Source organism: Puma concolor, chromosome A3, assembly GCF_028749965.1.
Source record: "Puma concolor isolate L17-30 chromosome A3, mPumCon1.1.hap2, whole genome shotgun sequence".
NCBI classification, from domain to species: domain Eukaryota; kingdom Metazoa; phylum Chordata; class Mammalia; order Carnivora; family Felidae; genus Puma; species Puma concolor.
This window is the reverse complement of record NC_141669.1, coordinates 41,320,299-41,564,318: the sequence shown is the minus strand read 5'-3', so window position 1 is coordinate 41,564,318 and position 244,020 is coordinate 41,320,299. Positions and strand designations below refer to the sequence as shown.

At 39.6% G+C, this 244,020-nt stretch overlaps 1 protein-coding gene across 1 annotated transcript; it reads left to right on the top strand.

Annotated features, from left to right (window-relative positions):
* Positions 1-19,624: 19,624 nt before the first annotated feature.
* On the top strand, positions 19,625-242,428 carry DNAH6 (dynein axonemal heavy chain 6). The gene is made up of 77 exons (XM_086700734.1): positions 19,625-20,815; positions 23,014-23,246; positions 32,693-32,869; positions 36,316-36,572; positions 54,808-55,075; positions 57,928-58,062; positions 58,152-58,272; positions 59,651-59,768; positions 61,283-61,451; positions 63,649-63,765; positions 65,499-65,699; positions 68,482-68,602; positions 71,728-71,879; positions 72,706-72,858; positions 76,707-76,958; positions 80,539-80,667; positions 85,009-85,122; positions 87,077-87,220; positions 93,623-93,835; positions 94,657-94,749; positions 96,184-96,303; positions 98,986-99,166; positions 101,227-101,323; positions 103,688-103,907; positions 105,326-105,490; positions 105,576-105,689; positions 107,284-107,409; positions 107,493-107,648; positions 107,933-108,094; positions 112,010-112,147; positions 113,371-113,538; positions 116,267-116,415; positions 117,767-117,874; positions 121,487-122,042; positions 122,834-122,956; positions 127,128-127,310; positions 127,882-128,025; positions 132,170-132,391; positions 133,203-133,350; positions 135,397-135,554; positions 136,988-137,119; positions 141,489-141,660; positions 142,774-142,920; positions 143,730-143,803; positions 145,478-145,632; positions 154,459-154,690; positions 162,551-162,703; positions 163,965-164,105; positions 165,424-165,666; positions 168,328-168,495; positions 169,191-169,426; positions 170,545-170,806; positions 171,915-172,038; positions 172,769-172,965; positions 173,935-174,138; positions 174,876-175,001; positions 176,938-177,102; positions 179,067-179,134; positions 181,314-181,494; positions 185,667-185,846; positions 187,594-187,827; positions 193,102-193,237; positions 197,406-197,575; positions 204,394-204,584; positions 206,614-206,774; positions 210,554-210,642; positions 211,393-211,539; positions 212,984-213,122; positions 217,923-218,042; positions 218,587-218,708; positions 225,858-225,987; positions 228,450-228,577; positions 231,732-231,917; positions 232,447-232,519; positions 233,488-233,639; positions 237,439-237,661; positions 242,158-242,428. Exons 2-77 carry the CDS (start codon positions 23,022-23,024, stop codon positions 242,259-242,261), a joined length of 12,462 nt encoding a protein of 4,153 aa, XP_086556860.1. The 5' UTR covers positions 19,625-20,815; positions 23,014-23,021; the 3' UTR covers positions 242,262-242,428.
* The last annotated feature ends 1,592 nt before the right edge of the window (positions 242,429-244,020 follow it).

The window sequence follows — 244,020 nt, the reverse complement described above, 5'->3', positions numbered from 1 at the left end:
TTGGGGCTTCACATATTTGTGCACTAAGTGGCTAGTGTTGGGCTTTGAAGTCCAAGATGACCTGACAGAATTTGAAAAGATCTGCGTGGACTCAAAACGATGCACACCTTTCAATCCGTTGTCTAACATGCCTTCCAAACTGTTACTTCATTCTCTAGAAAGATGAACCTTTATTTAACTTTCTTTCACACTTAATACAAAAATAGTATACTTATTTATTATAAATTTTGCAGATAATTTCTACTTTGTGATCGATTCTTTTTGATATCATCCAAGTTCTCCAAGGTTAGCACATTATTTTTATAACCAGAAAAAGAAATAATTAGCACTTTTGGTTTTTTTTTATGAATGAAATGATGTGATTAGGACCCAGACTCTTAACTTACAGACTTTTGTCTGGTAGAGATGTAAATAGTTTCTATTCAGCAGAAAACTCAACCCTAAACTGTATGGTATCATTGCCCCGTTGGATATTTCCCAGTTCTATATGTCTCTTGGAAATCTCTGTGCCTCACATTCCTCCCTTGTAGGTAGGGATAATAGTACTTATCTCATAGGTTTGTTGTGTGCATTAAATGAGACACTCCATATAAAACACTTGGAGAAGAGTCTATAATAGTAAACAATAAGTGCTGCCTGTTATTATTACAAACTCATTTAACTGAAAAATCTAGGGCATATCCTTCAGGTATGGCTCAAGTAAGTCACGAGATCTTGCATCCTCACAACTCCACCCAAATCCACTAAGAGAATGCTTCTGTCTTGGCTCCTCTACCAAGAACATTGGGACTGACTGTTTGGAAAGACTCGTGTGCACTTGTCAATGCAGGTGCCAGTGGGGCGGGCAGCAGCAGGCAGCAGGTGCTCCAGGCAGAGGCAAAGACACAAGAGACTCCATTCCCTGGAATCTGGGTCCTGCTATCATGGATTAAGACCCTAAAGTCCTACACAGCCCCAGTAGCCCTGCTTATTTCTATTTCATCATTTCTTTTTAACATTTGTTTATTTTTGAGAAAGAAAGAGAGTGTGAGCAGGGGAGGGGCAGAGAGAGAGGGAGACACAGAATCCAAAGCAGGGTCTAGGCTCTGAGCTGTCAGCACAGAGCCTGATGTAGGGCTCGAACTCACAGACCGTGAGATCAGGATCTGAGCCAAAGTTGGACGCCCAACGGACTGAGCCACCCAGGCGCCCCTCTACTTCATGATTTTAGGCTAAGACTTTCAAGTGCTTAATAGCAGTTAACATGGTATCTTTCCTTAAAAATGATTCTCTATGCGTTAAAAAAAAATTTTTTTTTTTTAAAAGGGCGACACCTGGATGGCTCCGTTGGTTGAGCAACCGACTTCAGCTCAGGTCATGATCTCGCAGTTTGTGAGTTCAAGTCCTGAGTCAGGCTCTCTGCTGACAGCTCGGAGCCTGGAGCCTGCTTCAGATTCTGTGTCTCCGCCTCTCTGCCCCTCCTCTGCTCATGCTCTGTCTCTGTCTCTCTCTCTCTGTCTCTGTCTCTCTCAATAATAAACGTTAAAAAAAAAAAAAAAAAAGATTCTCTATGAACTTAGTCCAAAGACAGGCAAGATGAAATGGTAAATAGGAAGGAGACAAGATTTAAAATGAAAACAAGTGAAAATACCCTCTACATGTTCACCCAGTTCTGGTGAAGGGGACCCAGCTCACAAACATATAGAACACAATATACATGGGCTTCACCATCAGACAGTCCAGAGCCCAAATCTCTGCCCTGGCACTCACAGCAGTATCACCTTGGAAAAATCACCTAATCTTTCTGAATCTCAGATTCCTCATTTATATGTCATGAAGCTCAAGGAGCAACTCATATGCTCTGCTTTGTTCCCCATATGCAGGAAACAGCAAGATCAGACATTCAGGTCTACCTCCCATTCTGTTCCTCTGAATGTTTTTTTTTAATGTTTATATTTTAAGAGATGGAGAGACAAAGTGTGAGTGGGGAAGGGGCAGAGAGAGAGAGAGGGAGACACAGAATCTGAAGCAGGCTCCAGGCTCTGAGCTGTCAGCACAGAGCCTGATGCAGGGCTCGAACCCACAAACTGTGAGATCATGACCCCAGCCGAAGTCAGACAGTTAGCTGACTGAGTTACCCAGGCACCCCTCCTCTGAATGTTTATGACAGTCTTAAGGGAGCACAGAATGATCCAGATGGCTCTGTTACTCTGACAGAAATAGGTGACAGCAGTCCAGGCTGTGGAAGTCCATGTTCTCAGGCAGCACTGATTGCTAAGCCCCCCTCTCCTACTGAGCAGTGCCACAGTGACCCTGGAGTACTGGTTCAGTACTAGTCCATGTATCAACCACCTTGCAGATCCATCATCCTCTGTTTCTGGTGACCCACACTTCCCAAACAATTGTCCCTCCTTGTAAACCTGCCTGTAAAAGTGGTCACATCCTGTGATCCCAGGTTGGTCCACCCTACCCATCTAAGGTAAGCTGTTTTCAAAAGTTCCCAGGTGATTTCCTGCCTCTGCCGTGACACAGATGGCAATTTCTCTTGCTAAAGAAGAGGAGAACCCCCCACACACACAACATACACCCACATATACATTCACAAATTTAATTTCTGGAGAGTATCCCTCTTGTATGGCTTCCACAAACCATACATTTTTTATATTTATATATAAAATATGGATCATAACACCTACTTCCCAGGGTTATTATAAAGAATAGAAGAAACAATACATACCCAAAGTACATTGCACACTTCCTGACACATAAAAGCTCCTTGGTGAGTGTTAGTTCACCTTCCCTCTGATCCAATTAGTTACCTTTATGGTGTATTGACAGCCAAAACAAACAAACAAACAAAAACAGAAAAAGCTGACATTTAAGTAATACCTCTGAGTGAAATAGATGACCAAAGTTTTGGATCTTCCTGAAAGTGAAATGAAACCAGATAGGCAGGCACTTAATGTATCAAGCTATTGAATACAATGAACTCATTTTTTAAAAAAGATAGACAAAGAGGGGGGCGCCTGGCGGGCTCAGTCGACGGAGCATGTGACTCTTGATTTCAGGGTTGTGAGTTCAAGCCCCATGTTGGGTGTAGAGGTTACTTAAAAATAAAATCTTTAAAAAATAATAAAAAGAGAGTACAATCTGTTGCCCTCGAGGAAGCTGAAAACAGGTTGTCTTCCTAAAGCCTTAAATCCACCTGGGGGATTTGCCCAGCTCAGTTGTCCTCACTCATGATGGGCAGCAACCCCAGATTCACGACTCTGTTTTTTCCAACAACAACTGTCTTGAGGCAGCTCCTTGGGGCAGACTTGAATGTCTCTCATCAGGGTCTAGCAGATGTGGCTCTGAATGGTACTCTAAGCTCTGCAGTCAGTTTGTTCTCATTGTCGGAGGGGATCCCAGTGTTCCAAGAGCGTGGCTTCGGTGTAGGGCTTGGGAGACCTTCCATGCCTCCCTTTCTAACTATCCCTGCAAACGGGACTCAGGTCCCCAGGAGGAAGCAGTTAAAAACGAGGGTGTCAGACAAGGGGGAGGTGGCGAACAAAGCAGTGAGGTCAACAGGTTTTATTTAACTCCATTTTATTCTGAAAGTTAGACCTGGGGAAACAAAACTTCTCTGTCACAAAAGCAATATAGGAACAAGAGTAAAGAGAAAGGACATGCCCTGCGTCATATATTTAGTGATCAAGGATCAGCACACGCATCTCTTAACCTTGACTCCACCCCCGCCGAGTCAAAGCAACAGCTGGAGCCAATAGGAACCACTGGAGCATTCGCTCAGGGATGCTTCTTCAGGATCTAAGCTATCAGAATCTCCTAAATGAGGCATCTCAGGAATTTGTATTTTTAAAGAGCTCCCCCGATGATCCTCATGTAGCCCCTGGCATTTGGCAACTCTCTGCTTTCTACCAGTAGTGCTTAGGAGTCCGTACCTGAAGCCTTGATTACACTCCTATGCCTGTTGCATACTACAAGTCAGCAGTGCCAGCAGGTGCTGAGGACAACAGAATGTTGCAAAGAGAGACTGTGTTTCAAAGTATTTACCAATTGGGAAACAATTAGAAATTGGCTCAGTCATGTTGGGTTGGTTGGTCAATCTCTCTTTGCTGCCTATGCCCCTGCCCCCGCTGTCCCTCCCCCCAACCATATACAGTCATCTAGCATGATCACGAGAGAATGAGAAGGAGGACAGGAAATTTTTTAGTCTTTTTTTTTTTTTAACTTCTATTTTGAAAGAATTATAGGTTTACAGGAAATGCAATGATAGTTCAGGAGGTGGAGGATACATTGCTACCACTGAATGGTGGTGAAAGTTCCGGCTTCCCACTTAGCCAATTCTGACCCCATCCAGGAAAAGAGGGGGAAGGGGTGCCTCATTACTGCTGGGTGGGGATGGAAGTTTAGCATCCCACATGGCTTTCACTGATACTCTTTTGGGGGAGGAGGAGCTTTATTATTACTGAGTCGGGATGAAAGTACCAGCCCTCCACCAGATCTTCTTGCAGGGGAGGGGGGGGGGCACCTTGAGATAGTATGGAAGTTTAGATCACCCACTTGGCCTTCGTTGACGGGTGGGGATGGGCCATGTTTTTTTCCATGGTGTTTGGCTAGGGTAGAGTGCTGTCTTCATCTGTTCAGAATACTATAGAAGTATACCATAGACTGGGTAGCTTATAAACAAGAGAAATTTATTTCTCACGGTTCTGGAGGCTGGGAAGTCCAAGATCAAGGGGCTGGCAGATTCACTGTCTGATGAGGGCTTACTTCCTGGTCATTGACAGATCTGTCCCTATGTTCAAAAATCTTCACTCACCATAGGATAAATGTTTGTGAGATACTATGTGCTAAAAAAAAAAAAAAAAGAAGTGAAAACTGATTTTGCACAGTATCAACTTGGTGAGATAAAGTAGAAAATATTTTCTCTTAACTGCTATCACTTATCCCTGAGGTCTCTGACTTCACCCCCAAACTCGCTTTTCTGCCTCATTTCCCATTACAGATATTAGCTTATCCTACACACATCGTTACACTACTGCACCTCTCAAACATATCCTAATATTTTCACAATTCTGTGAATTGTAGCCCAATGCCTTGAGAGGTCATCAGTGGGAAATAAGCCTTAAATGGAACCAAGGTAAATTTGAAATTTAAGGAAAATGTAAGAAGCCATTGAAGTCTCCTCCCCGGGACCCCAGGAACTTCGATTCCTGAGGCTGCCCTTTTCCAGCTATACTTACCCCTCAGCCTGCAGACTGCCTGTCTGTTACTTACCACACCTCCAGCTTCCTGCTGTTTAATCTGCTGTCACCTAGGTGCAGTTGGGGGAGAGGAGGGAGGGGAAGTGCACACTGTGATTGCCCAAGGCCTTAATCTGCCTTACCACTCTGAGCTGGAAAAAGTATGGAAAGGGCTTCCAAAGGGAGGTACCTAGAGCTTGAAAAGTAGCTAAATTATCTTGTCTGCTGGTTAATGGCTAACTGGCTTGCCTCCTTTATTGCCCATGCAGACTTGGCTATCTTCCAGGTTTGCATGGCTGTTTGCCTTTCCCATGCAAGAAAGGAGTTTTCTTTCACGGCAAATGCAATATAAGAACAAAACATTGAGCAAAGAACAAAGATGCCAAAGGAAACCGGTTCTACAAAACTATCTGGACTCAGTGGTCGAGAAGGAATTTAATGATTAGAACCAATCGATCACTCATTCATTCAACAAATATTTATTCAGGATCACCTATGTGTCTGGACTGATGCTCAGCAGTGAGTTCAATGGTGAGCAAGGAGGCTTTCTGAAACCCAGAAAGGTGTAGACTCCAGCTGGGGGTGCCAAAGGAGCCAATAACACCCATGCCTCAGGTTGAACATTTTCCTTAGCTTCAGACAGGTATTTATTTCTCTTTATTCACCATGGACAGAAGTGGCAGATAGGGTCTGGGGCTCAGGAGACCTGAGATTTTGGTCCTGGTACTGATTAAGACTCTTAACGGTACAATTTTCTTTAAAAAAATTTTTTTAATGTTTATTTTTGAGAGAGAGACAGTGCAAGAGGGGAGGGGCAGAGAGAGAGACAGACACAGAATATGAAGCAGACTCCAGGCTCTCAGCTGTCAGCACAGAGCTGGACGCGGGGATTGAACTCACTAACCACGAGATCAGGACCTGAGCTGAAGTTGGATACTTAACTGACTGAGCCACGCAGGTGCCCCAGAATTTTCTTTATGCATTAAGTCTCACCATCTGGCAAATGGTAACATGCATTTCTGCCCCTCCTATACTGTTCAGCACTATTTTGAGGATCAAATGTGGACAATAGTAGAAGGTGTTGGGGTACCTGGGTGGTTCAGTCAGTTAAGCATCCAATTCTTTTTTTTTTTTTTTTTTTAATTTTTTTTTTTTTCAACGTTTATTTATTTTTGGGACAGAGAGAGACAGAGCATGAACGGGGGAGGGGCAGAGAGAGAGGGAGACACAGAATCGGAAACAGGCTCCAGGCTCCGAGCCATCAGCCCAGAGCCCGACGCGGGGCTCGAACTCACGGATCGCGAGATCGTGACCTGGCTGAAGTCGGACGCTCAACCGACTGCGCCACCCAGGCGCCCCAAGCATCCAATTCTTGATTTCAGCTCAGGTCATGATCTCACAGTGGTAAGATAGAGCCCGCATGAGTCTCTGAGCTGGGTGTGGAGCTTGCTTAAGATTCTCTCTCTCCCTCTCTCTCTCTCTCTCTCTCTCTCTGCCTCCCTCTCTCTCCCTCTCTCTCCCTCTCCCCCTCCCCCACTTGCACACATGCACACACTCTCTCTCAAAAAATAAAAAATAATAAGTATATGTTTATTTTTTAAAAAAAGATGCTGAATAAATGGATATTATCACATTATCCAAACACCTCAAATTCAGGCACACCAGTTATAAGTGGCACTGCCTCAGCTATATAATGAATGAATGACAAAACCCAACTTATCCCTGCCAGCTTGAGAAACTGCAGTGTTATTCATGCCTCACAGCCACATGGAGTCTGGTTTGTATTGTATCCCTGGATGACAAAAAGCAATTCTTGCAGAGTCAATGAGCCATTGCCTCTGATCCTTGGATGATGCAGACAGAACTGAAATTTATTTCCTGCATTAAAGCCATAGACAACACAGGAAAGATTTGTTGCTAAATCTCAGGCATTAGCAGACACTCAGCAAATGATGCTAATGATGCTGCCTATGAATTAGGGGCCTGAAGCCTGCCCTTGATGAAATCCTGCTAGACTTTCACAAATGCAATTTAGGTCCATTGAAAGAAGCAGCCAGGGAGCAAGGACACAGCCCCCTTTCCCAGGTCAGCAAGGAGAACTGAGGTCAGCCCTGACAGCCTGACACTGAGGTCTTTAGACCTGGTACCAAGTCCCTGTCAACTAGAGGAAAACATCTCTGGGGACAAACACCCTACTCTAGGACATCATGACCCTGTGTGATATGTATACGGTCAAAGCTGTCTTTTTTAAAGCGGTCCTGTCTCTTGTCTTTGTTAACTGTTACACTCTAAAGACTCCAGCCCACTTTTGTACTCAGTTGGGGAATATAAATTGGGTATTTTGTTCTTAGACATGAAAAGAAAATTATCCCAAGAAAATAATTCACATGATTATCATTCGTTATTTAAATATTTCTTGAAACCCTGTCTGCCTTCCCCAACTAGTCAGAGGACAGGAGCTACATTTTATAGTTCTTTTGGGTATCTGCCCTCCTACATCTCCCCCCCCAGAACCCCCACTCCTACCCCTGTGTTGTGTACATAATAGACAGTTAATAAATGCTTGTTAATAACTAACTGAATGTGCTATTCTTCCAGACAAAAACTTGAATGTTTATAAGCAACTTTATAATCGCCAAGAAGTGGAGACAACTCAAATGCCCATCAACTGATGAATCGATAAATAAAATGTGGCATAAATCTATACAGTGGAATATTATTCAGCAATAAAAACAAGTGAAGTACTGATACATGCTACATCATGAATGAGTCTTGAAAACATTGTGTAAAGGGAAATAAACCAGTCACTAAAGACCCTATGTTGTATGATCCCTTTTATATGAGATGTCCAGAATATGCCTATCTACAGAGATGGAACTAGATTGGTAGTTACCTAGGGCTGGAGGGAATGGGAAGAATAGAAGATGACAGCTAAAGGGCATAGAGTTTCTTTTTTGAGGTGTTTGAAAATGTTCTAGAATCGGGGTTCAGTCAGTTAAGCATCTGATTCTTGATTGCGGCTCAGGTCATGAGCTCGAGGTTTGTGAGTTCGAGCCCCATGTCAGGCTCTGTGCTGACAGCACGGAGCCTGCTTGGGATTCTCCGTCTCCCTCTCTCTCTGCCCTCTCCTGCCCATGCTCTTCCTTTCTCTCTCTCTCTCTCTCTCTCTCTCTCTCTCTCTCAAAAATAAGTAAATAAACATTTAGAAAAAGAAAGTATTCTAGAATTCACCAGTGCCAGTGATTGTTGCACAATCCTGTAAGTATACTAAAAACCACTGAATTGTACACTTAAAATTGATTGTATATGAATGACGGGTCAATAAAGGTGTTACTTTAAAAGAAGACAGTGCAGACATACTTACAAAGATGTGCACAGAAAAATAAGAACTGGTCTGGATGCCCAAAGAGAGGAATACTAGCCAGTAACAAATGACCACAAACTTAGTGGCTTAAAAACAACCCAGATTTATTCTCTTACTGTTCTAGAGGTCAGCAGTCTGAAATCAAGGTGTTGGCAGTGCTATGTCCCTCGTGGAGGCTGGGAAAGAGAACCCTTTAATTTTCTAGCATCCCCAGGCCACCCCCATTCCTTGGCTCATGACCCTTTCTCTCATCTTCAAAGTGTACCACGCCCACCTCTGTTTCCTTACTTCCTTAGCACTTCTCTCTCTAACTCTGACTCTCCTTCCTCCCTCTTGTAAGGACCCCTGTGATTACATTGGGGGTGACCTAGGATACATTCCCCCATCTCAAGATCCTTAATCACATCTGCAAAGCACATTTAGGCATGTCATGAACCACCAAACTGTTTTTCAAAGTGACTGTACCTTTTGGGTTTCCCACCAGCAAGGTGTGAGAGTTGTAGTTCCAGCCATGTTTTCAGCATCATACTCTGCTCCATTGCTTCCTGTGGTGGGCATACATTCCCACATGGCATGGTTTGGCCTTTTCTTCCCTGACAGTAGAACTCTAATTTGGGGGGGGGGAGAAGGGGGAGGTGGACAATATGTCTAGCCTTAGGTAACGGATTATGATAGTTCCAAGCCATTTATAACAATCCTTTCCCTACCTTCTCAGCCTCTCTTTCAGCTATATGTAACCTCTGGACCCTGTTCTGGCCAATGAGACATAAAGATTTTATCTAATATAGAACCTTCTGGGAGAGCTTTTGCTTTTCTACTATAAGGAGACAAATCTATCCCTTGACTCTTATTACTTCCTTATTTCTGTCTTGAATGTAAACATGATGGCTGGGACTGTAACTCTATTGCCATCATAATGAAAAGGCCAAGAGAATCATAGAAACACACAATATCAGTGACCCCCAATGACCCTGTTTAATTAAGCAACTCTTGAGGTGGTGTTATTTTACCTGCTATTAAACACAACCCTAACTGATACAGCCTCTTCTCACTAACGTGTGGAAGACAAATGCTGTTAGTTAATACACAGAATTTTCCTTTCTTTCCCTTCATCTTTGTTTTGTGGCCCAATATTTGTCTTTCAGATATATTCCTTTAGAATTTATTTTGGGGAGGACCAAATCTCCAATTTGGAAAGGGAGGACCCCATTGTGAGAGATAATGAAAAGTTAGTGTATTCTGGGTCTGCCCAAACCATCCCATGTTCAATGAAATTTCATGTATCTCTACCTTCATGAGTTGTGCAATCCTTATTTTATTTTATTATTTTTTAATGTTTACTTATTTTTGAGAGAAAGAGAGACAGAGACAGAGCTCGAGAGGGGAAGGGCCAGAGAGAGAGGGAGACATAGAATCCTAAGCAAGCTCCAGGCTGTCAGCACAGAGCCCGATGCAGGGCTCGAACTCATGAACCACAAGATCTGACCTGAGCCAAAATCGGATGCTTAACCAACTGAGCCACCCAGGTGCCCCTATGATCCTTATTTTAAACAGGGAAACCAAGATGACTTGGAAACTTTCTGTATGTAGACTATGGATTAAAAAAGCAGAGATGTGAAAAAAGGTAGTGCCATTCACAAGGCCCACCAGGACAAGTTGGTTGCAAGTGACAGAAAATCTATTCAAACTTAGGCTTTTTAAAAGCGGTGTCAGACTTTTTATTGACTCATACAACCAAACTTTGGAAAAACAAAAATAGCCTTAGAAATAATGGATCTTGGCATGAAAAGTCACTGGGTCTCTAGAGTTGGAGTCTGTTTTCCATTTCTATGTGGCCAACTGTGTCCTTCCCTTTCCAGAGGGGAATATGGCCTCCAGGAACTCCAGGCTCATATTCTAATAGCACCATGGCTAGAGAAGAAGAGAAGATTCTCTCACTCAGGTCCACTCTTTGAAATCCAAGAGAAAGACTCTGATCATCTCAACTCATATGCTTACCTCTCAATTTGTTTTTCCTATTTGAATGTTTTGGTTTCTGTCTTTTGTGTGAGAGATCGTCCATGAATTGTCTAGCAATCCTGAGCCCTTATTTTTGAAAGGAAGGGTCTAAAAACATGATGGGAGGGGGGGCCTGGGTGGCTCAGTCAGTTAAGCATCTGACTTCTGATTTCAGCTCAGGTCATGATCTCATGGTTTGTGAGTCTGAGCCCTGCATTGGGCTCTGCACTGACAGTGTGAAGTCAGCTTGGGATTCTCTCTCCCTCTGTGTACCTCCCCTGCTTGCTCTCTTTCTCTCAAAATAAATAAACATTTTTTAAAAGTTTGAAATGTCACCTCATTAACCTAACAAAGGAAACCTTTATGGCCCTTATCACTTAGGAAGTTCTAAAGGTTTTAGGAGCTCTGTTCCAGAAACAGTGGATGAAGACCAACTATATTATTTCTGATTATAAATCATAATATCACAACTGTATAGAGACAATATATGTACACAGATTGAAACTATCCATATGGACTACTCACCATATGTAATTTTTAGCAAAATTGGATAACACTGTGCATTATATTCTGAAACATTTTTCCTTAAGTATTGAGTACATTTGCCCATGTCATGTCAATACATACAGCTCTCCTTTATTGCTTCAGTTGATTATACTGATTAAATGTATACTGTAGTTTGGATATTATATTTTATTTAAATGTAGCTTTTATAAAAATCTGTGTGCCCTTGATCAAATATTTTTTATAGTAGATTTCTAAAAGGGAAATTGTCCCCAAAGGGTATGTATGACTTTAAAAAGTCAACAACTTCTAGGGGCACCTGGGTGGCTCAGTCGATTAAGCATCTGACTTCAGCTCAGGTCATGATCTCACGGCCCATGAGTTCGAGCCCCACGTCAGGCTCTGTGCTGACAGCTCAGAGCCTGGAACCTGTTTCAGATTCTGTGTCTCCTTCTCTCTCTGACACTCCTCCATTCATGCTCTGTCTCTCTCTGTCTCAAAAATAAATAAACGTTAAAAAAAATTTTTTTTTAATTCAACAACTTCTGTAAATTTTTCTCCAAAACGGTGTGCCAATTTGAACTCCTTGGTCAAGAATCTTGGCCAGGCCTGGGTAATTTAAATTCCTGGAGTTAAGAGTTATAGAGTTAAAGAGTGAGGCACCTGGCTGGCTCAGTTGGTGGAGAGTGGGACTCTTGATTTTTAGGTTGTGATTCAAGCCCCACGTTGGGTATAGAGTTTACTTAAAATCTTAAAAAAAAAAAAAAAAAAGGTTAAAGGGTTATCCTTATAGATGCCAGAATATCCAATGACTATGCAAGCGAGACAAATGGCCTAAGAGGAAGCTGGGATGGATGGCTTTGGTAGACACAACGGCTTTAGGCCTAAAGATAGATAAAGAGGTAGCTTAGTCAGCTCAGGCTGCTGTAGCAAAATAACTTAGTCTTAAACAATAGACAGTTATTTTTCATAGTTCTGGGGGGGCAGGAAAGTCCAAGATCAAAGTGCTGGCCAATTGTGTTTCTAGTGAGAACTCACTTTCTGGCTTGCAGAGGTCAACATTCTGTCTTTATAGTGGGGTTTGGGGGGGTGGGGGTGGGGCATGGGGGGAGATGGAGAGAGAGAGAGAGAAACCAAGCTCTCTGGTGATTCCTGAAACCCACACGTTTATGATCTCATCTTAACCTAACCACCTCCTGAAGGCCCACTTCCAAATACCATCACGTTGGGGGTTAGAGCTTCAACATATGAATTTTATGGGGACACAAACATTCAGTCTATAACAGGGGTGAGGTGCCGAGATTAAATATTCAGAAATAAATAAATAGATAAGTAAATGAATAAATATTCAAAAAAGAACTGATTTGGGACTGAGCCAGGACTGCTGCTTATTCGGTTTTTTGTTTTGTTTTGTTTTGTTTTTTAAGGACAATAGTCAAGCACTCCCTGCCAGGGCATATGGGCATCTGTCCTGAGGTTAGGCATGGGGAACTAAGGCCACACTGAGAAGGACAGGGAATGGGTGTCATTAAGCTGAGCTTGGAGACAAAGTCAGGAGGACAGTGAACAGGCTGAGATCAGAGGCAGCAGGAAAGGTTTGGTGGGTTACCTGGTGTTGTGGGATTTTTTTACCTTAATACCCAGAGCTTGTTGTCTCCCCACTCTGAAGAATGAAGAGGTGGACACAAAATAAAATGAACAGCAGGCAACAGTTTTTCAGAGTATAAGATTAGAAAGTAAGAACAGTATGGAAGCTCTCTTTAGAGAGAGAGGGCATTCGGAAGTGAATGCCCGCAGACTGTAGGCAAGGGTCCTTGTTTTATAAGGTTCTGGTTGGCGCCCCCTTCTGTTCCCCCTTGTTCCTTCTCAGGTTCTGCCCTCATTGGCTGGACAACTCTAGGTGCTGGGTTGTCCGTTCCTGATTGGCTTGATAAATGATGTGGTCTAGGGGAAGGGGGTGAGAGGGGCAGGAATCTGACTCCAGTGAAAGCACAGGCCCCAACCCCTTCAGCCAAGGACTCCCATGGTGGTCTCTCTGAGCTCAGGACATCATCATTGGTCACATGTGAATGACCTGAGGCCCTGGGACCATCAGCATTGATTTGTCTGCTGGATACAGAGTCTCTATTATTCACCATTTAACAAAGATCCTGATTAATAACCTGATTTTCAGGAAGAAAAGAGAGTCATGAATAGAATTTCTAGGTAAAGGAAGGTCATTTTCCTTCTATGTTCATTATGTGCTGCCACATCTAGGATCTCACCGACAGTTCTGAGAGCCATTTTTAGTGTAGAATTACTAGGAGTTCTGCAAAAATATCACATATAGATTAAGGGAACTAGAAAGTTGGGAGGGAGGGATTCAAAGAAGGAAGATTAAAGGGAGAACTTTTCTCAAACATTTTAAGAGATCAAATGTTTAAGAGATTATGGGGGCAGTTTGCAAAACCATCAAGAAAGTAGATTTTGTCATCTACTAAAAATGAATTTTCTGACAATTAGAGCTTTCCAACCGTGGCATAGAAGTCATACATTTCCCATCCCTGGAACTTATGAAAAATGAGAAGCCTACTTTTTGAACACCATTCCTGCCTTGAGTATCCAGTGCATCTATTGGATACCCATTCTGTTCTCTATAATAGCACTGCTCAGGTTTAATATGCAATGAACCACCTGGGAATTATTAAAATGCAGACTGACTCAGGAGGTCTGGGGAAGGACCTGAGATTCTGCATATCTAACCAGCTCCAATGCAGCAATGCTGATGCTGCTGGTCTGTGGATCACACCTTGAATTGCAAGGCCTTGTTGGAGGCTCTCAGACTTAGCTGTGCATTGGAATCACCTGGGGAAGGGGCACCTGGAAAAAGAGTAGTGATGCCGGAGTCTCTCGCTCAGAGAGTTTAATTAGCATGGAATGTTGCCTGGACATCAGGATTTTTCAAAGCTCACCTAATGGTCTTGATACACAGCTAAGTTTAAGGACCACTGCTCTTGGCCTTTCAAAATCACTCAACACTGGCTCAGAGATTACTTCTGCAAAGATCTTTAATTGAAATTATCTGGGGTCACTCATGCGTAGTTAACCCAGGATCAACATTTGGGAGGAAAACTTGTGTAGTAATTATTAATTCCAATAACTTGTGGGACATTAGGCCACAGAATGCCTCAAGTCCCTTCTGAATCTAAGGTAAGAAACTATTGCCCAGATTCAAACTCTGTGATTCAAAACCTCCTGTGGCAGTACATTCATTTGGCCACAAGGTGGTGATAAAGTAACAAAATATATCACAACCAACCTCTCAGAAAGCTGGGCTGACTGTGGCCTATGCTTGCCAGCATGTAGTTTCCAACTCTGAGGGGCCTTAGGTCACAGACTCCTTTGAGAATCGAACAGCTATCGACAAATGTTCACCCACAGACAGGAATGAATACAGTTTTAAGCAGTTCACAGACCCTGAAATTAAACTTCACCTGAGGTTAAAGATGAGTTACACCCCTCTCCTCCCCCCTGCTTCACTTCACCTCTCTGAATAAATTTACATGGAGTTTCTACCACTCCCACCTCCATCCATGTCAGCAACTGACTAACCTCCTGCTTCAGAGAGAAAATAGAAGAAATCAGACCCAAATCCATCAATTCACCGAACCCATTCCCACTTTCCTTCTGTCTGCTTGGAATGGGATGCCTTTTCGTTTTACCAAAGGCTAAATCCCCCATGAGGATTCCTTGCCCTGGCCTCTGCCATGTTCATGGATCCTTCACCCTCTGCTCATATTTTCTTGTGCTAATTTAAAAATAACTCCTTTTTCTCAATACAAAAGCAGTATGTAGTTATTTTTACATATACAGAAAAGCACAGGGCATAACAGAAAATACCCATAAATCTCAGAAACCTGTATGTTTTTATTCCATATAGTTGCTGAGTTTTTTTTTTTTTTTTTTTTTAATTTTTTTTTTTAACGTTTATTTATTTTTGAGACAGAGAGAGAGCATGAACGGGGGAGGGGCAGAGAGAGAGGGAGACACAGAATCGGAAGCAGGCTCCAGGCTCTGAGCCATCAGCCCAGAGCCTGACGCGGGGCTCGAACTCACAGGCTGTGAGATCGTGACCTGAGCCGAAGTTGGACGCTTAGCCAACTGAGCCACCCAGGGGCCCCAGTTGCTGAGTTTTTATACATCCTGTGCTTATAAAAATGTGATCATGTTATACAAACTGTTTTATGAGCTATTTAATGTAATTTAGCATCTTTCCATCTTCATACATTTTCACTGGCAGATACAGTTCTTAACCAAACATGCTAATTTGATTCATCTGTAGGGATTTTTAAGCATATGTTTGTGTGGGGTTTTTTTGATCACTTAACAAATGTCTCTTTATATTTTTATTATTTTTTTAAATATAATTTATTGTCAAACTGGTTTTCATACAACACCCAATGCTGATCCCAACAAGTGCCCTCCTTAATGCCCATCACCCATTTCCCCCTCTCCCCCGCCTCAGTTTATTCTCTGTATTTAAGAGTCCCTTGTGGTTTGCCTCCCTCCCTCTCTGTTTGTAACTATTTTTTTCCCCTTCCCTTTCCCTATGATCTTCTGTTAAGTTTCTCAAGATCCACATATGAGTGAAAACATATGATATCTGTCCTTCTCTGTCTGACTTATTTCACTCAGCATAATACCTTCCAGTTCCATTCACGTTGCTGCAAATGGCATGATTTCATTCTTTCTCATTGCCAAGTAGTATTCCATTATATATATAAACCACATCTTCTTTATCCATTCATCCGTTGATGGACATTTAGGTTCTTTCCATAATCTGACTATTGTTGAAAGTGCTTTAAGCATATATTTGGATGCCAATTACAAAGATTCTTATTTACCAGGCCTGGTGTGAAGACTTTAAATCTGTATATTTAGAAAGCCTTGCTTGTGCTTTTGAAGTGTAACACTAGGAATATAATTTTTAATTCAATTTTATTGAGTTATAATTTACATACAATGCACACATTCTAAGATTTACAGTTCAATGAGTTTTGACAAGCTTATACACCTCTGCAACCACCAAAATAACCAAGAGATAAAACATTTCCATCACACCAAAAATTTTCCTTGTTCCCCTTACCAATCTTCCAGACCCCAGTCCTAGCTCCAAGCAACAATGGATCTACTTCCTGTCACTATAGATTAGATTTGTCTTTCCTAGAGATTTAATGTGATTATAATTAGACGATAGGTATTCTTTTGTGTCTGGCTTATTTTGCTCCATATGTTTTTCAGATTCAACCAGTGTTGCGTGCACCAACAGTTTGTTCCTTTCTATTGGTGAGTGGTATTTCAAAGTATGGATGTGCCAAAATTTGCCTATCTACTCAGCTGTTGGTGGACATTTGAGTTGTTTTTTCCAGGCTTTGGCTGTTATAAATAAAGCTGCTAGGAACGCTCATGTATAAGCCTTTCATTTCTTTTGGTAAATATCTAGGAATTGAATGCCTGAGGCATGTAGTGACTGTATTCCCGGTTACTTGGCAATGTACTGGCTGTATGCCCTTGGGAGAGCAACTTTATTTCTCTGAACCTTAGTTGTAAAATGGGATTATCAACCCAGAATTTTAAGCCCAGGATTCTCTATCACAGGCTATTAGGGAATATTTGGAACAATAAAAACAAGTTGGCAAGCTGGCTTTTTATAAGGTCAGAAAATCAGGATGATAATCTGTTTTTATGAGTAGACATAACTGTAATTTAGCAGCAAAAGCATTACTGAATAGCTAGAGGTTTGATATTAGGATAAAACTAAGCAGGGAGGGACATGTTAAGGATGATAACATGAGCAAACTAGCTGAATGTGAAATTAGAATTGTGGCCACAGACCCAATGATGATCCTTGGAAAGACACATGGCCTCTGGCTCTCAAACTCTCCCCACCCCTTGTCATGCTGTCCACCTCCTTATAAGAAGGCCTGTCTCTTTCCACGCCAGCAGTTTCTCACTGTGAACTCAAGGCTGTGTTTGCTGTGTACAGCAATGTTCTTCCATACAGACATGTTTGTGTCTAAACTTGCACAGGACCACCAACCAGGTCTTCAAGTGAATAAAACAACTTATCCAGAACTTCTTTTTTTTTTTTTATTTTTTTAAATGTTTATTTATTTTTGAGAGAGAGAGAGAGAGAGAGAGAGAGAGAGAGACAGAGCGCAAGCAGGGGAGGAGCAGAGAGAAGGAGACACAGAATCTGAAGCAGGCTCTAGGCTCCAAGCTGTCGGCACAGAGCCCGGTGTGGGCCTGAACTCAAGGACTGCGAGATCACGACCTGAGCTGAAGTCGGATGCCCAACCTACTGAGCCACCCAGGCGCCCCTTTATCCAGAATTTCTATGCTGTGTTCTGCACTCCCCAAAGGTCTTTCAGAAACCAGATACTATATCTGGGATATATCCCTATCTCTCTTGAATCTCTAGGCTGACTTACCAACCAGTCTCATGCCCAGCTCACTAACAGGACTCTCCTTGCTTCTTTGGTACCATCACTTGTTGTCATCTGGTCTTTAGACTTTCAGCCTGGACCTTTCAGAGCTACCTGGCCCCTAACTTACTGCTTATTTGGAAAATCTTCAAAACAGACTTGTTACTGTGTATAAAGCACCACCATTTGTCTGAAATTTTTTACATGTGTTTGACCTAAAAATTCTAAATCTAAAAGATAGATTGTTTGGTTTATATAAGAAGTCTGTCTCAAGTTCAAATCTATAGAGAAATTAGTTTTATACTGGGAGATTTTATGAGGTTGTGGAAAACATCCTGACTTTAAAGCCAAAGGCATGTTGCTCCTTGGTAGACTTCGTGAGCAGTGGTTCGAAAGCAAGGGAGATCAAGAGCACTCTGTCCAGATCCAGGGTCCCATCTCAGCACCTGCCTGCTACCCGTGTTCTACTTTTATTTATTTAAATTACCACGGTCCTCAGGGGCGCCTGGGTGGCGCAGTCGGTTAAGCGTCCGACTTCAGCCAGGTCACGATCTCACGGTCCGTGAGTTCGAGCCCCGCGTCGGGCTCTGGGCTGATGGCTCAGAGCCTGGAGCCTGTTTCCGATTCTGTGTCTCCCTCTCTCTTTGCCCCTCCCCCGTTCATGCTCTGTCTCTCTCTGTCCCAAAAATAAATAAAAAAGTGAAAAAAAAAATAAATTACCACGGTCCTCAGTGATGCAGATTGCCTTCTACTTCTGGTTTCATCTCATTGTTGTTTCAACACTGGAGGGTTCCCTTATTTCTGTAATCTCAGCCGTGCAGTTAAAATAATGTGCCTTGGAGTTTTATCCAAATACATAGGTGTTTCGGGAATTTTTCAGAATGTAGTCCTCCGTGCACATCCAGCAGCAGAATTCCCTGATTCAACATTCTTGCTCTAGAATCTTAAAGAAATTTAACTATTTAGGTTGATAGATCTGGATTTGTCTCTCAGCTCTGCCAATTATTACCTCTAGAGTGATTTGGGTAAAACATGTAATCTTTTTAAACCTCGATAGGTACAATAGGTACAATAATACCTTTAACTAATTTAAAGCTATTCCAATGATTAGTGTAATGGTGATAAGTACTTCACAAAGGGCCCAGCACATAAATCTTAACTGAATGTTCAATAAATTTTAAGCATTTTTATTTTTACTGTTAAAGATGTGACCTTTTGTATCCTAGGTCGTAAACCTTTCATAGCCTAGTTCTTTAGCTATGAAATGAAAATTTCACGTTTGTTGGAATTATTTGAGAGAACAAATGCAAAGTATCCAATATAGTACCTGGCACATAGAGAGCACCCAATAAAGAGTAACAATTATTATTATTTATACTAACTATGAAAAAATCAACGGGATAAACCTAACACTCTTGTCTGCACTGCTTTAGTAAATATTTAGTTGATAATGAAGATGATATCTTACCACATTAAAAAATAAGCTTGGAGAGATTTGATAAGTAGCTTCTAATATAGCAATACCTTTATTAAACTCTGTCAATGCCTTCTACCCCTCACTCCCCTTGGCTCTTGGAATGCTCAGTTGCATAAGGCAACATTAGAATACAATCACCTTCATCTGCTTAAAACAACAACAACAACAACAAAAACCATTCTGGGACTGAAAGCAATGCCCTTTGTCCCCACTATGTAAATTTTGAAGGGAACAGATTAAAATATTCACTGCACATCTGAAGTGAAATTTATTTTATAGATGTGTCTAACACCGGATATTATTCTAATTTTATGTTTCAATGTTTAGGGTTGGCTTTAAATTTCTTTTATTACTAATCTATATAAATTATTATATTTTATTGGCTCTGGTTAGCTTTGTGTGTATCTTTTATCTCTGGGGAATTCATATTTATGTCCACATTTGAGGTTTTTTTGAATTCTTTCTAAACTGAAGTTACTCCCTTAGGAGACCGGTATTCTAGTTTTGTCTCTGCCATGACTAGCTGCCTAACCTGGAGTAAATCACTTGCTCTCTCTCTGGGTCTCAGTTCTCTTTTTAATCAATGGGGGGAGCTGGATTAAGTGATCTGTAATCTCCATTCCAGCTCTATGGATATGTGGTTCTCTGTCTTGTAGGTGATGTCCTACCTAGCACTTAAAATACCTACCTGAATATGTTAAGACTGAGAAAATGCAGGTCGCAAGATATGTCAAGCACTTCATATATAGGCTTGGTATTCAAGGAAAGAAACAAATATCAAGGTAAGAAAGAGGGACCAAAAGGTACAAAAAAGACAACAGGTTCCAGCAGCGATTACGTCATTTTGGAGGGGAGGTTGAAAAGCAGGACTCTGCCAACTGGATTAACATTTCCTCAAGGCAGATGAAAGGGCTGCTTCTCCTGATCACTAACTGGGATAAGGCATCTTCGGTAAGCAACCTGGATTGGGTTTCAGTGGGGTCGCCTCCACAAAGCATTAGCAGCAATTGTTTGGGGACTTAATTAGGTTGGGTCCAAATGCCAGAACAAGATCCAGAGTCTGCTTTGGTAGATAGAGCACCGGACCAAGTAATACGGCCTCGTGCTAGGCCTGACACTAGGTTACGTTCCAGGTGGAAAAGAACAGTTGAGATGGTGGAGTTTGAGGAAAAGAAGTGCTCACATTCCTTGCCTCTTAGAACACTCCCGGGAGGAGGTTGGTGGGTCGGACAGAGTTGGTGAATGGTCGCTACCAAGCTCCCTTTGAGAGCGGGACTTGAACTGTCTGTACAACACACCTCCCTCTTTGGAGATTCTTGATTCTTTTAACTAGAGAAAATTAGATTAAAGGACTGTCAAGTCAGTCTCGAGTGCCTCACGAAGGGAAACAGACAAGAGATTCTGGCAAGAGGGAGGGAGCAAACACAGCTAGCCACCTGCTTTGGCTGCCCGGCCTACCCGCCTAGACAGCTGTCAGTTCCGGGTGCGGAGGCGGGACCGCGCTCTCTCCACCGTCGTGTGCGCACTCTCCACCAATCAGCGGCGTAGAAATGTTCCGAAGACATTGATTGGCTCAACTGCTTGGCGCGCTCAGGGACTTAGAGCTGCAGTTGGCTGAGGCGTTGCCGTGGCGACAGTCGCGCACAGGCGCATTGCACACCGGTATGGCTGCTAAGCAACAGCAAACATTCCGGGGTACTGTCAACTTTCTGCTACCAGACCTGGGTTTGCTGTCTCTGGAGACCCTCGGCGGCGGCGGCTGTGGCTGCTCTAGACTGACTTGGTGAGTCCAGAGGAATCCCGCTGTGGGGCTGGGCTCGCACTTCTAAGCCAGAGACAGCTTGGCTTTCTGAGCACACAAGGAAAGGCTGAGAGAGGCAGAGAAAGTCCGTGGAAAGGCATTTAGTGGTCATTTGCTACCTACCTATTATTTTAGAGGAGTAGAACGTGAGGAATAGAGATAATCAGGAGACTTGTCCGAGATCTCACACGGAGTGGTCAAATCCAAACCTGCGCTACTCAATGTGGTAGCCACTAGCCACATTTGGCGAGTCGGAGCTGAGGTCTGCTCTAAATGTGAAGTACACACTGGATTTCGAAGACGTGGTAACAATCAATGAAATAAGACATTGATAAGTTTTATATAGATTACATGTTGAAATGAGAATATTTTGGATACGTTAAATAAAGCACATTATTAAAATTAATTTAACCCGTTCCTTTTTTGGGTATTTTTTTTTAATATGGCTACTTGAAAATTTTAAATTGTGTAGGAGGATTTGATTGGCCAGCACAGATCTAGATTGAAACATAAACCTGCTGACACCTGTTTCAAGACCTTATATGCTATTGATGGTGTTTGGGGGGTGATGGTGGGGTATGGAGCCGATGGCCAAGAAAGAATTCTTGAAGATGTCTCTGGTCCAAAAAGGTGATTTTATTAAAGCATGGGGACAGGACCCATGGGCAAAAGGAGCTGCACTGGGGTTGTGAAGAGTGACTGATTGTATATCTTCAGGCTGAGAGGGGGTTAGGGACAGTGTAAGTCTCTAAGGAATTTTGGAAGCAAGGTTTCCAGGACCTTGAGGGGCTAGCTGTTGTTAGGAAAAAGTCATTTATTACTGTTTAATAAAACCTCAGTCATGAGACCCTTCAGATTTATATCAGGGGCCATATGCTTGGAGTATAATTGCCAACATATACTTGGGGGTTAAAGATGAAGTTTGCAAAGGAATTTTTATGTGTTTAAGGAAATTCACAGGTTCCTAGTGGGTCAGGATAATGTTAAGCCAAGATTCCCTTTTGCCCCTACCAAAGTGTCATCTTTGAGGCAGCTGAGCTCCTAGAGAAAGGTCACTCTGCCTGTTTTAAGGACTCGTCAATGGGCAGTAAGGGAATTTAATTTATCATTTGCCTTAGTTTCCCACATCACCGTGGCAAGCACTTAAACCCCCTTACATCTTGATGGAGGTGATATTAGGGCTCCAGGAAATGGAATCTAAGGTTTCTGGAGATGGGGCTATGGATAAGATTGCCTTTTTCTTGCAGTTTACTAAGTTATCTGTAAACTGAAGGAGACTCATGTCCTGCATGACTGTGATCTCTGTCAGCCAACCATTTGTTTTCTTTCCTTCCCTTTGTTCTCGGGCATCAAGGAGTGTCCAGGGAATCACATGTATCCCACCTGGGGGAGCAGGGTGCTGTTAGCTTGTACTTTGCTCTCAGCTTGTCTTATTCTCCCTCATCACTATGGAATTATTTTGAAGGAAAGTATCTGCACCCATCTGGTGGGGTGGGCATGAGTGGTTGTGAGGATGCAAGACCATTACCAAGGGCTCCTAGTTCTAGTGTTCTAGGACCTTTCTACTCAAAGTGTATGGATCAGAATGTGCAGTTTAACCATTTCCTCAGGAGATTCTCATGCATATAAAAGCCCCAGGAGCACTGTTTTAGGATTTAGTCCACAGCTCTTCCCCCCACCTCCACCCCACCCCACCCCCTCCCCCCCCACCCCCCACCTTTGGTTTTTTTTATTTTGCTTTTTGAGTACCTAGGCTCTATTTCTCGGATTTCCTGCATTAGAGCTACCTGCATTTTGAACAAGCTCCCCAGGAGATGTTTTGCATATTCAAGCATGAAAAACATCGATCTCCATACTAATTGCATTTCTTTTCATCCTTCAAAATCTAGACGAGTACAGTCCCCAAATCAGAGACATCTGCAGCAGCAGCATCGCCCAGGAACTTGTTAGAAATGCAAATTCCTGGATCCCACCCCAGCTACAGGGCTTCTCGAAGGCCAGGCATTTTCATTTCTCTGATTCAAGTCCTCGGTTGGGAGGAATGGGTAACTTTGTGGGTTTTCTTTGGGGAGTGAGCAAATTCAGCTCCCCCTGGTTCTTAAGTCACTTCTACTGGACCCACTTCCCCAGTTATTTTGCTCTACTTTTCATTTTTCTTTTCCTGACCCGATTCTTTCCAGGAGTGAGGATGGCATTCCAATCCTCAGCGAAAGATGCCAAACTGAAAAATACTGAAAAGCAGGTGGAAAACCCTATCCTTGAAAGACTGAACAATATACAAAAAAAGGGAAGACTGAGTTTTATAGTACCCACAGAAAATGAATCTGACACACAATTCCTGACGTTTAGACACAGTACAAAAGCTCAAGAGAGAACAAGAAAACGACAGCAGCCCATAAGACTAGAGCCTCTGGTAAGTTCGAAAACCAGCATTTTAGCCACTTTGGCTCCAGAGGAGGTTGCAAAATTGCTATGGGGAGGATGGAAGTCATTTCTAGACTCTTAATTAACAAGAAAGGAATTAAACCCTAAAAGTTAAGACTTGTTTATGAAGTCGTAAACCCTGTAAACATCTATTCAAAAAAAATTAAGTTCCAGGTAACTGTTCAAGGTGAGGGGATACAGTGGTGAACAAAGTTTTGTAGCAGATAAATCCTCTCTAGGATAATGTGCAATACAGATACTTAACTATATAAGTTGCAAGGCTCTTTTAGACATTAGGGTACCATTTAATACTGGTACCTTCAGGAAGAGTAACATACATAGTTATATACATATAGTTATATCATTTTATTACTTGTAAAATAAATGCCTCGTATCCTGAAAATTTTTGTGCATGTCTGAAAATACTTAATTTTAAGAATCCATTTATGCCCTTGAATAATTCTAAATCCATGTAAAGGAGCAATGAAAGTACACAGAATAAAAAGTGAAAGTTATCACTCCCACCCTCTGACATTAACTACTTACTGTTGTTAATGGCTGCCCTTCAGGCTCTTTATATGTTTATTTAAATGTGTGTGTTTGTGTGTGTATAAACATATATCTTTAATATAAGATTATACCATACATACTGATCTTCAGAGTGCTTATTTCACTTAAACATACAGAAAATTTTCTATTCCATGCATAATGAGTTATCTTTTCTAAAAGCAGCACTGTATTTTGTTGCACAGATGTGCCATAATATAGTATTCAGTAACTGGTGGATTTAGTATGAAACTTTTTACATTTATTTCTCTATAATATATTTAGTTTCACTTGGCAAAAGTGTATCATTAACCCTTGGTGATTAAAGTTATTCTATTTGTCTTCAGGGCAATTAATTCTTGTACATTAAATGTTTATTATGTACCTACTATGTACCAGGCATTGGGCTATACGCTGGGAATATAGCAATGAACAAAGCAGATTAGATTCCTGTTGACATTCTAGTAACCTTAAATAAATAGACTGAGCAATTTCATGTAATGATAGCTGTTATGAAGAAAATAATACAGGTGGAAACAAAGGGTGGGCTACTTTAGATTGTGTGACTACAAAGGTCTCCTTAAGGAGATGTCATCTGAACAAGTCTATAGCCTGGATCACCTACCAGACATGTGAATGAACAAGCCATTAGATGACTCCAGTCCCCAGCCTTTGAGCTGCCTCAGCTGATGCTCTGATGGAGCAAAGGCAAGCTGTCTCAAGTGAGTTCTGCCTAAATTGTAGATTTTTGAGCAAAATAAATGGAGGTGTTTCTTAAGTCACTAAGTTTGAAGCTGTTTGTAATGTACTAACAGATGACTAGAACAATATAACTAATACATGAATATGGTAATTCATACAGTACTAAAAGTAATAAGGAATAAAGTGAAAAATAGCTGAATTTCCATCATGCAGAGAGAAAGTAGCTTTGCCTTCAAGTGACTGATTTCATGTGTATGGGTATCTGTAGTTTAGTTTGTTTTTATAGAGTTCATACTATGGTTTGTTCTCTTTATGATTGCTACCCCTTCTCTCCTTCCCCCCTTTCCTCCCCTGCCTTTCTCCCTTCCCCCTTGTTTTCCTCTTCTCCTCCCTCTCCCCCTCGCCCCCTTCCTCCTCTCTCTGCCTTCCTCTCTCCTGCCCCCCCTTCCCTGTTTTACTCTTCTTTCATATCTTTTCCTTACTTGTAATTCTCCAGTCTCCAACCCCCTTGTCTATATCTAAGGTTTTCAACAGTCTAGTGTATATCCCTCTTGCCTTTCTCCATGCTCAGTTTTATACAAATGGATGAACACACACAAAATACATATTTAGGCTTTTGGATATTTGTTTTACAACATAAACATAAATGTTGCTACATGTTGCTTTTTGTACCTAAATAGACATTGTAGGACTTCCTCAAAGTCAGATGATATTTCTAGAACACATTCTTTTTAATGGTTCCCTATCCTATTAAAGTGTCCAATTGCATGAATATTCCATAATTGATTAAATCATCCTCTTTGGGACATTTATTTTACAAATATTTATACTGGTACAGCAAAATCATTTTATTATCCATCTGTACCGGTGCCTATATTCTTGTGGGATAAAGCTCCATGATTAGTACTGTTGGGTTGAATGGAAAAAATATACATACTTTTGATTCACACACATTTTACTTGAGGACCAGTTTCTCAAACCAGCACGCATGTGCTGCCTAAATTAAATTTCACTTTCACTCTTTCCGAGGTTTTCCTGTAATATCTTCCAGCCTTTTGCTGTCTGAATGGGGTGGCTGAAGCTGCACCCTCACACCGGCTGCTGCTAATCCTCTCTGTGGGATTGGTGTTGAGGGTCCTGTTCTTCTTATCTGAATTGCAGCATTCACTTTGAATTGGACTTCATTTTCTCTCCACTGACCACTGCTTTATACTGATATGTTGACAGGCAGCATTTCCCCACATTTTCTTCTTTATTTTTGTAATTTCACCTTTAAAACTTTCATTCACATCAACTTTTAAATCTGGTGTGAGGAGGGGCACCTGGGTGGCTCAGTCGGTTAAGTGTCCGACTTCAGCTCGGGTCATGATCTCACAGTCCATGGGTTCGAGCCCCACCTCAAGCTTTCTGCTGACAGCTCAGAGCCTGCAGCCTGTTTCAGATTCTGTGTCTCCCTCTCTCTGACCCTCCCCCATTCATGCTCTGTCTCTCTCTGTCTCAAAAATAAATAAACATTAAAAAAAAAAGTAAATCTGGTGTGAGGAAAGGGACTAACATTTTCTTCGAAACGTTTTGCTAGCACCACGTTTTTCCCACCAAATTAAAACACCACCTTTATAGTGTATAAACTTCTCACTATATCACGTATAAAATAGCGAGATCTGTTTACAGATCTTGATTCTTTTCTCTACTGACCTAACCACATTGTTTTGATTACAATGAGTATGTTTTGGTAAGTGGAAGGCAACTGGTTCCTCGCCATTCTTATTTTTTATATATTCTCTGTTTTAGATGGTTATCCTTCCATATAAACTTTAAAATTCATCCTTCTTAGATAAGTAATTCATTTAAAAGTGTACAGAAGTGTACACGCCTGGGTGGCTCAGTCGGTTAGGCTTCCGACTTCAGCTTAGGTCATGATCTCACAGTCCGTGGGTTCGAGCCCTGCCTCAAGCTTTCTGGTGACAGCTCAGTGCCTGGAGCCTGCTTTGGATTCTGTGTCTCCCTCTCTCTCTGCCCCTCCCCTGCTCATGCTCTGTCTCTCTCTGTCTCAAAAATAAAAACATTTAAAAAAATTTTTTTTAAAGTGTACAGAAGTTACACAGTTAAAGTCTGTTTTCTACCACTGTCCCTCATCCATTCAGCTTCCTACTCTAGAGGCAATTAATGGTAAGAGTGTGTATGCTTTCAGAGATGTGTTACGCTGTCTAAGCCTAAAGCTAGCATAATAAACAAACTTTGCTGCCCCTTACTTGCCTCATTTAATACATAACTTGGAGATCATTTCATAGCTGTCCCAAAGTTCTTTTATATCAATTTGCTTTATAGCTCATAATGTACCATATGAATGTACCATAGTGTATTTAGTAAGCCCCAAATTTATAGATTAGGTTTTTAAAATAGTATTTTTATGACAACAGTGTTACAGTGAATAATCTTGTGCATATGCCATCTCCTACACTTGAGATTCCATCTGTAGGCAGACGTCCTAGAAATGGAGTCGCCAACTCAAAACATATGTACGTTTGTAATTTTGGTTAGTAAATGTTGCTTCAGTAATACAAGAAAAATGCTGTCTCAGAGTAGCTTTAATTTAAGTTTCTTCTTGAAAAAGGTTGAATGTTTTTTCATATGTTTAGGAATTATTTTTCTCTCTGTGAATATATGGATCTTCATGTCTTATTTTCTAATTGGGCAGTTGGTGTTTTTCTCATTGATTTGCCTGAGTTCTTCCTATATTAGGAAATAAGCCCCTTATCTGTGATAAGCATTATAAAAATTTTCAAGTTTTGTTTTAATTCCTAATTTTTATGTAATTGAGTTTGTGTCTTCTGAGTTTTATGTGATACTTAGGCCCTACACTTAGCAAGATTGTAAAAATAAAATTATTTAGTGATGTCTTAGATACTTCTCTTTAAAAATTACTTTAAGATTATTTTTATTTTACATTTAAATCTTTGATCTATTCACAGTTTTCCCAGTGTAATTAATGAGAGGATCCAACTTTGTCCCTACTAGCTTTACAGTTATTTCATTATTATGTATTGAATAATATTATTTTCCTTAAAGTATAACCTTTGTTATAAACTCAGTTCCCCTTTATATTTTGGGATCTGTTGCTGGATTTTCTATTCTGATCCATTGATCTTTTCATGTGTCCAGAATACAAAGTTTTAATTATTGTAGTTTTATAACATTTTATTTATTTTTTTTAAATGTTTATTTTTGAGAGAGAGAGAAAGAAAGAGCATAAGCTGGGGAGGGGCAGAGAGAGAGGGAGACACAGAATCTGAAGCAGGCTCCAGGCTCTGAGCTGTCAGCACAAAGCCCGACTTGGGGCTTGAACCCACGGACTATGAGATCATGTCCTGAGCTGAAGTCGGATGCTTAACCAACTGAGCCACCCAGGTGCCCCTTTAGTTTTATAACATTTTAATATCTGGTAGGGCTGGTCACTCATTTTTCCCCCCAGAGCTTTTGTGGCTATTCTTTCTAATTATTTTTATGTATTAAATTTAGAATCAGATTTCTAATCTCCAATATATCCTGTCAGGATGATATTAAATTTATAGATTAACTTGATGATTAACTTGATTAACTAGATTAACTTGATATTTTTTAATAATTAATTTTCCAAATCAAGAACAAAATCAAACTTCATTTGTTTGCTTTTTCTTTCATGACTATCATGAGTGTTTTGAAGTTTTCCTCATCTGACTTTTACTTGTTTCTTATTAAGTTTATTAACAGGTTTTATTTCTGGACGTTAATTTTGTGCCAGTTTTTCTGTTTATTCTCTCAAGTGTTTCAGGTAAACAATAAAATCATCTGGTAATAATGACACTTTTGCCACCTTCTTTCCAATTTTTGTATTTATACTGTGTCTTTGAACTACTGTATTGGCTAATATGTGTAAAATATTAGAAACAATAGTGTGGACAGTAGACATTTTTGTCTTTCTCCTGAGATTAGTAGGAATGTTTCTAAGTGTTCCCCCTTTAAGCATGATATTAGCCATTGAGATTTTTTTTTAATGTTTTATTTTTGAGAGAGAGACAGAGACAGAGCTTGAGTAGGAGAGGAGCAGAGAGAGAGGGAAACACAGAATCCGAAGCAAGCTCCAGGCTTTGAACTATAGCACAGAGCCTGATGTGAGACTCGAACTCACCAGTGGTGAGATCATGACCTGAGCTGAAGTCAGATGCTTAACCAACTGAGCCACCCAAGCACCCCTAGCCATTGAGATTTTTAAGGAAGTTATCTATCCTTTCTTGATTAATGTTTTTATCAAAAATAGATTATCAAAAAATCATAAATAGGGGCATCTGCTTGTCTCAGTCAGAAGAGCATGTGACTCTTGATCTCAGGGTTGTGAGTTTAAGCCATGTTTTGGGTGTAGCGATTACATAAACAAACTTTACAAAGTCATAAATAGAATTTTATCAAAAATAGTTGAATTTTATCAAATGCCTTTTTGACGTATATGGAGATGAGCATGGCATTTTCCCCATAATTAACATTTGGCATTTCCTCATACTTTTGCAGTTTTTGTTTTAATTCTACATGAGACTTTATAGTTTGCTATAATAAGGTCCTTTTCTTGTTAAATTCTTTTTTTTTTTAATTTTTTTTTTACGTTTATTTTATTTTTGGGACAGAGAGAGACAGAGCATGAACGGGGGAGGGGCAGAGAGAGAGGGAGACACAGAATCGGAAACAGGCTCCAGGCTCCAAGCCATCAGCCCAGAACCTGACGCGGGGCTCGAACTCACGGACCGCGAGATTGTGACCTGGCTGAAGTCAGACGCTTAACCGACTGCGCCACCCAGGCGCCCCTCTTGTTAAATTCTTAAGTATTTCAGTTTTAGGTTTTTTTTTATTGTGATCCAATTTCTGTCTTAGTACAGAAAAAAGCAAATGTGTTTACTTTGTAACAGAAACCTCACCAATATTGTTTTCAATCCTTATTTTTACTTTAGTAGCTAGGCTTTCATTTTTATTTATTTATTTATTTATTTATTTATTATTTATTTATTTTAACGTTTATTTATTTTTGAGACAGAGCATGAATGGGGGAGGGTCAGAGAGAGAGAGGGAGACACAAAATCTGAAACAGGCTCCAGGCTCTGAGCTGTCAACACAGAGCCCGACGTGGGGTTCGAACTCACGGACGGTAGATCATGACCTGAGCCAAAGTCAGACGCTTAACCAACTGAGCCACCCAGGTGCCCTTAGGCTTTCATTTTTAATGTATATAATATCACTGATAGTTAGATAATTTTGCTCTTTTTTCCTAGTGTTTACACCAATTACTTTATTTTTTAGATTAGGGGTCACTGTGGCCCATGGGTTAAATACAGTCCTGTAACCTGTTTTTGTAAATAATGCCATATCCATTTATTTTCATATCATCTAAGGCTGCCTTGGTGCTTCAATAATAGAGTAGTTGTGACAGAGACCATATGGCTCACAAATCCTAAAATATTTACTGTGTGGTCCCTTACAGAGAAATTTTACTGACCCCTGTTCTAGATGCTTCAATTTGAGAATTGAAAACTAAAGGTGATAGTGAAAATAGTGACCTTGTTCTTGATTTTCATAATGGCTTTAGCTGTTACTATTTAGGATGATTGAGGTTTGCTTCTGATTTTGCTAAATAGTTAGGTTTTCCTCTGTTTCTATTTTATTATTATGAAAGTTTCAAATATATAAAATGCTACAAAGAGGGATATAATAAACAAGTGTGTGTATCCCAAATTAATAATGTTGTTTGCTTAGTTTGATTCAATATCTATTTTTATTTATTTTGTCTTTTCATTTATTTATTTATTCTGAGAGAGACAGAGATAGAGCAAGTGGGAGAGGGGCAGAGAGAGAGAGAGAATCCCAACAGGTTCCACAGTACCAGTGAAACCGTGACATCAAGACCTGAGCTGAAACCAAGAGTTGGCTTGATTGAGCCACCTAGGTGGCCCTGATTCAATATCTATTTTTAAAGGAATGTTATAAATACATTTCAAATACCTTTGTATCCCATTTTAGTCTCAATGCCCTCTTTCCTTTCTTGGAGATTATCACTATTAGGGTTTGTGTGAATCTATCTAACTTTTTGTATTTTTGCCACTTTATTTGAAAAAATCAATGTCTCCCAACATTTTACTATAAAAAGTTCCGAATGCACAGAAAAGTTGAAAGAATAGTAAAACGAATATTTATACACCATCCACCTAGATTCAAAGTTATTAGTGTTTTGCCATATTTGCTTTCTTTCTCTCTGCGTATGCTTGTTACTTTGTTATTTAAAAGTAAATTGTAAGGGACTTCTTTAAGCTGAAATCAAAGGGTACTAGTTAGTAACAGGAAAATATGACAGTATAAAGCTCACTGGTAAAGGTGAATACATAGTAAAATTCAGAATAATCTAATGTAAAGGTGGTGGATTAATCTCTTATTTATAAAGCTAGTTGAAGACTAAAAGACAAGAGTAGTAAAAATTACTATAATTGCAATACTTTGTTATGAATGCACAAGATAAAAAGATACAAACTGTGATATTAAATGTTGATGGGGGTTCCCTTTTCTACACATTCTCGCCAACATTTTTTTTATTATCTTTTTGATCATAGCCATTCTGACAAGTGTGAGGTGATATTTCATTGTGGTTTTGATTTGCACTTCTCTAATGATTAGTGATGTTGAGCATCTTTTTATATACTTTCTGGCCATCTCCATGTCTTTGGGGAAAAAATGTCTATACAGATCCTCTTTCCATTTTTTAATTGGATTGTTTTGATTTTGCTATTGAGTGGTATGAGTTCTTTATAGATTTTGGTACTTAACCCCCTATCACCATATAATTTGCACATATTTTCTCCCACTTGGTAGATTGCCTTTTCATTTTGTTTATGGTTTCATTTGCTGTGCAGAAGCTTTTCTCCCCTTCTTACCTTGTGATTCTGGTCTGTGTTGATTTTCCACATTGATATAGCTGAGATCCTCCTGCCCCCATCTCTATAGTCTTTTCCTTTCTACAGTGAGTGGCTCAAGAGGGATTTTTAACCAAAACCAAATGTTATTTACACATACCTGAAAATTTAACAGCTGTTTCCTATGCTTACTCTCAAGCTTTTCTTTCTCGCTCCAGTTGTAAGAGATTAGCTATCATGCTAAAGTCATTTTGCTTAGAGCGGCACCTGGGTTGCTCAGTGGGTTGCGCATCCAACTCTTGGTTTCAGCTCAGGCCATAATCTCACAGTTTTATGGGCTCGAGCCCCATATCAGTTCTGTGCTGGCAGCAAGGAGCCTGATTGGGGTATTCTCTTTCTTCCTCTCTCTTTCTGCCTATCCCCCGCTCACACTCTCTCTCTTATAGTAAATAAATAAACTTTAAAAATAAATCAATAGGGGCACCTGGGTGGCTCAGTCGGTTGAGCGGCCGACTTCGGCTCAGGTCACGATCTTGCGGTCCGTGAGTTCGAGCCCCGCGTCGGGCTCTGTGCTGACAGCTCGGAGCCTGGAGCCTGTTTCAGATTCTGTGTCTCCCTCTCTCTGACCCTCCCCCATTCATGCTCTGTCTCTCTCTGTCTCAAAAATAAATAAATGTTAAAAAAAATTTTAAAAAAAATAAATCAATATATAAATAATGCTTAGAAGCCTAAAGCCATTATGGTGAATTCCTTGCTTTAGTGTATTATGTTGAATGCTAGATTTTATTGCCTTAATCTGAAATTAGATTAGCCTAATATAATGCCACAATTTCTTTTATTTTTTGCCACAATTTCTTTTAGATCTCCAACCAATTATGTCTATGGGAATTGATTAATGACTTTGGGGTACAGTGCGAGAATTGTACAATCCTTCCCACAATGACTGTTTTAGTGGATGGTGGGATTTGTAATGCACAATTACTGAGTATGCGATCTCATGCCTCTGAGCCTTTCTGTCACAACCTTACCCATAGAAGTATTCGTTGGTAATTAAAGGACAGAATTAATAGAAACCAAATAGAAAAGTCTTAGTCTTGTAATAAACCATGGTCATAACCACCACAATGATTGTGACTTCGTCAGCAAGTTACTCCAGGAAGATCAATTTCCAACAGGAATAGAGTCCAACGTTCATGTTGTAAGAATAAGACAAGTTCTCGTTAACACTGAAAAAATTAACATGTCTCTTTATTCCCCAAAGCCAGTGCTAAAAGTCTACCAAGATCATAAGAGGCCAGAATACATATATGAACAGAACCGACTTCAGTTAATCTCTTCTGGAATCATAAAACCTCCAGGAAGCACTGAAGAAAGAAGTTCTACCAAATTATCTGTTCAGTTTCTTGAGCCTCAATATACTGTGAGGAAGAAAAAACAGGTATACTATTAAAGTACTTAATTAATCCTTTCAATTTAGTTTTAGTTTCCTATAACGTTGCTAACATGCTTTTAACTCATAAGAACAGTTGCAAAATTTTTCTCTATCAGGTTGCACAATGGATTTGGGAAATACAGTACTTCTCAGTTCTTACTCAAGGAAAATTTGGACAGTAGAGGAAAATCATAAAGGAAAACTTCCAGCATCTATATGGTGTTCCCTAATCTTCTCTTACATATTAAAAGAAGACATAATAGTGTTTTGAATTTTATTTTACCTTTTATGAAATTTTCATCATTATTACCCAAAATGACAATCTTTTGAAGACCTTGGTGAAAGGCAATAAAACAGAAACTGAACCAGCTAGAAAGACAATTTTTGTAATTGGTGAGTTGTAGAGTGGGCAGATACCTTGCAAGGAGTCCTTGAATAGTAGCTCTGGGAGAAACCACCAGAGCATGGCTTTCTATAAATACCTGCAGATAATTAAACAAAGGAATAGAAGTGGGAAAAAATGTGGACACACTCACAGTAAAAATGCCAACAGACCCGAGAATTCTCTGAGCTTTTTATTGAGAGGATCCTTCTAGACTTGTTGAACATTTCAGTGTCAGTTATGTTTCAGGCTTTGGGCTAGAGTGGTAGAAAGGAAGAGATGAAGACAGGCTTCATCCTCGAGGATTTCAGACTCTTTGGGTGGGTACGTGGACAAGTGAATGCTCCAGCTCGGGAGGTTGTGATAAAAACTCTGGTTGGTCATTTAAGCTACAAAATCCTGGAGAACTGAACAGGAGGGAAAGCTTGCACCTGGTGGTGAGAGGGATGGTCAGTGGAGGAAAAGCTACCATAGAGAATGGCACTAATAAGCTTGGAGGAGTGAATGGAAAGTTAGTAAGGCAGAGGAGGTGGGAGAGTGGTGGGCTTGAGAAGCCAGCTGGAAGAGGCTCACTGTGGGTGTGGGTGAGATCACCCTGAAAGAATATCACATGATTAGTTATATAAAATTATAAACCCTCAACTAATTTGGTTTCTGTGAAGTAGGAAAGGAGAACAGGCTATCTTAAGTAGAGCCAAGAAAGAACTGATTGCTCATAAGTTAGCTTATTTGGTATAAAGTGGGCATCATGACCTTGAATTTAAAGAAGAAGAATGAAATTGTGCACATCTGGGATGAAGGGAGGAGGATGAAAGGGAATGTTAAATTGTGTGTTATGCGTGGTTGTAGCGGTAACTAAGTGAAGAATTCAAATAAGAGCCAGGGGTTGAAGGGAAAATATGGAAGAAAGGGAATATTCCATATAAAAGGAGAAAGTATTATTCTGATAAGAGGGTCATTTTGGTGGTGGTGGGGGGTGGGTATTGATTTCTCAGAAGGAGCTTAGAATGGAAATGCACCAGTGAGGATTCCCTGAGAGATAAAAGAAGGCAGTTGGAGGCGTTGCTTCTAGTAATTAAGGAAGATTGCCTTATCAAATTGGACTAAACATCCATCATAGAGAGCACTACAAGTGTTCTACACTTTATGAATAAATGCTTCTTTTGTTCCCTTTGCCCCACAAAATCTGAACTTATGTGGCTACTTAAATTGAATCACATTTTCGCATTGAGCTACATAATTGGAAATAAGTATGCAGCTGAAAATATATAGGCCTATTGTTGAAGAAATCTTGTACTTAGAAGGCAGTAAAACTTCTTGAAGGATATAATAAAGAAAATACATGCATTTTCTGTAAAATATTGATACTCCACTCTCATAAAAATATTAAAGTTGACTATAGCCCTTGTTGAAACATTGGGACAAGGCAATGTGTATTTTGTCTTTGGGCCTTTTTTTGTTGTTGTTAGAGAGAGCGAGAGTGAGAGAGCACATGCATGTGGGAGGGAGAGAGCGAGAGGGAGAGAGAATCCCAGGCTCCATGCTTAGAGCAGAGCCCACCATGGGCCTCAATCCCTCAACCCTGGGATCATGACCAGAGCTGAAATCAAGGGTTAAAGCTCAAGGACTGAGCCAGGCAGGTGCCCCTGGCCTATTCTTTCACATAAGAAAACAGTGTGGTTGCTGCTGTCTCTGGCCAATAAGTGAAAGAAGCACATTTTATCTTTTGAATTCAAAGATGTATTTCCTTCAGCTCTAAACTTTCCAGGATTTTCATCTCAAACTCCTATTCAACAGGGTATATTTAATCAAGAGATGGAAAATGATGACACCTGTGAATGCAAATGTTATGAAGACGTTGTTCCGTAGAGCTTGTGGTAATCAATCTCTCAGAGAAATGGCAGCCTCTGTTAGTTATGCTAACAGGCAATAAAGATATCATTTATATATTTGCATCGGCTATTCAACAAAGCAGGTCTGCGATGGGGATTCTTGTGTCTTAGTGCCAGTTGCCCCTCCACTGTCAGAGAGACAAGGTGATGACAGTTATCACCCTCCCCCACAGGAGGAGAGGGTGTGTGTGATGTTGCCCCAAGGTTTGTTGAGGAGGAACAAAGGAGTGTGAGCGGCACTGAGAGCACAGACAGGGGAGCTGGGGGTTTAGAGCAAAGCTCAAGTGTGTGAACATGGTGGGGACTTAGCCTTGATGCTCCAATGGTGGTCCACAGTATACGCAGGTTAGAAATGCAGGATCACAGGCTCCACCCCAGACTTGACAGAAGCTGCAATTTAACAGGACACCTAGATAATTCACACTCACGTTTAAATGTGAGAAACACTGGTCTACAGAACTGGCAATTATGAATTTGTAACATGTATACTTCTCCAAGGGTATTATTACATAGTGATCCCCCAATGCTCAGTGTAACCACCCCTTACATTTACTCAAAAGTATTTTATTATGAGCTATGATGACAGCTGTCTAAGAATTCACACACTGAAAAGCATTAAGATTGTCAGAACTAGGTGAGGAGGTTAAGGGGAGAGGCCACGGTCAAGATAGACGCTAAGCAACTGAGCAGGAAAAGTGGACTCCCAAGAACACCAGAGAAGTAGTGGCATTTTGATGTAATAAACACTTGACTTCAAAGAAGGCAGCAGTGAGAGCTGATGTTGGGGGTTTGGGAAAGGGGATGGACACCTGGATAAGGAGTACTTGGAAGGAATATTATCACTCCTTACAATAATTTGAAGTTTTCAGTTCAAAAATATTGGGGCGCCTGGGTGGCTTAGCCAGAGTGCCACATCGGCTGAAAGCTGAACATGAAGCCTGCTTAGGATTCTCTCTCTCTCTCCCTCCCTCCCTCTGCCCCTCCCCTAAGTGCATGTTCTGTCTCTCAAACTAAAGAAAAAAAATTTTTTTTAATACTTGCCTTTGAGCACTAGACATCTCAGGAACTTCAGTAATTAGTGCTTGAGGTTAATATTTTATCATGTTTTTTTAGTCATGTCTTTTGACTTTGTTTTGCAAAAACTCATCATTTTAAAAATTGGCTTTGTTTTGATCCAGCAGCCCTCTGCTGAGATGTTCTCTCCCTCTCCTCCTAAACTGTCACGTACCAGTATTGGAAGAAGAGGTCTCTATGGGACCAGTTCCTCAGCGTACCCTAAGTACTTTTTCCATGATCGGGAAGAAGTCGTTAAAGCCAACGTTTGTAATCCTTTGCAAATCATTAAAATAATACATGAAAATGAACACCTCGGATTTCTTTATATGATCCCTGCAGTGCCAAGGTCTTCCACTGAATATGATACATATAATCTCAAGTGAGTTCTCTTTTATGAAGCAATGTATTCAACAGTAAAAGCTTCAAATAAGATCGCAAATGTTATCCATAATTGATTGGGTATTAATGGTAAATATAAAATATAATTTTGGTTATCATCCAATGACAAATGAATCGTAATCACAATAATTTTATTTTTTCCCTTTAGATTTCTTTTACTTATAGACAATATTTTATAGAGTAGCACACTTTTGTGCCTCTTCTAGGTGTGTATTATGTAATGCCATATATTTTTAATCAGTATTACAAAGATAATTTTGATATCTTGTGATTACTGAGAAAAGAAGAAGGCAATGCGTAAAAAGTAGGTGCATGATTTGTGTTACATGTTCTTTCAACTTTGCTTAGTAGAGTGGGAATAAGGATTTTTTTTAAGTAAAAGGAGCTTGATAACTTAAGGTATTTATATAGATGAATAACACACATACATTCACATAGACTATTATTTCTAAGCACACATTTGTTCTTAAAATAATTAGACGAGTTGTACAAATGTGGGTCTGTGAATTGCTTTAAAGTTCAGCACAACAGGTAGCAGAACTTAAAGTTGATACTGGCTTTCCTCCATTGTTGTTTGGTTGAGTTGACAATTGTTGTTGAGATGGTCTTTCCTGGAAGCTGATAGTAGTTTAGCTTTACCACCAAATTCTTGGAGCTACCTTCCCATTCTCTGCTGTGTAGGAAGATAAAAGGAACTCCTAGGAATTATCTTCTTCTCCCTTACTCAGCCCTGTAGTTTTGACTGAGTCGGGTAACACTGAAGACAGCACTCCTTCTAGGATTGAGTGGGAGAGAAGAATAACATTTTTAAATGATAGATTTATTATAAATCCTGAAAGAGCTTAATTAGAATGAGATATAATTTATAGAAAGAACAGATATGCCTATAAAAATCCAATCATTCAACAAAATGTATTGAGCACCCAACTCTATAGCATGAACTGTTCTAGGTGCTAGAGAGATGTTAGCGAGCCACCCAGATCAAAATTGCTGTCCTCGTGGAGCTTGCATCTTAGTAGAGAGAGACAGTAACAAACACAACATCTGAGTAAATTACAGAGAATGCTGGACGGTGATAAGTTTTACAGAAAAAGTAGAGCAGAGCGAAGGAGATTAGGAGTTCTGGGGAAGAAGTTGTGAATTAGCTGGGATGGTCAGGGTAGGCCTCATTGACAAGCGGCTATTTGAATAAGGACTGGAAGGAGAAGGAGTCAATGATGTACTGACAGAGAGAAGAAAGAAGCATTCTAGACTGCAGGAAAGTGAATACAAATGCCCCAAGTCAGGAGCATACCTGGCATGTTCAAGAAGCAAAGACTGTAGGAGAGTAAATGAGAGCTAGAAAACAGACCATGAAGGGCCTTGACAGTCATCCTATGAACATTAAGTTTTACTTTGAGAAAAGTGGAGAACCATGGATAGACTTCAAGCAGAGAAGTGTCATGATCTGAGCTACATTTTGAAAAGGACTGCTCTGGTTGCTGTATAGAGAATATTTCTTCTTGCTTCTCAAAAGCAAGAGTTGAAAAGGAAGACCAATTAGAAGGCTGTAATGATTCAGGTGAGAGACGAACCAGGGGGAGGTGATGAGAAGTGGGTCGAATTCTGGAAATAAGTTGAAGGTCAAGCCAACAGGATGTTTTTATGGACTGTATGCAAGATGGAAAACCAGAGAGGAGTCCTGGATGACTTTAATGATCCAGTTGACTGGGCTCAAGAGGAAGGTTAGAGTTGCTTGTATCTGAGACACAGAAAACTGAATGGAACAGATTTATTGGGAAAAAAAAAAGAGTTTGGGTTTGGACCTACTAATTTGGGGATGCCAAAGATATGAAAGAAGTGAGGTGATAGATGAAAGGAGAATTGGGGTCTAGTGAGGTTTTTTTTTTCTTTTTTAACATGGGAGAATTAATATAGAATAGAATTTAAAGACCTTTGATGTAAAAGAAAATAATCCCTTTAATAGTATTGTCATTCCCACCACTGCCTTACTACTTCTTTTTAAAAATTTTTTAAAATGTGTATTTATTTTTGAAAATGAGAGACAGAGCACAAGTGGCAGAGGGACAGAAAGAGAGGGAGACACAGAATCTGAAGCAGGCTCCAGGCTCTGAGCTCTCAGCACAGAGCCAACGTGGGCGTCGAACCCACGAACTGTGAGATCATGACCGGAGCCAAAGTTGGACACTTAACTGACTGAGCCACCAAGGCGCCCCAAGCCTCCAACTGTTGATTTCAGCTCAGGTCATGATCTCACAGTTAGTGACTTCGAGCCCTGTGCAGAGCCTGCTTGGGATTTTCTGTCTTCCTCTCTCTCTGCCCCTCCCCCACTCATGCTCACTCTCTCTCAGAATGAACAAGTAAATATTTTTTTTAAAAATCATGTAATTACCCAGATATCAAGAAGTGCCATTTGTGATATTCATTCCCCACTATGAGAGGAGTCAAAGTTTGCCAAATGTAAAATGATTTTCTATTAAAGATGAATACGGAAACTGTGCTTTTGTCCAATTCAGGAGATAAATTGTATATCTAGACTAATGAGCACTTGTACTTGGGGAATTGAGTTGATATTTTATACTTTTTTGAACTGATAGTAGTGATGCTTGATGATAATATGCAAGTGCTCATTTAAGAAGATAGAGTTTGGGGGGTCAGTAGTGCCTGGGAGGCTCAGTTGGTTAAGTGTCCAACTTTGGCTCAGGTCATGATCTCATGGTTCGTGGGTTCGAGGCCCATGTGGGGCTCTGTGCTGAGAGCTCAGAGTCTGGAGCCTGCTTCAGATCCTGTGTCTCCCTCTCTCTCTGCCCTTCCCCTGCTCATCCTCTGTCTCCCTCTCTCTCTCAAAAAATAAGCATTAAAAAAAAGAAGAAGATAGAGTTGGAATCCTGGTTTATTTTATTACATTTTGGGGTTGATGTTAATTTTTCCTCCCTAGCCTGAACTCCAGATATTATAAACCTAATGAAAAGATAATCATTTGGGTAGCACAAACTTGGTAGCAGCTAAATCGAAAGTTAAAACTAGTTATAAATACTGGGTCAGTGACATGAGGACATGTTATATACTAAACTCCTTTTAATAGTAATGTGATAAAATATGTCTTTGCATAGTTTTCAAGTGTAGTAAAATACGTCAGATGTGAAGTTCTACAATGATTATCTCTCTACCATGATCCCTCTCGGTGAGAAAATAGTTCTGTTTATCAAGTTTATTCTAAAATATCAACTTAGTGCTATATGTTAGGTATAATGATTTTGTCAGGAATAAGCTTCAAGGAGATGTCTAAATATGTTGGAATATCAATCTGAATAAGTACACAACTATATGCTGCAGATTATTTTGCCCAGCAAGGGGGCATAGTGGTGACTCTGGTCAGCTCTGGGGCAAGTAAAGAGGAAACTAGGTAAAGAATCAGGAACTAGGGAGATCATGAAGAGCATAGAGAACAGAGAATAGAACTGATCAAGACAAAATAATCCTGTTTTGTTGGGACTGAAGACCTTGAACAAGAGTGATTGTAACTGAAGGGTAGCTATGAGATATGGGGGAGGATTGTTGGCTAGAGAGCTGGATTATATATCCACTTTGTGTGAGAGCACATGAAAGTGAATCATCATATTTTATGTCATAAAAGATCATTAGTATTTACTTTGTTCTAGGCAAATTATTTATGTATGTCATATCATTTAATCCTCACAAAATACTATAAGATAGATACAATTATTATCTCTATTTTACAATGAGTCACAAAATGGTTAAGTAACTGCCCTAGGTCTTACAGTAAGATAGCATAATACTCTCATGGTCCATCCATGTTGTTGCAAATGGCAGGATTTTTGTTCTTTTTTATGTCTGAGTAGTATTCCACCGTGTGTGTGTGTGTGTGTGTGTGTGTGTGTGTGTGTGTGTGTGTGTGTGTATGTGTGTGTGTATACACAATTGCTGGGTATACACATACACACACACACACACACCATCTTCTTTATATTTAATGGACACTTGAGGTTGGTTTCATATCTTGGCTATTGCAAATAACGCTGCAGTGAACATAGGGACACATACATCTTTTTGAATTAGTGTTTTTGTTTTCTTTGTATAGATACCAAGTAGTGGAATTGCTGGATCATATGGTAAAATCTATTTTTAATTTTTTGAGGAAACTCCATATTGTTTTCCATGGTCGTTGTACCAATTTACATCCCCATCAACAGTCTACAAGGATTCCCTTTTCTCCACATCCTCACCAACATTTGTTATTTCTTGTCTTTTTGATAATAATGATTCTGACAGATGTAAGGTGATTGATACCTCATTGTGGTTTGGTTTGCATTCCCCTGATGATTAGTGATGTTGGGTATATTTTTATGTACCTGTTGTCCATCTGTATGTCTTCTTTGGAAAAATATCTATGCACATCCTCTGCCCATTTTTTATTTGGATTGTTTGGGTTTTTTATTATTGAGTTGTATGAATTCCTTATATTTTTTGAATATTAATCTCTTACCAGATACATGATGTGCAAATATAGTCTCCTATTCAGTAGGTTCCCCTTTTATTTTGAAGATTTCCTTCACTGTATTGAAGCTTTTTAATTTGATGTAGTCCCACTTGTTTATTTTAGCTTTTGTTTCCTGTGCTTTTGGTATCAAACCAAAAAAATCATCACCAAGACCAGTCTCAAGGAGTTTACCACCAATGTTTTCTTCTAGGAGTTTTGTGGTTTCAGGTCTCATGTTCAAGTCTTTAATCTATTTTGATTTAGCTTTTGTGTATGACGTTAGATGGCAGTCCAATTTCATTCTTTTGAATGTGGCTGTCCAGTTTTCCCAGCACCATTTACTGAACATGCTGTCCTTTCCCCATTGTATATTCTTGGCTCGTTTGTCATAAAATAATTGACCATATATTCAGGCTTTTATCTCTAGGTTTCTTATTCTGTTCCATTAATCTCTATGTGTGTTTTTATGCCAATACCATATTGGTTTGATTAGTTTAGCTTCCTAATATTGTTTGAAATCAGGGAACATGATGTCTCCAGCTTTGTTCTGTCTCAGAGTGCTTGGACTATTTGGATTCTCTTGAGGTTTGTCCTATTTCTGTGAAAAATGCGTTTGGAATTTTAATAGGGATTGTACTGAATCTGTACAATACTTTGAGTGGTATGGACATTTTAATAATATTAAATTTCCCAATCTATGAGCATGGACTCTCTTTCTATTTATTTGTGTCCTCTTTGATAGTGTATTCTTAAAACTAGAATTTTACTAGAGCTATAAGAAAACACAGTGGTCAAAAGGAAAAAGATTAGACTACACTGTATATTAACTAACTTGAATTTAAAACATAAATTTAAATTTAAAACAAGGAAAAAGATTAGAAATTAGGCAACATAATTAAAAACATCTCACACTTGGATTTGTGAATCATACTAATGTTCCAGTCCTTTGCCTAAATATCTCATTTGTATGGAAATGTTATCAAATGAATCAGTAGTTACAAGCAAGCTATATCAACACCTTACCAAAAGATATCCACCATACCCAGAAAAGGATTTGAACTTTTTAAGGCATATTGAAGTATAAAATATGAAACCAAATTCTGTTTTTAGATTAATATCTCATCAATAAGCTTAAGAAGCTAGGCATGCAAGAACACACAGTATCTAATGTCAGAATAACTCACTGTGGCAGAATTGCAATTTTACCAACCTGTGTAGAAATTTTTTCATTCTATTTGTTACCAGAAAAGCAAAGGAAATCTATCAATAATGCCACTAGTAGATCAACAGATTAGATAAGAGAGATTAACACACTCCAGGACATGATTAAAATTTTACTGCAGAAAAGGAGTTTTATTGAATATTGATGCATCTATAGATATTAGTAACTTCTAGATAATAATGCACTATTTAGAATCACTGAAGTGAAATATTGGAAGAACTTTGTCATGGGGGGGCGGAATCCTACTGGCGATGAAATATTTAAGGCAAATAAAACATTATGGAAATACTTCTTAAAAACATACATTATATTTAGAGCTTATTCTGAGAATCCTGCATTCAAGTAATACATTGTTTTATTTGCAAAGGAACTCCCATATGTAAATGTTTCCCTGCTGTTATGAATTCCAAACTAAATATTATCAAAACTGTGACTATAATAAAGTCCAAGACATAACAAAAAATGTGTGAGCAGAATACCACTCTTTGCTTTTTAAAAAATTAATTTAATTTATTGGGGTACCTGGGTGGCTCAGTCAGTTAAGCACCGGACCTCAGCTCAGGTCACGATCTCATGGTTTGTGGGTTTGAGCCCCGTGTCAGGCTCTCTACTAACAGGTCAGAGTCCGCAGCCTGCTTCAGATTCTGTGTCTCCCTCTCTCTCTCTCTGCCCCTCCCCCACTTGCACTCAGTCCCTCTCTCTCTCAAAAATAAACATTAAAAAAATTAATTAACTTATTTTTAAATTTATATCCAAGCTAGTTAGGATATAGTGCAGCAATGATTTCAGGAATAGATTCCTTAATGCTCCTTACCCATTTAGCCCATCCCCCCTCCCACAACCCCTCCAGCAACCCTGTTTGTTCTCCATTTTTAAGAGTCTCTTATGTTTTCTCCACCTCCTTGTTTTTATATTATTTTTGCTTCCCTTCCCTTATGTTCACCTCTTTTGTATCTTAAAGTCCTCATATGAGTGAAGTCATATATTCGTCCTTCTCTGACTAATTTTGCTTGGCATAATACCCTCTAGTTCCATCTATGTAGTTGCCAATGGCAAGATTTCATTCTTTTTGATTGCCTAGTAATACTCCGTTGTATGTATATACCACATCTTCTTTACCCATTCATCCATCAATGGACATTTGGGCTCTTTCCATACTTTGGCTATTGTTGATAGCTCTGCTATAAACATTGGGGTACATGTGCCCCTTCAAAACAGCATACCTGTATCCCTTGGATAAATACCTAGTAGTGCAATTGCTGGGTCATAGGGTAGTTCTATTTTTAATTTTGGGGGAACCTCCATTCCAGAGTGGCTGCACCAGCTTGCATTCCCCCAGCAGTGCAAAAGGGATCCTCTTTCTTCACATACTCGCCAACATCTGTTGTTGCCTGAGTTGTTAATGTTAGCCATTCTACATTGACAGGTGTGTGGTGGTATCTCACTGTGGTTTTGATTTGTATTTCCCTGATTATGAGTGATGTTGAGCATTTTTTCATGTGTCTGTTAGCCATCTGGATGTCTTCTTTGGAGAAGTGTCTTTTTTTAAAAAATTGATATCCAAGTTAGTTATCATATAGTACAACAATGATTTCAGGAGTAGATTCCTTAATGTCCCTTACCCATTAGGCCATCCCCCACCCCCCACAACCCCTCCAGTGGTTACTGTTTGTTCTGTTTGTTCTCTATATTTAAGAGTCTCTTATGTTTTTCCCCCTCCCTGTTTTTATATTGTTTTGCTTCCCTTCCCTTGTGTTCATCTGTTCTGTGTCTTAAAGTCCTCATAGGAGTGAAGACATGCTATTTGTCTTTCTCTGACTAATTTTGCTTAGCATGATACCCTCTAGTTCCATCCATGTAGTTGCAAATGGCAAGATTTCATTCTTTTTGATTGCTGAGTGATACTCCATTGTATATAAATACCACATCTTCTTTATCCACTCATCCATTGATGGACATTTGGGCTCTTTCCATACTTTGGCTACTGTTGATAGTGCTGCTATAAACATTGGGGTACATGTGCTCCTTCAAAATAGCATACCTATATCCCTTGGATAAATACCAACTAGTGCAATTTCTGGGTCATAGGGTAGTTCTATTTTTAATTTTTTGAGGAAGCTCCATACTGTTTTCCGGAGTGGCTGCACTAGTTTTGCATTCCTACCAGCAGTGCAAAAGAGATCGTCTTTCTCCGCATCCTTGCCAACACTTGTTGTTGCCTGAGTTGTTAATGTTAGCCATTATGATAAGTGTGAGGTGGTATCTCATAGCAGTTTTGATTTGTATTTCCCTGATGATGAGTGAAGCTGAGCATTTTTTCATGTGTCGGTTGGCCATCTGGATGTCTTCTTTGGAGAAGCATCTATTCATGTCTTTTGCTCATTTCTTCACTGGATTATTATTTTTTGGGTGTTCAGTTTGATAAGTTCTTTATAGATTTTGGATACTAACCCTTTATCTTATAGGTTATTTGCAAATATCTTCTCCCATTCTGTTGGTTGCCTTTTAGTTTTGCTAATTGTTTCCTTTGCTCTGCAGAAGGTTTTTATTTTGTTGAGGTCCCAATAGTCCATTTTTGCTTTTGTTTCCCTTGCCTCCAGAGACGTGTTGACTAAGAAGTTGCTGCGGCTGCGGTCAAAGAGGTTTTGCCTCCTTTCTCCTTGAGGATTTTGATGGCTTCCTGTCTTGTTTAAGTCTTTCACTCTTTTTGAGTTTTTTTTATGTGTGTATGATGTAAAAAAGTGTTCCAGGTTCATGTTTCTGCATGTTGCAGTCCAGTTTTCCCAGCACCACTTGAAGATATTCTTTCCTGCTTTGTCAAAGATTAGCTGGCCATATGTTTGTGGGTCCATTTCTGGGTTCTCTATTCTGTTCCATTGATCTGAGTGTCTGTTTTTGTGCCAGTACCATACTGTCTGGATAACAGCTTTGTGATATGTCTTGAAGTCTGGGATTGTGATGCCTCCAGCTTCGGTTTTCTTTTTCAAGATTCCTTTGGCCATTCAGGGTCTTTTCTGGTTCCATTCAAATTTTAGGATTGTTTGTTCTAGCTCTGTGAAGAATGTGGTGTTATTTTGATAGGGATTGCATTGAATATGTAAATTGCTTTGGGTTGTATCAACATTTTAAATGTTTTTTTTTTTTAACGTTTATTTATTTTTGAGACAGAGAGAGACAGAGCATGAACGGGGGAGGGTCAGAGAGAGGGAGACACAGAATTGGAAGCAGGCTCCAGGCTCTGAGCTGTCAGCACAGAGCCCGACACGAGGCTCGAACTCACGGACCGCGAGATTGTGACCTGAGCTGAAGTCGGACGCTTAACCGCTTAACCGACTGAGCCACCCAGGCGCCCCCGGGTTGTATCAACATTTTAATGATGTTTGTTCTAAGGATCTAAGGTTTAATGATGTTTGTTCCAGGATCATGGAATGTTTTTCCACTTTTTTGTGTCTTCTTCAATTTTTTTCAGAAGCTTTCTATAGTTTCAGTGTATAGATTTTTCACCTCTTTGATTAGGTTTATTCGTAGGTATTTTATGATTTTTGGTGCAACTGTAAATGGGATCAATCTTTGATTTTTCTTTCTGTTGCTTCATTATTGGTGTATAGGAATGCAATTGATGTCTGTGCATTGATTTTATATCCTGCAACTTTGCTGAATTCATGGATCAGTTCTAGCAGTTTTTTGGTGGAATCTTTTGGGTTTTCCATATACAATATCATATCATCTGTGAAGAGTGAAAGTTTGACTTCCTCCTGGCCAATTTGGATGCCTTTTATTCCTTTGTGTTGTCTGATTGCTGAGGCTAAGACTTCCAATACTATGTTGAATAACAGTGGCGAGAGTGGACATCCCTGTCGTGTTCCTGATCTTAGGGGGAAATCTCTCAGTTTAGAATACCACTCTTTGAATTCAGCTTTGGGAAAATGATACTGGAAATAGGTCTCTAGTGATTTTTAGTGATTGTAATGGATTTAAACCTAAAGAAAAATTCAGTCAGAGTAACATCTGTCTGTGTTTCAGAGAAAGCTTACCATTGTTTCTGAAATACTTGAAATGTTTGGATTTTAAATCAATTTGCATTTCACAGGAAATTTCAACACTGCATTTATCAAAGGGGAAAAAGGGAAAGCTATTAAAAGTGAAGAATGGTGGTACCTTTGGTTCACAATTTCAAGAGAACAAATTATCCAAATTCGTTAATGGAAAAGGGAGTTTCCATCCATAAGAGACAAAGCAATAAATCATCTGCTATTTGTTGTCTACTATTTCTATAAACAAAGTTTCTCGGTAGTGGTGGTTGTCAAGAATTTGAACAGACCATTCATCATGTCTTGATTAGAAATGCAGGTGGCTACTTCCAAACAGTTATGGTCACTGCTGTGGCTTATGAGCTAGGCTTTATTTGGAAGTTTTATCAAATTCAGTATTGAATATTTCCCTAAGATACCTTGTGTGTTGTTTTTCTTGTTACAATAGAAAGAAATCAGAATTAATGCCTTCACCAGGGTGCCTTTCAAAATGTCACCATTGTATGGATTTGTTAGAACACGAAGTTTAGGAAGCATTGTTCTAGAGGACTGTAGGACAATTTTCTCTGCATGAGAATCTGATCTTGGTTAACTCTGAAACTCTGTTTCCCTGTATCCTGATAAGAGTAGAAGTCAGTTACTTTTAGGCAACATTGCTTATGATAAAAATGATCCCTGATTTGTGAATGATATCTGAACTGGGGGAGACAAAATGAATTCTAAATAACTGATGGGGAGCCATAGCTTTGGACTTACCATGGTGCAGCAACTCTTTTTCTGGGCATGCCTCTATCAGGAAGCCTGAAATCTATGCTTATAGAGTCATTACAAGACATACTGGCTCATGTGGTAATAAGGCTTTTAAGCCAGGGTGGTTTCCATACCCACCCAGTGTGGATCTCATCTCCTTGCCTCTGAGTTTTCATCTAGGGAGAGGGTAGCTCCTGGGTGGCTGATAGATTCCTACAAGTAGTCCCATGGAAGAGTGAAGTCTGATGCTGCCCTGATGGCGAGAAGTAGTTCCTGCCCTATGCTCTTCCTAAGTAGAAGGGTTCCAAATATAGTTTATGAAAGTTTTATTAACCTGAACATTTAGTTGAAGCTAATAAGATTGCCTGGTGGAGCAATATGTAAGTCTTTCTTTTTCATGCTTATATATAAGGAGCCATTGTTGGTGTTTGACAAATGTGGACTTTTCTCCCATTTCTATAGAACCTCTCATCCCACTTCTATGTGTCCATATTTTGCTATTTTTTTGTTTTGGTCATTGAAACATATATACACTTGATCACCTTGATAAGGATACTTCTATAAAGTCATAGCGGTAACCAGACTTTTACAAAGGTGAATACTGTTACACAATACTACAGACACCAACTCTTAGCATGTGCCAAACACTGTTCCAAGTTCTTCATATGTATTAATTAATTTAATCTTCATAGCAACTCTGTAAGGTAGCCAGTATTAATAGATTCATTTTACAAATGATGAAACTGAGGCAGAGTTGGCCAAGTTTGACCAGCTAGTGTAGTGAACTGTGGGGCTGGAATTCAAACCCAAGTAGTTGGGCTTTAGAACCCAGCCTCTCATACACCGTGCCTATTAAACTCATTCTAATAATGACAACTTTTCCTGTCACTTGCGTCACACATGCTGTGCTAGGCTGAACTGTGTGCTTTCTGTACATTAATATTATTTTGTCCTCAAAAGAACCTCCTTAGAAGGGCATTCTCTGTAGTTGAAAGGTGAGGAAATTGAGGTACAGATATATGAAGGACTTTGCTATTTGATATTGTTTCGTGATTTGCAGATAGAAGTTCAGAATTATATCTGATGTTCCCATCTTTCAATTCTATGATTTCATCCTCTGTGCAATGTCGATTTTCAAACCATTTAGTGAGTGGATAAATTTAGTGAGTGGATAAATCAGAATGTATGGCAGAGCCCTTCCCAAATACCAAGCATTTTTAGGGTCTATAAAGCCAAGAAAGAAGACACAAAATTTCTTCTACCTAAATGTTGCCTAATGTGTATTTCTAGGACCATTATATATAAGTGGTATTAATAGGTAGATGGTAGAAAACAATTATTCTGTGATCATATGCAATTAAGACACATTAAATTAAATCACTGGTTCTCAACCTGGGAGATTTTGCCCCCCAGGAGATATTGGGGGATGTCTGCAGGAATCTTTGGCCATAACTAGAGAGGATGGTGCTGCTGGTGTCAAGTGGGAAGAGTAAGGGTAGCTGCTAAACAGCTGGCAGCGCACAGGACAGGCTCACACAACAGAGAGTTACCTGGCCCAACATGTCAGTAGTGCTTACATTGAGAAACCTCAGGTTAAGTGATGCTAATGACACATTTCTGTCCTGTACGGCCAATCAACTCTTTCTTGAGGGACACATGCTGGGATTGGGACTCTGTGAAACAGAGTTATGTGGCTTGGGCTGTTAGGACCATATAATCATCCACACCGGGCTCAGGCCATATTACTTTCCCAACGATCCAGTTCTCAGATGGTTCCTAAGCCTATTATGTTAAAAGTATTTTTTTAGGGGCACCTGGGTGTCTCAGTCAGTTGAGCATCTGACTTTGGCTCAGGTCGTGATCTCATGGTTCAGGAGTTCAATCCCCACATCAGGCTTGCTGCTTTCAGTGCAGAGCCTGCTTTGGATTCTCTGTCCTGTTTGCGCTCTCTCAAAAATAAACATTTTTTAAAAGTATTTTTTAAGTTTATTTATTTATTTTGAGAGAGAGAGCAAGTGTGTGCACTCAAACAGGGGAGGGGCAGGGAAAGGGGAGAGAGATCCCAAGCAGGCTCCCCGCTGTCAGCAGAAACTCAACATGGGGCTCAATCTCAGGATCCCTGAGATTGTGACTTGAGCCAAAATCAAGAGTTGGAGACTTAACCCCCTGAGCCACCCGAGTGCCCTGTTAAAAGTATTTTTAAAGGAAGCTTTTTAAATTTCAAACTAAAGCTATTCTGTCCTTTTAGTGAGATTACCTGTTTGGTGACCTAGAACAGAAAACACAGATAGATGTTTGGTACTTTCTCAAATTTTAGCATTGTGGTTTCTGTGTGAAGTCATAATTACAAAAAACTTTATAGTGAGGTTATATGTCCTCTGTAATAACAGATCATTTTGAAACCACATTATCAGAAACCTTGCCAAGTTGCCTAACACAATGACCATTTTCTTGGGCTAGTCCATAAAGAAATTTAAATCTAATGAGTCAAATCTCAGCCAGCACATGGAAACATTAAAGGCACCTCATATTTGCACTTGGAATAATAAAAAATACTCAGCTTCATATTTTCTCCCTACCCTCTCTTCAAACACACACACACACACACACACACACACGCGCGCACGCACAAACATGCCCTGGTAGTATTCTGGGGCTGTGACAATTTAATGGGTGATGATTTTATTTCACACAAAAATTTGAGGAAACTAGGGGTGCCTGGGTGGCTCAATTGGTTAAGCGTCTGACTTCGACTCAGGTCATGATCTTGCGGTTCATAGTTCAAAACCTGCATCAGGCTAATCTGCTGTCAGTGCATAGCCTGCTTTGATCCTCTGTCACCCTCTTTCTCTGCCCCTCCCCTGCTTGTGCTCTCTCTCTCTCAAAAATAAATAAACATTAAAAATTTTTTTTTGAAGAACCTAGAAGAGTGGTTCTCAGACTTGGCTACTAATGAGAATCAGCCGGGCCCTACTCCAAGACATTATTTAATTGATTTGTGGTGAGCCTGAACAACAGTATTTCTTTAAAACTCACCAGATCATTCCAGTATTTAACTCAATGCTGCACTCCCATTGACTTTGAGCAGCGGTTCTCAAGCAAGCCCTAGAGGACTTGTTAAAACAGATGCTTAAACCTCTGGAGTTTCTGATTCAGTGGGTTGGGAACATAGCCTGGGAAATTACAATTCCCATGGGATGCTTGCTGCTGCTGTTCCAGGGACCTTGCGCTGAGAACTACTGGCTCCAGAATACTCTCTTATTACAGAAATTTGGATGTTTCTTCTTAGTTATGCTTTTGTTTAATTTTCTAGGTAAAAAAGAGTTCCTTATCAGATATTATACCCTTTCTGGTTAGTCAAACCAGAAGCAAAGTAAGTCATTTCTCTTCTCCTCTTTAGGTTAGGTCTAAACCCATACAGATTCATGATCTTGACCATCATCAAACAAACTGAGGTTTATAATTACAGAACACAGGAAGTAGCTAATTTCTTTCCAGGCAGTTGCCTATTTACCTTCACCCAATTAATATGCTCAGATTATAACAATTAAAACTGTATAATTATGAAAATAATAAGAGAACTTAGATTTGCATAGGGCCATATGAGCTTATCTAATATACTCCACTACCTTAAAGCAGGTAATTACTTGTTTGCTTGTTGAAATCAGAAACTTGAAGGAGACAGGAAGAGAGAACAGGGTGAACAAAGACATTTGTATGCATTCAAACATGGCCTAAGGTAGATATGATAAGTCAGCCTGACTAAAAAGGGCAATTTGTGGGACAGAGTAGGAACTAACATGAAACAAGAGGAGAGTGCCAAACACCTGGCAAAGTAATTTGGATTTGATGATATAAACAGTAGGAGGCTATTTAAAGTTCTTGAGCAGGAAACAAACCATGTTTCTGCATTATTAGTCTTACTAGACTGGTTTCAAGATGATCAGAAGCATTTTCAATCTGTGTAACAACAGATAGAGCTGCTGTTTTAAATAACAAATCACACTGGATATCATCGTTTTGGAAAATCAAGGAATTCTAGGAAAAGAAATTAACATTTTTAGAACCCCGGTAGGCACAATTTGAGTTATAACTTAAATAAACAATAATAAGACAATTTATGACCTACCACAGGGCTGTGTAATTCTCATATGCCATGTGATTCTCTCAAATATGACATAACCTTTTGGAGTTAACAGAAGCCTTGGAGTCTAAGTTTAATTTCAGATGGATAGATATAGGTTCTACAGTAAAATAGTTTGACAGAGGACTCCCTGATTCTACATTGAACAGCAAGAAAACACTCCAGATATTTTTTTCCCCATTAAAACATAGTAAAATGTAATTTTACCCAAGGTATTCATCTCATCCTAATTAGTTAACTATCCAAGCGCCTGTTTAGTTGATTGAATCATAAAGCCGTTTTGTTTATCAGCAACGTAGGAATTTTATAGCACAGCACTTGAACAAATGAAGTTCTCGTTTTAAACCCTGAAGTAAATTTTTGTATTATTTCCTCAACGAAAGGAAATTTTTTTGATGAAAGAAATATCCAAAGCAACTATCCAAAAAGCAGCGGAAGTTAAGGGTGAATCCTGGATGCCAAGAAAGGCTGAGTAGGCAATTACAAGCATAGGTGTGGTGTGGTGGGTCAGCTCCTGAGATAGATGAGCGGTCTGAGGCAGAGTGTGTGAAGTACAAAGGCTCAAGGAGTAGATTTGGGTGGTACCCCCCTCAGTAATGAGCTGGAAAGTCTTTTTGTTTGTTCAGAGGCATTTTACTTAGACAACTAAAACAATGAGATGTTCCGAAGCAGTGTACAAGAGAAATCAAACCAATTTATCATGAATTCCCTCTTCTTTACAACTAAACCAACCAAACAAAAAAAGCCTTTCTGCTTTAAGAGAAAAATCAAAAATAGGCCAATGTATTTTTCTTCTCCATAATAACATGAACAGCTACAAGAAATCTAATTGTAATAAGAGAAATTGTATATTGGCTTACACATATTCATTAAAAAGACAACAGGCCATCATACCACAAGAGCCTAATTCCACCTGCCTTCATCTGATACCCGTGTGTTTTCACATACAGGTAACACCAAGTTATGAACTGGAAAGTCTACAGAGAATAGGATTACAGAGAACTGTGGATAGTCCCTCTTAGTTTTACAGAGCTTTCCTTGACCTTGCTGCCCCATCCATCTTGAAGGAAGTCCCTGCTCATCTTTAATTGAATAATTTTGTTAAAGTTATGAGAAACAAGACCGGTTTTTGGAAACTTTCAAAAGGAATGGATGGGAGAGATATGGCCCACCAATACACACCTTATAAAGGAAGTTTGAGAGAAAGAAGACAATGTGGGATTTCAAGTTAAATGGGCAGCAGGTGGAGAAAAAGCTTTCTACAAGCTAAAGGGAAACTTTCTGCAAGTTAAAGAGAAGTTTTGCATGTTTTTAGATGCAGAGGAAAAGTCGCTAAAAGCCAGGAGGGTTAGGAAAAAGTGAGGTGAAACCTCTTCATCTCTGGAGGAAAATTTGAGATCCACTCAGGAGCTGGAGCGTAGGCACACAGGTATGATGATTTTCAAGTGAAGGTGTGAGACAGTACTCACTTTATGACCACCTCATTTTTGTTGGTTGCTTTCAAATAAAGTTCAGTGGTTCACAAACATTATTGTGTATCAGAATCATCCAGGGAGCTTGGTAAACTAGAATCTTGAGTCTCATACATAAGGATTCTGATTCTGTATTGGACCCAGAAATGTGGATCCTTAATAAGCAGCCCAGATGATTTTGATGCTGGTGATCCAGTCTTTGAAAAAGACTAGTGTGTTCATTTGTTCTATGCAGAGTAGAAATGTGTAGAGGATGAAAAGGTTTAGGGGATTGAGAATGAAGATCTTAAATAATAAACTGCAAATAAAAAAGATTTCTAAGTGGCACCGAGCACCAATAAGTTAGAATTCAACATCATGGACCACACCTGCCACCTTCTAGAAGGGTCTTTAGAAACAGACCAATGAGAGCAAGTTTTCCAGACATACACAAAGACCATAGTGAGCTGCTTGATCTTGTCTTTAGGTTGGTTTGATGGCTGATATTATTGAAACATCTGAAGTTAATTACAGTTTCAGAGACAAGTTAAAATTTCACATTTTGGAGAGAATAACCCCAAGAATGTCCTAATTATATCTTCAGCTTTCGACAAATAAAAAAGGGAAAAAAATATGTTTTTCATACACCTCACCAGCAACATGTAATACCTGGCATTTTCCCAGACAGTTCTGGTGTGAAGTTTTAATTAGAACACGGGCAAACAGATAGTGGAATTAGGTAAAAGCTGAACAGGTTGACATTTTCTGTTGTGGCACTGAAGTAGGAGAGTGACCTTCAGACTCCTCTCCATCAGCTCCCCACCATCAGCTCCCAGACCGCCCTTGTGTGTTCCCGTGATCAGGTCTTGGCTTGGGGTTTTGGTGGTTTTGTTTTTTGTTTGTTTCCCCATTCTGGTCCTGTATGCCCTAATTTTAAAAAGATTTTTCTAGCTCAGTTTAATTTAACATAAATAGAAATTATTCCAATGGCTTTTAGGTTTTTGATTAACAGACCCACAACATAAGAGAATTTTATTCCAATTTCTTTACGTTATAAATATGTACATCAATTTGTATACAGACAACAATTTCAGGGATTTCACAGACGAACTGAAAGCTATGCTAAAGAGCCATGAACTCCAGGTTCAGAATGCAGAGCTAAGGATCAGGGGAGAACGTAGACAAGAGAAACAGTTGATTTTCATTGGAGTGTTCCTATCTAGTCTTTGTCAGTACATATAATTTTTGCATAGTTTTAACACAAAAAAAATTTGCAGTTTTACTTTGCAGCTATTCCTTATCTTAACATTCTAGAGTACTGTAGAATATTTATAAATTTTATCTTCCTAAATTTTAAAACATATTCTAATAACTTGCTATATCACAATATGTTTCACAATTGTTGTATTATTGGATATTTAAGTTGCATCCAGTATTTCAATGTTATGGCTAAAATTACCAAAAAAACAAAAAAACAAAAACAAAAAACTTTGTGCCTACAGGCAAGTTCTTGTTTTAAGAAACTTTAGAGAATCAGCCTTTTCTATTCTCATTACTTTGCTTCCTTCTGTCCTTACTCCTGTCTTTATCTCACTTGCTTTTCTTCCTTATTTGATCTGTTTCCTGTTAAGCATAAGGGTGAAGAATGCCCTTGATGACAGTTGAAAGGGGAATATCTTGAAATAAATAGGTTCTCAGTAATAACTATTTTGTTCTGTGATGAACTGGGCATATTTTTTCAGCTTAATCTGGGTCTTGATTTGAATCTTATTTAATTCATCTTTTCTTACTTTGATCTTTCTCACAATTCTTTCAATACTGAGTAGTGTAAAACTCTTTTACATTATTATTGAATAGTTTCTAAACAGCTAATAATAAAAACTTATTTTCAGGTACCTAAAATAAGTACAACTATTTTTTAAACAGGAGCTCCTCTTTCTTTTCTTAAGTAATTTATTCAATCTAAAAATAGTTTGTTAGAATTTTTAACAATTTTAAATAATATGTTTTTTCAGAAATGTTTTATCTCTTTAGAAAAAAAATCAATGCAATTGCTTGACTTTGTATTGAATACTTTATTTACTTGTTTATTTACTTCAATTTTATTTGTTCATAGAGTTGTAAGTTATGAGAACATCAATAAAAATGACTACTATACTATTAGCAAAAAAGCCGTAACACACATTTATAATGAGGACATTGAGTATATCGAAATTGATCGATGGGAACAGGAGTATCTATATCACAGAGAACTCACTAAGATTCCCATATTTGCACTTTTCCGGAAATGGAAGGCTTTTAATGTGTGGAAGAAGAATGTCCGTTCCAAGAAAATCAGTGGTTGTCGACAATCTCTACAAAAAAATTTGTTCATTGTTAATCCTGTACGTATTTTTAATTATATTTCAAAAGACTTACAGAAAAACAAAATGTGAATCTATTACAGGTATTGGTATAGACTGTCCTTGAAATAGAATATTTCATCTTTTTAAGAGAATTTTCATACTGTCTTGTCATTTAAGAGTCTGGCAGTCTAGCAGTGTTTTTACATTTTAACTGGGGTTGCAGAATGCAAAAGTATAAGAAAAGAGTTGCACAGGTCCCCTTCAGTTAGAAGCAGCCTCAGAGGTTTGGATTCATGGCCCCCTTTGTTGCTGATCAGGAAAATGGTATATCCTCTTGAGCAGAGTGGGCTGGCAACCCTTATTACCTCCTTTTATCTTTGAGTCACTCTGGACTTTATGGTCCAAAATAATTGGGGGACCTGTTTTCATGGGCCAGTGCTTCCCAAGGTATCATACCTATACTTTCCTCTACCATGGATTCAGACCCTAGGGAAATTTTTAATCTTTACTTTGCAGAATGGGGTAATCATGGGAAAAGAACTGTTAAAGAGTATGTGGCCATATTTAAAATCTCTACCCATTCACTGAATTTCAACTTGCATTAGAAGTTTTCTACTTGTGGAGTGCCCGTCCAGGTCATGATCGCAGAGTTCGTGGATTTGAACCCCGTGTCAGGCTCTATGCTGACAGTGCGTAGCATGTCCTCTGTCTCCCTCTCTGCCCGTCCCCCACTCATGCTCTGTCTCTGTCTCTCTCTCTCTCTCTCTCTCTCAAAAATAAATAACATTAAAAAAATTAAAAAATAAAGTTTTCTATTTGGCCCTTGGGAATAAACTGGAATCACCATTACCGTCAGGGTCCTCAGCTGTCTATTTCTATGACACTGAGTCACCACCCTTTCAAATCAGAAGCCTCAAGTTTGCTTTTTTACTGCTCATTTCCTTCACTTTCATATGTTGATCTGAAAGATCATTATCAAGATGTCAGTTACACCAAGGAACATTAAAAGTCTAGGGCTAACATAGGTATTAGTGCAAAACAAATGTATGAGATGTGCTATTTCAGGTCATCCATCTCATCAAGCATTCTGGGTTGTAGAAAATATTCTAGTCCTTCTTGATAGTAAGCTCAACTCCTAGACCTCTAATTTCATTAAGGATCCATCAATCATTTGAACCTATTTTATTATCTTTTTACCACCTTTTATCTTTTGCCATGTTCTGGGCACTATACATTTCATAAGTTTGTTACTAAGTATATAAAATAGTTCTTCCTGTATTCGTCTCTAAGATCACCTCGATTGATCCTTAGGGCTTGTTCTCTTATGTGCTGACAGTTGTCGTATCTGCCTACCATTCATACCAATAGTGCTTTGACCTTGATAATATCTTCTCTTAAATGTAGCCCTGGCAGACTAGAAAGTTCTCATCCATTTAAGCTTAGATTGACCTAAATAACAGACCCATTGTGTTGGTTTAAATGTCTATTAGATACTATAATTATGCAATGCTTATCACTACTCTTACATTTACAATTAGTTAATTAGGAGGACTGATTTGCCTAGACTAGGTTGAAAGGATCAATGTGGAGAATATATTGAAAATATCTGAAATATTTGTTTTCATGATATTGTTTAGTAACAAACGTTATTGGCACCTGTGCCTACATTTCCTCTTAACAACTTTATTGAAATATAATTAACGTAGTCTACAATTCACCCATTTAAGGTATACCATTTGGTGGTTTTATTACATTCACAGAATTGATTAACCATCACCACAGTCAATTTTAGAACATTTTCATCACTCCAAAAAGAAACCTTGTTTGGGTACCTGGGTGGCTCAGTCGGTTAAGCATCCAGCTCTTGGTTTCAGCTCAGGTCATGATCTCACAGTTTGTGAGTTCGAGCCCTGCATCAGGCTCCACATCGATGGTGCAGAGCCTGCTTGGGATTCCCTCTCTCTCTCTCTCTGTCTCTCTCTCTCCCTCTCTCTCTGCCCCTTGTCTGCTGTCTCTCTCTCTCACTCTCTCAAAATAAATGAATAATTTTTTAAAAAAAAACCCTATTATCCATTAGTGGTCATTCTATATTTCTCCCCATCTCCCCCCAATACCCTCCCCGGCTCTAGGCAACCACTAAACCACTTTTCGTCTCTGTTAGATTGCCTATTCTGTACATTTCATGTAAATGGAACCATGTAATATGTGGTTCCTTGTGGCTGGCTTTTTTCACTTAGCTTAATGTTTTCAGCATTCATCTATGTTATAGCATAGCATTTCTTTTTATTGGCAAATAATACGTTGTTGTATGGATATATATATTTTATTTATCCATCCATCTACTTCCATTCATTGTTCCAGTCCACAAATAAATAGGTTCTTAATAGTGACTGAGTTTTCTTTTTCAGCAACTTGTTAAATTTAAAGTTAAAAATTATAACTTAAAAAAATTTTTTAATTCAAAGTTGTCTTGGGATTTTATGTCAAAGCCTCTTAGATCAGCAAATGGGCCTCTCCATTACCATGGTGACTGGGCATTGTAGTCCTTAAGATAACGCAATGAATCTTTTAGTAGCCATTCATCATACATAGTGAAATTTAAGATATTTCCCAGTCCTCTATTACTTACCCTCAATTTCTTAGCTAAAAGACACATATTCAAGATAAAAAGATAGACATTCAAACAAATTAAGTCTGATAATTCAAAGAATGCTTTTAGAAAAATTTCAGATGTGTTCCTGTTTAATGTATGCACTTTGGAGTTGTAGCTAGAGTTAACATATAGACCTATGTATTTTCCTTAATAACCATTCTTGCTTTCCAAATATTTTTATTCTTTTAAAAGACGGGTTTTTTTTAACTAAACAATGATAATTTTTATTTTCATTCAGCATTTGCGACCGGCTCTTCTTAAAATAAATGAATTATGCTATAACTTGAGTTTTATCAGACTTTGTTATATTGAAAAATGTCATACTTATACCCTGCAAGAATTTAAGACCACACAAATCATATGGTTAGAAGAGGTAAGGAATTTTTGTCTATGGTTTTGAGATTCTTTTTTCTATTGTTGCTACTTTGCTATTGCTAATTATACATATTCATCAATGTCTAGGTGACAATGCGCCTAGAAGAATTTCGAAATGAGGCAAAAGTTGTGGTCAGGAAGGCTTGTCGAATTGCTCTGCATGCCGCAGGATTTATTCCTGATGACTGTCAACATAAACCTGTTGAGGGTATGAAGGGGAAAAAAAACTTTGATAGATCAGAAGTCATGGCTTTCTAAAAAATTAACTCTTTTTTATTCTACTTTTCTTAAGTTCAAATAATGATCCTATTCGTCAGGATACTAGTCACAGAACCTTTGTTTCATAAGCACTTTATGGTGGAATCAGGGACTCTTTGCTTAAAGTTATGTCAAGCCTACCACAACAGACAATAAGTTTGTCAAAATTAAGCAACTGGATGGATCTCAGGTTGGCTCCAATTGACATGAACTGTAAAGGATAACTAAAATTCAGATGGAAAAGGAGGATAAAGCTGTTCCTGGGAAAGAGGTAGCATGGTACACAGATCAAACCCTATTACGGGGAATGTTAATGAACTGTCTGCAGTCTTTCACGGAGTCAAAATCCTTTGATATGGAATTCTTTTGGATAACTGGGCTATTTTCTAGAGTTTGAAACATCTCATTAACCAAGCATTTTGTTATTTTTGAATTTTACCTATCTTTTTAAAAATTTTAATTCCAATATAGTTAACATACAGTGGTATATCAGTTTCAGGTGTACAATATAGTGATTCAGCGATTCTGTACATTACTCAGTGTTCATCATGATAAATGTACTCTTAATCTCCTTCACCTATTTCCCCCATCCCTCCACTCAACCCCTTCTGGTAACCACCTGTTCTCTATATTTAAGAATCTGTTTTTTGGTCTCTTTTTTTCCCTTTCATTTGTTTTATTTCTTAAATTCTACAAATGAGTGAAGTCATTTCATATTTGTCTTTCTCTGACTGATTTATTTCACTCAGCATCATCATCAGGGAAATGCAGATCAAAAACAAAATGAGATTATCACCTCACACCTGTCAGAATGGCTGAAATCAAAAACTCAAGAAACAAGAAGTATTGGTGAAGATGTGGAGAAAGAGGAACCCTTGTGCACTGTTTGGTGGGAATGCAAACTGATGCATTTTGCCACAGTGGCAAACAGTATGGAGTTTCCTCAAAAAATTAAAAATAGAATTACCCTACAATCCAGTAATTGCACTACTGGGTATTTACCCAAAGAATGTGAAAACACTAATTCAAATGAATATATGCACCCCTATGTTTATTGCCACATTATCTATAATAGCCAAATTATGAAAGCAGCCCAAGTGTCCATCGATAGATGAATGGATAATGAAGATGTGGTGTGTATATACATATATATATGTACTTATATATATATATACACACACACACACACACACACACACACACACACACACACACAATGGAATGTTATTCAGCTATATAAAAAATTTTACTTATTTTTTTAATCCATATTGAAAGAAATTGAATTTTTACACAAGAATTCCTGTTGTTGTGTCTTCTGTTGTTCTTAGATTATTGTAAAATGCCAGATGGTGAAGGTCTCACTGAGTTGCCTGCTTATTCAGACTCTGAGAAAATGACATACACAGAGCAGGCCAGCAAAAGGCATCACTGCATGAGGCTAACATGGTAAACTATTATTCTTTTTTTTCTTTCAAGAAATATTAGAGCATCCACCCTCCTCAAATTTCATTAAAAATTACAGCCTTCATCACAGGATTCACTAATAGTGATGAGGGATTAGGGGGATATGGTAACCTGAATGCATGCCCAGAAGCTCACCCATCTGACTTTCACTCAGCAAAGCAACCACAGGAATGGCAAGATGGTGGAGGGTGGAAGACACGCCCAAGGCCAAGTGCTTCTCTTTGATCTCTAAAGCTTTGTTTCCTTCGAGCCCAGCTTGGAGCATGAAATAGGCTGTGGTAAGGAGAAGTCAGGTACATAGAGATTTGTGGGCGTCCTCCAGGGGACCCGGAGAGCCCACTACATCTGTTTGGTCACTAGAGACTACAGGGAGTTCTTTGCATTGCCACACAAAATTCCACCCTCTCCCTGTGGTGGGTTTTGCATCTGGGAGACCAGGGTGGAAAGTCTTCCTTCTAGGGCCTCGGCCAGATCATGACATTGTTCCAGAGTTTGGATTTCACATCATTCTAAAACCTCATCATTACAAATAACTTGCAAACAGGGCAAGTGGCTCAGTCAGTTAAATGTCCGACTTTGGCTCAGGTCATGATCTCACTGTCTGTGAGTTTGAGCCCCATGTTGAGCTCTGTGCTTACAGCCCAGAGCCTGGAGCCTACTTCGCATTCTGTGTCTCCCTCTCTCTGCCCCTCCCCTGCTTAGACTCACTCTCTCTCTCTCTCTCTCAAAAATAAATAAATAAAAATTTAAAAACATTTACAAATAACTTGCAAACAAAATCCCCAAACATTATCTGAAAAATTTTGTGTGGCATTATAAAACAGTTATTGTTATTCAGTGCCCACTAACTTAGTCCAAGTTTGACAGCTGCCTATTTAATAAACCTTAACTGTGTACTAGTTTATATATGAAATAACATGATAGCACTGTCTGTGTCACAACAGAAGTAAATGAAGCAGTCCCTGAGGCCACCATCATAATACAGGTAACAGAGGCCACTTGGGGCTTCACTTCAGTAGAATGAACATTTATTTTAAATGCCTAAGTAAGAAAATAAAAATCTGCATCTCTGGGTTAGCAGTTGCTGTCAAACAACATTTATTCAATAGCAAAAGTTTCACAATTTTACCATTAGAATGTCACAGATGTTGTATATTTTCTGATTTCTTGTTTAAAGCATCTTTCAAAAATCTTATGACCCTTTTGGCTAGCTGAGGTAGGTATGTTTTCCATACCAACTGTATTGCTCATTAAATATCCTTTTGAATAGTTAGAACACTCAGCTAAATTAATGCTATATATTTGAATATATTTGTGTTTTAAAATGAAGAATGTCCAAGAAGAACTCTTCTGGACAATAAGTCTCTGTTATTATAACATAAATGGAAATTCAAAGAGAAATTATGATTGTTTAAGTGTGAATATTTGGTTTACTGTCACTTTCAAAAATAGTAGTGAGTATAGAAAACTGAAGCTGTATTTTTTTTCTTTTCAAGCTTTATCCGTCTAAATGACTATCTAATTGAGAACACAATGCACATCCTAACAGTAAATTCTGTTAACTCTCTTTTGAATTATCTCACTGACAAGCTAAAGCGAACACCTTCAGAAGATGTCATTCAGAAATGGATTACTGAAGAGAAGCCTGACGTCACTGATAAAAAGGTATATTTAGACAAAATTAAGAAAATTCACAGGTCAGCATTTATTGAGGAGTGCTTACTATGCATATTATGCTATTTCCTGTGTACTGGAAGTAGCAGGAATGCTTAGGAGATTTCACAGGATAATAAGAGCTTACCATATGCACTTGAAATGGCAAAATGAAAATCACCGTATGAACAAGTAAGAGAAAGCATCCATTGTGCCAGATGTCTGTCTCATAGAAATTTGCTATAGGCTATTCAGGTGTACATTGGACAAATATTTCTTAAGTACCTACTATGTACTAATCCCTATGCTGGGTGTTGGGTATATAGTGATGAAAAGCATAGAGAGGATGCTTGCCCCCTTTAATAAAGCTTACAGGTTGGGGGTCATTGTGGGCATGAGCTGGCAGACAGAAGCAGGGAAGGTGGTATAAATGAAAGAGGTAAGCAATGGTTTAGAGGTGAGAAGAAGCAAATCATGGAAGCAAGTCTTTGTGCTTTGAGTAGATAGCCTCTATCTTAGGATGTTGATCTTAGAGACACAGATTAATTTGAGATGTTTGAGATGAAGTGCTACAACTTTTCTGGTGGCTGAGAGAGAAATCATATCATCTAATATCCACGTTTCTCAATAAGCTTTCCCCCAGCTCCATCCCAGATAGTAGCTCCATGCTAGATACCTAAAACATAACAAAACATGCATACCTAGTTTCATCAGTCTTCCTACCCGCACTTATCAACTCCCCCCAACCCCCCACCCCAGGAAACCCAGTTATGAAATTTCAAGGCTGGATGTTCTTTGCCATAGTTTCCCTTTTCTCCAAACATTGAATTTTAGTAGCATATTCTTTTTTTATTACTTTCTCTCCTCCCCTAATCTCAATTCCTCCTTTTTCTAAATATCTTTATATTTTGAAAGTAACATTTATTTTTCTAATTATAAAAGTAATATATGCTAAGTGAAAAAAATGGGAAGAACACAGAAATATACAAAGGAAAGCATCCTCTGCTTTCCAAAGGTAACTATTTCCAGTGGGAAGAAGGGTGTCATACTTTACTTGCTGCCTATCACATGCTTTTTCTACCTAGCAATATATTGTGAAAAATCTCCTGAGTCAGTATGTACTTTTCCATATAATATTCTCACACAAAAATGTACCTACTGTACATCTTCTAAATAATTTTCTATTGTTGATCACTTTCTCAGTATTCCAAATAATACTGCAGAGAACATCCTTGTCCATACATTTTTCACACATCTGATTTTTCCCCTTAGAAGAAACTCCTAGATGTGGAATTGTTGGGTCACAAATATGCTTACTTGTTAAGCCTTTTGATACTGATGGATTAACTTGCCAGAAGGTTTTGTGTTAATTTATAACCTTCCCAGCAATGTTTGACAATGAGCCACAGGCACACTAGATATTATCATTCATTTTCATTTTGGTCAATATGATGGATGTAAAGTAGTATATCACTGCTTTTAATTGTTATATTTCTTTAATTGTCACCCCAGTGCAGGGATAAGAGCATAGGTCTGGCACTTAATAACCAGTATGTCCTGGATGAAATGTCTTACCTTCTTCAGATCCTATTTTTCTCATGGGGGTAATAATGATACCTGCTTCATATGGTTGGTGTGGGTACATGAATACTTAGCACTGTCTGGCACACAGTGAATGCTCAATAAATATTGTTACTGAGTTAACTATCAGGAGTACGAGAACAAGGAGGAGAGTGATTGATCACTTGTATATTCCTTTTAAAAAATGTCAGATCATGCCCTTTGCCATTTTTCTATTTAAGTACATTTTTATTTTAATATATATTTATGTATCAATGGTTATATTGTTAGTATACATTTCTATTGAGTATATCAAGTATATTTCTATATAAATATTATCAACTTTCTATATTCTGTGTTCACTACTGACATATTTTTCCAGCTTGTTGTTTGCCTTTCCATTTTGTTGATAATGTTTTTATAAGGAGAAGAGTTTTACACTGTTGAATCGTCTTTCAATGTTTGCCTTAATTTTTTAATTTCTATGGTAATATTCACTGAAAGACATGCCAACATTATGAAATCAATTAATTGTATAAGCTTCAGTTTACATGCCTCTTGTAATACAGAGGTTTTTGTTTTTGTTTTTGTTTTAATCTTCCACCTTGGTTCTTACATCTTTTTAACACTGCAAATATGCTCATTTCAGGGGGCCTCTGTGGTGGAAAAGCAGGAAGAAGATGAGTCTCTCATCCCTATGTTTCTCACAGAACTGATTTTGACAGTCCAATCATTACTCTTCGAGCCTTCTTTGGAAGACTTCCTGGTGTGTGTTTCTTCAGATAGCATCCATGCATACATAACTTTTTGGAAAATGAAGCAACTGTTTCACTGTCAAATGATTGGCAGGATTGCTGTTGTCACTTTTCCAAAATGATTAGAAGAAAATGAGAAAGTATTGTTCTATGCACAGCGTTACATCTACATAAAAAAGATCTAAAAGTTTAGCACGTTTTCTTTAAGTTGAGACAGATTGGGGGCTTGGTAGGGTGTACCATCAAGAGAACATATTCTATACAAAATTTAGCATTGACTATGGTAAGGACAACTTTTGAAATCTTTTTAGGTGTGCCACATCTGTGAAAAGTTTATTTTAGTTATCTATTGCTGTGTAACAAATTACCACAAACGTGGCAGCTTAAAACAACAGCCTTGTGTTTTCTCAACTTTCTATGGGTCGGAAGTCTGGGCTCATCCTCTGCTTCAAAGTCTCTCCAGGCTGCCACGCGGGTATTGGCTATGATGAGGTCTCCTTAGAGGCTTGGCTAGAAAAGGATCTACTTCTAAATTCCCTCAAGTTGTTCGAACAGCTCACCTCTATGCAGGTAGAGGACTGAAGTTCCTGTGTTCTTGAGGGATGTCAGCAGGGGACTACTCTTAGATCCTAGAAATCACCTGCAATTCCTTACCATGTGGCCAACTCTATAAGCAGTTTACAATATGGATGTTTACTTCTTCAACATCAGTTGGAAAATCTCCTTTGGGAAGGGCCCAATCCCTCTTTTAAGGATTTTCACCTGGTTCAGTCAGGTATACCCGGGATATACCTTTTCGATTAACTCAGAGTCAACGGATTTGGGACCTTAATTATATCTGCAAAATTCTTTTAACTTTCTCTTTTTTAAGTGTATTTATTTATTTTGAGAGAGAAAGCAAGCAAGCATGTGCGGGGAAGGGGCAGAGTGGGGGAGGAGAGAGAGAGAATCCCAAGCAGGCTCCACACCACCAGCACAGACCTCAATGCGGGGCCTGAACCCATTAACCCTGAGATCGTGACCTGAGCTGAAGTTTGACACTTAACTGACTGAGCCACCCGGGTGCTCCTCCTTTAAGTTTCTATATAATGTAGCCCAGTTGTGGAGAGTGGCATCCCATTGTATCCACAGGCCCTCCATCCCTCCATACTCAAGAGGAAGGGGTCATACAGTGCATGTGCACCAGAGGGAGGGAATCTTGGGCGCCATCACGGAATTCTGCCTTCCACATTTGTCTATACATATAGATTAGTAGACCTATCAGGATCTATGTTTCCTGGTATACTGTACCACAATGGCACTAGTAACCAGGATCTCTAGATTCCAGTCTTGACTTAACAGTTAATGGCTATTTGACCTTAGGGAATCTGCTTAACTCTCTAGGGTTCGTTTTATGTATCTGTAAGATGAGAAGACAGATGAGTTTTAAGGTTGCTTCTAATTCCAGCAGTCCATGATTCTGTGATTTATCAGATAGGTTATTTTAGGATATTTACATGGACAAGCAGACTGCTGAGCTCCCTATGGTTGTGACCTCACTCAGAAGCTCCTGTGGAGACACTGGGTTCTTAGGTCCCTTCTTGGCCAGAAGACTCGTGTCCTTCACATGATTTGTATGTACTCAGAATCAACACAGTATTTGGCATGGTTGAATGAGTTATTTATTTTAGCATTTCAGAAAATTCAAAATTATTCATAAATATAACCATATATGCTTACATTTATGTTTATGTTTTTCTAACAGGCTGGTATTTCAGATGCAATTAATCAATTTCAAAACACTGTGCTATCAGTTCCTAATCTTGTACCTGATACATATTTTGACGCTTTTACCAGACCTTACATTAACAACAAACTTGAAGAAAAAACTTGTGGATTTGGTCCAAGCCTATCAGCAGTATTTGATGATGATAAGAATTTTCACACAATTATCCTTCAAATAAAGGTACATTTACTTTTACTATAACTAATTTATTATAGTCTCAATATTTAAGAAATTGAGTAATATAGTTCCTTTCTTATCTTTAAACTGAATGCTACTTAACTTCTAAATAGTAAAGTATTTCTTTTTAAAGCCCTGGTATATCAGAGCACTGACTATAGGAAAGGATTTAGAAGTACAAATTATCTGAGGTGGCTTCACTCCCAGGGGAGAAAATAAGGTTAAGAAGGAAGAAGAGGCGTTATTTAAACATTGGGTGGCATAGGGGAAATGAAGCAACTGGTGAAAATTTAAGGTCCTACAAAACAAAAGAGAACCAAAAAAATCAAAGTATACCCAATTTTTCCCCACCACCAAAAAATTTAAAAATCTGTACATTGCTACACTGACAGAATAGAATACCCTTGAATTATAAATCCTATAAATCACTTCAAATCCACAACCTGAAGAAATGAAGATATATTAAATTCATGTAAAACTACTACAAGAAGAAAACAGAAAGAGAAGATTAAAAGATCTCATGAATGCTCCTTCCTTTCCTTCCCAAAAAACCATGAAACAAAAGCTATGCTACCAACTAAAGTAGACATCCTCAAACAAGCATTTGAATTATGTGTACAATCACATTGAATAAAAAATTCAAAATCAGAAATGGGAAATAAAAAGACAAAATCATCTCAGAAATGAAGCCTAAATTACGTGGTGACCAAGGGAAGATAAACTCAAATGAAAATTTAATAATTAGAAGAATGATAAGAAAAATGAGAATGGAGGAAAGCCAGAAAAACAAGAGAATGAAAATAAGCTAGAGATACAAGTAAAAGAGTCAGAGAAAATAATTGGAATAGAACAGGCAAAGAAGAAATAATATACATTTAATTGGAGTCTCCAAAGAGGACAAGAAAACATAGGGTAGAGCAAACATTTATAACTGTAGTCCAAGAATAGAAAACCTGAATCTGTACTGAAAGGGCCTGTAGAGTACCTTGGAAAATTGACCCAGAGCAATCAGTTCTGTCATATATCCTCTTAAAACTATTAGTTTTAAAGCTCAACACACAAAGGTCAAAGAACTTACAAAGTAAGAGAATTAGACCAGCATCAGACTTCTCAGAAACAGTGTATAAAGCAAGACAATAATAAAACAGCATTTCTTAATGAAACTCAAGGGAAGAAAGTGTGAATCAATAATTTTTATCTATTCAAGATAGTTTTTCAAGTATCAAGGCCATAGAAGGGTCTCCCTGGGACAATTTGGCCATTAAAATAAATACTGATTACAAAAGTATCATAAACCCTTGTGGGGCACCTGGGTGTCTCAGTAAGTTAAGTGTCTGACTCACAATTTTGGCTCAGGTCATGATCCCACAGTTCGTAGGTCTGAGCCCTGTGTTGGGATCTGTGCAGACAGTGCAGAGTTTGCTATGGATTCTCTCTCCCTCTGTCTTTGCTCTCTCTCTCTCCCAAAATTAATAAGTATACTTAAAAAAAAATAAAAGTATCATAAATCCTTTAATAAAATGGAGACACATTAGTCCATATTGTGAATGAAGAAATGAATTGAATGAGAGGGGAAAGCTTTTCCTTAGAGCAGAATGTCAACTAATAAATGTAGAAAGAAAACATAAAGAAAAATCATGCTGGCTATCATAGAAACAGTAAGGAATCTCCAATTCATACTAAAATGAGTATGTAAAAGTTCAGTGAGAAACAGTATTTTGTCTCAAAACAGTATTTTGTCTGTATATAAGGTATTTATTGATTTCAGGGAGAAAATAGTAAGTTTGCAGTGATGAAGCCTGACAGACGCCACCTTAACTAACATGTTAACATCTCGGGGACAAATTGATGTTATGTGCCTTCTTCTGTGATGCACTGAGAACATATATCATTTCTGTGGTATTATTACCAAGAATGTATAACTGAAATTATGCATTATAAGATAACACACACACACACACACACACACACATGAGATACTCTTCAAAATGTAAAGGTCATTTAAAAAATGTAAAACCCGGGGCGCCTGGGTGGCGCAGTCGGTTAAGCGTCCGACTTCAGCCAGGTCACGATCTCGCGGTCCGTGAGTTCGAGCCCCGCGTCAGGCTCTGGGCTGATGGCTCGGAGCCTGGAGCCTGTTTCCGATTCTGTGTCTCCCTCTCTCTCTGCCCCTCCCCCGTTCATGCTCTGTCTCTGTCTGTCCCATAAATAAATAAAAACATTGAAAAAAAAATTAAAAAAAAAAAAATGTAAAACCCTTAAAAGACAAGGGTTGAGGGGTGCCTGGGTGGCTCAGTCGGTTAAGCGGCCGACGTCGGCTCAGGTCATGATCTCGCAGTCCATGAGTTCAAGCCCCGCGTCGGGCTCTCTGCTGACAGCTCAGAGCCTGGAGCCTGTTTCGGATTCTGTGTCTCCCTCTCTCTGACCCTCCCCCATTCATGCTCTGTCTCTCTCTGTCTCAAAAATAAATAAACGTTAAAAAAATTTTTTTTAAAAAGACAAGGGTTGAGGAGTTGTTTCAGATTTAAAAAATTATAAGTATGCTTCATTTTAATCATAAAGAACAGTTTTCAAAAGTCAGATTTTAAGATGTGTTTTTTCTTTTACTTCATAAGAGAATCCATTAACTGCTCTTTGACATCAAGGATGGTATCTTCCCTCACTTATGTATCCCTAGGTCAAAGCATATTGTTGGACACAGAGAAGGCATTCGTGTTAATTTTAGTTATATTGAGTTGAATTCTGCTCAGGAAAAAAAATAATTTTGTTTATTTATAACATTTAGGAAACCATACAAGCAGCATTTGAATCTGCCCGATTATATGCAGCTACGTTTGAAAAGTTCCATATATTCTTCAAGGAAAATGAAAGTCTTGATTTACAAGCTCTTAAACTTCAAGAACCTGGTAAGTTTTCCATTTGTCCTTACTAATTATTTTTGAGAGGGATATCGAGGTTTATAGTAGTCTAGTTTCTGTTTATTGGTGTATAGTGACAGAAATGATGACCAAAAAAAGTTGGCCTGATAAAAGACAAGTTTACTCATTTCTGGCTTATTTTCTGTAGAATTACTTTTTACCACATCCTCATAGTTGGTATGATTTGATAAATTTACTAAGATTATCTTAAATTTACTAAGATAGATTTAATTTATCCTGGAGAATGTGGCATGTGCACTTTAGAAGAATGTATATTCTGCTGTTGGATGGAATGTTCTATGTATGTCCATTAAGTCCATTTGTTCTAAAATGTGATTCAATTCCATTTCTTTGTTGGTTTTCTGTCTCCATGACCTATTCATTGATGATAGTAGGGTATTAAAGTCCTCTACTATTATTGTATTCTTGTTGATTTCTCTCTTAAGAGCTGATAGTGTTTGCTTAATACATTTCAGTGCTTGGATGTTGGGAGCATATATGTTTATGATTGTTATATCTTCTTGATCTATTGGCCCCTTTATCGTTACATAATGGTCTTTGTCTCTTACGATTTTTGGATTCAAGTCTATTTTGTCTGATATCAGTATGGCTACATCCACTTTCTTTTGGTTACTGCTTGCTTAGAGTATCATCTTACACCTCTTCACTTTGAGTCTATGTTTTTCGCAGCTGAGATGAGTATCCTGAAAGCAGCATATAGTAGGGTCTTATTTTTCAATCCAACCACCCACTCTGTGCCTTTTTATTGGTGAGTTCAATCCATTTACATTTAGGGTGATCATTGATATATGAGGACTTACTACTGCCATTTTATTTTTGTTTTTTCGTTGTTTTGTATCTCTTTCTCTCTCTTTTTTTCTTTGTATTTTCTGTTTACCTTTTTAGTTTGGTTGTTTTCTATGATGAATTGGTCTGTTTCTCCCGTGTGTGTGTGTGTGTGTGTGTGTGTGTGTGTGTGTGTGTGTGTGTGACTTTCTTTGCTTTAGATTTTTGTTTTGTGGCTACTGTGAGATATTGTATAAAATGTCTCATAGATAAAATAGTCCTTTTTCTGTTAGTAGTAATTTATCTTCATTTGCCTACACAGGTTCTTTTATTTTCCTCCTCCCCTTCTATATTTATGTTGCAACAATTATCTCTTTATGTTCTGTGAGTTTCTTGCCAAATTATAGTAGCTATAGTTATTTTTAATGCTTTTTTCCTCTAACCTTTATACTATAATTGTTTAACACCCTATTCTAAAATAGAGTTACAGTTTTCTGATTCTATTTATCACCTTACTCAAAGTTTTGTGTATTTTTTCATTTCAGGTAGACAAAAGCTCCTTTCAACATTTCTTGTAAGGGAGGTCTAGTAGTGATGAATTCCATTCACTTTTATTTGTCTTAGATCTTTATTTCTTCTTTATATCTGAAGGGTAACTTTGCTAGATAGAGTATTCTTGGCTGGCAATTTTTGTCTTTCAAATACTTGAATACATAATTCTATTCTCTCCCAGCCTGTAGAGTTTCTGCTGAGAAATCTGCTCATAGTCTAATGAATCTAGTAGTTCCTTTGTAGGTTACTTTCTTTTTTTCCCTGGCTGCCTTTAAGATTCTTTATCATTGACTTTTGAAAGTTTTGTAATAATATGTCTTGGAGATAGTCTTTTTGTATTGAGATAGTAAGGTGATCTATTAGCTTCATGGATTTGTATGTCTAGTTCTTACTCCAGGTTTGGGAAGTTCGCAGCCATTATTTCTTTAAATAACCTCTCTACCTCCTCTTTTCTTCTGGTGTACCCATTATTCTGGTGTTGACTCTCCAAATAGAGTCTAACAACACTCATAGGGTTTCTTCATTTTTTAAATGTCTTAGGATTTTAGGAGTTATCTCTCCTTTTCCACCTGAATCAGTTCTAGTCTACTCTGTTTCTAATGCTTGGATCATTATTCTGAACGATAATTACATGATACCATGAAAAAAGACTCTGTGTTCAAATAAGTTTGGAAAATACTAGACCAAGCAACATCATACAGGTTTCTTTACCAGAGGACTTCTCAGATTACTTGATATCTCATTTTGTCAGTTCTCAAAAATACACATATCTAAACCTTCTGAAATGAGTAGGATAGATAATTGTTGACCCTTTTCGTGTTATAAGGAAGCTAAAGCTCAGAAAGATTAAATATGGGTTAAAGACTTGAGTTTAGGTTTTCTAACACTGCATGTTCTTTATGCTATGTCAAACTTCCCCTTATATTCAGGAGAGGAGTTGACATGAGTAAAGACAAGAATCAACACCCTTTACTTTTTGGAAAAGGGTTATATAGAGAGACAGGGAATAGTAAGGAAATCATTCTGACTCAGGTGGAAGAAGCACTTGGATATAAAGTTAGCTAATTTTTTACCGGCTCAGAGCATACAGGATTTTTAAAGACAAGCAAAGTAGTTTAGTATTGCATATGTATTAGAAGGAGCTGTTTTTGACCAACAGTATGATACAATTGTATTCAAAGGTAATCAGGCCTCCAGTGGTTCTAGATAGATTGGAGAAGGGAGAAAATGAAAATGGGAAGATTATCAAACTGCAGCTGTGGCGTATGGTAGATTCACATCAACAAACGCCTCAACCATGATGTACGAACAGGGTTGGCAGACAGGTGTTGGGAAGAGGAATGGAGATAACTTCAGCTATGCTCAATCTCTTGTATTTTAAACTTTTGTTGTAAATGTCCTCAAAATGGTTTACATGGAGGTGCCATGTGGAAGAACCCTTCCAGTAAGCCCAACTTCAAACCAACCTGACTCAAAAATCCAGTCCATTCCAGACTAGACCCTCTAATGCAGTTACAAATTATTTTTATCTTCCATCTCTTAATAGGAGCCATAAAACATATTTACATTATTGACTATTAGTTTTTTTAGTATAAGATAAGATATAAAGCATTATGAATTAACATTTTGAAGTTATACATGGAATTCTGCATTAGGAAAATAGCATTATAAATATGTATGTAAATTTATTAATGCAATGATTTTTACCATATTCATAATAACCCTTTAAAATTTGATATGATATATTTTATGCCTTATATTATAATTTCATGTAGATGTTAAGTTTTTTGGAGAACAACTGGAAAAATACCACAGACAGCACAAGGACGCAATAGCTCTAAGACCCACCAGAAATGTAGGATTGCTGCTCATTGATACAAAGCTGCTAAAAGAAAAACTAATTCCATCACCTTTGCGATGCTTGGAGGTAATTATGAACTAGGAAACATTTTAATTGTAGTCTGTATAATTATTTTATAATTTTTCCACCACAAATAGCCTATCTTTATTTTGTAGTATTGCAAATGTTTAAAATTAACATAACCTACTGAGCATCCTTAATATCTAAGAAAAGTCTCATATTCTCTCTGTCCCAAGCATAGTAGGCTTTCAGATGAGGGAAGGAAGGGCACTTACAGGTCTCAGAGTAGCCTCTTATTCCCCATTCTGTTTTTCTTTGTTGGAGCATTTCAACACTTCCTGCAGAAGAGATTTTACTATAACAGCTCAGTGTCCCCATGGGAATGCTGGTTGAGGTCAAGTTTAGGACATCATTTCCTGCTCTGAAACTATCCCTAAAGATCTGATTATATTTTGGTGAATTGTAGAGGTGAGGAAATTTGTATTGATCCTGAAATAATTTTGATGTCTTCCTTTGGAGCCAGGGTATACCTATAATATTCTCAAATACCTCCAGTGAGACAATGGTATAGAGCAGGGATTGGCAAACCATACCCCACAGAGTAAATCCAGTCCACCATCTGTTTTGTACATACAACCATGACAGTTTGCTTTTGTATTACCTATGGTTGCTTTCTCACTACAAGGGCAGAGTTGAGTAATTGTAACAGAGATGGTATGTCCTACAAATCTAAAATATTTACTATCTGATCCTTACAGAAAGCCTCTGCTGACCCCTAGTGTAAATGACAGAAGACAGAGCCAATATCTGCTAATTTAATTAGGATTTATTTAAAATATTTATTAAAGTGGCAATATTTAAATAGTTATGATTTACATTTTCTTTTTCCTAGGTGCTAAATTATATGCTTCCTCGTCAAAGCAAGAAAAAAGTGGATGCCATTATCTCTGAGGCACAAGATGCAGAGTATAAACTTGAATTTGTTCCAACTACCACCATAGAATATGTTAACAGCTTAGTGTTTCTTGATGAAATTCAGGAAAGGGTAGGTTGATTTTTATATGACTCAACATTCCAGACCTTGTGGTAGGTAAGGAAAACAAATAAAAATTGAGGGACTGAAGGTCAACAAACAGCTATCAAAATATTAGAACACTTTCAGACAATATAATTGAATACCCTACATCACAGCAATAATGGCAGCTAACACTGATCAAACTCTCACCACTAGTCAAGAATTGCACTAATTTTTAAAATATATATTACATTTTTAATCCTCACAAAAACTTAAGAAGTGTAGATAATTTTTATTCTCATTCCATAGATGAGGAAACAGACACTAAAAATGGTTATATTGTCCAAGATCACAAAGCTTGTTACATGGTAGAGCTGGGTCTACCCAGCTCTGGGTCTCTGACTGCAAAGTCAGTGCTCTCAATCATGGTTTATTGCAATTCTTCTTTGTGATCAATGATCGTGGAATTGTAATCTATATATTGGTCATAATGGAAGTCTTGACCCTTAACCCATATCTTCATGATAGTCAAGAACCTCACCATTAAGAATAAAACCCAATTCAAAGTAGCTTACATAGGGAGGTGGAGGTTGGGAGAGAAGAGTAGATATGGGACTCAAGTGGTGCCGGTGATAGGGTCATCTCTCTCTCTCTCTCTCTCTCTCTCTCTCTCTCTCACACACACACACACACACACACACACACACACACTTACTCTTTTGTTGATCAGCCCACTGGCTCTTTCTCTCTCTTTCTCTCTCTCTCTCACACACACACTTAGACCTTTGTCTCCCTTATTTCTTTCTCTCTAGAAATTTGGTTTCCTCCTCACAGGATCTTCCCTGTGACAGGCAACCTAGCATTTAATTTCAGTTGTCATTTTTCATAAGCTTTCATTCATATCAATTGACATTTGAAATAGAGGTAAATTATTTTCTTAAATATCTGGAAATTGAAGATATGTTACAAATAAAAAATGTGCACTGAGTAAGATAAGTCATTAACCACTAGATAGTCTGTTACATATTCTTAACAGTAAAGGCTGTTTCATGGTCCCATAAAAGTAACCATTTTTGACATTTTTGAATTTATTTTTACATTGAAGTATAGTTGACGCACAATGTTATATTAGTTTCAGGTGTATAACCCAGTGATTCACTAATTTAAATGTAACAATTTTGTTTCTCATTTAAAGAAGCTCATCTTCACAAAAGGGCAGGTATTGTGGCTTTTCCTCAGATGTACATATATATTATCTCAGGAGTCTAGAGATGCCAATTTGTAGTCAATTTGTAGTCATTAAGGTGCTTTGGACAAATAACTAAACCTCAATGAGCTAGCTTAGGCCCAGGGGGCCCTATTTAAGGATTCAGTAGTATGGAACCCTACCCCTTCATCAAAAAGGTAAGTAGGCTTAGGAATTTACCAGAACCAGTAATGAGAAGACTGTAGGAAATCCAGGTAGTTCTTTCTCTCCAGCCTTTCTTTCTGCATCTCTCTAAAGATCTGATCTGCTTCTCTTTCTCTACAGACTTGCTGCTTCTGCTTCTTCATCCCACAGCAGCAAACATGGCTGACAGCAGCTCCCGTTACATACTGCAAGTCTAGCCAGCCACCAAGAGAGAGAGAGAATCTCTCTCTCCCCCCCCCATATTAATTTTCAATGTCTATTAAATGCATTCGGCCTCCCACCTCCATCCTGTTATATAAACTATGACGGGAAGTTAGGATCACATTGCAGAGGGTAAATTTGTCTCACTCTGTTGTTCCTGAACAGGAGACTTGATGCGCCATGCAGAAAACCCAGACTGTGTCCATCCCCACCAAGTTGTGTGTGCATTTCTGGGTGTTGTGTTGGGGAGGCAGTTTCCCTTAAGGAGACGTTCTCCATACATGAACAGTTTTTTTTGGAACTCAGAAAATGTAGTGAACACCCACTTACAGAGGACAGGGGTTACAACAATGAGTAAACCTGCCTTCAAGGAGCTCAGAATCTATAATGAAAGCAGACAGTTATTATATAATATGTATAGGTACAGGATACTGTTGTAGGACTGGGAGGAGTTGTGGTCATTCTTGGCTATGAATCACAGAAGGCTTTGTGGAAGATGGCATATTCAAGCTATGTCCTAGAATACATCTACTCAGGATTCCAAGGAGAGGGAAACTGTGCAAAGACCCGAGGCAGCATGACAAGAGCAGGATGTGGCAATTGGTACACGATGGAGAAAGGGTGCTTGGTAGAGAAAGCTGATAAATTGTAGCTAAAGCTATATTTTTCAAGGATAGGAGAGAAGGAATGGATTCTAGTAAATTTACTTAGTAGAATTGAAAGGACTAAGCGGGCAACTGAACGTGGGGATAGCAAGAGAAGTCTATGACTACTCTTGGATATCTTTCTGCAGGGAACAGGGATCATTAACCAGTATGAGTGGGGTAGGCCACATAATCACTGTCTGACCAGGCCAATTTTGAGAGTGAATGAGGCACTATTAATCATTCTGCCAGGATATTAAATGTAAACCAAGACGCTCTCAGAAACATGGACATATGTTTATGCCAAGTATAGGAAACATAGGAAGATGAACAGATCTTGGTGTACAGAAACTTAGTTCTATTTATTACTTGTTTAAGATGTTATTAAGATGTTCAACTTTGGGTTGTAAGTAACAAAAACTCACATAATTAGCTTGGAAAGATGAGAACATTTATTCTAAGTTTGCAGGGTTATCTTCTGGAATCCAAAGGCATGCATAGAGCCTAGCCTTAAAAGAGGATAGGAACTTAGAACTAGAGAAGCATAAATAAACCAGAAAGGCCTTTCTCTTTCCGTCTCTCATTTCTAGCTCCTCTCTAGAATGCTGGTTCTGGAGGGGTGGGCCCAGATCAGCAGCATTAGTATCAGCAGGAAACTCAGAAATGTATATTCTCAGGCTCCACCCTAGATCTTCTGAATCAGAAGCTCAGGGGAAGGGCTCAACAATCTGTTGAGCAAGGTGATTGTGAATCTCAAGCTAATGGTTGGGAACCATTTCTCTAAAAGCCTCTCTGCAGTTCTCTTCTCATGTCAACGACATGCTTTGTTTCTACATGGAAACAAATGGCCTCTGCCAACACCTACTGTCTAATTCTTCCCATGTTCAGAGAGAGGGCAGACTCAGCCCAGTTCATGAAGTCCCAGTTTTGTGCTGCTTGGCTCAGCTTGTGGCCAGGAGGTTGGATCATGTTGTCCAAACATGGCTGCTCCCTGTATAACCATGTGGCAGAGTGGAAAAGAGAAGGCTTCCCCCAAAACCGGAGAGTCCCTTCCCACAAAATTAGGAAAGGCACTGTCCACTGAAGGTGGGACATCAAAGCGAAGATGTTTAATAGTCAGTTGAAGGTAGTAAAAGTATTTATTAAAGGATAGTGGGGAACACGCGGTCAGAACCATGACCTGTGCACGCCTCAGGAGCTGTTCTGGACAATCCCTGCTCAGCACACATGTCTGGAAGCTCAAATGTTACAACTAAGCACCCTGATGGTACATGCTGTCTCTGAAAAGTAAATATTGGCACTGTTTAATGCTTGGCAAGAAAAAAGAGAGAGAGAGAGAGAGAGAGAGAGAGAAAATAAACATTTATAAGAGTAATACTAACTGTGCTCAGCTCTGAACAACCTACCTCCTGGGCCTGATTACCTGTATTGTAGCAATCACTGTATTTATCACTCAGCAGGGTTCAGCCAGTTTTATCGTAATGTTAAGCATATGCCTCAGGTGCTGGCTATGAATGTGTGATGTTCATAGTGCACAGTGGCTATCTCCTATTAGATAAGGCTGAAAGGGAATATAGGACTCTGATATATTTAATAAGCAACTAGTGTTTCTGTTTATTTAGATCGAAAGCCTTGAAGATGAAGGGAATGTAGTGATTCAAATGTACAAGCTCATTGAACAGTATCAGGTTCCCACACCTCCTGAAGACTTTGCTGTTTTCGCTACTATGAAGCCATCCATTGTTGCAGTTCGGAATGCCATTGATAAATCTGTGGGTGACAGAGAAACAAGCATTAAGCAGTTTTCTCTGCATTTGGGTAGAGATCTTGAAGACCTAACCAATGAAGTGAATGAAGTAAAGCTACACGCACAGGTAAACTAAAGCAGGATTAAAAAAAAAAAAAATCTGTGAGGGGTGCCTGGGTGGCTCAGTCGGTTGAGCGTCTGACTTTGGCTCAGGTCATGATCTTGCAGTCCGTGAATTTGAGCCCCACATCGGGCTCTGTGCTGACAGCTCAGAACCTGGAGCCTGCTTCGGATTCTGTCTTCCTCTCTGTCCTTACTCCACTCACATACACTATCTTTCTCTCAAAAAATAAATAAGCATTAAAATTTTTTTTTAAATAAGTAAAAATAAAAAAATAATCTGTGTAAAATTTGACTATTATATTTTAATTAAACTATTTAAGGATCATATTTCATTTTAATCCAATTTAACTTTTCTTTTTTTGTGGTTTCATTCTAACCAAGTAACAATGTCTTTGAGCTGCTATTTAAAATTGAATGTGTTTCTGAACCTCTAAGTGTTGAATTAATTCCAGAACATTGCAAGTAAAGTGTATATATTTTCTTTTTCCTGACTTGTATTTATTATTTTGAAATGAGTGCTTTTATAACTTTTTAACATATTTTGTAGCTATTGTCACAATTTTAAAGTTTGCTTTGCTACGTATTAGAAAATTCCCATTTAGGAAGAAGCATAGTATATTGATAAATTATAATGAAGAATATTTGGTTAACTTGCAACAATTTTACTACCCAAAAGATACAAGGGGAATTTTTAAGAGATTTCTGGGTGATTCCTACCAGAAGCACGCATGAAAATATAATTTTGTAATGATCTACTATTTTGTTATTTTTTTTTTTTTTTTTTTTAATTTTTTTTTTTTTTTTCAACTTTTATTTATTTTTGGGACAGAGAGAGACAGAGCATGAACGGGGGAGGGGCAGAGAGAGAGGGAGACACAGAATCGGAAACAGGCTCCAGGCTCTGAGCCATCTGCCCAGAGCCCGATGCGGGGCTCGAACTCACGGACCGCGAGATCGTGACCTGGCTGAAGTCGGACGCTTAACCGACTACGCCACCCAGGCGCCCCTACTATTTTGTTATTAACATTGACTAAATCTTATCACAGAAGTATAAACCATATAAAGTTATAGTCAAATAAGAAAAACTGGGAAAATCTCAATGTCCATCAACAGAGGAGGAAGAAAATGTGTTAGGGTACATTTGCTCAAAGAAATACAATGAAGACATTAAAGATTATGATATACACTTATACATATTGACATGGAAACATAAAAGTAGCTAACATTTATTGTGCGCTTACTATGTGTCAGGTATTATTCTAAGGACTTGCTATCATTTTTATTTTTATATGGAAACAGTCTTGTATTTTTCACCAGAAAAAAAAAAAAACTGCAATGACTTTACAACTTCATGAATTATCAGAAAATGGAACACACCCAAGTATCCATTACTCATGTCAAGAAACATAATGTTACTGCTACCTTTAGGATGCCCTCTAACCACTAGCCCTTTCTTTCTTTCCAAAGGCAGCCACTACCCTCAACTCTAATGCTATAAATTAAGTTTGCCTGTTTATGAACTTCAGTTAAATAGAATCATACAGTATGCCCTTTATTTGATTTTGTTACAGTCCTAAGATTCATCTGTGATGCTGTGACTGGATGTAGTTTATCTACCTTTGTTGCTAAATAGTATTTCAGGGGCGCCTGGGTGGCTCAGTCGGTTAAGCGTCCAACTTCGGCTCAGGTCATGATCTCACGGTTTGTGGGTTCAAGCCCCGCGTCAGGCTCTGTGCTGACGGCTCGGAGCCTGGAGCCTGCTTCGGATTCTGTGCCTCCCTTTCTCTCTGCTCCTTCCCCACTCATGCTCTGTGTCTCTCTCAAAAATAAATAAACATTAAAAAAATTAAAAAAAATAAATAGTATTTCATTCTATGCCACAATTCAATTATTCCATAGTTGATGGAAATTGGGGTTGTTCACAGTTTTTGACAATAATGAATAATGCCTCTTGGAACATTCTTATATATGTTTCCATGTTTTACTCATTTAATGCTCAGAGCACTTATAAGGTTTTATCATTTACCTTTTATAGAGAAGAAAACAGGGACAGGTTAAGTAACTTACCCAGGGTCACACAAATAACAGAGGGAGGAACCAGGATTCAAGCTTAGACATTCTACTTCCAATGGTTGATAGTCTGCTGTTAACTATATAAATGCATGTGGATTGCTAGAGAGAGCAAGTGCCAGCAAGTGCTTCCTGTGTGATCATGCATGATGCACACACACACAAGTGACAGCAGAGGTTCTCTCAGCAAGTGCTTCTTTCATAGAGGGTTTGGAATGAATTCATTATCACTCTTGTGCAAAGAACTACAACTTTATTATTTTCATGAATGACACCATCTTGCTGTCAAGACCTCTACTCCTGCTGACGGAGGGAGTTGGAGAAAAAAACCTAAGTGTGACAGTTGATGATAACTCAGTTTTTTTCAGTTTGAAATGTCCATTTCATTCTAGCTTGGTCTCTTTTTGATAGATTTTAATTCAATTCACAATGCCTCTCAGACATTTCTTCACCCCTGCTATCAGCGTCTCCTACCTCTTGCTCCAGAAGCGGGAGTCTGAATTTCCTCCTGGTGGATGGAGGGAAGGGGCATCCAGTCCTCTTGCTGCCTTTTGGACCACAGGACTTCCAGTGCAGTTTGGCTGGGCTGGGTTGGGTCTGGTTGTCCCAGGCAGCTGTTAGCTAAGGGTCTTTCTTGGTTCTTTAGGTACCATGTTGACCACTGCTGCTGTAGTCCATCATTTCTACTATAGTCTACAGTCTCAAGTGATCTATCACCTTCTTATCCTGACCTCAGACTGCTTCTGGTCCACCAGTCCTTGTAGCAGTTCCCATCACTAGATTCAAGCACATGAGAACTTCATGATCCACTACATGCCATACCAAGTTAGGAGGCACCAGAGTGTCAACACAAGGCCCGTCTGCCTGGACACTTCCCTTAGCTGTTTCTAGAACATGTTGCCCTTTTGAGTGCAGTATCATACTGAATCAGAAATTAGCCTCCCAAACTATGGCTATAATAGTTCTCAGATTCTCCCAATTTCTCAGATTCTCCCAAACCTAGTTAGGTGCTTCTTCTTTGCATCTGAACCTTTTCATTCCCATTCACAGGACAGAGTTTCAACCCCAACAGGTCAGGCAGAAAACTTACATCTGACCACTTATTCTTTATCTTCTCTCTTCCTACCTCTCAGAAATCAAAGGCTTTCTATTTCTGTTATTATAAAAAGAAAATTTCCCTTAGATCATGTCCTCTTCCTTCTTTCTCCTATTGCGTGCATCTCTCCTTACCTGAAGTCTTGTTGAAGTGTAGGAAATGAAAGTAGAAGAGGGAAAATATATTAGGTCCTATTGAAAAACAATGGTGTCCCCATAACACTTCTTTATACATTTTTATACTTTTCACAATGTACATATATTGTTTTTAAATGCAAGAAAAACAGCCACTTTAACATTTTCTAAAAATCAGAGTGAAAAGAATTAGAAAAAATATTTTTGGAAGTGTTTATGAATTCACTTAATGGTCCATATGAAAAAGTAGGAATGACTAATCAAAAATTATCTTAATTTTACAGGATCCACAGATCTTAGATATTACTGCTGACCAAGACAAAATAAAGCTCATGTTGCACGATCTGCAGTTGGTTCTAGATGATCTTCAAAAACGTGCATTTCAATATAAATCCTATCAGAAGAATTTTAAGGTAAGAACAGCTCTACACATCTGTTTTTAAAACATATGCATAGAAATGGCATTCATGCACAAACACCCTCAGCAATGTAGTTCTAAACATTCAATGTTGGGATTTCTATGTGCTAGGCACTGTGCTGGAATGGTCTGAAATGCAAATATGAAGTGTTCTCTGAATTTGAAGTGTTTAAAGATCAGTACACATGAGAGATAAAATATCTTTCTTAATATAAAATAATGATGAATTATAGATAAACTCTCAGACCAGGGACTACAGTTTCTATGTTAAAATATGTATGTTCTGGGCACCAGGTGGCTCAGTCAGTTAGGTATCAGACTTCAGCTCAGGTCGTGATCTCATGGTGCATGGGTTCGAGCCCCACATCAGGCTCTGTGCTGACAGCTCAGAGCCTGGAGCCTGCTTCGGATTCTGTGTGTGTGTGTGTGTGTGTGTGTCTCTCTCTCTGCCCCTCCCCTGCTCATGTTCTGTCTCTATCTCAAGAATAAATAAACATTAAAAAATTTTTTTTAATAAAAATAAAAAAATAACATATGTAGAGGCACCTGGGTAGCTCGGTCATTTGAGCGTCTGACTTCAGCTCAGGTCATGATCTCACAGTCTGTGAGTTAGAGCCCCATGTTGGGCTCTGTGCTGTCAGTTCAGAGCCTGGAGCTTGCTTTGGATTCTGTGTCTCCCTCTCTCTCTGCCTCTCCCCCACTCACGCTCTGTCTCTATCAAAACATGAATGAACATTAAAAAAATTTTTTTTTAAATATATGTATGTAGATTTTTAATTGTGGTCAGTTAAAGCCCTTCTAGTCTTTCTTAAGTAATAATCGAGCTTCTTTTACATTCCTGGGTGTGTTATGATTCCATGAATATTGCCTGAATTGCCCTGGTTTGATGTGCCAGTTTAGTGAAACAAGAGACTTTGGCTAAGCCAAGGGATAGGATCCTAAAAAAAAGGGTACGTTTCAAAGGCTAAATGATATGCCTCAAAAAATGAAGAGAAATGACTAAAAGCTATAAGTGCCAAAGAGACCAAAAAGAAGGGAATGGAAAAGAAAAGATTCCTAGGGTCAAAACCAGGGAACCACCAGCAGTGAGAGAGGTGTTGTTAGTCTCCCCAATAGTCTTGGAGGAATGACTGGACCTCACATGGGAATGTACCTATTTTCCAGAGCCCCACATGGATGGCCAGCAAGTTTCTGAGGAGCTCTCCACTCCAGAGCCCAGGGCTTGGTGGGGGCAATCTGCAGAATAATGACTGTGGCACTAGACAATGTGACTGGTGCAGTACTTGAGATTTGTACATTGGAAAACTAGGATTCAAAATTGTTAAGTTAACTAATCTACAAGATAGGATAGTATGCAGTAGGAACTGAGGTACCAAGGAAACACTGCTTGATAAAAAGTTATAACTAACAGGTGGGCACTTCTTGGCTCAGAAGGGATAGCATTGCTTGAGACAGAGCCTGAAATAAAAGTGTGTCCCCCACTTTCCACACTCTGTATCTATACTTGATTAATTCTTCTTTCATGATCAATTCAGGTCTCACCTTCCTTCTGCAGCTCTCAATCATTTGGGAGATAGGAGTGAAGACCTAACTGGCCTAAGAAATTATTTCTAATTCTTATTTAAGACAAGGCTAGATCCCTAATGTCAGGGTGATGTTGGATTCATAAAATGAGTTTGGAAGTATTCCCACCTCTTCAGTTTTCTTCGAAAAGTCTGAGAAACTAAAGTAGACATCCAGATGGCCAACAGGCACATGAAAAGATGCTCAATGTCGCTCCTCAAGGGAAATACAAATTAAAACCACACTCAGATATCACCTCATGCCAGTCAGAGTGGTCAAAATGAACAAATCAGGAGACTAAGATGCTGGAGAGGATGTGGAGAAACGGGAACCCTCTTGCACTGTTGGTGGGAATGCAAATTGGTGCAGCCACTCTGGAAAACAGTGTGGAGGTTCCTCAAAAAATTAAAAATAGACCTACCCTATGACCCAGCAGTAGCACTGCTAGGAATTTACCCAAGGGATACAGGAGTACTGATGCATAGGGCCACTTGTACCCCAATGTTTATAGCAGCACTCTCAACAATAGCCAAATTATGGAAAGAGCCTAAATGTCCATCAACTGATGAATGGATAAAGAAATTGTGGTTTATATACACAATGGAGTACTACGTGGCAATGAGAAAGAATGAAATATGGCCCTTTGTAGCAACGTGGATGGAACTGGAGAGTGTGATGCTAAGTGAAATAAGCCATACAGAGAAAGACAGATACTGTATGTTTTCACTCTTATGTGGATCCTGAGAAACTTAACAGAAACCCATGGGGGAGGGGAAGGAAAAAAAAAGAGGTTAGAGTGGGAGAGAGCCAAAGCATAAGAGACTCTTAAAAACTGAGAACAGACTGAGGGTTGATGGGGGGTGGGAGGGAGAGGAAGGTGGGTGATGGGTATTGAGGAGGGCACCTTTTGGGATGAACACTGGGTGTTGTATGGAAACCAATTTGACAATAAATTTCATATATTGAAAAAAAAAGAAAAAAGAAAAGTCTGAGAAAGACTGGCATTAATTCTTTAAATGTTTGGTAGGATTCACCAGTAAAGCCATCTGCTCCTGGAGCCATCTGCTTTTGGACTTTTCTGTGTTGGGAGGTGTTTGATTATTGGTTCAATCTCTTATTTGTTTTTGGTCTATTTAGATTTTCTATTTTTTTCTGATTCAGTCTTGGTAGATTATATGTTTCTAGGAATTTGTCCATTTCTTTTAACTGAATTAGTTTGCTGCCATAAAATTGTTCATAGTAGTCCCTTATCATCCTTTGTATTTCTGTGGTATCAGGTATGGTATTTCCTATGATTTTATTTGAGTATAATCTCTTTTTTTCTTAGTTTAGTTGGATGCTTGTCAATTTTGTTTATCTTTTTTGAAAAACCAATTCTTAATTTCTTTGATCTTTTCTATTTTTCTAGTCTCTATTTCATTTATTTCTACTCTGATCTTTATTTCCTTCCTTCTACTAATTTTGGGCTTAGTTTTTCCTTCTTTTTCAAGTTCCTTGTTGTGTAAAGTTGTTTAAGATCTTTCCATTTTTTTTAATATACACATGTATCACTATAAACTTACCTGTCAAAACTGCTTTTCCAGTATCCCAGAGGTTTAGACATCCTGTGTTTCCATTTTCATTTGTTTCAAGATTTTTTTTTTTAATTTCTCTTTGGTTTCCCCTTTGACCTACTGGTTGGTCCGGAGTATGTTGTTTATTTTCCAAATGCTTGTAAATTTGCCAGCGTTCCTCTTGTTGATTTCTAGTTTCAAACTATTGTGTTTGAGAAAGATACTTGGTATGATTCTAATCTTAAATTTGCTAAGACTTGTTTTGTGGCCTATCATATGCTCTGTCCTGGGGAATGTTCCATGTACACTTGAAAAGAATGTGTATTCTGTTGCTGTTGGATGGAATATTCAAAGCCTTAGCTTATCACAGGGCTCAGTTTCTGTACAAACAACCCCCCCTAGGGGTTTGCCCACTTCTAAGCCAAGTCAGTTTTAATATACTTCTCATGAAAACAGCTTCTTCAGATTTTCTTGCAGTCTTTCTCTTTATGGGGTTCATATACAGCCCACAGGGTCAGAAGGAAGTAAGAAACCAGGCTGTTCTTTCCATCTTAAAGCTCCCCAGCCCCTCCACCAGCTACTTCACAGACATCTCTGTCTTCTGTCATCTAGGTATACATGCCCCAAAGAAAATCAGTACCTCTGAAGACTCATTTGTTTTCCTAAAAAGGCCAGGCATGTATGATCCAACTTGAAAAAGAATGCCCATGGTACTCATAATATTTATGTTTTTGCAGAATATTTAAGTTTTTTTTTTCAACGTTTTTTATTTATTTTGGGGACAGAGAGAGACAGAGCATGAACGGGGGAGGGGCAGAGAGAGAGGGAGACACAGATCGGAAACAGGCTCCAGGCTCTGAGCCATCAGCCCAGAGCCTGACGCAGGGCTCGAACTCACGGACCGCGAGATTGTGACCTGGCTGAAGTCGTGATCTGGCTGAAGTCGGACGCTTAACCAACTGCGCCACCCAGGCGCCCCTAAGTTTTAAGGAAATATAAAGCGTTATATTTTGTCATTCAATTGGAAATTTGAACATACATGGGGTGTGTGATTTGTTTTTTTTTTTTCATTTGTTTCTATCTCTCTTTTTCTTTCCCCATTTAGGACCCACCCACATTCTGCTAAGTGTCACTATATCAAGAATTACTAATAGGAGGGTAACATAAAATCTTTATATCTGAAAACTAAATAGTGCATTTTGCTTATTATATTTTTAAAGATAGAAGTATCCAAGTTTGAAGCTTTGGAAGAAGTTAGTGCTGAGTTGAAGCTCAAACAATTGCTCTGGGATTCTTTATCTGAATGGGATCAACTCCAACAAGAATGGTTAAAGGTAAAACACACACACACACCACACACACACACACACACACACACACACACACACACACACCAAAAAAACCCTCTCAATCCTGAAATCATTTATTAATTAAATTTAAAATCCTAATAATATGAATTATGATTTTTAACAATCTAGAGTAGTCTTAATTAAGTAAAATATACAATGTTATAATTTTATGAGAATCATGATCAGCTCTCCAGTGAAATGTACAAAGGTCTTTCTGTCACTGTATACCACAGAGCAGAATGCATTCTTGTAAGGTAGGCTTCCTGAGTCCTCCATTTAAGAAGGCTAAATGAAGGAAGCATCAAAAGACCTCACTGCATGAAGCTTAACTGCTTTGTGGCTTCTGAATACAGTGTTGTCATGATACACTCTACCAAAGTGTTCTTGAGGATTGTAGAATTTTATTTGTGATCTACACACTTTAGATTTCTGTTAGTTTAGGTTTCTGTTCTTCTTTTGACAACAAAGGAAACCATTTTGTTCACTGTGATGGAATAGAATCAGAGTAATGAGTTCCAAGCTCAACAGTAAATTACTTTAATTAGGGGACCAAGGACCAACAGCCACCATAGAATTTGGTTTCTAGGGTCTACCAAAAATTCAAATCTTGATAAGGGTCAGCCCTCTAGAAGGGAGAATAGATGACCATCTATTCTTTTACATGTGATATAGACATGTTAGAAATACCATCAACTTTACAAATATTGTTTTTACACTTGCTCATTCAGCCTACTTGCGCTGATACCTATAATTAGAAGTCACATGTGTGTGTTAAACACCAGTGACACAGAAAATGTTTGCCAGACAGCGTTCTAAGTGCTGGGTATACCAGTAGAGAATAAAAAGGACAGAGTCCAAACCTTCACAGAACTTATCTTTTGGTGAGGAAAACAGAAAACAAACAGATATATGCTACAATATCAAAGATTTTAAGTGTTCCTGTATAACTCCTTTATCACTTATCTCAGAGGTAGAAAATGTTCCTGAGGAGTAAAGAAAAAGCTTGAGAGTTTTCTCATTACCACCATACTTTAGAACAGAAACTTCAAAAATGGGATGATTTCATCAGAGGAAACACACAAAAAAACCCATTAGGGGACAGAAAGGAAGTATTGAACCTAGAAAGAAAAAAAGAAAAGGAAGGTTTATAAATACATATAACATACTAGTTTCAAATGTATAATCTGTATATATTGTGAAATGATCACTACAGTAAGTGTAGTTACCATCTATTGCCATATATAATTTTGGCAATTTTTTCCATATGATGAGAACTTTTAAGATCTCTTAGCAACTTTCAAATATGTAATATAGTATTGTTAACTATAGTCACCATGCTCCACATTAAATCTCCGTGACTTATCTATTTTATAACTAGAAGTTTATATCTTCTTACTCCTTCACCCATTTCACCTACACCCACCTCTACCTCTGGCAACCACCAATCGGTTCTCTATATATGTTTCTTTTCATTTAATTTTGTTTTGTTTCAGATTGCACATGTATGTTAGATCATACAGTATTTGTCTCTCTGTTTATATAACTGAGAAGTATATTTATAGATACATGTATATATTGGGGTACATGTTTTAATCATATATATTAACAGTGTACATAATCAAATAATAGAAGACTACTGGGTGAGAAATTTCTACTTAGTAGCTAGTTGTCTTTTTACAAGAGTTAGCTCTCGGGAATAAATTACAGGGATTGTAATACTGCATTTGATGATGTGGGAGACAAGAACATGAAAGGAATAAATAAGCGAGGCCTGATACACTATTGGCAATCTTAATAAGTAAAACCATTTCCAAAAGTATAGAGTTAACTTGGATTAACAATTTACCTACTGGAAAATCTGAGTAAAGTAAAAAATTTTACTGTTTCAAAGTTGCCCTTATCATATGTCTTAACTTTTTTTTCCTTCTAATTTTTATAGTCCAAATTTGACGGCCTGGATCCAGAAGTCCTAAATAGTCAAGTTTCTAAATATGCCAAATTTGTGACTCAATTGGAAAAAGGCTTGCCACCCAACAGTGTAGTTCCTCAGCTAAAATGTAAGGTGGAAAAAATGAAAGAAAAGGTAAGTTTGGTAGAAATTATTTCAAAAACTCCAGGTCAGTCCATTCATTACTACCTGATGCTAATGAGACCAAAGTCCAGAATTCTCCCCTGTTTAAATTAGCTTAGCAGAGAGAAAAGAAAGAACAGACCAATTCAATTTTTTCAGAGACAGACCGCATCCTTATCTTCAATTGGCCAAATCATGAATTGAATACCTTGGTTCAGGGGGGGCATTCAGAGTAAGAGCTTCCCCCCCCCCGCCCCCCTCCCCCATCCCTTGTGTTAGGGATCTTAGTGCAGGAGGGGATGGGAAGATGCTGACCCACTCAGCCCTTAGACAGCCAGATGAGGCTAGTGCAGTCTTGTCCATTTGTACCACCGGGCCAAACACACATGCCATTTTCTAGACATGCCACGATGTGAGGGTTGAGAAGCCTAGCAGTGGGTTTGTGAAGCTGGCTCTTTGAAGCCTAATGCTGCTAAGCGAGTACTTGAAATGGGAAAGAAAGGGAGTATGATTTTATCCTTTTAAGCAGTTTTAGATTTTTAAAAAAAAGATGAAAGGACTAAAAGAAGAGTAAGCAAAACTTCAGGCACAACAAGAAGCAGTTTTTCCCCAAGAAGAGTGTTTTTGCAGTTTTTCCCTCTTTCACTTTACAGTATGTAGTAAAAACGCTTTTCCAAAGTTACTTACGTCAGCCTCTTTGTTCTCCATTGCCCTTCGTGTGGTTATAACGTACAATTGTAAACAAATCTATTTGTCACAGTCTTTGTTCCATTTTGCATTTCTTCAAAGGTCTAGTGGATTTTTTTTTAACTTGTATATAATAAAAGTCACTTTTTGTGGTATATAGTTCTGTGGGTTTTTACAAGTGGGTAAAATCATGTACCCAACACAACAGGACTCTACAGAATCATTCCATTACCCCCCAATTTCCCATCTGATGTTCTTTGTCATCAGCCCCTCCTTCCATCCCAGCCTTAGGCAACCACTGACCTGTTTTCTGTCCCTAAAGTTCTTCATTTTATAAATGGAATTTTAAAAGGAATGATACAATATACAGCCTTTTGGGTCTGTCAGTGTTCACTTCGAAAAATGCATTTAAAATGCATCTAGGTACTTATCTTCAGAATATGTAACACACTCTTATAATTCAAAAATAAAAGGAGAAATAACCCTTTAAAATAGGCAAAGGATTTGAATAGACAGGTCCCTGAAGAAGATATATGAAAAGATGCTGAATATCATTAGCCATCAGGGAAATGCAAATCAAAGGTACAATGAGATACCAGTCCATACCCACTAGAATAGCTGTCATCGAAAGGATAGATTATATAATAAGTGTTGGTGAGGATCTGGAGCAATTCGAACCCTTACATGTTGCTGGTGGAATTAGAAACTGGTACCGCTTCTTTGGAAAACAGTTTGGCAGTTTCTCAAAAGTAATTCCATTTCTAAGCATGTATCTAAGAGAATTGAAAACATATATTTACACAAACATGTGCACGTGAATGTTCTTAGAGGCATTATTCATCACAGCTAAAAGTGAGAATAACGCAAATGTCTTCAACTAATGATTCAATCAACAAAATGTAATATATCCATACAATGGAATGTTATTCAGTAATAAAAAGGAATGAAGTACTGATACCTGCTACAGTATAGGTGACCCTGAAAACATTGTACTAAGTGAAAAAAGCCAGTCACAAAAAGACTACATAGCATATGGTGTCATAGATAGGAAATGTTCAGAATAGAGAAATCCATAGATAAGAGAAAGTAGATTCGTGGTTACTGGGCACTGTGGAGAAGCAGAAGTGGGTGGTGAGAGTTAATGGGTATGGGGTTTCCTTTTGGGGTGATAAGATAGTGATAGGTAGTTAATAGTGGTAGTTCTAAAATTAGATAGTGGTGATAGCGGTACAATCTCTGTGAATTAGAATATCTAAAAAAAGGATTCTTTCATGTTGTTACGTGAATCAACAGTTTATTTTTATTGCTGAGTAGTATTATTGCCATCGGTTTATCTATTCACCCATTGAAAGACATGTGGGTTATGACCAGTTTTAAAGCGATTATGAATAAGCTACTATACACAGTGATGTATAGCTTTTTGAGTGGACATGAGGTTTTGCTTCAGTGGGGTAGATAACTAGGAGTGAGATTACTAGGTGGCATGGTAAGTATGTGCATGTATATGTTTATAAGAAATTCCCCCAGTTGTATTTCAAAGGTAACGATTTGCCTTCCCACAAGCAGCGTGTGAGAATTCTAGCTGTTCCTCAGCCTCCCAGCACTTGTTCTCATTGGGGAGGGCTTTGTGTGGTGTGGCTTGGTTTTCATTTTAGTCACTCCGGTAAATGTATAGAATAGCTCACAGTGGTCACCCTGCATTTTGCTAGTGACTAATGATGTGGAGCATCTTTTTTTTAATGCTTCTCCTCCATCCTTTTATCTTCCTTGCTGAAATATCTGTTTGGCTCTTTGCCCAATTTTTAATTTAGTTGCTTGTTTTGTTATTACTGTGTTTTAAGAGCTCTTTACCTAATCTGGATCAAAGTCCTTTTTCAAATATGTAACTTGAAAATATTTTTTCCCACTCAGCAGCTTGTCTCTTTAGTCCCTTGCCAGTGACTTTCACTTGATCTTAGCCAAAAGGCCGAGAAGCGATGCCAGTGACTTTCAGAGCACAGACTGTGTTAACCCGAATAAAATTCAATTTATATGTTTTGCTTTTACGGATTATCTTTTTAGTATAGTACCTAAAAATGTTTTGCCAAACTTAAGGGTCACACAGATTTTCTCCTGTATTTTCCTCTAGAAGTTTTGTAGTTTTATGCTTTTTTTTACATTAAAGTTTATGATTTATTTTGAGTTATATTGCATAAAATATGACATATATGTCAAGGTTTACATTCTTTATATATCGATATCCATTTGATCCAGGACCATTATTTGAAAAGACCATCCTTTCTCCATTGAACCGTCCTTGCACCTTTGCGAAAAGTCAGCTGGCAATATTTTTTAGTCTGTTTCTGGGTTCCATTCTGTTTTGTTGTTCTGAGTCTATTCTTTCTCTGGTACTACACTGTCTTGATGACTATACTTAGTAAGTCTTGAAATCAGGTAGGCATAAGTCCTCCAAATTTGTTCTTTTTTCATAACTGTTTTGTCTATTCTATTTCCTTTACCTTTCCATATAAATCTTAGAATTAGGTTGTTGATATGTATAAAAAATTGTTGGCAAGTTTTGAAGGATTGTGTTGAATCTATAGATCAATTTGAAGAGAACTGACTTCTTAACCAGAGTGAATTTTCCAGTCTATTACCAGCGTATCTCTTCATTTAGTTAAGTCTTCTTTTATTTTTTTCATTGAAGTTTTGTAGTTTCAATACATAGATTCTGCATGTATTTTATTAGATTTATAACTAAGTATGAATGTTATCCTGAATAATATTGTTTTTAATTTCAAATTTCAATTGTTCATTGCTGCTATATAGGAATACTATTGACCTTTGTATACTGATCTTATATCCTGTGAACTTACTAAATTCACTTTTTAATTTTAGGAGATTTTTGTACATTAAAATGAATTGGGAAGTGTGTCTTCCTCTTCTGTTTTCTGGAGGAGATGATGTAGAATTAACATTATTTCTTCTTTAAATTTTTAGCACAATTCACCAGGGAAGCCATTGCAGCATTAAATTTTCTTTATTGAGAGGATTTGAACTAGAAATTGAATTCCTTGATACATATTGAATTATTTGGGTTATCTTTTTTTTCTTGAGGAGTTTTATAGTGTATTTTTGTATATATAGACATAGAGTTGATCATGGTATTTCTTTATTATCCTTTAAAAGTATGTGGGATCAGAAGTGATGTCTTTTTCATTGTTGATGTTGGTCATTTGTATCTTCTATATAGATTTGTCTGTTCTCTGTCTGCTTATCTATCTGTCTGCCAACTAATCCATCCATTCATTCAGTTGTTTATTTGTGTCAATATGAACTTGTGGATATATATTTTATTAGATTATAATAAATATAATAATATAATAAATATATAATGCAATACTACATTATTTATTGTTTGCTTAAATCATTACCACTTTGGCCATCAAGATTCTCTCAGTTGATTTCTGTGTCCCTTTGGTGTACCCCATCATTTTCATTTTTTTTTTTGTACTTTTACCTTTACATGTACTGTAAGCATGATATATTGCTGCTAATTTATTTTATATCATCATCTTTCAGGACAATAAAAATAGGAAACAAAATGAAATTTATTTTGCCTCTATTCCACTTCCAGTGTTCTTCATTTCTTTGTATGGATCTAAGATTCTGATTCATAGCATATTCATTCTGCCTGAAGAACTTCCTTTAATATTTCTTATTGAGTAGGTATGCTAACAATGCATTCCCTAAATTTCCATTTTGAAAAAGTCTTTATCCTTTATTTTGAATGATAATTTAACTGGATATATAATTCTAAGTCAACAGGTTTTGTTTTTTCTTTCAGCAATTTAAAAGTGTCCTTTCATTGCTTTCTTGCTTGCATGGTTTCTGACAAGAAATCTGCTCTAGTTCTTCTCCCCGTTCTTCTGTAGATAATATGTATTTTTTGGTTGGACTGCCTTCAAGATGATCTCGTTTTCTTAGTTTTTGTCAGTATATAATGTGATATGCCCAGGTATGTGTTGTTGTCATTGTTTACAGTTTGCATTTATCCTGCTTAGCATTCTCTGAGTTTCTTGGATCTGTGGTTTGGTGTCTGTCTTTAATTTTGGAAAAAAAAAAAATGCGGCCATTATTTTTTCTTTGGGATTTCTATTGCATATTTTAGACCACTTGATTGCTGTGCTATAGCTCTTGGATGTTCTGTTCTGTTCTGTGGTTTTGGTTTTTGTTTTTGGTTGCTTGGGTTTCTTTTGTTTTCACTATTTTTTCTCATGTGCCAGTTTGGGGAATTTCTACTCACTTATCTTCCAGTTCACTGATTCCTTGGCTGTGTCAAGCTCAACAAAGGCATTCTTTGTCTCTCTTGCTGCCTGTTTCAATTCTAACATTTATTTAATTTGTAATTATAGCTTCACCCTTCCTATTGACATTTCCCATCTGATCTTGTATGTTGCCTACTTTTTCCATTAGAGCCATTAACATATTAAGTACAGTTATTTTGAATTCTCTATTAATTTCAACATTGTATGTATTCTATCTTTGTATTTCCTTTGTGTCTTAAATGTATGTTTATCTTCACTTTTTATACAGTTCTTACATTTTTTATTGAAAGGCAAACATATGGTACAGTAGATACTAGAGTAAATAATTTTTATGTCTTTCCTTCTACTTGGCTTTTTGTATGGCATGCTATCTTAAATATAGTAAGGAGTTGGGCTGGATTTGAGGTTTGTTGTTACTATGGTTACCCTTAGTCTATTACAGCCTTCAAATTATTCTTTTGATAACTTGTGTTTATGGTTTGCCAAAGATTATTTTTTCAACTTTTGTTTCTCTGTGACCTTGGGTCCTCCCTTTTTATTGTCCCCAGAGAAAGTCTGTATTTTACAGCTAACCAGTCTGTATTGTACTGTTATTTTTATTCAATATTTGTTAGCCTGTTGGGAAAGATGAGGAGGGGCATTCCCTCATGTGCTGATTAAGCCTCTATCTTAGCAAGGCACTAAGTCCCTTGTGCTTAGACTTCTGACCTTCACAGGTGTTCCTGCCCCTTCTCTAGCTGTAGTAATGAGCCTAGAATGCATTTCTTTCTATTCCCCATGAGTAGAGCTTTTATTTTTCCAGTTCTGTTTCTCCAGTTATATACAGAAATCTACAATGGGTTATTACCAGTGTTTAAAATGACAGTGTTTGTTGCTCACTTCCCTGACATTAAGTCTTTTGTTCCATAAAGAAACTAGGAGAAATGGGTTGGTTAGAGTTATAATAGTAGCTGTTATTTTCCTTCCCCAGCCAGTACCATCAGGTAGGCTTTCTTAGGATTCTCCCCACTCTTCCCTGTGAACACCTCTATATTTGTAGCCCCCAGGGACTTCACACTCTCATGCTACCCTACGCTCACTCTTTTAGCAATTTATTTGTAAAATTTAGCTGAATCTTCTTACTAGCTTAAATGGCAACCCAAGGCATCTGTCCTTGGTAAGCAAATTATCAGGTGCTGTTTTTTTTGCTGTAGAGAAACCAGTCTCTCCCCAAATTTGAGTTTGTTGGTTGCCCTGCAACCTTAATTTTTTGGTGGGCTTGATAGAAGTCATTAATTTTTCATTTGTCCAGATATTTCTTTTTGTAAGAGTGTAAGTAGTGTTCATTCCAATTCTCTACATTCCTGAATTAAAACCAGAAGCCTTGAACTATGTTTTTAAGATAAAAAGCAAGGTGCCTTTGAGAGTGTTTGCTTTCCAGCTTCCAGTTATCATTGACTTGAGGAATCCAACTTTGAAGCCAAGACATTGGGCAGCTATTGAACAAACAGTTGACGCCACCCTAGTGGACCTTGACATTCCATTAACCTTGGAGAAGCTCTCTGAGTTGCATGTTTTCGATTTTGGCCAAGAAATCCAGGACATTTCTGGACAGGCTTCTGGAGAAGCTGCCTTAGAAATAATTCTTAAAAAGGTAACCTGAAAAATATATATTCTCAAGATCAGGGAATATAAAGGTTTTCATATTCGGCATGAAGATCACCAACTTTTGATTCATCTAGATGGATTTTTCAACTCTGCAGCTTTCACCCTCTCATTATCAGCCATCTTTCTGTTCTTTCCCTACATTTATTATCATTATCATTATCATCAGCACTTTTATCAATATCCTCTTTCCACTTAGCTTCAAGCCCAATAGGAACTTGTTAACAACGAAGTTTGAAATTGGCATGCTTATTTAAAAAACCACATACCAAGGAAGATCTTTTATAGCAAAATACATTATCTTTCAACCTACTAAAAAAAAAAAAAAACTGTGAAATGCTACAAAAGACATTGAAGAAACTTCCCTACTTAGGCTACTTACCTCCTTATCCTAAAAATACACACATACCTACAAATCACCTGTGTAAAAAAATATTTTCCTTATAGTTTTTTGATATTTCCCTTATATTAAAGCATAAAGTGGTAAGGATACACATTAAGGTATCACAAGTTATTCTTAGGTATTAATGTTTGTCAATAAAATTTAGCTTATCAGTATGCTTTAACCAAGAAGAAAATATTGAGTTTTAAAGGCAGTCAGGAGGAGAATGGGATAATTATGGATTTTTCACTTATTTCTTTTTTTTATTAAATATATTTATTGTTATATTGGTTTCATACAACACCCAGTGCTCATCCCAACAGGTGCCCTCCTCAATGCCCATCTTCATTTATTTCATTCTACATACATTTATTGAGCTCTTAAACACAAATGAATTTAGGTATTCTAAGATTTGAATTATTTCTAAGGTGGAAGATTCTTGGAAAACAACTGAATTTGTCGTTCTCCCTCACCGTGACTCCAAAGATGTGTTTATCCTGGGCGGCACAGATGACATACAGGTGGGTAACTGAGTTATTGAAAACCTGTGGTAAAGATTTTTTAAGTCAGACCTACCCCTGAATCTTCTGTAGGAGGTTATGATGGAGAAATGAAATATGAGAGTTACTAAATAAGAAAAAATCTATTTGGAAAGGCAAAATATGAATATGAATAAATGACATGAATGCTTGTACATGAAGTATTTAGCAAAGCAATAAATATGGCATATATATATATGTTGTGTGTGTGTGTGTGTGTGTGTGTGTGAATTATGATCCTGCAGTTAACTGTTGAGGAATTTAGAAAAGCCAGAGATAATTTATGGCTGAAGTGATCAGAGAACCCTTCCTAGACCAGCCAAGACATGCTGGACTTGAAGGAGTAAATGGGATTTGACAGACACAGATGAGAATGAAGGGCATTTCAAACCATTTAAATGAGGCAAAAAACAAAACAAAACATGAACAAGCATTTCAGATTCATAGCACACTAGGAAACTAGGTTCACTTGAATTTTTTTGAGATGGGAAATAGATGACCATACTCTATGAATAACAAAAGAAAATAAATCTAATCCATGTTTTTGGAATATTCTTCGTGACTTAAAATCCAAGGGCACCTTTGTTTAACCAAAGGATCTGTGTCTTATGGCCTAAATATAAAAAGCAAAGCCCTGGCCCATTAGGGTGTACCCAGGTCAGAACTAGGGATGCAATGGCTTTGCTGGGTGTAGGTTGGAAGAGTAAGGCCAGATGTCACTCTGGGCAGTGGATGGCAGAGCAGACCCAAGATGAAAATCAGGCAGGATGAGGTGCTAGGTGCTAGGTGCAAGTGGTGCTAGGTGGTGGCACTTCTGTTCTCAAGAAATTCACAACTTAAATAGAGCAATTAAAATCCTTTAGATTCACAGACACATTTTTTGAATGCACATGTCTTGTGAGGGTTGCTGTAGTGTAAGGTGGGGGGAAGTAGGGGAAGAAGGTAGAGGGAACACTGTTCGTAGTCATTCTGAGCTTCATGTGAATGAGTTCAGTTTCCCTCTTCCTCAAGATAATTGAGAGAAAGTGATGTTTCATTGGTAGAGGAGACAGCTAATTTTGCAAGTTTTGAGTACTTTGAGAAATAAAAGCCTGCATGACCAAATGGTATAAAGAAGATACCAGATACCTAAAAGTAGGGGAAGTGAGGAAAAGAGTATTGAGCCAAACAGAAACATGTGCCATTAATAATTACAGAAACAGCTAAGATTTGGCAATCAAAAGTTCTCTTCTCGGTGACTTTTGAGAGAATATCATGATAAAGTGGATAAGGAAGGGAAGTGGGTGGGTAGGAAACAGTAGGTGGTACTAAGCTATTTATTCAAAAAGCTTCTAAGTGGAATCTTGGGATTAAATATCTGTATTATCATTGAGAGCACAAACACATGATGTTGCATGTTTTCGTCTTTCTTTAAAGGTCCTTCTTGATGACAGCACCATCAACATTGCAACCATTGCCTCATCACGTTACGTTGGTCCACTGAAAACTCGAGTGGATGACTGGCAGAAACAACTTGCTTTATTTAATCAAACACTGGTAAGTGAGGACAATTTCAATTCATGCACTCAGAAAATTGGAGAGCCACAGAACCTTAGAAGTCATTTCAATCATTTAAATATTATGTAGTTTAGATACAAGATTTAATTGTCAATATTTTATTATGTTCAGAATGTAAGGAAAATGCCAATATCCTAAGCTCTTCTTTGTATGATTATGCCATCTCCTTGTATTAGTTATTTTTGCCATGAAACAGAATACCACAAACTTGGTGGTATAAAACAGTGTACATTTATTAGCCCACAGTTTCTGTGGGTCAGGAGTTCAGATGTGGCTTAAACCGGGTCTCCTACTTAGGGTCTCAAAGGTTCAGTCAAGATGTGGGCCAGGACTCCATTCACATCAGAAGTTCAGCTCAGGGAGGGTTCCCTTCCAAGCTCACTCAGGTTGTTAGCAGAAATCATTTCTTTGCAACTCTGGGACTATGGGCTTCAGTTTCTTGCTGGCTGTTAGCTGGAAGTCATCCTCAGCTCCTATATGTTCCCCACATTTTTTGTTTATTTGTAAGTCTATAGCTTCAGTGAAACAAAAACTGACAGTGTGGTATGAAGTTTACATTTAAAGTTTTCACAGCAACCTACCACATGCCTGAAAAGACCTTACAATGGAGTCTAGATGCCGGTCTAGATGGTGTCAAGTACTGATGGGTATCATGATTCAAGATAGCATTTTGGGTATTAGTTAAATCTTAAGATTAAAAAAATTGTGTGTGTGTGTGTGTGTGTGTGTGTGTGTGTGTGTGTGTGTGTGTGTGTGTGTTTTAAAGTGACCACTGCCCCAGTCAAAAGACCTGGGCTTTTGAAATCATTCAGCTCTTAAAATGACTCAATAAGCATGTGTTGTCACATGTGAGAACACAGCTTGACGGAATCCTGCCACCAATGGTTTCAGAATTCAAAGTTCAAAAAAACAGAGAGGCTCCAGGAGTTTTTCACTCTAAGAACATGAGCCCATGTGTTTCCCTACTCTCATTCCCCATGTACCACCCTCTTCCCCTCCCTAAGTACTTCAGCTAGTGGCTTGGATGGACAAGCTGATACTTATAACCTAAATGATTGGAAAGAAAGGGTCTTCGTGTCAATTTGAAGACTTAGCACCTCTAAGACAGAGCAATCTGCCTATGCATATACTCCAATAAAAGATTTTTCCCTCCTCAACCAGTTTCCATCCCAAAATGTCAGGGGGCTTTGGTCACTTATTAACTGGCTTAGACCTTTTCTGGCAACAGAATTAAGCTCAGGCAGGGAGCACCTTGGTTTATAAGCTGCAGGCATTCACAGATTTTTAAACAGCTTCTCACAGTGCTGCAGCAACTTCACATTTATTGGAAAAACATGCACTGTTGCTTGAAGTCTCCTTGGTACCCTTCCTTGTGGTACACCCTTCCCTTTTATTTTATTCTACTTCAGATTATCCCACAGTGAAACAAAGAACCCATTTATACTGATCTTTGTTCCCATCCAATCTGTCTCTTAGACTAAAGATTTTTAGCTTGATTTAATTATGTTTAAGCTTCTATATATTCTAATATGAAAAGTTATCTGTGAAATAATACACTAAGTAGGAAATGATAATTTGTTCCAATTTTGATTCATAGAGATCTTTTTCAGGAATCCACCCTCTTGGATGAACACTTTACAATCTGACCCCTGTTTGGCTTCTACTGATGGCTGAGCCAAGCCAGAATTAACTGTGTAGAAAGTATGAGACCTGCGATAAATCAGGGAGTGGTTGTGACACTAGGCTTTAGGCACAACCCCCAAATCTGGAGTGAGAAGTGAGAAACTCTTTCACAGATGTTGGGCCTATGCATGCAATGGCAGGAGGCATAGGAGACCGTGAGATCTACAGCCCCAACACTGCAGTTCTGGTTTCTTTGATTAACCATGCTTCTCCAAGGGGAGAAGCAATGGGTGATTTTCTTCTTCCTCCAGTCCTCTGGGTTTGCCACATGCTCTGTCACAAGCAGATTTTACTCTTTTGATTGAAGAAAATAAATCCTGTTTCTTTTTTAAAAAGGAAGAGAGGGAAGAATATAGAGACAATTGAGGCAAAAATAAAAAACACCTTTTTTCGGAGAGCCTTGTCTGTATTTGGAAATAGTCACTTAATAACACTTCCCAACCCTTCATATTTCTTTTAGCATCTTGCTTCCCCTGAGACTGTGTGCTCTAAGCATTTTAATCCTCTTTCTCTGGGTCCCTTCTGATTGCCATACAGTAGATTCCTTATAACTCTACTCAGTAGAAGAGGGGTAGAAATTAGGCTGCAGTGAGTCTTGGACCTTTTAAGGAGGTTCCATCTCAAAGAAACTGTGTGAAGCTCCCCCAGTGAAAGATATAGTGAGTCCCCATGTAATTATTTTTAATGTAACTGTGTTTTTAAATTTTTTTTTCAACGTTTTTATTTATTTATGGGACAGACAGAGACAGAGCATGAACGGGGGAGGGGCAGAGAGAGAGGGAGACACAGAATCGGAAACAGGCTCCAGGCTCCGAGCCATCAGCCCAGAGCCTGACGCGGGGCTCGAACTCACGGACCGTGAGATCGTGACCTGGCTGAAGTCGGACGCTTAACCGACTGCGCCACCCAGGCGCCCCAAATGTAACTGTGTTTTTAATTCAGGATTAAAAATTGATAATGCTCATATTTTTCTCCTAGGAAGAGTGGCTGAACTGTCAGCGAAACTGGCTCTACCTAGAAAGTATTTTTAATGCTCCAGATATTCAGAGGCAATTGCCTGCCGAGGCTAAGATGTTCCTTCAAGTGGATAAGTCATGGAAGGAAATCATGAGGAAGGTGAACCGGTTGCCTAATGCTCTTCGAGCCGCTACTCAACCAGGTATGAAACACAATTTCAAAAACACACAAAAAGACTTTACAGGCATCTAAACTGTTTAACACCTATAAGGTTCTAACAATATGTGGTACACTCAATCCTTGATTCTTGTCAGTATTAGTGACCAGGAATATTTGATACTCTTATTGAACGATGTGAATTGAACACTGTTGTTGTTGTTTTTGTTGTCATTGTTGTTATCATTGTTATTATTACCTCTCAGCTTAGTTCATAGTTTTGGCACCCAAGAATCTGATTTTTTTCTTTTGCTGCTTTTATAATTTGGGGATGCTGCCACAGAGTATCAATGATGCTTACATGTCACAATTTGACTACAAGACATATTCACATTCCGTTGACCCATTCTGCTAAAGCTCTCATAGACTTATGACTGGAAAACTTTCCACATCTTATTTTTCATTAATTCATTAAAAATATTTAAAAATTGGGGCACCTGGATGGCTCAGTCAGTTGAGTGTCCAGCTCTTGATTTCGGCTCATTTCTGATCCCAGGGTCATGGGACCAAGTCCGCATCAGGATCCATGCTGAGAATGGAGCCTGCTTAAGATTCCCTCTCTTCCTCTGCCCCTCTGCCCCACTTGTGCTCTCTGCCTCTAAAATATTTAAATATTACCATGAATTATAATTCTAAATCTCGAGATTGAAATGTTTTTTAATAAGGTCTATTTTTGGGGATATGGAATCAAAGCATTAGTGCGTGCACACACATGGTTATTGAACTTTATCAAAGCCTCAGGAGGCTTGCTGGTTGTTCTCCAAATGGCAGCATATGACCTTTCCTGGTGAATACCTCCAGACAGCTTCCCTGTCAAGCAGAGGCAGTCTGCTGGGCTATGTTCTTTGCCCAAAGACTCTTACATAAAACAGAAACAGAAAGGAAAAACTATATGGTGTGATAGAATTGAAAACTTTTAAACTTTGGGTCTCTAAAGATCACCCATGCTCCTTGGCTTTTAGTCACCTTCTAGTCAGCAACTCTCTCCAACCTCTGCTTCTGTCTTCACTTCTCCTCTGTCTCTGACCCTTCTGCCTCCCTCCTACAAGGACCCCTGTCATTACATTGGGCCCACTAGATGATCCAAGATAATCTCCCTTCCCGTGATCACTGGTCACACCTACCAACTTCCTTTTTCCATATAGACTAATGTATTCTCAGGTTGTGGGGATTAGGACATGGCCGTAACTGAGAGACCTTTATTCTTCCTACCACATGCATATTCAAACCTTTTGCTGCAAAATAGTCAAGTGTTTGATAATAGAGTGTTGCCCCAGTCTCTACTGGACTTGTTCTATAACAAGTTAAATTAAAATTGAAAAAATTAAATTAAAAAAATTAAAAATTAAATTTAAAAATTAAAAAAAAATTTTAATTAAATTGAAAAAATACATGATTCCAAAATATCTCTGGTCCTAGGGATTTCAGATGAAAAAGTGTGGACCTATATTTGTCATTTCACATGATGATAAAGCCGTGAAGAAAAATTCAGCAGCATAAAGAGGGGGGCTAGAGAATAGCTGGGGGCTGCCGTGTGTGTGTGTGTGTGTGTGTGTGTGTGTGTGTGTGTGTGTGTGACATGGAAGCCTTTTTTTGATAAAGTGGCTTTTAGGCAGAAAGCAGGAGGCATGAGGGAATGAGACACCTTTGTGACTATGGGAAAGTTGTTAAAGGCAGAAAGAAGAACAAAGGCCAAGTCCCTAAGGTGAGCACGCACTCAGCAGGCACAATGGTTCGTGCACTCCTAGCCCCACCCCCAAGTGGGCGGGGGGGGGGGGGGGGGTGCCAGCTAAAAAAATGTTTCAGGTTGAATACTTGTTCGTCTGTGGTAAATATTAAGACTAATATTAAATAATGTCATTAAAAGTAATAGCATTCTTAGCCAACCCCCCAAATTTAAATTTTTTTGACCATTTTTATCAAATAAAACCAAAGCTTTAAAGAATGTTAATATCATATTTTACTTCCAATTAAAATTATATTTTCTATTTTTTTAACACAGTTTTACCAGTACCTTTTTCCTTCCCCTCTCCCCCTAATAAACAGGACTTCTGGAGACTTTTCAAAATAATAATGCATTACTTGACCAAATTCAAAAGTGTCTAGAGGCATATTTAGAATCAAAAAGAGTTATCTTTCCAAGGTAAGTTTATAAAGCAACTTATGATAGTTTTAGTAGTGAAGACTATTCATTAATTTAAAAGGACATACTTAAAAACAAATCATAACATCAAAACCAGGTGATGTTCCCATAACATCAAGAAACCAGAGCAAGAAACAAGAAAGATGTGTGATAATGGTGATCCAGCTGGCATGTTGATTGGGGAGTATAAATCTTAAGGATACAGTTTTTGGTAAAGGAGGTAAAGGTGCTGGAGGGATTCTTGGTCTCAGCATCGTTCCATTGTTGGGTGCGCATGTATGTGCCTGCCTGTGTGTGCATGTCCACAGATGTGCACGCAAAAAGTCAGAGAACCCTGTGTTGCCTGAGCAGGTTTCTTTGGATTAATCAGTGCCCTAAGAGTGTCACTGGAAAAGCTTTCCAAGAGGTCATTTCACAAACTCCAAATTAAATTGTTTACTCATCTCTTTATTACAAAAGCATACCAAATGTTAAAGAGCTAAAGATACAAAGAAGAAAATGCTGGATCCCTGCCCCAATGGGGCTCATGGTCAACAGGTGAATAGTCCTATAAATAAACTATTATAATATACTTATATAACACCAGAATAAACTACTCGATGGTAGCCAACTTCAGTTATTAGGGCACACTGTACTGTAACACAGAGGACATTGACAAAATGGTTTATCTTTCATGATATTTTCCTGTTAGTTGTTAAGGAAATGGCCATTAAGGTCTGCCCTAGGACAAGTACTATGGCAGCCAAGGTTAGGTGCTTCTCTGGGTTACTTGGTTGAGAGGGTTTGTTGTTGGGTACCAGGACAGAGTATGTGTGTACGTGAGAAATCCAAGATCCAGAAGATCAGTGGTTCCCAACTTGAATCTCCCAAAGCCAGAGGAAGTCCATACACTACATTTTATATCTAAAAAAACAAACAAACAAACAAAAACCACAGAAACAAATTTACCTGTGATAATATTGAACACCAAAAAGCATCAGGTTTTATTTGTTCTTTTGCTTATAACTGCATGAACTAGGTCTGCAACATGTATATTATGTCAGAAGGCTCTATGTGGTGTTGATTTTACCCTGTGGGCCTTAATAAAGACTTACTATGAGCTGCATCCCAAGTTAGGTCCTAGGGACACAAGATGAATACAATACTGTTCCTGCTCTTACATGGCTCATGGCCCAATGTTTATAGTTATCATTAGTTGAAAAAAAAAAAGGCATGGGCACAAATTAATTATTACTGTATGGTAAAGAAGGAGAACTGATAAAAGCCCAACCAAAAGCATCTTTATTTCAAACTAATAACTGCCTTTGCATTCCCTGCTGGTGGCTAGTTTCTTCCTGCCCCTGGACAAAGTCTTGAGCAGACCTCATGAATTTTCTAGTCATTCTCAGATAATAATGCAACCAAGCAAACAAAACCTCTTGTTACGAATAAATGATCTTTAATAATAAAACTGTACTTCTTTTAAAGTGAAAGCTTCCCCATTCCCTACCCAAAACTGTTGCAGGTCTGAAGGCTTTAGTGATGATGAGAATATGTGGTGATCAACCCTCCCACTCCCTATTAGATTTCTGAAGTCTCCAGGTTTGGGACACAGAGGAGAAGAGAGTCAAAGCAGCAGAGAATTCTGAGTGGGCTGGTGAATATCTGGTCCCCTCTTTCCCACATGGTGCCTTCCATGGGCTCTTTGCCATTCCCTCCAATCCCAAGGGATCTCTTATAGGTAGCCTCCTCCATTCCAGAAGTAAAATGTCTTCTCTGGCCAGGCCCTCATTCCTCTCCCTCATCCCTGGGCATCCAAGTATGCCCCTTCTCCTCCTACAGTCTATTCGTGCCTCTAAATGGTCCTGGTGGGCAAGATTTAAGAAAATCCCATGCAGAATCACACTGGCATGGCCCACATGTGGATGTTCACAGAACTAAATAAAACTCCTATAACCACCCATCCATTTGCCCGCCCATCCATCCATCCATCCATCCATCCATCCATCCATCCAACACATTAGGTATTGAAAGCAGGTAGGTGTAAGGCACTAGGCTATATTCTAGGGAAAATGAATAATATATTTTCACTGTAGAACAAATCAGTGTCATAGCAAGAACTAACATTTTTTTACAATTTCATGAAAAATATCTATCTTGTATGTATCAGGCACTGATTCTAGATGTCTGAGATGCATCCACACTAGTCTTCATAACAATTGTATTTAGAGACATGTGGTCTCCCAGAAACCCAGGACCAGTAGGTTTGAGGTTCAGGAAATCAGTAACTGGAGAAGAGATATGGCTAAGGGATTTATCTTTCATGTGTATGTAAGGCTTTCCTTTGACTTCCAAGTTATATTTTGAGTATTTTCTTTAATCCAGATTTTACTTCTTGTCAAATGATGAACTTCTGGAGATTCTGGCCCAGACACGAAATCCCCAAGCTGTGCAGCCACACTTAAGGAAATGCTTTGACTCCATTTCAAAGCTCGAATTTGCTCTCATGCCTCCTACTGAAGGAAAAATTCCTGGTATGGAAGGAGAGCCAGAAAAGATTTACACTAATGATATTTTAGCAATGCTATCACCAGAAGGAGAACGGGTGAGGTGATTTTGTTTATAATTCTTTATAGGGAAATTTTGTTACCCTTCTGGGATTGAGGGTAAAAGTTTACTCTTCAGTCCCTCTAAGCATTCATCAAGTGCCACTGTGTACTCGTACTGTGCAGGCTCAGCAATTTCAAAGATAACCAAGATGAAATTCTTGCCCGCAAAGAGCTCTAGCAGAGATAGCGTCAAACAAATGATTGAAAAGCACCACAGTAAGTGCAGTAACAGAGGCATGTGCTTTGTTCTTGGGAACAGAGTGGAGATGACTGGAGCCCTGTCTTACTCACCTCTCCAGAAGAGGCAAGAGAGTGTACTGGTTAAGAGTACCTGTTCTACTGCCAGGCCACCTGGACTCAAGTCCCATCCTTTAACCTCACCTATAAAATGAGGAATAGCAATAGTGCCTGATTAATGAGATGCTGAGGATTTTTAATAGTATTATATGTAAATTACTTAGAACTGTACCCAGTGGGTGCTATGAAAGTGTTAGTTGTCATGTCTCTAGGACACCACACAGTGCCTGGCATACAGTAAACACTGAGCAAGTGAATGCATTAACAAACTGTGGAGAAACACATGACTTCACAGAGAAGAATAAATCTCCTTCTCTCCCTCTCTCCCTCTCCCTCTCCTTCTCTGCCTCTCTCTCTCTCTCTCTCTCTCTCTTACACACACACACACACACACACACACACACACACACACACACACAGAGGCAGCCAAGGAAGATGGAGAGGAGACATGGGAGGGAGGGCATTCCGTACACAGGAAATGTGCAGTGAAATGCCAAGGTTATCAGTCCAGTTAGAGCAAGAGATGTATCTGTGGGAGTGGCAAGAGCCTATAAACATTTTACGTGTCCTGATTTGACCCTCTTACAAAAGAATTTGCTCATCGCTAGTGCAGAAGAGGAGAAAGGGGAGGAACAAGGCTAAGATCTAGGGAAAACATGAAATTTAAAAGGAAGGTAGAAGAAGAACCAAGAGACCCAGATAAGCAGGGCAATCAGGTCGTTGGAAGTCCAAGAAATAAATATGAGAAGGACTGAAAAGTATCAATTGGACTTGAAAGTTGAAAGAACATTTGTAACCTTAATCACCTTAACAGGTTTAGAGGAATAGTTGGGGCCAAAAATCAAATGGCAGTAAGTAGGAAAAGAAAGTGGAGGAATCCATATAGTCACGTATATTCCTTTTTTCCAAGGATTTGGCTCCAAAGGGAAGCAGGTAAAAAAAAAAAAAAAAAAAAAAGGAGGTGGGTAAAGAGAGATGTAGAGTGGGATATCAATAGAAGGTTCTAGTATTTGCGGTCAGGCTTTGGTGTTTCTGGGTTCTGATACAGAAGTACGGAGGCTGTATAGCTGACAAGTCCCACACTGAACATGTTATCATTGCTCTGATTGTCTTCTAGGTTAGCTTGGGAAAAGGCCTCAAAGCCCGAGGCAACGTGGAGGATTGGCTTGGTAAAGTGGAAGAAGCCATGTTCACATCTCTGCGTCGCCTTTGCAAAGCCGCCATCGCTGACTACCAGGGGAAACCAAGGACAGACTGGGTGATTGCTGGCCACCCTTCTCAAGTAACTTACACCCCTTAAATTTTCCATCTCTGAATCCATTTTTGATGACATGCAACACACATTTAAGAAAGATGTTTCCACGTAGGTGATTCTGACCATTTCTCAAATCATGTGGTGCCGTGATTTGACTGAGTGCTTGGAAAGAGAAGGTGGTAATCATATAGAGGCCCTGGAAGCTTTTGAAGAAGTAAACTTTGAGGTAGGATTTTTTAACAGGGTGACATTGAACATATTGCTGTGCAGGATGGTCTCAGTCGTTTTGTTTTTGTTTTTTTTGTTTTTGTTTTTACATGGTTACTGCAAATTCACATATTTCAGAAATTTTAATGCTCTGACATGATTTACAGAGCTTTGGGGGTTCTTACTAAAACCATTTATGTTCAGGTTTTCTTAAGGATACTACCTTAATATTTGTGTAGTATTTATACAAATACTTACAAAATTGGATGAAAGAATTTAAGAGGAAAATCTCAGAATTATGATGGTTTGCAAGATTTAAGGAGACTTTGTGTTTACTAGTCCTTGGATAACTCTCACAGAAGCTTTTATTCAATCCAGGAAAACTCCAGGATTTGTGATATTTCTATTCTTAGGCTCAAGATGTGCTTTTCTACTATTCTAGAGAATCCTTAGGCAGCCATCAATAAAACAATAAATAACTGAATCCAAATACCATTCTACAAGAATTTTTAAGCTATAGTTTGGAAGTGCCATTTTACAGCTATGCCTAATCTTTAATTCCAAATTTAGTTCTACTTCCAAACAAGGTGGCTTTTTTTTTAATTACCTTTGAAACAGAAAAGGGAAGAAACAACTTTCTTGAGATGAGAGAACACTATCTCTTGAGGACCTCATAGAATGTCATGCCACACAGCCCCAGAGAAGAGAAAAGACTCTGTATGGAAAGTTCCCTTGACCTCTGTGTAGAGATGGTCCCTGATCAAGGTCAGCATGTGAGAAAATTCATCAGAGCAGTACAAGGCCTTCAGAGGCACTACTCTCCTTAGAAAAGATTGAACCATTTATGTGAGAATTAGGAGCACAGTCTGTCCAAAGATGCTCTCATTTAATCAATCATTGGCTTATTTAAAATACTCAGATTTTCTTGGGGCACCTGTGTGGCTCAGTTGGTTAAGCGTCCAACTTTGTCTCAGGTCATGATCTCATGGTTTGTGAGTTTGAGCCCTGCAACGGGCTCTGTGCTGACAGCTCAGAGCCTAGAGCCTGCTTCCAGTTCTGTGTCTTCCTCTTTTTCTGCCCTTCCCTGGCTCGCACTCTCTCTCTTTTTCTCTCTCAAAAATAAATAAACAGTAAAAAACATTTTAAATGCTCAGGTTTTCTGAGTACAAAGGAAAAATTACCCCTGAAAATGAGGAGTACTGCCTTAATCATGTTTAATTTTTAGGGAAAACAGTCTTCTCTAGAGACATTATCACATGGTGGTTAAGAGCATAGGCTTTCTGCGAGGCAGATGTCTACTCAAGTCTCATTTTTGCCACCTCATAACTGTGTGGCTGCCATCAAGTTACTTACCCTCTTTGACACTTAGTTTCCTCTAATATAAAATGAGGGTAAAGATAGTATGTACTTCATAGAAGTCATCTAGGAATCTAGGAATTAAGCAAGTTAAACTGTTGTCCTGTTTGGTCATGGAATTATAGATTCTTAAAATTAGTTTTGGCAAATGTCTACTCCAAATTCAATAGTAAAAAGATAGAAAAATAGTTTAAAAAAATAGACATGTAAGCTGATTTTTGAAAATCCATTATGACCATTTTTCTTTTGATTTGTAGAGATTAAATGCCCTGGCAGCAACAGTTCGAGGCAGTCTTCCAAAATTACACAGAAACATCATAACTGCCTTAATTACTATTGATGTACATGCAAGAGACATAGTCACCGAACTTGTTCAAGCCAAGGTAAGTTTTATTTAAGTGACAGCATATATTTCTTCCTGAAATTAGTGCATCTAATATATGTATCATTGTTACCACTTACGTAGGTAGAGGAAGTGGATTCCTTTGACTGGCAGAGACAACTGCGCTACTATTGGGACATAGATCAGGATAATTGCATGGCTCGGATGGCGCTCTCTCAGTACACCTATGGCTACGAGTATTTGGGTGCATGCCCAAGACTAGTCATTACTCCTCTCACAGTAAGTTACTGATGACTTAGCTTAACCATGACACAAATGCTTTCTTAAAATAGTCTTGAAACGTTTCATCCAACCTTAACTCTTGAAAGGATTCGCCGTGAATACATCTCTGTGAAGCAGAGATCTGCATCATTAATCATGTACCTGGATCTTTGAGTATATCTCAATTGCTGTGAAACCTTTCATGGAAAATAATGACCCTCCTCCTGTAGAAGGGAAGGGGCTTATAAATTTGTGGCTTGAGTCAGTTCCCTTCAATAATGACAATGTATGGATTTCTTCAGGATCGCTGTTACCTTTGCCTCATGGGGGCTTTGCAGCTTGACCTGGGAGGTGCACCAGCTGGTCCTGCTGGCACTGGGAAAACAGAGACAACCAAAGACCTAGCTAAAGCTCTTGCCATCCAGTGTGTGGTCTTCAACTGCTCCGATGGTTTGGACTACAAGGTACAGTCTCAGCACCTTAACACTGACATTAAGTGCTTTATGGGTTTTCTCACTTGCAACATGGCATGACAAAAAAAGGAGAACGGGGGTGATGGCAAGCAAGGGGAAGCTGATAGGGCAAAGGATGGTCAAAGTGGGATAAATAGAGCAAAGGAGAAGAGTCAACACAAGGTGGGCTGAGTGGTCCAGGTAGGAACCAAGGCCACAAGAGGATCTATCAAATGGTGGTAAAATAAAAAATGTGCTTATGGGGGCATCTGGGTGACTCAGTTGGTTAAGCATCAACTTCAGCTCAGGTCACAATTTCATGGTTCGTGAGTTCAAGTCCTGCATCAGGCTCTATGCTGACAGTACAGGGTCTGCTTGGGATTCTCTCTGTCTCTACCTCTCCCTGAGTTGTGCTTTCCCTCTCTCTCAAAATAAATAACAAAATAAACTTAAAAAAAAATCTGTCATGTTACTAAGTGGAAAGAAGTGAGATGAGGTCTAAGATATAATAGCAGGGAAATCTAGGAACAAGGAATATGCGTACAGGAAGAGAAGAGCAATGCAGAGAGTTATGTACTAAAAATAAAATATGTAGGAGCACCTGAATGGCTCAGTCGGTAAAGCATGTGACTCTGGATCTCCTGGACCCGAGTTCAAGCCCCATGTCGGGCATAAAACCTACTCTAATACACAAAATAAGTCCTAAAAATGAAATATGTAGGAGGTGAAAATTCGTGGTAAGATTTTTCAGTATAGTATTTCTCAAAGTTTTGGGTCACAGGACCCCTATGCCTTATTCTCCTTCCAGGTTTTCACAACACAAAGTAGTATTTTAACACTTTATGAAGTCCCACAGTTAGGAAATCTGTTTAGCTTTATTTAATTCAGCAAATCCTAAATATATTTGACCAAAGTGCCTCTTAGTCACTAATACACAGAGCTATTAGTTTCCTTTTTCTGAAAGTTACACAAATACCTGTATGTTGTCCAAATTTAGAATATAATCATTTGAATTGTCCAAATAAATTGTAATTCATTCACTTAAAAAATTTTTTTAGGGGCGCCTGGGTGGCTCAGTGGTTAAGCGTCCTACTTCGGCTCAGGTCACGATCTCGCGGTCCGTGAGTTCGAGCCGGGCGTCGGGCGCTGTGCTGACTGCTCAGAGCCTGGAGCCTGTTTCAGATTCTGTGTCTCCCTCTCTCTCTGACCCTCCCCTGTTCATGCTCTGTTTCAAAAATAAATAAACGTTAAAAAAAATTTTTAATGTTTATTTTATTTTATTTTATTTATTTATTTATTTATTTATTTATTTATTTATTTATTTATTTTTTCAGAGAGAGAGAGACAGAGTGTGAGTCGGGGAGGGGCAGAGAGAGGGAGACACAGAATCTGAAACAGGCTCCAGGCTCTGACCTGTCAGTGCAGAGCCCAACATGGGGTTTGAACTCACAAACCACAAGATCATGACCTGAGGTGAAGTCGGATGCTCAACTGACTGAGCCACCCAGGTGCCCCATAATTCATTCATTTTTACAGAGTAAATCATACTTATTTTTCAGAAGCATCTTCAGAAAGTAATGTTTCATAGGATATGTTCTTTAAAAACCCTGCTCCTTTTTTAAAATTTAGGAGAAAAAAGATGTTGCTGGAAATGTCTTTTTATTAATAAACAACAACAACAACAAAAAACAATGGAAGTCCAATACAGGCAGAAGGTTGTTTCACAGTAGCAGAACAAGAGAGCAACAGGGGACTAAACCTTGGGAGAGGTAATCAGGAAAGGTGACCCCTCTACCTTCAGAGCAGAGTGACAGAGGGGACCTCTGGGTACACCAGGAAAGAATATGGGAAACTGCCATCAGTAATCTGTGGAAGAATTTATGCTCCCCAACATCTCCAAGTTATGGGGATCTATTCCCACTATGTTAAGTGACCTCATTATCTCAGCAGAGATGCATCAGATTTTACGATAGTGATGATTTTTTTTTTTTGGACATAATAATTTTGATTGTTTTAGATCTTCTCAATTCAAAATTTGGATTTATACATCCAAGTCCATTTTTCAGTGATTTTTTTCAGTCATCAGTTAGGCTCAGTCATTCCTGGGAGATGTGCACTCCCAAAGGCATGAGTGTGTGCTATGAGACACTTAAAGCCACAGGATATAAATACATGATTCATTTATCTTAGACTCTAGAGCAGGAGTCAGCAAACTTTCTGGAAAAGACCAAGTGGTAAATACTATGGGCTTGCAACTCGTCAGTTTTTTCTGCCGTTGTGGCATGAAAGCAGCCACAGACCATATGCAAATATAATATATCATGAATGAATGTGGCTGTGTTCCTGTAAAACTCCATTCACAAACCAGGTGTCGGGCTAGATACAGCTGTGGTCTGTAGTTTGATGATCCCTGAAGTACCAATTACATCCAATGATAAGAAATTTAAGTATTTATTCTTTTTTTTTTAAGTTTTATTGATCAAGTAATCTCTGTACCCCACGTGGGGCTTGAACTCATGACCCCAAGATCAAGAATCACATGCTCCTCTGACTGAGCCTGCCAGGCGCCCCTTAAGTATTTATTTATTCTTTTTTATACTCCACCTTGTTCCATAAGAATTTATTAAACTAACCTTTTAAAATTAAATATCTACATGTGGAAAGATTGAAACTGAACAGAAGGCTCCAAAGTTAAAAATAACAGATTTTGTCCCTAGTCACATCACCCACTTCCACCCTCCAGAGACCAGTTTTCTGATTATATTTGTTTTTACTTCTGGTGGTTGCTATTATCTGTAAGAACATGTGTTTATTACTATATTTGTATATATCAACTTTGGACATTATCTGCCAACTTATGAAGTCAAGAGTTTATTAGATATGACTTTCCAACTTTCTGTTCCAACTTCACTTTCTGATTTTCATTGGTTTGTATAATTTTGTCTTACCATGTCAAGGTTTATGAAGTTGTGCTATTCTATACCTACAATTATGCCTTCTTTGCTTTGTCAGTGGGGGGGGGGTGAATATAAAAACATAAACCCATTATATACCACTTACAGTATCAAGGATGATTCATAATGGAATTTATTTTTTTTAATTTTTTTCCATAATGGAATTTAATGGCATAATCAGGCTCATAGAGAAGGATCAATACATGGGTCATGAAGCCTTTGCCATTCAATGGAACACATTCCAAGACAAATACCATATGATTTCACTCATATGTGCAATTTAAGAAACAAAATAAATAAGCAACAGGGAAAAAAGAGAGAGAGCGAGGCAAACCAAGAAACGGACTCTTAACTGTAGAGAACAAACTCATGTGTCACCAGAGGGGATGTGGGGGGGTGGGTGGAAATGGGTGGAACATGTGATGGGGATTAAGGAGTGTGCGCATTGTGATGAGCACTGGTGTTGTATGTGTTGAATCACTATATTGTACACCCAAAAATATTATTACACTGTATGTCAACTAACTGGAATTTAAATAAAAACTAAAAAAAAAAATCACCTGAATCACCTGAATCACCTGAAGATCTCATTACAGTGCATATTCTGACTCTGGAGATCAAGGGGAAGGCCTGAGATTTTTGCATTTCTAAAATCCTCCCAGGTGATGTCAACTGATACCAGTTCACTTTGAGAAGCCAAGTTCTAGAGCAGTGGTTCTCAAAGTGTTAACTCTGGACCACCAGCATTATCGTCACCTGGCAACTTGTTAGAAATTCCCTACAAGCAGACCAGCTGACTCAGAAACTCTGGACCTCTTACGTAAAGGCACTAACTTCTAACATAGCCCAGGATTCATATAAAAATATTGCTTATTTGCAGATACCACCTCATGTTAATATTCTGCTCAGAATTTAACTTTTGAAGGTGTTCAGCTGTGCAACACAAAGTTGAATGGCATTATCTTGATTTCAGATGATGGGGCGCTTCTTCAGCGGTCTGGCCGAATCAGGGGCCTGGTGCTGCTTTGATGAATTTAATCGAATCGACATAGAAGTTTTGTCGGTCATCGCACAGCAGCTCATTACTATTAGGAATGCCAAAGCTGCAAAGGTAAGTCCTGGGGCAATTGTCCATGGAGGTAGCATTTCTTAAGTCTGTAACTGACAGCATGTTGCCTTTTAGTAAGGACAGTGCTGATTTAACATGTCTACCCATGTTTCCAGTGTAACTGGTGAGTCCAATGGCAATAAGACTTAGTTTGAGTGAATTAATTCTTCATCCAGGAAACATAGTATGTCAGACACTATGTGGGGACCTACAGATACAGACATGTTGAGACTCAGTCCCTTCCCTCGAAGAGCTCTGTTCTTCCCACCCACCACACACACACACACACACACACACACACACACACACACACACAGAGGCAAGCGTGCACCCACACTCTGTCCCTTCCACCTCCTCTTTTCCCCTTCCCATTTCTTGTTCTTGCCTTTGGCATATAAGATTCTTGATTCTCAGGCCTCAGTCTAGCTATGCTTTCCTCCTGGAACTTTACCCTTTACCAAAGTGAATCGCTGGTCCTTTCCTGAACACACTATGCTGCTTCTTGTTTCTGCTCCCTTTGACCAGATGGCTGCCCCTGCTTGTCCACATGAAATGCCCTCCTTCATGTCCCAAGCAGGCTACCCTGCTTCTCCTGTTGACTTTGCACACACCTCCAGCGTAGCATCTGTTACACTGCATGGTCACAGTTTCCACATCTGACTCCACACGACAGGCCTGGGAGCTTCTCTAGGGCTCAGGAGTGAGTCTTCGGCTCTCCACCTCCATACCTAACCCCTCGCCTCACCTGCAGCAGATGCTCAACAGGTGTTTGGCCTTGAGTAAATGTGAAGGGGCGGTGCCAGTAGTATCAGTGGGGCCTCAAACACCCAAGGACTAAGATCCCATTAGAGTTTCTGGGGGAATACCAGACAGTAGGGGTGGAGAAGGTTTAAGAGCCATGAAATCTAACCTAAATTGGGAAGTCTCAGCAAAAGAGGTTGAGGCCTAAAATATTGCAGGACTGGATCAGAAAGGAAGAGACCATTTGGGCAAAGCAAGGACAGGGAGGCAGAAAGCAGGAAATACCGAGCCCAGAAGAAATTGGGAGAGGGTAGGATAAGATCAGGAGAGAAACATTCCCTCTTGTCCAACAGCAGGATTCCCTGGGCTAGTAGTCTTTGCTTGAATGTCCCATACACAAGTTTTGTACTCAAGTGGTATTTATGTGAAAGAATTTCCAAATGTCTGGAGAAGTATTCACTTATATTTTCTCTTCTCTTTAAAAGCTATCTAGATTCATGTTTGAGGGCCGGGAAATAAAGTTGGTTATGACTTGTGCAGCTTTTATCACAATGAATCCTGGATACGCAGGCAGAACTGAATTGCCAGATAATTTGAAGGCCCTGTTTAGACCCTTTGCAATGATGGTTCCAAATTATGCTTTGATTGCAGAGGTGAGCTTCACATTATAAAGCAGAAAAAAATCAATCATGTTTTATTTGCCCTTTGATTCTATTGAGGTAGAAAGTTTCCTTTATGGTTGCACCCTGGCAAAAGTTACACATTATTGTTTGCTCTGAAATGTAGGTATGATTGTTATCACCTAGAGTGTGTGTGTGTGTGTGTGTGTGTGTGTGTGTGTGTGTGTGTGTAACTGCTATATCCCACAATGGTATCTGGAATACAGTAGACCCCTAAAACTGGAATGAATCAATGAATTTAACCAGTTCATTGGAGCTTATCAGTTAATGTCTAAGAACTAAAATGTCTGGATTCATTCTAAAAATACTATTTTGATATTGTGATTTATAAGAAATGTTTCTTTAGTCATTCAAATGGCTAATATCCATGTTTTCTGGCTCCTACCAGCTCCTGGCTTCATCCACAGCTCCTATAAGCCTTGGAATTTCCTGTGATAAGGGGTTTTCGAGTATATTTTTTTATGTTAATGAAGTGACTTTTGAAAGCCCTTAGGCAACCTAAGGATGGGGGCTGGTTACCAGGCAACTAACCCTATGATTACAGGGCTGAAACTTCAGGTCCCATGCCCTGCCCTCTGGGGAGGGGAGAGGAGCTGGAGGTTGGATCAGCCAAAGGCCATTGACTTAGTTAATCATGACGATGTAATGAAGCCTCTATAAAGACCCAAAAGGACTGGGTTCACAGAGCTTGTGGATTGGTGAACACATGGAGATTGGGAAGAGGGGTGCACCTGGACAGGGCATGGAAGCTCTGAGCCCTGACTCCATACCCTACCCTCTGCATCTCTCCCATCTGTCTATTGATTCATATCCTTTATCTTGAATAAACTAGTAAATGTTTTCCTGAGTTCTGTGAGCTGCTCTAGCAAATTAAAAGTACCTAAGCAGAGGTCGTTGGAACCTCCAATCTGTAAACAGTCAGTCAGAAGTACAGATAACACCTTGGACTTGAGACTAGCATCTGAAGTGGAGGATGGGAGGCATTCTTGTAGGACTGAGCCCTTAACCTGTGGAATCTGATGCAGTCTCTGGCTTTAGAATGGAATTTCTTGGGGTGCCTGGGTGGCTCAGTCTGTTAAGCATCCCACTTCAGCTCAGGTCATAATCTCACAGTTTGTGAGTTCAGGCCTTGCATCAGGCTCTGTGCTGACAGCTCAGAGGCTGGAGCCTGCTTTGGATTCTGTGTCTCCCTTTCTCTCTGACCCTCCCTTGCTCGCACTCTGTCTCTCTCCCTCAAAAATAAATAAACATTAAACATTTTTTTAATTAAAAAAAAAAGAATGGAATTTCTCACAAAGCACAGATTACTCCTGTGGCTAATAAATTCCTTTACTAACAGCTAGTTTAAAGTATTCTTCTATATGAAGTGAAAGTAATTACCTAAGAATAGAATAGAGCATACCAGATCCTGTAACTTTTCCCCGTATAATGCTTACAGAATCTCATGGGTTTTCCAGCACCCCCTGTGGGTATGGTGGGGTGGTGGGTAGTTAATGCAGGTGCTGTCTTCCCTTTAGACCATGTATAGACAGGGACAATAAATGACTTGCTCATTGTCCAGAGCTGGCAGGAAGAAAACCAGGTTTAGAACTCAGTCCAAAATTTTGTTCACATCTCATTCTTTGTCCTGTTGTTCTATTACTCAATAATCAACTGGAGAAATTTAAAAATCCAGTCTTCTGAGTGCTATTACTACTGTTGCTATAGATTTTAATGAATCAGGGTATGTCCACAATAAATATTTTTAATATTTTTAATTACCTGCAATGTGCAGAGTACTATGCTAATTTACAGTGATAGAGCAATAAGCAAAACCGACACCAGTAAGAAATGTCTACATCATTTCATGGGGCACTTGGGTGGCTCAGTCGGTTAAGTGTCCGACTTCAGCTCGGGTCATGATCTCATAGTTCATGAGTCCCAGCCTTGCATCGGGCTCTGCTGACAGCTCAGAGCCTGGAGCCTGTTTTGGATTCTGTGTCTTCCTGTCTCTCTGCCCCTCCCCTGCTCATATGCTGTCTCTATCTTTCTCTCAAAAATAAATAAATGTTATAAAAATTAAAAAATAAAGAAACAAATGTCTACATCCTTTCAAATCCCGATTCTGAAGCCAACCACAGTGATTTGAGTAGGTTATGGATTGGAGAAAGGGTCCACACTCCCCTAGACTGTCATCATCCAATTTCTTTAACCAAGAATGCAGAAACTTGTCAGAAGCAAGGTAGCCTCCTATCGCAGAGGAGAGGCTGCAAATCTGCATAGCTTCCCTTGATATTCAGGGAGCCTAAAGGGAGAACACAGCTATCACTGATTCTGTCTACAGGGTGGAGTTCCTGTCAGACCAGAGAAACTCAAGTCTTGCCTTTGTACTCAGGCCTTACAACACCATCCAACCTCCATGATGTGAGCATTTTCAAGCATTGGGTTCTGCTGCCTCTTGAACCAAATGTCACCAACCACATCTTCATCCATAGAAGGAAAGCAAAATCAGTGCCCCGGCATCCCTGTAGAATATCCCACCTTCTGCCTTCCTGTAACACAGAAAACCCATTTCCCTTCAATCATCACATTTCTTTGTTAAACGATATAACAACTTGGAGAGGTATAATGCCTAAAGTAGATTTTGAACACATTGGTATTATGCTAATCTACTGCTCTCCACACAATATAAGAAGTATTGCATTGTTCTTTTCTATTCTAGGTAATTCTATATTCTGAAGGATTTGAATCCAGTAAAATATTAGCCAGAAAAATGACTCAGATGTATAAGCTTTGCAGTGAACAGCTCTCTCAGCAAGATCACTACGACTTTGGCATGAGAGCTGTGAAGTCTGTACTGGTCATGGCTGGGTAAGAAACCAAAGTGGTCAAGAGTGAAATTCCAAACCATGTAATCAAAGCATTAAATGACTAATTCACAGACGGCTCTTAAAGCAACGTAGAGAGTGATTGGTAAATGTTAGCAGCCGCTGTCATCATTTTACCTTGACTCCCATGCCACAGTCAAAGGAGGCATCTCCTCATCTCCTGACAGTTCTGGTTGGCCCCACACTGAACCTGAGTCTCGATGAGGCTTCCACTAGCTTTCATTTCCCCTGAACTCATCACATACATTTGTTTTTAGAGTACAGAAGCCTTTACCACTATGAGGTAGGATGACTAGACTTAAAAGGTACCATTTGTTATGCATATGCAGTAATTTAAGTTATATGTGTCACCTGACAAAGCCCAAAGCTCTGAGAGGAAGTTTGGTTTCATTTTTCTGCCCTTGTTCGAGGCTTATATCTTAGCCTCTGACTCTGCCTTTACAGTATGGTCCATGACTGAGCTTCTTTGTAGTTTCTAGTAAAGAAACTTTCTGGTTTCTTCTTTTCAGGCCCTGGCTTCTCCCTTTGTAACTTCTTGAGGCTCCTACCTCTGAAACCCTACTTTATCCAGAGTCTCTGAGGGAATCTGTCTCTTCTTTTTAGACTCACTGGCTCAGGCTCCACACATCCAGGGCCTTTTCTGCCTGGCCCCTGTATCCCTGGGCTCTATGCATGTCTCCTTGCCCTTCTCTGTTCTTTCAACCTCCCAGATACAGTATTTCTCCCCTTTACAGGAGTGCCATGTAAAGACCAAGGACACTAAGGAGTTCAGATACTTGTGCACTCCCAAGAATACAACTACAGACCAGTGGGTGAGACAGACACAGGAGCAGTCATGTAGGATACATGAATGGGGAAACCATAGGGCCATGCCCGAGGTTCACTGTGGAGGGTGATGGAGGAACTATCTGGAGGATGAGAGTAACTGGGCTCATCCAGTTTGAGGATTTGGGGTTTGAGGGAGAAATAAGGGGTGTCAAAAGAGCAAAGCAGGACCTTCTGGGCTGAGAGAAAAGAAAGTCATAGGGCTGTGAATCATTATGATGCATTCAGGGAACTATAAATTCAGGTTGGATAAAGTCTCGATTGATGGGGGGAAGTTGAAAAAAATACCTTCTCATTCTCCAGGCTGTGTAGCCAGTTCCTGACCTGTCCTTGCTCTCTGATGGATGTGGATGCTGGCCATGCAAGGAAAAATGATCCTCTCTTTCCAGCAGGAATCCACAGGGGGGTGCCCTCCACAGCTTTTTGCAAGGGGAATCCCTGACCCACAGGTTTGGAAAATCATGCTCAGTATTAGGTTCCCACAAACATCATCTGAATTATTCCTTTAGGTCCTTAAAAAGGGAGAATCCACACTTAAGTGAAGATGTGGTATTGATAAGAGCTTTACGAGACTCCAACTTGCCAAAATTCCTAACAGATGATGCTATTCTGTTCAGGTAAGTTTCTAGATGTTATAGGATAAAACATAGCTGCTGTGTAGAGGTAAAGGATAGTCTTCTCTTCAGTTATGTCTGTCTCTAACAAGGTAATAACCTCCTCATCTTTTCTAGAGATACTTATTGCAGTTTAAAAAATACTAATTTAAAATAAAGATAGTAAAGTTTAAGCATCAATCCAATCTTTTTTATTTTTATTTTTTCAAAATACTGGTCACTAGGTTATATGTTATACAAATTAGCATTTGGTTACAAATTCCTGACCTAAGAAAAACTCTTGACCCCAAAACATAAGACTCGGGGCTTAACATAAAATGTGATTGAACTTTTATCTATTTCTACTTTTACTATTAAATTTTATGTTTATCCAAGCCATATTTGTATGTAGTTTTAAAAAGCATCACAGCGGTGCCTGGGGGGTGCAGTCAGTTGAGCACCTGATTCTTGATCTCAGCTCAGGTCATGATCCCATGGTTTGTGGGTTTGAGCCCCACATCGGGCTCTGCTCTGATGGTGCGAACCCTGCTTGGGATTCTGTCTCTCCTCTCTGCCCCTCCCCTTCTTGTGCTCGCTCTCTCTCTCTCTCTCTCTCTCTCTCTCCTCTGTCCTCTCTCAAAAAAATAAACATAAAAAGATTTTTAAGCGTCATAAATTAGTCTCATGAGAAACAATAGTTCTGTGCCCTTCACCAACTCCCACTTCCCAAAGGCAATCATTTTTCAATTGTTTTGTTTGTTTGCTTGTTATGTTATTTCCCCATATTTTTTAGTACCGTGTTTATGCTATTTCTTGGTTTTTCAGTTTTAGGTATGATCTATAAAGTTGGTAAATGGGAGATGAGGATATGCGCATGTACCTCTTTCCCTCTACCCATCCTATCCATAGTTATATTGCAGTCTAACTTGAGCTAAATGTCCAGGGCTTCCATAATTTAAAAAAAATTTTTTTAGACAGAAAATAGAAGTGGGAGAGGGGCAGAGGGAGAGAGAGAGAATCTTACGCAGGCTCCCTGCTCAGCGTGGAGCCCAACATAGGGCTTGATCCATGACCCTGGGATCATGACCTGAGCCAAAAACAGGAATCAGACACTCAGCCGACTGAGCCACCCAGGCGCCCTCAGGGTTTTGAAAATTAATTATAGCTATATAAATAGTATCCACAGCTGAGCTATGTTTCTCTTGTTTTTTTTTTCTTATCCCTGCATTTGTTAATTGCCTTAGTTTTTATTTTTTTAATCTTTTACCTACTTTTGTATAAATCTATCAATAATTTATTTTCAAATTCTCCCAGGGTATGTGTAAATCTCCTTAAAAACAAAACAAGGAGCCCCTTCTGGGGCTCCTGGGTGGCTCAGTCGGTTAAGCATCCGACATCAGCTCAGGTCATGATCTCACGGTTCATGGGTTTGAACCCTGCATCGGGCTCTGTGCTGACAGCTCAGAGCCTGGATCCTGCTACAGATTCTGTGTCTTCTTCTCTCTCTGCCCCTTCCCCCATGTGCCCCCCCTCTCAAAACTAAACATTAAAAAAAATTTTAACAAAAAAATTAAAAAAAAAAACCTCTTCAATTATATAAAACATTCTATCAAGTGTGTCTCTTTGGAACCCCTGTCCTCCTGCTCTAATCTGGACTACCTGCCCATTGCCCTGGTGAGCACTGGTCATCCTGGGATGTCCGTTTATGACTATGCTGGAGTTCTCTTGGCTTTTGTCCTCTGTCAGATCTTCTGATTTCCGGAACACATGTCTACTCCCTTTTGACAGAATACAGTGATGAAAATTCCTATGCATTTATCTTTGCACACGTGTGATACTTCTATAAATGAGTTTTAGTAAGTTTCCTAGGTTTTATAGAGCATGGGCATTTTTAATTTAGATAGATTCTATTAAGATGTCCAAAGACATTTATATTTATATAAATGATTTTATTTTTTAAAGATTTCTCTTTTGCTTATTTATTTTTTTAAGTTTTATTTATTTGTTTTGAGGGCGAGCACAAGCGAGAGAGCGTCAGAGAGAGAAAGAGAGAGAATCCCAAGCAGTCTTCACGCTGTCAGCGCAGAGCCTGATGCGGGGCTTGAACTCACAAACCATGAGATCATGACCTGAGCTGAAATAAATAATAGTTGGGCACTTAACTGAGTCACCCAGATGCCCCTTTATATAAATGATTTTATGACTATACCTTTTGCCTCTTAAATGTTTTAGAGAGAGACCAAAAGTTATATCCTCTTTAATATGCATTTCTTTAATTATTAGTGCCATTGAGCATTATTTCTTGTGTTCATTAATCGTTTATATTTATTATTTTTAGAGCATATTTCTGTTGTGTCCTTTTTCTTATTGATTTGTAGGAAATCACAAACTTTATCTGGTATAAAAATTGGAAATACTTGTCTATTATTCATTTTTTTGAGAGAGAGAGAGAGAGAGAGAGAGAAAGGCAGAGAGAGAGGGAAAGAGCAAGACAATCCTAAGCAGGCTTCATGCCCAGCACAGAGCCCAACTTGGGGCTCGATCCCACAACCATGAGATCATGGCCTGAGCCAAAATCAAGAGTTGGACACTTAACTGACTGAGCCACCCAGGCAGCGCTAAGTCTATCATTAAGTTTATATATATAAAGCCTTTTATCTCACACAAGTTTGTGGGTTTTTGCTTGTTTATTTTTATTTTTTCACCTTACCTTTAAAATAATAGTTGTAGATTTCTTGTCTTCCTTAGAAAGACCTTCTTAACCACAGTATTACAAAACATATCTGTTGTATTTTCATCTAGTATTTTTGTTGTCATTTTATATTAAAGTCTTTACTGTGTCACAAATGTATTTGTGTATATAGTATGAGGTAGGGATTTAGCTTCTTTTTTACCCATAGAAATATCCCATATTAAGTACTTCCCACAGAAACAGTTAATTTTTCTTTTACTCCCCACCCCCCCCCTTTTTTTTTTACCTACTATTAGTTTTTATTTCTATCTTATTTTTCTGAATATCCATATAGTTATAAGCATGCATAAATGCTTTTGGAAAAAGTTGAGATATTAATATAATTTTTAATTTTTTAAATGTTTATTTATTCTTGAGAAAGAGACAGAGCACGAGATGGGGGGGAGGGGCAGAGAGAGAGGGAGACACAGAATCCGAAGCAGACTCCAGGCTCCCAGCTGTCAGCACAGAGCCAGACACGGGGCTCGAACCTATGAACCGTGAGATCATGACCTGAACCGAAGTAAGACGCTTAACCAACTAAGCCACCCAGGCACCCCTAAATATAATTTTTTGAATAAACTGAAAAATTAATCACTTTGTATATGTTTGGTATTATGCAATGTACTATGAACAATACAAACACATAAGAGATATTCCTTACCTCAAAAGGCTCCCAATATACTTAAGAACATTGATCTACGGTACAAGAAAAAAAAGCATACACAGTATCAGAGAAATGTTAGATTCTGTTATAACATATAGGACAGACTAGTACTATGCATGTTCAGAAGAAAAGATCAAGGAGAAAAATAAGACTCATTGTAATCAATGATTGTAATAAATTAATCGTAATAAATATTGGGAAATATCAATTACCAATGATTTTATTTGTGTTTTTTCAGTGGAATTATATCTGACCTTTTTCCTGGAGTCCAAATTCCAGAACATGATTATGGTATATTGCAGTCAACAATTATAGATGTCATGAATAGAAAAAATCTTCAGCCTGAGACATGTATGGTTAAAAAAGTGATACAGTTCTATGAAACTATGCTGGTAAGACACGGTGTTATGTTAGTCGGGCCGACAGGAGGTGGCAAGACCACAGTTTACCAAATACTAGCAGAAACTTTAGGGAATTTGCAAAAACTTGGTTTAGACAATCCCTTTTACCAACTGGTTAAAACATACGTTCTTAATCCTAAATCAATTACAATGGGTGAATTATATGGTGAAGTTAATAACATAACCTTGGAGTGGAAAGATGGTTTGATGGCACTAAGTGTCCGAGCAGCTGTGAGTGACACTTCAGAAGACCATAAATGGATCATCAGTGATGGGCCCGTGGATGCTCTTTGGATTGAAAATATGAATACAGTGCTGGATGATAACAAGATGCTTTGCCTGGCTAACAGTGAGAGGATCAAACTCACACCTCAAATCCACATGCTTTTTGAGGTAAATATATATGCCTTAGTGTGGTGCAAAAGCATTCATTAGACTGGTATGCCATCATCAATTTTTTTCTTGCCCATATCTCATTTACTATCTATAAGGCGTCCCATGGTGTTTTGTTCACGTACTAAATTGTTTACATATTTATCAAATTGTCCTTTTATAGTAGAGTGTGCATCCCGAGAACCAAAGTCTCTCAAATATTCCTGTTTGTCTATAAATGGAAATGCAATAAATTCTATCTTCCTCAGCACTTGTTTCCTTTCCTTTGGTGGTAGTTAACGTATATATTGATGACATTACATGATTTGAAATGCTTTCTAAGTTAAGCAAAAAAAAATAGTTACATTTACTATGAAAAATTACCCCTCTGTGGTGTGAATGTTTAGTGAAGGGATTGGAAAAGGAATGTGGACCAAGTACGGCTATAAAATATTCTGAAGATACCACTCCTGCTGTATTCATTCATCAAACATGGGTTGAATGCCTACTATGTCCTATGTTCAGCTAGGTATGAGATACAAGAATGAAAATGGAGAAAAGAGGAAAGCAAAGGAGGAAAAAGAAATACCTATACCTTCCCATAAGGATTTGACATTATCCTCTTATATTTGTGTGGGTTTTTTTTTCACCTAATGCTTCACTTAACTTTCCTTCTCCGTTTCTGATTACACTCTCTTCTATATAAAGCCTTTCAGTGTTAACTTTAAACATGTGACTCATTAACATTGAAAATGGAAAAATAAGGAAGTATTATATTAGCTATTTTTTTGTTCAATTCCCTTCAATTTTAGGTGCAAGACCTAAGAGTTGCCTCTCCTGCAACAGTCAGTCGATGTGGAATGGTGTTTGTGGATCCTGAAGAACTGAAATGGATGCCTTATGTTAAAACATGGATGAAGAATATTTCTAAAAAAGTAAGTGCAACCAGATACTCCACAACACATCCATCTGTCAGGATGGAGGCTCTTGCTTGCCCAAATTTCAGTAAGTTAAGAAAGACCTCATGTACTTTGTGGAGAGAATTCCAGCATTGTACCTAGTGCCTCTCCCTAAGAATTCTTGGGATCTTCCAGAAATGTTTATATCCTCCCCAAATCTGTCCCCATTATTTGTAAGCTCAGCCCACCAGGCTACCTAGCCGCTCCGATTCCTGCCCACTCTGCCTGGATCCTCCCCAGGTTGGTTCCTCTCCAGTACAAGCACAAACTGCTTCCCTGAGTCCCCCAAACACAGAACAGGCTGCCGCATTAAAAAAGATTTTGCAGAAGGCTGGGGATAGTGAGAGGGAATCACAATGAAGAAAAAGAACATTTCGGTCCAGGCTCTGTCATTGTATTTAGATTGTAGAAGACCCTAACACCGCTGAGAGAAAAGAAAACCAGTTTACCTCCCACCCAGTCTTAGGTCTGTGACCCAAGATGTGTTTTAACCTCAGAGGAAACATTCCACCCAAAGTGAGGGAAAGCTTTTAGTTATTATATGGAACAATTCAGTTCTATATCATCTTCTGCACCTTCGCCCTTCTAAAATAGGAGTTTTCTTTGCCTTAGCTTAACAAGGGGTCTTTTGCAATGTTGTGCCCCATCCCACACCCCCCCCCCAAGAAAGCCATCTTCTTTCTGCTTCTCCCCTCCAAAGATGAATTAGAAAAATATTGGTTTTTTCATTCTTAGGCATCAACATTTTAACAATAATGTGTTCTAGTTTCAGAGTACATTATTAAAGAAAATAATTTTCAGAATTGAGAATGTTAAGTTTCTCAGGATCCACATAAGAGTGAAACCATATGGTATCTTATGGTTTCACTCTTATGTGGATCCTGAGAAACTTAACAGAAACCCATGGGGGAGGGGAAGGAAAAAAAAAAAGAGGTTAGAGTGGGAGAGAGCCAAAGCATAAGAGACTCTTAAAAACTGAGACCAAAGTGTTGATGGGGGTAGGAGGGAGAGGAGGGTGGGTGATGGGTATTGAGGAGGGCACCTTTTGGGATGAGCACTGGGTGTTGTATGGAAACCAATTTGACAATAAACTTCATATATTGAAAAAAAAAAGAATTGAGCATGTATCATGTACTACTGTAAGGTTTTAAACCTTCCCAAATTTACTTTTCTTTTTAAATTAATAAAATGTATTATTTAGGGTACTTTTAGGTTTATACAAAAGTTTAACAGAAAGTACAGAGCGTCCTGATATATTCCCTCTCCTCCAAACATAGTTTTTCCTGTTAACATCTTGCATTTGTGTGGTACATTTGTTGAAAGTGATTTGTCAAAACTGATGAAACAATATTGATACATTATTATTAACTAAAGTGCATAGTTCACATTAGGATTCATGTATGAATGCGTTCTACAAATGTGTTGTACAATTGTGTGGGTTTTGATGAATGCGTAATGTCATGTATCCACCCTTATAGTATTATACATAATAGTTCCACTGACTTAAAACCTGTGCTCCACATATTTATCCATCCATACCCCCTCCCTACTGCTCCATATTTTGCCTTTTCCAATGTGATGTCATTGGGATCATATAGTATGTGGTTTTTTTCAAATTCACTTCTTTCACTTAATAATTTGCATTTAAGTTTTTTCCATGTCTTTCTGTGACTTGATAGCTCATTTCTTTTTGGCTCTGAACGGAATGGTTCTGAATGGAATATTTTCCATTATGTGGATTTACCAAGTTTATCCATTCAACTACTGAAGACATTTTGATTGCTTCCAGGTTTTGGCAATTATGAAGAAAGCTCCTGGACACACCCATGTGCAAGTTTTTATATAGACTTAAGTTTTCAACTCATTTGGGTAAAATACCTAGGAGTGTGATTGCTGGATCATATGGTAAAATTTTATTTAGCTTTGTAAGAAACTGCCAGTTTGTCTTCCAAATTGCTGTACCATTTTGCATTCCCACCAGCAATGAATGAGAATTCTTGCTGCACATCCTCACCAGCAGTTAGTGTTGTTGATGTTTTCGATTTTTGCTATTCTAATAAGTATGTCTCCTTCTTTTAACATGCATTAATGTGCATTTCATGTGATCATGAATGCCTTTTCATATGCTTATTTGCCATCTGTATATCTGCTTTGGTAAGGTGTCTGTTCAAATCCTGCTCATTTTTTATTGGGTTGTTTCCTATTTTTGAGTGTCACGAGTTCTTTGTAATTTTTTGGATACAAGTTCTTTGTCAGTTATGTGTTTTGTAAAAATTGTCTCCCAGCTTGGCTTGTCTTTTCATTCTCTTAATAACCTTTCACAGAACACAAGTTTTTAATTTTAAAATTAACTTAGCAAATTTTCTTTCATTGATTGTGCTTTTGGCATTGAATCTGAAAACCATTTCCAAACCTAAGGTCACCTAGATTTTCTCATCTGTTATCTTCCAGAAGTTTTTTTTAGTTTTGCTTTTTACATTTAGGTCTGTGATCCATTCTGAGTAATTTTTGTGAAAGGTGTAATATCAGTGTCTATATTCATCTTTGTTTTTTTTGCATATGGATGTCCAGTTTTTCCAGTACCATTTGTTGAAAATGAATGAAAATGAAACAGAGGTGTACCTTCTCCAATGGATTGCCTTTGTTTCTTTGTCATAGATCAGCTGACTGTATTTGTATGGGTCTATCTCTGGATTCTCTGTTCTGTTTCATTGATCTATGTGTCTATGCTCTTGCCAATACCATGCTGTCTTAATTACTGTAGCTTTATAGTAAGTCTTGAAGTTAGATAGTGTCATTCTTCCAACTTTATTCTTTAACATTGTGCTATTTTCGGTATTTTGCCTCTCCATATAAAATTTATAATCAATTTGTGCATATACACAAATTAACTTGCTGGTATTTTGATTCAAACTACATTGAACCTATAGATCAAGTTAGGGAGTGCTGACATCTAAATAATACTGGATCTTCCTATCCATACACATTGAATATCTTTCCATTTACTTAGATCATCTCTGGTTTCTTTCATCAGAGTCTTGTAGTTTTCCTTATTTAGCTCTTGCACATAGTTTGTTAGAATTATACCTGAGTATTTCATTTTTTGTGCTAATATAAATGGTGTTATATTTTCTATTTCAAATTCTACTCATTTATTGCTGGTATATAGGAAAGCAATTGACTTTCGTATATTAACCCTGTATCCTGCAACCTTGCTATAACAGCTTGTTAGTTCCAGGAGTTTTTTGTCAATTCTTTGGTATTGTCTACATAGACCAGTCATCTGTGAACAAAGACTTTTTTTTTCTTCCTTCTCAATCTGTGTACTCTTTATTCTTTGTATTGTCCTACTGCATTAGCTAAGACTTATAGTACAATGTTGAATAGGAATGGTGAGAGGGATTGCATTCTTTTCAAATCTTTGGGAATTATTCCCTCTCTTTTCGTAGATATTTAAATTGCTGTTTTTTGCTTCTTGTTTTTTATTGTTCCTAATTATAAGGCTGCTTGAAATCTATGTTGACAATTAACAAATGACTATAAAATAAACACCTGTGTACTCATTACCAGATCAAGATGTAGGATATTGTCCACTACCCAGAATCTCCCCCATGTCTCTTCCAAATTATAGAAGGTTTTCTTAAAATTTCAATTTGTTTCTTTTTTTTTTTTTTTATTTTTTTTTTTTTTAAATTTTTTTTTTTTTTCAACATTTATTTATTTTTGGGTCAATTTGTTTCATATCTTGTTATGTTTATACCCTTTAACCTAAAGTCACAGAATAGGGGTGCCTGGGTAGCTCAGTCAGTTAAGTGTCCGAATCTTGATTTCAGATGGCTCCGATCATGATCTCCTGGTCTGTGAGACTGAGCCCTGCATCAAGCCCCAAGTCAGGCTACCCAGTGACAGCATCGAGCCTGCTTGGGATTCTCTCTCTCCCTCTATCTCTGCCCCTCCCCCACTCACACACTCAATCACAGGCTCATGCTCTCTCTCTCAAAACAAATAAACTTTTAAAAATAAATAAATAATAAATATTAAAAGTCACAGAATATATTGCAATACACAGATTTAAACTAACCCGTTTCTAAACTTAATTATATATTTCATCGAGTCTTACTGAAACATTTGTTTTTATGATTTTCAGCTAAATGAGGAAACCCAAGAATACATATTGAACCTTTTCCAACGTTATGTTGATGATGGTTTATATTTTGTCAATAAAAAATGCAGCCAAGCAATCCCACAAGTGGACATCAGCAAAGTTACTACACTCTGTTGCTTATTGGAGTCTTTGATATTTGGGAAAGATGGAGTTAATTTGACAATGGTACGAAAGGTTTCCTCAATGCTATATAGCTATGAAAATGAAATTGTTATATAGATGCTTTGCAAATAAACAACTCTAAATTTTCTATAAAATGATCATTTGATTTTCAAGTTAATTTTTCAGGCAAGTAATGATTGTGAATAGATTCATAGAATCTCTAAGTTGCAAGGAATATCAAAAAACCTATAGTTTATTCTTCTACTCAATGTTTAAATTCCTTACAGTCTACAACATACTCTACAATGCATTCCTGGTATATGTGTCTGTCTAGCAGCTGTTTAAATACCTTCATGCAGGTATAAACAAAGTTATAATAGTCAGTTGAAAGACCTATTTGAGCTTTTTTCTACATATTCCTTGTCATTCGTGTTTTCATCAGAGTATTTAAATATGCACTACTATAAAACGTTGCTCTTTGAACTGTTGAGTCAACTATAAGAAACATATACCATGCCCTTTTTTTAAATGCATGAGTCTAAGCAAAAGAAAACAATCTTTAGACTTTGCAATTTAAGGATTCTTTTTATGTGAACAAGTAAAATACTAAAATTCTTTCTCTTTATTCTTTCAGGAACAAATAAAACTGAATACAGTACTATGTCAGACTTTTATATTCTGTTATTTATGGTCTTTGGGTGGAAATCTAACTGAAAACTACTGGGATTCCTTTGATACATTTATTAGAACACAATTTGATGATAATCCTGATGCTAGGGTAAGAGCTAAATACATTTAATTTTAAAATAATAACTGAACCATTACAATTAAATTTCAAGACTAGAATTTTAAAAGACTTAGTTCTACTGCAAATATAAAAATCCTTCACTATAAGGGTTTCTAAAATTATTACCTTTTTAAAACCATAGATAGCATTTATTGTATTAAAATTTTTAATAATTCTCTCCCAGCCATATGAAGAAAGTAAGGTATAAAAGTAGGGGCACCTGGGTGGCTCAGTTGTTTAAGCACCCAACTCTTGGTGTCAGCTCAGGTCATGATCTCACAGTTCATGGATTTGAGCCCTGCATCAGGTTATGTGCTGACAGCGCTTGCTTGGGATTCTCTCTCTCCCTCTCTCTCTCTCTGCCCCTCTCCCACTCGTGCTGTCTCTCTCTCTCTCTCTCTCTCTCTCTCAAAAAAATTATATAAAAACTCCCTACTATAAACAATATATTGAATTCTAGTTAGTACACTTATTCTTCACAGTGTTATGGTTTGACAATTCAGAAATTGCTTTCTGTACATTCTAAGATTGAGCAAATGAATAAATATATTGAGGATAATGCCAACCAGGTTTCTCACTGTTAGAAAGGGATTTACAAATATGGAAGGGGAAAGATTAGAAGGCACCTGTGTTCTTGCAATTCCAAGAATTCCAACTGTAATTGGAAGTAATGGTTTTCATGGATTATATATATATATATATATATATATATATATATATATATATATGAAAATTAATACATATATTCATACATACAAAAATTGCCTAGTTCTGTGTGCTAAGAGGAACTAGAAGCAAGGACACCTCAAGAGCAATTAGCATAGGTATGCTAATTTCTAAATACTGCTCTCCATGAAAGGAAACCAAGGCTCCTTAATGAAATAGCTGATTCCAGCCACTGGGACAAAGGATGTACAGAATGAGCCTAGAACATCTTCTTATGTCAGATAGGAAAGAAGTTCTCAGAGAATGATGTCAACACAGGAGCCAGTTCATGAAGGGCTACCACTGGCCAAATCTGGGCAGATTTGAGCATCAAAATAAATAATGGTATGGGATTACAAGTCTTTGCACGAAATAAAAACCTGTGAGTCCATACTCAAAATAAAAATATACACGAATAAATAAATAAAGGGGGAGAAGGAAGAGCTCCATCTCACAGAAGAATACCAAGTAATCTGCATAGGAGAAGTGATGGAGTTAGAACATCATAACTTTGTAACTGTCATAGTAATAATTGATTTAGGCAGGAATCATCAATGGATGCCAAACCTAGTGGGTGAAGGTTTGATGAGAAACAATACTTACATAGTTTCAAATTATCTCCTACAAATCATTTGATTAATTGCAAAGACAGAAATAGTATTGTTACAGTAAAAAAAAAAAAAAAAAAAAAAACCTTGCAAACACGACCTTAACTAAGAAATCAATTTAACATCAGTATTAGGACAAAACTGTGCCTTCTGGCATAGTGCACTGAGAAGGACACAACCTCAGTTCTGAAGTATTCCTTTCAAACATGCATGACCTAAATGTAATGATGGGAATACATCTGGAATGCCTAAATTATTAAAAACACTGGCAGGGGCACCTGGGTGGCTCAGTAGGTTGAGTGTCCAATTCTTGATTTTGGCTTAGGTCATCATCCCAGAGTCATGGGATCAAGCCCTGCATTGGGGTCTGCACCGAGCATGGAACCTGCTTAGGATTCTCTCTGTTTTCTTCTACCCCTCTCTCCATCGGCATGCTCTCTCTCTCTCTCTCAAAAAAAACAAAAAAACAAAAAAAAAAAACACTGGAAATATTTGAGTATGGAATGTAAATTGGATAATAATATATCACTATTCAATTTCCTGATTTCGATCATTTTACTGTGATTATATAAGACAATATTCTTGTTCTTTAGGAAATACACACTCAGTTATTTAGGATAAGGTGGAATAGTGTATACAATTAACTCTCAAAGAGTAGAAAAATACAATAATAAAGCAAATGAGGCTAAATGTAAACAATTAATATAGATAAAGAATATATGGAGTCCTTTGCACTATTCTTTTAACTATTCTGTAAGTTTTAAATTATATAAAAGTTAAAAGTTACCAAAAGAAAAAAATCCATAAGAATCTGAGCCCTATGGATTAGGACCTTTTAGTAGATATGAAACCCTCCTGGATCCTCAAGATGATTGTATCATAATTGGATAAGATTATTAAGGACATCTGGGAATTTGGTACAGACAGACCCCTCTGGGTCAAGGGAAAAGATCTGGGATCATCAGAGGGCAGTAGGAGAAGGTGCAAAACAAGCATTCAGTATTCATTTCAACAGATGTTTATTGAAAATCTGTTACATGGTAGGCCCCATTCTGTTTCTGGGGCTAATGCAAGTGATCAAAGAGACTATGGTTTTAGCACAAGGGTAGATAAATAACACCAGACAGGTAGACCAGTGACTTATCTCAGAGGAGGATGGAGGTGTGGCTGGTATTGATGGGGAAGGGGAAGAAAGAAGCTTTCTGAGGTTCTGGATATGTTCTACATCATGATTCAAGGGTAGTTACATTGATATTTACATATCAAGAACACCTTAAACTGGCCTTGTAAAATCAGACAAAATAATACACCTTAAATGTTTTTTAAAAATAGAATAAAATAGAAAATAGAGTAGGGGTGCCTGGATGGCTCAGTCAGTTAAGCATCCAGCTCCTGGTTTTAGCTCAGGTCATGATCTCGAGGTTGCTGAGTTCGAGCATCACAGCCAGCTCCTCACTGACAGTGTGGAGCCTGCTTGGAATGTCCTCTCTCTCTCTCTCTTTCTCTCTCTCTCTCTCTCTCTCTCTCTCCACCCGTCCCCTGCTCACATGCACACACATGCTGTCCCCAAAGTGAATTGCAGATAGTAGGGGTAAAGTTTATACATATTTGTAGACACATATTTGTGAATGTACTAGGTCACCGTGTAAAATGGATTTCTTATTAAGAGTTGCTGTCAAATGAGCTTGAAACACAGCTTCTTTGTACAGCTGCCAGAATGAGCGTTCTGAAATGCAATCTAATCATGTCACCCACCTGCTTAGAATCGTTGCCTAAATTCTTGCTCCATGCACTTTGCTTTGAAAAGGGAGGCTTTTCATAACCTGGCCCCTGCCTGTGTTTTCATATTCATCTCTCACTGTACATACTGCTCTTGTATTTCCCAGCATGCATGGCACTTTCCATGCCTTTAGCCTTGTCTTCACCCCCCTTCCCCTTCTCATTCCTTCCTTGCCTGTGGGCTCCTGGTTTTCCTTCAAGTCTGAACTATAACATCACCACCCCTTGGAAGCTTTCCTGAATCTCTAGCCACCACCATAACTCCCTGCAAGTAGACATGAGTTGTCCTGCCTTTGTAAGTGTACTAACTCCATTAGAACTCCACTTCTCTGTGATATTAACTGATATGCTTTTGTCCCCCATGTGAATTTCAAGGTCATTGAGGGCAGAGGCTCTCATTCAGCACGCACCTCCATCTCCCCAAGCATATTAGTCAGCAAGGAGTAAGCCCCTGAATGTTGACTTGAATTGAAAATGCTTTACAATTCTATTTATTTATATATTTATTTAAATATGAAATTTATTGTCAAATTGGTTTCCATACAACACCCAGTGCTCATCCCAACAGGTGCCCTCCTCAATACCCATCACCCACCCCCCTCTCCCTCCCACCCCCCATCAACCCTCAGTTTGTTCTCAGTTTTTAAGAGTCTTTTATGGTTTGGCACCCTCCCTCTCTAACTTTTTTTTCCCTTCCCCTCCCCCATGGTCTTCTGTTAAGTTTCTCAGGATCCACATAAGAGTGAAAATATATGGTGTCTATCCTTCTCTGTATGACTTATTTCACTTAGCATAACACTCTCTAGTTCCATACAATTCTAATCTAAGGTTTTAGCATAATCAATCTATCAGATTTTTTTTATGCATTGTGTTGCATGGTTGTGTTTAAAGTATTGGACTCTGATACCTAAACAACTACTTCTCTACAAAGGGAAAAAAAACCCAAATAGATTCATATTCCATGACTGCCTTTGTTTATGTGTGAATTTTTCTATTGCTGTGTATCAATCCTATTGAAAGTGGTGCTTAATTTTATGCTCTAGCTTCCCAGTTCTGGTGATCTGTGGAGCATTCATATGGACTTCGACACCAAACGACTGGATCCCTGGGAACGAATCATACCCACCTTTAAGTACAGCCGAGATGTTCCTTTTTTTGAAATGCTAGTCCCCACAACTGACACGGTGCGCTTTGGATATCTAATGGAAAAACTACTGGCAGTCAGGCATTCAGTGCTGTTTACTGGAATAACTGGAGTTGGCAAGGTAGGAAACCTACCTGAAACAAGGTCTGTCCAAAAATGAGGGTGTGGTGGACTTAGAGTTGTAAGCCCCAGAAATAACATATTATTTTTCAGAGGAAATTCTTTTGAATTTTGATCATTTTTCAGGAAGAATGTAACTATGCTGAATCTGTATCTATCTTGGGAATTACTCCAAGGTCTGCCAGTTTCTGAATAAATCCTTGGTGTAGATAACACATAAACCAGAAGACCCTAAGGACCAAAATTGTGGGTTATGTTGTATCCCTTGGAATTTCTGGGGCTGTCACTACAAAGATTAGGGTGGGAATTGGTGAGAACAGTTTGCATCCTGAGCAGACTATTGATAAAGGTGAGTCTGTCCCCTCCTGCCCATTGACTTCTACCTGGCACAACAGTGGGGTTTGGAAAAGGTGGACTCTAGCGGGAAATGTTGATGGTTTGGTCTTTTGGGTTTCAGGGGTAGGTCCACATAAACAGAAATTCACTGGCGACCTTCTAAATTATTTCTAGAAGAAATTTGGGTTCTTCTGTGACTTGTGCTATCAAATTGAGACTTGGATAGGAGCCAAGGTGGATTCTGGTATAAAACTAAAATTAAAACTTTTGCTAAGATTGCTGATTAAAATATTTCTTCGGCTCTGATAAATATAATTAAATGGAATCTCCAAGAAGAAGAAAGCAGACATTTTGATCTAGCTTTGACCTATCTCCTTTTATCCTGTTTCTTACTCATTGTACTGGATTGTTACTGATATAAACAATTGAAAAGTATATTGAATATGAAATCAGTTAACGTATTTTTAAATTTAAAGTCTGTCATTGCAAAAGGATTGTTGAATCGAATTCAAGAATCAGCTGCCTATGTTCCTGTTTATCTAAACTTTTCTGCTCAAACTTCATCTGCAAGAACACAAGAGATCATTGAGTCAAAACTGGAAAGGAAAAGAAAAAATATACTAGGTAAGTGTTAGCCAGTTTTATTTGTCTTACACAAATTATTTATTAAACTAATCACAAAAACAAAATGGGTAATAAAATTACAAATGCATATTTTCTTTGTTTAATGTACTTATAAAGGTGGATCTATTAACGACATTCTTTCCTGTGCCATATATCCATGTATCTTACTGTTTAGTGAGTAAGGAGTTTATTTCTATTATCACCTTCAACTCAGAACACCTTTAGTCTGTGGCTCTCCCTCTCCATGCATACTCTACTGTCAAACCTGCATGGATTTCCCTTTATTTAAAACAAGCCAACATGGGGCGCCTGGGTGGCGCAGTCGGTTAAGCGTCCGACTTCAGCCAGGTCACGATCTCGCGGTCCGTGAGTTCGAGCCCCGCGTCAGGCTCTGGGCTGATGGCTCAGAGCCTGGAGCCTGTTTCCGATTCTGTGTCTCCCTCTCTCTCTGCCCCTCCCCCGTTCATGTTCTGTCTCTCTCTGTCCCAAAAATAAATAAACGTTGAAAAAAAAAATTAAAAAAAAAAAAAAAAAAAACCAACAAACAACTACTTTGTATCTGGTGCATTGAGTTACCTGAACTGAGCAAGGAATTGGCATGAAACTGTCTACATTTCTTCTTTAGCCAGTGCTTTCAGCCAGGCTTTGTGGGATCTCCCTCACGATCCCATATTAACTGCTTAGATAAATAGTATACCTCTCTGGTCAGTTGCACCTATTTTGAATCAGGTCTCATGTAAAGCTCTGATCCCAAACCCAATTTTAAGCTGTTCCTCTCCTCTGTTGTAGACCTGGTTTGTGGCTCATGGTGCTGGAGGTAGAGAGGGGCATGGGATGCCCTTTTGCCCTTTCTGGCCCTATCTGTAGGAGGCTCTGGTGTGTTGGGATGGGAGGAGGAGAGGAAAGGACAAGTGTTCTCCCTAACTGGCATTTAGATGAGCCTCTGTGTGGATCGTCCCTACCTCTCTTGCTGGTGCTGAATGACTGTCAACGCTGTCTGTGTGGCAGGCTTCTAGGAGCAGGCTCTGCGAGGAACTCCCCAACAAGATGTGTACTGGTCAGGGATTGGCCTCCCAATTGGAAAGTCCCCTGATGTTGGCAATCAAGGTCTTAGCCCCCACTCAGTCCCACCCTCCAGCCGTATATCTGCAGTCGTTGGTACTGGGTCCACTTGGCTGGCCCACAGCCCTCTTGGGTGGAGTACTAGCCAAGCCCAGCTGCCTTCCACATTGTCTGTTATCTAATGGGCCCTGCTGTGCCAAGCTGTGGGGATACCAGCTGCTTTACTGCCTCCTCTCTATTTCCTTTTTTGTACTCTGGTAGGCACAGGGCAACGAATACTAATCTCTGTAGTGGGAGACCATATTTTTGTGAATGATTCTCTTGGAGCCCCTTCCCACTCCTGTCCTGCTTCTTTGCTTCAGGGATCTGGAGGATGGAGTGGGGCACTGAGTTTGCCACGACTCCTTCATTATTGGCAAGTGCTGGATGCCAGAGTGGGTGGGGTCACCTCCTCTGCTTAAGTTGTTCTCTTTTCTCAGTCATTACTCCTTTTTTTTTTCCTACCAGTATGTATATCGATTTTCTTTAAGTTAAATATGGCATTCTGAAACTCCACTGTACTGGATTTCCCTTTGATGAGACCATGATGCTTTCCAGCCCCGTTTTCCCTGTAGAGGGTGGTGCAATTAGGTAAGGGAACTTTGGAGTGCTTCTGTTTCCTGCCCTGAAAAGAAAATGACCTTCCTCACCCCATGCCAGGCCACACAGTTGGTGAGGGAAGTGGCAGTGCCTTGTATTGAGAAAGATCCAGTCCTGACTGGAAAGCTGACATCATCCTGCACCTCTGGGAGTGAGGGCAAGGACCCACCTGACAGTCTGGGTGTCCCAGCCCTGTCCATCTCTCCCTGCTGGGGCCCTCCTCACGTAGACAAACTGAGCTCGTTATGACCTACAGGGTGTTCATTGGGTCCAAAGCCTTACCTAAGCTTTGTCTTACATTTTCCAATGGCAAATCTTAATTCTTAAATTCATTTTATTCCCCAGGAGCACCAGGAAACAAACAAGTTGTGATTTTTGTTGATGATTTAAACATGCCCAGACTGGACCGCTATGGCTCTCAGCCTCCAATTGAATTACTTCGGCAGTATCAAGATTTTGGTGGATTTTATGACAGAAACAAACTCTTTTGGAAAGACATACAGGTTGCTTTACGTTTTAAATTACTTTGTGTGTTTAAAACTTGTTTGCCAGGGCTGCCATACGAAATACCGCAGACTGGGTGACTCAAACAACAGAAATTTATTTTCTCGCAGTTCTAAAGGCCAGAAGTCTGAGACCAAGATGTCTACAGGGTTGGTTTCTTCTGAGGCTTCTCCCCTTGGCTTGCAGATGGCTATCTTCTCCTGTGTCTTCTCATGATCTTCCCTCTGTGTTGGTCTGTGTCCAAATGTCCTCTTCTTATAAAGACACCAGTCCTACTGGAGTAGAGCCCACCCTAATGACCTCATTTTAACTTAATTACCTCGTTAAAGACCTGTCTCCAAATATAGTCACATTCTGAGATACCAGAGGCTAGGCCTTCAACATATGATTGGCCAGGGGGAATAGGAGGACACAATTCAGCCTCTAACATATAGACTTGGTGTTTTTAATATGTGACTCAAGTTATTTAATCTATATTATATTCTTTCCCCTTTATTCAGGAGATTCATGGACAAGTGAGACAGGCCCACCTCCCCGAGGGCTCAGCTTCAGGGGGTAGTTTGTATTTATAATGCAGGATGATGAGTGGAGAGAGACTGGAGGGAGGCAGGGCTGGGCACTGGGCTGAGGATGAGAGAGGCCTTCCCAGAAGAGGTGATGTTGGAAAAGGGTTTTGCAGTCCGAGCGTGGCAAAGCAAGGAAAGGGAGCATTTTGCATCTCAAAGCAGGGAGTGTAGAACACCATGGTGGTGTGGAATATGGGCACCAAAGTGGCAGGAGATGCAGAGATCAGCCCAGGGGGCCATGCTGCCATGACAAGGAATGTGGATTTATCCTCTAAGAGGTGCCCTGTCTCTAGAGGAAATATTATGGAAAGATTTCCTTGGCTGCAGAGGAGGGGTGGTCTAAGGGGATCAAGACCAGAGGCAATTACGATATCGTGTATTGGCCCATTGAAAATGTTATGACCAAAGGCTCATAACCCTGTTTTTCCCAAAGGAGCCATGGATCAGTACCTTAATTCAGTGTTCCACTGATTTTATCAAACATAACTACCACAAATAATAAGAATAAACTATACTTAATATTTGTCGAATGAATATATTTTAACCCAAGATACAATTCGTTAACAATTTTTTAAGATTAAATTTTTACATAGGTGTGTTTATACAGATAGATGTGATAGCTGAGTGACCTTGAACAACTTAACCACCCAGGGTCTTGATCTTTTTTGTCTGCAAAATGAGGGTGACAGTAGTGATCTCCCGAGGTTGTTGTGAGGATGAAGCCAGATAATGTGTGGGGAAACATAACGTAATCCTATCATATGGTAGGTCCTCAAAAAAGTGTTGGTTCTGAGGCCTCCCATTGGCATGGGCAGATCTCATCTCTTTCTTTGCTGGGTGACCCACGTGGATTTCTTCCCACACAGGATGTAACGATCGTCTCAGCATGTGCACCTCCAGGTGGTGGCCGCAACCCTGTGACTCCCCGTTTTATCCGACACTTCAGCATGCTGTGCCTTCCGACGCCCTCAGAGCACAGTCTGAAACAGATTTTTCAGGTAAATATGAATTTAAACCTAGGCAAGAGAGAAAAAGAAAATATATTTTTTCTAAAACTCCCACAGTCAAAATAGGCTGTTGTGTTTCTGGGGAGCCCACCTGTCCCTTTTCCTGAGCAGAAACCAGGTAAACCCAGAGGCAACTGGGCAGTAGCTGGCAGGCATTTGCATCACTGCCTTCTGTGTCTGTGATCTCAGAGACAGTTTTAGGAATGCAGAAAGATTGTCAAAGCACAGCTCCTTCCTTTAAGGAAGGCTGTATCTTTGGCCCTTGCCTCCCAGCAGTCACCAGATCTTGCCCACTACCCACCCACCCCCCCGCCTCTGTGCTCCTCTCATAGCTGGCCACCAGGTCCCTGTGCCCACTTGCCCATCAGAGTCCCTGATACCCCAAGGAGCTCAAGCATAACACACCTAATCTAGAATTCATCACCTCACTGCCACGACCACCTCCAACAAAAACAACCACCCATATTTCTTCCACCTGTACAAACTTCCCATGGGGCCACTCCTCATCCTTTAAATGGGGGAATATAACTGTGCCTGCCCTGTAAGTGCTCAGCAACGCTATTTTGAGTAGGATGATGAGAACACATGAGACAGCATGCCATCACCAACCAGCAAAAACTCATAGAGAAGATGGTGAGCTGAGTCTTGGGGGACCAGAATTGACAGGGAGGAACAGATCTTGGGAACAGAAGGCTCACGGGTAAATGCAGTCACAGGGGCAAGAAATGGTAATGTGGGCATACAGGTGGGATAAGACTGGTGACTGGTTTGGAGAAGCTGACTTTGCTGGTAAATCACCTGGAAGCCAAAGAGGGGCAGTGACACTGGCTGTAAGTGAGCCACTGCATTCTCCAGCATTGGCCTCTCCTTCCCATGGGACCCTCTTTGAGGAGAAAAAGGACAGAGCCAACATGTACACAACGATTAGTAGATGGAAAGTGGTTTTCATATTGAAACAGCTTACATCCATGGGAAATTGTTTTTAAAAAATTTGAGGTAGTTTCAGTAAGTTGTTTAGGAGCTAATGCCAAAATGACACATAAGAACCCCCACATTTTGAAAAACTTTGTTTTTTTAAACTTTTGTTTGGTAGAATACTTTCAAATATGAAAGGCTGGGAGCTTATCTCCTATGACAAAGTGTAGAACAAAGCATGAAGTGGGTAACAGGGACCAACACAGGCATTAGAAGAATTTTTTGAATCCCCCCCTCTTTTGTTGAAACCCTGTGTGTATATTTTGAAGTTTCAAATGAGTGACTCCCAAACATACTATCCTGACACATTTTGTGATATGATTAGCAGAGAAGTATGTCCCAGGTAGCCTATGCCTGATGATAAAGTACTGAATTTGCTAATTCTTTCATATTTCAATAAATGAGAGCAAATTCAAGGCTATCCCAACAAAAAATGTCATTCTTAATCATCCTACAATGCTTTCTTGGATGGGAAGGAAAATGTGGAATCTGGCCTCCTGGAAATGAAATGATTCCCAACCCTCAGCCTCCTCCCTCTCCCTGTAGGATTGTCACGTCCATGGGAAATGTGTCACTCACAGGGACATCATCTGGCAAGTACATCCCAGCTGAAAACAAGCAGGAACTGTTTCCTTTCATTGTAACATACAGGCGAATATTTAAAACTTGCACTAACTGGGGGCGAAAATGGAAATGAAATGTGGCAAAACTGAGAGATCCCGGAGCCGCTGGGTTGGACTAGATTCAGGTGGGGAAGCCTATACTCCTCACTGTCAGAATAGACAGGATGTTTTACCTGTAGAAGAAAAGAATTTGCTCTAGATCCATGGATCCCAAACTCTACGTTCATCACAACCCATCTAAGCAGTGCCCAAGACCTCATACCCCACCTTCCCTGTCCTTGGTCACTGTATGAGGAAAAAGAACTTGGGGGACCACCAAGAACTGAAGAAAAGCAAATCAATAAAGTAAATCTGTCGTTAGCAACATGAATAACTGATTTATTTCCACTGTATGAAAGAAGCCGATGAGTCTACATAGTACATGTATAGTATATTTATAGGATGCACATAATGTTTTCAACCATCTATTATTTGGAAAACAATTAGTAGTTTCACTGTACTTTCTTGGATAGTCTGTTGCAAGTTAGCCAAACAGCACACATATGCAGGGAGCAAACCACTAAGGATGGCTTTGCTGTGATTTGGATTATGTGTGTTTATGAGTGACTGACTCATCCTTGAGCCACATTCATACACATCTTCGTGTTTACTTACTGGAAATTTATACACAAAAAATGTGCATCACTATATATCCTAAAGGTCAACTAAACAGCACACAACAAATTAGATTGATGATGTAGATGTCATTTCTAATTAGAAAGATGTAACATCAGTAATCAAAAATGATGAACGGGGTGCCTGAGTGGCTCAGTCGGTTGAGTATTTGACTCTTGATTTCATCTCAGGTGTGATCTCACCGTGGTGAGATAGAGCCCTGCATGGGCTGGGCTCCATACTGAGTGTGGGGCCTGCTTGGCATTCTCTCTCCCTCCCTTTTCTCTCCCCCCCCCCCCACTCATGCTCATGCTCGCTCTCTCTCCCTCTCTCAAAATAAATAAATAAACTTAAAAAGAAAAAGATCAACTCCATGAAGTACTAACAATGTCCTCAGGCCAAAACGTCCTTCCCCCAAACTGTGGGAATTCTGGCTCGGTCTTGTGTGCGTATTCTTAGTAGAAGCTTTTCAAAGTTGCTAGACATGCCATGTAAGGCAGACCATTAAATAGAATACCACGCCCTGGTCCTCAGTAAACTCTATAACGACATGCTAATTGTAATTTATGAATATCAGTTTAGTAGTTCTTAATTTCATTCATTGAACAAATATTCGTTGAGCAGCTCCCATGTGCCAGATGTTGGTATTACATTTTAAACAAATCAGATGTCATCCTTGTGCTCACGGAGCTTCCACGATGGAGCCAGATAATAAACAGACGAATGAACTAATATATATTATATTAATACTATCTATAACTATATAATTTGTGTGATGGAGAATAAACAGACTACAATTTTAATTTTTTAATATATAATTTATATACAATATGTGTAGTAACATTTTTATTTTATATATGTTGGGATGGTCCTACTCAAAATGTGGGCCATATGGAGCATGTTAAACTCATGTTGGGGTCCCAGAAGGATGGTACCTCAAAAGATAGCCCTCATAAGGTGCTAAAACTAATGTTTAACAAGGAGGCACATTGAAACAAATACTTGGGTTTATTTTAAAATATGTCTTATATGAGCCAAAAGTCTAAAGTCACAAGGACTGACTTACAAGCATTGGTGTGCGTTCTGGTGGCTTCTCCCATGAGTAACTCCAAGGTTAATAGTGATGGGAACTTATCTATTTAAAAATCTATGATTGTCCCAAGCACCTGGGGGCAGCAGGCTAGCTAGTAAATAAGAACTTTGAGATTGTGGCAACATATGAGAAGATCAGAGAGCCATAAGAGACACTGACAGGAGGAGTCAGGGAAGTCCTCTCTAAAGAGATGACAAGTAACCGAAAACTCAAGAATCAAAAAGTCCCTGCCAGCAGAGAGCCATGCGGCAGCAGATAGTGGAAGGGGGACAGATGCGTGGAGACCCTGAGAGAGAAGAGAGCCTGGGTGGTTAGGCCAATGTGGCTGGGTCACGCTGAGCAATGGGGAAGAGGGTACAGTGAGCCTGGACTGACAGGGGAGGCAGTGCCTGAAGGAAGACAGGAATGGAAATGGAGAGGCCAGTGAGAGAAGAAAAGGGTGAAGAAGCCCCCATGAAAGAGTCAGGGCTGGAATGAGCTCATGTCAGGGAAGCAGACATTCAAGAAATGTATTCAAGCTTGACTGGGGGGGACAGAGAATGGGAAGTGTCAAAGGAGACTTCTGTGTTCCTGATCTAATCACAGGGTGGGGCCATATGCTGGGGACGCTAAAGGGGGGAAGAGGTGCTGTTATGAGTAAGTTGTACTTTAAACATACATGAGGACGAAGTCTATGGAACTCTTAGTAATTCACCCATAAAAATCAGAGAGAGGACTTTTTCCAGATGAGTTTGGGCATTCCACAATGACCCTCTGGACACACAGTAAGCAGAAGTCTAAATTACACGGAGAGTAAGTTTGGTCCGTTCTCTGGTCAGATACAAATGTGGCTCAGGGATCACAAATCTCAGAAGACGGGAGTGCGCCCACTCTAGGGGACATACTCTGAAGTGAATGGAAGAGTTTTATCACCCATATGTCCTTGCATTGGAATCCAACTTTCTAGTTATTATTAGGAAAAACATTCATCATAAAAAAAAATTCTAACCCTCTCACATTATGTTTCTTGTTCTAGGCCATCTTAAATGGCTTCCTCAGTGACTTCCCACCAGCTGTAAAGCAAACCGCATCAAACATTGTAGAGGCTGCAGTTGAGATTTATAACAGAATGAGTGTTGATCTTCTGCCAACACCAGCCAAGTCCCATTACATCTTTAACTTGAGGGATTTATCCAAATGTGTACAAGGTAATGTATGGAACCCTCATTCTCTGACCTGCACCCTCCCTTCATTTCCATTCACCCCCAGTCTCTCAGTAGAATTGTATGTAGATGAGTGTCTGTGCCACACCCAGAAATCTCATTACATGTTCCCTATTCGGGTCCCCACCAAACCCCACCCCAGACTGACTACTTCACGGCTTCCCTCAGACCACCAGCATCCCTTTCCATTTCTTGCTCCCAGCTGATGACCTGTCTTCTTATTTCACTGAAAACAATAGAAGAAATCAAACGAGACTGCCCCATCTTCCAACTCTCCTAGACAACCTGCATCTGCCTTCCCTCCTACTGCAATGGCTGACGTGTCCCTACTCGGACCACGTGCCAGTACTCTCTCTGACACTGGGTCCCATCCTCTCCAGCCTACTCAGGGATTCTGTTCTTTTGTTGTATGACTCATCCTGTCTGCTCTCTACACCTGTGCGTGTAGTAAATGTGCTCCCTGACCCTCTCGGCACTGTGTTGTGGGAAGTGAAGGGTCCCCCATAGAGTGAACACTTGGAGGATTGCTATACATCACTGCTTTTGTTGTAACTTGGTATTATTACAACTATGTTTACAATTACAATTTATATTAATACTCGGAGTACTCAGAGTAATTTGAGTAGAAGCCAGAAAGACCAAGGGCATTTGGTGAGGACTGAACATTGGGAGAGAATGAGAGAGGGAATTGGTGTTCTGAAAAACAGTGTAAAGGTCAGGGGTCGGGGCAGCGGGGCAGGGGCAGCCTGGATGAATATATATGTATATTAAAGAGCTGTGACAGTTCTCACTTAACATGTTGCAACCCAACGTAATAATGAGATGAACGTTGCCTATACTGTGAAGTCTGACCACTTCACGTGTTCAGTTAAAGAAACATCACAAAACAAGAAAAAGGGGTTTGCCAGATAATGTGTCCAATTTTGCTTTCAAAAAGTGAAATCACCATTACTCTATGTGTGTATACCCATTGGGGAAGCACCCATTTCTGGTGGTGTGGGGATAAAGTTGGACTTAAGGATTTTCTAGTTAATTAACCTGTTACTAGATATTCCACAAATGTAGAATTTTCCCTTTTCCCTTCTCTTAAACAAACAGGTATCCTCCAATGTGATCCAGGAACAGTAAGAGAAGAAATACAGATATTTAGACTCTTTTGCCATGAATGCCAAAGAGTCTTCCATGACCGTTTGATTAATAATGAAGATAAGCACTATTTCCATGCTATTTTGACAGAAATGGCCAGTAAATATCACTCGTTATGTAGCTGTTCTTTTTCTTTCTTTTGGTGGGGTGGGGTGGGGAGGACTGGAAAAACCATTTGATTTCCATAAAGAAAAATTAAAATGAGCTTAGATAAGGTAAAGCAAAATGGGTTTCAGTCATTCATGTGTAAAAACATTTTTCTCTTCAATGATTCAAATATGTAGAAGTATATGAAATATTATAAAAATCCTCTTGTTGAAACTCAAGAAGAGTTAATATTTTAAATTCAGAAAGGGAATTCTAAGTAGAAAAGGGAAAGTTAGGAGAACCAGCATTTTGTCTGGTAATAAGCTAGGATATTTCTAAAGTACCTCTTATTTATTAAATACATATTTAAAATTTTTTTAATGTTTATTCATATTTTGAGATACAGTGTGTGAGTGGGGGAGGGACAGAGAGAGAGAGGGAGACAGAATCCAAAGAAGGCTCCAGGCTCTGAACTGACAGCGCAGAGCCCAACACAGGGCTCGAACTCACAGACCGTGAGATCATTACCTGAGCTGAAGTCGGACGCTTAACTGACTGAGCCACCAAGGCGCCCTATTAAATACATATTTAATATCTATTATTTAATAAAATGTCTATTAACATTAAATATTCTTAATCTTAAATTCAGGAGATTATCAACCAAACTAAAATGTTATGGTGTTAACATGGCTTTCTCTCAGTTTCATTCATACTAGTTAAGCCTTCTAAGTAAAGTAACAGCTGATATTATTCTGTATATCTTATTGAAGTATTGCATTCAAGCTTATCATATATTAAAAATTGATTTGTTTTTTGAATAGACAAACATTTTGGAATTGCAATTGGCCTGGAATATTTTTTGACAAAACCCATCATCTTTGGAGACTTTATTAAGGCAAGTATGTTGACTTGACTACATTTGAAGATTATAAAGTATTTACTATTTTACAGTTCAGTTTCATATTCAGCAAGAACTTTGCTACATCTGTGAAGATTAAATATCAGGACCAAGGGTCAGCAAACTATGGCCCATAGGTCAAATCTATATCCCACTGCCCATTTTTGTAAATAAAATTCTATAGGAACACAGCCACGTCCATTTGTGCACTATATTTTTATGTGGTGGCTTTTGCATCACAAGACAGAGTGCAGTAGTAGCAACAAAGGCTATAATGACCTTCAAAACCTAAAATATTTATTATCTGGCCCTGTAGAGAAACAGATTGTTGACTCCTGATCTAGTCACATTCGTTTTGGCAATAGTCTGAATCAGAGCCCCATCAGGTTTTCAATTTGGAAGGAAGAAGAGAGAATTAGTTTCTTAACTCAGGACTGGAATCCCCCTTACTGTATTCTGTGTAGCTGTTCAGCCTGTGCCTAAATGCTTCTGGCAGTGGAAGCTAATTAGGTTACCAGTGCTGCCCTCTTCATTTCAGGGTAGCTCTCATTAATTGCAAAATTTTTCTTCCTCCTCAGTTTGTACCCCCAATAACATGTACACACCAACCCTCTAGAACCACCCCCAATAAGCCTTCCATCTAACCATCCTACCTGTGTTCATTGATAACCATCTTGTTTTTCCAAGTTGACTCTTGTTGGGTGCAACATCCCTAGTGTCTTCAAGAGGGCAGGGGCCATGTCTGTTTTGTTCACTCTAAATCTCCAGCTTCCTGCATAGAGCTAGGTATACAGCAGGCTTTCAAACAAATGAACAACTTGTCTTTCTATTACAAGTATGCAATTACCTCATCACCCTGTAACCCCTGACAAATAAAAAAGATAATTTGTGTGAAACAGATCTATTTAAATGTATTTAAAAACAAAGTCCAAAGTTTGTTTCCAGGTGGTGATTATATTTCCTATGTGTTCCTACTGATCTAATTATCAAATAGGGGAATAAAGCAATAGGAAAAGAGCAGTTGGACCCTTCTTGCATTACCTATGAGTATTTTAATCAATGGCTCCAAATAAAAATGCCCCCAGGGCAGTTGCTACAGCAAAGAAAAGACGTCATCAACAGGTCCAAACAGGACCTCACACAGGAACTCAATTCCTTATAGTTTACACCAAATTTCATTCCCAATGGTTTAATTAATGAGATGACCACTGGTAAAAACTACATGTAGTTCTGGCATGATTTTTTATAACCCTAACAGTCTGGCATGCATAATTTTCAGCCCATTTAGCTTTTCTGATATCAACAGGCTGAGAGCAAAAATATGAAACCACAATAAGGTACAGTGAGAAAGTATGAAAACCTATTTCTGAGCTCCTGTGTGGATTTTATAGCAAAGATTGCTGAAATTCCAATGTGCCATTTGAAGTTAAATGAAATGGATTTTCAGTTATCCATGAAAATCTGAGTTTCTTAGTCCCATTTCCTTGGTTTTGAAGCCTTGCTAATATGTACATTATATAATACAATATATAACACATATTCATATATATGCATGCAGATGATTAAATAGCAACATGGGTGAAAGAATATTACCTCCTAAGATTATGAATGTGTGTATTTCTGTATCATAATTGATCTAACTTGGTCCCTCTCCCATAAATCATCTTATAGTTTGCAGCAGATAAGACTGATCGGATTTACAATGACATGCCTGATATGGAGAAAATCGCAAATGTTCTACAGGACTATCTTGACGATTATAACCTTATAAATCCCAAAGAAGTAAAGTTGGTGTTCTTCCAGGATGCTATAGAACATGTTTCAAGGTATAGTACTATAGGGTGTCCAATAATACATTGTATTAAAAGGTAAGAATTAGGGTGTCTTGGTGGCTCAGTGGGTTGAATGTCCAACTCTTGATTTCAGCTCAGGTCATGATCTCCCAGTTCATGAGTTCAAGCCCCACATGGGGCTCTACACAGACAGTGTGGAGCCTGCTGGGGATTCTCTCTCTCCCTTTCTCTCTCTGCCCCTCCCCCACTTGTGCATGTGCACTCTCCCTCTCTCTCTCTCTCTCTCAAAATAAACTTTAAAAAATCTTTAAGAAAAAGTTAAGAAATGGGGTGCCTGGGTGGCTCAATTGGTTGGGTGTACAACTTCAGTTCAGGTCATGATCTCAGGGTTCATGAGTTCAAACCCTGCGTCGGGCTCTGTGCTGACAGCTTGGAGCCTGGAGCCTACTTTGGATTCTGTGTCTCCCTCTGCCTCTCCCCCGCTAACGTTCTGTCTCTGTCTCTCAAAAATGAATAAATGTTAAAAAAAATTTTTTTTTGAAAGGTAAGAATTAAGTTGTACAAAAGACTTTAAATAGATTTTCAGATGGACAAAGGCCTATTGGCAAATCTTGCTATAATGTAAAAGTTATTTTTTATATCTTTTAAATATAAACCGCATGAATTGGAACCCAGGGATTATTTTGATTAAATATTAATAGATTGTTTTTATTTGTTTTAAATGCCCTGTCTCATTATAAAAAAAAAAAAAAAGGATATAAGGTAGTTTACAGAGATACATGTACAGTATAAAAAGGCTGATTATGTGTATGCCTAAAGAAATAAGGGGTTCAAGATTATAATAAAATGAGTGGAATCCAAGTATTGTAGACTCCATCTGCTTATAAGCCTGACTTTTACCATTGCAAGTATCCTTTAAGGGATGCCCATGACAAATAGGTATCCAGCCTGAATATCTGCAGTCCTTGGGGAATACACCCCTTTTTAAAAATTTTAATTCCAGTATAATTAACATACAGTGTTGTATTAGTTTCAGGTATACAATATAGTGACTCAACAATTCTGTGCATTACTTAGTGCTCATCACATTAAGTGTACTCTTAATCCCCTTCACCTATTTCTCCCACTCCCTGGACCCCCCTCTGCTAACCATCAGTTTGTCCTCTATATTTAAGAGTCTGTTTTTTGGTTTGTCTCTTGTTTTTCTTTGTTCATTTGTTTTGTTTCTTAAATTCCACATATGAGGGAAATCCTATGATACACCACTTTTTTAGGTGTTTATGTATATACTGTTGACAATTCTAAGTATTAAAATGACACTTGAAGGATGATACACAATTTGCTGCCTGTGACATCTGCTGTCAGTTCCATCCAGTGGAGCAGTAATAATAATGGCACTCGGTGTGAGTATGAACCAATGATATGGAGTATTGCGTTTCACTGTGATAACAGCTCTCTGCGGCCCAGTATCATACTCTCTCTACAGATAAGGCTCCGAGAATGTTCCGGTGGTCTGTTGCTATATGATAAGCCACCGTGACCCTTGGTAGCTTCATTATTTCCTGATCTCAGGTTCCCAGGGGTTCTGTCTTGGGTGTCTCAATGCAGTCAAAGTCACACAGTATCTGGAGCACATGGCGCACCTCTGCCTGTGTGTGCACTGATTGTGTCTCTCTAGCACAGCAGCATCAGAGTGTCTGGGCTTCTCCCATGGCTCAGGGCTCCAAAGTCCCGTGCCCTGAGAGTGATAACAGAAGCCAAATGCCCTCTCACAACAGCCTCGGAAGTCACATAACATCACTTATACCATACTGTTAGTCAAAGGAGTCGCACAGGCCTACCCAGTTGACAACAAAGGGTCAGAGACTGTCTCTTAACAGGATCAAAGAGCAAGTAGGACCAGAAACGTTACTGCAGCCATTTTTGGACAGTCCCGTGTACCACAGAAAGATTAGGTGAATTGTCCCAAGTCCCCTAGCTGGTGAGTCACAGACTGAGAATTGCATCCAGTCCTTTGGCTCTAACTGTGCTGCGGGTGCCTCCACCCAAAATGGATCCACTTTTTTCATTATAGCCCTCAAATATTTGAAAATTGTGACTAGGCTCCACTTAGCTTTCCCTTCTCTGAGCAGATATAACCCAGATCCTCCACCGTTGCCTGTTAGAGATTATTTTCAGCCTCCACATACTGAGCACTTGATAATTTCTCCATGTTCCACTTAAAACGTGATGCCCAGATTTGATATAGTATTCTGTGCAATCCGCAGTGTAAAGTGTGTGTGAGGACAGGATTTCCTGCAGTCTGCTACCATAGCAAGATTTTCATGGCTTTGTTTTTTTTCCCTCATCAACTACATTTTAGTGTTGGATCGTGTTAAGTTGGACAGTTAAATCCTCAGGATTTTTTTTCTGTAAACCATAAGCAATCAATTGTTTTACCTTTCCTATACTTCTGCTGTTTAATCAACTCTAATTTGAGAATCTATTTTTGTCACAACTCCAGTGTTATAACAATAGTTTGTCACTGGGTTGTTGAGATACCACTTGCTTCTTATCCTTCCCCCTGCCTACATACCCGCATGCTAGCTCCTAACAATTTTTATCCTATAGCTCACACTGGCCCTAAGCCTGGAAAAAAAATAATAATGGTCTAATAATACTCTGGTCTGAGAAACCTCCTGGAGAAGAGACCAGACTATAGGCAAAGTCTGCTTAATTGTATTTATAATCTTTGTTATTTTTATGAAAGAGAGTCAGCAGGCCACTCAAGGATTGCTTAAAATATTACAGGAGGAAATGAAAAGCCATTTGTAGAATGGAGGAGACTTGGTGTTCAGATACACAAAGGGCTGCCATGTGAATTACAGCATAGACGTCTTCTTTTTCTAGGGAGGATCAGAAGGTAGGAATTAGAGTAAACAAATTTCTACTTGTAAGAGCTCTCAAATACCTACTGCTGAAGAGCAACAGAAAGGGCTTCATTATGAACATGAGTTATGGGAGAATTCAGTAATTTAGCAGATACTACATTTCCATTTGTTGGTGACATTTTACATTTATTTTTTTAATTTTTTATTTTTTGCATAGGATAAGTAGATAAAAGCCTTCCCAAACCAAAAACATTTTTTTTTTCTTTAGAGCCTGTGTTTTCAAAGGGCAGTTTGCACCTGGGTATTTCCACCCATTACATATGCCCAGAGTTGTCACCACAGTACAAAGATGGTAAAACAGATCTCAATGAAAATGTAAGCTACTAATTAGGACAGCCATCTCTTGCCTACTGCAGTAGAGAAAATGTAATGCTGGGGGATTCCTAGTGGAGGGACTTTTCTATCTATTGATATGTAAGTTGGCAGAAAAAATAACACTGGGAAGAGGTGTTATTAAGTTATAAGCTTTTTGTTATTAAGTGCTGTAAGATTTTTTGTTTCCAATAATATCAGATGAAAATAATCAAAATACTGTACTGTACCTGAAACAAGGAAAGAGTAACATATAAAGTGCAAGATTTTTTAACAGTCAATATTTCATCCACTGCGGAACACATGCACATTATGGAAAAAAACAGCAAAACATTATTACATATCCCTTTACCTCTCAATATTATACCTACCTAGGTGACTGAAGAGAAATAAACAGATGATGTGATGTGTCTTCTGTTTAGTGTGCACTGTGACAGAGACAGCCATGGAAATATTGCCTACATCATCTATTTGCTTACTCAAGGGGAGGAGTTGGCAAAGGATCCTAGAGAAGGACCAATAAGAAATATTTTGGACTCTGTGGGTCATATGGACCCTGTCACAACGACTCATTTCTGCCATTGAAACACAGAAGCAACCACCTTCAGTAAATGAATGAGTGAGCATGGCTGTGTTCCAATAAAACTTTATTTATGGACACTAATGTTAGAAAACCATATGATTTTCACATATCAAAATATTACTCTTCTTTTGATGTTTTTGTTAGCCACTTAAAAACTACAAAAACATTCTTAGCTAATAGGCCATAAAAAAATTTTAAGGGGCTTCTTGGTGGCTTAGTCTGTTAAACATGGGACTCTTGATTTCGGCTCAGGTCATGATCTCACAGTTTGTGAGTTTGAGCCCCGCCTCAGGCTCCACACTGACAGTGCAGAGCCTGCTTGGGATTCTCTCTCTCTCCCTCTCTCTCTGCCCCTTCCCTGTGCATATGTGCTCTCTCTCTTTCTCTCTCTCTCTCTCCCTCTCCCTCTCCTCTCCCTCTCCCTCTCCTCTCCCTCTCCCTCTCCTCATCCCCAAATAAATAAATAAACTTTAAAAACACAGTGAAGGGGCAGGGTTTGGCCCACACACCATTATTTGCTGACCCCTGTCCTGGAAAAAGCTGTGTTATCGAGGCAGTCAGGGCAGGGAAAGAGCAGACTGGTCTGAGGGACAGAAGAAGGTATGAAACTGAAGGAGACAAATTTGAAGGTTTAATTCTTATTTTAGAAGATCCCAAATAATGACTTAGAAGTCTACTTCGCCCTGGAGGAGCACTTTTCAATGTAGACTTCCTGTTCTATGCTCATACTACATGCTCCTATCCCCTGCCACCAAAGATAATGGTGCATAGGAGCTGTTTGATCAATGTTTTCTAAGTCATAGTGTTTAAGATCTGGAAGTAGAAGTTGGTTACTTCGATATAGATGATTTGGTAAAAGTGTACTGAATTTCAGAGGTAGATTAAGAAATGACATTTGTCTCCCTTTTTCTTAGAAGTGTAATTTTATTTATAAAAATTCATATCACCAAGATCTTTTTGAGGATAGAACTATTGCAGAAAAAAAGGCATCTTTGTATTTCCTACGAGGCAGAACTACATCTACAGTTGTCCTCCCCTTATCCACAGTCTCGCTTTCTGCAGTTTTACTTACCCACAGTCAACCTCAGTGAGGAAGCAGATGACCCTCCTTCTGATGATTCGTCAGAAGGTCAGTAGTAGCCTAACTCCAAGTCACAATGCCTACCTCATTCACCTCGCTTCATCTCATCACGTAGGCATCTTATCTCACATCATCACAGGAAGTATAGTACAATGAGATACTTTGAGAGAGACCACATTCACATAACTTTTATTATAGCATATTGTTATAATTGTTCTATGTTATTATTATTGTTGTTAATCTCTTACTGTGACTAAATTATAAATTAAAATTTATCAAGTATGTATGTATAGGAAAACTAAGGTTTGATCCTACCCATAGTTTCAGGCATCCACTGGGATCCTAGAGTATATCCCCCATCACTGAGGGGGGGAACTACTGTACTTTGTGATTATTTTTCTGATCATGTGGTAAACATACTCATTATAGAATTTAGAAAAACATTCACAATTTCACCTCCTCACCCAGAGACAACCACTATTAAAATTGTATGGTTCTTTCAAATATATTTGTAAGTATATAGAGATTTTTACAAAGTTGTATTATGGCACATATTATTGAACATCATGCCTTTAACACTTACATTACATTTGCCTCCAAAATCCTATATAATTAAATACTATTTTAAAACATGGCTTTAATGGCCACATTTATGACATCCTAACGTATTTTCTGTTCCTTTTTAATGCAACTTCTTTCTGTTTCATGGTCTCCCTCTCTCTCACTCTAACGACCTGAAAGGATTCTATTTGCAGCTAGCTTTAAGTTTTGTTTTCTAATATTGTTAGTATGATAGGAAAAACATAAAAGAACTAAATATCCATCACTAGGGAACTGGCTAAATAAGTATGGTATATTTGTTGCTGTATTTACTAGCATGAAAATGTCCATAATACATTATCTAGCAAAACAATCATAAAACAAAATGTAATTAGAGTTTAATCCCATTTTTGTAATACACACATACAAGTCAACATACATAAATTCACTGAACAAATGCTGATGAAGCCCCTACTATGCTAGGCACCGTTCTCAGAGATCAGAACACCCAGGCCCTTGGGGCACCTGGGTGGCTCAGTCGGTTGAGCATCCGACTTCGGCTCAGGTCATGATCTCACAGTCTGTGAGTTCGAGCCCCACGTCGGGCTCTGTGCTGACAGCTCAGAGCCTAGAGCCTGCTTCGGATTCTGTGTCTCCCACTCTCTCTGCCCCTCCCCTGCTCATGTCTGTCTCTCTCTCTCTGTCCAAAATAAATAAACATTAAAAAAAAATTTTTTTTAAAGAACACCCAGGCCCTTGTGATAGAGCTTACAAATGGGGAAGGCTTAGCACTGGTTTTCTCCCCTCAGTTACAATGACTGTGTTTTACTTTCATAATTTAAAAAATAATAAAGCCATTATCACTTTCAAATATTTGAACCTGGTCTTTTCTAATTATTAGAATTTTGAATAAAATTAAGATAGATACTCAGACACACAGGCAAACTTCCTGTTAAAAGGGAGAGAGAGGGGCGCCTGGGTGGCGCAGTCGGTTAAGCGTCCGACTTCAGCCAGGTCACGATCTCGCGGTCCGTGAGTTCGAGCCCCGTGTCAGGCTCTGGGCTGATGGCTCAGAGCCTGGAGCCTGTTTCCGATTCTGTGTCTCCCTCTCTCTCTGCTCCTCCCCCGTTCATGCTCTGTCTCTCTCTGTCCCAAAAATAAATAAACGTTGAAAAAAAAATTAAAAAAAAAAAAAGGGAGAGAGAAATTAAATCTACCGTTATAATTCTCCCATGCTTTCCTAGTTTCTGATAACCCAGTCTGAAATTTTAGATAAATCGTGATGTAATTAAAAAAAATTATTTTTACAGTTTGTATCTTCTTTTTAAGAGGAATTTATCGATACTATCATCTTTTTTACCATCTTAACAATAGTATATGAACTCGACTCATACACACTTCTCACTTTATACTGACATCTCTCTCCCTTTCTTGGTTTTTTTAGTTTTATCTATACTTCTTGGGGCACCTCGGTGATTCAGTTGGTTAAGCGTCTAACTTTGGCTCAGGTCACGATCTCACCATTCATGGGTTTGAGTCCCGCATCAGGCTCTGTCCTTGACAGCTCAGAGCCTGGAGCCTGCTTCGGATTCTGTGTCTCCCTTGCTGTCTGCCCCTCCCCTGTTCATGTTCTCTCCCTCTCTCTAAAATAAATGAACATTAAACAATTTTTTCTTTAGTTATACTTCTTTATATATCTTCAATAAATCTTTTAGGAAGGTTTAGATGGCTTATGCTCTGAGCAATAACATGACAGCTTTCCCTCTAACCATTGTCTTATAGAATGTCATCTTATAAAATATTCACCTAAGGCCAGCCTGAAATTATTTGTCCCTTTGGGAGTAATTTGTCTGCCTTTTAGATGCTCACAGTCTCTTCAGTTATGTCTAAAATATAGATTTCTATATTTCTATTTTATATGTATGCATGCACCCGTATTTTATTTTATATTTATGTATCTCCTAGAAAATCTTTAATGTTTTGCCTCTCCTCTCTGGTTTTCTTTCCTGACCCTCAGGGACTTCAAATCTATGGGTTCCGCTCAGGGGTTTCTTCCTACTGTTTCATCAGCTGTCACATCAGTTCTGTCCCCTCCTGTCTCTCCTTCTGCACTTCCATTTGTGTGGCCTCTGGGATCCCACTTGTTTCTCCTACATTTGTCCTCCTTATCTCTATTCTCTTGTCATTGTAATGTCATTATCTTTCTTCTCTGCATTCTGGATAAGCTCCTTGAGTTTGTCTTCTACTTCACCTATTGAATTTTCCACCTATTTCAAATTCCCATTTTCCTATTTGCAAGGCCCGTGTTCCGCTGAGGTTTTTTGTTGTTTATTTGTTTTAATATTTATTTATTTTTGAGAGAGAGAGAGAGCGAGCATGTGAGCAGGGGAGGGGCAGAGAGAGAGGGAGACAGAGAATCCGAAACAGGCTCCACACTGACAGCTGAGAGCCCGACACGGGGCTCAAACTCAGGAATCTCGAGATCATGACCTGAGCCAAAGTCAAACCCTTAACTGACTGAGCCACCCAGGTGCCCCTCCACTGAGGTTTTCAATTTGGTCATCAGATTTTCCATCTCCAATTTTTGCTAAATCAGCTTTTCCCCCGAGTGTTCACTCTAGTATCACCATAGCAGTGCTTTTCATATTCTTGTTGTCAACGTGAATCAGAAATTTTCTAAAATGTTGTCGATATCTTAGATTAAATTCATTTCAGGGCATTCCCATTGAGCTCCCCTTCTGAACCACACTGTCTTTTCCTAGACCCAGCAGTATTTCTGTATTTCTGCTTGCTCCTCCTTATAAATGAAGCCCTGGGCTTGTTAATACAATGGTTATAATATAAGCAGTGGCTTAGATCAGCCAAGGTTCTGACAAAATCCTTCACACTTTAGAGAAAGGAGAAGAGATTTTCTTTTACTCTACATTTGTATGACCAAGGCCAGCAGCCTGTGGGAAATGGGAGAGATGGACACAATGAAAGCTCAGCAGGTCTTTCCTCCCAGCCATGAACTTTATTTATTTATTTATTTATTTATTTATTTATTTATTTTGATGTTTATTTATTTTTGAGAGAGAGACAGAGTGTGAGCAGGGTAGGGGCAGAGAGAGAGGGAGACATAGAATCCGAAGCAGGCTCCAGACTCTGAGCTGTCAGCACAGAGCGCGACACGGGGCTCGAACTCACGGACTGTGAGATCATGACCTGAGCCGAAGTCGGACGCTTAACTAACTGAGCCACCCAGGTGCCCCCCACCTACCCCCAGACATGAAGTATAGCTACACCTGCTCTTTCCGATGGCCTTTTGCTCAGGGAGGATTCCCCACTGGCCACTAGTGGTCCATACTGGGTCAGGCCCTCTGACCCACATCTGTACACTTGAAATACGTCTTTCTCTGCTTTGTTGCCTGCAGGATTGCCCGCATGATTCGTCAGGAAAGAGGCAATGCGCTGCTCGTTGGAGTAGGAGGCACTGGAAAACAGTCTCTTACAAGACTTGCAGCTCACATATGTGGTTACAAATGTTTGCAAATTGAACTGAGCCGAGGATATAATTATGACAGTTTTCATGAAGACCTGAGGAAGTTGTACAAACTGGCTGGTGTGGATAACAAGAATATGGTCTTCCTCTTCACTGACACCCAGGTACATGTTTAAATAACTAAAGTACAAGTGTTATGATCACAAGTGTGCTTTGAATAGTTTGTATGATACGGTGCAAGGAATTGCTCCCTCAGATAACAGATGTCTTGGACCTTGTAAAAGACTTTTATAATACATTTTCATTTATTTTACCAACCGTTGTGTCACCCTTTAAATTCTAAGTAAATATGATCAAAAGTTAAGGGGGTAAGAGAAGTTTGAACTTTTCTTTGAGAAGGACATAGATAACAAAAAATAATAAATTGTTTCTATAGCAGTAAGTATAAGGAAATTATACCCTAACTGAAATCAATTAGGGAAATATGCTTTACCCAAGAAAAGGAAAATAACAATAACGATGGCTGTTTTAGTGTTAAAGTAACTTTAAAATTAAAATGGGATTTTATCTATGTCTATAAGAACAAATGTAACTGTTCTTGAATTTGTTCTAAACAAGAAAATTTTCTACATTGACTACACTTAGGCATTTTAACATGAGGGAAAATAAACCTCTATAGAAATTAGCCAAGCAATAAAAAAGTAATGGATCTGACGTATAAATATTTTAAATTATTTTAAATTAAGTACAATCATAAAATGGGAAAATATTTTTAACATCGGTGACATGCAGTGAATTTATACCTGAATATGTTAACATTTTTTACAAATGAGAAAGGACCCAGAGTCAAATGTATGCCCTGGTCCCTAGCTGCTCAACCTGGAGGCACAGCTGGGGACACCAATAGCCCTTGCAGCCACTGTGACCCCCCCTGCAGCGCTCACCAAGGCACACATACTGTGGATCCCAGCAGCCGCCTCAGCCGAAGAAACATAACACACTCGTAGGCCCAGCACCACTACCCATCCCCACACTTGGTGCCCTGCACCTCTAGACCTGGGGCTACAGCATGCTCCATTGTGCCCCCACCTACACATGAAAGTCTGCCCTTACTGAATTCAGTCCATAAAGTCTGGAAGAGGGAACTCCCTCAAACATGCATACACCTACATAAGGCAACAGATATCATGAAGAACCAAGGAAACACGACCCCACCAAAGAAATACTGTAAGCCCCCAGTAACTGGCCCCAAAGATATGGAGACCCAGGCATTGTCGCACAAAGAACTCTAAACAATTGCTCTAAAGATGTTCAGAGAGCTACAAGAGAACACATGTAAACAATTTAACTATAGCAGGAAAATAATACATGAACAAAATGATGGAGAATGACATCACCAAGATCACAATATAGGTCATTCCTGACATCACTCTCCCTCACATGAACAACCTACAATAGTTATTCATGGACAAGACACCACTGAGGGAGCCTTAGGACACAGGGGAGAGGCTGAACCACTCCCTGCACCACAGGGACCAAGACAGACCACATTAGAAGGGTAAGTGGAGCAGCCACAGACTGATCACATTGCCTCTCCCCCAAGCCAGCACACCACTACCCCAAGAGGTCTCCCCTGAGCCTACAGTTCCTCCAGTGGAAAGAGAGAGTCCAGGGGGAACATCCAGCTCCCCTTGCCTTGTGGGTCACTTCTTGTGTATTCCACTCCAGTCTCACATCACAGGGATCTCAGGGAAACCTGCAGGACTTGACTGCAGAAAATCAGATTGTGGTGGAGAAGGCAGCGTGGGCTTGCAACCCCCAACACCTGGCTCTTGGCAGTCTGAGTTCCTACCTGCAGTACCCAAACAGTAGTCCCAGCCAGCAGTTTTGTGCAGTATGACCAGGGAACTCAGCAGAATCCAGGGCTTCCTGATTCAAGGTCCTCAAACAAAGAGCCTTGCTGGCCCTGGAGCTCCCCCACCGCACCCAGGCAGAGGAGCTGAGTCCTAGCCCTACACACCACTGGGGTGTAACTCCCACCCCTGCCCAACTGGAAAGCTTGGCCTGAATGCCTGGGAAGTTGTATAGACCAGCAACGATCAAGTGAAAAGTAGAGCAAGCAGAGCTGATCATCCGCAGAGCAAAGCCAGTGGCCCCATACAGAAAGGGGACTTGGGGGCACAGGTTGGCCTGAGTCAAGACCACAAAGAAAGTGCCTTTCTGGCACTGGAGCCAGTTCTCTTGCTCCACCCTGGCGGAGAAACTGATTTGTACCTCCACCCATTGCTGAACACAGCTTTTAGCCCACCTGACCAGGGAACCTGCCTGGCCCATCCAACAGCCCTGCTCCCTGTCTACAAAGCAAAACCAGTGGTTTCATCTGGTCAGTGCACAGCCTTGCTTGAGTTAGGTTCCTAAACAATGAGCCATGCAAGCCTTGGGACCCACTCCGCTGCCCTACCAGGAGAGGAAGCTAATTCATAGCCTTACCTGCTGCTGAGTATAGTACACAGTCCCAACCATCTAGGAAGCCAGACCACAGAATCTAGGCAACCACACAGCCCATCCTACAGCCTTGCTTGGGCAGAGAACCAAGAACCATCCTATCCAACTATTCTCACCCAGCAACACCCCACCCCCAACCTCAGAGCTTCGGCAGTGGCCTTGCCCCCAAGTAGACCCTGACAGCAAGTCCCACCTGCTCAAGGATTACTAGCTGACATGTCCAGAAACCCAAACTAAGCAGAGTGGTGAAGAACTGCCTCTGTCACAACAAACCTGTAAAGTCTCGAAGAGGAGACCACTTACTCAAATGTGCAGATACCAAAGTAAGGAATCAAGGATCATGACACCAAAGAAAATGAATAGAGCCCCACTAACTGACTCTAAATACTAAATAAATGGAGATCTATGAACTGTCAAACAAAGAATTCAGAATAATCCTCTTAAAGAAATTTAGTGAACTATAAGAACACACAGATGACTAAACAAAAATGGGAAAAGCAATGCATGAACAGAACAAGGAGGTAAACAAAGAAAAAGAAACCATCAAAAAACCCAAACAAATCCTGAGCGAAAAAATTTAATGGAGAGCTTCAGAAGCAGATTTGATCATGCAGAAGAATCAATCACTTAAAAGGCAGGATGTTTGAAATTATCTAGTCAGAGAAGCAAAAAGAAAAAAGAATGAAAAAGGTTATAAGACCTTTAGGACATAATGAAAAGAAATAATTTCCCAATCATGGGAATTCCAGAAGAAAAGAAAGAAAAAGGAACAGAAAGTATATTTACAGCAATAATGGCTGAAAACTTTCCAAACCTGGGGAGAGAAATGGACATCCAGATTCAATAGGTTAAAGCCAAACAGGGCCACTCTGAGACCCATTATAAGTAAATATATATAAAGAACTCATACAAATCAATAGCAAAAAAAATCCAATTTAAGAAAATGGGCAGAGGATCTGAATAGACATTTTTCCAAAGAAGACATACACATGGCCAACAGGTACATGAAAAGATACTCCAGGGCGCCTGGGTGGCTCAGTCGGTTAAGCATCAATTTCAGCTCAGGTCATGATCTCACAGTTTGTGGGTTCAAGCCCCACATCAGGCTCTGTGCTGGCAGCTCAGAGCCTGCAGCCTGCTATGGATTCTGTGTCTCCCTCTCTCTCTGCCCCTTCTCTGCTTGTGTTCTACCTCTCTGTGTCTCAAAAAATGAATAAACATTTTAAAAAATTAAAAGAAAAGTAGAGATACTCCGCATCAGTAATCATCAGGGAAGTGTAAATCAAAACCACAATGAGATGTCACCTCACACAATTTATGCCAATAAATTAGATAACCCCAAAGAAATGGATAAAATCCTAGAAACATACAAAGATAGCTACCATGGCTATCATCAAAAAGACAAGAGAGAACAAGCATTGGCAAGGATGTGGAGAAACGGGAACCCTATGCACTATTGGTGGGAATGTAAATTGGTGCAGCCACTATGGAAAATAATATGGAGTTTCCTCAAACACTTAAAATATGGAGGTTCCAGAACTACCATATGATCCAGCCATCCCACTCCTGGATATATATCCAAAGGAAATGAAAACAGGATCTCATAGAGATATCTGAACTCCTATGTTTATTGCAACATTATTCACAATAGTCAAGATATGGAAACAACTTAAGTGTCCATCAATAGATGAATGGATAAAGAAGATATGGCATATATACACATACACATAATGGAGTATTACTCAGCCATGAGACAGAAGGAAATCCTGCTGCTTACAACGACATGGATAAACCTTGAGGGCATTATGTTAAATGCAATAGTGGACAGAGAAAGACAAATACTGTATGATATCACTTACATGAGGATCTAAAAAAAACCAAACTCATGGAAACAGAAAGCATAGTGGTTACCAGGGGCTGGGGGATGCAGAAAATGGTGAGAGGTTGGTCAAAGGGTACAAACTTCCAGTTATAAGATGAATTAAGTTCTAAGGATCTAATGTGCAGCATGGTGACTATAGTTAACAATAACGTATTATATGGGATGAGAACTGGGTGTTGTATGGAAACCAATTTGACAATAAACTTCATATATTGAAAAAATAAATAAATAAATAAATAAATAAATAAATAAATAAATAAATAAAATAATGTATTATGTACGTTAATGTTGCTAAGAGAGTAAATCTTAAATGTTTGCACCACAAAACAAAGAAATGGTAATTACATGATGTGATGGAAATGTTAACTAACGCTTCTATAGTGGTAATCATGTTGCAATATATAAATATAACAAATCAATACATTGTATGCCTTAAGTTTATACTATGTTATATGTCCATTAAATCTCGATAAAGCTGGAAAATAAATACAAATGCAGGTTTTTTTCAAATGAAAAGGAAAAGACAAGCCCATCAATAGAAGAAATATAAAAATGTAATAAAATGCAAATAGAAAGTTCCTTTAAAAAAAGAATTCAAGGGCTTTAAAGACCTGAAAAATGTTCAGTCTTCCCAGTAACCAAAGAAATTTAAGTAAAGATAAATGCCAGGGGTTGGCCTTGCACATTGCCAAAGGTTAAAAATCAAAATATTCATTGTTGACAAAGATGTCGGAAAACAGGCCTTGCATGGAACTCACCAGTGAATTAGCAAAATCTTCTAGAAGTTAGTAGCAATATGTAGATAAAGTCCTTAAATTACTCTTACTTATAATTACAGCTGCATACAAAGTTGTATGTGCAAGAATATCTATTGCAGTATTTTAAAATAATGGGGTATCTGGGTGGCCTAGTTGGTCTTTAAGCATCCAACTCTTGATTTCTGCTCAGGGCATGATCTCACGATTAGTGAAATTGAGTGAGTCATTGGACTCCACACTGACAGCATGGAGCCAACTTAAGGTTTTCTCTCCCTGTCTCTCTGTTCCTCCCTTACTTGTACATGTGTGCGTGCATGCTTTCTCTCTCTCTCAAAACAAATAAACTTTAAAAATAAAATAAAATAAAATAAAATAACAATTAATCTGAAATAGCCTTATTATTCACAAGTTATTTGTGGTATAATTATACAATAGGACACTGTAAAAAAATTAAAATTACTTTGTAGAAATATACACATTAATTAATGTGAAAAATGTTTATGATGTGATGTGTTGTTACATCATAACACATATACAAATCATCTACTATATAGGTTCTTTGTCTTAATATATATCTAAACAGATATGCCGTATATACAATTTGAAAATGTCTGGGTCATGGGATTGTGAGTTATTGTTTTTTATTTTCTTAGTTGTGTTCATCAGTAGTTTCTTATTACTCTGATATTAAAATATTTTTATATAAGCTTAATGTTGCTTTTAAAACTCCAAAAATAAGATCAGACTGTCTTGCTCCACTTTAAGCAAACAAAAGGCTATTACACTCTGTTAAAAGTCCCAATCAATCTCAAATGTTCTATGCTAATGGAGAGTAAACATAACCATAATAACTAAAATTAATGTGTGTATATATGCATGTATATGTATATATATATATAACTATTATAAATATGAGAAGTTGAGACAAGCAAGATGTTAAAAATAGAGTTTAATTTGCTATTTCTAGCAAATACAAAGTAGAAATAAGTATGTTTAAATAATATGAAGAATATAATTTCTAAGCTGGAATTGATGGCTATATACTATAATTATATTTTACAAAGAAAGTAAATGTTTTCTAGTACTACTGAAGGTTTACAAAAATTGGCCATATGTTAGGTTTAAACAGATTTTCAATAAATTCAAAAAAGCATAAACTATGCTGATAACATCCTTTGTCCATGCTCTAATCAAAGGAGAAATTAATGGTGTGGCTCAGCACTTTAAAACATTTATATAAAGAATTCCTGAGTCAAGAACATCAGAATTTAAATCTCTATTTTAGAGAACAAGGAAATGAACTTAATATAAATAGAAATCTGTGCGATGCAACCAAACAGTTCTTAGGATTAAATTTATAGATTTGAATAAAAAATTAGAAACTACATAAATTAGGGGCACCCGGGCAGCTCAGTCAGTTAAGCTTCTGACTCTTGATATCGGCTCAGGTCATGATCTCACAGTTTGTGAGATCGAGCCCTCCCCATGTCCAGGCTCTGGCCTGCAGCATGGGGCCTGCTTGGGATTCTCTCTCTCTCCCTCTCTCTTTCTGCCCTTCCCCCACTCGTGTGGCTCATGTGCATATGCACTCTTTCTCTCTCTCTCTCTCAAAATAAATTAATAAACATTAAATAGAAAAAGAAGCTACTTAAATTAGCTGACTTAAAATTTTAGGAAAATAAAGGTCACAAGGAAGAACAAAAATAAAAAAAGCAAATAATAAGATAAAAGCAGAAGTAAGTAAATCATGACAAAGAACTAGTGTTTGCTCTTGGGGAAAATTAACAAGACACAATTATTCCAACTTTAAGAAAAAACAAAAAGTTACAAATGAAGAAAATAAAGTAACAGATACTTTGTCATAGTTAAATAATAGGACCCAAACTTTTTTAAAACTAAAAAGTTAACGAAAACAAAAGGATAAATGATAGATTTTTGCATCAATTATTAGAGGCAAAGATTTATTTTGTAATATGAAAATTACTCATTCAAATTTAAAAGTAAACTCCAATATATAAATGATTACAGTTTGAACCGATCTTGTAAAGTTTATTTATCTATTTTATGAGCGAGACTGTGAGCTGTCAGTACAGAGCCCAACATGGGGCTTGATCTCACAAATTGTGAGATTATGACCTGAGCCAAAACTAAGAGCCAGACACAACCAACTGAGCCACCCAGACACCCCTAAACATATATTTTAATGGAAAATGGTAAATGTGGAATCACATTTGCCCTTGCTAATAATCAAAGAAATGGAAATTAAATTCTCCCAAAGCAAACATTTATACTCCCTAACCTTGTAAAAATAAATGTTAAAGGTTCATGAAATCATATTTGAGTTGAATGGGAAATTTAAAATCTTTCAAAATCCGGAAACTATTCATGCATTTTAATGGCTAGTCTCCCTCCTGGGAGTTTATCCCCGGGAAATAACACAACTGGGGAGGAAAATTATAGTACTACATATGTTCTTAAAATGTAAACAAAACTGTGGACCATTTAAGTCTATGGGAAAATGTGGCACATCAGCTCTATAGTATGTTATGCTATACAATAAGTACTGTACAGAACCATGGATACATATTTATGAGAAAAGTTAGCTGAAAGAGGGCAGAATATAAAATGTTTACACATATTACTTGAACCATGTAAAAGACGAAAGCCTTTTAAGAAACAAAGCAGAAAGGAAAAAGGAAAAATCAATTACTTCTATATTAAAATATTAAGATTCTAATTTTTAATATTATTTTCTCTTAAAGATAAAATTAACTCAATGTGGATTTTGATTAAATATTTGCTTTACAATTTACAAGTAATAAATAAAAAATCTAAACTGGTTGAGTGAATTACAATGATCACTCTGCTTTCTTCCACAGATTGTAGTAGAAGAATTTCTAGAAGATATAAATAACATCCTGAACTCTGGTGAAGTGCCCAATTTATTTGAAAAGGATGAACTGGAACAGGTTTTAGCAGCCACCAGACCACGAGCGAAAGAAGTAGGAATTTCTGAGGGGAATAGAGATGAGGTAGGATACAATGGTGATAGGCTTTACTAAAACACAAAGTTGTGTTAGCCTTTTTTTCTTTTTCTTTTAATGATCTACATCTCCCTTTGAGGAGTCCATGGATGGATTTTTGCCCCCAATATAATTGTCTTCCTTTGTAATTCTACGTATTTTACTTCCTACTTTCGAAGCATTGCTACACCAGACTTCCAGAGAGGTCAGTGGGAAGCAGAAAACAGAATCCCTACTGCCCCATGGATGTCAGAGCCTTGTCCAAACAGGACAGTTTGCCTTATCCTTCTTTAAACACAGATGTATTTCACACGTCCTCAGTGCCCTGCCTGAGGAATCCAGTATTTTGGATCCCCTTGCCTATTCGCAAGGTTATAGCACCTAAAACAGAAGTGGATTCCCCCACCTCTCCCCAGCCAGCCCCATCTCGGAAACAACCCAGCTCCTGTCCTCTCCCATTTCTCCACCACGGTGCTAGATTCTGTGTACTGCCATCGGTCTACCCTAGTGTTTCCCCTTGCTTCTACACCTTTAATTTTTTTGACCATTCTTTCTTATGTGTTTTCTTCTGTGTCCTTTCGTGAGATCTCTTCTGCTAGGTCAGGGCTTCTAAGTACAGACAGCAGGGTCTACTTCAGCTGACGTAAGCAGAAAGGGCTTTATCTGAGGAACACAGAATCACTGAGAGAGCCCAAGAAAGGGACTCTAGGCTAAATTCCTCAGAACGAACATGAGATGCAATTGGTAGAAATCAGCGGTCAGGGCAGCTGCTGAAGCAGGAAGCCACTGAACCGATCAGCATGTTGCTGCTTCGGCTGCTAGCTCCAAAGCCACGTGACCCCAGCCAGGTCAGAAAGCAGTGGAAATAAGGAGCCACATCAGAGATAGTTCTCCGGGTCCACGCCCCTTCTGCTAGACTCTGCACCTGCACACATAGTGGCTACCTTGCCCCCCCCCTTTCTTCCCGTGCCTTCTACCCCAAAGCAAAAACCTGTATGAATACCTCTCTCCACTTTATTCTAGGAGCCTCCTTAAATACACTGATGAGAAGGACCTACATCACATCCAGAACCCTAGTTGCAATGGAGTCCACAAAATGTCATTTTTAATCTTTCCAGAGGGGTCGGAATGGACATCGAACAAAAGAGTTCACATATCTACTACACTAACGCCAGTTTTATCTGATATTGGTAGACCCAGAGGCAGTAGCCAACACTTGTTGTCATTGTTACTTCACCCTTATTTTAAATTGAAAAATATCTTTGTTCAGGTGTTTCAGCACTTTATCAGCAGAGTCCGTCAGAAGCTGCACATCGTTCTCTGTATGAGCCCTGTGGGGGAGGCCTTCCGGTCCCGGTGCCGAATGTTCCCATCCCTTGTGAACTGCTGCACTATTGATTGGTTTGTCCAGGTTGGTGACATCCCAGGATACCTCTTTGGGAAGATGGATTCACTTGGTTTTAAAGGGGTAACACATTGCCCAAGAATAACTCAGGTGTACCTGCATTGGCTTTAAAGCCCACTAGGAATTTACTCATATACAAGGGATAACTATGATAGTCATTGAACAAAGGCAAACAGAATTTATAAAGGAAGAGGAGACTATTGAATTTAGCAATGTAGAAATTATTGGTCATCTTGACAAGAGCGGTTTCAGTGGAGTGATGAGGAGAAGGTTCAAGAGAGAAGAGAGGAGAGGAATCAGGCAGTGAACGTAGGCAACTCTTTCAAGGAGTTTTTCCCCGAAAGAACACCAAGAGATGGCTAGTAGCTACAGGGGTACATGAGGTGAAAAGTGTTTCTAAGTGGGAAACACAAATAACACATATGTGTGCTGCTAGAAAAGATCCAGAAAAGAAATCTATTGATGGAGCCAATGCCAACGCGTAGGCAAGAAGAGATGGGATTGAGTCATCAGTGCAGGGACTGGTCTCCGCAGGGAGTGTGCACAGTGTAGCCCAGAGAAACAGGAAGGAGGGCAGAGTATATGAGCACAGAGACAGGGAGATGGATAGATGTGGGGGTGAGAGCATGCTTAAGTTCTGTTTTCTTTGCTTCTGTTTCCTTTGGTGATGTGGGAAGCAAGGTCATCAGCTGGGAATGAAGTGGAAAGAGGAAGTGTTAGCAGTCTGTAGAAGCACTTATGGGCTGCACCAAGAACCCACTCAAGCCAGCTGTCACGAATTTAAAGTGAGGCCAATCGGCATGGTTGTGTGTTTCTCTCTAGCCATACTCCACTACACAGTCACAGACGTGGGGTAACAGAGAGTTGTATTTGACCAAGTTTCAGGTGAGCACAAAGAAACAAGAAAGAAGCAAAGAAGTTGAGGCGAAGAGGAGGGTGATTATAATGATGGACCCGAAGTCCTGCATAATGTAATGGACCTGCGTAATAAACAGAGTAAGGACATGAGGTCCTTGTATTGTATGTGATTGTATTCATGGAATTATTCCGAATACACCCAATCATTTATTCATTCAATTAACAAATACTGGTTGAACAACTTCCAAGTGCCAGGCAGTGTGCAGATAGCAAATGCAGACCCAGACCCCTCTCTAGTGAACCCAGCCATTCAGTTCATTAAATATTATAGACATGAGGAGGAGTTAGTTAGGTAAAATGAGGGACAAAGCAAGGAAGAGTTCCAAAGAAATACATTTTCTTACTTGTTAAAATGTACACTGTAGAAATGAGCAACCGATTTTCCAAATTATATCTTTATTTACAGTGGCCTAGAGAAGCACTTCTTTCTGTATCAAAGACATTTTTCTCCAGCGTTGATGCTGGAAAAGAAGAAATGAAAGAAAAGCTTTCCCTCATGTGTGTGAACATTCACTTGAGCGTCTCCAATATGGCAGAACGCTATTACATGGAGCTCCGGAGACGGTACTACACAACGCCCACCTCCTACCTGGAACTCATCAATCTTTTCCTGAGTATGCTGAGTGAAAAAAAGAAGCAGTTGGTTTCAGTAAGTTTAATATTATCAAAAAAAAATTTTTTTTTTTGCTTGAAGTCAAAACTTGCCAGAATGAGTGGAAGATCTACACACCATCTTACCTGCTGGAACCTTCTCTATCCTGACATGTGCCCTTAACAACCCACAGCAGACAAAAAAAGTGTCTCATGCTGTCAGCCCAAAGACCTTCCCCTTCCTTGATATTTATATTTTTTGTACTGTCATTTATATGAGTGTGCCTCAGTAGTAGTGAGCATCAAAGGTAAGCAGTGAATTAGACATCTCTGTAGTATTTAATAAGAACCTTTTGTTAAGCAGTAGAGATGGAGTTTGCTGATCTATCATGTGTCAGTATTTCCCATTAAGAGCAAGGACTTCAGGGGCACCTGGGTGGCTCAGTCGGTTAAGTAACTGACTCTTGGTTTCAGTTCAAGTCATGATCTCACAGTTCGTGGGTTCAAGCCCCACATCAGGTTCCATGCTGACAGTGTGGAGCCTGCTTGGGATTATTTCTCTCTCTCTCTGCCCCTCCCCTGGTCATGCTTGCTGTCTTCTATAGATAGATAGATAGATAGATAGATAGATAGATAGATAGATAGACAGACAGACTGACTTTAAAAAAAAAAAGAGCAAGGACTTCAGTGTCAGCCAGACTATATACAACTTATGTTCTGCCTCTTTCTTCCTACACAACCTTGAGCACATTTTGTAACTTCACTAGGTCTTAGTAGAAAATAAGGATAGAGGGGCGCCTGAGTGACTCAGTCAGTTGAGCATCAGGTCATGATCTCACAGTTCATGAGTTCAAGCCCCACATTGGACTCTGCTGACAGCTCAGAGCCTGGAGCCTGTTTCGGATTCTGTGTCTCCCTCTCTCTCTCTGCCCTGCCCCTGTTCATGCTCTCTCTCTCTCAAGAATAAATAAACATTAAAAAACACTTAAAAAAAGAAAATAAGAAAATAAGGGTAGAACTACCCTATGACCCAGCAATTATACTACTAGATTTACCCAAAGGATACAAAAATGCTGATGCAAAGGGGCACATGCAACCCAATGTTTATAGCAGCACTATCAGCAATAGCCAAAGTGTGGAAAGAGCCCAAATATCCATCAACTGACGAATAAAGATGTGGTATATGTATACAATGGAATATTAATCGGTGATCAAGAAGAATGAAATCTTGCCATTTGCAACAACATGGATAGAACTAGAGTGTATTATGCTAAGTGAAATAAGTCAGTCAGAGAAAGATAAATATCATCTCATTTCACTCATATGTGGAATTTAAGAAAGAAAACAGATGAACACAGGGGAAGGGAAGGAAATAAGATAAAAACAGAGAGGGAAGCAAACCATAAGAGACTCTTAAATACAGAGAACAAACTGAGGGTTGCTAGAGGGGTGTTGGGTGGGGAGAGGAGCTAAATGGGTGATGGGCATTAAAGAGGGCACTTGTTGAGATGAGCACTCGGTGTCATATGTAAGTGATGAATCACTAAATTTTACTCCTGAAGTCATTATTACACTATATGTTAACTAACTTGGATTTAAATGAAGTAAAATAAAATAAAATAAAATAAGAAATATCTCTATCCACCCCTTGGATTGTTGTGGAATTTAAGTAAAATACTGTTTGCTAAGTACTTGGAATATGATCTGACACACATGAGGTGCTCAGGAAATAGTGGCTGCCATCATCATCACCACTTTCAGACTATTAACCTGAAATTTTCAACACTTCAAACAAAATAAAAATAGAAGTATATACCATTAAGATATTTTTAATATTTTTCAGAGGGTTTTTACCTGGTAAATAAATGCATGCTTTGTATAATAACTTGATAAATATTTTGAAACCTGTCAGTTTGAACCAGACTTTCTGACTCACCTTCAAAAACTAGTTATTCCCCATGGGGCGCCTGGGTGGCGCAGTCGGTTAAGCGTCCGACTTCAGCCAGGTCACGATCTCGCGGTCCGTGAGTTCGAGCCCCACGTCAGGCTCTGGGCTGATGGCTCAGAGCCTGGAGCCTGTTTCCGATTCTGTGTCTCCCTCTCTCTCTGCCCCTCCCCCGTTCATGCTCTGTATCTCTCTATCCCAAAAATAAAATAAACATTGGAAAAAAAAAAAAAAAAAAACTAGTTATTCCCAGTGTTTCCTCTACCAGGTACCACCCATTGATCCTAGTCAAAAGTTCCTTACCACTGGGAAGTAGGGTTCAGATCCAGCAACCAGAGCTAAGTCCCCAGAACACTGTCTCCCAGAACACTGACAAGTTCTCAGCTGTGTCCACCCATCTTGAGGAAACAGGTTCCTAGATATGTGGCCTCCAGGAATTCCTATCTGAACTTGTCCCTCGTTCATTCAGCATGCTGCCACGCTGCCCAGCTGAGGGGATAAAAATAATACAGTAGGGGCCCTCAGCCAGCCCACAGTCCAGTGACATGCCAACTGCTGTGCCTAGGGGGCATGGATCCAGACTCACCATGGTGACTGTCACACTCATTTCCTAGAGTTCTGTTACCTGAAGATTTCTGTATGTTCACAATTTTAAGCATTACAAACTGATTTACCAATTCTGTAGATGTAAAATTCTAGTACATGAGTAAGGGATGCCAGGAAACTTACAGTTTGTAGTTACAGTTAATAACAGATATTTTTATTGTCATCTAGGCACGTGACCGGGTGAAGAATGGTCTCACCAAGCTATTAGAAACCAATGTACTAGTAGATAAAATGAAATTAGAGCTTTCAGCTTTAGAGCCTATCCTTTTTCAAAAATCACAAGATGTTGAAGCCCTGATGGAAAAATTGGCAGTGGATCAAGAAAATGCCGATCAGGTATGCTACGTTAACCGACATTGTGGGCGAGAAGGCTTTGACCACCAACTTGTCACTTATATATCATGCATGAGATTGGATTTTTGTTTATTTTATATGTAATGAAAATAATTAAGTGATAGATTTAGCAATGCTTTTAAGTTGTAAAAAATCTACCCTCCATAAATACATTCTCCCTGAGAATGAGAGAACCCAATGAGTGGACAGAGGATGGTGAGAAAAGTACCCCCCCCACAAATAAAAAGGAACAGATTCATCTCCAAAGAAGGAACCATTTGTTCCAATAACTTCAGCTCAGTTATCCTATCAACATATAAGATGGACAAAGGAGGGCATAAAATGCAACATAGCAAATTCTCTTTCATTATTGGTATAATCCAAAGGGGCAAATATGACTCATTATCATTGGCTTTGTTTTTAAACATTGAAATTCAAATATTGAGGGACGCCTGGGTGGCTCAGTCAGTTAGGCATCCAACTTAGGCTCAAGGAATGATCTTGCAGTTTGTGAGTTTGAGCCTGCGTTGGGCTCTCTGCTGACAGCTCAGAGCCTGGAACCTGCTTCGGATTCTGTTCTCTCTCTCTCTCTCTCTCTCTCTCTCTCTCTCTCTCAAGAATAAATAATAACATTTTTTTAAAAATTAAGAAAAAAACAAATATTGAACCCACCTAAGTAGATGTGTTTCGATGGCTAGGTCCGTAGCATTGTGCAAGAAGATGAAGCGACGGCAAAAGTGAAAGCTGAAGAGACCCAAGCAATAGCTGATGATGCTCAAAGAGACCTTGAAGAAGCTCTGCCTGCACTTGATGCTGCTAATAAAGCACTGGATTCCTTAGATAAAGCAGATATATCTGAGATCAGAGTTTTTACAAAGCCCCCAGATATGGTCATGACTGTTATGGAAGCAATTTCTATTCTCTTGAATGCCAAGTGAGTAATTCAGAGTCACATGTTCCCAGAATGTATGGTGGAATTTCCTTGGTGTTTTTCTACATTGTCATTAATATGTTCTCATTCTCTTTTCCACCTTCTCATGGATGTGGTCAGTCATTCAACAAATGAATTCAACAAGCATTTTTTGGAACATCTGTTTTGTGCTAGATGATGGAAGATCTGAAGCTCTTCTCTCTGAGGCACATATAGTATAGTGGGGAGACAAACATGAAAAATAATAATTTCAAGACGTGTGAGATTTGCATAGTAGTAGGAGTTCAGAAAAAAAGAGTGCTCATGGAGAGGTGTGAGCAGGTTTTTGGGAGAAGATGCTCAGGAGGAGAGTGAGACCATGGGGAGAGCTCAGGGACATTTGATGCTCATGGAATGGACTGAGACAGTGATTGCATCATGCAAAGTCTTGTATTTCAACCTGAAGATAGGTAGTTTTCAAACCTTCTTTACTAATACACATTTTTTCCAATAAAAATTGTAAGAAATATTTCTATGTAAAACCAACCAAGCAAGGGTAGAGGACCCAGAGGACCCCCGCCCAGCTTCCCTGCTCACTCTCTGGCCAGCACCTCAGTAGGGCCTGGGAGTTCTTCAAAGCATGGATGAACAGCTCCAACCAGAGGGGACTGAGAATCATTGAATATTTTCGACATGATTGGATTTTCTTGTGAGAAAGACCAACTTGGCAAAAGCTCACAAGGGGCAAGTTTGGCTGAGAGACATAAAACCATTTAGAAGGTGATTGTAGTGTTCTGGCAAGAGATTTTAAGGGTCTAAACTAAGGCAAATGAGGGAAAAAGAATGTGAGTGCCAGGGCATTGTAAAAATAAAACTATTATTTCCATAATGTCTTACATTTCTAAAACTATGATTTGATCATTCTTTTCTCTACCAAAACTGGATTGTTTGAAACATGAGTCAACTAATTGCTGTCTCACCAGGAATTGTGGTATACTTAACTACCAATTACTGGAATTAGAGTAAGGAGATTAAAACTACCCACTAATTAGGATAATATCTTAGTGTTCTCAGAAGAACACATTTCTTTTGTTCTTAAATCACTTTATTACAGTGCTATTAACATCATGTCTGTCTTTCAGACCTGATTGGCCAACAGCAAAGCAACTTCTTGGTGACTCTAACTTTCTAAGAAGACTTCTAGAATATGATAAGGAAAATATAAAGCCTCAGATATTGGCAAAACTTCAGAAGTATATTAACAATCCTGATTTTGTGCCTGAAAAAGTAGAGAAAGTGTCCAAAGCATGTAAATCCATGTGCATGTGGGTAAGAGCGATGGATCTATACTCTAGGGTAGTCAAAGAAGTCGAACCGAAGAGACAAAAACTCCGTGCTGCGCAGGTATATTATTTGTGTTGTAATATTTAATAGAATTAAAGGCCATAATCATTAATCATTCTAGCTCCTGTGACTTTACACAATATAGACAATAACAGTGCTCTTGAAAATTAGTTTTTGTTGTAAAAAATAGCTGGTGAAGATTATTTTGTCAGGAATGACCTCTAAAATCAGCCCTTCTGCAGCATAGAAGAAAAATGAGTCCTTAGTATATTCATATCATCAGTCTGATGGTATTTTTGAGGTGCCATTCAGCTCTAGCATCTGATGCTCTGTGTTGCATTTGCTAATACTACCCCCCCCCCAACTCTATGGTGTCATCTGAGGTTCTAAAACCTGCTTAAGCTACAGTTGGATGTGAGGTCCCAAGCAGAACGAAGAATGCTCATTGATGGAGCAGGTTACTGAAAGGACCATGGCTACAGAGCTGGGGCAGCCAATTTTTCTATGAAGATACAGATAGGAGATGTTTTAAGTTTTGCTGCTATGTGGTCTCTGTTGCAATTACTGAACTCTGCAATTGCAGCACAGAAACAGCCATCAATAACACATACATGAGTAAGCATGGCTGTGTTCCGATGTCACTTTATTTATACACCCAGGAATTGAGTTTATACAGTTATCATCTGTCATGAAATGTTCTTCTTTTAATTTCCCCCCAACCATTTAAAAATGTAAAACCAATCTGAGCTTGCTAACTGTATAAAAACAGGCAGCAGGCTGAATCTGGTTTGCAGACCCAGCTCTAGAGAACTATTCAGGAAAGATTAGTTTTCCCTGTTGTGTGAATATTTCATTCATTTCATCATTTAAAGTTAATCCATTGTATTAACTAGTTAACCTCAAATGCTTGGAGGTTAAAGTACAGCAGTTCATCTGTTTCTCTATTCCTTTGATGATTTATTTTATTGGGTTTTGGTTTGGTTCTGTTTACTTCCACTCATATATTTCGTTTTATATTTGTTTTAACTTTGTATACATATCAAATCTTTTGAGACACGAAAAAGAGAACACAAATCCTATTTTTTTAAGAATCTATTGTAAATGGACAAATTTTACCTTCTTTGGAGACCTTGGATTTTCATTTTAAATATTTACTTAATTTTATTAGGCTGAACTTGATATCACAATGGCTACTCTGAGAGAAAAGCAAGCCTTGCTAAAAAAAGTGGAAGATCAAATACAGGCCTTACAAGACAAATATGACAAAGGGGTGAACGAGAAAGAAAGTCTGGGTAAGTAACATAAAATTTATGTTGGTCAGGAGATGCCTGCTTTTTTTATTTTTTAAAAAATCTTTTTTAATGTTTATTTATTTTTGAGAGAGACAGAGGGCAAGTGGGGGAGAGGCAGAGACAGACAGAGACACAGAATCCAAAGCGGGCTCCAGGCTCTGAGCTGTCAGCACAGAGCCCGACGCGGGGCTCGAACCCATGAGCCGCGAGATTACGACCTGAGCCGAAGTCAAGACGTTTAACTGACTGAGCCACCCAGGCGTCCCAGGAAATGCCTGATTTTTAAAAATAGAAGAAGTTTTTGGGCAGTCAGATCTCAGCTTCCACCCAACATAGAGGACGTATTTGCCCTCGATGTACTGCACTGGCCCTTCTAGTGCAAAATTAGAAGAACTGCATATATTGTATCCGTTCAGCTCCTGTATGGAAGGCTTGTTGGGACATGTTACATTATAACACAAGCAGCATATGAATTTGATCCTGAAGAGAAATACTACACTGACACAGAGAGAGCCATCTTCAGCCAGAGTAATGGAGTAACGAAAAGGAGCTCTTTGCTTAGAAGAAGCAAACTTGGACTTGGCCCTGAAATGGAAAATAATTCTGAATTGGTGTGAGGTTTCATAGACATGTATTGACAATGTCACTATAAACAAAAGCAGGTGAATAAACATCTTATATTTTAGGAAAATACTGAATAACATAAGTTGATTTTCTTAAAATTTTCTAGCAAAAACTATGGCCCTGACAAAAGCACGTCTGATACGTGCAGGAAAGCTGACGGCTGCACTAGAAGATGAGCAAGTTCGATGGGAAGAAAGCATCCAGAAATTCAATGAGGAGATATCAAATATCATTGGGAATGTGTTTATAGCAGCAGCTTGTGTAGCCTATTATGGGGCCTTCACAGCCCAGTATAGGCAATCGGTGAGTAAACTCCCTTTCTGGGAGGTGAGAAGCAGCTGAAACTGGCAGAGGCAGAGTTGGGGGGATCATTTTTCTGACTTTATAGGGGGCCCTCCACTGTGAAGCTTCTCCATGTTGGAAACTTACACACTCCACAGCCCTCCACCTCTCCCGTCAGCCAGCAATGGTTTACCCCTAGGATTTCCTGAACACATTCCTTCCTTTCCTTTTCTCCTTAGAAAGTTAGTCATCACTTCCTTAATAGCTCAAGAACCTGGGGGGAAAAGAGAGGGGCAGGGAGACACCTCCCTTCATGGTCAGAAGCAGCATGGAAAGTCAGCCAGGGTGAAGTATTCTGAACGGGCACGACTGCTACAATGGGCTAGGCAATGGGAAGGAACAGGAAACTAAATTATTTGGAGAGATTTTCAGGCCATGTTTATGAAATGCCTTCCTATAAAGGTTTCACCCTTGTCCGTGGGTTCTAAAACCTAATCAGTATAGGACCGTAGATTCCACAGGAGCTCAGGGGTCATCTGGTACCATGTGGGTGGTGCCAATGGTGCTTTTCGACTGTCCCACTCACGGAAGGAGGTAGCATGCTAACAACCCTCTGCCCCATCTTCTAATTGCTAGTAGCATTATGATACTAGCCATTGTGATAACTCCAACTTTTTCACATGCTTTCGGACTCTCCCAAGGGGATAGTACACCCCTGGTTGAAGACAACTGTGACAACATTTGTCGTTTATACCTGAGAAAACTGAGGTTCAGGCAAGGGGAGTTACATGCTCAAAGCCACAGCTAGTTTATGGTATAGTTCTAGGCCCCAGGTCTCCTGATTGTCGGTCTTCTTCTTGTGTCCTGTGCTTTGATGCCAGGATGCATGTGGAAACCGGTAGAACTTACTTTTAACCGTGACATGTTGTGTGTATCCTCATTTACTGAGTGTTCCTGACTCTATACAAGTAACCTTTCCTCCTCCCACAGCTTATAGAATACTGGATCCAGGACTGTCTGTCTCTGGAGATCCCAATCAATCCTTCCTTCAGTCTCATTAACATTCTTGGTGATCCCTACAAAATACGGCAGTGGAACACTGATGGGCTGCCCCGTGACATGATATCAACAGAAAATGGCATTTTGGTTACTGAAGGGAGACGATGGCCTTTGATGATTGACCCCCAGGATCAGGTGTGTAACAAATGCTTCAGATGAAGAGCAGCCTCCCACCTCCGCTTAATGTTGTGCTGTCTGTTCCAAATTCTAAAAGTGGACTTGAACACTCTTGCAAGATTTTGGGGGTTTAGATCTAGAAGGGAATTTGGAAGTCTTCAAGTCCAAGTTCCTCATCTTGGGTTGGCAGAAAGGGAAGGGGAAGAGTCCAGCTGCTCTGCATACTTGATTTTGATTGGCTTTGTTTAGGGGGTTGGCCATTCGTTTTCTGGTTTCTATGAGAGCAGAAATTCATTCCTATAGAGTCCTGTTCCTAAGAGGTCTGAAGAATCAGAATGAAGGCAGGGTAGGATACATTTTACTGCAAGCCTGCCTGGAATTTACAGAATCCCATTATCTGACTCCTAAGTCCATGGATCATAGTGTTCTAAGTGGAGTTTAGGAAAAGGAACTGTTGTCAGAACAAGGAAGACAAGCTTGAATACCTCAGGGATGGGCTTTTCCCCTAGATGTGTCTGTTCTTCATTTGTTCCAAATTTGAATGAAAGAAAGAGTCCAAAACACTGCAGTTTAAAGGGCATTTTTATTTGCAGGGGGCAGGATGGTATTTTTCTTTTCTTTTCTTTTCTTTTTTTTATCTTTCAAACCTGTTTCCAGGTTGAGCAAAATTTCTAAACTTTAGTCTAAAAACTTCCGCTTTCTAGTCATTTATAAAACTCTAAGTCAAATATCCTGCTCTGTGCTTTCTCATACAGGCAAACCGTTGGATAAGGAACAAGGAAAGCAAAAGTGGTTTAAAGATCATTAAGCTTACGGATACTAATTTCTTGCGTACACTTGAAAATTCAATCCGACTTGGTTTACCTGTCTTACTGGAAGAGGTTTGCTTTTCACTTTTCTTGGGTTAGTCCCCAACTTATAGACCATATCTGAAATCCTACACAGGCCACACTTGCATTGCCCTAGAGACACCAGTCAGTTCCATTTGCAAATTGGTCAAACCAATTGCTTTGCCTACGAAACCATATACTATCACATGGGGAGCAATCTGTTGACTGAATGATTTTTCTGATTCCAGACAATGTTTTGGTGTTAAGTGGGATGGGCTCTGTTTTCTGACACTGCTGATTCTTTTTTTTTTTTTTTTTTTGATTTTTTTTTTAACGTTTATTTTTGAGACAGAGAGAGAGCATGAATGGGGGAGGGTCAGAGAGAGGGAGACACAGAATCTGAAACAGGCTCCAGGCTCTGAGCTGTCAGCACAGAGCCCGACGCGGGGCTCGAACTCACAGACCGTGAAATCATGACCTGAGCCGAAGTCAGCCGCTTAACCGACTGAGCCACCCAGGTGCCCCGACACTGCTGATTCTTAAACCTCACTGCAGCCCTTGATGGTTGACTGCCATGGAAGTGTAACACAGTAATGCCATCAGGCCATCAGGGACTGTCCATCCACACACGCTGATGATGTGAAGCCAACAAGACACTCCAATGGGTGTAAATATCATTTTCTACCCTTCTGGCCTTGGCCAACACAGGAGGGTTCTGTAATGGGTCCTAGGCCCTCACTCAAACCCTGAAGTTACAGGGGAGGACAAAGTCTCCCAAAATCATTAGTGCAGTTATGTTAGCCCCAAACTGGATTCTTAAACCCCAGTTTACTTGGTAACACAGGAAGCCCTTGGGGAATTTCTTCTCTCATGGCAAGGGACAAAAGACTTTCAATGATGTTCTGCCACGGAACAGCAGAGCCTTGTAACTGTAGCTGAGTGCTTTGGGGAGCAGGGGGTGGGCCCATGGTCAGCACGCCAGCTAGAACAGGATACTCTGACCAGGCCCTTCCTGCTTTCTGTGACTTGGAATCATTAGCCTTATGCACCTAGCTGCTTTCTCCATTTGTAAGGTGGGATATTCCAACTTTGTCTTCACCCCTCCATGGGTGTGCAATCAGGTTAGCCGATCTCAACCAGCATTTTTTAATGAAATAGGATAGATTTTTAAGAGCACAAAATTATATCATGGGTAGTAAGGGAAATTTTATCTCATAAACTTTTGTTTTAAGAAAACGTACATCCTTGGGCGTCATGTCACAGTATGAAATGGATTTGTTAACTGTGGATTACAATCAAATTTTGACAGCTCCTAGGCCATGGGCCCCTACCACATACATCCTGACATAAAGATGTTTGCCGTGGGGTCCGAGAGCAGTGTCTGCATGCCCAGGTTCTTACCAGCCATCAAATCTGCTTTGAGGGAAAGAAAGTAACTATCATACAGAATAGAGGTCCACAAACTTTTTCTGTACAGAACCAGACATTTTAGTTTTGGGGAGGTGGCCACATACAGTCTCTGTGCAAACATCATTTCAAATAGTCTTCTTCGTTTTGGTTTGGTTTTAGAGTTTTGTTTTTATAACCCTCTAACAGGGTGAAAATTTTTAGCTTAAGCGCCATAAAAAAAAAAAAAAAAAAAATACAAGCCACAGAGGGTGAGATTTGGCCTGCAGGTGGTAGACTGCTATCTCTTGCCTTAGAACAGCCGCAAAAGTGAACAGATCATTTGTCTGGGTCCCGTGGAAGACCACCTGCAGAGACCCTCCTTTCTTGGATTCTTCCTTATGGGGATGAATCGCACAGTTAGTCTAAACAGCTGTATTGCCTTCACATGCTCTTACTTTCTTAGGCGAGCGTACAGTAAGGAATATCTATCCGGCCCCTGGAAAGTGGCTCATTCAAAGTAGATTTTGAGGCCTAAGGAACTTGGAAAGGTTGATGCCATCCATTTTAATGGCTTGTTTTTCGTGTTTTAACTTTTAAGCTTAGAGAAACCTTGGATCCAGCTCTAGAACCCATTCTTTTGAAGCAGACTTTCATGAGTGGTGGGCGGCTGCTCATTCGCCTCGGAGACTCAGACATTGACTACGACAAAAACTTCAGGTTCTACATGACAACCAAACTGCCAAATCCCCACTACCTGCCCGAGGTATGAGCTGCAGGTCTGGAATTCCCAGCCTGAGCGGACTATTATGTGTGATGGTGTCTGACATTTGCTGGGTCCTCCCAGCTCTGTCCTCCCCCTCTGCTCTGCCACTCCCCTTCCTTCCACTGTCCTCCACTCTTGCTTCCCTTCTGAGTCCTGATTCTGATTCCCGTTGCCCTTCTGCTCGCCATTCAGCTGGACTCAAGCTCTCCCCACCCGGTCCCTAGGCGCTGCTCCCCTGTCTGCCACCCTGCCCACTGCCCTGTGCACTGCCCTCTGCACCTCTGCAGCACTGTCACCTTCTCCCTCCCTGCCCACAGCTGCTTGCACAACACAGGGCAGCATTGCCTTCTAACCATTCTTCTCCCTCCTTCAGCTCAAGGCCATTTGTGCCCCTCTTGTGGTGGCTCATAAATGAACCAGGGCTTCACTGAGAGTCTGTGGGGAGAGGGGGACATGCCTATGTTTACATGTGCAAATACCCTTGGCATACAGCCCCAAATAAAGAAGTTGCCTGCTGGAAACATCTGGTGACTGGCACTTTGGAGAGTCAGGACTCAAACATCCAGGGTGTCTGTACTTAGAGTTCTGGAGCGGGGGGAGCATCTTGTCCTACCTCGTGCCCTTAGACCTTGAGGGGGTCTGGGTGCACTTCACTTCCATACAAACGTCCCTGAGCCACGACAGGATCCAGAAGTACCCTTACTCTGGTGCTGCAGAGCCCAAGGCAGCTGCAGCAGAAATGAAGACAGCTGGGCCTCCTCTCCCTTCCCACAAGGGGCTCCAAGGGCTCGCTCCACCCCTGCCGTCCCTCAGCGCTGCCACAGCTCCAGGCACAGCCGCACACACTGCAGAGTCCCCCCCAGCCTGGTGCCTCTCCCCTTCTCCGACAGGACAGTTAGGGAAGCAGCTTCACAAATGGGAACTTACTCCTTCACCCCGGCCCCCAAACAATAAAATCCTTGCATAAACCCTCCAAACAGTGCCATGTTCACCTCAGTTACTGAATTTGTCACAGCGGCCTGTCACTGAACACACTCGGGTGACATGAAACTGGCACACTTGTTGAGTAAGAGGAGGGAAATGCCGCCAAAAGCCCAGGTAGGCCTTTCCTTGTCAGCCTTGAGGGGTTTCATTCACACAGCCGCTGCCAGAGCCCGTGTCCCAAGGCCACTGTAAAGTGCAGAGAAGCGACATACAGCCTCCGCACGCATTTAACTTTTGGGAGGGAGCATCGCACACCTTACCCAACACTAGCTCTGCGGCTGTGGGCCAGTGATCCCGTGTTCTGGAGCCCCAAGTGGAGAGAAAGCCTACTTTAGGATTTGCTGAGATTAGATAAGAATAGCATGCAACATACAGGACATTCAAACACTTTTTTTTCTTTAGCTGTTAACTTACTCAAGTAATACTATAGCAATAATTTTTTATTGAAATGTTATGATGACATAAAATGTGTAAAGCTCTATTTAATATCAATAATAGCTTCGTTTTAACAAGCACAAACTATGCACAAGTCACTACGACTAAGTGATTTTATTATCTCATTTGGTCTTCGCAGTTACCCTATGACTTGTAACTATTAGCATCCCACTTTTTAAATATTAGGAACCGAAGCTCAGCATGGATGAGCGGCTTGCCCAACACACACGAAAGGGGCACCCGGAATCAGAACCCAACCTTTCTAACCCTTTGCTGGCTCACCTTTCCTTAAAGCACCATGTAGGATTCTAAGATCTGTGGCCTGTGAGGAACAAGACTGTCACTTACACTGCAGGGAAAACCGTATTAGGATTTTTGTAAGACACGATATGCTTGGTGGGTTTGTGGGTGGGTGGGTATGTTCACAGTTAGACCTGAGATACATCCAGTTGGGTAAAAATGGGCCATTTCCACTAAAGAAAGCACTTCTTATTTTATTTGTATGAATTTAAGCATTTTTATGTAAACCTATGCTTCTCTTCCAGGTGTGCATTAAAGTCACCATCATCAATTTCACTGTAACCAAATCAGGTCTGGAGGATCAGCTGTTAAGGTAAAGAAAAAAGCGGGGGTGGGGGGGAAGCAAAGGTTTCCTAATATTTTGTAGAAATTTTGACAAAGAAAACATTTTAATGTGTGGAAGCAGCAGTCATGAGTCCTCAGTCATAAAGAGGGTAGGAAATGGCCAGGTTCTGTATCTCCTGTCACTTTTGCAGCTGCCACGCTTGTCCACAGTCTTCTCAAGGAGGTCAGGGAAGTGCCCCTAATTCTCAGCCATGGTTTGGTCCAGGCCTGCAGCCCAGCCCGGCCTCTTCTCCTCTGCTGGGCTTTCCAGTCCTGGGCAAGTGAATGAAGTCAGTCGTCCTGTGGCTCCTAGAGATGCATTGCTCCGCACCTGTGGGGAAGAACGCTACTCCCAAATAGATCTTTCCTATTTTTACTTGTCTCTAGGTGTTTTCTTAGTGTACAGTTTTACCTGCATTTGTCCACCTCAAAAAAATGAAATACCCTCCTTCAGTGTATACTCTGTAATTCATCTCCATTTCCCAAAAATGAGATTATGAATTATTGATTAATTATCAGAATTAGCCAAGAGGCTTAGGAGACAAAAAACATTTAATATTTATTGAAATAATAATATTGATATTACTTAACAATGAATTTTATATGTGTATATAAGGATATATGTGTATATATGTATGTGAGTGTGTGTGTGTATGTATACATACATTAAAGGAAAATATAATTTGACCCATGTTCAAAAAAAATCAAGTCAAATTCATCAAGTCAAGTCAAAATGGAGTCAAGCTGGCTGGCTCAGTCGGTTAAGCATCCGACTTTGGCTCAGGTCATGATCTCAAGATTTGTGGGTTCAAGCCCCACATCAAGCTCTGTGCTGACAGCTCAGAGCTCAGAGCCTGGAGCCTGCTTCGGATTCTGTGTCTCCTTCTCTGTCTGCTCCTCCCCTGCTTGCACTCTGTCTGTCTATCTCTCTCTCTCTCTCAAAAATAAACATACATTAAAAAAACTTTTTTAAAAAACGGAGTCAAGATCATCCTGATTGATTACTATTATCACTGAGTTTAAGTCTTTTCCTTGTTTATTTTAAGAATTTATCCTGCCAACTGCTAACTTGCTTAACTTCTGCTAGGCAGACAAAGGGCATTTCACCATATTTTAAGGACATGTTATAAGGACATGGCTGAACACTCTCATACCAGTGTATTCCCGTGAAAAGTTAAGCTTATTTGCGTGACCAGCTGTCAGCATATTACTCTGTCTGAGACAAGCGAAGTGCTCAGAGAAGGGAAAATGTTGAGACTTGGTCATGGAGCACAAAATCTCCAGGTTATATTGTATACCCCTCTCTTCTGAAAAAGTTATTTGAACAAATGAATTTGAGATGATTATTTCTTATGATGTCCATATTGTAATTTTTAAAGTTTCTGAATTCAGTATGTACGTATCAAATGAACAGTGGGTTATTCTGTGAGGCAGTTCATCCTAGTGGGTGATAGCATGTGCCTGGAGTCAGCTAAGCCAGCTACAAGCCCAGCCCTGCCTCTCATACTCACGTGACCTCAGAAAGTGACCCACTAGGGTCTGTTCCCTCATCTGCAAGCTGGGGTGGTAACCACAGTGCCTACCTCAAAGGAGCATTCAAAAGATTAAAAGAGAGAATCCACATAAAACTCTGAGCAGGGGGCCTGGCACATAGTGATGCTTAATGAAAATGAGCTCCTACAAACAGGGGGCTGGGAGCAAATTATGCATGGACAAATAAAGGGAGACATAAGTTCCCATGTCTGGGCAGGGGCAGAGCTGGAGGTAAGGCCCCTTTATTAGACGCCATTAAGACTCGTTTCATGGAGGTGGTGAGATTTCAGCATCTCCCATAAAAAGAATGTTCCAGGCACCATATTCAGCCTGGTACAAGCAAGCATTAGAAACAGAAATTGAATGATTAGAAAGATCATGCACTGAGCAGGTGAGAGAAGATGAGCAGAAGCCATGGGGACTGTGGTAGGGTGTCAGTTTTGAAATACAAGCTAAAGAATCACAACTAACATGTTATTCAGTGAATAGCCACTGTATAAACCCAGCAAAAGAGGGGCCTTGTGCATTAGGACATGGCTAGTAGCATTAGTACTCAGCTAAGTAGCAAAGAAAAAGAGAAGCAACTTTAGGGCAATAATAAAGTCATAACTTAAGCATTCAAACCTTGGTTCCAGTGATGTGGTACGACTTGAGAAACCCGAGTTGGAAGAACAAAGAATCAAGCTCATTGTGAGAATAAACACTGATAAAAACCAGCTGAAAACTATCGAAGAGAAAATCCTGAAAATGCTCTTTACATCTGAAGGAAATATTCTGGACAATGAAGAACTTATTGACACACTCCAGGATTCAAAGGCAAGTAAAATATTTTGAGTATTTATAGAAAGTGTCTTGGTTTTTTGGATGCCTGGATGGCTCTGTCGGTTAAGCATCCGACTTCAGCTCAGGTCATGATCTCGCGGTCCACGAGTTGGAGCCCTGCGTCGGGCTCTGTGCTGACAGCTCAGAGCCTGAACCTGCTTTGGATTCTGTGTCTCCCTCTCTCTCTGCTACTCCCTGGCTCACGCTCTGTCTCTCTCTGTCTCTCAAAAATAAATAAAAACATTTAAAAAAAAAATGTGTTGCTGCAAAAGTTACACCTGCAGCTTTTGAGGATTCTGCAAAGTCTTTTCAGCAAGAATGGCAGCCGCACCTGGGCTGCTGGGGTAGCACCAGAGTGTGTCCCATTGGCAGGGTCCCTCACCCCCCAGTGGAAGAGGAGGGAAACTGTACACAATAGCTTCTCTCATCTTGTCTGCATTTTTTAAATAAAGCATGTAAAGAACCGGGACAAGGTGTAAATTGAAAGGAAAAACAATTATATTCACATTAATGTCACCCCTTCAGGAAGCCTCCCTGGTATCCCCAACTGGAATTAATCTCTTCCTCCTTAGAACACCAGTAGCGACTCATCCGACTCTCTTTTATAGCACTTGACACTGTTTACCTTATGTCACCATGATCTAATTACATGTCTCATCTCTCGTGTTAGGCTGTTCAATCTGGTGTTGAATCCGCAAACAGTTCAGCTTGATACTCCTTCTCCAAGGGCTCACCATGGTGCTTCGCGTATAACTGGTGTTCAGTAAAAATGTCTTGCTAGTAAGATGAAGTTCTACATTAAACGCATAATCTTGCACTGAATTGTTTGGCAGATTCAAACCACAATTTTAAAACTATACTGAGAATACAGCCTGTAAAATGATTTTCATCCATTCGTGAGAAACAGAAAATAATTTACTTTAAAAAACCCTTTGACAGGGAGTACAGAAGGTACGTTCTTTGTCTTTCACTGACATCAGAAATGGTTTACGGCTTTACATCCTACAGTCTCTTTACGATCTCTGTATTCAAACAACAAACAAGTAATTCTGGGGCTCCTGTTTCTTTCCTCTCTTTGTCAGTCTCTTTATCCTCTTGCCGTTCATTCTTCCTCGGGTTTTTAGCTTCTGGAAGTTGGTGGTCAACCCATTTATTTTTTGCCATCAAAACTTTACACACAAATTGCTTAAAGAATGTGCTATTTGTGCAAGGTTTGTGATAGGATTCCCTGCCTTCTTGGTGTGCCCCCCCACCCCCCACCCACAACTTCCTCCATAAAGACAGCTACATTCATCTCTTTTTTGTTTTGGTTATTTGGGGTTTTACATCTTTTCCTCAAATAATAGACTCATATTGCTACTTCTTGAGTTTTTCTTTTATACATTCACGGTTGTCTATACCTCTACCACACCCACACACCCACACACCCCCTTTCCTCCCATCCCCCAGCCTCCCACCGTAGTTCTATCCTGATTATAGTTAAACATCCAATGTTTACATTGCCTAGAAATACGAACTTCTGGCTGCGAGTATTGTAGGGGCTAAGGAGAGAAGGGCTAGGGCGTCACCCTTCAGCATGTATACACTTACCAAATCTCTGTTTTCATTGTGGAACCAGGCCCTCAATTGTGCCTGGCTTCCTTCCATCAAAAAATCCTCTCTTTTAGGGGCGCCTGGGTGGCTCAGTCAGTTAAGTGTCCGACTTCAGCTCAAGTCATGACCTCACCCTCTGAGTTCAAGCCCCATGTCGGACTTTGAGCTGTCAGCACAGTCTGCTTCGGATTCTGTGTCTCTCTCTCTGCCCCTCCCCCCCCCCAAAATAAATAAACATCAAAAAAAATTTTTGTTAAGCCTCTCTTTTAATTTCCCCAGGGATGAAACCTCTATTTTCCAGTCAGAGTGGGGTTAAGGACAATCGCCTGACTAGTGGTGGGGAGATGACTTGGGTGTCTATCAACCAATGCTTATTTTAGGCCCTTCCCCCTTCCAGTGTTTGGACGCCTCTTAAGCCTTTGAAGGGGATTTGTATGTTACAAATTGAGTGACTTCTTGGCTTTCCCCTCTGCAGCCTAGGAAACTGTTTTCCTGGGTCTGCTAAGTCATTACCATTTTACTCTCTGCTTTCTGGCTCTCAAATTGTATTGACATTTCCTCTTCCATTCTTCCTATCTTTGTGAGTTTGCACTGTTTTTAAAAATCCCTTTACTATAATTTTGTTTCAGTAGGGAGCAAGGTAGATACATGTGTTCTGACTGCCTTCTTTCTCTGTAAGCTGGTTTCTTTCTGTGTCTGCAGGGAGTTGCCTTACAGATATCCTTTCTACAGGGCAGAGGTAGGACCGATTATTCCTGGGCCACGTTTCCTGCCATTTCTTGCCTGTACTTTATACTCCCCTAATCTCCCAAAGCCCGCAATTTATTTCATTTTTTAAAGTTTGTTTATTATTCGTATGTTTTTAGTAATCTCTACACCCAACATGGGGTTCAAACCCATGACCCCAAGATCAAAAGTCACATGCTCCCCCAACTGAGCCAGCCAGGCACCTCCCAGACCCTTCATTTTAAAATATGTATCATATTCCCTGATTACTGCTGAGACCTCAAGTCTCTCGGGCATAATACCTGTAGGTAGTTACTAAACTCAACTGAAATATATACAAACAATTCTAATACTCTCTGACAAAAAGAAGAAAATAGTCCACTTTGCTTTCTCTTTAGCCCTGGTGGAGTCTTCATTATCAGGGCCTCGAGCTCCCCCCAAAATAAAGAATTGTTTGCAGGCGGGTCTCCTTGATCCAACTGCTTCCATATCAACTTCCTTTTTCCTACTCATATGTAAATGTTCTAGTTGAATCCAGTACTGAGCTTGAGGCTTCCCATGCAGCCCTGCTCTTTCTTGTCCCCTCAGGTTCCTAAGGGGTCAACACAGAGAGAGTTTGAGCCTTTGGTTTCTGGAAAAAGCTGAGTCCCTCCCTTCCCTTTCCTGGAGGACAGGGGTGGACAGTCTAGAATTAATTTAGCCACTAGCCACATGTGGATATTGAGCCCCTGAAATGTTGCTAACCTGAATTAAGATGTGTTGTTACATACCAGATTTAGAAGACTTAATCTAAAAAAAAAAAAAAAGTAAAAATATCTCGGTAATTTTACATGGATTTTATGCTGCTATAATCAATATACTTTGGGTTATATTGGGCTAAATAAAATTATTGTTAAAATACATTTCACTTGTTTCTTTTTACTTTTAATAAACTGAGAAAAGACAGAATTATATATGTGGCTCACATTAGGTTTCCGTTGGGCAGTGGGGTCTAGACAGAAAGCCTGTTAGACCCCCTTTTAGCTCTCCTGTCAATAGAGCAAATACTAAACAGCAGTTCGCATAGTGATTTTTCTAGTCCCTGCCCTAGACTCTTTGACTTTCTAGACACAAACCTCCCAACCCAGGGATATCCACAGCTGAAAAAAATGGGGGTTGAGAGAAGAGGACAAAGACAGATAGCAATATAGAGAGACTGAGGGAGACAGAGAAGGGAATCTTAGAAAACCCATTGGCCAAAAGGCTCCCCAGAACCACTAACCTGAAACAGAACAGCAAAGAACAGCAAAGACCTTGAAAATATCTCCAATTTACTTAGGTTATAACCCTTCACAAACAACAGCTACTATCCCCAGGTTTCCTTATGTTCCTCACACCTGGGAATGCTAGGGAAAGAAAGAATGCTAGTCTTCCTTGTTATTCCAGAATGGGATATGACACCACTTCCTTCCAGCCTCTCTCCACCCCCCTCTTTGGGGCAGTTTCATGGATGCCCCTTCTCCCTTCATACCTTCTCCTGTTATGTGAACCCTGCATCATTTCAGGACTGCTCAGGGGGAAATCAGGAAGCATCTGGGAGTACTCTGTCAGGTGTCCCTTTCAGAAACACGTCAGATTTGAATCTCAGAGAAGCGCTGCTCTGGTTTTATCAGCTGTTCCCATTTGCCTACCCCCCTCTCTGGAAGGACAGTGGTTAGCTTGGTCCTGAGATTCAGTCATTCTATTATTGTAATCACTAAGTCACCATATCCTTATTTCTGTCCTAGACCTAATTGGGTATATGCCAAAAATCCCACCATTTTTTTAAAAAATGGAACCTAAGAACTTGTTTTTGTATCTTTATTCAGATCACTTCAGGTGCCATTAAAATCAGGCTAAAGGAAGCTGAGTCCACTGAACTGATGATAAATGTTGCTCGTGAGAAGTATCGTCCAGTAGCCACTCAAGGCTCTGTTATGTACTTCGTTATTGCAAGCCTCTCAGAAATAGATCCTATGTATCAGTATTCATTAAAATATTTTAAACAGGTAAGTATGTTGTTTTGTCCATGAAATCTATGTCTTTGGTTTCCCTTTAAACCCCATTGAGTTACGTTTTTGACTCAGACAAATCATGAGTCTATTTATCAGGTAAAACCCTCTAGGAGTTTGGGTTCAGTCTTTTGGTCCAAGAGCAACCCACCTGCCATGTCTTCTCAACACTCAAGTGCCAGCATACACAGAAAACTGCAGAGGAAGAAAGGAAAGATTTACTCTTGACCTCCTTGACTAACCCATTTAGACTCTGCTTGTCAGTGGGAAGGGTAGCAAAAAATTTGCACCAGTCTTTTACCGAAAACATTCCCTATGTCTTATTTGGCAGTTCCTCCACATTGCCTTGGGTGGTGAGCTTCTCTCACCTACTGGTCTCTGACCTCCCAGAAGGCAGAAATGAAGCCTCAGCCATCCCTGCCTCCCCACCGTGCTGCTACGTAATTTAGTGTTTCACGAATAAAGAGTCTGTTTCCATCCCTCCATAAAAGAGCAGTTGAATTTTTATGACATTAGACCGAACTTGGTTTTGCCTCTGTCTTGTTCAGGTTATAGTTAAGGGTCCAGCAGCAAGAGGAACTGCAGGAGACAATGGAAATGAATAATTGGAAGAAATGAGAGGCATGTTGTTTAGACGCGCCTGGGCTCTCTTCCCACAAGATGTGCATTTGCTTTAGCAGCCTTAAAAGCCATTTGTTCTAGGGTCAGATCTCAGCTTCTAACGACAGGGCTTTGCTGTTCTCATGTCTCTGCTTCCTTCCTTTCGTTGGCAGGTATTAAACTAAGCAAGGTCACAGGATGAGAAAATCCTTGAATTCCACCTAAATGACTTTCCTAATGGTTTTGGAGGTTTTGGAATTCATGCTTTTCAAGGTTTTAAAATCTCCTTCAGGAAATAGAAATGAAGATGCTCTGAGAATATCTCAGGCTGACAGAAAAAGGGCTATGGGATGAAATCATCAAAGCACTGGGGTTTTCCTGTTTAGAAGGGAAACTAGAGACCCTAAACATATTTGTACGTGACCAAACTGGCCTGGGCATCATCTCCCAAAGCCATTCATAACTGCATGTCACGTTGAAATTATTTAGGGTGTATCAAGATTCACCGTGTTTTATTTTGGCACTAAACATCACATCTCCACTGCATTTTAACTTCTCTGTTTCTCATTAGGTTGTTAAAGAAAGCTCCATCCTCTTTTCTTCTAAGCGTTTCACAGTAACAACTCCATTCCCCTTTGTTGACCAAACTTTGGGGAGAATTAACAAGGGCTTTCCCTTAAATTTCAGAGAAGATTCTAGCACATTCTTCCCACATCCTAACAATTATGTTGGAGAAGTGCCAAGAAGTGCACATGACCTTCCCTTGCCCTTACATCTCTCACCCCAAAATGATTATCAAATTTGAGTTAAGGACATGAAAAAACTGGTTCTGCCAGCTCACCTCCATTTTACATTTTTCTGCCTCACATCAAGATGATGCCTTTTTGAATATTGTTAGGTGTTTGGCAGTGGTTCATTGCTGAAAGATGGGGTGGGGGAACAAAGGAGAATGCAGAAAATAAATATCACTTATCAATTTGGGATGAATTCTGGCTTTTTCATAGTATAGTATTCGTCTCCTGTGCTGCTACTGACTCACAAAATACAGGGCCAAGAAGGGCGGGAGTGAGGAGCAGGGATTTTTTTTTTTCTCCACAGGAATTGAATTAAATCCAAGACATTGATAGAGCTCTCTTTCACACAGTTGTTCAATACAACAATTGAAACATCTGTAAAGTCAGACGATCTAGAGCAGCGCATGGAAATACTCCTGGAACAAACCCTTCTAACCGCTTACGTCAATGTTTCCAGAGGACTCTTTGAGCAACATAAACTCATCTACAGCTTTATGCTGTGTGTAGAGATCATGCGTCAGCAAGAAAGCCTAACTGATGCCGAGTGGAATTTCTTTCTCCGAGGTTCTGCAGGATTAGAAAAGGTATGTGTTTCACGTTTGGATTGTAAATGTTATTCTAAATAGAGCCCACAAGCACCTACCAATGCTCTGTAGTGGCTGAAGGTTATACATTTGGTTGTGTGGCCCAGCGATGTGGGCACTGAGGGTCTAATAGGCCAGGCTGTCATTCAGCAATGTCTGTGCCATTTCTATGCAGCAGTGTCCTGGGATGCGGGGAGTAACCAATGAACTAGTAGATGTGATCATGTTTTGAAAAGTTGACCATCTTACAAATATGAAGAGTTAAAATTCAATAATGTTGTAACTCATAGATTTGGAAATACTGTTTGGGCAATCATAACTCTCTCTTCCCTGAACACAGCTTTCATTATAAAGCACAGGACGTAATATAACTGGACCGTCACCTACAATACCGTAATATGAGTTCTGCTGCACTTGCCTTCTTTGCATTCATCTTTCTATCTAACTTTCTCCAGCCCCTTCAGCTGGACTATGTCACCTCCATACTACAGACCTGGTCAGACACAGAAGTGAGCCATGCCCCCGCAACTCTTGACTGAAGTTCCATCTTAACCCCACTTTAAATTCTTGGCTCTATCCTCCCAATCTTGAGCCCCACCCTTGGTCCCTGCAGACATGACATCTGCACCTGTTTGCCAGTGTTTGAGCCTCAGTGTATTGATGGGAGGTTGAACTTCATGCTTTTTTTATTTGACTTTCAGTGCCCTATGCTCCCAGGACAAACCCAGACAAGACCTCTCCACCAGAGGTCCTTCCTCCCCACTCCCCACCCATCTTGCATGCATTCATATTCTGTTAATGCTTTCTTAATGCTATCTTAACTTCATAATCACAGTTAATACATACAGAGGGCTTGCTTTGTGTTTTATGTATATCAGCTCATTTATTCCTCTTAGTATTCCTCTTAATGTGAGTTCCTAATTTTGTCTCCAGCCTTCAGATAGACAATTAAGCACAGAGAGATTAATTTGTCATGTTCACATACTTAATTGGATCTGGAACCAGCACTGGAACTCTCACAGTCAGTCTGTAGAGCTTGCACTCTTGCCCACTTCACTCTACTGCTGACTATTAGTTACTCAGCCAGGCCTTTCCAGTGCACTATTGTGTTTCTTTCCTCATGGCACTCTGTTAACAGCCTTATTTACAGTTTTCTCTAGCAGAGTCTTGAAAAAGTTAAAGAACTTTCCAGAATCAGATGACTAATGCATGACAGAGTCTCATTCAAACCTATGTCTAAGTTTCTAAAGCCCATATCCATTCCAGTACCACCTGCTACTTCTCATGAACAACATATTTTGAAAAGAAATGTAAAATATGTTTAAATAGCATCAAACACAAAACTTACAATTAGGGGTGCCTGGGTGGCTCAGTCAGTTGAGCGTCCAACTCTCAGTTTCGGCTCAGGTCATGATCTCATGGTTCATAGGTTCACGCCCCATGTCAGGCTCAGTGCAGGGCCTGCCTGGGATTCTCTCTCCCTCTCTCTCTGCCCCTCCTTTGCTTATGCACTCTCTCTCTCTCTCTCAAATTAAATAAATAAAAATCTTAAAAAAAGATCCTCTCTCTCTCTCTCTCTCTCTGTCTCTCCCTCTCCCTCTGCCCCTCTCCCCCACTCATGCTCTCTCTCTCTAAAGTAAAAGAAAGACAAAAACACAAAACTTAAAATTAGAAATCATCTTAAGAAACTTCTCAAAAGTTTTTTATTAAACTTTCTTTTCCTCTACCACGAGGAAATTAGAATGATTCTTGACTGATTTTTTTTTTTTTTTAGAAATGTGTTTGGAGGACATCTTTTATCTAGTCACTTTATTTAGTTACTCATATTTTAATACTAGTATTTCCCATTTTTATCATAAATGCTATATATCAATAAAATCAATAGAATACAAAAGCAAACTATATGATCATCTTAGTAGACACAGAATAAAGCATTTGACAAAACCCAATATCTTTTTACCATAAAAACACTCAACAAACTATTAATGGAAGAGAACTCCCTCAACTAGGTAAAGGGCATGGACAAAAACCAACACTAACAACATACTTAATGGTGGAAGCCTGGATGCATTCTCCCTAGGATCAGAAACAACACAAGGATATCTGCTCTAACCACTTCTTCTCAACATTGTACTGGTGATTCTTGCCAATTAGGCGAGTAAATGAAATAAAAGGCATCCAGATTAGAAAGGAAGAGGTAAAAATATATCTATTTACAGATGACATGATTTTGTATATAGAAAATACTAAGGAACCTGCTTTAAAAAAAACTGAAGTATTAGAATTAATAAATGAGTTCAGGAAGGTTGCAGGATACAAGATCAACATAGAAAATAAATTTGCATTTCTTGTATATGCTTGCAATGAACAATATGAAAAATGAAATTAGGAAAAAAGTCAATTTATAATAGCAGCAGAAAGAATAAAATACTTAGAAATAAATTTAACAAAAGAAGTTCAAACTTATGCTCTGAACTACAAAACATGTTGAAAGACCTTAGAGGACCTAAATAAGTGGGAAAATTCCTACAGTCCTGGATTGGAGACATAATACTGTTAGGATGGCAGCATTCCCCAAAATGATCTACAGATTCAGTGCAATCCGCATCAGAATCCCAACTGACTTCTGTGTAAAAACTGACAAGCTTATTGTAAAGCTCATATGGAATTACAAAGAATCCAGATCCCAAAGCTTACTGCAAAGCGACAATAACCAAGACTGTATGACACCAGCACAAAGATGGACAAATGGATAAATGAAATCAAATTTGAGAGTCCAGAAATAAAACCATGTGTCTGTAGTCGCTGATTTTTGGCAAGGGTGCCAAGACAATTCATTGGGAAAAGAAGTCTTTTCAACAAATGGTGTGGGCCAACTGGACAGCCACATGCAAAATAGTGAAACTGGACCCTTACATCACACCACATATAACTTGAAACATACCAAAAACCTAAATGTAATAACCAAAACTCTTGTAAGAGGACATAGAAGTAAATTTTCATAACTGCATATTTCACAATGGATCCTTAGATCTGATATCAAAAACATGAGCAAAAAAAGAAAAAATAGGTAAATTGGACTTTATCAAAAGTAAACATGCTTTTGTTTCAAAGGACACTATTAGAAAAATGAAAACACTGGGGTACCTGGGTGGCTTAGTTGGTTAAGTGCCAGACTTCAGCTCAAGTCATGATCTCGTGGTTCCTGGGTTCAAGCCCTGTGTTGGGCTCTCCGCTGACAGCTCAGAGTCTGGAGCCTGCTTCAGATTCTGTCTCCCTCTCTCTCTGCCGCTCCCCCACTTATGCTCTGTCTTTCTCAAAAATAAATAAACATTAAAAAAATGAAAAGACAACCCCACAGAGTGGGAGAAAATACTTGCAAATCATAGCTGATAAAGGATTTGTATCTAGAATACATAAAGAACTCTTACGTCTCCACAATAAAAAGACAAATGACCCAATTTAAAAATAGGCAAAGGACCTGAATAAATATTTCTCCAAGGAAGATATACATAAGCATGTGAAAAGATGTTCAACATCATTATTCATCAGGGAAATGCAAATCAAAACCTTAAGGACATACCATTCATCCACACTAGAATGGCTGGAATCAAAAAGACAGATAATGACAAGTGTCGGTGAGGATGTGGAAAAACCCTCACACACCGCTGCCTGGAGTCAAAACTGGTGCAGCTTCTTTGGAAAACAGTCTGGGAGCTCCTCAGACAAAACATAGAATTAGTGTATAATCCAGCAGTTCAACTCCTGGGTATGTATGAGAAATGAAAACATGTCCACACAAAAAACTTAGACTTGAATATTCATAGCAGCATTATTCATAGTAGCCAAGAAGGTGGAAATAACCCAAATGTCCATCACCTGGTGAGTGAATAAACAAAATGTGGTATATTCATAACAACAGAATATTACTTGGTCATAAAGAGGAATGAAGTACTGACACAAACCATGACATGAGTAAAACCTTCAATACACTAAACTAATAAGCAAAAGAAGTCAGTCACAAAATACCACATGTTATAAAATTTGATTTATATGAAGTGTCCAGAACAGGCAAATCTATAGAGACAGAAAGCAGTTTAGTGGTTGTTTAGGCTGGGGCCAGGGGCAGATAGAAGGGTAATAGCTAAAGAATACCTGGGGTTTTTTTTGAAGAGATGAAATGTTGTAAAATTCACCGTGGTGATGGTTGCACCAACCTGTGAATTTACTAAAATACATGGGATTGTATGCTCTAAATGAGTGAATTGTATCTCAATAAAGCTACTTAAAAATGTAGTATAGGGGCACCTGAGTGGCTTAGTTGGTTAAACGTCCCAACTGTTGATTTCGTCTCAGGTCATGATCTCACGGTTCATGAGTTCAAGCCCCATATTGGGCTCTGCACTGATAGTGCAGAGCCTGCTTGGGATTCTCTCTCTCTCCCTCTCTCTCTCTGCCCCTCCCCTGCTCTCTCGCTCTCTCTCTCAAAAATAAATAAATAAACTTATTTTAAAATGTAGTATAGAACCTCAGGCGAATGTTCATGAATTTTCAAAGAATTAGTTTCAGTCTATAATCACAGCTGTTTCTCTCTTTTAAAACTGCTTACCCACTTGCAGGATAAAATTAAATTAAATTAAAGTAAAGTAAAGTAAAATAAAACAAAGTGAAATAAAATAAAACAAAACAAAATAAAATAAAATAAAATAAAATAAAATAAAATAAAATAAAACTGCTTACCCACCTTCAGGGAATACTTCCAGATGGCATAATACCTTTCCCAGAAGTTTCTAGGGATATAGGAAATAATTGGACATAACATACACTCAGCCCTGCTGAAATGAGATCATCACCTGTCTTGCTACTGATATTGCTATACTACTCAGCTTTCCCCATCTCCTAGAGGTGAGAACATCTGGGAATCAGATCTGAAAACTAGTCTTGAGGGGAATAAAATCATAATATTTGGGGAGTGGGGAGAGACTGGTGCAACATGTTGGGGAACAGGCTAGAAGTCGACTTCACAGATTTAATTTTAACCCTTCACCAGATCAACTGCTTCCTGTAAATGTCAACCTGGAAAGCTTTCCCCAGCTGCACTTCTGGGCAAAGGTGTACAGGTAGAATTGATTCAGCACCTATTACTACTTGGCCTCAGCAAATGGTTATTTTTAACATGCAACTGAAGCTTGCTTTTTCACTTGGACAAGGTGAAAGTATATTTTGTGGTTGTCTTTGTGACTTATTACTCATTTTCATTCTGTCTTCTAATAGGAACGCCCACCTAAGCCTGAAGTTCCCTGGCTGCATAATGCCATGTGGTTCGCATGCTGTGACTTAGAAGAATCATTTCCAGTTTTTAAAGGACTTACACAATACATACTGTTACATCCTATTTCCATACAAATAGGTAATATGTCAAAAAGGATCTGCTATAAAGGGATTGTAAACAAGCTTGTGGATCTTTTTTTTTTTTTTTTTTTTGAGGCATTCTTTTATTTTATTTATTTATTTATTTATTTATTTATTTATTTATTTACTTTGAGAGAGTGTAAGAGAGAGCCTGCACGCACAGGGGATGGGCAGAGGGAGTAAATCCCAAGCAGAAGACATGCTGTCAGCCCAGAGCCCAGTGCGAGCTGGAACCCACGAACTGTGAGATCACGACCTGAGTGGAAACCAAGAGTGCGACACTTAAGCTGCTGAGCCACCCAGGCACCCTAGGCTCGTGAATCTTAACTTTGATGTTTCCTTTAATCTCTTCTGCTATATCAGTATTTTTCACTAGGAAATTTCTTCATTATTAAGAAATTGTGAAGTATTTGCTCTCCCAGTTGAATGTTTGAGTTCAATGCTTGGCACATGAATTTTCAATATTTTATATTTACTATTATACCCATTTAAAAGGGATATACTTACCTCTAAGAATTGCCTTAGCTGCACCCCATAGGGTTTTTTTTTAACTTTTTATTGAAGGATGACATACATATGGAAAATTGCACAAATCAAAATTGTACAACTAGATATTATCAAAAATTAACTGTATTTATGAGCCCAAATCAAGAACGAAAATAATACCAGCCTCCCATTATCCTTTCATACTCCCTCACAGGATCCTTTCCCTCTTCCCCAGAAGTAATGCTTGCTCTGAATTATAATATTCTATGTTAATTTTTCTCACAAGTTTTAATATGCAGCCCTTTCAATTTTAAAAGTACACATTTTATGTTAACTAAAATTTAAATAATAAAAAAAAGAATAAAAAGGATGATTAGATAAGCCCTGAAAAAAAGAAAAGTACATTTTTTTAGTTTGAAAGCATTTAGGATTTGGAGGAGCTATCTTTTTATTGTTTATAACGTAATTATGTTATAGAAATTGGGGCGTCTGGGTGGCTCAGTCATTTGAGCATCTATCTGACTCTTGATTTCACTATGATTCCCAGTTTCTCTTTGAAATTCCAGAATTTTTCCCATCATATCTTGTGAAACTATGCTGTTCATTATGACTAGGCTTAGGATTATTATCTTCCTAGTAAATTATTCCTTTTTTGAATAATATGCCCTTTACTCTAAATAGTTCTTTTTTGCCTTAAAATATATTTTCTAATGTTAATGTAATTAAAGTGCAATTATCTTGGTTAGGGCTCTGCCTCTATATATTTCTATACTCTTAATTTTAACTCTTTTGTGTCATCATCATGTTTTTGGTGTATCTTAAGTGGAATTTTGTTGTTTTGAGCAGTATGAGAGTCTCTCTTTTTTAACAGGAAAGTTTTAATTCAATGATATTTATTACAATAATTGCTCCATTTCAGGGGCTCTCAACTGGGGAATATTTTGTCTCCCAGAGGACATTTGTCAGTGTCTGGAGGCATTTTGGTTGTCACAACTTGTATGGTGCTACCGGCATCTAGTAGGTAGAAACCAAGAATGTGGCTAAACATTCTGCAGTGCTCAGAACAGTCCTCCAGAAGAAGTAACCACTTGCCCCAAAATGTCCATAGTGGTGAGACTGAGAAATCCTGATCTGTTCAGACTTACTTCTATCACCTTATTTTCTTTTTAATTTTTTTTTAACATTTATTTATTTTTGAGACAGAGAAAGACAGAGCATGAACGGGGGAGGGGCAGAGAGAGAGGGAGACACAGAATCGGAAGCAGGCTCCAGGCTCCGAGCCATCAGCCCAGAGCCCGACGCGGGGCTCGAACTCACGGGACCGTGAGATCGTGACCTGAGTCGAAGTAGGACGCTCAACCGACCGAGCCACCCAGGCGCCCCTCTATCACCTTATTTTGTGGGGATTTTTTTTTTTTCTTGGCAGCCTTTTTCTTTGCTTCATTTGTTTTCTTCTTTCTTGCCTTCAGGTGGCTTATCCATTCTTTTATTTACCCCATACTTATTTGAAGTTCTGTGTTCTATTTCTACCCTTTGATAATCACTCTTCTACTTGTAATATGAATATTTATTTAACCAGTAAGTGTAACGATTTAAAATGTACATGGACCAGAACTTCTGGAATCCTAATATACTTGTTTGATTTCTAAATAAAGACTAGAAAAAAATGAAATGCTCTTCAATAAATGCATCAAATAGAAATTATGTTTCTATATTGAGGACCAGTTAAACAAGACACCTAGAGATAGAAGTAGAACACAAAAAGGAAAACACTCACAGGGAAAGGCTGGAGATGGCCAGTTAGGGACAGACCCAAAGCAGAAAGAACTAGATGGAGCCTAATAAACACACAGGCAAAGAAAGAGGGAAGGAGTAGAGGCTAGAAGGCAAAGTAATTCTGGGAACAACTCATCATGTTTGGACAAAAAGCACCATGTGTTATCCCTGTTGATTGGGACTAAAATTTCAGCTATTTAAAACTACTTTCCTGCTTTCATTTGTTAAATTTCAGGGTTTATTCTGGAAATCCTATACAATTGTGAAGGTTTGTACATGTGTGATAGGAGGGCTTATGTTCTAAATGTGAAATTTAGATCTTTGCAGGTGAAATTTAATAATCAATTCCAATGGCATTCTTACCTTCTAAAGCTTCCTAATTGCTTAATCTTTGTCTTTGATAGTTTCTAAGTGCTTCATGTCCTAATAATTGAGAGTTATTTAAAATATGCTCTTATCCTCTCTCGTTAGCCAGAATCCTAGTGAATATACAATAAATAATGAGAACCTCGAGAAAAAGGAAGTCCTTTTGGAATAAATGGTTCTACTATCTGGTCCTCAAAGTAACACAACCACCTTCAACCAAAGTTGTGTGCTGTGCCCTGTGGTCTCATACCATGTCATTGTCTGTATGCCATCTAGAAATTAGAAGTCTTGCAGAGGTGCACACTCCTCCAGAATAGTCTCAAGTGTCACTGAATTGCTGTCACCACATTTTTGCTATTATTAGACCCTCAGAACAGAGCCCCAGCAGACCAGCTGGAGAAAGAGGTTTTCTAGCTTGACATTCAAGCCAACGGTTTCGCCCAAGGTCCAACCAAAGGAACCTGTTTCATTACTAGAGGACAAACTGGCTGTGTTGGCTTGCTGAGAGGCTTACAGCGCACTGTATACCCTGCCTACAGGAATTTCAGTGCTAACTCTTGCCACATGTTAAAACCATTATAAAGGGTGGGGTGTCTGGGTGGCTCAGTCAGTTGAGCGTCTGACTTCGGTTCAGGTCTTGATCTCATGGTTCTTGAGTTTGAGCTCCACATCAAGCTCCACATCAGGCTCACTGCTGTCAGTGTGGAGCCTGCTTTGGATCCTCTGTCATCCCCCTCTCTCTCTGCCCCTCCCCTGCTCTCACACACGCACACACACTCTCTCTCTCTCTCTCTCAAAAATAAACACTAAATATTTAAAACAATTGTAAAGGCTAACCAGGATCCTAACCCTCATGTGACATGCAAGCCCATTTCCTATAAATATTCCATGGGGAAAGGCGAGCAATATATTCTGTTTATTAGGGCATAAAGTTCTATATATGTCAATTTATCCATATGTTATCTAGATTGTTCAAATTATATATGTCAGAACTTCCAGTCTGCTTCATCTATCACAGACTTGATAATTATGTGTTATTTCCTACCACAATTATTTTTTTTCTGCTTTTTCCTTTACCTCCAGCAGTGATTACTTGATGTACTCTTTCACTGTTATCTGACACATAGGTTCATTTTATTGTTTTTATTATATATTTTAATTAATATAACTTGACCTATTTGTTCCATTTAATTGTATTTGCCTTGAATTCTAATTTATTCAATGTTACTCTTATCACTTCAATTTTCTTTTTTGCTCACATTTGATTAATGTTTCTCTACACATCCTTTTATTTTTAACCTCTTTGTTTATTTTGTTTTAGCTTTGCTTTTTGTAAGTGATTTGCTATTGGATTTGTTTTCTGATCCAATTTTAAATTATTTTTAATTAGGTTGGTTGGGTAAGGGGAGATTAATATATTTTCATTTGTTGTAAAAACTGATAGTAAATGTAGGCATTTTTAAGTTACCAAATACATTTATTTAATTTCAAAGTCAAACCAACTCTAATTGAAGCATCTTTTTAAATTGTGTTTCTAGGATCCTTTGAGACTTATATCAATCCATATGAATGGGAAGGCTATTCTAAAAGTAAGGAGGAAGAAGAATTCATGACAGAAGAAAAAGAGACCAAAAACCGTAATTCCTGGCATCCAGTATTGAGTTCTTTCCAAAAGCTACTTCTCATTAAATGTTGCAAAGAAGAGAAGGTAGGGTGTTGCTTTTTTTTTTAATTAGAGGACTGTGTCACAGTTATTTCTACTAATGCTCATTGGCCAGTTATGATTCATAACTGACTAGATTTATTTATTTAGAGATTAACAATGGCCAAGTTTGGGAGGAGACTGCAAGAAATAGAGACTTTGTGTCATTAATAGACCATAATGTTTTATGCAGAAAATGAAAGAAAAGGCTAGAGAGCCATCCAGGAACCTAGTCATCCTTTCCTAGCATGCGCCATCAGGGACTTGTGCTCTCCAGAGAGGACAGCGATCACCGCAGGGCAGTAGTGGAGAATTGATAGACCTTTCAGATCTTGGCGACAATGGGAAGAAGTCTTTTGAAGATAACAAAACCACAGTCACCAAGACCAGTTTGAAGATTGTTGGACTGGTCTCTGTAAGAAGCTGTAGCAGCCAGAATTGGATAGAGATTATAGATGGGGTGCCTGGGTGGCTCAATCAGTTAAGTGTCTGACTCTTGATTTTGGCTCAGGGCATGATCTCACGGTTCATGAGTTGGAGCCCTATGTTTGGCTCTGTACTTACAGTGTGGAGCCTGCTTGGCATTCCCTCTCTCCCTCTCTCTCTGGTCCTCCCCCTCCCCTTGCTCTCACAAACATGCACTCTCTCAAAATAAATAAATAAAGTTTTTTTAAAAAAGGATAGAGGTGGGAGATTGAAGAGATAGAGGGGGATGTAGAGATGAGGCAACTGGTATGGCTTCCAGTTTCTGCTTGGGTGCCAGAGGGGATAACGTAACAACAACTGAGCAAATGTGAAAGGAGAAGTATGTCACAGAAAGCTGTCACTGAGTCTGCAGTATCTGCCAGCTATCAGAGTACGTAGCAGCCTGGAGACCAATTAATATGTAGGTAGGAAACTCTATAGAGAGAAGCATAGGCTAGAAATAGAGAGTTGCATGTTATCAGCATCAAGCTGGGAAGTATATCAAACGGGAGTTGTTGGAATCAGATAGGAATAATGCATAATACAATAAAAGGGCAGGTGGGCAAAGGATGAAACCCTGAGGGGCACCAACTTTAAAGGGAAGAAAGAAAGGATGAGAAGGAATAGTCATAGGGGCAAGAAGAACACCAGGAGAAAAAAGTGACATGGAAATTAAGGATGTATAGCGTTTCAATACAGCAAAAGTTATCAATAGAATAAATGAAGCATCGCAGACAGTTCCAGGATTCTTGCAACACGTCCCAGAAAAGTTCTCCAAATGTGATCAAAGCCACAAATGGTAACAGCCATACCAAATTCACAGAGGATCAATTGAAAATTCTTATTAATACATTGAACCAAAGACCTTCCTTATGTTATACCATCAAATAAAACTTGCTTTACAAATCAACACAGAGGAGTCTGGAATTTGGATTAGGTTTCAGAAATGAAGAGCTAGATATGCACTCCAGAGAGGACAGGGACCTGAATCAGTCAAGACCACCAACAAAATTACCCTGAAGAGAATATCCAAGTATGGCAATATTATACCAGCTACACCTCCTCTCAATCAGATATAGTGACCAAGGCATTTGGGAGCAACCTTTACTCTGGTACTGATTCCAGAGAATGACTTACTAAGGAAATTTGGGTTCCAGAGTAAAGAATTCATGTTCCAAAGATCTGGATTACCTTCCCAGAGAAAAAGATAATCTGAGGAAGCCTTATAACAGGGACAAGACCAGAGACCAGATTTGTACAATGAGAGACTGCTATTCCCAGGTCTGTTCACAGGCAGAGCCCATTGGGTGTCCAGTGTTTCTACATGGTAGAGTCAATTGCTCCTTTGGGAGAAAGAGGATGTTCCAATACAGTGGCTTGTGTGAGGTACTGCAATCTTACACAAAATTCAGCGTCCTCCAGAAATAGCATATTTGGACCTAGATGGAACTTCATTTCAAAAAACTCTAAGTAAACCAGGTGATTGAGTCATTAGAACTGCAACAGGAAGTAGAATTCCTATCATTCCAACAATTCTTTCTCTGTCATCAATATTATCAATAGTTCTCAGGACAAGGTTGTTAGCAATTTGAACTAGAAAGAGTAAAAAGAAATTATCAGAGAGGAATAAAGACTGCCAGACAGAGAATAATTTGTGACCACACCAAGCTAAGAAAAGTCCTGTATACCAGTGTTCTCAAATTTTGGCATGTATCAGAATCATCTGAAGAAAAAAAGAATCATCTGGAGAGTTTGGGAAAGCACAGAGACCTGAGGGTACTTCCCAGAGTTTCTGATTCAGCATGTCTGACCAACGGGCTAAAACTCTGCATTTCTACCAACTTCTCAGATGATGCTGATGCTGATCCTGAAGCCGTACTTTGTGAACTCCTGATTTAATGTGATTAAACATATATAAGAAGAAACCATTATTCTCAAAGCAGACGAATGAGGACATCAAGACATATGTCGTGACATGCAGCATTGTTAATTTCCAAGGCTAAATCTACTGAGAACCCCAACTTTGACAGTCCTGGTATTTCAATCCATCCTTCCTCTACCTCAGGAAGGTGGCAGGCTCTTTGAGAGCCAGGCTTTCTCTCTATTGAAAGCCACACTGTTGGGGCGCCTGGGTGGCTCAGTCAGTTGGGCGTCCGACTTCGGCTCAGGTCACGGTCTCGCGGTCCGTGGGTTCGAGCCCTGCATCAGGCTCTGTGCTGACCGCTCGGAGCCTGGAGCCTGTTTCGGATTCTGTGTCTCCCTCTCTCTCTGACCCTCCCCCGTTCATGCTCTGTCTCTCTCTGTCTCAAAAATAAATAAACATTAAAAAAAAAAAAAAAAAGCCACACTGTAGACAAAGTCACCCAGGATGAAATCTTAGAGCAACAATTGCACAGCTCTTCCAATTTGAGAAACACCAGTTATATGAATGCAATTTTACCACTGAACTACATACTTTAAACGGTAAAGATGGTAAATTTTATGTTATATGCATTTTACCACAACTTTTTAAAAGAAGAACTTCAGCATGATGGAGAAAAGTGTGAGTACTTGTGTTCTAATATAATGCCCAGTTTGACAGCCACCCAGGATCTTTATCCTTCATCTAATATACTACAGCTGAAATGAGGTTTGGTCACTCAAGAGGGATGAACAGGGGTCATGATCCCCAAATGTTTAAGCTTACTTTCTCGTCACAGTGAAAGCAATGGGCAGGGAATTCTCAAACACAGAGTCTCTCAAGAATGGATTTGTGCACTATTCATCTAAATTCAGCAATTCTCTGTGGATTCTGATAGACAAGATGAACTTAAAAATACTCAGAAGGTCTCAGCCAGAGACTATAAAGCCACAGGCCAGGAAAACAGTTCTAAGCAAGACATAATGGAGTCACATATGTCAGAATTGGGAAACTCAACTTAAAAAGCAAGTGAGAGGAGCTCCTAGAAAAGGACTTGGTGATAAAGAGGGAAGAGACTGATCCTGCAACCAGACATGGGATTTTCAGAGGATGGTCTTTAAGAAATGCCTAACTCTCTAGATCGTAGGTATGAGAAATCTGAAGCATTTTCACATCAAATTCTTACCAGGATTGCCATAAAGATCTTGATGAGAATAAAACAGCATAAGTCCAGAAGGGTCACAGAAGTAGATGCATTCCAGCCTGTGTTATGGAAGGAACCTGAGGAGCAAGCAGGTCAGTGGGTCCTATCATCTCAGAACCTACTGGAGCATGGTGCAGGAAGTACATAGAGAAAGACCCCCAAATACCCAGAGTTAAGACCATGAAAAGACTTCCTTGGATGATAAGGACTCTGAAAGTAAGGATATTATAGATACAGAGGGCCCTGAAGCTGGAGCTGAGGAACTGATAAGAAATGCCCAGGCAGGAAGTCCTCAGCACTCCTCCCTGCTCTGCAGGGTCGTCAGCAGAAAGGGCACACTCTAACCAGGCCACTCTGCCCCTCTGTCTGTGTCGCGTTCAACATCAAGAAGCCAGCTTGGGAGCGCCTGGGTGGCTCAGCCCATTAAGCCTCCGACTCTTGGTTTTGGCTCAGGTCATGACCTCAATCCTCAATCGGGGATTGAGCCCCAAGTCTGGCTCCACGCTGACAACGCTGACAGGAGCCTGCTTGGAGTTTTCTCTCTGCCCCTCCCACACCCTCTCTCTCAAAATAAATAAATAACCTTAAACAAAAAAAAAGAAGCCAGCCTGGTTCACTCATACTGACTAGAGTAACTAGAATCCAAGCAACCTCTGCGCTAAGTGAATAAGATGGCAGTTGTTAACACTATCTTTTATATGGACGAGATATTTGGAAAGAGCAGAGGACTCCTACCCACTTAGTATGAAAGTGAGGAGAACCATTTAGCAACCGTGTTGAGGCACACATTCCTGGGCTGGCGTGCATACATACCCAGTTCTGTGGTATTACCTCTTCCTCCAGCTGAGAAGCGTGAACCTCATCACCGAAGGGACAAACAGTACTAGGCCAAAGCAAAAAAACGGGAAACTACATGCTAATTCCACAGGAAAGCTCGGCTCTATAGCTCTAACTGATACGTCGCCTTTCTGTATTTTATGTACTTAACCATATTCTTGGATATATGCACTTCTAAGTACATAGTAGGTAGACTGGAGCCTAACCAAGGGTGTATTTTGTGCAGATTTACTTTCTGCATATTTAAACTGTTTCATAGAGAAAATCAGATCGCACACAACAAATTGCACATGTAACCAATAGCTTACGATCTTACATTAATAAAGCCGCTGGAAACCTAGATCTCTATATAATATTCATGGCGGTTTTTCCTATTTACAAGAGAAATATTTCTCCAATGTTTTGACTCTATATAACATTAATGGTAGTTTTTCCTATTTACAAGAGAAATATTTCTCCAATTTTTTGAGCTCAAAAACATTTCCTGAGTGTGTTACCACTTTTATATTTACATACCAGCCTCAAGAAATAATTGGTGCTTTCTGTGTTGCTATTCATTATGAACTCTAAGTGCTTTTTGTCAAAGTAAAAAGCAAATAAATCATACTATCAAAAACATTTTAAAAGTGATAATGAAGAAATCAATGTTGAAATTGTATTGTTTTTAATTTTTATTTTTTTGTTTTATTTTTTTTAATGTTTATTTATTTTTGACAGAGAGAGATAAAGAGAGAGAGACAGAGCATGAGTGAGGAGGGGCAGAGAGAGGGAGACACAGAATCTGAAACAGGCTCCAGGCTCTGAGCTGTCAGCACAGAGCCCGACATGGGGCCCAAACTCACAAACCGTGAGGTCATGACCTGAGCCGAAGTCGGACGCTATTTAGTCACACAGCTAAAACTGAGCTCCAAATCCCCATGGACCTGTTGCAGGACTGTCCCTTTTGGACCACGTCACCTTTACAGTTAGTACCCCTATATAGCCTCACGTAAGTGGGCAAGCATGTAAACATCTTTTCCCAGATTGGCCACAGAAGGGTACAATTGGGGTCATGGCCCTGACCCAGACTGAGATATCCCCTCTCCCGATAGCAATAACAAAAAAACATGCAAGGATTGTTTGGACAGGGTGATGTGAATACCTAATGGAGGGTTAATTTTAAAGAAGGGCTGCTGCTTATAGTTGTGCCAGATGCGCACTGCACAAGCCTTAAGGGAGCCATTTGCCTTGTAAGATATTATAGGTTAGGTTTGTATATTTATCATGACAGCTTTCTGGCACAAATACCTTAGGATCTCACACACAGGCTCCATACAGGCTAGAGAGGGAGAAGGTCTGCAAGAGCAGGAGTAGGGTAAACAGGCTAGGATAGGATCAGTGAAGGCAACACATTGGTGGAGGAAGTGGTGGGGCAGGGATATGATCATCCAAGCTGAGGCTAATTCCCAAGAAAGGTCAGAAGAGGCTGAAGACTAAAATGAGAACGGAAGATGGGGAGACAAGATAGGCAGTCAATTCTGAGAAGCTGGCTTATGAAGGGAATCAAAGAGATGAAATCACTGAGAGGGATGTGGTGCCTGGGTGGCTCAGTCAGTCAAGCATCTGACTTCTGCTCAGGTCATGATCTCATAGGTCAAGAGTTCGAGCCCCACATCAGGCTCTGCACTGAGAGTGCGGAGTCTACTTGGGATTCTCTCTCTGCCTCCCTCTCTCTCAAAATAAATAAATAAACTTTAAAAAATAGCTAGGAAGGGGCAGCAATCCAGGGAAAACTTTTGGTTTTAAGAACTGTGCACAGTAGATCCTAACTGTGCAATAATAAAATCTAGGAGAGAGGAGAGATCAATAGTGCAGAAAGAAACAGTGGAAGGACAGGGGTACCTGGGTGGCTCAGTGGGTTAAGCGTCGACTTCAGCTCAGGTCACTATCTCGCAGTCTGTGGTTCAAGCCCCACATGGGGCTCTGTGCTGTCAGAGCCTGGAGCTTTGGATTCTGTGTCTCCCTCTTTTTCTGCCTCTCTTTCTCTTTCAAAAATAAACATTAAGAAATTAAAAAAAAAAAACGGTGGATAGACTAAAAGTAAAGTCCATGAGAATGTGGAAGGAATGCACAAGGATGGGACAGAAAGAGGCAAGGATGGGGGAGCAGGCTTATAGATGGAGGGAATGACAAGGGACTTTTCCTCTCATCCGGTAGTCATCTTACTCAGGAAAGTCATGAGAACCATGGCTGTTGGCAGTTACGTGGTGCAGAAACCCGTTGTGCACAAGCCCAGTAGGAAGAAATATGCCTAATCAAGAGAGAATGAGTGTAGAACAGGGCACCACCCTCTGAGAAGTTGAAGGGGAGAAATGGGATGGAATTATGAAGGATCTTCAACATATTATTTTTTTTAATATTTTTCTTTTCAACTTTCAGATAGTTTTTGCTCTTACAGACTTTGTAATAGAAAGTCTTGGAAAACGCTTTATAGAGACACCCCCTGTGGACCTGCCCACTCTGTATCAAGACATGTCGTATAACACTCCCCTGGTATTCATCTTAAGCACAGGGTCGGATCCTATGGGGGCATTCCAGAGGTTTGCCCGGGACAGCGGGTATTCAGAACGGTAAGGTCCACGTTGTGTCGTTTTTATAATTCATGTGAACAGCTCCTTGTTAAAATTTGCCCCTTTTTCTTTCCTCTGTGGAGTGTGAATTCCTACACTTAGGTATCCCTTACTAAATAATAAGATACATTAATATTTAGCTATGTATGTTGTTAAAATGGAGTCAAAAATAATAAAAGCAGATGTAAACTTCATTTGAACGAATGGAAGATTGTCCAAAATGTATAATAATCTAGTGGAATAGTGATTAAAACGTATTTGTTATTTAAGACATTATTTTAATGTATCTGTAAAAGTTTACTCTATATGAAAAACAGATTGTATTAATGTATATTAAGAACAGGCACTCTCATTTATTGCTGGTGGGAATGCAAATGGTACAGGTGCTTTGGAAGACAACTTGGTGTTTTCTTACAAAATTAACATACTCTTACCATACAAATCTAGGAATCAACTCCGTGGTATTTAGTCAAAGGAGTTGAAAACTTTGTCATGTCCACACAAAAATCTACACACAGATGTTTATAGCAGCTTTATTCATAATTCCCAAACTTGGAAGCAACCAAGATATCTTTCAATATGTGAATGGGTAAATATACAGTGGTACATCCATAAAATGGAATGTTATTCAGCATTAAAAAGAAATGAGCTGTCAAGCCATGAAAAGACAATGGAGGAACCTTAAATGCACACTATTAAGTGAAAGAAGCCAATCTGGAATCTATAATTCCAACTATATGTCATTCTGGAAAAGGCAAAACTATGGAGACAGTAAAAATTTAACAAAGGGTTTACATCCAATATAAAGAACTCTTAGAAATCAATAAAAGGTAGGTAATCCATGGGGGGGTGGGGTGGGGGAAGGGTGGGAGGGGAGAGAGGAGATATAAATGGGAAAATGGGAACAGCCAGAGGGTCAGTAAATAAACCTATGAAAAGGGGAAACAATTTAAAACTCAGTGAGACACCACTATATATATATATATATATATATATATATATATATATATATATATATCCACCAGGTGTTAGCAAGTACATGGAAAAATAAATACTCCTGGTAGAAGTGTGGAATGGTGGCATCACTTTGGAAAACAGTTTGAAATTATAATAAAGTTAACATACACATACTGTGTCAAACAGCAGTTCTATTCCTAGGAACATACATAACAAAATAGGGTGTGTATGTATACCAAAAGACACGCACAAGAATGTTTATTGCAACATTGTATGTAATAGCCAAGAACCAGAAATAACCCAAACATCCATCAAGAACAGAATGGATGGATAAATTCTGGTATAATCACACCATAGAATATTATATAGCAGTGAAAATGAATGGACAATAATGACACAATAATATGAATTAATCTAAAAAATAATGTTAATTGAAACAGACCAAATAAAAACTATATATATACTATATGATTCCATTTATGTAAAATTATTCTATGGTGTTAGAATTCAAAGTAGTTTTCACCTTTGAGAATGAGGAGGGATATTGATTGGGAGGGTGGTGGTAATGCTCTTTTTTTTTGTCCTGGTGGTGGTACAACTGTACATTCACTTTGGGAGAATTCATTAGGCCATACACTAATGATCACGTTCTTTTTCTGTATGGGTGTGAGACTTCAAATTAAAAAAAAATTTTTTTTAATTTAAAAACTGATCTATAGTGTTGGAAATCAGGATAACGTGTACCTTTGGGAAGGAGGAAGGGAAAATGATTGGAATGGAAAGGGGCATGAGACAGATGTCCCTGGGCTGTTGGCAAACTTGTGTTCTCAACCACAGGTGTTCATCTGTGATCATTCATAGAGCTATTTATTGTTTTTTGGACTTTTCCATATGTGTTACAGTAGAAAAGTTTTTAAAAACAAGAAAATAAGAGAAAAATATTTGCACATCTACTAGAATGAGGATTTGAAATGTGTGCACATTTTAGGCAAGAATCTACTAAATTTACATTTCTTCATAATCTCATTACCTAAAAATAACATAAAACAGCATTTTTTGTTGTTGAATTCAGGGTGCAATCAATTTCACTGGGGCAAGGACAAGGACCCATTGCTGAAAGAATGATCAAAGATGCGATGAAATCAGGAAACTGGGTGTTTTTGCAGAACTGCCATCTTGCTGTTTCTTGGATGTTGGCAATGGAAGAACTAATTAAAACCTTCACAGATCCAAGTATGTCAAACACATATCATTTGCATAATAATACTGTTTTTATGTAGTCATCTTTGTTGAATCCAATCTTACAAGAATTTTTTTATTGTAGGCATTGTATTTCCCCATATTAAAGAGGAGAAATTTGAAATCTAGAGAGGTTACTTAAATTACACAGTCCAGATTTGAAAAAAGATCTTCAGACTCCAAGTTGGGGGCATGATCCACTGGACCATTTCTGTTTCATGTTACCTTCTATGGAGGCCATTTGAGTTCAGAATAGATTCACAGAGGCATGATAAAAGAAATAGAAAAATGGACTTAGGACAAAGAAAGTAAATTAAATCTTTCACTAAAGAATGAGAGAAGTTAAGGAACAGATTCAAATTGCCACAACCCCCTTAGAGTCGTGTTTTACCATTTATTATTCTCTGTAACTCCTATGCCTACTAACCTTCATGTGTGCCTCCTAGCCATGTTGCCAAAAACCAACCTCCACTTTTGGAGCCAAAATACAACGCAGAAGATAGAGTTTGGGATAAAGAGGAACTTTATTGTTCAGGTCATGATCTCACAGTCATGGGATCGAGCTCCAGGTCAGGCTCCATGCTGACAGTGCAGAGCCTGCTTGGGTTTCTCTGTCTCTATCCATCTCTCTCAAAATAAATAAATAAACTTTTTAAAAAATAATAAAAATAACTGAAACCTCAGGAACTGTATGATTGGTAATAAGCAGGATGAGCCCTACTTTACCACTCTGTCAGGAGGCCACCCTATCAACCTAGGATATCCAGAGCACTTTCTCTCCGGTCTTCCTTTGTGCCCAACCACAGAAGCTTTCTGGGAAGCTGTCTGAGAAGCTGAGAGCTATGCAGCCAGTCTTATAAGTGACTTTACTTACTGCTGCCTATTAAAGTGAAAAGCTCTTCCTTTAGAGACTGGCCAGCCTACACAGGATACTACCACAAAGCCAAGACTTAGCAGCCTTCCCCTAAGGACCCCTCACTTCCAATTCCTGCTCCTTACCTCTGTAGGCTGCCTCCAGCAAGGATAAAGAATCCTGCACATCCACCACCCAGGATATTCACTCTTTTCACCCTTTTGCAATACAAATAAAAGTGGTCTTCACCTTATTTCCATTTAAGTAATTAAAGAAAAATGACCAGAAGGAATTCACCACTGTTCAGGGGTTGCTGGTGATCAGGATTATAATTAAGAAGAAAATGCTAGGTTGTTGATGGGAATGCAAGCTGGGGCAGCCACTCTAGAAAACAGTGTGGAGGTTCCTCAAAAAACTAAAAATAGAACTACCCTATGACCCAGCAATTGCACTGCTAGGCATTTATCCAAGGGATTCAGGTATGCTCTTTCGAAGGGACACATGCACCCCCATGTTTATAACAGCAATAGCAACAATAGTCAAAGTATGGAAAGAGCCCAAATGTCCATCGATGGATGAATGGATAAAGAAGATGTGGTATATATACACAATGGAATATTATTTGGCAATCAAAAAGAATGAAACCTTGCCATTTGCAACTACATGGATGGAACTGGAGGGTATTATGCCAAGTGAAATTAGTCAGAGAAAGGCAAAAATCATATGACTTCACTCATATGAGGACTTTAAGAGAAAAAACAGATGAACATAAGGGAAGGGAAACAAAAATCATATGAAAACAGGAAGGGAGACAAAACAGAAGAGACTCATAAATATGGAGAACAAACTGAGGGTTACTGGAGGGGTTGTGGGAGAGGACATGGGCTAAATGGGTGATAGGTACTAAGGAATCTATTTCTGAAATCATTGTTGCACTATATCCTAACTAATTTGGATGCAAATTTTTTAAAAAATTAAAAAAAAATTAATTCAAAATGAACGTTGGAGACATTAAATAAAATTATAATTATAAAAAAAAGAAAATTTTCTGCATTTCAGAGGGAAAGCCCTTAAAATCTCCAACAAGTATTGAAAATTAATGTATCCTTAATTTCTTTACTCAAATGTGCCAGTGTCTAGATTGCCAAACTCTTATGTATTAAGAGCTTTCTATATGGCACAAAAACATACACTCAAATCAATGGAACAGAATAGAGAACCCAGAAACGGACCCACAAATGTATGGCCAAATAATCTTTGACAAAGCAGGAAAGAATATCCAATGGAATAAAGACAGTCTCTTCAGCAAGTGGTGCTGAGAAAACTGGATAGCGACATGCATAAAAATGAACCTGGACCATTTTCTTACACCACACACAAAAATAAACTCAAAATGGATCAAAGATCTAAATGTAAGACAAGAAGCCATCAAAATTCTCGAGGAGAAAGCAGGCAACAACCTCTGTGACCTCAGCTGCAGCAATTTCTTGCTCAACACATCTCCAAAGGCAAGGAAATTAAAAGCAAAAATGAACCTGGACCACTTTCTTACACTATAATCAAAAATAAACTCAAAAAGAATGAAAGACTTAAACATAAGACAGGAAGCCATCAAAATCCTGAAGGAGAAAGCAGGCAAAAGCCTCTTTGACCTTGGCCACAGCAACTTCTTACTCAACACATCTCCGGAGGCAAGAGAAACAAAAGCAAAAATGAACTATTGGGACCTCATCAAAATAAAAAGCTTGTGTGTAGTGAAGGAAACAATCAGCAAAACTAAAAGGCAACCAACGGAATGGGAGAAGATATTTGCAAACGACATATCAGATAAAGGGTTAGTATCCAAAATCTATAAAGAACTTATCAAACTCAACCCCCAAAAAACAAATAATCCAGTGAAGAAATGGGCAAAAGACATGAATAGACATTTCTCCAAAGAAGACATCCAGATGGCCAACCGACCCATGAAAAAATGCTCAACATCACTCATCATCAGGGAAATACAAATCAAAACCACAATGAGATACCACCTCACACCTGTCAGAATGGCTAACATTAACAATTCAGGAAAAAACAGATGTTGGCGAGGTTACAGAGAAAGAGGATCTCCTTTGCATTGCTGGTAGGAATGCAAACTGGTGCAGCTACTCTGGAAAACAGTATGGAGGTTCCCCCCAAAAATTACAAAAACATAGGGTCCCCTATGACCCAGCAATCGCACTACTAGGTATTTATCCAAGGGATACAGGTGTGCTATTTCGAAGGGGCACATGTACCCCAATGTTTATAGCAGCAATAGCAACAATAGTCAAGGTATGGAAAGAGCCCAAATGTCCATCGATGGATGAATGGATAAAGAAAACGTGGTATATATATACAATGGAGTATTACTCGACAATCAAGAAGAATGAAATCATGCCATTTGCAACTACATGGATGGAACAAGAGGGTATCATGCTAAGCGAAATTAGTCAGAGAAGGACAAATATATGACTTCACTCATATGAGGACTTTAAGATACAAAACAGGTGAACATAAGGGAAGGGAAGCAAAAATAATATAAAAACAGAGAGGGGGACAAAACAGAAGAGACTCTTAAATATAGAGAACAAACAGGGTTGCTGGAGGAGTTGTGGGGGGGGGGGATGGGCTAAACGGGTCAGGGGCATTAAGGAATCTACTCCTGAAATCACTGTTGCACTATATGCTAACTAACTTGAATGTAAATTTAAAAAAATAATAATAAATAATTGTTTTAAAAAAGGGTTCTATAAAGATTCTTCCCACCTCCATTTTAGAACATTTTACAACATAAAATACTTAAACTAGTCTTTTTGCCATGATAAGTATTTGTTATATAAAAGTATTATTATAATTTAAGCATTTTCCTTTTTTGTTGTTTTATCTTTGTTTTAAACAGACATTATCATCAAGGACACTTTTCGACTTTTTTTAAGTTCCATGCCTAGTAGTACATTTCCTGTTACAGTTCTCCAAAATTCTGTCAAGGTAATGTATGCACATGGTTGGAACGGCACAAAATGGCCTCAGAGTGTTCCCAAGTGCGTCCAGGGAACCCAGTCCCCATGTGTAGGACCACGTCAAAGTCCATGTGGCCAAGGTGGGGAGGAGCAAGTCAGTATCCCTGTACCTGATAGCATGCAGGGAAACGATTTCCCAAGACACTGCCACCCTTGTGTGCCCTAGTCTGTTGACCATTCAGCTCTATAAGAAAATGTCAAAGATTCAGAATGGTGAGAATGGGTCCCCTCCCAGAGTTAAGAGAATGTTTCAGCATTTGAGAGAAGGAAGGCCTATGGGTAGTATGGCTGCTGGATTTCAGTGCTGGAAGTTTCCAACATATGGGAAGCCCCTGCATATGAATGATCGCTCAGGAACAAGAGATGCCTCTTCCTTCCCTGTCCCATGTCATCAAGGACTGCAGTATGTTGAGATGAGTGGAAAATCCAATGCAGAAGGCCTGAGCATACTTTCTGGCCCATATTTAGAAAAATGAACTCCAAATGAAAATAGTATGAGGTTCTGGTGGAGATGTTTTACCCACTGTAGGTCTGAAGACCCCACCAGGCCCTACTTTCCAGAGACTGAGGCTGAGCAAGACACAGAGCAGGAATGCCAGGAATGCACCTTGGGCATCAGTTATCTCCATCCTTCCATGGCTTCAGTCTATAAGTATTATTCATAAATAATGTAAATCTATAAAATCACCCTTTGTGCCACATATGTGTCCAAATTCAGGTAACCAATGAGCCTCCAAAAGGTTTACGTGCAAATATCAGACGAGCATTTACTGAAATGACACCTTCGTTTTTTGAAGAAAATATACTCGGAAGAAAATGGAGACAAATAATATTTGGCATTTGTTTCTTCCATGCAATTATTCAGGTACACTCAATTTTGCTTTTCAATAGAAACAAGAAAGTGCATTATGTTAATAAATAAATAAGTAAAAAGTAGGAATTACATGAAAGCTAACAGGTGACATTATGAAGTGCTGAGGCCCCGTTCCATGTCTGAACCCAAGTTGTTTTCACTCAGTGGCAGATCTCTGTGCTCCCCTCACCTCAGCCTCTCACAGCTGCACCTCCCAGCTCTACTCTGATCTAAGGGATGCCATCACCTGAGTAGATGCACAAGGTCAAACTCAAAAGCACAAAATTGATCTCCTCAGCTATGCCTCACTCCCAAATCTGCTTCCCCTCCACACTCTCCTCCTGAAATCAGTGGTCCCATCTCTCAGTCGCCTACAATCAAAACTTCAGGATTTTTATTATTCCTTCTCTGCACACACATATCATGTCAGTCATTGTTTTTCTTACAGTGTGTTTCACTCTCACCTATTCCTGTTTGAGTGGGCTGACCACCCTTACATCTTCCCTGTGATCAGAGCCCCAAGTCCCCTGAAAGATGACCTTTAACTCAGTACTGCTTTCTGCTTCCGTCTGCTCATACTTCACTGCTGTGGTCTGGTGTCCATCCCGTGACCCTGCACTTAAATTCTGACTTTTCAACTACATATCTCTAAATGGTGTCTTGGTTAGATTGGCTGCCTGGGTTTCAACTGTGTATGGTCTACAGAGAAAGATTCTGTAAAGAAAAAACAAAGATTAAAGATGCAAGATATGAGATAAACAAGTAAACAAGGTCCTAGAGGTGATCCGAGAGGCTGGGCCTAGGGGCTCCAGGTGTGAGGTCCTTGTTGTACAAACAAAGACAGCTGAGATGGAGAGGTAGCTTAAGACTTAGGGAAATTTTGAGGTCAAGAGGAGGAAATATGAGACCTCTGGTATAATCAGCAGAGTTAAGAAATTAAGGTGGGATAGGGAGATAACGAGCATGTGAAATCATGAAACAAGGATTATGATTCTGTGTACCAGTTTAAAAAAAAAAAATGTCCCTGCAGAGAAGTCAGTATGTAATCAGCACATCATGACATGACTAAAAGCCTAGGTGAGAGATTCCTTAAAACATCAGGGAGTCACTCTGTCTACCTGATGGATGATTAGTGTATTTTTTCCCTTATTTTGATGGGGAAACATTTTATTTTACCATGAAGGACAAATTTCCTTTTGACAGGTCTATTACATTTCCAGTGATGTCAAATTTTCTTTTGGAAATTTTGGAGAGGAGCCAGGACTAGAGGGATAGATGCCCTCCATGTTTGGTGAAAGCCAAACTGAAAGCCTAGATGAAGTTGAACTGCATGATCTTAACTATTTTTACAGAATGAAAATGCCCAACTGCAATAGAAACCTTTTATTTCTCAATATTTTACACAAAATTAACTTTATCGAATTTTAGGTAAGACCATTTTCATTTTCCATTCTAGGAGAGAAAAAAGTTTGGCCCTCTTGGTTGGAATATCTGCTATGAATTTAATGACAGTGACAGGGAATGTGCTTTGCTGAACCTCAACCTTTATTGTCAAGAAGGAAATATTCCCTGGGATGCATTGATTTACATTACTGGTCAGTATGCCCACATGGGCAGGGCAGGGCCCATATGAAGATGGTGTCCTTCCCCAGTGGGAGTCGATGGTGGTAATGATGACTTGTGATAGTCCCTTTGTGAAGATAAGACCATGAAAAGAATATCAGGAAGATATTTGCACATGAAAAATGGGCAGATGTTTTCCCAAATAATAATAGCAAAAACATACTCTCTTGATGCATGCCAAGTACTGTGTTAAGCACTTCCCAAGAATTAGTAGATTTAATCCTCACAACAACCCTAGGAGGTGAGGACTGTTATATCCCTATTTTATGCATGAGGAAATTGAGGCACACAGTTTATAAATGGTGGAGCCAAGATTGAAATCCAGGCAGTCTAGCCTCCAGAGTCTGTGCTCTTAAATTCAAAAAAATCTGAATACTGCTTGACCTGTTGATTCAGGTACACTTGTGAAAAAGGAAAATATATTTCAGGAATTACAATTTTTAGCAGATATTAATTGTGGCCACATGGAACCTTAGTGCCAAGCCTGAGCAATGAAGAAATGATTTGCCCTGGGGAGTGGGGGAAGAAGAGCACTCTGAAAAGGGGCAAAATGGGAATGGGTGGTCTTCACTGGTGAGTAAGGGAAATGGGGAAGGACAGAGAGGTATCAGGTGATCTAGAGCTGGGAAAGGCAAATAAACCTTGGAAATAGAGGGCAGTGAAACAATAGTGAAAATGAATGCGGACCCATCCTCAGAGTGGACCCAAAGGAGTGGTCTTGGAATTAGGGGGCTACTGTATACTCCTGCCTGCAGCATGCCAGCACTCCAGTGGGGCCAACACTGCTTACAAAATGGTGCTAGTTAGTTGACCTTATGTTGATGGCCAGCTTACTTTCAACAAAGGCATCGGGGCAGCTCAATGCAGGAAAGATAATTTGTTCAATAAATGATGCTGGGACTGTTAGGTATCCATCTGCAAAAGGATGAATTTGGATCCTTATCTCATATGATACACAATAATTAATTCAAAATGATGGACGTAAGAGCTGAAACCAAAGAGCAAAGCAAATCTTTGTGACTTTGTGTTAGGCAATTACTTATTAGATATGACACAAAAAAATACAAGCAATAAAGAAAATAATAAGAATTTAAAAAAATAAATCCTCTTCATCAATATTTAATACCTTTACACTTTCAACAAACACCGTCAAGAAAGTGAAAAGGCAAGGGGCATCTGGGTGGCTCGGTTAAGCATTCAACTTCAGCTCAGGTCATGATCTCATGGCTCGTGAGTTCAAGCCCTGTGTTGGGCTCTGTGCTGACAGCTCAGAGCCTGGAGCCTGCTTCACATTCTCTCTTTCTGTCTCTCTCTCTCTCTCAAAAATGAAGAGACGTTAAAAACAAAGTTTAAAAAAAATGAAAAGGCAAGTCACATACTGAGGGAAACTATTTGCAAATCATGTCTGTTAAGGCACTTGTATACAAAGTATATAAAAGAACACTTACAACTCAACAGTGAAAAGAAAAATCATCCAATATAAAAATGGGAAAAAGACTTGAATACACATTTCACCAAAGAAGATTTCCAAATGCCCAATAAGCATGTGAAATGACAGTCATTAAGGAAAAGAAAATTAAAGCCATAATGAGATACGACTTAACAACTACTAGGATGGCTATAATTTAAAAATGAAACAAACAAAACTAGCAAGCATTGGTGACAATGTTGGAGAAGTTGGAACCCTCATATGTTGCTGGTGGCAATGTAAAATGGTGCCACTACTTTGGAAAAATTTTTAAATAGAATTACCATATGACCCAGAAATTCTACTCCTAGGTATATGAATGAAAAATGGCCCACACCAAAACTTGTACACAAATGTTTATAGCAGTATTGTTTCATAATAGCCAAAAAGTGGAAACAACTTGAACATCTATCAACTGGTGAATGGATAAACAATGTGGCATGTCCATACAATGTAACAACCAGCCATAAAAAGGAATAAAGTACTGATACATACTGCAACACAGATAAAACCCTCAGACACTCTGATAAGTAAAAGAGGTCAGACACAAAAATACTGCATTGTATGATTCCATTTACACGAAATTTCCAGAAAAAACAAATCTATACAGACAGAAAGTAGTTGCCTAGAACAGGGGTAAAAGTGGGAGTGACTGAAAAGAGGCACAAGATTTCTTTTGGGGGATGAAACAGATGTTCCAAAATTAGATTGAGGTGACAGTTGCACACAACATTGCAGGTTTACTAAAAATTGCTGAATTATACATGTAAATTTTTATGTGGATTTTATGATTTTTAAATTATAGCTCTTTATTAATTATAGCTGTTTTTTTAAAAAAACAGAGGCAAAAAGGCAATGCTTTATTCATAGGCTGGTATTTTAGGCAGTCATTTGTGCATTCATCCAGGAAATGCTACCTAGTATGACTATGATAGATGCTAAAAATACAAAGATGACATAGACCCTGCCTGTCAAAATCTAACTCATGGCATGGAGGGTGGAAATAATGATAAACCATATGTTAGGATAACTACGAAATCAGCAGAATGTATGTGTAGTGCTGTGGAAACTCATAAGGAGCAACTAGTAGTACTACCTGCGGGAATCTGGAAAAGTTCCACCAGGGGGCGATGGTTGAGATAAGTGCTTAACAGTTAAACTTCACACTGGGCAAGAGGAAAGTGACATAAAAGCCCAACAAGTTGAGGTGTGGCCTGACTATAGAAACTGTGAGTAATTCAGTTGGGCTGGTGCATAGTATGAAGAGGGGATGTGCATGGAGGGGAGCTCTATCCTCAACAAAGCTACAGAACATAAGGTGGGGGCACATCCCAAAAGGCCTATGTGTGCCATTAATAAGCTTTGGTTCTACTTTGTAATCAATGGTGGTCAATCTTAGCCCTTTGGCTGTAAAGGGGTGCAATAATTTATAAAGCTATAATAAAAGTAAAATGAAGGACTGAACAAGAAGATACAGCAACACCAGTGGGGAGACTAAAACAGGAGAGAATAAACAGAAATGCTGAGGACACTTTAAATATGAGAAGGTATTTGGATGTATGGGGAGGTCTTAAAATTTTAGAGTGTAAGGTATAGCAATGTCCAAGAGACAGATCTGAGCTGACAATGGACAAGGGTAAAGCCAAACCTAAGGCCTATCCAATTTGTATCAGGCCATCCCCCAGCCAGCCCATGGGGATAGGAGAGGAAGAAAAGATCCCACACTGGGATCTGCAATGAGACCCTCGGGAACTGTGATGTCAGGGCCAGGACAGGTAGTAGGTATCTATGGTGGACACATTCCCCCAGGTCCCTTTTCTGGGAAGACCAAACCCAGAGGACTCCTCCCTAAAAGTGAGCCTAAAAAGTGGGTCATCTACTGTGAATCAAAATAGTGGAGTTCGTTTTTTTTACACAGTTTGATCCAAGAAAAGGATAAAACTCAATCTGGATGGAGAAGCACAAAGTCTCATGGTATGTATGGAAAATATTTCTGTGCTGCTTCTCAAGATGCAGATTTGTAGTTTGTGACTTAAAAAAAAAATACTTTAGGGGAACTCTTTCCTCTCACCACTACTATAGAAGTCTTAGTTTTCCTGGCCATCCTCCTTTTCCAGACCCCACCATGCAATTGGAGAAACTTGAGCTTACATTCCCATCTAGCCCCAAGGGTCCAAGAGGAGCTTCAACTTAGGTCAAGGCTGGACAGACACACTACAAAGATGTAACCAAACTTCGTGTCCCAAGATTTCCTAGAAAGTGACTGAAGAATACACCCAGGAAAATACAGCAGCATCTCTTTCCTCCCTCTTAGAATTGCTAATACAGAGATTTAGCTACTTGACCATCAGCTGTAATACCTACTTCCTCCCCCCTCTCCCTGAGTGGCTGATCCACCAAGACAGACCGAAGTTGCTTCAATGGGAGAGGGAAGATAAGTGCCCCTATAAGACATTGCTGTCTTAGAGGAAATAAATCATTGAGATTCCAAAGACTGAAATAACTTTCTTTCAACCAACCATCTCAGCTTGAAAGATAATGAAAAAGATTTCTTCCTGACATAATGGAAGATATGGAGATGAGAAGAGATGAACACTTAGAGGATTCAGAAGCTGACAATGTCAGCAAACTCCTTCCAGGAACACCACAGTGGTGAATAATGCAGCAGTGGATCTGGAATTTTTCGAAGGAATTATATCAGCAACAGATATCATTCCGATGCATTCCTACTTATAAGAAGCATGCTGAAAGTAGCTTCTCTGTTGAAAGAAAGATGGTATACCAATAAGTTTTAATTCCCCATAACATCATCTCTGTGAGGCACACTGTCCTTTCACCTTGGATCTATCTTTCCTTCCTAGCTGATAAAGTATGTATACAGTTTGAATGCCTTGTTGTAAATGTTTTGGTTCCATTTATTTACTGGCCTTGAAAAGAAGCACTATTTCATGGAAAGTGTACATGTTTTAGAGTACTATGATCCATGATTGGGTAAGACCCAAAATCAATATTTTAGGGGGAAAAAAAAGGAAGAAGGAAGAAATATGTAAATAAAGCTCAGTGACTTTGGTTTTGGTTATTTAGGGAAAGCAAAATAATTAAGCTAGGGTACATATACTAGGTTTTTTCCTGCTTTTTAAAAATCGAATTTTATTCTCTTTTGGGGGAGTAGTGGAAGGAAACTCTGACATGCTTTTTTCACTTTCAGTTCCAAATAAATGTATATATAAACACAGCTGTTAGAATTTGGGTATATGCATATCAATGAAAAATAATATGTTTTAAAATGCAACCTCCTTTTCAGGTGAAATTACATATGGTGGTAGAGTTACAGACACCTGGGATCAAAGATGCCTTCGGACTGTCTTAAAAAGGTTTTTTTCTCCTGAAACATTAGAAGAGGATTACAAATATTCTGAATCAGGTGAATGACTTTTCAATATTATGGAAAGGACCTTTCTAAGAAGTCATCAACAGCATCTTTCAGTTTTCCATCTAGGAGCTCTCGGGGTCCAGTCATCACAACCCAGTCCTCACGCCCACCCGCCCCATCCCCCTGCTGGACCACCTCCAAAACTAGTTTGGCAGTGAAAGCACAAAAATGTCACTTTGAATTGTTTGTTCTAAAGTGGGTTGTATTTGGTCTAAACGTATTTTCAAAGTTATATAAATTTGGAGCCCTTCATAAGGCATGGCTTTCAGCAGCACACCCCTGGATTCCCAGATTCTTGAAAGGTTCTGGAGGTCACCCAGAAATGTTAGGACACTAATCACATGCTCAAGGCCCTGAGAAAAGGGAGAGGACGAGGCACAGTAATGAAAGGAAGGAGGGTGGGAAAAACAATCCCCTTTTCTGTGGAAGGAAGTTGATTATAGCCACCATCTGAACAGGCAGAAAAGGACCAAACTTGGTGGTACAAAGCTTGTCTATTTGAAATAGATTTGCCTTCTGTGTTTTCAATAAACAGGCATCTATTTTGCACCATTGGCTGATACCCTACAAGAGTTTAAAGACTACATTGAAAATCTGCCTTTAATAGATGATCCAGAAATATTTGGAATGCATGAAAATGCCAACCTAGTTTTCCAGGTATGTGGCTTTTAACTTAAAATACGTTTTAATATTGTATATATAAACTTGAAACATCAATAATCACCTCACTAGTTCTGTAAATGATAATATCCTTAAATAAACAAAGTAAATGTTTCACCCCAATTTCGGCATTCGATTCCAATTTAGCCTGTTCCCTCTGGATCATTCACAAAATCCTAAGATCATCGTCTTTTCTTCCCTGTTACTGGCCACCTCCCTCATTTCCTGGCCTTCTGCCTACTCCATATCTACCTGCTAGTCCACTTTAACATGGGACTTTGGATGATGATCCAGAGAGTCCTTTCTCTTTCGTCCTTCTCCCCCCATGCTGAACAAATCTGGATGATATTACACAAAAACTTATGGATCCACAGATGATTAAGTTACAAAAGTATAGTAACAAACATCAAAAGCCAATAAAACAGTGTTCTTTAAAAGTGTGGTTCATCAAGGTCACAGTACCAGATCCTAACAGTAGGCCCAAAGAGCAAACTGGATAATTTCTCTAAGACCTTATGATGCCCCACCATTACCCCAGGGGTAGTCCAAGTACCTCAGCATGGCACTCAAGGCTCCCCCATGACCTATGTACTACATACCTTTCCAGTTTATTCACCTTCCATGGTCAGGCATCTGTGGATAAACCAAAGCCATGAACTAAGGTATGTCCCGTACAGCTCTGGAATACTATATAGGTAGGGGACTAGGTTTGGCTCACAAGGCTGAAGGGAATCATCTTCCTTTTCAACTTAAATTTTGCCCATACAAGTGTTAGAGGGCCAGATCTACCTGGATGTCAATGAATCCACACAAAACAACAATGGAACTTCAGAAAAAAACTCCAGGAGGTCAATGCTCTGACACCTTATGTCATGATTTTCTACCATTAAAATTGCTTTGCTACTCAGCAAAGAGTTACAATAATGTCTTGTTTTTCATTATTATACTTTCAGGAAGGAAAAGAAGTGACCAAACCAAGTGTTAATATTTACTTATATCTGACTGTTTGCTCTGGAGTGGGGTTGGGCCTGGGGCAAGGGGTGAAAGAAGGGAAAGGGGAGTGTGGATATAGTAAGACTTGCTGCATCCTGTGAAAAATATAGCACTGTTGGTAGAGGTAACACTCTTGGCAATGCGCACCTAGGAGTATAGTTTTGTGTTTTCCATTGGTTCAGAATGACTGAGAATGAGACAGCAAGCAGGTAGTGAACACCGTGGTATGCTTTTCTGTCTAGCCTCCCTTTCCCCATTTTTCTGATATTATATGCCTTATTCCCATCTCTTTACTTTGGGACAACAGCCCCTTCCTCATTCCATGAAATTCTGGTAAGACCCCTTACCTTCAGAAGTGGACAGTGACTCAGGTCTGGCCAAAGGCAGCACTCCATCACCTCGTCACTCAAATTGGTCCATGGAGCAGGTACATGGACCATGTTGGGTGAGAGGGAGTTCTTCCCTAAGACATAGTATGTATAGATGCTAGGATGGGGGAAGGCTTTCTCTTTCCTTTGGAATCACTGGCTAGAATACTATATATGTGTAGCTGTCTGTGGCCTTACCGTTGACACCCAACCGATTCCTCCTACCACATGGAAGCAACTCATGTGCCATAAGAAAGAATGAGATAAACTACAAAGCATGTATAGGAGAGAAAACATTAGGTCCATTCATGCCTGAGGCCCATGTGACTTGTGTTCCCTTCCCAGTGTATGAACCCACAGATTTCTTTTCTTTGATTAGCTGATTTAGGCTAGATAATTCTGCCTGTCATCAACAGAGTCTTTACACAAAAGACAGAAATGATTCCTTCCTCAGTCCAGCAAACTATACTTACATAGATGCTTATTAGAAACTAGTAAAGAAAATTGGACCTTGGCCTGTGCATATCAGTTGGAGATACAAGGCAGAAAGTGCCTCCCAAGAAAATAATAAGCATAAGTCAGGCACCATCTGTATAGACTGTCTCTGTCTAGGCACAAATATATCTCTGTTATCTCTCTTCTCATTAGAAGCTGAATAAATGGAAAGGAAAAACCAACAAAGGGACAGAGCCACCTGGGTGGCTCAGTGGGTTGAGCTTCCGACTTCAGCTCAGGTCATGATCTCATGGTTCGTGGGTTCGACCCCGCGTCGGGTTCTGTACTAACAGCTCAGAGCCTGAAGCCTGCTTCAGATTCTGTGTCTCCCTCTCTCTGCCTCTCTCTCTCTCTCACTCTGTCTCTCTCTGTCTCTCAAAAACAAATGAACGTTAAAAACCAACAAAGGTTGAGTAAATATGTGGAGGAAAAAAACATACTGAAGGATAGAGGATAGAAAACACCATCCAAAAGATACAGACTTGCCCTCTGCAAATCATCTGCTGTAAAAACAAAAAAATATGTAAATAAACAATGTGTTTTGGCATCTGAGATATGGTGGAAGACCTAAGCTGTATGAAAGAAAAAGCCAGAATCCAAGAACAGGCCAACATGTATATATGAAGGATGCCAGACTGGCTATACTAAATACTTAAGGACTCTTCTAGCCAACCAAGAAGTCAAGAAATAAAATAGAAAAGCCATATTAATGATTAGCACTGAGCAAGGAAACCAAACTATTTAACTATAGCATTAAGTAAATAACTTCATATGTGCTTAGGACCCAATGAATATGTCTATGTCAAAAGTCATATTTGAAAGAATGTCTGTCATGTAGCATATAATTTTAACACTCATGATCTAAAATCCCAGGTCCTGAGGCCTCTCTTTCAGGTAAGTGGATGATGAGTGTTATGACGGAGGTTTCAAAGCCAAGGACTAGAGATTGGGGAGGGATAGATTGGGAAGACTTTAGGCAATCCCATGGAACACCCCTCCACACATTCTGGATATGTGCTTGTACACAGGCATCTAAACATGAAGAACTAAAAGAACTGCCCTCACAAGACCTGTGTGAGAGCCATAGAAAGGTTCCAACAAATATACATGAGAAAGATACCATGTTTCTGAATAGAAGAAAAATCTAGGAAAATTGTACATTTAACTAACCTTGGAATAGGAATTTCTATACACTAAAGAGCATAGCAACATTACAAACAAACATTAGAAAAAGCCAATAGATATGACTGTCTCAAAAATATAAGAAAATTAAGAGTAATGACAAAGCAAGCGTTTTTAAAACAACAAAAAAGAAACCTGAAAAGTTAACTGTCCACACGGAAAGACCATATGTTAGAACACAAGGTGAGTATCAATAGGTTTTAGAAGGCATATATCATACAAAGTATGTTCTCCAACCACAATGGGATAAAGGCAGAAGTCAGTATAACTTCTAGCAACCAAAACAGTGTAGTACTGGCATAAAGACAGACATAGAGACCAATAGAATAGAATAAAGAGTCCAGAAATAAACCTTCACATTTGTGATCAAATAATTTTTGACAAGGGTGCCAAGACTATTCAATGGGGAAAGCACAGTCTTTTCAACAAATGGTGCTGGGGAAATAGGATATCCACATGCAAAAGAATGAAGTTGGACCCTTATCGAATACCATATATAAAAATTAACTCAAGGGATAAAAGACCTAAGTGTAAGACCTAAAACAATAAAACTTTAGAAGAAAACAGAGGACAGAAGCTTCAAGACCTTAAATTTGGCAATGATGTCTTAAATATGACACCAAAGGCACAGGTAACAAAAGAAAGAACAGACAAATTGGATTTCATGAAAATTTAAAATTTTATGAGTCAAAAGACACTATCACAAAAAAAAAAAAAAGCACAAAAAGGCAACCCACAGAATAGGAGAAAATATTTGCAAATCATATACCTGATAAGGGGTTAATATCTAGAATATTTAAAGAATTCCTTAAAACTCAACAGCAACAACAAAAAACAACCTGATTCAAAAATGGGCAAAGAATTTAGTAGACATTTCTCCAAAGAAGATACACAAATAGCCAATAAGCGCATGAGAAGATGCTCGAGATCACCAATCATAGTTAAACACGAATCAAAACTACAATGAAATAAAACATCATACCCATTAGTATGGCTGCCATCAAAATAACAGAAAACAAGTATTGGAAAGGATGTGGAAAAATTGTGTACTGTTGGTGGGAATGTAAAATGGTAGAGCCATTGTGGAAAACAGTAGTGTAGTGATTCCTCAAAAAATTAAAAATAGAATTAATATATGATCCAGCAATTCCACTTCTAGGTATATACCCAAAAGGACTGAATATTTGTACATCATGTTCGTAGAAGCATTATTCACAGTAGCTAAAACTTGGATGCAGCCCAAGTATCCATCAACAGATGATAAGCAAAAAATGGTATATACATACAGTGGAGCATTATTTAGCCTTAAAAAGGAAGGAGACTCTGCAGTATGCTACAACATGGATAGACTTTGAGGACATGATACTAAGTGAAATAAGCCAGTGATATATAGACAAATACTGTATAATTCTATTTATGCGAAGTATTTAGAATAGTCAAAATCACAGAGACAGAAAGTAGAAAGGTGGTTGCCAGGGGCTAGGGAAAGGGAAGAATGAGGAGTTATTGTCTAATGGATAAGGGGTTTCAATTTTATAAGATGAAAAGAATTATGTAGATGTATGGTGGTGATGGTTGCACAACATTATTAATGTATTTACCACTGAACTGTATACTTAAAGATAGCTAAGATGATATTTTTATATTACCTGTATTTTAACACAAAGGAATTGGGGGGAAATGTTAATTTTATCATAGAATTATGTCTGATAAATCAGTCATAAAAACACTAAAAATCAAAAGTGTGAAAAATACAAAAATAATTTATAAAGATGTAATACAGATGACCAATGAATATATTTTTTAAATGCTCAACTCTGATAACCCTCCAAGAAAAGCAAAACAATGAGAAACTTTTTGCCTATTAAATTTGAAGACTTTTTAAGCAACGATATTAGTTCTTGCAAAGATAGATAGGTCCTCTGATACACTATTCTTGGCAGTATAAATTGATACAATGTTTAGAAACCAATCTAGTAATACTCACTTTAAAAATATTCTTTTGGAAGGAGCACCTGGATGGCTCAGTTGGTTAGGCCTCCAACTCTTGGTTTTAGCTCAGGTCATGATCTCCCAGTTCTTGAGTTCAAGCCCTGCATTGGGCTCCACTCTGGCAGTGTGGAACCTGCTTGCGATTCTCTCTCTGCCTCTCTTTCTCTCAAAAATAAATAAATAATTTTTAAAAATATATTCTTTTGGAAATATATCATTTAAATAATTTCAAATATAGTAGGTGAAATTCATATACAGATATTCTACTCAGCGTTTTATAAAATCTAAAAACTAGAAATGTCAAAAAAAAGTAGATAAACAACGATATTAATTATTATGGCACATTTCATACCAGTCACACAGTCACTTAAAGCATGATTCATGAAGATTTTTCAGTGACATGAAAAAATGTTCATGAAATTGAAAAAGAATGAATCTACATAAATTGTATAGGCTCAATTTTTTTCTTCTTTTTTTATTTAGATTCAAGTTAGTTAACACATAGTGTAGTATTGGTTTCAGGAGTAGAATTTAGTGATTCATCACTTAAATAAATGTAACACCCAGTGCTCATCCAAACAAGTGTCCTCCTTTTTTTTAATTTTTTTTTTAATGTTTATTCATTTTTGACAGATAAGAAGAAACAGAGTGCAAGTGGGGGAGGGTCAGAGAGAGGGGGAGAATCCCAAGCAGGCTTCAGGCTCTGAGGTGTCAGCACAGAGCCCGACGCGGGGGGGCTGGGAGATCATGACCATGAGCCGGGAGATCATGACCTGAGCCATGACCTGAGCCGAAGTTGGACACTCAACCTACTGAGCCACCCAGGCACGCCCCACCCCCATCATCCATTAGCCCATCTCCCCACCCAATACCCTCCAGCAACCTTCAGTTTATTCGCTGTATTTAAGAGTCTCCCATGGTTTATTTCCCTCTCTGTTTTTATCTTAGTTTTCCTTCCCTTCCCTTATATTCATCTGTTTGTATCTTAAGTTTCACATATGAGTGAAATCATATGATATTTCTCCTTCTCTGATTGACTTATTTTGCTTAGCATAATACACTCTAGTAATATCCATGTATGGGCTCAATTTTTTAAACTACAAGCACATATACAGAGAAAATATCCAAGTGGGGGAAACTAAAATTATAAATATCTCCGGAAAGCAGGAGGATCATGAATATTTTTTCTTTATACTTTTCTGTATTTTCTAAATCTTCAGTAATAAACCATAATGCCTTTTTTAATGTTTATTTATTTTGAGAGGAGAGAGGGCACATGTGGGGTGAGGGGCAGAGAGAGAGGAGAGAGAGTGCAGAGCCTAACACAGGGCCCCATCTCACGAACTATGAGATCATGACCTGAGCTGAAATCAGGAGTAGGTCACTTGACTGAGCCACCCAGGCACCCCATACTTTTCCTAATTGAAAAAAAATGTTATTTAAATAAAAGTATGTTCCAAAACAGCATCCTCATTATTTCTTCTTCATTTTTAGCTAAAAAATTTTATTCATTTTTTATTGGAGTTAAATGTATATAAAATAAAATTCACCATTTTAACCATTTTAAGTATACAGGTAGGTGGCATGAAAAACATTCAGATTCTTTTTCAACCAAAAATGTTTAAATGTACACTGACCACTATGTACAATTGACCCTTAAACATAAACTGCATGGTCCATTTATACACAGATTTTTTTCAATACAGTACAGTACTATAAACATTTTCTCTCGTGATTTTCTTAATAACATTTTCCTCTCTTTAGTTTACTTTAAGAATACAGTACATAATACATATAACATACAAAATATGTTAACTGTTTATGTTATTGATAAGGCTTCCAGTCAACAGTAGGCTATTATTAGTTATGTTTTTGAAGAATCAAGTTATATGTGGATTTTCAACTAAGTGGCCAGGAGGGGCAATGCCCCTGACCCGCACATCGTTCAAGGGTCATCTGTACTGTGCATTTCGAATGAGTACATTTTACCAATTCTATCTTCAACATAAAATTTTCCTTTTTTTGACAGTTGCCATTATATTTATGTTAAGTAAACTGTGCTGCACATTATTTTTTGAGAATTCCAGTCTTCACTGCTCTCTTTCCTCCATTACAGTACAAAGAGACCAACACTTTAATCAACACCATACTTGAGGTTCAGCCAAGGTCATCTTCTGGTGGAGAGGGAAAAAGCAATGATGAAATTGTCCGAGAACTTGTTGCTTCAGTCCAGATCAGAGTTCCAGGTAACAAATACTCCCTGGCTTCTGTATATCATAGGACTTTTAGGAATAAACTCAGAAAGCTGAGTGATGAGCAGGTGTCCAAACCTGCTTTATTACAAAGACTTTTCTTTATGTAGAGAGCGCTTCTGACATGGAGCTCTCCATTTATAGAGTGGAAACTTTGAGCACCTCAACAACTCAACTTCCAGAAGCATGAGGAGCAAGTTGGTTTCTAGCCCTGTGTAACTTTACCTAGACTCCTTCCTGAACTTCCTCATGTCTCTAGACCTGTGCTTCCCAAGACAGTAGCCACTAGCCACGTGTGGCTACTTAAATAAGTAAAATTTAAAATTAATTTCCTCTGTTGCACTAGCCACATTTTGAGTGCTACTATATTGGACAACGCAGATAAAAAATATTTCCAAATTGTAAAATGTTCCATTCGACAGCCTTGCTCTAGAATCTCTCATTTTTTTCTCCATTCAAGAGAAATGGCTAAATTAATATCATCTTGTTTTCTGGTGAGTAAAGTTATCTTCCCGAAAGATCACAGAGATGTGCTCTCACACTTTTCTTACAGTGACTGTAGATTTACACTTCTTAAGTCTACTATAAAAGTAAACTGTGTTTCTTCCTACTCACAACACTTTTGACACCAAGTGTGTGGGCTCTTCCCTTACATAAGCAACAGTCCAACTCTCTGGACACCAACAGGGTATCCGACAATCCAGTTATGACACTAACTAACCAGAGTTAGCACAGACCCCACAGGTTAAGGGCTTAATCCCACAAGACCACCCTCCGCTTCAGTTGCCAGTCTCAAGTCCCAAGTTGTGACCTATACTTCTGATCAACTGACTATAAATCAGGTGTTCACATAAACCCCTTCTTAGGTTTACAATTTGCTAGAAAGGCTCAGGGAAACACATTTACCAGCTTGTTATAAAGGATATAATAAAGGGTACAGATAAACAACCACATGAAGAGGTACATTAGGGTTAGGTCTAGAAGAGTCCCAAGTGCAGGAGCTTCTGTCCCCATGGATTCAGGGTATGCCACCCTCCTGGCATACAAAAGCTCTCTAAACCCCTTCAGTTAGGGTTTTTATGGAGGCTTCATTACTAGGCATGATTGATTACATCATTAGCTGTTAGTGATGAACTCAACCTCCAGCCCCTCTCCCCTCCCAAGAAGTCAGAGGGAAAAGCTGAAAGTTCCAACCTTCTAATCACATGGTTGGTTCCCCTGACAAGGAGCCCCCACCCTTCAGGGTTTTCCAAAGTCACCTCATTAACATAGAGTCAGGTTTATGTCATGAATAATGAAAGATGCTGCTTTCATTCTTAACACTCAGGAGCTCTTCCAGGAGCTGGGGTCAAAGCCAAATAAATATTATAAAAAATGATGTTCCTATTACTCTTATTACTTAGGAAATTACAAGGGTTTGGAGACTCCAGCCAGGAAGAACCAGGGGCAAAGACAAAAATATATATTTTTATAACATCACAGTTCCAGAGACTGATTCTTGCAAATTCTCTGAAGACCTCCCCCCCCAAAGAAAAAAGCCAGTGCAACCTCAGAAGCCAGTTATCTCCTCCCAAAACAGGCCCTCAAAAGAATACCTCCTGAGTAGAGAGTTCTGTTAATGTTGAGGAAAACTGAGTCAGTTATATTAGGAAGCAATTTTTAACAAATGTAAGATAGAGGACCGGCTGGAAAACGGATGCAGAGACAGATGGCTGGAAGACGGTGTACTTGGTTCATAGGGTGCCCTGACACCTAGGAGATTTTTCTCTCCAAGATTAATAAAACTTACACTTTCACTGAAGTAAGCAATGCATCTGCTGAGGCTGAGAGGACAGGGATATGACTGGTTCAATAAGAGAACTGAGGGTTTGGAATAGGAGACTGGGACATGGGATGACCCAAGACTGGACCAACCCACAGTGCTGTGATTTTTCTATAGCAGTGGAAGTGCAAATTCAGAAGGAATTTGGTACATATACTTCAGAGCCACTCACTAACACTACTCAGATATGCAGGGGAAATGCTGGTCCTTCATTTTTTATAGCTTATATGAGCCTCCATTTGCTAGATTATAGGGAAAAGGAAGAGCAAAATTTTTAATCCAGCTTGAACCACGGGCCTAATAACTGAGTCAGTCCCTTTGAGTAATGCTCAGTAACAAGATAAATGCTAGTCTGCCTCATCCTTCGTTCTCCCCCTCCAACCCCCATCTCTCTGAGATGCAATGCGGTGTGCAGAGAAGAGGGGGGCTTACATACCTGCATGGCAAAGAAAACTCAGGGTCCCTGCACCTCTGGTCTCAGAGATGGCCCTCGCCCACCAGGCAGCCGCTTGTCCACCCAGGCACCCCAGAAGTTGGCTTTTTAAAAGTTAAGATAAGTGTGTTACAATAGCAATGTTACAAGGACAGAAATCAATGATAATGGATCTGAGGAATCAGCATGTGTGTGTTTCAGAAACACTAGAAATGGAGAGTGCATCTGAGAGCCTTTTCGCCAAGGATTCCCAAGGACGCCTTAACTCTTTGACTACCGTTCTCGGACAAGAAGTGGACCGCTTTAATCAGCTATTGAAGTTAATACATGTATGAGTGCTCCTGCCAGCATTGCTGTTGGGTACCAAAGCTTTGTAGAGAAATTATCATAATAAGAGTTTTCCGTTCCCGTTCAACATTTCTGTTTGAATATGCTAATAACTTTTCAAACACAACTTGTCTAAAATTGAACGCACGTACCCTCCTCTAATGAGTCTGTTCCCTTTCTCTAATAATGCCTTCATCAGTATGTGACACTATAGATCCCCAGTCTCATGATCCTAACTCATGCCCTTAGGATTAGCACTGACTCTAGACCTTTGATCAAGGACCTAAGCACTGAATCTCTCTGGATCTCTGAAGAGATCTCACTGGATCTCAGAGAGATTCAGTGCTTGTTCCTAATGTCTAGTTTGCAGGTAGTAACAGTCTTTATGAGGACTCTGAAAACAGAGTTTCTGCAAGTGTGGGCCACAAAATGCCTGAAATAGAATCGGCTGTGCTGCGTGTTCAAAATGTAGATCCCCCGATCCCACTCCAGACCTCCTGAGTTTGAATTCCTTGAGAAGTTCCTGGGGTTATGAATTTTAAGTAAACTCCCCCAGATGACTCACTGCAACTAAAATTTGAGAACAACTATTTGGGCCTTTGCCTTCTGCTCAGGAATACTCTGGATAACCTTGCCTTTATAATGCCGTCTGAAGGCCTCCCTGGTTTCTCTGTGCATTACTTTGATAAGGAAAACACACAACCCATTAGAGACCAAATATTGAGCATTAACCAGAAAAGTTTTGCTGCCAAGCAAGGACCAAATACCTAGCACAAAGTCAAGGCTCAGTGAGAAGATCGGGAGGGACAACTGGGGCAAATCTTTTATTAAAGCCAAAGATTGTCTCCTTATTAGAAAAGCAGTCTCCCAGTGTTGCTCATTGGCTAGCAATAGTTAGGTTGTGGGCTAGGGGGCACTGGGTCAGCTGAATATGCGGAGTCCCCACCTGGGGACTATGCTATCTAGTCAGCTCTATACCAGTGTCAGCAGGCCAGGTAGCCAGGTAAGGGGTCAGCACCTCCTATACAGAATGAGCCGGGACAGAGATGAAGCTGCTAGGATGAAGATATCCAAATGCAATGGCCAAAGCAAGATAAAAATTCACTTCCCTCTCTGCTAACAGCCCTGAAGAAGCCCTATAGGGCAGGTATTTAATCTTGCTTTGTGAGTTCATCCAGGGATCCCAGCTGGAGGGCTGGCTCTTTCAGCCTCGACAGGGAGCTTGTACCTCTGGGCCCAAGGTGGCTGCTCCTATCGTCCTCTTTTTCCAGCCAGTGGGACAGGGGACAGGAGAAAGAGAGGGCTGACAGAAAGCAGGTTCCTCATAAAACTGTGACCCAGAACTGTGACATCATTTTTTCTTGCACCCCTTTAGCCAAAATGTGGTCACGTGGCCATACCCCAGGTGCAAGGGTGGCTGGGAAATACAGTCTCTATATAGGATTGCTAAATCCCTTATGTACCCAGCTAAAACTAAAGAAGTACTGTTGTTCAGAGGACAGACACGAACCTTGCTCATGTCTTGCCTTTTCCACGTCATGACTTTGCACCCACTTGAAGACAGACAAATCCTAATGTCACTTCCTCCAAAAAGTCTTCCTGACACACCAGCCCGTCCCTCCCCCATCAGATAACTTAGGAACCCTCCTCAGGGCTCCATCATTTCGGGTGTCTGTGTCTATCGCTGTCCTCACCAAATTACCTTGTAATTACCCCTCCATGGGGATGGCTCCCCCGTAGGACAATGAACTTCTTAAAGAGAAGAAAACTAGTTAAATTAGTCATCTTTGATCCCCTAGTCCCTGACACATACTAAATCTTCATGAATCTTTGAATGTGCGAGTGAAAGAGTGTGGCTCTGAGGTCTCCTTGTGGTCACAACTTCTGGTCAAACATTACTGTGTACCAGTAATGAAGGAATCCACCTACAGGAAGGAGAAAAAGGAGGAATCCTGGAAGAAGCAGCCTGCAAAGCAATCAGGAATCCCAGCCGAGCACTTCTATCTGAGGGAGGGGTGGTGGCCTGCCCCCCCCCCCACCCCCAGTCCTGACCTCTGCCCAGTCCTAGAAGACCCTAGCAGCCTAATCCCTCCCTCTCTGGAACCTTCTGTAAGTCTTCTCTGTGAGTCTTCTGCCACCGGTTTCCATTTTCGGTTTCTAAGGTGGAGTGCTGTTTCGGCCCTGGCTGAGGGCCTCCTTGCTCTACAAGGCTGCAAATGGTTCCTCAGACCCTAAGGGCAATTGAATAACAACTCCTCCTACCACTCATTGCCTCTCATGAACAGAGACGGGGAGGTGGGGAATAACTCCATGAAGGAATGGAAGGCTGACTAACCTTGTTTATCCACATACCGCCTATCTCTAGAACTATGTGCATATGGTCCTGGACCTTATTTTGGTTTTGAATCAACATAAATTTGGCCTCTAACATCCTTCTATAGTATTTTCCCAGTATACTGCAGTGGTTTACACAAAACCAGAACCGTGCAGGCCATACCAATCTATATGCCCCACCTTCGTCTTTAGCCAAGTAACAAATACTACCCTGTACTTCCCAGGGCTGCTGCCAGCCCAGCATCTCCCGGAACTACTGCCTGCCTCTGTCTTTTGTTGTGGGGAGGGGAGGGTAAGGGTCATGTCTTAAGGAAGTGTTTCTAGAACAAGGGGACTCTGGTACCAGCTGAAAGATTGGTCTCCCCTAAGAATCTCCCCTCTCTGCTGTAACTTCAGAGGCCATGGGAAGCCCCTGGGCAGAAATCGCCAGTGGTAAGAAGCAGTTCCCACTACCAACCCCATGGTTCCCAAATAACTATCAGGCCCATTTTTCCTTCAGCCTGGAGGAGAGCTGCTCGTTGGTATTTCTTGAAGCCACTTCTCTAGGCTTCAAGGGATATTTCTCTTCCTTCCCTCTTTCTACTTCATTGGATTCTGCCATTAACAGTCTGAACCGTCCCCTACCCCCAAGTCTTACACCCCTATGGTCATGTGTTGTAAAAATGGGCGAAAGATTGAAGAGTCTGGCCCAACAGACAGTGTGCAGAGAGGATGGAGCAAGGGGGCCCTTCAGCCCAAGGCAGTACTGCTGACACAAATGAGTGGCACTCTCACTTGGTAATTACATCTGTGAAAGGCACCTACTCATTATTGTTCTTTCAGACTTCTCTGGAGACACTCAACAAAGCTATTGCTGGCCTTGTGGTGATGTCTGAGGAAATGGAGAAGGTGTACAACAGTTTCCTCAACAACCAAGTTCCCTCTCTATGGTCCACCACAGCCTACCCATCCCTGAAGCCACTAGGATCGTGGGTCAAAGACCTGATCCTGAGGACTGCATTTGTGGATGTAAGAAAATTCAGTTCTTTGGGTTTGATGAACACAGTAGGCCTTAAGGTCCTGAGGAAGCCCTAGCTAACTGAAATATTAACAACTGTTGAGGGATCATCTGAGCCCAAAGAAATAGAAACTTCCAGAATGGCATCAATTTGAAAGTCATGTTCATTATAAGGTACTTTGCCCTTGGCCTTTATCCCTGTATCCCACTTTAATTCCAGGCCAACCTTGGAGTTTCAGATCTCATTCATGGGATCCCACTGTGAGGCACAGAACCAATCTGACATGGGTCCAAACTTCTAGGTGTGACCTTGCTGCAGTCTCCTCTCTTCCACACCCCCTATAATAACCAGGTTCTGGATTTACGGTCAGGCTATTGGGTGAGGAGGGGGACAGACAGGTAGGGAGAATGGGGCTGATGACTAACTCAGGCTGGTTAAGATTCTGTCTCCTGAGAGGCCCTCCAAAATATGATTTTGACTTAAATGACAAGCTCCACTTCAGAAAAACAATACATAATGGTGTAATGTTTCTCCTTTAGTTGTGGCTCAAAAGAGGGCAGCCTAAGTCCTTCTGGATCTCCGGTTTCTTCTTTCCTCAAGGATTTCTAACAGGTAACAACCAGTGCTTTCCCAAGAAAAATCCCACGAAAGATCATGCTGGGTTTCTAGGAACTGGGGGAAAGGCAGGGCTGCTAATGACCTAACTATGGATAACTGATTATAGGGCAGTTCAATAAGGTCCTGCTCCTTCTCACTTGCTGGGGAAAAGGATGGCAGGAATAGCAGATGCCCCCCAACAACCTAACCCCTGCTCCTCTTGGGCTGTGCAAGTTCGAGCACTCGATACGACATGAATGCCCACAGCACGCCCCAGTTCCCCACGTGACCCATGCTGGACGGCACCACCTGCTCTCCACCTGCCCCAGCCCCACCTCAGAGCAGCTTCCTTCTTTCTAAAGAACATTCCTTCACTCATATGTGGATCCTGAGAAACTTAACAGAAGACCATGGGGGAGGGGAAGGAAAAAAAAAAAAGAGAGGGAGGGAGCCAAACCATAAGAGACTCTTAAAAACTGAGAATAAACTGAGGGTTGATGAGGGGTGGGTGATGGGCATTGAGGAGGTCACCTGTTGGGATGACCACTGGGTGTTGTATGGAAACCAATTTGACAATAAATTTCATATTAAAAAAAAAAAAAGAACATTCCTGTCAACCTTCCATCGGCCCTCGACTCCAGCTAGAGGACCCAGGCCTAATCTGTCTTCTGAATCCCTCCAATCTCCGGCACTGGCTTGTCTCTCACTCACTGGCAGAGCAGTGCACTAGAGCCATGACCTTCTTCCCTCTCTTCCCAGCTGTGCCATGGCTCCACCCCTCCCAGCATCACCACAGGCTTCCTGTCTAATGAGCTAATTCAGAATAAGGTGTTAATGGCTGGGACTTCTCGAGGGGGAGGAAGCTCTTGAGGGGGAGGAAGCTCTCAAATGCTAGAGCAGCCTGGTTGAGGCAAACAGAGGCCATGTTTGAGAAGCGGCAATGTCGTTTGGAGGACCCAGCTTTCTGGTTTTCATTTTTATAGGAACTCTTCAAAATCATGCTCGGAAACACAATTTGCCTATAGACGAGCTGAGTTTCAAGTACAACATGATTCCTATCTATCGGGATCAAGCTGCAGTTATAGAAGCTGCCAAGACAGTGCAGTTTGGACAAGAACTGCCCATGGACTTGGAGGTACCGCTCCCTGACTAGTTACAGCAGAGCAGCTCTGTCCCACTCACATTTGATATCTCAGCCAACCTCCCCCGCCCCACTCCCCTACTGCTTCCCACCTGCAGCAGCGCGAGAGGCAGGAGAGGCAGGACGAGACTCATACCCCTGAGACAAGCTCCCCAGGTCTGCAGTGACTCGATTGGAAGTGCCTAAATTAGTCCGATTTGTAGAGATATTTTTTAAAGCAACACTGTTTATTTCTTTAGATACCTACAGCAGCTCTCTCTTTCTTATGGAGAATGAGGTTAAATAAGGGCTTTAGCAAGATGTTAAAAACAAGGTTTCAGAATCAGGCAGGGCTGAGTTTAAATTCTGACTTTCCCCTTTGCAGCTGTGTATGCTAGAATGATGACTAACATGTCTGCATCTCAGTGTTCTCATCTGTAAAATGGGGCCAATGCCACCAACCTCAGAGCTGTAATGCAGTGTAAATGAACTGGCACATAGTGCTCCCACAATAAATAACTATTATTATAGACTGAATGTATTTGCCGTTCACTCAATTGCCTCCTAGTGGAATTGATATACTAACTCCATACATTATATAACCATAAATACATGGCGTAACTAATAGGAATGCACTAAGGAAGCAGTTTAAACTCTTTGCTTACATAGTTTCCTCCTTCTAGAGCAGAAGTTCTCAAAAGGTGGTTCCAATACCAGGAGCATTGGCATCACCTGGGAACTTACTAGAAATGCAAATTCCAAGGACCCATTCCAGATCTACTGAATCAGAAACTCTGGGCTGAGACCCAGAAATCTGTACTGTAACAAGTCCTACATGGGGCTCTTAGCCCACTAAATTTTGAGAACCACTGCTCTAGAATATCAGTGATTCTCAACCTTAACTGCAAGTTAATCACCCGTGGAGCTTTTTAAAAATCCGAATACCCAATGGGGCGCCTGGGTGGCTCAGTCAGTTGAGCATCTGACTCTTGATTTGGGCTCAGATCATGATCCCAGGGTCATGGAATTGAGCTCTGCATTGAGCTCCGCACTGAGTTCCCAAGCTGGGCATGAAGACTGCTTGGGATACTCTCACTCTCTCTCCCTCTCTCCCTCCCCCCTCCTCTCTAAAATTAAAAAAAAAAAAAAAAAAATCCCAATGCCCAGACTACATCCCACTTACATCAGAATCACCCCAATATCATTAGGCATCATTATTTTCCAAAGCTCCCCCGGGTGACTCCAGTGCACCACCAGAGATGAGAACCCCTGCCGCCCATCAGAGCCACCCAACTCCGATGTGCTGAGATGCAATGGGGGAATGCAGCCCTGCCTCAAAGCGCCCATCCACACCAGGGGGCCTTAGAAACATAACTATCTATATGTGCCACAAAATCAAAGATCTGCTCCAGATCATTTTTCCCAGGATAGTGTTCACTCCCCAATCAGTGTAGTTGTGGTGAATGGCTTTACTAAACTTTCCTTAAAATATCCTGGCATTAGTTAGTAGAAATTGCTCCTGCATATTTCTATCAGTATCCACTCCACTCAGATCTGATTGACCAACTCTTTGCTCTCACTAGCAAAAACTTACAAAGACCAAATTGATCCCATATTCATGGCTTACTTTATGAAATACTATAATATCCCATGCCTCTTATTTGCCTGTACCTTAAAATAACAATTAAAAAAAGTTTACATTTTTAAGGAAATTTGTTTTAGCATCAAAATACTTTGGGGGGAACATCTGGGTGGTTCAGTTGGCTAAGGGGCTGACTTCGGCTCAGGTCATGATCTCACAGTTTGTGAGTTCAAGCCCTACGTTGGGCTCTGTGCTGACAGCTCGGAGCCTGGAGCCTGCTTCGGATTCTGTGTCTCCCTCTCTCTGTCCCTCCCCTGCTTGCACTCAGTCTCTTTCTCTCTCTCTCTCAAAAATAAATAAACATTGAAAAAAAATTTTTTAATATTTTTTAAAAAATACTTTTTTTTTTAAGTTTATTTATTTTGAGAGAGAGAGAGAACAAGCAGGGGAGGGGCAGAGAGAGAATCCCAACCAGGCTCCGTGCTGTCATCACAGAGCCCAATGTAGGGCTCTATCTCACCATGAGATCATGACCTGAGCCAAAATCAAGAGTCAGTCACTTAACTGACTGGGCCACCCAGGCACCCCACAAAATTTTTAAAGTAAAGAGAAAATAAATTTAGAGTTGCACTCCTCATTATTTTGAGACCCTTCTTATCCGGGAGGGTATCCCAGATCCTTATCTGGAATAATTGAGGTTATAGGAAGGCAGAACACCCCCCACATAAAAGCCCTCCCCAAAGCCTTTCAGGATGCTAGCCCTGCTCCGTACCTGGCGCATTTTTATCTGCCACAAAAGGCTAACTCTGACAGACAGAAGTTTACACTGACCACCAGGGCCTCTGTCCCTCCACCTTGCCCCAATCCATACCACATGTCCACTTGGGTCTTGTGCACTGAGCCCTGACGATGACTTAGAATGTCTGCCTTCTATGGAGACATCAGATTGTACAGTTGGCCCAACTCCTGGTACTCCCAGCAAATGTCTGCGAGAGACTGTGCTTAGACAGCTTTAGTTCTTTTACACACAAGCAGGGCCACTGTTAGCCCATTTGCCACCTTTGCACAGCTTAGGAAAAGACACTCCCTCTGGGTGGATGCCCAGATGGCTCCCACACATGCCTTGGCAAGGGGGTAGCAGGATGGTTTCCAGCCTCCACTAAGGCAGACCTGCACAAGTGTGCATAGCAGCCCCCAAAACAGGAAGGCCTGCCCCACCCTTCGTAGCCGAGAGACAAAGTTCGGGACACCAGAAAGTAAAGACCAGCCAAAAAGAGCTTACTGTCCTTTTATTCACTATAAAAATATACTGCCTGTGTCCATACCGCCTGGCCATCTGCCTGCAGGTGAGCGGCTCCAATTCTCCAAAAGATAATCAGCTCCACAAGTGGCCAAATTCACTGTTTGAGGAAGGATGACACAGAAGCCCACAATTGGCAGAACTTGTATACCAGTGGTGGCCTCCAATCACAGGACACCAAGGGCAAGGTTTTTCTCTGTCTCTCTCTCTCCCCCTTTAATAGAAACAAGAATCTAGCATAATTTCTAAAAACAAAAAGGGAACTTTCCATAGTCTGCAACAGTCCATACTCTGCAGGTATCAAGACGGATATATAATCTATCTTTAGGAGGCACCCAGGTCCTTGAAAGACCTTGCTAAAAAGAACATGATAATCACAGCCCTCCTATCCTATCTGCTTCCCATGCAAAGGAGCAAGTCATAACACCGTATCAGACAGTCTGAAGCCCATAAGTGGTATCCCCTATTAAAGATCCTGGTAGAATGTGGAAAGTTTGAGATTTGGTGTCAAACAGAAGCAAGTTATTTTACCTTTCTGAGTCTTGGTTTTCTCCTCTCTAAAATGTAATAACAGCGGGACGCCTGGATGGCTCAGTTGGTTAAGCGTCCGACTTCAGCTCAGGTCATGATCTCATGGTTCGTGAGTTTGCGCCCTACGTTGGGCTCTGTGCTGACAGCTCGGAGCCTGGAGCCTGCTTCGGGTTCCTTGTCTCCCTCTCTCTCTGCCCCTCCCCCACTCATGCTCTGTCTCTCAAAAATGAACAAATATTAAAGAAATTTTTTTAAATAAAAAATAAAAATAAAATGTAATAACAGCAATCTCTAGAGTGGTTCTTAGAATTAACTGGTGAGGATGTGGGACTCGGGAAATGGCCCACAACAGCTAATCCCCTTCTCGTCTTCTCACCTTTAAACTTCTGGTTGTCTTCCAGTTGCCCTCTCCCGAAGATGGTGTTCTTGTTCATGGAATGTTTATGGATGCTTCTCGATGGGACAATACAGAGATGGTGATAGAAGATGCACTGCCAGGACAGATGAATCCAATGCTGCCTGTGGTGCATTTTGAACCTCAACAAAATTACGTGCCAAGCCCAACACTTTACCATTCCCCACTTTATAAAACGGGGGCCCGGGCAGGAACACTCTCAACCACAGGTAAGGATGTGCTAAGATTGGTAAAAAAAAAAAAAAAAAAAAAAAAAAATGATGACAAAATGCAAACTTACAAAGTCCAAACACAAAGCCATAATGTGCGAGGGGAGATCTTAAGCCAATTAGCAAGACTTAAAATGAGGCCACTTATAATATACTAATTTATGGATTTTATGTTTTCCTTCTTTTACCACTAAGTATGGGCTGACATTATAAAACAAATGCTTTCTTTCTATTAACCTAATAAGTAGACAATAGAGCTTATTGAACAGTGACTTCTAATTTCAAAATGATGGACTAAGTAGACAGGAGTCTCTCACCAAAGTCACTGAGACTCATCATAGAAAACAGATTTAAAAATAAACCCAGGGCGCCTGGTTAAACGTCCGACTCTGGCTCAGGTCATGATCTCGCAGTTCATGAGTCCAAGTCCTACATTAGGCTCTATGCTGACAGCTCAGAGCCTGGGGCCTGCTTAGGATTCTGTCTCCCTCTCTCTCTGCCCCTTCCCCACTCATTCTCTCTCTCTCTCCCTCTCTCTCTCTCTCTCTCTCAAAAATAAATAAACATTTTAAAAAATGGCATTAAATAAAATAGCATTAAATAAAAATAAACCCAAGACAGAATGCCGTGTTGCAAAAGGGAAATCTGAGTGGGTCTGAAACTAAGATGCAGTCCTGACAAAAGGAACCAGGTAGAAAGAAAGCCATATCAACAGGTAAGCTGAATGCACACAGCTAAAGAGTGAGCAGAGAATGAGCTGAGGAGTCAGTTTTTTAAAAAAATGACACTGTGAAAAAAATTAAAAATAAAATAAAAAATAAAAAAATAAAGTGACATTGTGAAAGGAGCCAAATTTTCCAATATTTATCTAGTAGGCAATCTGGAAGGAGAAAGAGAATGGAAGAGGGATAATATTTGAAAAAATAATGGCTGATAATTCCCAGAACTGAACAAACACTTGAGTCCTCAGATCACAAGATCTCACAAAGTGGCAGGTATGATTTTTTTTAAAGCATACAACAAATAATTAAATTTGCAAAGATATATCAAAGTGATTCTTAACACTATCAGTGATAAAGAAAATCCTCAAAGCAAAGATTTAAAATATATTAATACACTGGGACTAAAATTCCCAAGAATGAGACTCAGATTGACATCAGACATCTCTCTCTTTATCCACACAGTGCACATAAAAAGATAATAGACAAACACCTGCAAAGGCTGTGGGAAAATAACTTTGCACCAGAACTGCAAAAGCAACCAAATTATTAAAGGAAAGGTGTAATAAAGATCTCTTTGGACATACAATGGCTCTAAATTAATCACCACTGGCCCTCTAAAACACACACACACACTTAAATCTGTAATACTTTGACCATAAAAATGATTTCAATAATAACTTGAAACTAAATTTCCAGATGAGAGAAATATAGGAGAGGGGACAGGGTAGAAAGAATTAAATTTTCTCATTTGAATGGAGAATACAGATACTGATAAATATTTTTCTAATAAAATCTTCAATTAAAGTATATTCTCAAAGAGTAACGTACAGAATAGAACTACAATAGACACTTATCATGTCTCGATCTCCCACTCCCATGACAAATCTAAAAACATTTTAAAAGGTATTTTTAAAATTAATGGCATGAACAAGTTTTTATGTGGACATAAGTTTTTATTTATCTCGGATAAATATCTAGGAGTGGAAAGACTAAACATGTGGTAAGTACATGTTTAACTTTTTAAGAAACAGCCAAACTGTTTTAAAAGAGGCCATACCTTTTAACATTCCTACCTGCAGTGCATAAGGGCTCCAGTTCCTCCACTTCCTACCACTTAGGATGATCAGTCCTTTTTGATTTTAGATGACAGCCGGCTAGCTATCTAGATGATAGAATATGTGGTATCTTCTTGTGTTTTTACTTTGCAGTTCTCTAATGACTAATGACATTAGCCATCTTTTCTGGTACTTATTTATATCTTCTTTGATGAACTGTCTGTTCTTTTTCCCATTTTTTAAAAGTCATTTGTCTTATTGCTAGCTAAAATTCCAACAGAAATTATCCTTTTGGCAAGAGGAACCAAGAAAAGGTAGTAATTAAAATTATGTTGTACTGACACAAGACTCAACAGATAGCTCAAATGCACTGGAGAGAGAGCCCAGAAACACACTGTGTATATGTGGGAACTCAGCATATAATAGCAGCATCATTTTTTTTTATTATGAAATTTATTGTCAAATTGGTTTCCATACAACACCCAGTGCTCATCCCAAAAGGTGCCCTCCTCAATACCCATCACCCACCCACCCCTCCCTCCCATCCCCCATAAACCCTCAGTTTGTTCTCAGTTTTTAGGAGTCTCTTATGTTTTGGCTCCCTCCCTCTCTAACCTCTTTTTTTTTTTTTTCCTTCCCCTCCCCCATGGTCTTCTGGTAAGTTTCTCAGGATCCACATAAGAGTGAAAACATATGGTATCTGTCTTTCTCTGTATGGCTTTTTTCACTTAGCCTCACACTCTCCAGTTCTATCCACGTTGCTACAAAAGGCCATATTTCATTCTTTCTCATTGCCATGTAGTACTCCATTGTGTATATAAACCACAATTTCTTTATCCATTCGTCAGTTGATGGACATTTAGGCTCTTTCCATAATTTAGCTATTGTTGAGAGTAGCAGCATCATTTAAAATTGGTGAGAGACAAATTATTCCACAAATGGTGCTGACAACCAAACTTAGACCCTATCTCATACTACAGAGAAAAGTAAATCACAGGTGGATTCTTTACACTTAATCATCACTAAACTTTCTTTTTCTTTTTCTTTCTTTCCTTCTTTCTTTTTTTTTTTCTTTCTTTCTTTATATTTGAGAGAGACAGAGAACATGTGCACACACGAGACTTGGGCAGAGGGGCACGGGGACAGAGGGGGAGAAAGAGAGAGAATCTTAAGCAGGCTCCATGCTCAGCACAGAGCCCAACATGGGGCTCAATCCCACAACACTGGGGTCATGACCTGAGCTGAAACCAACAGTCAGATGTTTGACCAACTAAGCCACCCCGGCACCCCTCATCACCAAACTTTAAAATTATTACTAACCCTAATGAAATAATAGCTCTACGTAATAATTATCAACATCTGCTAACATGCCAAGAAAGACAATCAGACATAAGGTACTTCCTGATGTAAGTACACACCACCTCTTCAAGTATTCTTGCCCAAAAAACTCAAACCTGAATATGATCATGTCTCTAGATCTAACCACCCCCTTTACATGAATAGAGGAACATATTTATTTTTTAAATATTTTTTTAACGTTTATTTTTGAGACAGAGAGAGACAGAGCATGAACGGGGGAGGGGCAGAGAGAGAGGGAGACATAGAATCGGAAGCAGGCTCCAGGCTCTGAGCCATCAGCCCAGAGCCCGACGCGGGGCTCGAACTCACGGACCGCGAGATCATGACCTGAGCTGAAGTCGGACGCTTAACCGACTGAGCCACCCAGGCGCCCCAGAGGAACATATTTAAAATCACCACAGGGATGCTGTCAGCAAAGTCCAGACTCTGGGAAACTTTATAGGACAAACAGCCTTGTTATTTCAACAATTACAAGGGGGTGGCAAAAGGAACAGAGAGGTAACCTACCAACTGAAGGAGATTTAAGAGACACATCACTATTGCAAGACACGGATCTTACTTGAATCCTGAATCAAACTAATGCAATACACATACAGTGTGTGTGTGTGTGTGTGTGTGTGTGTGTGTATACCATTTATATACCATTTATACTAGAAAATGTCATTCAAGTCCCTGCCAGGGCACTGTGGCAGGGCATGGCATACAAAGGTAAGGAAAGGGGAGATATAGGCTTTCTCTGCTGGGGACACCACCACCTTTCCCCAACTTCTACACAGACTGTGTTTGCTGTGAATGCAGTGTCATCTTGAGGGCAGAACCCTCTTCTCACACTCATCCTGGCCCCTCATACAGGCCCACAGTAAAAAAAGTGCAAAAGTGACCTCTTATTTCAGATGTCCCAGAGCTGAGGACAAAATATCTGCTATTGCACTTGGTCATTTCAGGAGTACTGGTGCCTAACTGCAGGGTAGAACAGAGGATGGATGGATGGATGGATGGACGGATGGACAGACAGATGGACAAATGAATGGATGCCCAACCTACCAACTGCATCCTGAGTCCCACTAAAAGCTCAGGGCTGAATCTATTCCAATGTTCCATCAGTCAGACTGCGGAGAATTTGAAACATACTTTACAAGGTTATACAAAGTCAAAGTTAGACAGGTCCTAAAGGATCATTTGTTCTAACATCTTCATTCTATAGAGCGTAAAACTGAAATATATAGAGGACTATTTACCCGTTATCTACAGAGGCTGAGTCAGGTCTGAAACCCAGGTGTCTTGACTCTCAGTACACTGCTCTTTGCATCAAGGGGTTATTCTTTAAGTAACAAGCCTTTGTCCTTGTATCCTTTACTAGGTCATTCCACCAACTTTGTGGTAACTGTGCTCTTACCCTCCAAGCGGTCCAAAGATTACTGGATTGCCAAGGGGTCAGCTTTGCTCTGCCAACTAAATGAGTGAGAAGTTGCCACCTCCTGCTAAAAAAGAACCAGGCCAAAAGTCTTTCCTGATGGGGACAAAGGTCCGTGTAACATATGCAAGCAAAACAGCTATACTTCTGGTCTGACTTAAGGATGGTTAGTGTGGCTTTTCTCTTCTAACCTAAAATAAAGTGTCTGAGTGCTTCATTGAGTTGGTAATTCAAGCTCTGATGCGAAAGCAGTGGGTTCAGCACTCACCTCTTAAACCTGCTCCCCCTCCTCCATGTGAGAGTCAGGCAGCTTCCCATCAGTAACTTGGGGGGAGGGAGGGGGGTGCCTGGGCAGAGTCAGAACTCACCAATTCCTTACCCGGATGGGCTTCCTTCCTCTTCACTCTGACATAAAAGGCCCAGTGTACATTTCAGTCACACGGCCCCAGGTGCTTCCATTTCTAGACCAGATTAAGGCTCAGATCCCAATATATGGGAGGCAGATGAGCAAGTGAGCTGGACAACAAGCTCGTGACACCATGGTGCCAGCTCCCCCACTCTACGGGCCTATCCCACCATCCTTAGAAGAGCTTGCTGTGCTTCACAGAAGTGGAGATTGGTCCTGCCCAAGGACAGAATTTCCCCTTCCACTTTAGGATGAACCTGTGTAGAAAGCATCCAAGTCCCACCCAGGTGCACCAGAGCCCCTGCCACCTCAAAAGCAGAGGTTGTTGGGCCAGTACCGAGATGGAGCAGTCACCTGTGGCAAACCATCTTGTGTCAGCCGTGCCAACAAGGGTCTGTTTATGTCCTCAGCCATAATATGAGTCACGAAACCAGGAACCACCCAGCTAGCATGTGGTCCTCTGGATAAAGACACACCACCCCCTTCCAGAAATTTGGAAGAACTGAATCAGGCCCAGTAATCCCACCTTCCCCTTTTACCTCTGCCTTCATCCCCATAGCTATCAAAAGAACAGACTGAAGTCGCAGAGTAGCAGCGAACAATTCTTGTACTTAGAGCTCAGAGCAGGAACCGAGATGACTCTTGGCATTCCAAGCAGGAACAGGTGCTTACTAAGCCACGGGAATGGCTGCAGCCGCAGAAGTCAGAGGCTGACATCCGGCACCACAGCAGCTGTAATTCCAGATCAGAAAGCTGTAGGAAACTGAGCCAACCTCACAACTGTAACACGCTCGTGAAGCAGGTGACTGGACAGGGAAACGCACGGCCTGGCCACTGCACAAACTTCTGTCTGCTGGAGCCTACCCGTAACTGCCACCACTACTGAAGAAAAAGGTCTTCTGTTCCCCTTGAACCCTCCAAGTCTCGCATAAGTCTATGCCATTAGGAGAATCTCGGTCATAGCAGCAAGGGAATCTGGGAGAGTTTAGCCCTCCTCCCCCTGCAATACAGAGAGTACAGAATGGAGCAAAGGTGGAGGACATGCATCCTGAGTACCATCGCACCACTCTTTAAGTAGACCCGGAAGACCTTCTGGGCCCTGGAAATGACTGAGATGCACCCCCAAGAAAGTCTAGGAAGGGAAGACCACAGAACTGCAAGCCCAGGCAGTCAAGCTTACCGTAAACCAGATTAGAAACAAACACATCTACTTCCAAGTCCTGGGCAGACCCTCTGGGTTTCTGTGAGCTGCTCGAAGGCCCATAAGGAAACCTTGTCACGGGGTGGGTGTGGTGACCAAACAGGAGGTGGGGTGGGAGGTAGGGCTAAAAGTTCCCATTTGAGACTCAACTGAGACAATTCTACTCTTACTCATTTTATAGAGACTCCCTCATAAGATTTTA

Bases quoted from the DNA above. Each gene is read 5' to 3' on its own strand.
- DNAH6 (XM_086700734.1), top strand. From the start codon at position 23,022: ATGGCATTCCAATCCTCAGCGAAAGATGCCAAACTGAAAAATACTGAA. The intron at 122,957-127,127 runs GTAAGTGCAACC...TATGATTTTCAG, and splicing joins TGAAGAATATTTCTAAAAAA to CTAAATGAGGAAACCCAAGA. The intron at 193,238-197,405 runs GTAATATGTCAA...TTGTGTTTCTAG, and splicing joins TCCTATTTCCATACAAATAG to GATCCTTTGAGACTTATATC.